The 288,358-nt window shown below is 41.7% G+C and overlaps 1 protein-coding gene and 1 long non-coding RNA gene across 6 annotated transcripts; both read right to left on the bottom strand.

The window, feature by feature from the left end:
• Positions 1 to 21,520: 21,520 nt before the first annotated feature.
• Positions 21,521 to 60,718, bottom strand: LOC120547013. The gene is made up of 2 exons (XR_005637013.1): positions 60,225 to 60,718; positions 21,521 to 22,512 (listed from the first exon to the last, which is right to left on the bottom strand). It is a non-coding gene; the product is annotated as an uncharacterized LOC120547013 (long non-coding RNA).
• A 15,258-nt stretch (positions 60,719 to 75,976) lies between these two features.
• Positions 75,977 to 249,917, bottom strand: flrt2 (fibronectin leucine rich transmembrane protein 2). Of its 5 annotated transcripts, XM_039782463.1 has the most exons (6): positions 249,833 to 249,917; positions 249,024 to 249,158; positions 237,964 to 238,007; positions 208,039 to 208,191; positions 159,419 to 159,526; positions 75,977 to 78,978 (listed from the first exon to the last, which is right to left on the bottom strand). In XM_039782463.1, exon 6 carries the CDS (start codon positions 78,531 to 78,533, stop codon positions 76,551 to 76,553), a length of 1,983 nt encoding a protein of 660 aa, XP_039638397.1. In that variant the 5' UTR covers positions 78,534 to 78,978; positions 159,419 to 159,526; positions 208,039 to 208,191; positions 237,964 to 238,007; positions 249,024 to 249,158; positions 249,833 to 249,917; the 3' UTR covers positions 75,977 to 76,550. The 5 variants fall into 5 exon arrangements, with proteins under 5 accessions (XP_039638397.1, XP_039638396.1, XP_039638395.1 ...); XM_039782462.1 differs by lacking the exons at positions 159,419 to 159,526; positions 208,039 to 208,191; positions 237,964 to 238,007; positions 249,024 to 249,158; positions 249,833 to 249,917 and adding an exon at positions 135,725 to 136,269; XM_039782461.1 differs by lacking the exons at positions 159,419 to 159,526; positions 208,039 to 208,191; positions 237,964 to 238,007; positions 249,024 to 249,158; positions 249,833 to 249,917 and adding an exon at positions 81,556 to 82,200.
• Between the last annotated feature and the right edge of the window lie 38,441 nt (positions 249,918 to 288,358).

The following is a 288,358-nucleotide window of genomic DNA, read 5'->3' as shown; positions in this document are numbered from 1 at the left end:
AATAATCGAGAAAAACAATTAGCTCATTACGTTTTGCAAGTGAACTCTTTTTTTCTCTTGTGTTCTGAACGAAAAAATAAAGTTTAAAAAGGAAAAGTGTTAAGGCAAATTTAACAGATGGATGCGTTTTTTTACGGTTGATTTATTCAACTTTTTCCACTGTTTTCTAAGTTCAGAAATTGCAACATCTTTCCAGAAGTTAAATTATCGTGATTTCAATATTGACCGAAATAATCGTGATTATGTTTTTTTCCATAATCGAGCAGCCCTAGTTTTAAGACTATTTGTCCATTGTTTATTTCTAAAGAAACACGACAATGTATAAAAGGCTCCATTACCTTGTACCTCACGTTATGGCTCCATAGCAGACGTTTGTAAAAATAGGCTAACGATTGTGTCATAACCACGCGACTTACTGTCACATAGTAGAGGAATTACCATATAGTACAGGAGAAGTTTCGACTTACATTGGCTTTTTAGGTTTAATTACTAATGTTAACTAGCATTTTAGTTAGCAATAATTAGCCTGTGCCTATGTTATCTGCTTACATATACCTACGCTCTCCGTCTCTGCAAGATTGGGAATGATTGAGATTTCTCCTGGCACAGCTACCAGAAGACTTCCAACTTTCAGACACGTTGCTCTACATCATCTCTCTCAGTTGGAGGCTGCGCAGTAACGCTCAGCGCTCACCGGAAAAGTGCTTCTAATGTCCTTCACTGGTCTCCGTCCAGAGACACGGGATCTGTTCGTACATTTCTTTAACTGTCTATGGATGAAACCTCAGACTGTAGAATTCGCCACTCACCTGAGTGCCGGTGCTAATACGCACGTGTGCCTTAGCGACCGGTATCTGACCAGACCGAATAGCGACGCGGATTGCCGTGCCTCATTTCGGTGGCCCTTAGATGCCTGCGCTGCCCTCTCTGATGCTCTGAAACCGATGTTGGAGGCAACAGAAACGTCGCTGCATGTGACGCTACTTAACATTACACTTGGCAGCAGGTAACGTTAGCCCACCGTTAGCTAGCAGCTGTATTAAACCCGGCTAAAATGACCACTGGATCTTCACTCTCTAGACACCTATTGACATCCCAGCCTTCATGTTCCCCAGGATCTAATTAGCACAAAATCCTAAAACCACACAAGCATACAACCCCTCCTCCACCCCATCACCATCACTTATTAATGATAAATGTACTTGATCTAAACTCTGACAGGATGATTAATGTGAGTAAGAATATGAGTATGCATGGAAGAATTTAGAGGGTGAGATTTCCCCCCCGTCAACATAACTACTTGACAATTCCCCCTCTCTTCACTTCATCCCTTGTATCTACAAACACACTGGCTCAGGTTAGTTTTTCATATAAGTCTGTTGTGTATTATCCAGTTATTCTTTCAGTGATTTTATTTGAAAAGTTTGTATTTACAAAGAAGTATCCCAAACTTTCTCATAAGTTTCTCATTTCATTAAAGATGATTTTTTTACTTTTATTCTTAGGATTCCCCAAGGATACAAGACCTAAGAATTTCCAATGGTGAGTATCGCATATACCCTTAACCCACAACAGTTTTTGTATCACCTTGCAATACTTTTGCATTCTGCTGCAATGCGTTTTTGACACTTTTATATATTTCAACCTGGCTAAGAGTAAAGCGTAGCTAGACGCAGGGCTGTCCAGGCCATTTGTGGCGTTAAAAACGGGCCAATGAGACCGTTGCAGGCAGTGCTCGCCTTCCCCCTGGAGCTACAAAAAGACTCTGCATGGTTAAGTTTCCCTCAATCTATTTGCACTTCACCCTCACTTAACCTGACTCTTGCAGGACCCTAGCTAGCGAGCTAACTCCCTACCCAGTGCGCCGCTTTTCGAAGCCTGTAGCTGCACCGTGCTTGTTTAGCTTGCTAATGAGCCACATTCCCTTAGCTTAGCTAATGGATACTTGTTTAGACTTCGCTAACAGCTCGTGTATTCAGCATGGTAAGTCACAAAATGACCCCAGAGAAAAGCAAAACACCTTTCAAATCACAAGGGGCCAGTTGTTCAAAGGTAATCTGATCGGATTTTGGTTATCGGATTGGATCAAATCTTGAAAATGGGTTGTTCAAAAGGGAAAGAAGGATTCTGAAATCCTAGTTTTAATCTGGATCAAACATTCAGTTTGTGTTGCTCAAAACTTGTCAGTAAGATTTGGATAACTTTGATCCAAAAAAACAGGATTATCCTGATCCCAACAGGGGGTAGGATTTCAAGGTGGATTCCAGGAAGAAAATTTAGTAAAACTTTAAAATTGGTCAAATAATACATTTGTATCATGTAGTGTATATACTTTTATTTATATTTTGCACTTGGCTTGTGTAACCATTGTAACAGTGATAAAGAAGTTGAAGTAGACATAGGCTACCAATTAAGCTATTCAGTATAGTAAAGTAAAATTAAAATAAAAATAGAAATGATCTTGTCCCCATGTATAAACGAGAAAGTGAAAGAGCAGAAGCACAGATACTCCTGGCAGAAGAACAAATCAAGTTTACCAAACTGCAGCAAACCAAAGCCAAACTTCAGATCTGCCTCCTAAAAGCAGGGCTTGGAAATGCTAGTCTCTCCTCCTCAGATGAAGAAGAACCCTGAACATTCTTTATTTGGTAACTATTGGACATTTAGCCTTTTGTTTTGTTTTTAAGACATTTTCAAAATATCCACAATATATTTGTTAATGTATATTTGTTTTTATTTGTTGTAACTCAGATGAGGGGTCATAAAAGAAATTATGAATGGAAGTGGATGGTTGTTATTTTTGTGTTTTTTCTCAAAATAAGAAACACTTACAGTGACCCCATGGTGGCTCTCCTACCTGTTCTTTACATAGCTGGTAGCCCACATTGTGATAGGTTGTCCCATTTAGAGCACTGGTAATCCGGATTTGGTAATCTTGAAAACTGTCTATCTGGATAAGGGTGATCCATTCCAATATTGCTTTGAAAAACTGGCATAAAAGTAAGACGGATTACCTGATCCTGGATAGCAAAAAATGGGATTTCCAAATCCGGATCATTTTGATCCAGATTAAATGTTTTGAACAACTGGCCCCATGATGTCACGCTAAAACAAAAATCCCTTCCGGGAAGACAACGGAGATATGTGAAATAGGCAAACTTGGTTTTTTTCCTGTTGTCATTTTCAGCTGTAACTATTAAGCTTAAAAGATCTATAGTTAAGCCTGGCGGTCCAGCCTAACGGACGTTTCTGCTGTGCTTATTTCCTGTACTGTGTAGCTTTGCTAGCGTCCTCGATAAACCAAATCTAGCGTTCCAAGACAGCCGATCTGACTGCTAGTTTGGGTGGTGTCATGTTCTTTCTTCTGTGGCCCCAACAGGCAAATTAGGTCTCCGACGTAACGTTAGTGAACGTGTTGAGGTATGAAAGCATCAAACATGTATTTTAGATGAATGAGATGAGAGTATATCCAGTTTGTTCCTCACCCGTTTGCTCAGTGCCGTTAAACTGTATACGCAGGGATTTTCTACCCAGGAGTTACTGTAAAACAAACATTGCGATTGGGTCTACAGACAGTGCCGACAGGTCACGTCCTCCATATTTTGGTGTTTTTTAGCAACATGGAGCGAAGGATATTAGAAGCACTTTTCCGGTGAGCGCTGAACGTTACTGCGCAGCCTCCAACTGAGCTTCAAGATGTAAATGTGACGTGATCAACCTGTCTGAAAGTTGGAAGTCTTCTGGTAGCTGTGCCGAGAGAAATCTCAATCATTCCCAATCTTGCAGAGACAGAGAGTGTAGGTATATGTAAGGAGATAACATAGACACAGGCTAATTATTGCTAACTAAAATGCTAGTTAACATTAGTAATTAAACCTAAACAGCTCATGTAAGTCAAAACTGTCTCTAAAGTTTTGCATGCGATTTTTAAGCGTGTTAAACATGTAATAAGGATACTGAAGGTGGAACATTTCCGGATTAGAATTTACCAAGGTTTTCGGGTGGCAATGCAAATGCTACCGTGAGAGAATGGAAACATCTTGAAAAAATGTTTTAGCTTTTTAGGAGACCTGTGCTGTGTTTTGCAATTACCATATAAAAGCCATTAATCCCAGACCTAAGTAAAGCATACAGTATTCTGGAAACACTGACAACTGAAAACACTGGGATACTGTTGATCACCAACACCATGTTTTGATTACCATTTCACACGTTGCTTGCTAGCAGGGCTTACATCATCAGTGCCGGGAAAAATTAAACCAGTAGTATTTACAGCTGACCAACACAGCTCTGCACGTCTGAGATGATTTTCGTTTTACCAGCGAATTGCCTTAATAAAGCAGCAGGGGAAAGATTTCCTTGTCAGTCATCTCTACAGCCGACATACAAATGAGAATGTTGGCACGAGGTGAATACCTGTTAATAATGCTCAGTGGGGATTGTCCGGCTGTGGGCTTTTCCATCGCTTGAAACCAATTAGTCATGATTCAGGAATGGTTGTTTTCTTCCGACAGTGGGGAGCTATCATGAAAAACGAAGCTAAGATGTACACGTGTACAAATAAAAAAAAAAAAAATCTAAATATGAATGAGTAATATTTTGAGGCAACAGACAATTGTCAACAATATGATCCCCTGTATATTTTCAACCTTCTGAAATGACAGTTGGGCGTTTTTCCCCTCCACCGTCACCACTGGAGTTGGAAAATATGCAGGGCTGATATAGACTGTATTTTGTGTGTGCATGAAAGGAGGGGGTTTAATAACAGAACGCATTATTTCTGAATATTTTTTCAGTGAAAGAAGGCCACATGAATCGTAAATACGAGTTGCTTTTTTTATAAAGCCCGAGTAGACTACTTGTGACCTACCTCTACCTGTGAGAAGAAATGTATGACAATGTTTTGTTTTGAAATGAAAAAGTTCAGATGAATGAGAAACAACCCACAGGACGGGGGACGGAGAATGGATCTTAATTTCAACAGAATGGCCTTTTCTTTGAGTCTCTTCGGTCTTGAGGCTCTGCTATCAAACAAGAGTCCTTCAAGGTAGAAAAGAAAATAAGGTCTTTCAATATCTTGCAAATCTCACAATGAATCAAGATGGCTTTACATGAACATAGCATTGATACAGCATATTACACAAGAGGCCCATGTTTAGACCTTTGCCTTGTCTATACAGGCAAAGCCTTGCGTGGACTTTTTGCATGCTGTCAGCACAGCTGTGGTTGATGCCATGGATGTTTTAAAAAGAACTGGGTACCCCATTCATTTCTATGAAAGTTGCTAACTGGGCACATACGCCGGTGAAACATGCTCAGTATTTTTGAGCTCATAGAGCATATGAATGGGATAAAATAATAGTTATTGGACCAAATGTATTTAATATGAAAAGTCTGATGATACCAAGAGTCATTTTGGGGCGTTTCTGATGCTCGAAAAAATATATTCAGTTTGACAGCTACTTCTTTTCCAATGATTGTGTATGGGTGTTAGAATAATTTCATTATCAAATAATAGACAGGACCACTGAAGTTGTATTACAGTTCATTTTACTTGAGAACCCAGCAGGGAGGCCGTTTCCGCACTACAGAATAGTACAGACAATGACCTAACGAAAAGCTCTCTACAGCTGCTTTTTAATAATACCCAGTGAAATGCAACAAATCATGATACAGAGTAGATGTCGTCAACTGTTATCTTGTCATAGTAATGACGTCACCCCTATCTGGTCTGGGAGGGCATGTATGCCCTGAGGAACACACCGTGCTCAGACAAGGACACGCAATGGCTCCATGTTATCTTGTTTAGAGTATTCAGTATAATATAATTCTATGCAAACAGTTTAATAATAACAAGAGAGAAAGTATGTAAATGAAAATTTCTCTAACAATGGGGAACATATTTATTGGGCCAGTGTGCGTCACGTGCTTCTGCCATAAGATGGAATACAAAGTGTGGCCACTCAAACAAAATTGTCCATGTATGTATGAAGAGAGCTGTAGGCCCAAAAAGCATTTTCCCCATAGACCACCATTATGAAAGAGGCATCTGTATAACTATTGACACCTCGAACTGCAAACAAGGTTGACTGTTACTCTCTCTATAATTAATTCTTAATCTATGAAGGTTTTAGGTTTGTAATTATATATTGTATATTTTTATACTGGATTAAGTAATGCTACATAGTACTGCCGGCATAGGGGTGAACGAGAGACTGCTTTATTTTACAGTATATGGGCAGTAGAATAAAGCAGTACTTTTTTCCCACCTACAGTATAGTTGGTTTGCCCTGGTCCGAACCAGTTGACGAGTTTGTAAACTTGGAGCGATTCCCCCCTTGGTTCGATTTTGTTTCTGGAAAAATCCAAGCGTACCAAAAGGCGTCATTACAAATCACAGAAGAACGTTTACGCCTCTTATTGGTCGGATGTGTCTGGGGGGGCGGGAGCAAGAAAGTAAATACAGGAAGAAGGCCCTGTGTGGACTAGTCCATATGTCAAACCAGCCCATTTCATTTAAATCATCAGACACTGATTTGTGAGCGACGTCTGCACTGGTCACCGAGACTTGGCTCTGCTCTGCCGCCGTCTGTCTCCAGCTCTCTTTAGCGGCGGCTGGTTTGACCACGGAGATGCGAGTGACGGACTCCGACCTTGACCGCTGTCTTATTTCTGTGATAGAAACACTGCAAGCTGCTACAGTTTGCTGCTCTGCTGCATCGCAGATTGCAAAGCACACCTGACTACAGGCAACATGGCATCATGACTTTGCGTAAACATACACGCCACTTTTCTAAAGTCAAGTGGCGTGTTATCTGTACACATTTTGAGCTATCCACGGGTATGTCTGCGCTGTATACAGCGGATGTAAACATACACGGCGTGCAATGGCGTCGCCACGTGGCGTCTTGTCGCGAGAACGTGCCGTACTATCGCGAGTAACGCGTGAAAAGGAAAAGAACATTGGGAAAGGCTTTAGTAACACAAAAAAAACCCAACAAAAACACGACGGTGACCAACGTCACAAGCTTAGGAAAACAATAAACGGTTGGGTTTAGGAAAGAAACATTGGGGAAGGCTTAAAAAAAATTTAATTAACAAAAATAAAAAAAAACGGTTGAAAACCACCACACGCGTGATGCGATCCCAGCTCTCCTGGGTGAAAGTCCTGTGTTTTACCCATCTGGACTTACGTCCTTTCTTACTACTCGCCACGGCAAAAATTCACACGGAACGTAGGTCAGTGGCAGCCGAACGGCATTGATAAACACGCTAAAAAGCGATTATGCGTCTTGACAACAACGCAAAAACGGCACACGGAATTGGCGTGTCATACATTCACCACTTCATGAGATCGGTCTGCTACAGGAGACATTAGCTCAGACTTGCGGAGTTACGTATAGTTGATGCGGTTCGAGATCGGATCAAATGCACCGCTCCAGAGTTCGACTGGAAGCGTACCGAGACCACCTCATCGAGCAGGTCTCGGCGCGCTCGTTTGCGCACCCCTTTCGTGATTGCCGCGTTCTCACCTGCACAAACGAGCTCTGGTGCGATTCAACCGAACTAAACGAGGCAGGTGGGAAAGCGTTTAGACTCTAGTGAGGGAGCTTTCTCACACATTTCAATGCTGGAATTCCTCATGCATCCTTTTAAAAGAAGTTTTACATGTTATGTGTTCAAGTTCTGAATTGTCACACTAAACACTAACATGAATAAAATGTGCAAAAAAGGAGAAAGCACAACAAGACCAGAACCAAGTGGATTAAAACAACGCTGCAGTCCTGCAAAATGTTAATATAAATGTGAGTACTTCCAGTTTAATCCTGTGTCAATTCATAAATACCAGAAAAACCCTTTTAATAATTCACTCTATAAACCTGTGTAATCCATCACTAAAGGTCTTTCATACTTAGGGATAAGCTACATCCCCCATAATATCCCTTCTTAATTATGACACAAAAATATGTGACACTGATGACTCGTCCTCAGCCAAAACAAGTATTTGTATCCAAGGATGGTTGTAAATATTCATGCCAGCGTGACACCATCGCAAAAGCTTTCTAATTATTGAGAAAGAAGATTATTTTTTTTTAACCAAATCTTGTCTTTAGTAGCAGCTCTAATGAGCACCTTCTAGCAACTATTTTATTTTTAAACTTGGCTTTTTGTCACTCTCGCACAAAAAAACACATTTTTCTGGCGTGTGAAGAAAACAACAACCAGCGGTACGCGGTGAATAATGTGATATTCAAAGTAGCGAGATGCACCGCGGGTCCTAAGATCTCCGCGATTAAAATAGATCCACTTGTCTAGTTTCAATCTCCAAAATGACAACAGAAGAAAAAACGGCCTCTCTTCCAGCACCAAGTCCCCGCAGTATAATAGCGACGATAACGGCAGTCAAGACATGTTTCTTCAATTTTTAGGTCTTGTCTTTTCACCTTCAGGCTGTCAGCATAGCCATTTTTTTTTCCTGACCTCCAGATTATTATTCCTATATAGTTCCAGGCTGGCTGGGAAACTCTGGCCAAGAAAGAGGGGGGGGACTAAGAGACAAAATACGCACCCCTCCCTTAACAACCTGCATTGATGTGCCCTGAGCAAGACATGATCCCCAGAATTACTCCACTTGAGCTGCACAGAAAACTTTGGCTGTTCTTGGCAGCAGATTAAATGGGTAGTAGGTTCAGATTTTATTCATCCTTTAAAAAATATACAAACCACACACACACACACACACACACACACACACACACACACACACACACACACTTCCTGTGCATGAAACGGAGTAGAATGGAATCTTTAATGTGCTTTAAGGGTCATCGGTGGCTGGCTGGACGCGATAGCATCAGTGCTGCAGCTATGACACCACTGGGACGACTGGGGCGGCAGTGGAATCAGACTGGGCTAATCTGCCCGCGAGGCCTGACGCTATCAGCGGGCTCATCTTTGCTGAGAATGAGATCCCTCTCACGACCTTCACCAGATCCTTATCGCGCTCGCACGAAGAAAAAAAAAAAAACCTGAGTGTGTGGATTGGCAGCTGTGTGTGAGTCAGTGAATGTAAAGTCGCGGTTGTGTGTTAACTGATTGTGAGCAAGGCTGTCAAAAAGACTTTGGAGTGTGTACGAACGTGTGTGTGTGTGCTGGGGATCTGTATAGTACAGTTTAATTAACTGTATTTGCCCTCTACATTCTTCTTGGCTCTGTAGTGGAAATCTGACCTCAAAAAAATGCCACGGGAGGAAATTTGAAACCATTTCCGACGCTTGCTGGTGCAAATAATGAGGTCCGCCATCGTCTTAAAGCTACGTTGTGGAAGAATTTCTCCCATCTAGCGGTGAAATTGTATACGACAACCGACTGAATATTACTTTCTAACTCTTCCTCCTACGTTGGCCGAACCCGAAATTAGCTCTCTCCACCGTTTACACGCAGCTCTTCTAGCCACTCCAATATTAACTTTGGTCTTGTTGCTTTGCCTGTTGCGTTGTCGTTTTAATTCTCTTTTTCGCTTCCCTGCCGAGTAATCTCCCCCTTGGCATTCGTAATTGTGCGGGGTGCCACTGAGTGTAAGAGGGCGAAAGGCGGAGGTATGTCCCTCTTTGGCTAATGTATTTTAAAGATGGAGGTGCAACATGGCGGCCGTCATTCGAGTCGCTTGTAATTATTCTGAATGTCACATTCTACGCTTAGGAGAATACTTTGATTAGTTGGTAGAAATAATTACACATGAATCAGCACATATTTGTGAAAGAACAAAGGGTTTTTTGTCTAAGAATCAACTCAAAAAATTACACAACATAGGTTTAAGGTTAACCTTTTATTTTATAAATGCATTTAATAACACCTAAGACTGACTGAACGATTAAAAACGAGCAGACGAGATCTAAAAACATCACGCGCACAAAGCGGAGGTTGAAAAACTGTGTGGCTTCCCAGATCCTAATTCCTCCATCCATCCCCCCCTCACCTGTGATTCCCTTTCTTACCTCGGATTAGCACACACACACACCCACACACACACACACACACACACACACACACACACGTGACGTAACCACCCACCCAAACCCCCCCACACACACACACACAAATTGACTACAACAGGCTCATTTCTATTGCCGCACGAAAGCTTGCAGGCCCAATGGCACCAGATACAAAACTCACATGTTCTAACTTCATGTTAAAGGTCCCATGACATGCTGCTTTTTGGATGCTTTTATATAGACCTTAGTGATCCCCTAATACTGTATCTGAAGTCTCTTTTATATAGACCTTAGTAGTCCCCTAATACTGTATCTGAAGTCTCTTTTATATAGACCTTAGTAGTCTGTATCTGAAGTCTCTTTTATATAGACCTTAGTGATCCCCTAATACTGTATCTGAAGTCTCTTTTATATAGACCTTAGTGGTCCCCTAATACTGTATCTGAAGTCTCTTTTATATAGACCTTAGTGGTCCCCTAATACTGTATCTGAAGTCTCTTTTATATACAGTGCCTTGCGAAAGTATTCGCCTTTGAACTTTTCGCCTTTTGCCACATTTCTTCCTTGTAATTTTGTGGAATAAAACAAGTGGGCATCATGAGTGAAATTTATTGTATTCTTTTCATATTTGGTAAATATCCCTAGTTATATTGTGCCACCTTTTGTTGCGTTACATGTAAGTGCGGGGTATGTTATCGTTTGACATGGGTTTCCATGCAACGTGAGCCGTGGTGGCGTTGTACCGTTTTCACATTCGATTGCAGGTTCTTGGATTCACTTGTTTGTATTTTGTAGTGTTGTGAAGGGAAGTTCGATCACGGTTTCGTGTATTTGCTTCATCAAGTAACTTCTGTCCCTGCTGGAGCACCCAAAATCATGCTCACCACATGTTTGACAGTGGGGATGGTGTGTTCAGGGTGATGAGCTGTGTTGCTATTACGCCAAAATAACGTTTGCATTGTTGCCAAAAGTTGTTTTGGTTTCATTTACCAGAGCACCTCTTCCACTGTTGGTGTCCCAGGTTGTGGAAACTTAAAACACTTTCTGGTATTTTAGATCTTTCTTCTTGACTCTTCATAACAGGTTGTGCAGTACGCGTTTTATGGCAGGCCCCAGTGTAGATCTCAGTCAGGTGATATGCCTTGCTGATTCGCTCTGAGAGGTTAGAGGGTTGTTGCAGTGGTCTGATACTCCTTCCATTCATATTATGCGCACAGTTCCTTGGAGTTTAAACTGGGATTTTTGTTCACCTTTAAATTCTCCAAACAGTCTCGACTCTGGTGTGTTTTTGTTCTTCTGCTGCTCTGCTTTAAACGGACCTCTGAGATATACAGAGATGTTTATACGGAGACTTGATTACACACACTGGTTTATTTATAATTAGTTAGTAACATTGGTATTCAATATGTCGGAGAGTGCGAAAGTAAAGGGGCTATAATTTTGCCCAATTTTCAGTTTTATTTGTTAAAAAGTTTGAAATATCCAATGAATTTCGTTCCACTTCTAATTGTGTCCCACTTGTTGTTGATTCTTCACAAAAATTACAGTTATTTTATGTTTGAGGCCTAAAGGGCAAAGGTCAAAGTTCAAGGGGGCCGAATACTTTCGCAAGGCACTGTAGACCTTAGTGGTCCTCTAATACTGTATCTGAAGTCTTTTATATAGGCCTTAGTGGTCCCCTAATACTGTATCTGAAGTCTCTTTTATATAGACCTTAGTGGTCCTCTAATACTGTATCTGAAGTCTTTTATATAGACCTTAGTGGTCCCCTAATACTGTATCTGAAGTCTCTTTTATATAGACCTTAGTGGTCCCCTAATACTGTATCTGAAGTCTCTTTTATATAGACCTTAGTGGTCCCCTAATACTGTATCTGAAGTCTCTTTTATATAGACCTTAGTGGTCCCCTAATACTGTATCTGAAGTCTCTTTTATATAGACCTTAGTGGTCCTCTAATACTGTATCTGAAGTCTTTTATATAGGCCTTAGTGGTCCTCTAATACTGTATCTGAAGTCTCTTTTATATAGACCTTAGTGGTCCTCTAATACTGTATCTGAAGTCTTTTATATAGGCCTTAGTGGTCCTCTAATACTGTATCTGAAGTCTCTTTTATAGAGACCTTAGTGGCCCCCTCATACTGTATCTGAAGTCTCTTTTATATAGACCTTAGTGGTCCTCTAATACTGTATCTGAAGTCTCTTTTATAGAGACCTTAGTGGTCCCCTCATACTGTATCTGAAGTCTCTTTTATATAGACCTTAGTGGTCCCCTAATACTGTATCTGAAGTCTCTTTTATATAGGCCTTAGTGGTCCCCTAATACTGTATCTGAAGTCTCTTTTATATAGGCCTTAGTGGTCCCCTAATACTGTATCTGAAGTCTCTTTTATATAGGCCTTAGTGGTCCCCTAATACTGTATCTGAAGTCTCTTTTATATATAGGCCTTAGTGGTCCCCTAATAGTGTATCTGAAGTCTTTTATGTAGACCTTAGTGGTCCCCTAATACTGTATCTGAAGTCTCTTTCCCGAAATTCAGCCTTGGTGCAGAATTACAGCCACTAGAGCCAGTCCCACAATGAGCTTTCCTTAAGATGTGCCATTTCTGTGTCTGTAGCTTTAAATACTATTGAGGAGGAGAGAGGGGGGGCAAGGTGGAGGGTGGGGGTGTGGCCTTGACCAACTGCGACTTTGCTCGATTGAAAGCCATGATGTCTCTCTCTCTCTCTCATGGGTGGGCTAAATTCTCTGGGCGGGCAAAGCAGAGAAAGGGGAGGTAACCTTGCTCCTTATGACATCATAAAGGGAAAATTCCAGAGTGGCCCATCTGAGCTTTCATTTTCTCAAAGGCAGAGCAGGATACCCAGTTCTAGCCACTGGGGGACCATAGGCAGGCTGGGGGAACTCATTAATGTTAAAAAACCTCAAAGTGAAATTTTCATGCCATGGGACCTTTAAGGGTAGAAATCTAGATGCTGTTGGTTTTATGTACTGAGGTTTAAAAGGAATAGTTCAACTTTCTTGCCGAGAGTTGTTTTGATAAAATAAATGATGTGGATTTTTGCAATATCGTTAAACATTTGCATAAAGCAAGCATATATTCCGCTTGCATGCTGATAAGTGCTTAAAATAAAGATACGGTATTAAAAACTTGGATATCCCTTACAAATTACATTCAGAAGAGATTAAAAATGTGCATTTTATTTTAGATTAATCGCAAGTTAAATCACACAATTAATTGTGATTCAATATTTTAATCAATCGACAGCCCTAATTTAAAATCACATTTTAAGTATATATTACACTACTGTTACCAGCATTATTATATACAGTATTTCATCACAACATCACAAGGGGCTATAAAGCAAGTGATGTTCATTTCCTTTAAGGGATACATAGTCTCTGCAGGTGCGTAACTTTCACTTTTATAAAACTGCCAAAGTAGATTCTTGATTTATTTAAAATTAAAGTCAAATGCTGTATATGGATGTGAATAGTGTGTACACTCACAATGCAATTATGAGACCACCACTTTACCAAGGAAAAGCTTTTGGATTAGAAAGACACAATAACACCAACACACAAAGATTAAGCTAATTGATTTGGCTTTTTATTAAACAACAATAAGCCGCATTGCTTTATGTGCAGTGGGAGACCCAAATGAGAAAGCAACTAACTGACAGAAACCTAATTTATTTAGTTATACATATGCCAACTAAGAATTATTGCAAAAAAAAAAAAAAAAAAACATTCTCTATTGGGCCAACCAATAGAGAATTGGTTGGCTACGACACCTCCCGTGATTTCATATTGTCTGTGAAAACAGACAAAATCAATTTTTGTCACTCGCATCAATCACAAGCAATAAATGCAACAAAGTTGTCCTCCGTCGCACAAATCAGCCATGCGGGGCCAGTGGTGATACTGCAATGATTGGATTTGGCACCGAGAGGAACAACACTCTAGTTTATGGAAATTTGGATGAGCCTTATTCACAAGTGAGCACAGGTGGCGGCAACTTTTTTTGCATTACATTTTATTATTTTCGATGGAGGCTTTTAGTGTAAAATGATAATATGGTATTCCAAAAAGAAATGTATAGATAGATAGATAGATAGATAGATAGATAGATAGATAGAGTAGAGTAGAGGCCAAAAGTTTGGACACACCTTCTCATTCAATGTGTTTCTTTATTTTCATGACTATTTACATTGTAGATTCTCACTGAAGGCATCAAAACTATGAATGAACACATATGGAATTATGTACTTAACAAAAAAGTGTGAAATAACTGAAAACATGTCTTATATTTTAGATTCCTCAAAGTAGCCACCCTTTGCTTTTTTTGATAGCGCTGCAAACCCTTGGTGTTCTCTCAATGAGCTTCATGAGGTAGTCACCTGAAATGGTTTTCACTTCACAGGTGTGCCTTGTCAGGGTTAATTAGTGGAATTTTTCCCTTATTAATAAAAAAGCAAAGGGTGGCTACTTTGAAGAATCTAAAATATAAGACGTTTTCAGTTATTTCACACTTTTTTGTTAAGTACATAATTCCATATGTGTTCATTCATAGTTTTGATGCCTTCAGTGAGAATCTACAATGTTAATAGTCATGAAAATAAAAAGGAAACGCATTGAATGAGAAGGTGTCCAAACTTTTGGCCTGTACTGTAGATAGATAGATAGCAGCTGGGGAAGGAGAAAATTGAAAAGTGTTCATCAGCAGCTCAGCTGTTTAATTGTTTGAAGCGAACAGAAAATCCAATTTGCGTTTTTTGCCATTGTCTCGAAAAACCCACAGTCGTCTTTGTTTCGTGCACCTGCAACGGTTGATTAAATTGTGCTTCGAACCTGAAAACGAGCCCAAACAACGTAAACACAAACCAGCTCATGTAGGGCAGACACGATTTATGGCCCTGAACACAAAATGAAATTTGCGTTTGCTATATTGTTACAGTTTCATTTGACGAGCGATTTGCTATAATTCCCGTTTCCCTGAGCCAGACCTCGTAATGTTTTCCTCATTAAAAAAAAAAAAAAAGACATTCGTAAGCTTAACTCTTGCGTAACATTCAAATTCAACATTCAAAAAAAAGGAGAGGAACAGAGGAATAGAATGAAAACTCGCTTGTTACAAGCAGGATTTTGGTGGGGGGAGGGTGGGGTGGGGGTGTGTGTGTGTGTGTGTGTGTGTGTAGCGGTAATGGTTTCAAATGTTGCTCGGTAACCTATTCTGTATCTGCAGAATTGAAAATCAGAATTCATTTTCAGAGAGGAGGAGGGAAAAAAATAAAAAGAGACAATGGGGTTCTCTTGTTGCTGTGGGATGAGCTGCCCTGCCTGAACACAAAGAGCTGATAAGACCACATGACCACAGCCTTTTATCCCAGTGAGCTGCTACCAAATCCATTATCTACCTTCTACGACCACTATCTATGACAGAATGAGAAAGTGAGGTGAGAAGAGGCTGACGGAAAGTCTCCCTGAGACTGTCCTGTACTGTGGCTGCATGTAACGTGAAGCATACGTGGCTCTGTTTTCTATGCAAACTTACAGTTGAACTAATTAACACTCTCATTAAGTGGCATTGTCGTGACACTGCAAAGGATTCTTTCCAACACGTGAGCAACATACCAGAAAGTCTGCTGGAATCTGGCATATCAGATCGCTTTCAAGTGCCCATATCTGGCACAGCCTCTCTGCTATCTGCAAAATCTCAGAGCCGCATGCAGAATATCAGGAAGTGGGTTATTCATGCCCTCTCGTAGCCAATTCTACCCAAGTGTGGAAGAAGCGGGAGTAAATATAAAATGTCAGGACTTGGGACAAGAGAGGAAGGAGGTAGGATGCATGTTTTTAGTGGCATGGATCAGGGATGGCATTGTCATTTATCCAAACTGAAATATCTTAACTATTACAGCGCTCAGCATAAGTGAATGCGCCCCATGCTAAAGTTGACTAAAAAGAAGAATACAAAAATCAACTTTTGGAAATTGATCTTAATGCCTTAATTGGAAAAAAATGAGGAAAAATCCAACCTTTAAGGACACCGATTTTCTTTGTGAATGAATAATGTATCTTAAATAGATAAATGTTCTTCCTTAAAATACAAGGGGCATAAGTAGGTACAGCCCTATGTTAAATTCCCATAGAGGCAGGCAGATATTTATTTTTAAAGGCCAGTTATTTCATGGATCCAGGATACTATGCATACTGATAAAGTTCCCTTGGCCTTTGGAATTTAAAATAGCCCCACATCACCACACAGCCTTCACCATACCTAGAGATTGGCATGGTTCTATTTCAGTTTGATATTTCATGGTTTGATTTGCACTGAGAGATGAACTTATAGAAAGTACCCCATGCCAATCTCTAGGTATGGTGAAGGCTATGTGTTGATGTTATTTACGATACATTATTCATTCACAAAGAAAATCGGTGTCCTTAAAGGTTGGATTTTTCCTCGTTTTTTTTGATTAAGGCATTAAGATCAATTTCCAAAAGATGATTTGTTTTATTCCTCTTTTTAGTCAACTTTAGCATGGGTGTATTCACTTATGCTGAGCGCTGTAAATGGATTGGCATGTCCCCTGACAACATTTTCTACTGACAATGGTGATGCCCTGACTTTTTCCTTTAGCCCATTATTGTTTTTTTAGTGAAATAATCTCCACAACTATTTTTAATGGGTTGCCATGGAATTTGGTATGGGCATTTTTGTTCCTCTCTGTATAAACTGTAATAACTTTGGTACTCTTGCATTAATCGACCTATCTACACAGGGCTGTGTCACTGATGGAGAACTGTCTGGCGAGACCGCTTGTGCTTTCTAGCATACTATGTGAAAAGGGAAGGAACAAAAAAAATGAATGTTTCTATTTGTCCTTGTGATGAATGGAGGGACACTGCAGCAGCAGTCTAGCAAAGTGCAGTATGCATTAAGTACAGATGTCCATAATATATACTGTAGATGAGGCGTGATATTTATTCCGAACATCCTGAAGCCCGTTTTATCTGACTCCATTCAGTTCTTGCAGCTATCCTTGGGTGCAATGAGGGGATATACGTAGGATGACGTGAATTATATTCTAATGTGCGTTTTGGATCCATGATATTAAAGCAATAATTATTATTTATTACAATGGATCAAATTGCTGTGTTTACTGTGAAAGGGGATGCTTGAATGCAAAGATAATTATCACCCAATTGCGCAGTTCACTTCATTGAATGGTTCAGCATTTTTTTGGCTCAGTCTTTTGGTTTTTTTCAACTTTCCGGTTTTGGTAAACTCCCACCATTCAGTCTCACTCATCCACCAAAAGAGCTCCGATAAACCCTCTGCGTGCTACCTACCCAGCACCAAACGGCAGACAGACAAAGTTAGTGACCAACTCGTGGACATATTGGAGAATTTAGTTGCTAAAAGCCAGACACTTATCTTAGGAGATGGGGGGAGACCAAAACAGAGATAAAAGCAGAGTGAATATTGAATACTTACATTCAACAGTTGGCCAGAAACACAACTTCACATAAATATACTGATGTAGCGCTGTGTCTGCTGGAGGTGTAGAAAGGCAACTGTTTGCTAACATGGTCATTTCTGAAAATTGTATGCATCGTAATTTTTTTGGGCCGATTTTTTAAATCAATTCTTTTCACTAGAATCAATATTTATAAATTTTTTCTACCAATGATTCACCTAAATATTGTTTGTTTATACGGTATCGTTGACAGCGACAACATCATATCCGTTTCCAGCAAAACAGACCGAAAGCAGAAAAAAAAAAATCCATGTTATGTACTTATTTATAAATAAAATAAATGTCAGACTGACAGACATGTGATGTGCATTCTTTTTAGAAAACTTTTGGTTTTTTTAAAGAAGGAAAAGAAAATCGCAATGCTCCATGCTATTAGATCGCAATAAATGAAAAATCGCAATCCAAATCGAATCGGCACCCGCGTATCGTGAAATCATTGAAGCGGGACTAAAGCATATCGTCCCAGCCCTAATGATAGCCATGAACAATTTTATGAGACATGTCATTCTGTTTGCAGTTAGTTGCACTGATCCCTAGTGGTCAAAAATATATTAATGCAGTTTTCAGCAATACACTAAAGTAAAAATTGCAATTACGAATGTTACATTTGCCAAGAAAAAACAAACTGTCGGGTGCTGTTGTTTGGTACCACTTCTGAGAAGGATCAGCTGTCTGTTGCAACTGAAATAGTCTCTTAAATTGCAGTAACAATTCATCATTCCATCACCTTTTCACTATGAGGAATGAAGAGAAATGATTTTGGAGTCCTCCGTTCCCAGCAACTCTGACGACAACTTTTGTTTAAACCACATACTATCCAGGACCCAATTCTCACTGATAAACGATCACGTATGTTCTATCAGGACGCTCTTTGACATATTGTTATCCGATATTATTTGCACATGCAGACAGAGATACACATAACTGTGTACTCAAATATGCACACAGACACAAACACAGCTATCGCCCCTAAAGTAAGAGGTGTGTGCAGTTATCACTTTCAGGAAGATAAACAATGTTATTGAGTATTCTAATCTTGGTGTACCAGCTCAAAAGCATCTCCTCCATTGCCGGGGTACAAATAGCATAATTAGCCACGGGAGGAAACACAAATGCCACTTATCTTCCTAACCGCTGCACAACATTCCACATGCACATTTCTACCTCCGATACATCCTCCCATGCTGCATCTTAACGGCACGCTCAATATCCGAGACTGAAGGGAAATGCAAGGATGTGCGGTCAGGAATGCAGGGAGAAATGCCAATTTACATGGGAGGCAATATTCGGTTTCATTTGCAGGCTCTGGAGGCAGGGACGCTCAGGCCCGAAGGGAGGGAGGGAAGGAGGGGGGTCTCATGTCGGGTGTTTTTTACCATGTGGCTGCAGGCATGCATGGCAAGATGCACACACGCCTATGGGTGAGAGCAGGCACTCTTTCATACTCTCACACAAAAAGCAGCAGAAGGTGCCAGAACGTTCAGTGAGCTCTGTCTCAAGAGGACAGCGAGCCAGATGTTGTCCACTGATGCAGAGAGGAGCAGCGGGACGATCACTACAGTAGACCAGTAGTACTCAGCCAGAGGGCATAAGAGTGAGCCGGGACATTTTGCTCAAATCTAAAATACAAACGGGCTTTTAAAGTTTTCACATTCAGGCCTGTGAAACGGGTTGTTGTGCGTCGGCTGTGTGGTGGCCTACTTGCAAAAATGTAATCATTGTTTTGCTTGATTTGCTAAACTCTAAAATGGCTAAGGAACGTTTTTGCTGCCTTTTTAAAAGGGCTTTATGGTCGACAAAACTGTAAGCGAGAAGGCTATTTAGGACACGCAGTAATGCAGTCAACGATATTTGCGTTTTTCGATTAAATAAAAGCATGTCAATAAACTATACACGTCTGGCCCTTGATGTCATTCTCATTTTCCAGCGTGGCCCTTAGTGAAAAGGAGTTTGACACCCCTGCCCTAAAGTTACTAGCTAACGCTAGCCAGGTAGGTTGGTTGGCATAATGCTGAAGACATTTTTAGGCGACCAAACGTTTCAATCAACTTCAATGAAGTGAAAACACACAGTGAGAGGGGTCATAGTTTAAGATTTAAACATGGACAACACCCAAAAACAAGTTCACGGCTATTTTAATGTACATAGTGCCATGGTTAGCATTGCTAAGCCTCTATCATGTTTGACAGGTGTGCGTGTAGCCCCGCCCTAAGCATCTCCTGCTTGATCGTCAATTTTAAAATTAATTAGGACCATCATTTACTAAATGAACATCATGCTGTAATAAAGAAGACTTAAATGTAGCAATTGAGGCCATCAACTTTTTCCAATAGACTTCTATACAAAAAGGACTTCTTTTTTTTGCAACCATTGGAGTGGCCCGGAAGCTTCGTCCATGATCTTTACAGTATGTAAAAGACCAGATAAGAGGAGGTTCTTAATTTGGATAAGAACCACAGCAGCTTGATTGAGCCCTTTTAGATTGAGCCCTTTGCAAGACTATTTACGATTCCTAATGTGGCTGTGCATGTTTGATAACCGTAGAGCAGATTAAACCCAAAAACCATTGCATAGTTACAAATGTCATGGCATCAAACCTTGTTTTGTAACCTTGTTTCTTAATTTCTGAACTGCTGACTTTTGGAGATATAAGCTTTCATGGTGAACTTACTTTGTGTTAACCGAGTGTGGGAATGACACATTATTTTAACACCGCAATGCTTGTTCTGACATTCTAACCCCCCCCATGAATTAAAGTAAAGTACATGATGTTTCAGCACTGAACTTATGATTCATCTTGGGACTTGTCATTAGGAACCGGTCCTCTCACTTCAGTGATGAGTGGGAGCTGACTTACTGCTCGCTAACAGTCACTCAGGCTTATGACTCAGAGCAGGCTATTATTTACCCCCCCCCCCTCACCTTCTTGCAGAACACTGTGATTGGCTCTGGAAAGGTGGCCCACTTTGGTGGGATCAGTTTGGACAAAAATGTGTGTGTTGGTGTCATGGCAGGTGGTTACAGCTGTAACCTATGGAGAACTGTTAGGGAGCAAAGACTATCTGTGGTACAACAATAGTTACTTATTGAACTTGGTACTGAACCTCAATAGCTTAATTATACAAAAATATCAAGTATCAAAAACTGATTTTGAATATATATTCACTTTACTTATTCCTTGAACCATTGTATGCTTGCGGTGAATGTCTATACTGGTTCCGTCTGGTCGGCCAATTTAAATGCCTCGAGCAGCGGGGCAAATGTACAGCGTACGTTACAGTTTGTTCATGAATAAACACTACAGCTCCTCAATACCCAAGACGTTTCCGTGTCTTGCTTCCCAGCCGAGTGGAGCAGAGTGTGCCGCTCTCTGGCGCTGTACAGACACACAGCACCTCTGCTCAGTCAAGGTTGCAAAATGTAGATTCATATATTTATTCAGGCAATTTTTATTGGGCATCAACCTCCCGTTTACATATGTATTGCGTAAATAGACTTGAAGTGCATATAAACAATTCAGGTTGCATTTACACCCTTGAGACGGGGCTGAGCCTAACGGGGCAGGTCCATACAGCTGTATAGATTAAAATGAGAGTGTATCTCTTGCTATAGACGTAGGAGTGCAAAAAGAGACACAAAGTAAGAGTCCACAACAATGCTAATATGGCTGTATTAAGGCACAGTAATGTTTTCACCTCAAATCACTAACACACATCTGTAACTTCTCATTCCAAAACTGGTAAATTCCCAAGTAAAATGAAAAATCGCAAAAGTCATAGCGCTGTACAAAACTGGAGACAAACATCGCTTCACAAATTACAGGCCTGTTTCTCCGCTTCCTCAATTTTCCAAAAACTTTTACAGACCAAACAAATTCATCAATAAACACAACTTAGTAACAGTCAATACAGATTCAGACCCAACAGAGCTAAATCTTTAGCAGTCATTGAACTAAATGAAGAAATCACAAGTTTGTTAGGCCAAATCAAATATGCAGCTGGGGTATTTATTGATCTGAAGAAAGCATTCCATACAATAAATCATAACAGATTCATCAGTAAACTAGAACGGTATGGTATCAGTGGGGTTGTTTTGAACTGGCTGAGAAGCTATCTTTATAACAGGCAACCGTTAGTGAAGATGGGTGAATACATGTTGTTTGGACATTGCTTGTGGTGTCCCCCAGGGATCAGTGTTGGGGCCAATTCTTTTTTTATTCTCTACATAAATGACTTACGTAAAACATCCTTCTAAACATACTATACATTCTAAAAATGTGTCCGATTTGCAGATACAAATTTTTGTATCAGAGAGGATTTGCATCAGCTTCTGGAGTTAATCACATCTGAAATGAGCAAATTAAAAAGGTGGTTTGACAGTAATAAATTACAATTAAATTCAAGCATGTTGGAAATTCTACGTCAAACAATCAAGTACATGTTAAAATAGATGGTGTGAATGTTGAAAGCGTGTATGTACATTTCTAGGTGTGATATTAGACCACAACCTCTGCTGGAAAACTCACATAAAACATGTTCAATCTCAACTGTTGTTAGGAAGCATCTCGGTCCTGTACGAGGCACAGCACGTACTGGATCACAAATCATTGCATATTCTCTACTGTTCACTGGTTTTACCTTATTTTAAATTACTCTGTGGATACGTCTGTGAAGATAGTTACTTTCTGCGGGACACACGCTTATACACACAGTGACTGTGCAGTTCATGTCTGGCCAATGGTGTCCTTCATGGATAGCTCTGATAATCCAGATTTCATTTCATGCAGGGTTATGGGAGGCATCTCCCCAGAGGTTTCCACTTGTCAAACTGTCACATCTCAGGCCTCACATGGCGAATGAAATTGTTGATGTTTGCCAAACTGAACCCACACATCCTCCTCTTCTTCAGTTTCTATTTCAATTTCTCTTTCAGGGATTTTTTTTCATGACCCCTATCTCAGGATTTAAGTCGCGGCAGCTGTGAAAAAACAAAAAAGATGGAAAGGCACAGCAGTGCTATTACTGGATACGTTGCTGTACAGGGATAGAGCAACATCTGACACTTTGCACTCATTTTGCATCATTCAAGCTTTTTCATCCAGTCTCTCAGTCAGGGAGTCCATCAAATAGCCTGTGAATTAAATGATATGCCTTTCTAAACCAGAAGCCCTAATCCAAAACTGAAAATTTAAGTTAAGGACTTCAATTTGTGCTGCAAATAGTTCTACTTTTCTTTTTAATCTCTTCTTTCTTTTAATCTTTTCGGTATTACCAACTGGCAGAGACAGCCATGCTTCCGTGCCAGCTTTTCAATGTGGATATTTTCCTTGTGTATATGTATCCCTTTTCTTTATTACATCAAAGACACACTCAAAGTTACATACATTCAGTGGATACACTGGTTACACTTACAGAAAAAGCTTCAAACAGCTTTCAACAGACTTTTTTTTTTTTTTTTTTTTTTTTTACCATCTCCACTTACCTTCCCATGTCTTTTACTATTTAACCGGCAATAATTGTTCTGAGCTCACTACGACTGTCATTGAAATGAGTGCTAGTCCTCCTGGCATCCACAACCTCAGGATATCGCCAGTAAATGACCTATCATTAAAAAGAGCCTATCCAAAACCGTGACAATGAAATCATGTAATGGGAAAAGCCTTAAGGAATCATTTTTAAAAGATGTGAGAAACAAAATTAGGCCAAAAAAAGTTTCCCTCAAAACTCTATATAAGTGTATAAGTGATGGCTATGAGTACTAAGCTTGTCCTTGGGCTATCATTTAAGTTATCCCACCATGAAATGTAAATTACAGTCTTCATAAGGTTGTAATGGTGCACCATTTTATTCATGAGGATATGATTGCACCGTTTCTGTTCTTTTGAATATTCAAAATGTGTCAAATGGAAATGATTGGAGCTAATGTGATCACTGGGACCAGGACATATACTGTGATGCATTATGGATTAAAACACTGCAGCATGCACTCATCCCAAGGTTGCCAGGAGGATTCATGAGTTTCTATTAAAGATCAGATCCAGCCTAATAGTATAAAACCCTTTCATAATGAATTACCTTCAATTATTGCCACTTCCAGCCCCCCCCCACCCCCCATGTTTAATTTACACAGCATGATGTTGATACTCATGTACTGATGTAATAAACGTATGAATGTGAACACATGTGAAAAATGAATGTGAAAGGTCTGCTACAGAGATTAATTGGGGGCTCAGAGAAATGCAAAGGGAGAAGTGTGTGTGTGTGTGTGTGTGTGTGTGTGTGTGTGTGAGTGTGAGTGTGAGAGAGAGAGAGAGAGAGAGAGAGAGAGAGAGAGAGAGAGAGAGAGAGAGAGAGAGAGAGAGATGGATCACTATGGAGACGGATTGCAAGCCAGCAGGGAAACAAGAGTAATTATGATGTGCTGGGAAGCCAAGTGAGAGCTGTCTTAAGAACTGGCCCTCTGGCCATCAGATACTCAAGCATGCTTCATTGCATCACATGGCAAATTACATTGTGTGTCAGTGAGTGATTTATTGCACCAAAGCTAGATCTCGCTTGACACACAGTTGTAAATGAGTAGGCGATTGTGTTGTATGCTCTTAAATAGGTCTTATCCATTTGACACATAATGCACGTATACTAGTGCACTACAGAGGGGTAACAGCATGTAACCAGTTTACGTGCATACAGGAATATGTACCCAACACGCTGAAGCACACAAAACACATGACCAGCACACAAACTCACACAAAATCGGTAGCTGACTGGCTTGTGTATTGTGCCAGAACTGAGTGTTCAGTAATGGGGCTGTAGTAAGAGCAATACTCTGAATTTAAAGAGTTTGGAAATAGAGGATGGATACCCTAACCGAGCCCGTCTGACCGGGTTCGGACAGATATTTAGAAATTATGTATGTATGAGTTTGGGTTGGGCTCGGTCACATCAGCGCGATGAGGCACTGAACATTTTTTATTTAAAAAGAATTATTATGTAAGTGCGCGCCTGTGTTAACGTGCGCTTGTTGCCCCGTGTGCACCAATGCGCTCATCTGTTGACATTTCCGAATGCCTTGCTACAGTTGCTTAATAAAAGCGGACTTTCCACACAAACAAAACGTACGTTATGTGTCATTGGTATGAGAAAAAAATACGAGATTTTAACTGTGTCGGGCTTGGGTCGGGCTCGGACATAAAATCTTAATGCCTGTCGGGCTGGGGCCGGCTTCGGTTACTGCTCTGTCGGATGAGGGCCAGGCTCGGACAGAAAAAAATGCGGCCCGATCAGCACTCTATTTGGAAAATGGTGGGGTTTTGTTGTCCTGTCCAAAACCAAAAACACACTAACAAAAGTGTAAGGAACATGTTTACCGTACTTTGCGATCAGTAGAAAATCCGGCTAACTAGCTTGCTACTACAGGAGTAACCAAAGCCAAGGAACACATCAACCACTTGCTAGGTTATATTTGTTTGTCACGTTACAGGTTTACCTTAAAAGAAGCCTTGTTCACAACTAGCACGTTTCACGGTGTAGTATTTCCCCTTAAGATGGTGCTGGATGCTATCAGAGTTTAAGCTAACGTTAAGTGTCTCTGCTCTGCCTTTTATCAGATATGGGGAGGTTTGTACTCCAGCAACCCCAGAGAACATTACCAAAGATGGTGTTACATTTGCCAAACACATCAGTTAGTCCTCACCTTAAAAGTCTTTTTCTCTTGTAACTGTTAAAGGAGCTAAACATGCGGTTTCATAATACGAGCAGGACGTCTGCAAAGTAGCCAAACAGGGTCACGTTAAAACAAAATATCAGTTTGTTCTTAGTTTTTTCCCAACCATACCTTCTAATTTCATTTAATTTTTTACATGGTTCTCAATTTAAAAGGAGTCAGCTGGAAACAAAGTCTCCTGGAGACAGCATACTCCTCCATCTCATGGAGCCAACATTAGCTTAAATAGCTAGCTGTAGTTGATCAAATCTGCTGGCGACAGCTATCATTTTAGTTCGAAAATTTGCCGGCCACTGGCTAGAAATGAGAAACTTTTATTTGTCTACCTCTGTCTGAAATCAAGGACCTAGTTTCTAAAATTATAAAAATATGTCCGTAACAGAACGCTCAGGTGTAGCAACAGTAACTAAGGGGGCGGGGGGCTTAGCCAACGGTCAATAGTTCTTTTTTTACAGCAGACATTCTGACTTGTCATAGTAGGAACAACACGGCAAATTCATTTTGTTAACGATGGAGTTCCATTAAGTGTCCCAGTAAGGCATGACCGTGAGCCATATGGCTGTGTATTGGCAAGAATCTGGCCATACGATACGTATCACGATACTTCGGTCACGATTCAATATATTGCAATATATTTCGATAATGTGCATAAGGCGATATATTGGGATTTTGGAAAGTATAATTTTAGAAAAACTAATATTTAAAAAAAGACATGATGTTCATAAAAGTCAAAGAAGTTTACTTTAGGTAAAGAATTCAGTACACAGAAAATCAAACTGCCAGTTTGAGATTGTGGTTGACAGGTTCTTAGTGAGCACATTTTGATATGCTAAAGTGGGCCAAAGTTCAGCCATAGCTACATTGTTAGCTTCTAGCAAAAATTCCGGCACTGTTAGGCAAGGACACTAGTGGTGTGTCTCAGCATAGCCATCTAGTGGTAGGGGGTTTAAAAACAACATAAACGTGAACCACTGTCTTACATGAATATTTTTGAACGTAAAAAAAAAATAAAAGCATGAGCTAGCATGCACAGTACCAGGATCCTGAAACTAGCTCAACTGGCCGTTTCTAATGTCTTAAATCAGATGTGTGATTTTCCTACTATGACAAGCCAGAATGTCTGCTGTGAAAAACATCTACTCAATTAAGAGAAGGACGTAAGGCAAATTGCACAACACCCTGGTTCTTATAATGACTAACAAAACATCACGTCTCCTTAAATGAACCTTTACACCAGATACTTCTCAAGTACATTATAGAGGCCATATGTGCTGAAATTGACTAACCATATGTTTTGAAACTCTACATCAATATATCTCATGATTCTTTCTTAAAAACAACTGACAGTGTGCAGCCTAATGTAGTAATCATCGTGGAACAGCACCAGCTGAACTTTAATAAATTTCAGCTGCAGCACTGGATGGACTGGCAGTATTTGTGCCAAAGCAAAAACAATAATGCATTCTCAGCTGAATACTAAATAATTGCTGTCTTTTTAGAAATGTTACCCTTTGGTGGAGAAAAAACTGAAGGCCACATTAAAGCACAGATGGGTGATATTTGCATGCTGATAATTACAGACCATCAAATTTGTGCTGAATGAGTCTATCTCCCTCTTGTTCCACTGCTACGGTAAATACCAACCACTTGTTTTCTCAGTCCTATCACAATACCACTGTTCATCAAAGAGTGTTCCCATTATCTTTTTATACAAAAGCTTTATAAATAATTTAGTTTAATTCAAAATGGCGCAACAATAAATATGAAAGGGAACGCTAATGTCATGTTTTTTCCTAGTGAAATTCTGTCAGTAACTTTAGAGCGATATTGGACTCTATAGAACCATTAGTTGAATTGTGGGAGATTGCAGCAGAGCCACCTGCTGCTGTCAGAGATATTTCATCATGTGTCACAGATCTCTCTCTCTCCCCTTTCTGTTTACTTCCCTGTCTCTAGCTTGATATTAGATTTGTGCCAGGCAGCTTTCTGAGACAATAAGCATCCTGACATGGCAGGATTGGACTGAAGATGAGAAACTGAGACAAAAATCGGAGATGACACTATGTTTTTTTGTTGTTTTTTTTATCATGGAAATGCCGATACATTCATAATGAAAGCCTTCAGTCGTCATACACTCATACACTGCCATCACTCCACTGCGGGAAAGGTGAAACTTAATCTGACTGGAGAGATTACACAAACGTTTTTATCCTTATCATTCTTGTCAAAGCACCACAAGGATTGTCGACAGGCATCCAGCTTGGCCTTTCATGATGCCCCCCCCCCCGGGCGTTTGAAGCCAGGGGATAAGGTCAGCTCAGCAGCATAGGTGTTTGCTCAGGAGACACAAGCCTTCTGAGAGCTGTGCTAACCCTTTGGTACTGAGGACATACGGGGTCCCACAGCTGTCAAAACTTTCGTAACGTAAAACTCAGAAAACCCTGTGTGTCTGTCAGAGAAATTTCTTTGACCCTTTTGCATGGACAGTATGTCATACTTTAATTTCATTTCGTATTTTTTTTTTAAATATTCAAATAATATTAGAATATTTAATGCTCATACGCAGCCTATTATAAACTACACTACTCCGGCTTATGCATTGTCAATGCCAATATAAGCATGTGGTTGTTGTTACACGTTCTGTCCACTAGAGGGACTTCCAACATCAGCCTGGCCTTGAAGGGGATCTACATCATGGCGCATTGGATTTCTGGCACGCCGCTCTCTGTTTACATTATTTTCCACCACGAGCACACAGCGACAAACACAAATCAACAGAGAACCCTGTAATGGAACATTATCTAACAAGTGTAGTGAAGCGGCTCTGTTAAGGCTAACGGTGCTCGGTTAGCACAATGACATCACGTTAGAAAGAACAGCCGAAACGATTTGTCATAAACTAAGTAACACTAACAATAGTGTTAGCCACGATGCTAACTGCATTGATAACTAAGCCAAACGGTGCTGCTACTACTATTTAAGTGATCTAAAAGCAACCTGTCTCTTGCAGATTGTCCCGTTACTGAGAATACAGCTGTTAGAAGGTAATATATGAAGTCAAAGCTAACTCTGACAGCTGTAGGGCAGCTAACATTAACTTTAGACGTCTCCATGAAGCTCCCAGCTAAGCTCCTATAACTCGCGACACAGTTAGGAAACCAGAACGAGCTAACTATTGATAACATAAGCATTTTGGCTCGGTGGATGTCGATTTTAAAGTCATGTTCCAACAGCCCTATCGTCAACACAAGATTGGAAAAACAAAACAGCACTCTCAGTAGAATTTTGCTACGATGTGAACCCTAGTTCCAAGATATTTTTCAGACCCTCTGTGACAACATTTCTCAGTAACTCCATTGTGGAAATTAATTAAGAATCAAATCAGTAATAAATTAGATATTTAATGTAATTTGGTCAGCAATGTGCCTAAGCTCATTCTGCCTTAAGCAGGATTTATGCTTCTGCATTATATCTACAGCGTAGGTACGTACGTACGTACGTACGTAGGTCCATGTAGATGCAGACCCTACTCCGTAGCCTGACATGCACCTCTCAAAAAATTTAACTACAGGTCGCGGCGACGCAGATCGCAACAACTGCGATTGATCCGCTTGACAGTGGCTTGGTAGCGTTGGTATTTCTCCTATTCATTTCCTGGTTCTCCTTCTCCATAAATAATATGAAATCAAGAAGAGGGTTAACTTTTCCTGCTACAGCTTTCCGACCACGGTCAGAAAGCACAGGGGAGACACTTTTTTTCCCCCACTGCGCCTCCAGAGTCGGTACTCGCTCCGAATCCAACCCCTGTCACGCTCCTACTCGCTCTACCACACGCTGCGATAAACCTCAGGCCACTTATGTAGGTTACGGCGTAAGCTCTGCTCAAAGCCCCCGCAGAAGCATACTGTAGTGGAAAGTTTTTATCCGTCATACTGATGTGTGATATTTCTTTCATATTTTATCCATTACTCCATGTTTTTTTATATTCTCATCATTTTATATATTAACTTTATACTATACAATATTTACTCTGTTTTCTATATAATATAATATATATCAGTTATAAGGATTAAGTATAGTACTCTATTATTCTAAAAAAGTGATCATAGCTTCTCCTGTATCTGTCATGCAAGCCTATGCGGCCCCCTCTGTCTCCCTCATGCACACTCTACATGAAGCAGAGGGCTGAGTAGGTTTTCCGCAACTCGAGGAAGCTTTCCACAGAAAGCCTCAGGGCTCAGCTCTACATGAGTAGGCTTTCCGCAACCTGAAGAAGGTTTCCACAAAAAGCTCAAGACTCAGCAGTAAAAGAAGCAGTGTCAGCATGCTCAGCTATAAGAACCCTGAAGTTTCTTTGTTCACTGACACACTTTCTCAGATTGCTTGTCAGTCTGTTAAAACTGTCTCCTTCTTTTGCAAAAGAATAAAGAAAATAACTTAGAGAAATCCAGCGTGTCAGACAAACTTATTTTCCAGCTTCATCACCGAACACCAAAGAGATTTTCCACAACAATACATCCCGCTTTAGTCCAGTTGTCCATGTAAGGGGTTTCTTCACTGTAGTCTAGAGATGCATTTGATCTTAGGCCACGTCCACACGTATCAAAACAATCTTTTTTTACCAGTCTTCCCTGGATTCGTTTCAAGAATAGTTGCATCCAAACGAATCCACTTGTAAATTACTCAACACGCTACTTCATATTCCAGGCCTATAGGCGGCGCTGTTTCTGCTACAGAAATTCTCCAAAAAAACGGAGAAGAGCATAGTCACTTCCACTTCCCATCATAACATGAGTAGCTAGACTAACGCTCCCTTAATACATCTGTGGACTATAATAACTTTCACCACTGCTCATTTTATAAAGGCCGCCGCAAGAAAACGTCTTTGTTTACATTGTATAATGTGCTGTTGGATTGCTTTTTATTTTGCATGATTGCAGCGCACTAGCAGCGAGCTAACGTTAGCGCACTAACGTTAGCTAGCTCTAACATCGGCAGTCAAACACACATGAATGATCCATGAATGATGTCTTTTTAATAATCTATACGTTTCTCTTGCAGTAGCCTTTCTACAATAAGCCGTGGTAAAAGTTACTATAATCCGTTCAAGGAGTTGATAAGCAGACAGATTAGCTAGCTAGTTGATAAGTTGTCTACTTCCACTTTATGAACAGATAGCCATAGCAGCTAACGTTAACGTTACGTCGCTGCTGGAGCGGTCAGCTACTTTAGCGATGTTTAACGTTAGCTACATAACGTTAGCAATATATCTTGTGTAGAATCCAGAGGGAAGGGTCAGGGAGCAGAGACAAAGTATTTAGATGAAGTGAGCTGGTTTGACCATGGAGATGGGATATGCTCGCTTAGCTTCACCGCACTTGTGTGCGTCAGCGGCCGTGGGTGTAAAAGAGGGGTGTGGCGATGACATCATCGATACGGATTCGTATTCACCATCCAGACGAAGCCACACGAGACCAGGTTTAAATTTTTCACACAGAGTTCAATTGGCAGCTTTCACGCCAGCCTACATCATCAAACCAAACGCAAAGAGAGTTTATTTGAACCACGCCAACTTTTAGCTCAGGTTTTTGTAGAAAAGTGTTCGGAACCGTAGCATGTGAGCGGGAGGATTTTGTATGGCGAGCAATATAATTTTTTTAAAGTTTTAGGGTTGCCTTATCTCCCGCTCCAATTTCACTCCGGTCCCGCTTGCATCATGAGCTCGAAGCATGCCTGAGCCCGTGCAGCACAGGCCTTTTATCTCTTTATGGAGCAAGCTTTGAGCGATTTCAGTGGAGCAGGGTGAAATCAGAGGTGAGCACAACACAATATTGAGCAGAGCGTCCTGGAATGGCTTTGAGTGGCAGAGCGAAGTGAAGGAACCGCTCCGTGAGCAAGGGAGTAGAAATTTTCACCGCTCCACTCTGCTCACGTGCTCTGTTCCAACTTTCGGGAACTAAATAAAATAAAATCCAATGACCGTGTGTTAACAAGAACCAACACTGATGCATTTTACAGTAACAGTATCAGCATTTACGCCAATAGGATTCAAAAACAAAGAATACTAAATGTCGCCATACATTCTCTAGCTTAATTAGCCTATTTTTGGTACAAGGACTCATTTAAATAACAAAATTAAAAAATTTTAAAAAATAAATCTAGATCCTAGAATACATACTGTAGACCCTAGCAAGCTGTAGGCAATGTTGCTTTTTGTTTTTGTGATCTCTGTGCCTTTACCTTCAAAGGCGTATTTGAAAGAGTCTTCAAAAGGTCTCGTTCAAGTTATTTTTTCACATGTTTAATATAACATAATTGACCACGAGGCACAAACGCCTAAAACACTCAAAGAGAGCCTCTGTAGTTCTGTACTGCCTTTGAATGGGAGCGAGCAAAGGCAGACTTTCCTACAGGGATCAGAGGTAATACTTACTCAGCCCTGTTTTCTTCTTATTTACCCGGTTTTAAATGAACAAATTCCCATTTCCTTACCTATTTATTCTGGAACAGAAACAGAGCCATGTAGAACAAACCTCAATACAATGACAGATCATAAAAACACCGCAGCATTGCTTGTTCCATGTTTTCGAAGTCTAAAACAACATTCTGTGGTCTTGAAGGTATAATATGCAGGATTTTCCCGTTCTCATTCCCAATATGTCCATTTTGTAACGCAACAACAGTAACAAAGCGGTGGTATTTGACGACAAACGGGTTGCAACACAGCTTTAGCTTGGATCAAACTGAATATTCAAAAAGACCGCACCGAACGAGGTAGGCGTGACAGGGTCTTCGTCAGGACCAAAGGGGCGAAAAAGTACAAACTACATGAAAGGGCGACTGTGTAGACAGGCCTGTCGCCATATGCAATAAATCAATTATTTGTATGATAAATGAGAAGGCTGGAAAAATTTCCATTTTATTTAGCGTTTTTGATTGCGTTTGGTTTTTTTTTAAAGGGTTTTTTTTTTTGAAAAAAAGAAAAGCCTTTTTTTTTTTTTTTTTTTTTTTTTTTTTTTTTTTTTTTGTTTTTTTTTAAATGTTTCCCATTTCCGGTTTAAAAATTATTTAGAAATAAAAGTTTATTGATCTTTGAAAAGGTGTGCCTGCATTGTCATGCCATTATCATATTAGATGAAAATGGTCTCGACAGAACGACAATATTATCGTTTATTGCAATAATTTCTGGGCCAATTTATCGTCCAGCAAAATTTTTTATCGTGACAGGCCTATGTGTAGACTGTAAGGAGTCCTAAACATGATTGATCGCCAGCAGTGCAGAGTTAAACAATCAGATCACGCCAAACCATGTTGTGACAACCATGCTAATTTGGGTTGATCAAAGTACACGAACGAAGCATTGCAGACTAAATGAATTGAGTCTGCGTGAAAGATTATTTGCTTCTTCTCTTATTTTTTATTTTTTTTTATCTTAAAATGACCAAGACTATGTTGGAAGATTACAAAACAAAACAAAAAACGCAACCCCCAATACATAAAGGTGAAAAAAAAATGGGTTCAACTAATGTCAATCACACTGTAGACTTTACATTGAATGAAAAGAGAGAAGGAGCTGATCCGTTGGTCTCTTCATAGTAAACTCAGTGAATGGAGTCTTGGGATTAGCACTAGAGATGACCTTTCTAGTGTTCAAGTGGTTAGCTGGACACTTATCACCTGCCTATTGAGTGAAATCTTGCCCATTGACATATGGTAGGAAGTCAGCAAGAGCATTCTAAACCGTTGCAGTTACTTGCTTATGTTTTTCAGTTTCACTAGGGCTGGGCGATATGGAGAAAATCAAATATGACGATATTTTTGACCAAATACCTCGATATCAATAACGCAACGATATTGTAGTGTTGACTATTGGTGCTTTCCTAAAATATTTACACGATGAGATTTTTTATAAATAGTCATCAGTAATGTGGATATAATAATACAACAGTTACACCAGTCTGGTAAGTTCAGAAAATGACATCACTTTACTGTAATGTAGTCTTTAAAACGAGGAAAAGACAACACTTCTGCCATATTACGATATTACGATATCCAAAATCTAAGACAATATCTAGTCTCATATCACAATATAGATATAATATCGATATATTGCCCAGCTCTAAGTTTCACCTTGCATAGAAAAACACAAACCATCAAAAATGTATAAAATGACCTACTCCACCTTTCAGAAACTGGCTACTTGTTTCAGTGATCCACCTGTGAGAAACTGCAGAACACTGTACTACTACTGTACATTTATGGGTTTTGGTTGTGTGTGTGTGTGCGTTGGTTTCGTTTGTATTTTGGGGTGTGTGTGTGTGTGTGTGTGTTTGTGTATATATATATATAAACGTTAACAAAATTAAAACCTTCTCCAAAGTAGGGATGCAGCGGTTAACCGATTTCACTATTAAACATGCTTTAAAATGTCACAGTTAATTCATCGTAAAGGCTCTGCTACACCGAGTGTCACCTGACTGCAAGTTGCGTGTAGCGGTGTGTGCAGTTCTTATTAAACCTCCTTGACGACATAAGCGTTTGCGCTCATACGACACATCAGACGCCAGTCCGGTCACCTCGAGTGTTGACTGTCAGAGTGACAGTGGCTCTCCATGGTGGGATAACTTACTGCTGCAATTTTTTAACGTTACATAAACGTTAGAGTTAACAGCTAACGTTAACGAGTCAAAAGACGACGTTTGCATTTACAGCGAGCGAGCGAGCGGACGATGACGTTACGTGTTGTACGAGTCAGAACTCCACACCTCTTCATGTGGGACATGAGGCTGCAAAGAGATCTCTCCATCACATTTATTCCTTGGCAACATGATGCGCATCTCCCTGTGACAGGTTACAGGTTACATGATGTAAAAGAGGTATGTTCGTTAGATGTATTATTGAAAACAAATCCTGAGGAAGCATTGAAAATTTTTTTTGGTATTTTCATGCCTATTGTTGAAAAGTATGCTCCAGTGAAGAAGTTTACGGTCAGAAGCGTCAGTACATCATGGTTAGATAAGGAGTTAAAGGAACATATGGTGGAACGTGATTTAGCAAAATTAACAGCAATAAGATCTGGTTATCAATCAGATTGGCAAATCTACCATAAACTAAGAAACTTTTTAACTAATTTAAATAGAAAGAAAAAGAAAATGTATTATAAAGCCAGGATTAATGATATTAAAAATCATAGTAAAAGATTATGGAATACGTTGAATAGCTTAATGGGAAAGAGCACTAAACAAACTCCATTTTTTTTGGAGAATCATGGAAATTTCCTCACAAAACCAGTGGAGATCACAAACCACCTTAATAATTATTTTATATATAAAATAGATGATTTAAGAAATAATATGACAGAAATAGAGAATGAGATCTCTTATTCATTAATAAAAGAGAAAATCATGAGCGGCAAAGATTGTAAGTTTAAATTTTTTGGAGTAAATAGTAATAAAGTAGAAAATTTTTTGAAAACTTGTAAAGATAAACCACCAGGTGTGGACGGCCTTGATAGTAAACTTCTTAAATTGGTTGCAGACTTAATTGCCCGTTATCGGTCATATTATAAACCAAAGTTTAAGTGAATGTCTATGCCCTCAGGAATGGAAAATTGCTAAAATAATTCCATTACCTAAAAATGTAAGGTTACCATTCTCTGGGTCAAATAGTCGTCCGATAAGTCTATTGCCTGTGTTGAGTAAAATTATGGAGAGTATAGTATGTGAGCAGATTATAGAATATTTTTCTTTGAATGACTTAACAACTGATTGTCAACATGCTTATAGAAAGGGACACTCAACAGCTACTGCTCTAACTCATATGACTGATGACTGGCTGAGAGATATTGAACAAGAGAAATTAGTAGGTGCTATTTTGCTTGATTTTACAGCAGCATTTGATATCCTTGATCGTAATTTATTATTGAAAAAACTTGAATGTTATGGTTTCACTCAGTCAGCAATGGTGTGGATGGAGAGTTATTTAACAAACAGACAACAACTTTTTTTTTTTTAATGGTACCTACTCGGATGTTGGAGCGGTTAGCTGTGGAGTTCCCCAGGGGAGTTGTCTTGGGCCATTGTTATACACTATCTTTACAAATGATCTATCACTTTTTTTAAATAAGGTCAGTATATCAATGTATGCAGATGATTCAACTATTTATATGTCTTCATCTACATTTCTTGAGTTAAATACTATCCTATCACAAGAGCTGCAATCAGTGGTTGAATGGATAAAGAAAAATAAGCTAGTTCTTAATATTTCAAAGACAAAAAGTATGATGTTCGGTTCACATTATACTCTTCATAATCAACCTGAGTTGAAGCTTTGTATAAATGAGGTATCTGTTGAACAGGTCCATGAGACCAAACTTTTAGGAGTTATTTTAGACAGTAAATTATCATGGACTACACATATAACTAACATGGTTGTTAGGATGGGAAGTGGTGTTTCTGTTGTTAAAAGATGTGCACCATATTTGTCACAAAGCTCAATCAAAGTAGTAGCTAAAGCGTTAATATTGTCTAATCTTGACTATTGTTCTGTGGTATGGTCTAATGCAACTCAAGAAAAACTAACTAAGTTACAAATAGTTCAAAATAGAGTTGCGCGTATAGCGCTTAGGTGTGGATATCGGACAAATGTTACAATGCACAAATGTTTAGGTTGGTTATTTGTAAGAAATAGATTATTTTATTCATTATGTTTTTTTTAGAAATATTCTTTTTACAAAGAAACCATCTATTTTGTATAATAAATTACCTTTTAGTTTAGATATACATGACTATGCGACTAGACATGCTACAAGAGGTAACTTTACTTTACCAAAAGCAAAGACTAATATTGTTAAGCGTATGGTCATGTATAGAGCAATGCAAGAATGGAATGTGTTACCTGAACAAATAACACAGGAAAGCAGTAAAAGGAGATTTAAAAGTTTGGTTAGAACCTATTTATTGTTTAAAGAAGTTGAGTAGAAAAAGAAACATTGGTTGAGATATAACAAAATATATATATGTTTGTGAAATTGTGAGATGTGTCCAGAGAGGATGAAAGCCATCTTATAGTGCGATAGTATGTGGAGGTACCTGTTTATAAAAAAAAAAAAAAAAAGAAAAAAGTTGTTTAACCTAAAAGTAAGGAATGTTCGATAACCGCACTGCTGGAGCTATGTGTCTGTCCTTGTTTTATGTCTGTGTATTTTGTCAAGAAATTATAGTGTATGTTTAGTTTTCGTTTTAAAACTTTTTGTTTTTAATTTGTTTATGATGTTATGTGTATGTATTATTGCATTGTCACAGTTGCAAGTGAGTTGTAAGGACCTCAGGAAGAATAGCACCTGCAATGCAGGAGCTAATGAGGATCCTAAATAAACAAACAAACAAACAAACAAACAAACAAACAAACAAACAGGTGCAGCTCCTCCAACTTTTGGACACACCAGCTAGCAGGAGCCAAAAAGGGCAAACTTCTTCTTCAGAAGGACAGCACCGTCTTTGTTTGTGGTGTGACTGATTCACCTCTAGTCTCTAATCTTTTCAGATAAATTTCAATAAAAAGGTTGATGATTGATCATATAATCATTTTCAGAACATTCAAAACTGTTCACAACATGATATCATGACTTCGCGTAAACATACACGCCCAAGTGGTGTGTTATCTGTACGCATATCCGCGTCTATGTCTACGCTGTATACAGATCTGCGTGTATGTCAACGCTGTATACAGCAGAGGTAAACATACACAACCACGTGGCGCGTTATCGCGAGAAGAAAGCGACGGTTGAGTTTAGGAAACGTGACACGCGGGTTGGGTTTAGGAAAAGAATAATGGTTGAGTTTAGGAAAAGAACAACGTGTGTCTGACCCATCCTCCACCACGACCAACCTCCCTACGCAGATTTTCACCCTCTCATACTATTCGCTACGCCGTCAATTCACACACAATCGCAAGGTAATGTAAGTCAATGGAGGCCAAACGGTGTGGATATTAGGGGTGCAACGGATCAAAAAACTCACGGTTCGGATCGTTTCTCGGATCAGAGTCAGGGACCGGATCATTTTTCGGATCAGCAAAAAAAAAATAAATAAAAAAAAGACAAGACATAAAAAAATCCTTCCTCACTCACTGCATTTATTTGGCATTATCAGTTGTGACTGGGATATTACTAGTACTGGGCCTCTTTATCTTCCATTCCTCCACTGCTTGTGTCAGTACCTGCGCAAGATGAGTGCTTGTGTGACTCGTAGAGGGGGCGTGTCTCCAGCATCGGACTTCTCATCTCCCAGTCTGCTGTGATGAAGTCAGCGGTTATCGTCACATAGCTCTCCGTTCCCATGGATGTCCTAACGTGGCTCAAGCACTTTCAGCATGTGTTTAAAGCCCCCGTTTTGCACAACCGAATATGGCCTCATGTCTGCACCTATAAACACACCGATAGCGTTTGTGATGGCTTTAGCCCGGTCTGATTGTGCAACAAGGGGCTGCTTAAATGCCGCGGTGATAAGCGGTTGTTGAGCAGCTTTCGTTTTCACTCCTGTCAGTGAAACAGCGGGGTGATGTCACTTCAAATGCGTGGCCATGCTTGATGTGTTTCCACGGTCATATGGCTTTCTTGTGCCGCAGTGCCTACACGCCGTCACGGTTTTATCCACTAACCTCTTTCCTTCAACATTATATTTGACATTGGGAGCCAAAATGCTCCCATACAGGGATTTAAATGACGCGGGGCGTTCAAGCTCCTCAGTTCCTCCGCTCACCATGACCACGCTGTGTGTGGACTGAACATGCGCACAACTTTTTCTTTTTTTTCAGAATTCAATCCGCGGATCACGTGTGTGCCGAACCGAAGATATTTATCTGAACGGATCACGGCTCAATGACGATCGGTTGCACTACTAGTGGATATACACGCCAATAATGGCGTACGAATTGGCGTGTCGTACAAACGCCACTTCGTGAGATCAGGCTGGGTTTCAAAAGGCAGCATCAAATAGGCAAACACATTCAAATCTAGAGTGTGATTTCATACATTAGCAGTGAAATTAATTAATGCATAATAATCGTGAAACCATGATTATTTCTCAGACTATAATCGTACCAACAGAATCTATAACCGTTGCGTCCCTACTCTAAAGAAGACGTCATTAAGTGTCAAAAACCCTCCTGGTAATTTTGACCGTGGATATAAAAGAATACTGCAAAATTCTAACCGCACAGATGGTAACTCATTTGGGCCAGCACCGCTAAGTGTTCTCTCGAAGCAGATCCCTCTTCCAGTCTGGGAAGTCTCATCGGCGTGACGGAAACCTTTCTTGATGAGGCTCTTATTGATTAAGGGCGGGCTCCATCTTAAACCAGGCCACGGCAGATTGATGTGCTTTTCACAGAGGTTTATCTTTGCCTTAATGCCTCTTTGTTCAGCACTGTATTGGTGTTTCTGTCACATTGTTAAAATCTATGGTGCAATATCGCTCCCTTGGAATGGGCTCATCGAAGTGTCAGGCCTTGTAGATCTATGGCCCAATATGGCACAGAGAGGAAAAAAGGGAGAAAGAAGGAGCGGTAAACTCATAAACCTATATCTTTATTCTGATTGATGGCGTTCAATGTCCCTTTACAAAATAGGCAAAAGAGATAACACCCAAACAGCAGACAATGTGTTAAATATATTCCCTGTCACGCTCGATAAAATCATGACACAGTTTTGCAATGTCCGTGATGAGCGCTTCCATTTTCCTTTGGCCTGGACAATTTCCTCTGACATCTCGGCTCACGACTGCACGTGAAAGCACTCAGAGGAGCGACTGATATATGGATGGCGTTTGCAGTCGTTTTATCTTCTCTATGCAAATACGTTCAGCTGCTGCATTCAGAGACATGCCAGCTGTTCTAACCTGCTAAGCGTTTTTTTGGTCAAGCTTCCGAGTAAGCTACACTCACTGATTGAAACGCGTTCTCTGTGATTATGGCAATCATTGAACCACTCTTGCTACGTAGTTCTACTTCCTCCAGCTGGCCCGTTTGGTCACGTTCCACGTGGCTGTGAAATTGCAACAAGGTGCCGGTACTAAAAAAGCTCTGCCTCCAAAAATGACCACTTTCATTATGTTATCTCTGAAAACTGTCCGATCTGACATTTAACACCAATTATTCAATAGCTAAGTGGTTTCTCCTTTTTCAATTATTTTCTTTCAAAAGTACAGTATAGCAAATGCATCAGGAATCTTGTTTTTAAAATCATCTCCTTAAGCCCCTTCTTCACTTTAAAAAAAACCCTATTTTTAAATAATATCAGACAAAACATTCAAAGCCCAATGATAAGAGCAGAAAAAAATGAACACCCTGTTTGATGGAATAAATACCCGGCGCTAAATGGCACATAATGAATAAATAATCATTACTTCTATATTGTATAAATATTAGTTACTATTTTCGTTTCTCGATACCATAGCCACAAGTAGCTACTGAGTTCTTTAGGATTTATTAACCCTTGTGTGTTGTTCGGGAATGTTGGACCAGTTTTCAATGTTTGCTAAAAGAAAAAAGTATGCCATATGGCCTTGGCTCAATTTCTGTGACGAACATAAAAAATAACTTATTTTCAATGACTGCACACAGTACATAACTATTACATTTGAGGTGTCTACTGGACCCGAGTGTATTTAATTGTAGGTGCTATGAAACTATGTTGTCTTTCTGCACCTGCAATTCCCACACAAAGTTACAAAATTGTTACATTTCAAGCACTTTCACCTTCAATAAACAAGCACCAATAATGACCAAAAACCTTTTTTATAATTGAATTTCCTTGTTTTGTCACAAAAAACAAAAATGATCATTCACAGGGGTAAATGGCAAATATGAACCATAAATGACCTCATTAGTAATTAAGTAAAGTTAACATCTGTTAAGTATTTTTACATAAATTGTTATGGCTGTATTGATGTAAAAGCCTAATAATGTGGTGGGTCCACCAGACCCGGGAACATTGGCTGTGTAACAAAAATATGAACACCACACAAGGGTTAAGCAAGTCAGCAGTGTTTTCTACCACTCAATACTCACTTTTGGTAGTGGCTAAGGATTTTGTTGATTGTCGTGTAAGTGATAACAATTCAAAACTAAGTGATTACATTACAGTTAGTGGTCCTCGTGTTTGCTGTCCTACTGCAGGGCTCCAGACTAACTTTTTGCCTTGGTTGCACTGGTGCACCTAACTTTTTTATTTAGGTGCACCAGCACAAAATTTAGGGGCACCCAAATTTTTCCTCGTGTCGCCATTAGTGCTGAATGGAGATACACGACATATAGCTCTGTATTTGTTTTTTTACAAAGTGGGCTAAATTTTAAGTCAAAGCCACTTTTCACAAGCTCTAGGATATATATAAAAAAAATCTCTCTCTATATCTATCTATCTATCTATATATATAGAGAGAGAGAGAGATTATATATATACATACACACATACATATATATATATACACATATACACAATCTCTCTCTCTCTCTCTCTCTCTCTCTCTCCCTCCCAGATAGCTCCGTTGGTAATTAGAGGTTCGACTCCGACCTGCAGCCCTTTCCTACATGTCATTCCCCCCTCTCTCTCCCCTTTCATGTCTTCAGCTTTCCTATCAAAATAAAGGCCGAAATCTTAAAAAATTTAAATAGAAAATCAGACAGAAAGACATAGGGAGACCGAGGGAGAGAGGGGGAGTGCGATGGACTGAAACGTATGCTACTCACAAAGTGACGGCTGACTCATTATGAATGGGTGCAGCACGGGTCGAATGCGCTTTGGCGGGTCAGCGGCGTTACACCCGTCTAGTGTAGGCTATGAAATGTCTGTATCGTCACTGCGCTGCATTTTTATGAACTATGATCCAGCTGGCTCCGTATTACACGCCATTACTCAACGAACTGAAGTTAGTTGCATTTAATAACTTCTGTGTTTTTCGCCGTGGCGGCCGCTATAAGAGGGAGTTACCAGCGGAGACACTGGTACCAATACAGGTTTCCCCTCCCATACTTAATATACAGCTGTGTTAATAATTAAAAATGTAAACAAATGTGGACCGGCGCCGCTGTGTCTCTCCATGTGTATAGGTGAGCCTGGTGAGTGAATGGGGGCGGGGCTGCGCGGAGGAGAGATCCAAACACAGGCACGGCTTTACAGAAGGAATGGGTCACGTAACGCAACATTAAACCATATCGATATAAACGACATTGCTTTGTTCGTGGAGAGGCAGCGGATATAGAGGACGTTAGGTGCACCGGTGCGAACCAGGAAAAATCGTAGTCGCACCCTTACAAATTTTGGTCGCATATGCGACCAAATTTGTCGCACTCTAGAGCCCTGTACTAGGAGACTGATGGAGGATTGATATCCGTTTGGTTTGGGCTGATGTAGGGCGGCTGTGGCTCAGGAGGTAGAGCCAGTGTCTCGTTTTTTGTTTCTACTCGTGTTAAATATGCTTTGGAGTGGTTAAAAAGGCACCTTTGATGGAGAGAGTAACAAAAGTTAATTACAATTACTGCAACTATTACTGTAGCTATTGAGTTATTAGTAATGTAATAGTAGGAATAAAAAGTAATGTCAATTTTTCAAGTGACGCAACTTGGAAACTTTGTGAATACATATCCATATTTGAAATGGTTAATAGTTTGTGTATGTGAATTCAATGCTTGAATTCACATACACAAACAAAACCAGCTGTGAAAGCGTCTTCACAATCTGCCAAAGTTACCTTGCATCACCACATCCTTTTTTCTTTTTTTTCCTCCCCCCTGGCACCCACAACAGCTCAAATTGCCTAGAGGAATGTTTATTTTCAGGCATCAGAGTGCAGGCCAGACAATGTCTGTCCTTTTCAAAAGGGTTTCAGGGATTGGCAGGGCCATGATCTCCTCTTCTTGCAGGTCTTTTGTGATTCCCTGGAGGGGCTGAGGCCAGGCGAGCTCCCTGGCGCCATTCTGCTCTTTCACCCAGTCAGCCTTCATTAGCCTCCACCGTAACATTCCTTTTGCTGGAGAGCCACAATTCTTGATGGACTGATCAACGCAGTCACACCAAAAGAAACCCCAAGTGGTTTACAAAAAATGAGTAGAGAGTAGTAAACTGCTATTAATGGATTTCTACTACTGGGTAATGGATACCACTCAGCTACAGCTACTGTAAGTGCAATGTTCCATTTAATCTACTTGAGGGGACACAAAAATAAGTACTAATCTGTAACATAAGCAATCTAACTTTAATGCTATTCAACTTTGGTTCCAATCCAACCACCTTCTACTGAATAAGAAAAAGTCATATAGCATACTGTTTCCTATCAGATCAGCTACATTGAACCAAGATAATCTTTCACTGAAATTTTTTGAGGATACTCCACTTGTACAAGTTGATGAACTTAAATATCTGGGCCTTTGGCTTGATTCAAAACTCTCCTTTAGGTATATTAATTCTGTTGTAAAAAAGATCAACTGTAATTTACGAATATTGTATCGCTCTATTAACTGCTTGACTCAAGTGATTAGGTTAAGAATTGTGTCAGTTAATATTTCCTATATTAGACTATGCAGAGGTTTATCAAAACACATCAGAATCAAATCTTAAACCATTAAATGTTCAATAATATATGCAGATTTGTGCTGAGATATCCTTTTACTACTCATCACTGTGTAATGTATGACTCACTTAAATTATCACCAAAAGCCAGAAGATAGTATCACTGGTACCAGATTATTTTTAAATGGCTGTACTCTGATTATCCTCCTTACCTGAAGGAATATTTAATTCCATACAGACCCAGCTATAGATTGAGACACATTGAATATCCCTTCTTCACAGTGCCAAACATCTATAAAGAGAGTGGTAGACGTACCTTTAAATTTAAAGCCCCTTCAGACTGGAATAGCCTGCCTGGGTCTCTAAGATCTGTCACTTCTTTGCACTCCTTCAAAACATCGGTCTTTACTTACGTGTATGCAAACTGTTGCTGTAAATGTTTTCCTCTAGTATAAATGGACTTTTTTATATATATCTAAATAGTTGGGATACTTGTTGTCCTTTTTTATTTATGTGTATACATGAGAGTATGGGTGCAGGTGTGCATATATATATATATATACTAAATGTTGTCATGCCTCCTAATATTGCAATTTGTATTATACATGAACTTGTTTTCAATAAGGAGTCGGTGGGGCGGGTAGGGTGGGCGAGACGGGATGAGGAAGAGCTTTAGCGAATGTGAATGTACATTGTGCTGTATTGTCCTTGTCTTATGTCTTGAGGACCCCCTCGAAAACGAGATGCTTCATCTCAAGGGGTTATCCTCTTAACAATTTCAATAAACAATAAACAATAAGTGAGTTAGGATTGGTTATTGAAAGCACCCAATTCATTTATCTGGCCAGTATTTTTATTAATTTAATTTCTTAGGGACCATGTGCAATTGTTAACATAAATGTTGCCATTTGATGCATTGTACCAGAGTTAGCCTTAGGCTAATTTCCATCTGCAGGCCCTTACTTAATGTATATCTAGCAGGTACTGGAATAAATACATTCCTTTTATACCACAACGAGATCTTTTGGAATGATGACAGCTAAGAAAATGTAATTTATTAAAACTTTATGTAACGTCAACATACCACCTACATTTTAACAGTGGTGACAAGAGTTACCACAGCCCAGAAATAAACATATGCCATGTTAAAGGTTCAGTATCTCATTTATATAACTTATGGTACCCCGATTGAAAGTATAACTAACAGTGACAGCTGTTTAGACTAACTGATGAATTACCATGTGTTGGAGTGGTGCTCGCGCCCTGAGGCCATCATTTCAGAATGTCTTCATACTGTAGCTCAATTGTCAGAAACTAGACTGTGGGGAACCGGGGGGCGGTAGTATGTGATTGCATGTACTGTAGGTATAGGTTTGTATACGCTTGTAATGATAATTATATATTATGCATGTTTGTTACATCTAATATGCTAACAAAATAATAAGTACATTTAAAGTGATGGTTCGGAGTAATTTCACCCTATGGTCCTTTGCTCCATGACCTCGAGCCAAACACCCCCCCAAGAAGCTTTTTTCAGCTGGGTCGAACATTGGGAGAGTTATCGTAGAGTAGCGTTATCAGCTGAATAGCTTAGCGCAGGGGCTAATGGACCCAGGTTTTTAGCTCGTAAATGACCCCACTAATAATGCCCGAAATGATACCAAACTTCTACACTAGTACAAATAGGTTATGTACTCATGAAACGATGGATTGGAAAGTTTGTAAGTACACCAGAAGTTTATGTAAATAACACTTGCCTGTTGTCTTCTCGTCTCTGCTGCTTTTGTTGCTGCTGTTGCCGGAAGTAAGACGAGTGCTTAGGGCCGTCTACAAATTACAACACCGAAAAGAGATACAAAAAAAATATTTATTCATTTAACTTCTCTTTTTTAATGTAAGTGCTGTAGTAGAACTAGCAGGAGACAAGTTATAATTGAGGTAAGTTTGGAGACATTACCTTATTTAATCATTAAATTAATAAATATTTTTGTTGTATCTCTTGTCGGTGTTGTAATTTGTAGACGGCCCTAAGCACTCAGTAGCAACAGCAGCAGCAGCAGCAGAGACGAGAAGCCAACAGGCAAGTGTTATTTACATACACTTCTGGTGTACTTACAAACTTTCCAATCCATCGTTTTATGAGTGCATACCCTATATGTACTAGTGTAGAAGTTTGGTATAATTTCGGGCATTATTAGTGGGGTAATTTACGAGATACAAACCTGGGTCCATTAGCCTCTGCGCTAAGCTATTCAGCTGATAACGCTACTCTACGCTAACTCTCCCAATGTTCGACCCAGCTGAAAAAAGCTTTTCGAAGTGTTTGGCTCGAGGTCATGGTGCAAAGGACCCTAGGGTGAAATTACTCCGAACCATCACTTTAAGTAAATTGGCCAAGATCTTGACCACCCTAGGTTCATGTAATAGACTGTCTTTGACACTAGTCAGCCCAGTATCCCCAGGAATTACGTTCATATTATTCAACACCAATCAAAGTTTTACGGCTAAATGCCAAGGGAAGGAAATGGCGGGCCCTTTATACAGCGAGGTCGAAAATAAGGGAGTGGAGGTTGGGGTGGTGGACGGGTGGGTACAGTAGCTTCGTGTGACGTCCATACAGATTGCATCCCATTACCGTGACCACGATCATTCCATAAACTTTGTTTTAGTTGTCTGACCTTATCTATGGTTTACTTGGCTATAGGGTGCATTAGCACGATCTGCATGTTTTAACATAAACAGGCTAATCTGTTTGATCTGTTCATTATACCTTCCTTTAATAAAAACACTAATGAAGCGCTCTAGAATTATGATCTGAGGCTTGCCATTGAATGGATCCTCATATATGCAAAAATGTAGGTTTTGGAAAAAGACAGTCAAGACAGACAAGGATGTAGACAGTCCATTCTAAGACATATTTAACAGTCTTTTGCTTCACTGGATATTACGATCTAGAACCCTTCCAACTAAATATAAAAAGCCACAGACACTTCACAATAGACATTTACTCCCAAACACCCCCGCCCTACTTTCTTTTCAAAATGACTTCTAATTATGGATTGGAATTTAATGTTATGCAACAAAAGCAATTTGTTTTTTCAGCTATCTTTTAGCCTTATCATAATCTCCAATACCTGTGATCAAAAACTGTAAATAAAACTAGAAAGACAATCTCATTGAACATTGCAATTATTCCAGAAGACGCATGGCTGAAGTGACACGCTTAGATCAATGCCAGCCAATGAAACGCATCAATAGTTTGTGCTAGTTCAGCACCGAGGCAGCTGATCAGTCATACTGATAGTAGAGGACCTCTGAACCTTAAATTCAACCGGTACTAGCCAAGTCAGGCAATGAAACTGAGCTCGCGCAACACTGTGATGTTATCAGGCAGACCTCAGCTGTGGAGCACACATTCATAACAGTTTGATTTACCAAGTCATTGGTGCTGCAGGCCAGTCAGTATACAGAGACAATCAAGTCATGTCCCTTTGAATCTCTGATGATGCCACTGTTAGTGTGTGCCATAAATCTCCCGCTATCCTTTAATGCAGAGGTTATTAAAGTCTGCCTTTCAACACGTTGTACTATACGGCTGGCATTAAAAAGGTTACTGTAAGTCAACCGTCTACATGCCATCCTCTGCAGTTAATGTGGTCTAAAGGCATATGTTGAGCGACACAGGACGAAAATGAAAAAAAGAAGATGACCACATTGTCAGGACGCTTTGAGGTAACAGATATATGAGAGGGTGAACGAAAAGCCCTGAGAGCAAAGCAGGGGATGAGCATTCATTGATCAGCCTCCCATAGGAAAAACTCCTGCAGGACTTGATTTTGCACTAGCATGCATTTTTGTTTTACATTGTTTTCCACAGCTATCAGAAAAGGAGTAGCAGAAAGAACGGGGCTTCCACTTGTTAAACCTTTGAAACTGAAGTAGGTTATTATCTTTCAAGAAGGCTGAAGATAAAAAAGGGTTTCATACTGATTTCTGTCAACAAACGTGTCTTGTTTTTCTCAGCTGCTCTTTTCTTCCGAGCTTGACATGCAGTCCTGCATAAAATGTGCTGTACGATATGTGCTTACCTGCGGTGGTAACCTAACCTAGCATTACTTCCAACTAGTGGCTGTGTTAGTTAGACAATGAATTAGCAGTAAATGGGAGGGTGGCAAGACGTATCTGCCAGAGCGAATGAAACGGGCTGGCAGATTCGTCTGGCTTCCAGGTAACTCTGTAGCAGCCATACTGCATTCATTTCAATGCAAATGCTAGATTATAGAACTGCACAGGCAAAAAAGTAATGTCCAGCACTGGGGTTCCCAGGATATCTCTCCACTGCAGAAAACTACTGATCCAGCTGGTATAAAGAATCTGTCTGCATAGGTATTGGCTTCACCTTAATTCACTTGTTGGGGGGGTGGGGTTCATGGTTTGAATGAAAGAACATCCGTCAGCCAACACACGCACACACGACTCAACACCCCCCCTTGCAGAGAGGCACAGGTTGTCTCCACCAAGAAAAGAAAAACAAACACATCCAATGCTAATCAAATGAATCTATTTAAGTGCATTTCTGCCCTCCTATCCATCAGCTGGCTCTGTCCAAACAGCAGCCGATAACGCTGCGCGGTGCACATTGAGGCAGAGCCTAGCACTGACACGCCGTGGTTCGCCCATTTCACGCCTGCCCAGTTCAGGGGCTAATGAGTGCAGTTAGCATCTCACAAGTGGGCCAGCGCAGGAATCGAACATCATTAATTCCAGCGCGATTCATTTTGTAACCAAATCACTGATCAAAGTCCATTTGAGCTGGCTCTAATAGGTCTGATGGGAAAAAATTGATGCCCTGATGACGGGCCTCTGCATCTCAGTAAACAAATGATGTGCATTCCATGTGTGTCTGCATCCTTGATTAAATGCAATGATTATATGCAAGGTTCAATATCATCTTCCATTTGGGAATGACACGATTACTCTCCTTCTGTGATTGGCTTAAAAACTGTAACTGAATGTAATGGTTTCACGTCGTCTGATGCACACACTGGATCTACCACTGAGCATGGTATAGTCAAAATTCATACCGTATTGAAAATTCATATCGGTGTAGTTTCTATACCGTTTATAGGGTCCACCCCTACCTTGTGGGGTATTTCTATCTATCTTTTGTCACCAACTGTCAATCAATTAAATATTGAGCCTTGCATGCCTTACACATTTGCATCCCCACCCTCCGCAGTTGGCAGGAATGTGTATTGTGTCGCCCACATGCTTGTCATTGTTCGAATTGCAGGTAAAACCTAAAACACCTTTCCACATACACAATTATTTAAAAAAAGGAAAAAGAAAAAAAAAGGATAGATGGAAAATTCTGGCTATATTTTTCTTAGCATTGCAATTTTTTTTTAGCCAGGGCTCTTATTTTTATTTTAAAAGATTATTTTTGGGGCATTTTAGGCCTATATTTGTATAGGACAGCTGAAGACATGAAGGGGGAGAGAGATGGGGAATGACATGCAGCAAAGGGACGTAGGTCGGAGTCGAACTCGCGGCCGCTGTGTCGAGGAGTAAACCTCTATATATGGGTGCGCTCTAACAGGTGAGCTAACCAGGCGCCCAGGCAGGGCTCTTATTTTTTTTCTTATTTTCACCATCCTCCCGGAACCGTCCCAAAATACAATCTAAGTCGCCCCAAAAATAAATGTGGACCGTCCCGTATTTAAAATCAGTTTTTCTACATTATTAGTTAAAATAATACAAAGTGAAAATAAAAAAATATAAAAAAATTATTATATGATCAATCATTAACTTTTTTTTTCCTCTCTTTTTTTCTTAAAAACCGAGTTTGCAACATCAGGGGTGTTCTTTCTTAAGAAGAAGTAGGCCCTTTCGGGGGTCCTGTGTAAAACTTGTTTTGCATAGCCCTGCTACCTGCGGTTTCTAAAAGTTGGAGAAGCTGCTGGACAATATGCACCTGTAATGGGGGGGGGGGATGTGCAGCATGTTGCCAAGGATTATTTAGGATGAAGAGATCTAGCAATAACTGTAAATTACCATTAAACAGGCTAACGTTAGCTAGCCTGCGTCTGCTTTCCCGGGTTTGTTTGTTTGTTTGTTTGTTTGTTTGTTTGTGTGTGTGCGTCCAGGCGTTTTAGTTGTCAATGAGGTTTAATAAGAACTGTGCAGTCAGTTTAATTTTCATCACCGTTCATTGTAACGTTAGGGGTTTTTTTGTTTTCTTTCAACCATCGTCCCAAAATGTATTTCCATCGTCCCATGACCCTTTTTTCTCCGGCCCCAGGACGACCGGAGGCCCTTAGGCTCGAGCCCTGTTTATAGCATGCTCAATTTGATATATTATGTGATTGCAAACTTAGTGCTAATGTACCAGTTACATCTCCTTTGATTTCATTGAATCAAATGAGTGTTTTTGTTTTTTTTAGCATAGCTGCTTCATTAGGCCAATTTAAATGCCATAAAACAGTGACAATGCATATTTCCTCCATCCTTTCATGTTTGAGGAACAGATGGACAACAGACATATCATTTAAAAAAATAAATAAATAAATAAATAAAATAGAAAGAAATCATTGCAGCCAGGACAACAAAAGAATGGCATTACAGCACTAAATTGCCAATGTGCAAAATTAACCTTTACAACGTGCATTTACAAAGCATTTTCTCTCCGAAGTACAACATCAACTCAGCATCGGTGCAGCAAGAATGCCGCCGTGACATTCTTCGGGTCTCGTACAATGGCTGCATGTGTTTCTCCTAGTCCCAGCCTTACGCATTTTCCAAGTTCATTGATGTGTACGTCCTGTTGCCTGTCTGAGATGACAGAGATGGCACAGCGCCCGCGCTGCATTCCAATGGCCATTAATTGAGTACCTGCCCGTCAGCTCGTCCCTGATTGATGACATAATTAGAGACGGGCCTGTTTGATGGAGATGCCTGGCAAACTCCTCTGTCTGCTGGCCTTTGTGTGGATGTGAGGCCCAGGTCCCGGGAGCTTTTGGTCTTGAACGCTAACCTTGTCTCCGCACGTGAAGGAGTATGCCTTTTATGTGCCTGTGTGTCGCGTGCGTGCGTGCGTGGACGTGTGTGGATAGCGCTCGCCCGGTCCTGCTCCCCTTAACAATGAGCACAGCTTCAAGCTTGGGGAAGCTGATTAAATTAAAGTGCCTCACAGGCAATCATGCCAAGGTCAAAGAGATGCTGTGCAAACTGCTTCTGGCGCCAACTTTCCCCGGTGTGTGGAGACGCTTATCGGCAGATGTGTGGGGTTTTAGGCCCAGGAGTGGCTCAACAGTCGCGGAACGTGGAAAATTGAATTGTCACTGTTGATTTGGCCGCTTGTATATCAGGAAGAAAATTAGCTTTCAACAATAGCAACAATAATATGAGGTGCCAGGGCCTGTGCTGTGTACCACAAAGCTCCTGCCTGCTCGTGTCTCTGTCACGCAGATTCGGGTGGCCGTTTTTTTCCAGGTGAGCAGAAACTCTTGTGATTACCATCTCAGCTAACGTACCATTTACAATATTTAATGAATGCAGATGCTTCCGTGCGGGGCACGAGGGGTCACTGGAGGGTTTAATGAGTATAAAATGAGGTGCGTCATATACCGTGGCCTTCACAGTCACCAGAGCTCGACCCAATTAAAAACACCTACCTGAGAGCGATGTGCCAGACAAAAAAACAAAACAAACAGATGACACACATTCCTTTTAGAAGAATGAAGTTTATCCATTCAGTAGACTTAACCTAGGTTTATGGCAGCCGCGGTGTGTCCCCGGCGCGAGGGGCGCGCGCCATAAAAGGACGTCACCGACGGCTGTCGTTTCCAGCGCGAAAGCCCCGCGAGCTGTAGCGGCGCGTGGTCATGCCCCTCTGGATTTTTGTAACCACGCGCACACTGCGCTTTCAGTTCGACGCGGTCGGCTGGGACGATCCGGTTCGTCTGTACAAACGTCTGTGTGATTCTCCATGTACAGACCACAGGGAGTCAAACAGCCTGAAATGTGTGTTCGGAGAGAGCCACCACACTGGGAGAAGAAGAAACATTTTGCTGGATGGTGTGGGAAAAACATGAGCGATCGTTTTATCAAAGCTAAGAGTCACGTTAATGGTTAGAGTAGATAAAGGTAATGTTTCGCGGTACGTCTGTGTTTTAACCATAGACAGTATATAAACTGGACCAACAGATCCCGTGTCTCTGGACGGAGACCAGTGAAGGATATTAGAAGCCCTTTTCCGGTGAGCGCTGAGTGTTACTGCGCAGCCTCCAACTGAGAGAGACGACGTAGATGTGACGTGAGCAACCTGTCTGAAAGTTGGAAGTCTTCTGGTAGCTGTGCCAGGAGAAATCTCAATCATTCCAAATCTTGCAGAGACGGAGAGCGTAGGTATATGTAAGAAGATAACATAGGCACAGGCTAATTATTGCTAACTAAAATGCTAGTTAACATTAGTAATTAAACCTAAACAGCTCATGTAAGTCGAAACTGCCTGCGAGCTTCTCCTGTACTATACGGTAATTCCTCTACTATGTGACTAATCGTTAGCCTATTTTTACAAAAACTAACGAAAAAATAACGTGAGATACAAGGTAATGGAGCCTTTTATACATTGTCGTGTTTCTTTAGAAATAAACAATGGACAAGTAGAGTCTTTAAACGCTTCAGATGTAAAGTTATTCGCTGTCAAGTGACGTAAACATGAACGGCAGTCAATGGAATGCTAACGGGAGGTGATCGCTTTGTAGCATCAAAATGGCGCCATAGGAGGTTCGAGTTCTGAAGCGAAGGTTACCCCCTTGGTTTTAACATGGCTGTGTTTACTACTGTTGCCAGGCAGCCTGATTTCCTTCTCCCCCTATATGGAACTCTGGTGGAACTGCAACAAGTTCAGAAGCCGGTAGTAACGAGGAGTGGAACTTCTTCCTATATTAGAAATTATTTGGTGTTACCTTTTTTGTTACCTTTTTATTTGGTGTTACCTTTAGTATATGGGAGCTGTACCACTTTTAATTTGGGTATGAAATTTGGACCAAAAAGCATGGAATATCAAGTGTTTAACAGGTTAAAAGGGCTATAAAAATTTATTATTTTAATACAAATTTGTATTTTTCTTAGCCTATTTATTGTTTCATTTATTTCATTTGTACTGTTGAGCAGAGCAAAAATGTATATTTTGAAAAGATTACTTTTTGTTATTTAATTTTCTAAAATAATGTATTTTTTTTTAAAGTACTGCATATTTTGTTTATACATGTCTTTTCATGCTCATTTAACTTTTTATCTTTAAGATGAAAAATACACATTTCAAAATTGTTGTATTTTGTGCATTTTCCTTGATAATCAAGCAAGCCGACTCATGATACCATTATATCGCAACCGTAGTCACAGTTTTGTAAATCGCAATATGACATTTTCTTCAAATCGTGCGGCCCTAGAAATCATACAGCACAGCTGTAAATCTGCCTAGGAGGAGGACATACTCACAAATTAAGTGTCTGCTGGAGAAGGGCACTAGGCGGGGAGGCCACCAAAAGCTCCGAAGCATCCTTGAAGGGTGCTACACGGTTCCCTGGTAAGATCTGAGAGGGCACATACAACAACCGTTTTCTGGTCCGATGAGACATCTGATTATAGTGTACTGAGGGACTGATTTGCCAAGGCTTTTGCGTCTGTTTTTCCAGATGCACATGTGATGCATTTTGCCCCCAAAACCCGTGCTGTATTCATCAAGGAGACGGGAGGGTCGCACAAATAACCGGAGACATGTTTACAGAGGAGGATTATGAATTTACTGAGGTCCAGCCATTTGCAACCATCAGTTTTGCGGGAAATATGATCTGCCTGTGAAGAAGAGGCATAAACACAGCGCAGATGGGATTTACAAGCTTGCAGTGGTGGAAATAAACATGCATTAAATATAGGCTTGTATAGAACTTAAACCGGATTATTAGAAACTTGAAGCAAATAGGCTTTTATTAATGAACGCCATATCTTATTACTGTTACGCTAACAAATAGGGGACAGGGAATTGTGGTTTGCGTTTATCAAACTTGAATTTAAAAAAACTTAAGCATCGGTCGAATCACTACAGACTGAAACTAAACTTCTCTTTCTTCTGGTAAGGCTCGGCTGCATTTGCCTCGGTATTGACATTAATATCAACACCACCTCCGCCTTCTCCGCTCTGCTGGACCAGCTGCTCTCTGTCTCTCTCTCCTCTGGTTGCAGTGCTTTCTGTAGGATTTGTGTTACATTTTTGCTCCCTGTTCAGATGCACCAATCAGGGTTGGGGGATTGGGGGGGGGGGGGTTGTTAACTGTGTGTCAATCACTGCTCATGCACACGCATTCATTCTCCCTTGTGGGGGGAGGGGCTTAGGAGACCGTTTTGGGCTTTAGCAGAAAGGGGGGAGGGACTGAGAAGTTGTCGATGTTAAAAAATGGGAATAGACAAGAATTAATGGGAATAAACTGGATATTTTTAATATTGCTTGTTATAATACTGCTAGTCTATAACAGGGAACTTAAATTTGGTTGAAAAAAAAACCCATCTTGCAGCATAATCTTTGTTAAAACAACCTGATTTAATGCAACATCAGTTGAATGTCCTCCCTATATTCGTCAATGACATGCACGCACGCAGTAATCTGCATAGGCTACTACATACTTGCCAACATTTAGTTTTTAAAATATGGGAGTTTTTTATTTATTTTTTTCATGTGTGTTTTTATTGTATAGCCCACTAACCATAGTAAATCAAAATTACAATGATAAAAAAATTCCCTAGCTAAACTTGCCATGGAAACACCTTTCCTCAGGCTCTAGTAAATATTTCATTGTGTTATGATTTCCCTTCCGAGTGATCCCATAGAAATGGCACCTTTAAAACTGCTCTTTTGTGCTTTCCTTTGCTGCAAAAACACCATTTACTATAGTTTGGTAGTAGCCGCATCGTGCTGTGGGGGGGGCGGGAGGGGGGAATGTCTCTGCAGCAGGCCCTGGACGACTTGTAAGAGAAAAGATCAATTGAACTGAGTGAAATGCAGAGAAGTCTTTGCGGCGAGTGTGCAAGAGAATTTTTTGAGAGGATAAACAACAAAAAGCCAAAGCCACACAGGAAGGAGTTTGGAAACAACAAAAGTCACTGTCCCGAAGCAGCCAAGTCCAGACCTCAATCAAATCCAGAATTTGCGGCTGGACACGAGACACACTGTTCATTACTGTGCATTGTGCAACTTCACAGAGCTTTGGCAAAGAAAATGGGGGGGGAAGCTGCAGACATGTGAACTGAGACGGACCTCTCCACACACACACACACACACACACACACACACACACACACACACACACACACACACACACACACACACACACACACACACACACACACACACACACACACACACACACACACACACACACACACACACACACACACACACGCCAAAAAGGTGCCTTGACTAAGTAAGTATTGGCCAGAAGTGGGTGAATCACGCAATCACTCGTTATGCGTTTTATCCTTGGTCTTAACTACGGATCAATAATATTTCGAGATTTCTTTTCACTGCGAGTTTTTCTTCATTCATCCTAAAAACGCCTTCATTACGCCCACCGTGAGTCAACATTGGAAACCGGGGTTAGGGCCGGAAGTGGCGCCGGGTAGCACGGGCTTCCCTCCCCCTCTTCAACAGAGCTCAACAGAGACCGCTCACTTTTTTGAACAGATCTGGTACCCAAAGTGTATCCCCCCCCATTCAATATCGCCACTGACGTTTAAGAAAATGTTTCTAGAAAAGAGTTGTAAGCCTGGAACCGACCAAAGCAGCTACGAGATCAACCGGGACCCCAGAACACATTTGATTCAACTCGAGAACATTTTTGAAAACTGCTAAAAAACAGGCAAGGGGTAAACGATCCCAACCAATCAGAGACGTCGCTGTTAGGCTTAGGATTGTGGGAAGGGTAGTACTTCTTCATGACATTGTGAATAAAACAAGGTTTTTCATAAAACAAGGTTGATATTGACATTTCCGTACGGACTTCTGGCTTCCACGGGGGCGTAAACTTTTGACTCACAACCTCGTAGCTCATGGTACAGACCGATCTCGTGAAGTGGCGTATGCATGACACGCCAATTCGTACGCCATTATTGGCGGGTCATCAAGGCGCATACTCACTTTTTAGCACGTTTATCAACGCCATTTGGCCTCCACTGACCTACATTTTTGCGTGTGGATTTACGCCGTAGCGAGTAGTATGAGAGGGCGAAAATCCGCCCAGGGAGGTTGGTCGGGGTGGAGGACGGGTCAGACACAGGACTTTCACCCAGGAGCCCGGGGATCGTGTCCCGTGTGGCACGTTTCCTAAACACAACCGTTACTTGTAGAAAGTGGCGTGTATGCTTACGTCCCCTGTATACAGCAGTAGACATACACGCGGATAGCTCAAAATGCGTACAGGTAACACGCCACTTGGCTTTAGGAAAGTGGGCGTGTATGTTTACTAGAGGTGTTGAAATTAATCAAATAATCGATGCATCGAATCGTGGACATGGACGACGCTGCATCGATAGGGCGATAAGGCTCATAATCGATTATTTCTGTTTACAATTTAATGTAGGCCCAACAACATTTCTGTTTACATATTCTGTTATGTTTTGCACATTCAGGAAGTGCCATGTGCTCAGTGCTGTAGTTTTATGTATCCAATTTATTTAGTATTAGAGCACTGCGGAATGTTTGGTTTTTGAAGCTTGAAAATCGATGAATATTAATATCCTACATGGCTTTAATAGAAAAATGTGTTTGATCGCATCGTGATATCGAATTGAATCGCTGACATGATAATTGGAATCGACTCGGGAGATCAGTGAATATTCACACCTCTGATGTTTACGCGAAGTCATGATGTCACGTTGCATGGTAAGTCTACCTCGGATGGTTTAGACATTATGGCTAATAATCAAAATCCTTATGGAGAAAATGAAATGGGATTTACACTTCCGGAACCACACTGTTGAGCTCTATATACAGTACCCTGCTTATAAAAAAGCTAGGCATTTTAATAACCGTGGAATTCCTTCCACTCCACTAATAACACTCCCCAACGTAATGTCACTTTAATAACAAGCCATTCCTTGGGCAGTTCGCCACTTTTCACAGAATAATTGAGGTGCTAAAGCGCTGGAGTACAGTTTGTTTACTTGTTCACAGATGAACAACATCATCACCGCGTGTTAAGACTAAACAGATGAGTGAGAAACAGAGAGACAGCGGTGAGCCTGACAAAAAGAATAAAGCGTAGACGGAGCTGAATGAGTGATAGCCAATCAGCATCTGCTTATATTCCTCCGTGTGTTATTTTTTTTTTCTCGGGGATGTCTGTGGCTAATGACTCACCATTGGAGAGCCTCAACGTCCCATGGAGAAATTCAGATTTGCAGGCCAAGCTTGAGCGCTATCAGATGGTTGTGTCTGAACGCCACGGCGTCTGCAGCATATGCTTAATTGGCAGTTTGAGCCTCTGCTCTGGCTCTGTCTGCGTTCCAAATCATTAACGTGTAATGTGCGCGGCGGACCCGGGGCCCGTAAGAACCATCCCTACCCCCGCCGTAACATTTAAAAACAGCTTTGAGCCACACTTTTCCCCAGCTGTGCGACAAAAAGAAAAAAAAAAAAAAAAAAAAAAAAAAAAAAGGGCTTCTGCTTTTTGTCTCGGGGTGGACTCCTCCTCAGTCTCGCTGTTTCAACTGTCACCACCTCTTCGCCGTGGCCCTTTTCTCTGCACTTTTCTCGTGGGATCTCGCTCCCGTTGAGGCCAACGGCTGGTTTTTGTCTCTGCTACTTACACTACTTACAGCGAGAGAAGGAGGGGGGGGGGAAGCGAGACAGTGAGAGTTGTTAACAGCTTGTTAAACACGTCGGTTTAATTCAACACCGCGCTCGCCCCCTATGCTGATCTTAAACGCAACGTTCCATCTTCTCTAATGCACTCGCTTTTAGGGTCCAGATGTAGACAAATCAATTCATACTGGTCTCGCTTTCCCTTGCTCTCGGTGGATGTGCGAGACTCTAATGAGCTCCCAATTTAGACTCAAGTGTTTGTTTGAGACTGCAAGAATGTGTTCCTTGTATAAAAAAAATAAAAAATGATGTAGTACAGGTTCAGCGAGGAGACATGAAACTGGAAACCAGAGTTCAAGAAAATGAGACAGACAGGCACTTGGATTTTTTAACAAGTCAAAAAAAAAAATAGTCTCGGCAATGACTTCTATGTTGTCAGCAGGTAGTTGAAGAGTAATGGAAGCGGCAGTAGATTTCCTGTTTATTTCTTGCAGCCAAGGACAGAACTAAACGATTAAAATGACGAATTTTTCTTGGGAGAACAGCACTACATAACACACACACACACACACACACACACACACACACACACACACACACACACCAAATCATGTGAAGAGTTTAGAGCTCATTAGAAACTATTACAAACTCCAGGACCAAGAAGACAACAATTACATGACAGTAAATGAACAGAGCTAGTCTTTAGCATACAGAATGACATCAATATTTTTTACCAAGGAATCACCTAAATATTTTCTGTTCATAGGGTACACCTGACGGCAACTACATCACATCAGTGTCCAGCAAAACAGACCGAAAGCAGAAAATACATGTCACGTACTTCTTCACAGATGGAATAAATGTCAGACAGACTGACTGACATGAGATGTGGTGTGTATTAGGACAAGAAAACTCAATGCTATCGAATCTGGGGCTGTTACTAGTTGACTTAAAAAACAGTGAGAAAAAAACCCACCTAGAACTGGGAAATTTGCCTTAATCCTTTTCCTATTTAAAGTTTTTTTTCTCCATTCAAAACACAAGAGAAAATAAAGAGTTTACTTGCAAAACTTACTGAGCTAAATAAGTTTTCACGATCACATTTCGATTAATTGCACATCCCTAATCGAATCACAATACTTCTAGAATCGCAATACAAAACTAAAATTGGCACCCACGTATCGTGAAATAATCGAATCGGGGCCAGATGAATATCATCTCAGCCATATTAAAAAATGAGTCGCACTCTGTGGTTACTTTTCTTACGTGCGTTAGCCATCTCTTTCATGGATTCAATTATGGCAAATGACCAGAATTTTAAAACTCACATTAACAGGTTGAATCCTGTAACTGCAACGTTTTGCACATTACCCTGTGATTGGAATCGCAATGTGGAGCAGCTAACGCACAACATAACAAGAGTGCTCAAATCAGAGATTACAGACAAGTTACAGCAATGGCTACCGATATCCGGGCCAGGCTGGTTTAACTACCCCTGTGGCCCTTGGAATTCAAGTGATATAATGAACCATATGTAGTGGCCCTTGACTATATTGCCCCAATTAAATGAATGTTAAGTGACAACCCCCCTGAATGTTCCGGCGCTGTAAATGCAGAGAAATAAATTGGGCTTAAATGTCTTCTTTTGGTACAATTTGCAGCAAAAGATCAAAAAGGACACGGATTTCTTACTAAAAAATGAATTCTAATTTCCGTCTGACTATAAATGAATGCACATCAAAAGCTATTTTCCAGTGTTACATCAGCTGCAGATGATAACCGGGCAACACACAAACACTCACAGCAGTATTTCTATCACAAATGGGAGACTATTTTTTGCTCCTGAAAGCTTTGTTCTGAGCCTGTAGTACAACAAACTTTACTTTCACTAAAAAAGGAGGGGGATTTATGACTTTGGCCCAAAGAGTGCAGCTGTGAACAAGGACTCCTGGGGTACGTCCCAGGTTCTCCAATTGCATCGGTAGGTACGTCCCATGACCCGTGAGACACGAGGAAGGGAAGCAAGTCAGGGAAACATGAGCTGCTTCTCACTTCACTTCAATTGCATCCCCGACTCCTCCACTTGCCTGCCTTCCTCGGGAACTCTGTGAGGAGATCGTGGGAGGAGAGAGGCATCGAGCAGTTAGGAGTGTTCCAGATGAGCCGCGCCTCGCCTGTAAAGTGGACGAGAGCTGGCGGCGGCAGCAGCAGCAGGGGGGCGGTGACAAAAAGCTTCGGTCAAAAAGCTGTCAAAATGCTCTACATGCGATCTGTTGCTGATGTTAAAGCGACACTAGAGAACTGTTCCCGCTTCGGTCCCCCTACAGGTTGGAAGTGGAATTGTCCATTATATCACATTATGCAAGTTTGCCAGATCGGGTAGCGGATGTGTAGTTCGAATGAACTGGACAATTCCGCTTCCAACCTGTAGGGCACATGTGTCAAACTCACGGCCCGCAGGCCAAATCCGGCCCCTCGCAAATTCTGATCCGGCCCGCATATCAATTTAGGTTCACAATCAATTTTGGCCCACCTAGTTGTGCGCCGAACCAAAAACATGGGAAACTGTTTTTCAACTTGTTATTACGTGACACTCAAAGCAGAATTTGCCAAATTTGCCGACTCTGACTCAGAAATTCCCCCAGAACCAGAGAGTTTGCATATTCCGGCTGTGAAAGAGCTTATTGGGAGTCGGCTGTGTGGTAGCGTAGTTAGAAAATGTAATCATTGTTCTGCTTGATTTGCTAAATTCTAGGATGGCTTTGGAACTTTTTTGCTCACTTTTTCAGGGCTTCATGTGGACCAAACTGTAAGTGAGCAACTAGTCGAACAAGCCTATTAATTCGTCAGCTGTACGGGCGGAGCCGGCAACCCTTTCAGCTGCACAGTTTCTGGGAAGGCTGCTCTCATGTTTCCTCGGCTATAGCTCCTCGATGATCCTTCCTCGATGCTCGCTCCTCGGGGTAGAAATAAGAGCTTTGAGACGGCATTCACCAAGCAGGGACAGAACCACTTCTGGTTCAGCCGAGGCGCTAGCAAATAAGGTACATGGGACGTACTCAAGGAGACTTCACAGCCCTCACACACTTCCAACAGCTCGAGGATTTCTCTTAGCTATATGAACGTGTGTAGCACCCCAACACTTACGCCTAAGTTGCAATAACTAACTGTAGAGTGAAATGGTGAGGTGTTTGGGTTCGGATTCTTAAGGTAGCTACCACGAAGTTGACCTATTTTTGGTATTTTTTTATTCATTTTTTTAAATGCACAAATAATATTTAACTTTAGTATGAATGAACAACAAAAATAAAAATTAGACCGTTTAAATAACCAAAATGCATCTTCAAAAAAAATTACACAAAATGGCCCTTAACTAAAATTTGTCAATAAATTATTTGATTGAAAAACAGAACATCTCTCTCTCTCTCTCTCTCTCTCTCTCTCTCTCTCTCTCTCTCTCTCTCTAACAAACAAACATGTCGGTGCGGACGACATAATATTTATCCTCTGTAAGGTAAAACACAGAAAGTCTTAACTCACAGTTAGGCGTCAGTCCGGGAAACACAGTTCAAGTCCGAAAGATGAAACGAGACAGCGAAGTCCTCAGCAGCAGGAAACACACCATCCTCTCCGGTCCGAAATGGCGTCCTCTGGTTCAGCAACCAACCGACGTCAGCTTCAGCTTAGCCAGACACACGAAAACAAACTTTTGCCCTTAACGTTAATCAACTGCATTAAACAAGAATTGTGCATTATTGTCCACCGCTACAGCTTTGTCTGTTAACTTCCATGTTAGCCAAGCTAGCTAGCTTTGCTATCCTAGTGTTCTCAATATTTCTCCCAGCTCCATGTTGTCTTCTCCCCGTTTGCGTATCTTCTTTATTATTCTTCTTTATTTAATGGCGTGCTACCGACCAACTTTTGGGTGTATGCCCATGGACAGTATATAAACATAAACGGTATGCCGCCGCCACCTTTCTTTCATGGTTTCTTTGGGTCTCGTCTCTCTGCTGCGTCACGTTATTCCCGCCCTCACTCGTTCTCTACCTACCTACAACCAATTACCACAGGTTACACTGACTGATACCAAAAGTAACCAATCAACATAAAACCCTCCAAAATAAAAGCCCAATCCGTTTATTTATTTAGTTTACACCACTGTTCGCCTTCAATATTAAGCTATTTATAACTTTTTATTTGAACATCTTATTACACTATTTACATCATTTCTAATTTAAATGAGCCTAAATTTAAATGATCTTCACCTCTCGCTTAACCATTTTTATTTCTCTATTAAACTAAATTACTTTCAATTTTAATCGTCTTAGTGACTTATTTTTACACAACTTTATTTAGGAACTAACTGGTTTTAATTGGTCTTTATTATGAACTAATTTATTTGAATTCCTTATTTTTCAACCAGGGCTACAAACGCAACCCAGATGTCTGAAACAATGTTGAAACAGCATACTTGAATTGACGTCACCTGAACGCACTGTGGAGAAAAATAAAAAAAAAATGTGGAGAAACTAAACATTTCAAGGCAAAAGTTAGAAATAACATTTTAGATTAGACAATTTGACTTAATAAAATGTATTTATTTTTCTCCAACTTTTACTTAAAATGTAATGTCTTTAAAAGCTGAAAATATTAATGTGTTTTAAGCCATAACCACCTGTTATTTATGCCAAGGAATTTAAATTGGCATTTTAAGTGTGCAGACTTCATTGTCTACTACCAAGGTTCCACATAACTCATGTCTGTAGAACTTGACCCTCAATGAGCAAGTCGTTCACTCTGACTGACGGTGTCATAAATATATCCCATAAGGCCTTGTTGGAGGAATAATTTGTTTTGAGTGACATCCTAAATGGTTCACGTTGCATCTCCATTCCAGTCAGAGTTTCGTTCGGAAAAGTTGAATTATTCCCGTCTTTTTTCTATCTTAGTCATTTGTTGCTATCTATTATGCATCCTCTCACTTTCCAGACATTTTTTTTATATGCTCATTAAAAAGCAAAGCACTAAAACAAGCACATTATTTACCACTCGAAATGTTCCGATTTTTTTCTCTCTCTCTAAAAAAGAAGCAAGAACCTGATTAGCCCTATGAGTAATCCACCTTCTTTTACATTTCAAATCCCTGCAGAGCGTTAGCGACGTTAATAAATCTCCCCGTGGGCTAAGGCCTTGCACAGTCTGAACTTGTATGTTACATGAAAAAAAAAAAAAAAAAACAATTTTTTTTCAGTTTCCTCCTGGTCACCTCCAAAAAGCCTTGAGCCTTTTGCCTTCACTATTCATCACCGTCTTCATTCATTACGGGCCTTACCAGACGGTGAGTCTGGCTCTGGGTCACAGCTGCTCTGTTCCACCTGGAGTTGTGACTCCTCTGACCCACTGGCCCAACATATGGACGCCCTACCATGCTCCATGTGGACCAGGGGACAAAGTTAAACTTTTATCTGGCCAGATACTGGGGGGAACTTGCTCTAAGTTTTCCTGACAGGTGGTGTTTTAATTATTGAATCTGCCCCGGTTCATATTAAGTTTAACCGCAAATAACTTTTTCATCAAGAAGAATGTTTTGCAGCCAGAACTATAAATGCATTACAAACGTGAAGTGATGGTTCTGCCGTTATGTGTTATGTGCGTGCATAAAAAAGAAATCATCTCCAGCTCGCCCTTCTTCAACATATTGTATATTTTTGCAAATTCAAGTAGCTGTTGGGGGAAGCACAATTACTTTCAATCCAGGAAACCAGACATAAGGGGAAGTGTTGTTTCCATACATTTTATTTCTCTATACTGATGGGTTTGAGAAATCACCTTTACCATGGTAACAGCCTCTCTAAGGCGCCCAACACTGCAATATATGCTAGATGGATAAATCACCAATTAGCATACAAATATGCACTCAGTCTCAGTCTGGGTAGCTTAATTCATAAACAACTAAAGTTGAATTTCATACCAAAGTAAAAATGTGTCGTAGAAAGCGAAGACATATGCATTGTTAGCTTGGAAAACAAGTCAAAGTGCTTGGACAACTTGATATTTTATGCAACTAATGAGCTAAGTCTGCTCAGTCACAGTGTCACTCAGTTAATGATGCTGATAATTAAGACCAATTTAGGCAAATGAGGGAAATTATCCCAAAAATCTGTGATCTCTATGGATATCTCTCATAGCACCGAGCATGTCATGCAACAGGTTAATTTCTCATGAGGAAATACATAATGTATATTTAAAGCTGACCATATGGATGCACATGGATTGTTTTTGTTGTATATTGTTCAGGCTAACATGCTACACTCCAGTGGAACGCCACTAGCGTCTTTTTAATCAAGCACTGTACATGTACTTTGCTATCATTTATAATTTATAATAACAATGTGAAAACGATGTCACAATGTGGAAGGAGTCGCTCAGAGGGATGAACCTACCGAGAGTTATCACCTCAATCTGCAGCTCCCCTCGGCTTTACACAGATTTATAGCCACTTTACTGCAGATTTTAGTGAAATTGAAGCACTTGTGCTGTACATTACTTGAGTCTTTCCATTTTGTGTTTCATTTTTGTTTTATACTTCAGTAAATAAAATGCATTGTTATAGAGTGACCCAAAAGTATATAAAGTAGTACAAATTAGGTTAACCTTGAACAACTAGAACAATAATATACTTACTATACACATTAATGCATCAGTATTAACAATCTAACAATAGATAACAGAGGAGCCATTGGTCTGCATAACCAGTACTGTTTAAGTACATTTAGCTGAATACTTCTGTACTTCTTAAGTAAAATATCTGAATACTTCTTCCACCACTGCTACACTTGCTACCCACTCATGCAGTGCCTGAATTGGACCAAAAAAGGGGCCAAAACCCTAATTCAACAGTTCCATGACATGATCATTGCATGTGTCTTGGATATACTGTATTTATATTCATACGTATATCTTGTAGGGGTGACCTCCAACAAAACTCAGCAAAGATTGTTCCTGTACGCGCTTTAACTTCTGGATGTTCGGCAGCGTTGCCACAACAGACCGAATGGCTTCGCTCGCATCTTTCTCTGCCGCCATTACAGAACTACAACTCAAACAAGCGCACAACCTCAACGTCATCGTTCTCAGCCACTCCCTCTGTTCGATGATTGGACCGGTAAAGATTTGACCGGAGAAAACCTAAGAATATACCGCAAACCCAGACGACGTAGTGAAGGAAAATGAAAATTGAGCGCAAGTACGTAGGAGGGCAGGGCCAGGCTAGGAAACACGCCCCAACCACCAAGTACCCCGAGCTAAAAATCAAACATGGCTTACAATGGCTAACCTGGCTAGAACTACTGACAACAATGAAAATCTGACTTGTAAATGGAACACATTCAACCCGGGTGTGACGTCAGTCCCAGCTTCGGCTTCCGAGTTCCGAGGTAAATTGTACGCACTATCAGTCTGTTGTGCGCTGCAGGGAGTGGGGTGTGATGGCAGCTTTCTTCCCCCGCTCCCTTCTTAAAACACTCATCCTGAGCATATGCTGACAGAGTGTCACCTTAAAACACAATTTTAGGTTCACGGTACGATTTTTCTCACAGAATGAGCTGCAGAAAAATGACTGAAAAATGTCACTTTACATAAACTGTGCAAAACAACACGTGTCCCCTTATCAAAAGTGCATCTTTAATTGTATTTTATCTTGAATAACAAAGATAAAAATACATTTTTAACCAAACAAACAAAATCCCACATCAAACAAATCCCATATCAAAAAAATGACTAAATGAATAGAAAACCATCTCTTTAAATAAATAAACTAAGAAGGCGTAGTGACGTCTGAAGTGAAACAAGTCAGATCAAAAGTAGTTTACGCCCTAAGCCGTTTAAAAACTACATCGTAGTGGCCGGGTTAGCTCAGTTGGTAGAGCGGGCGCACATATATAGAGGTTTATTCCTCGATGCAGAAGGTCCAGTGTTCGAGTCCGACCAGTGACAGTTTCCTGCATATCTCTCCTCTCTCTCTCCCCTTTCATATCTCAGCTGTCCTATCCATTAAAGGCAGAAATGCCCCCAAAAAAATAAATCTTAAAAAACTGCATTACGATTCATTTTTTATCTCAACCGGTTGAAATCGTTACACATTTATATCGATTTTTAACCGATTCAGGATGCATCGTTAAATCCCCATCGATCAATTAAGATACAAGAAGTTGACACAAAACAAAATGCAGTACAGTGTTGTCAGTTAAACGCGTTATTAACGGCGTTAACGTAAACCCATTTTAACGGTGTAAATTTTTTTATCGCGAGATTAACGTTCTTTTTGGCCTAGCAAACTTTGTAGTTTTTTTCACATGCTGTTGCAACAACTAGTAACGTTAGAAAAAGTACAACACCACACCGGATCTAGCTAGACCGGAAACAAAACGACAGGCACGCCGCACACACTTGTTTGGGCTTGCGAGGCGGCCAAAGAGTAGTAGGCTAACGTTACGTTTTGAGTGGATGGCGAGCGCGAGACGCCGAAATGGATGCCAATAAGACTCTGAATGGAAAGTTTACTTTTAAAAAGTTGCCAAATGGTTCCATTGACGAGACCAAAGTGATGTGTGTGTGTGTTTTGTCGTGTTGAACTGAGCTATCATCGCAGCACGTCCAGTCTGAAATACCACTTGATGGCCAAGCACACGGCTGATGCCAATTCTCCACCCCCACCTCGTCAAAGCCAGGCGACAAAAGCACAACGCAAGCCGATCCACTTTTCCATGTTGATAAAATGTTGCATTAAAATGAGAAAAAAATAATGGGACAAAAAGAAATCAAGGGACATTTAGAATAGATAAAAATGTGCGATTAATTTGTGATTCATTGTGAGTTAACTATGACATTAATGTGATTAATCGCAATTAAATATTTAAATCGTTTGACAGCACTACAAAATACACAATCTAAAGCAATCCAAGGTGATAGTTATGTGAGAAATACAAAACCCTAACCTTACATTTCAGGTTAACTTCCGATTAAAAATGGAATCTAATGCAGCAAAACCACACTAAACTACTTTTCAAGGCTGAATCAATGCCTCTGGGACATAATGTCAACACAAACTGACCATTACAGCTTCACAGTGGTGGTATTTGTTGCAGGAGCCTGTTAGTATGGTGCATCATTCTGTATATAGCAAGGGTTGCTTTCATTGTGTCAACACCTATAAATGCCTTCCAGGCCTGAGAGGATTTCAGGCAGTTCGACTTTCGGTTTTCAGAGTAAAAACTCATTGTGTAACCAATTAGGACTCTGTACAGCTGGCCAGTCACTTCTTATATATTGCAAAAGAGAAGAGTGTATTTTGTGTACATTTTTTTCTAAAGGAAGCGCTGTGGTTGTCTGGTTTTGAAAGCCCCCTGCCGATACTAAAGACTTGTCAGGCAGTATTCAAAGCATTCACTTTTGGTGCAGAGAACATCTTGGCTATCTCAGTGGCACAAAGCACATTTTCTTCGCTGCTGAAACAGAAAGACATGGGCACAAATTATGTTTGCATTTTTTTACCCCCCGCATGGTAATCTTCAGCTTGCTAATCTAAAATTTCGAGGACTAATTTAATTTGCATCTCCGAAACAATCCCCTAACTGATGAGGGCTTCAAAGACCCCGTGTGCAATGTCAGAGGAGTACTATAGAGTCTGTGTGGCGTTTTGTGACTCTTTCAGGTCACAAAGTCAAATTGAAAGAGCACCTAATTATGCTTTTTCGTCTTTTCTGGCCTATTATGTTGTATAGTCGTGTTAAACAATACCATTGTGTCAAATAATGAGGTAAATGCATTTTGACGTGAGCCCTGCAGTAGAGCTGTAATCGGGCCTTAATAGTTCGGCCCGACAAGTACATTTTGATTGACAGCTTTATAAAAGCCCGACATTATTCAAATGCACCAGCTCTTTTGCCTTTTGTCAAAAATGAGTCATTTAGAAATGTTTTAACATCATTTATTCATGATTAACGTAGGCTATAGGCCACTTGGAAGTTGGAACAAAGAAATAAAATAAGCATCCATTTTCACGCTAATGCGTTTCGCATCACCTGACCGCTCATTTAGCGTGCAACCCGGAGTGTAAGCCCGAGCGTGGCCCGAGCCCGTGTAGAACCCATCGGGTTCGGGCAAAGATCTTCAGCTCTACCCTGCAGGCAGCATAGGTTAGCTGTGCCCAGGTCTGAACACTCGGATCTCATTGGTGCTCAGTGGGGTCTTTGAATTCCCTGGATTTGTCTACGTCAATGAAACGGGCTTCCCTACATGGTCATGCTGCTCCACGCTCAGACCCGCAAGATGACCAATCACAATGGAGTGGGCTAAACCCAGCTTGCAGAGGAGCTGCAGAAAAGTGCACAGATGACGGAAAGACTTTCACGACGATCTACTTAGTTTATTGTGCCGTGAATCATGTCAGGGAGTCCTGAATCAAAAAACTAAGACCGGAAAAGTTGTATAATAGGTGCTCTTTAAAAGACTAGAATCGAACGGAGGAAACAGCCACAAAAAAACATAAAACAGAACTTGCAAGGGCTATTTTCTCCTTCACCATCACACAGGGATAGATGCAACCCATGCTGACTGTTTTACACTCTCATTTTCCATCCATTCAGTATTTACACATACGTTTAAAGTACAACAAGATGATCCTCGATTGATTTTGTCTATTTTTGGGTTGTTGTTTTTTTTGTTGCTTAATGTCCGTGGCATTCACTGTTGGCAGCAAATGGGCAGAAATCCAGCAACCCCTCCTGACACACATTAGCCTGAGGACTGTGAAAGAGGCGAAGGCATCACCTGCATTCAGCCTTTAATTAAAGGCTACTGAGGGCAATGAACGACGGGAATAACACACACAGGCAGAGCGCAGCTTCGAAAGCAGGCAGTTCAATGCTGAGACGACCAGATGTCCATGTTTGTAACACCTGAACTAACATTTCGCTTTAAATTGCATCCTTTAATGACTTGTCCTACATATCGAGGCTGATTAGAAGATGCTTAAACACAGATCACAAAGTGGAGCCGTTGGGAGAGCATGCACTAAGCAGAAAATCGATCTTTCTTTCTTTGGGCACGGAGAGATTTAAAAATAAATAAATAAATACCCCGACACCAAAGGCAAAAACCCACATTTGATTAAATTCTGCTGTATGGAAGACGACAAACTAAATGAATCACAACATTCACAAATATTAGGACACAAAATTGTGCTGGAAAACACTGCTATCATAATGGTTTTAAGCGTTTTGACATTGACAAATGTAGCTCTAAGTTCAAACTTAGCCTAGTTATAATGTAAGTATGTGAGTATTAGGAGCTTAGTGTACAGAAAAATGGCCTCTGTGAGTGTTTTACTATGATATACTAAGCTATGTAATACATCTGCTACATTACTACTAGTTTTGAAGGCGTATTACTGCTGGGTCGTTCAATCTATCCCAATGCATCATATTTCATACGTTCATCCTATAATTTGGATGTGCAATCTTAATCTTGTGAGGTCACAAGTGTCTATAGCGGAGTTATAAGTACAATATTTCACACTGGGCTGTTGTGGAGAAGTGTAAAGTATAGCATAAAAAGAAAATACTCTAGTAAGGTACAGGTCGCTCAGATTTGTACTTCAGTACAATATTTGGTTAAATGTACTTAGTCCCGACACGGGTTGTTACTTTATTACACTTGCAGCTGCCAGGTGGAACTGTTGAGTAGGAAACTGTCAGTTAGCTAAGTTTAGTTGGCTTGCTAATATGACACATTTGCATTACAGAATAAAAGAGGTACTATTGAATAAGGTCATCTGACCTGACACTGATGAAATCTGTTTGATTATGATGTCAACTGGGAAGATTTTAAATTGTATGTCAAAAAAACAACAACACAACAATGACCTAATCATGTAAGATACCGTAGGTTAGCATCATCTAATGTTTCCCGCTCATCCTCAACTGCATGAATAGTAACTGTGAAACACATGTTTCTCCATGTATGCATTTCTAAATAAATCAAATACATTCTAAAATAAAATCACGTCGGACTACATTTACAGAATAGGTTAATATATCAAACTAAACTATAAAATATGTCTGAAAATATACATACACATGAATCTGACATATCATTAGTAAAGATATATATTTTTTTACGTGGCCTATAGATAAGGTAGCCATCCACAGATACAGTTAAGCTTAAGGATTTACTGTGCCACATTTTAACATTAAAACGTAATGTATAAATATATGAATATGCCAACATTTTTATTTATTTTAAAAGCTTATATTAGTATTGTATGCACCGTGAAAAGGTATGTGTAAAGGCTTTAGGCTGCCCTACACGTTATTGTAGGTCCAGTTTATTATGCAACAAAATTTTATACGATATATGTAGTAGGGGGTCCCTGCTCCGTCTCTCTTTCAGTTAAGGGGTCCTTGGCCTAAAAAACGTTGAGGACCCCTGCACTAGAAGACTCAACACCATCTCAAATCCAAAGACAATCAGTCATAACATCACTGAGTTTTTAGTCACAGACTAGAAGAGTTTACTACCAATAACTTAAAAAACTTACTTTGATTTGAACACAATTAATTGTGAAGAAAAAGACTGACCTAAGACAGCTCGGTCGGAGTTTTATGACCATCTTACACCAAACAGTTGAGACGACGGGAGCCCGCCCCAACTCTAGCAAGACTCCCATGATTCTTCATTCCGATATTGGAAATTTGTCTGCGACGGTGGAATTGCTTGAAAAGCCGTTTGGTGTAAGGTCGATAACAAGCTAGTCACTAAGAACTTATGCCAACCTTACACCAAACGACTTTTCAAGCGATTCTGTAAGCTTAAGTTTTAAGTGTTGGTAGTAAAATCCTATAGTCTGTGACTAAAAACTCAGTGACATTATGACAGGTTGTCTTTAGACGTGAGATGGTGTCAGACTTTAGTCTTTTCAGAGTCTTCTAGAGTATGGTAGACGTTAGTCTGGCTAAACGCCCAGAACGGTAGTGATTGGTTTAAAGCTACAGTGCGTAGTTTCTGTCGCCCCCCATGAGGAATTCTACATAATGACAACAAAACTGTCGGCGTGTCCACATGATACAAGCCTTCTGTGACAACCCCACGCAGTTGCTAGTAGCCAAGGAGGACTCGGAGGATTAAAAAACATGATTCAGGGGTAATTATTTTCACTTGAGTTTCTGCGCAGGTAAGTCGGCGGACGCCACAATCATCTGAACGTAGCCATACTGAGAAACCCAGAGAGAGTTGTGTGGAGCTGATAGCCTTAATTAGCTTTGTAGCAACTCATTTGGCAATGGCTTGAATGTAACGCACGTTCATGAATATCAAAAAGCTACGCACTAAAGCTTTAAAGTGCTCATGTTATGCTTTTTGGCTTTTCCCCTTTCCTTTATTGTGTTATATATCTTTTTGTGTATGTTATAGGTTTACAAAGTGAAAAAGCCCTAAGTCCACCCCAAAGGGACATACCATCTCCAACAGAAAAAACTGTTCACCAACTGCTCCAAACAGCTCTACTGTAGTCCAGCCTTTACTTCAGGGACAAACGTGGGTCACTTTGTAACACACGTTATAATGCGTAGCACGCCCTCATACTCTTCAACTGACTAGCTAGCAGTGCTTACTGCGCATGTGCGACTCCCAACAAAGATGGAACAGAAGTGAGATGCCTCACTCTGTAGCTAAAACAGAGAGCTCAACACACAGGGTGAAAAGAGGAGCTGCAGCAATGCGCAGTACAACAAAAATATGGTGTTTTCTGAAAATTAAACCACATAAACCTATTCTGGTTCAACCTCTAAATACAATTATGAACCTGAAAATGAGCATAATATGAGCACTTTAAAGAAATACAAACAAGCCAAGGCGTTTTTTTTCCCCCTATCTCAGAAAATATGGTGATGTAGCCAGAACCATACTGCACCGCTGTCACAGGGCTGCGGAGATAAGTCTGACAATGCGAGACTAATAAGAACTTTAAGTACTAACTTAGTGATGGACTTACAACCCACTCCTGATGAAAGCACAGGGGTGAGATCACGCACTCCAAATTATTTCATGGTGCTCGTTACACAACAAATAAGGAGAAGAGAACAGCAACGTCGATGGTTTTAGTGCCAAAGCCTCAGTTCTCCTCTGCCCACTTGGCCGGCCTAAAAATCCTACAATTTTACAATAACAAATCACATTTTGACATGTGGGGATTTTGAGAAAAACACCAATTTCCCACTCAGAATACCAGAGCGGCACACCCTCTTGTGTTTCAGAATGCTGAATACCTGTGGTTAATTGTCATAGTAAATTAAGATTGGGCTAATGTGGTTGTTTTTTTTTTAAGCGGGCTGGAGGTTGCAAAGGCAACACTGGGATGCGGTCATGGGGAGGAAAAAGAAAGAAAAAAAAAAAAGTTGGACTTTGGTAGAACACAGGGATTTTGGAGCAAGAGCCCATTCTGGGACTTAGTTGGGCCATACAAGTAGAATGAGAGAGTATCCTGGATTTCCCCCCAGCCGAACGCTAAGCTGCGATGGCTACGCTAAGACGTCTCAAGCTTCCTGTGTAGAAATAAGAGGGTTACTTGGCACAGTGTGGTACAGCACAAATCTCTGATCCCGAATTATAGTGTCTGACCTAAAATAGATTTAGCTCGACCCCGTGTTGGTGTACAAACCCTCTCCTCAGAAAGCACGCAGAACTGACATGTAAAAGACAAGGAATGTGGGATCACTCATTAAAGCACAACAGAAATAAAAACTTCTAACATCAAATAAGAAAAAAAAAAATTTCAAAAAAAAGGAGTGATCGCTCAAATCCAATGGCTCTTTTATTTTCAAAAAGCTTCACTTAAGTATTTACAGTTTGTGCAAAAACATTTAAAGGTTTTCAAGGACTTTACATTGTAAGTTCAACCTCAAGGCACATACATGGAACAACATCAATATTTCATCATGAGAACAGAAATTTAACTTTGGTTCCTAAGAAAAACTGGGTGTGGATGGCGTTAACGTAACACTGCAGCGTCTCCGATGAGAAGCCAGGATGGCAAAGTAGCCCAAACACAGCCGTTTTACATGCACTGTAAAGTTTCCAGCCTTCTTTCTCTTAAACCTTCCTGTATGGTTGCTCGTATTGTACCTCAACCGCCACTGGGGTGATTGCATGAAAAATAAAAAAATTAAATTAAATCCCAAACCTTGTATGATTAAAAAATAAAACAAAAAGGCTATGAAGCTAAATACAGTACATGCAAAAAAAAAAAATCCTTGAATGAATGTTACTGGCTAATAGTTATTTGCACTGCAAGTTGTCGCCTGCAGGAAGAAAAAGACGTTTTATTCAACCACTGTGTGTGTGTGTGTGTGTTAGTGTGTGTTTTGTCTGAACTGACCCGTTGGAGTAGATTAAACACAATTATTTTTGAACATGATTCAAAACGAGCTTTAAGGGAAATTACTTCTCGGCACCCAGAAACGGTAATAATCCGACGCTAGCAGTCAGTAATGCGTTTTGGTGTAATTCCATTGGTCACGGCACGACAGCCGCGTTTCTTTCATCAAGCCAGTAGAAAATGAAGAGTAATGTACGCTGCAAAAACAACCACCAAAAGCCCCCACCCCTCTGTCTGGATAAACCATTAGCCATGCACTGCTTAAGGTCTGGCACTATGGATGAACAGTCTCTGGTTAGCTACCGTGCGTCATGCTTAGTGTTGTTTCTTCCTGTTAATACTGTTATTGTTGCCGCCGCCAACAGAATGTTGGAGGAAATGTGCTTTCTTTTCAGCATTCTTGTTGCCGTCTTTTTATGTCTCATCTTTTCTTCCTCCCACTTAACTCTATCTCTAACTCTCTCTCTCTCGGTCTCTCTCTCTCTAGGTAATCATTCAGTTCTGCATAAAAGGTAAGGCAAATATCTGTCTCCGTTACACATTCACAGACAGGCGAGATGCTATATGTTGTTATAACAGTTTGACCCCCCCCCCACACTCGTTTGATCATCATGTGACTTAACATAGGGCATAACAAAGAATAATAAACAATATGTGACGTAAAATGTTCAAGTGTTGCTGCGTGGGGTTATGGTCAGCTGTGGATATTAGTAGAAAAAAAAAATCAAAAAAATCAAAATAAAGGTTCAAATAAAAAAGTGGGGGATGCTTTGATAACCACAGAAGATCTTATTGTTAACGAGCCCAACATGAAAAACGATCCATCTTAAACACGTCATGTGTTGAAGAACCGAGTCTTAAAATCTTATTTCGCTTAAAACGAGTTTACTTCCCCCATCATTACAATCATTCATTTTGTTGCAATGCAAATCAACTTTTTTTTTTAACATCATTACTTGTTTTTCACTTAAAGGTGCAGTAGGTAAGACTTCTAAAACTAACTTTCTGTCATATTTGCTGAAACTGACCCTATGTTCCAGGAGAACTACATGAAGCAGGTCATTAAAAAAAAAAAAAAATCCGGCTCCTCTGGCACCACCTACAGCCTGTTGTGTGATTTGCAAAAATCCACCGCTACCTGTTCAGATGCACCAATCAGGGCCGGGGTGGGGGGAGGGGCTTAAGAGACCGTTTTGGGCTTTAGCGGGAAGGGGGGGGAGGGACTGAGAAGCTGTCGATGTTCCAATTTTTGGCTAAGTCCTGGATCTTCCCAATCCTACCTACAGCACCTATAAAGGAATAGTATGACACACAGAAGATTGATACCGTCCATGTACTGTATGTACAGTAAATATAAAGCTACACGCAGCAGCCAGCTAGCTTAGCTTAGCATAAAGACTTGGGACAAGGGGGGGGGGGAACAGCTAACCTGGCCCTGTCCAAAGGTACCAAAAAATAACCTACCAGCACCTCGAAAGCTCACTCATTAACACATCACATCTTGTTTGTTTACCCCGTACAAACAGCTTGAAAGTCAAAGTGACATGTTGTGGTTTTACAGCAGATGTCCTTACCTGTATTTCCCTTTCTTCCTGTCTTAATGCTAAGCTAACCTAACCAGCTTATTAGCAGTAGCTTCATACTTAGCGTACAGACATCATAGTGGTATCAATCTGCTCATACAGTATAACTTACGGCAAGAATGCGAATGAGAGTATTTTCCCAGAACTGAACTATTGCTTGAAAGGTTTTCTTAATCAAAGAGATTTTGTATTTTCAACCCATTTGCTTCCAATGAAGGAATATCTGACAAATAGGTCCAAAACCTGTCAGTTGTCTTATTGAAAACAAGATTTTAAGACATAATGTCACACCAAATGAGCCGTTAAGACAGATTTCATTCAGTCATTGAGTTTGTCCATGTTTAGAATGTTGTCTGGGTTGAACCGATTTTCAACACTGCATGGGGACATGTGGAAGTCCGCGCAGCACCTTTAAATTAAAGTCCAGGGGTTAATGAGCGGAGCTATTGCTGGAATTACAGTTAGTGCAGCTGCTTTATTTATTCCTTTTTTTATTTATTCCTTTAGATATTCCCGACGGCGGAGGTAAATCCTCTCAGAGATAATCACGACGCTCTGGAATAACTCGATTTCAAGCCCTTTAAAAGCCGTTTCACTTCCAATGTCTGGCCCGGTTTGTGCCGGTTTGTTCCGATTTGTGTCCGAGCAGCTGAATCCGTTCGCCTCACAAAGAGTTAACACACTCGCTCTCCCAGCGTGAGCTCTATGCAGCCAAGTGAAAATAAGGTCTACATACTTTTCTCCCTTTTTTGGTCGAGGATTATGAGGAGAGGGGTGGGGGAGAGGGGAAGAGGGGAAGGGGGAAAGGGGGTTCGACGGTGGGAAACCTTTAAGCTTGGCCCCTCAAAATAAAATCTTGTCAAATCAAATAGTCTTCTTCTTAAGAAGTGCATAATGAAGACCTCTCGCTGGCACCTCGCACGCAAAGAGCTGCCACCGACCAGCCTGCGAGCCCAAGGGAAAAGTGGTTTTTAATGGAGCCCATGCAGGGATCAAAGGTGCGGGGACAGACAGGGAGAGAAAGACAGAAAATGAGGGTAGATAGGGTCGAGCGTCGTCGTCATCATCATCATCATCATCATCGCAGGGATTAATGGTGTGCAGCGAGCAGGTGCATTGTTCAGGCGAGCCGAGCATAAATGAAGTAGACAAGTTTCCTAAATGTACACAAAAGGGGTGACGGATGAGACGCTAGATGAGCTGCTCAGTCACAGGCGCTCAGCGTTGTGAGAATGATGGGCGGAGCGCGATCCCATTGTTGTAATTTCCTAATTTATCAAAAAGCCTAATGAACGCTGGGACAAGGTTGAAATAAGTGGGTGTATAATTATCATTCGTGTGTGTGTGCTTTCTCATCTCCACACGCACGCACACACGCACGCACGCACGCACGCACGCACGCACGCAGGAAACACTACATGATAGACCACGGTTGTGAAAATCCATATCATTTAGCCACCAAACACGGGAAACACTGTTAGTTTGAAATGATTCCACATCATTAAGTAGCTCGATGAGCAATAATACTCCAAACAATGCTGTTTGAGCATGAGTAATGCCATCTGGGTAATGGACTCCAGGGGGGGGGAATGGTGGAGGTAAAGTGATCTACGCAGCTTCTTCTTTTCTCCCCCCCCCCCTTCTCTCTGTCTGCCTTGCCCTCTGTTCCTCTGCCTCTGTCCCACACACGACGCTGAGGGAAACTGCCCTCTTGTGGCCTCACATGCCAAAACAGGCATGGAGGAGGGAGGGAGTGGGGGGGGGAGGGGGGCAGAACAAATTAGGAAATTTCTTCAAAAGGATCTGCGAGTCTCAGCACAGCCATGCACCTCACCTCAGGGACAATAATCCTTTGTTCCCTTTTTAAAACCCATGTTAATAATTACACCTCCTCACTAAAAAAAAACACACACACACACACACACACCAATGACAAATGTGATGACAATGACACATCCTTTTTTTTCAGAGTTTTCCAAAAAAAAAGTGTCTATTGACTAAGCCCACCTTTGCTCCACTGTAAACAAGTCGAACAAAGATGCTTTTAGCGTACAGGCACTTTTGGGAAAATCTCAGCCCAGGCTTTCCAGCAGCACCGATGGATGACATTCTCCCGACACCCACAATCCCTTCCGTCCATGTGATCACCACCTCTGCTCATTTCCTGCCTCGCTTCCATTAATAAGAAAGTGCACTTCAGTTCTTTTTTTTTTTTGTATTTTTTTTACATACATACCACCAGTATATTTCCACAGCGCTCTAATCAGCAGTGTTTGGATTCCCCCCCCCCCCAGTGCTGTGTTGTCTTTACTACCGTTCTGTTCTGTTGTACCGGGGAGGGTTTGCAGTGTTTCAAAGAGCAAAAAAAAAAAAAAAAGGCCATATTTTGGCTTCTGTGGTTAGCAAAAGATCCCAGCCCTCTAAGCGCCCCCAACGTTTCCGAGGCTGACAGCATCTGTCAGAAGCTACACCCAGGGTGCCGTGATTGTACAAATCCGTGTTCATGTACAGTACTGACCATTAAAACAACGTTCAAAACCCTGCTGGTTATAAAAAAAGAAAGAAAAAGAAAAAAAAACAACAAAAAAAAAAACACTTGTATCTCTTTTCCTAAGAATACAAAAGATAGCAGAGAATCCCACATTATTATCCACAGTATAAATTACATCGTAGACAGAACTTGGAAATATATATAAGTACAGTTATATTTCACTAGAATTTCTATGTTGTCTTCACAAACGGTGTGTGTGTGTGTATTGTTTATGCACGTTTGAAGCGTTTCTGGTGTGTGTGTGTGTGTGTGTGTGTGTGTATTTGCGTGTGAACGCGGCTGTACTGTCTGCCGCGGCATCACGTGTGGCAGAACTCTGTACTGGGCACGTTGCTGCTCTTGCAGTAGGCTATGCTGTTGTTACTGAGGTGACAGTCTCTAAATCCGATGCCCCCGTTGGGCGTGTAGATGGGCTGAATGCGGAAATCTCCCTTGAGCAGCTGCTCATTGTTCAGCGCCACTATCTGGAAACTGGTCTCGGTCATCTCCAGAATGGAGTTATCCTTCTTGGTTCCGGCCTCGCCGTAGTCGTCTTTTCTCCTGCCCCGGTTGTATTTCCACTTGGTCGAAGACGACCGGCTCTTCCTGTGCATGTGCCAGCAGAACAGGCTGAGCAGCGTCAGCAGGATGATGAGCACCGCCCCGCCTATGATCGCGGCCATGAGCAGCGTGGAGTTGATGCTCTCCCGTGGCGCTTGCTCACCGGGGGCCTTGGTAGACACAACGGCTTTGGTCCTGGCCTCGGAGCATATGGTATCCTCTCCGGGCCTGTAGGAGTTGAGGGTGTCCAGCACGTGCACGCAGATCCGGTACACAGATCGGGGCTCCAGGTTGGTTAGGCTAGTGTGCCGCCGGTCCCCGCTCACCGTCCTCTCCCGCATCCCTTCGTTTATTTGGCTTTGGCCCCTTTTGACCCAAGTGACCTTGTAGGCCGTGACGGTGAAATAGGAAGCCCAGCTCACCTCGATGCTGGTGGAGTTGACCACGTGGAAGGAGATCTGAAGGGGGTCCTCGTAAGGAGGCAGGGGCCCAGGGGGGTTGTTATGGATCGGGGGTAAGGGAGGGGAGGGGGAGTCAAAGAAGTACGGGATGGATGTGGCGATGGGGGTGGAGGAGATCGTGGTGGCGATGGCGGTGGTTGTGGGCGGGGGAGGGGGCGTGGAGCGGAGGGTGGGCCAGGGCGGCTGGTCGGCGTCGACCGGGCACTCTATGATATCCAGCGTGAGCTCTCGGATCGCCATGCCGCGCACCGCGTCCGGGCTCAGGCACACGAACCCTCGCGCGTTGACGGAGGCGGGCAAGGACTTGAGCCACACCACCACCCACTTCACGGCGCAGTCGCAGCGCCAGGGGTTGTTGCGCACCATGAGGTGCTTGAGGCTCGACAGGCCGTCGAACACGCCCTGCGTCAGAGTCTGGAGCTGGTTGCTGGAGACGTCCAGTTTTTCCAGCCGGTTGAGGTCGGCGAAGGCCGCCACGGGAATCTGGTCGATCTGGTTCTCCTGCAGGCTCAGCCTGACGAGCGACTGGCTGGGCAGGAGGGGAGGGGGGAAGGTGAGGGAGTTGCGGGCCAGGGCCAGCTCGCGGAGGGTCGCCAGTTCCTGGAAGGTCCCCGGCGCGATGCCCTCGTCCGTGAGCAGGTTCCCGTCCAGCAGGAGGCGCTGCAGGCGGGTCACGTTCTGAAAGGCCTCCTCTGCGATGTGAGCGATGCGGTTCTCGTCCAACCGCAGCTCTTTCAGGTCCTCGGGGAGGCCGATGGGAACGCTGCTTAAGTGGTTCTTGGTGAGGAAGAGGAGTTTGAGGCTTACCGCCTCCCTAAAGGCGCCTTCTTCCACCCCCACGGTGGAGATGGAGTTGTCGTCGAGGTGCAGCTCCTCCAGCTGAGTCAGCTGGGCCAGGGCCGCCTTGGAGATGGTTTGGATGTTGTTCTCCTGGAGATGCAGGACCCTGGTGTTTTTGGGCAGATTGATGGGGAACTCGTCCAACTGGTTCCCGTAGAGATACACGGTCTCCACTGTGGCCACGTTGTGAAGCTCCACGGGGAAGCCCGCGTTGTTTATCTGGTTGTTATGCAGGAAGAGGACCTTGAAGCCCTCCTGTATCCCCAGAGGCACTGATGTCAGGCTGCGCTCGTTGCAGTACACAAACGGTTTGTCGCAGCGACACTCGTCCGGGCAAGAGGCACCCGGGCTGAATTGCATTTGGAGGCTTAGGATAACAGTCAACCAAAATTGCAAGAATGAAGCCCAATCTTTATTCCAAGGTCCAGCCAGAAACTCCATAGTGGAAAAACAAAACAGGAAAAGGGAAACCGACAATAAAAAAATAAATCACAAAAAAAAAAAAAAGGGGGCAGAAAGGCAAAGACGTAATATATCCACCAAAAAAGGCCGACCCACGAAAAGTCCAACTAGGAGAGTTTCGGTAATGATGTAGTTAGCTGAGAAAGGAGAAGGAAACCGTGGGAGTAATCCTGTAAATGCTGGTCCTCAGTGGAAGAGCGATGGTCTCATTAGTGGTGGCCGGTCCTCGGACTGACTCCATCCATGCTGAGACCTCAGACCGTGGCGGGACTCTTCACTCGCTGCTCCATGCGGAGCTCAGCCAGGGCCAATTTGAAGCCACGCAGTAGAGAGCCACCGCAAGGCTCCACTCGCCTGTCCGTCACACACTGCTGGTCCCCGACCAGGGCAGAGTCCAAGGGGGGTGACATTTGGATCCAGAGACCTGCGGGAAAACAAAAGAAATGCTGGATTAGTATATTTAGGGGTGGCCTGTTTCTCGGAAAAAGAAAAAGAGGACTCTCTTCTTCTTCCTGCTGCCCTCTATGACTCCGTATTTGACATACAAACATGCACACACACACACACACACACACACACATACCAACTGTCTTTCCGTCCCTCTACCACTCTCTTTCCCTCCCCAAACAAAAAGACAGTCACAAAACATACCGTTCACTGCCGATGTCAAATTTATGCACTGTCTATTACAAAAAGTCAAGCCATCTGATAAATATTCAGAACAGCTCTTGCACATCCGGTTTCACAGACATAAAGAAGGCTTTTATCCCTTCCGCTCTATCAAAGGAGGGAATAGAGCACTGCAGTGACACACACACACACACACACACACACACACACACACACACACACACTCACACAAATTCACCACGGTTCTGAGCAACATCAACGCTGCTTAATGGAAAACATGCCAAAAATAAAGAGATAAGGCCCAATGAAGACATCACCTCTTTGTGTGCCAACATGGATGCACAAAACATTTCTTGGAAGAAAAAAAAAGACGGAACGCAAGACAAGTGACGTCCCGTCCCCACCCCACCCCCGTCTGCTTGAGCAGACATTGCGGGCAGAGGGCCCAGGAGTAAACACACAAGTGCTTACAGTAAACAGAGGCGTTTGTCTTGCCGGTGGCCTGAGGAGAAGCTCGTTATTACGCGTAGGCCTGAACACACCATCGCCAAACCTGAAGATCTGAGGCCGAGAGGAGGAGAGTGGAATTACGAAACAGAGGAGAAGCAATCGAGAGACCCTGCGTGTCGGCTCCTCCTCTCGCTAGAGTGACACACACGAGCTGTCAAATCAAATGGGATTGGAAAATAATTTAGTCCCTTCACCTGCAATAAATGATCGATGTGGGCTATTTTTTTCAGCATGGGGAGGCTTGCAGTAAAGCACCAAGGCCATTGGATTACAGTAGACCCCCAGATCCATTATTCCAAGTTTTATGATCCATCAAAGATTTTTTTTCTTTCCCCTCACTCTAGCCCCCCCACACACACACACACACACATGATTGAAAGCTACTGCCTGTCATCGGTGGCTTTCAGCTTAACTGAAGCTCCACCCTTAGTCAGTGTTGGATGACACAATAATGGGAACGACGGGGCTGAATGTTAAGCACAGGGAACGGCCAGGAGCGTTCAGGGAGCAGGAGTAGCCAGTTAGCCACATCATTCACAAAATAACCAGCATTCTTCAGTTTCTTTTTGTTGATTTTCACGTTACGTCTAGCAGCCGTGACAGGGAACTATATTTAGCACAATGTCAAATAAAAATGAGTAAGTAAAGGAAATCCACCTTATGTGCCTTTGTCGCCCTGCTTCTTTACTGTACATTCCCCCGTGCTGTTTGTTTGTTTGTTGACGACATGGAGCCTGCAACGGGCTCCTTGTGGCCGAGATGGAGAGAGACAATCCTTTGACACACATCTGTGATCTACTTTTCTAAATTGAAAGAGCTAAATTTAATCAAATAAGCTTCGGGGGGGTTTAAGCAACCACATGAGGTGATAAAAACGTGCTGCCACAGCAGCAGAATCGACAGCAGAAGGCAGCAGCATCAAGATTATTATGGCTGCATGCATAAAATGTCACCAAGAAACCAAATAATGAGCTCAAGAAAAAAAAAAAAAAAGACACACAACATGGAGTTAGGTCTTCACTTGACAACACCAAACCTGATCAGCCATGGACATGGACAGATTAAAAAAAAAGGGGGACAGTGATAGACTCCCCCCCCCTTTCTTTTCTTTCATTTTGATTTCATTTCCAGGCGAGGGAGCACAGTTCCCCCCGTCCCCCCGCCGGATGAACGCTGTGATATGTGGCCAGGACCAATCGGATTAGAACTAGGATTTAGCGACAGAAAACGCAATTAAAAGTTTAAAAGGGATCGGGTATTTAAGAGGCGATAAGAGGCGGATCAGGTGTACTTCAAAGCCTGACCAGTGAGCGCTGTTCATTTGAGTGAATTATTTCAAAGGAGGGGGGGGGGGGATTAAAAACCGTGCAGTGCATTGAGAGTGAAAGAAGCCTTTAGAAAAATATATAAAATAAAATAAAGTCAGGTTTTCTCCCGGGTGAAAAATGTGGAGCGATGCGCTTTGTAGTGCAGCGGTCTTTAACTCATATGGAACATGTAATTAACCTACAAATAAATTGGCCAACTATTTTAATTAATTAGAAAAAAAAGAAGAAGAAAAAAAGTCACCGGGAATTGGTGGATTCATGTCAGCGTATGACTTGTCTTTGATAGCAGGACGCTTGGAGCTGTAGCCTAAGTTACATCGGTGAAAACATATGTTTGGATCTGAGATATATATATATATATATATATATATATATATATATATATATATATATATATATACACACGATCCGTATTTTAAATGTCAATTCAGAATTGAATGTGAAAAAAAAGATTGATATAGCGTGTGTTTCCCCTCTACATTTCTCTCCAACTATGTCCCGATGTTTTATTGAGAAACATGGATCCACTGTACCTTTGGCGAGCCTTTATCCATTACACAACCTTCTACCGCGTTCAACTTTTCCCCCTTTTTCTCCGAGCCTCTGTCCTTCATGCGGCGGTCCTGCTGTGTGCCCGTGCGTAAAGCTCCGTTCGGTAACGCCGGTGCGAGTCGGTTCCGATGAGCAGCGTGAGCCCGGTGAGGCTACGGAACAGCATATTTGCCTGCACGGGTCGCCCCCATCGGCTCGGTTTAGTGGCTTGAGCGTCCGTCCGCACCGCTGTCCGCACTTATTTTTCTTGTTTTTTTTTTTCTTTTTTTGTGGAAGGGGGTGTGGGTTGTTTCCCAGCTCCCGCGGGCGCTTCACAACGCAGCTCGTCGGCTTTTTTTTTCTTTTCTTTTTTAACTCGAAGAGAGCGGCCGCAGGGTGATCGCAGCGCCCACCTCTCCCCTTCCACGGTCTGGCCGAACGGTGAGGACGCACTCGCCGAAGTGTCCGCCCCGGGCCATGGCCGCCAGCTGCGTCCGTCCGGTGCGCTGTTTGAGTGGGGGAGAGAGAGGGACAGAGAGCTCCAAACTTGCCTTTTAGTATCTACAGTACGCAGCTCGGAGCCGAACTCCCTGCGAGTTGTTTTCTTAGATGGATTCAGTTGATAGTGCGACGTGTGTGCTCTGCTCACCCCTCTCTCTCTCTCTCTCTCTCTCTCTCTCTCTCTCCCTCCCCTCCTGTCCCTCCTCCTCAGAATAAAGAATGCATCTCCTCCAGCAGCTCCGCGATGGCTTTAAGCCACAGATCCTCCCTGCTGCTGCCCTCACACTGCAGAAAATAGTTTGTCTCTCACAAAAACACACTCCATCCCTACGTATGCTATTCGCCTGCCCCGTACACCTGAGCTTTCATTAGCATTTTTAGGTTGTTGTGATGGCCAAAGGCTCGCCAAAAAGGTACAGCGGGTGTTTTCTCGACAACCCAGGACATATAGTTGGAGAGACATGTAGAGGGAAACACACGCTGGCCTATACCAGTCTATTCAGATTCAATTCGGGATGACATTTAGAATATGGACCGTACAGCAGATCCAAACTATATGTTTTCACCGATGTGACTAATAGCTCCAAGCTATCAAAGATAGGCTCGTCATAACGCTGAAGATCACAAAATCCACGAATACGCCTCCAAGTCACACTCTCAATAAAAAAATAAAAAACACTACAGGACAGAGTCCTTAAATTCTCCCACTTATTTACAGTGAGACTATATAACCGGGGTCGCAAAGTGTACCCGGAGGACTGTATTATCTATAGTTTCTGATGGAATATTTCAGGGCCTGCTGTAAGATGTCGTTTTAAGGACCACTAACCCCCAGTTCTTTTCTCTTTTTTTTTTTAAAGTTAATTACAGCGGGATAATTAGCACCGAGTGAAAAGCACAGCCTCATCTTTACTTCCCCTACTTTCTCCCGGTGATTTGAAGCGTTTAGACACAGCCAAAGTCATTTCGTCTGACAACAGTGCTTCCCCGCGCTGGTACTGATTCAGCAGTGCCCTCCTCCTGGCCTGCCCACACTCTTCAGGGCGCTCGTGCGCGCGTACAGCCGCGCGCGCGCGCGCAAACAGACACGTTTGCATCTCGTTGCAGGCCTACTCACACTGTTTCTTTAGACTGCTCGTTCCTTTTCACATCAAATCTAACACACACGCGCGCGCACGCACACACACACACACACACGCTTTTTAACTTTTCAAGTTGAACTGACATTAACTGACAGTTAAAGTTAGTTACACGCGCGCACACACACACACACACACACACACACACACACACACACACACACACACACACACACACACACACACACACACACACACTTTTTAACTTTCTAACCCTAACCCTTTCCAAGTTGAACTGACATTAAAGTTAGACTGTAGCCTAGTCAGTGGTGTAGTCTAATGTATTGTAGTGGGTATACTGTAGTATATATATATATATGCGAGAAACTGCATGGGGGGGCATCAATGACATAATTTCCTGTATTGTATATACACTTTTATGCACCAACTTACAGTGAAAATACCTTTATTTAGCCTATGTGAAGAAGAAAAACACAGATGACGATTCAAAATGTATTATATTATATATAAGTATTTGTATGTGTCATTGGGCATTTTTAAGTGGGTATATGACAATCCTGGAGCTTTGTTAGTGGATACTGCGTATCACGTAGACTACACCACTGAGCCTAGCCTAACCCTACACACTTACAAATTAAAGCTTGAACTCTTTAGCATATAAAACACGCTTTTGCCCAATTTACTACAGACTGAGGTTTGACCGTTAGCTTAGGGTGGCTATGTTAGCAAACTTAGGACAGATATTGCTGCATAACTGATATTATGAAAATCAATTTGTGGACTTTAAGACTCGTTTTTCACTTGTGCAACACCGTTGTCCTGCAATTGAGACCACAGTTGCTGCTGTTCGGTAAAAGTAGTCCTACTTTAAAATTGACCTTTGCTCAGAAACGACCATGGCTATGTCTTTGGTGTTGGTTTTTGACTTGTGTACTTACTAGGGGTGTAAGCCACAAGTCTTATCACTATACCATATTATATGGATTCTTTGGAGAATGATGTGGTATTTGCTGATATCCATACAATTTAGATTGGATAGGAGACCATATCACATGCCCAGTTCCATTTCTATCAACTCACAAACACAACTAAAAAACGGATTTGGCCATTTTATCACTGAGCTCCTTCAGACATTTAAATGAAAAAGCAACGTATTATTTTTAGTATATCGTTTGCATCAACGACATTGGACTGTTGATCATTGATTCAATTTATCGATTACGATTATTTTTTGGGCTTTTCCTTTCATTTTTGACAGGACAGCTAGGTGAGAAAGGGGGAAGACATGCAGGAAATCATCACAGGTCGGATTCGAACCCTAGACCTCTGCATCGAGGAATAAACCTCTCAGTATATGTGCACCTGCTCTACCCGCTGAGCCAACCCGGCCACAATATAGGAATTCAGATCGATGTAAAGTTACACCCCTTGTACTTTTAACCAAAAAGAATACACGTTTTCGTTTAGTTATTTTACTTATTGTAGTGATGGGATGTGAATTTGTGGTAGGCCTACCAACTGTGGCCGTGCGGCTAACATTACTAAAGCCAGACTAATAGCTTCCATAAGCTAGATAGTTTCTACTTTCCGAGTGAAATAGAGAGCCGAAGTCACGCCCTTCTACTTCCGGTCCATGGGACATTAATTCGAAAAAAATATGAACGAGAGTCAATGGAGACATAATAATAATTTTTTGATCCCGTTTGAATTGAGCCATGGATTACAAATATGATGTTCGCCAGTTTAAAACATTATTTTTCAACCGAAGAAAGTCTCAGTTTATTGTTAAACTGTTGAAGTATAAGACTGTGAAAATACGTAATTAGAAAGACTACAAACTTCATGGATGACGTCTCGCTGAAGCTACGATGTCTGTGTGTATCGTACCGGGGATGTAACGTTACTCTAATGAGCAGAGGATCTCGCTCGTTCTTTTGCTTATCTGCTGAAAACACTTCACCGGATAAAACCCATCAGGTACGATAACGTTACATGTGTTGTGTTTAACAGAGCTAAGCTAGCTAGCTAGCGAGCAAGTTGAGCATCAAGCTAGGTGAGGTAGATTGTGCGAGACGATTGTAGTTCACTCAGTGGTTTCACACTAAACTAAGTTGTACTATGACAAACCTACGGCTAACTGAGACTTTCTTCGGTTGAAAAATTATCTTTCAAATTGACCACCATCATATTTATAATCCATGGCTCAATTCAAACGGGATCAAAAAATTATTTGCCTCTCCCCGTTCACTACCGTTCATATTTTTTCCCGAGTTAAGGTCCCATGAGGTCCACCGGAAGGGGCGTGACTTCGGCTCTCTATACAAACTGGACAATAGTTCCTCCCAAATGCTGAATGTTACGTAGGGTCAGACAGCTCAGTATCAACCATATGTGAGCATGATGTGGTCTCCTAGCAATGCTGGCTATCAAATGCCACCCAGAGGCTTGAAGCTTTAACATTTCCACAAATATGTCCTAAACTGTTTGATCCTCTTGAGATAGAAAAAGATGTACAACAGCCACAGTATCATATAGATGTATATTCCCTTACGCAGGAAAGGGCATGCAAATTAATTACAGAAGAGAGGAGGACTCAAATTTCAGTTTGCCCTGACAAAAAGAAATACTAAAGCTGTCATGTTCTGTGTTTCCCATGTTTATAGCTAAAGCCCCGGGTCAGAAAGGCACACAGCAGTCACATGATCCCCACGGGTCATGCAGGTGCAAGTTTTGATCTGCGCTTTCCGTTGCCAAATGGTATTAATGTAGCTCGTTGACTCCTGGTGACCCGCTTCCACGCAGATAACTCGTGAAAACTTTCCCCGAAACAAATGATGTGGCTCGCGCTCAAAAATCACCGATGTCGTTTTGTCCAATCAGGCGGGCCGGAGCGCGTGCCGTTGAAAGTCTTCTGATACGTCCGCTCCCCCCGCGAGATGACGGGGTCGTTCCCAGTGTTTGCCTTTCATGTTTCATTTTGGCTGCCACGTCCCCCCGAGATGGACGGCCACTGCGAGGCCCAGTCCGCAACATTTAATTCCTTCATAAATCAAGCTTCTGTGCTGTCTTCATGAATTATTGATTGAGTGAATTTAGCGGAAGCAGCCTATTTTTATTTTCTCCTTGATGGACATGTTTTGCAGTAGTGCACTCTTTTCCTGGTCGGTGCAGCATTATGGAATGTCTCTTTCTGGCATGCAAATGGGGATAAAATGACAGACACTTAAAGAGGCGATAGAAGGGCCTGTATAGGCAAATAGGGTCAAGCTATTATCTGGCATGTAAATATGATTTTGTTCACTGTTTTCAATGCAAAATAACTGAGCAGGAGTTAGATGTAAAATAGTCTGATTACATTAGATCAAAAAAATAACTTTACATTTTGCTTTACTTTACTTGCTCTTGAGGGAATTACTGTAATTGTTGGGGTTTTGGAATTTATAGAGTGTGGTCTAGACCTACTCTATCTGTAAAGTGTCTCGAGATAACTCTGTTATGATTTGATACTATAAATAAAATTGAATTGAAATTTTTGAATGAAGGTTGACTGAATTTAAGCTAAAAAAGTGAAACATCTATATGGTGATTTTTTTTTTCCTGACTTAAGTTTGGTAAGGATATACTGGATATATTTAAAGCTACAGTTGGTAACTTTTATCATAGAAAAAAAGAATTGTCATATTTGCTGATACTGTCATATAATTTGCTTTTTGTTTTTTAGTTCTTATAGTGTAACAGATATTGAGAGAGAAACTTTGGTGTGGGTTGGGTCGGGGTAGAACAAAAATTGTAATGTACAACCTGTGAGTGCAAAAAAACAATAAAGAAACTGTAAAAAAAAAAAAAAAAAAAATCTAATAACATGTCACTATATCCTGACATTAGTAGATGAGACAGATAATCTGTGAAAAAAATATGTTCCCCTGCCACCCCATTTTACCTGGCCCCCAAAAACTGTGCCTGGCTTTGAAGCCAATTTGATTTAGCGGCCAAGCAGTGAAATTACACCCTCTGTGTCCGTCACGGGATGCCATGGGGCCCAAAAAGACTTTTTACCCATAGACTTACATGGCGAAAGAGACATCTGTAAATCAGTGGCTACATGTTTTTGGGCATCACAACCCGTGCGAAATGACTTGTTTCACTTTTAGAACTTGGTCTGATAACGTTGATCGATTCGGTCCAATAACATTTGGAAAGTCTAGAGGAGCTCCAAGATAAAAATCGTTCAATCCCCATTCAAGTAGGTGGAGTGCTCAACCGGAAGTAGCGGGCGTAGGCCTCTAGTGCGCCTGCTCTATGGGCCTCACACAGTGCCAAAGCAGCGCCGAGCAAGCCTTGTTATTTTATACTCAGAAGTTTAACGCTTTTGGCTTCATGCGTCACTGAGAAATTCTCATAGGAACGAACAGGGCTCCGCCTCGAACGCTGCATCCAGGTTTTTAGGATACATTCATGCATTCTTCAGCTAAGTTTTTAGGATACATTCATGCATTCTTCAGCTAAGTTTTTAGGATACATTCATGCATTCTTCTGCTAAACAGTACACTGAAAACATTTGAGGCGAGAAATAGGCAATGCAGTTACAAAATCGTGATTCGTGTTTGATCAGCGCGGCCTATAGTTTTACAGTTTAAATCTGTAAGTCTTTGGCACTGCGTTACAGACCCCTCGGCTCTGATTGGTTGTTTACTTTCTGGCGAGGTGGGATCTTGCAAATGGCATTAGGAGCACCCGGAGGAGGCAGAGGAACGTGTCTTTTTCACAGATGATCTGCCTCATGTGCTACTGTCAGGATATAATCACAGTGTCGGCAAAAGCAAAAGCTTATTTTTTTTTATAAAAGTGAACTACTGTGGCTTCAAGTTCTGTATTGCAGACATATTTTAGTCTACACCCTCTCTGGAATCTCAAAGTGGAATTTCCCTTTCTCTGCCTTGCCCAGAGACCTTCCCAGAGTTTTGGTGTGGCGTATTTACTCTGCACGCTTGTGTACCTTGATAAAAGTGCAGATACATATGACCCCCCAAGCACATCAAAGCCTGCTCTGTCCATCTGCTCCTGTTTGGGCCCCAAACTGTGTTAAAGGAGGGTGGAAAAGGGGGTTGGGGGATAAAGTCCACACAGATATGCAGATATGTTGATCCCTTGGTAATATTCATTCCATTCCCCCAGAGACATCATTAGCTTATCACATTTCTCCCTGCATGAATTTACATATGGACACTGAAAGGCACTTCAAAGGTGCCAACAACATCAGTTTGTTTAAAAAAAAAAACCTCCCCACAAGTATTGGCATGGATCTTTGAAAGAACTATATATTGCAATATATTGAAGCCGTGATATAAGGAGGACCTCCCCCTGGAGATTCCAGTGGCTTAAAGAAAAATATGCTGATAACGTTTAGAACGCGCGATCAATGCGTTCATTAATTTCTAAGGCGATGTAATTATGTTTACCCCCGTCGATTATCAATCTACAGGCAACTAATGTCCCAGCATGGCTCCCAGAAGAGAGTGGCGCATTTTCACAGCCAAGGAAACTAGTGAGCCAACACCATACCGTACGTATATATGACTCGAGGAGTGTGCTGAGAGGAGACGAGGGAGTCAGAGGAGTGCACCAACTCCTGAGTCTCTCTAGACTAAAACTCGTTTTTGCTTCCACTTCAAGTATTTTTTTTTTTATTGCTCTGTTTCTGTGCAAAGATATTGATATTGACAGATGCGGGGAAAAATGCAGTACACAAACAACAAATACAACATTTTGTAAGAGGACATCTCTAATTTGTTGGCAGAATTAGACTAAAGCAACACACACACACACACACACACACACACACACACACACACACACACCACTTGCTTTGTCTCCTTTGTAAAGCAGGGAATGAATTCCCCCGAAGACCAATTTCAAAAGGAGAGAAAATTCCCACACACACTTTTCATCTCAGCATTTGGTTGATTTGGTTGGCCTATGGTTTGTGGATGTTTATGGATGTGCAGGTATATTCTTTTTGAAAATACCTAAAGGGTAACACTTTACATGAAAGTATCGACATAATCGTGACATGACACTGTCATAACTATGACATGACACTGTCATAAACGTGTCATAAATGTTATAAACATGTCATAAACGTTTATGACTTCTGTCATTAAGTGTCATTCGGTTTTTGTCATGACAAGTTGACATTGTTTGGGTTGCCTTGATTATAACAAGTTGACATTAATCAAAGTGACACTACCAGAAGTTGTCTTGGTCATGACAAGTTGACATTGAATTAGTTTGGGATGTCTTTGTAATGACAATTTGACATTAACCAGGATGACATTACCAGAAGATGTCTTTGTCATGACAACTTGACATAAAAGTTCTTTGGAGTGTCCTTATTAAGACAACTTGACATTAAACAAGATGACATAATGTCAAGTTGTCATGACAAAGACATCCTCTGGTAACGTCATCCTGGTTAATGTCAAGTTGTCATTACAAAGACATCCCAAACAAATGTAATGTCAACTTGTCATGACCAAGACAACTTCTGGTAATGTCACTTTGATTAATGTCAAGACAACCCAAACAATGTCAACTTGTCATGACAAAACCCGAATGATGACTTAATGACAGAAGTCATAAACGTTTATGACTAGTTTATAACATTTATGACACGTTTATGACAGTGTCATGTCATAGTTATGGCAGTGTCATGTCACGATTATGTCGATACCTTCAAGTAAAGTGTTACCAAATACAGTTTGATTATCACAGTTTGATCACAGTGGTGGAATGTAACTAAGTACATTTACTCAAGCACTGTACTTAAGTACAAATTTGAGGTACTTGTACTTTACTTGAGACTTTTCTTTTAATGCTAATTTCTCCTTCTACTCCACCACATTTCAGAGAGAAATATTGTACTTCTCGCTACAATACAATGGCCTACAAGTCCAGCTGAAATGATTGGCAGATAAAACACATAGTTGATTGACAGAACTGTTTGGATCCTTTCCAGTTCCTAAAATGTGAGGATTTTTCTGCATTGAGTGCTTTTACTTTTAACACTTTAAGTACATTTTCCTGATGATACTTACGCACTTTCATTTAAGTAAAAATTTTTTTAGTGTGGTATTGATACTTTTACTTAAGTAAAGAATCTGAATACTTCTTCCACCGCTGATTAACCAACATCACCGTCCTTCCTTATTAAAGTCAAACAAATCGACTGCCTTTCATGTGAGAAATGTCAACACAGCACCGCTCCCTCCGAGCCTTCCTAATGTCACAAGGGGTGTTCTATGTGCATTAAAAATGTATACGAGATTTATTTGTGAGCATTAAAATTGCTTTTAGAAGAAGTGAAACGGTCTGTCGGGCTGTCAAAAGGCCGGCGATGCTCAATCAGCGTCGTTTCATGAGTGGCAGCGAAGGCAGCACGCGCTCACATGAGCATGTGAATTATAGGGGAGGCAAAGTGAATGCAGTGTCCTGACTGAATGCTGCCCTGTGCTAATGCCAGGCTGTAAAAACACTGACTTGACAACAAGCAAGCCCCTGTAGTTCTGCTGAGGGAGGGATGGGGGAGAAAGAAGCAGAGTGAGAGGAGAGGAGAGGAGAAGGGGGGAAAGAGGGAGAGGGGAAGGTAGAGTGGGGGGACAGAGACAGAAGGAAAAAATGGGTGCTGAGGTTTAAAAATCGCTCAAAAGAGGAGAGGAGGAGAGGATTGTGGATTACTGCTGTTTCTGACATGTCATCATTGATTTAATACCTCAGACAACTGCTTAGCAACGTGTAATTGTTAAGATAAGTGGAGGCCATTTTGTTCTGTCATGTGCTGCTCTCTGCTATTAAAATAAATGTGGATTTGGAAGGTCTTATTTATCTCCAGTTTGTCAAGTTCAGTGCATGCATAGCAGTATATCATGGTCAAGTGAAGCCCCATTTTGTGTCTTACATACAGTACAGGCCAAAAGTTTGGACACACCTTCTCATTCAATGCGTTTCCTTTTTATTTTCATGACTATTTACATTGTAGATTCTCACTGAAGGCATCAAAACTATGAATGAAGACATATGGAATTATGTACTTAACAAAAAAGTGTGAAATAACTGAAAACATGTCTTATATTTTAGATTCTTCAAAGTAGCCACCCTTTGCTTTTTTATTAATAAAGGAAAAAATTCCACTAATTAACCCTGACAAAGCACACCTGTGAAGTGAAAACCATTTCAGGTGACTACCTCATGAAGCTCATTGAGAGAACACCAAGGGTTTGCAGAGTTATCAAAAAAAGCAAAGGGTGGCTACTTTGAAGAATCTAAAATATAAGACATGTTTTCAGTTATTTCACACTTTTTGTTAAGTACATAATTCCATATGTGTTCATTCATAGTTTTGATGCCTTCAGTGAGAATCTACAATGTAAATAGTCATGAAAATAAAGAAACACATTCGTACGATGTCAAATGAACCCGTTGATGAGAATGCGTTGAAGAGGTGCAATGATAGAGGTTAGAATGTATTTACCGAACAAGTCACTGAACAAAACCGGTATACTGCACAAGCGTCGACACTTACAGCTAGCTATGAAGTGTTAAGGTTAGGTCAAAAGACAGGGTTTGGGTACATGTCACTACTTACAGAGTTAGTCCTGTCTTCATGTATAATAAAGTATAAAGTAGATTATTGCTGCGTTTGGCCTTATATTCATTCATTACGTCGCGTTGTAGCAGGGTTTAGCTGTCAACTGTGTTCAACTGTCTGTGTGTTGACGTGACGCAATTTGCCCGTGTTGTTGTTCGCTAACTACATTAGGCATCTACCAAGTGCAGCCTCACAGAGATGCTAGCATGGCTGCAGACTCTTGGTTCCTTGTTCAAAGATTGCCAGGTATACATGTTTGCTTTGACTCAAATGTAGGGATAAGGCATTAGAGCCACGGACCGGGGCTGTGCTCGAGCGCTGTCATTTAGACTTTCAATCAACATTTGTACTTCCATTTAGGTAATTTCCTCCATTTCCCCCCGGGCTGACTTCAGACAGTTTCTCAGGAATAGATCATTGTGCTGTGTACCTATATGGGTTAATGAAGTGGAGAAAAAGAGTGTTGAGAAAACAATGTCATGACATGCCTGCTTGTTCACATGAGGAAAGATGGTCCTCAAGATTCATTTTTGTAACAAAAAAATGCAAAGATGTGCCTCCCTAGAAAGAAGCCCTTGGGGTTTTTTTTTCATTGTGCTGTGTGAGTTAGTTCCAAAACCTTTACCACTGATGTTTTATAGCTAAAGATTTCTCAGCTAAATCCTCACTTAAATGTGTGTGTGTGTGTGTGTGTGTGTTCTGAGATCTTTACAAACCTTGTATTTTACCTTATTTGGTAAAAATATGCTGCTACACATTGTTTCTTATCATTTCATACATGATGTTGGGAAACTACACATCCAGAGTAAGAATGACACAGCACTGAGTTGTTAAAAACAGCCGTGCCGTTTAGGAGTAAAAGTAAAAGGGCCCGTGAGACGGCAACTTACAAGAGAGCGTCAGAGAAAGAATAGAAGAGGAGAAAAATAGACAGATGCCAGGAAGGAGCAGGTCTCGGGGTCACGCAAAAGATGGGTCTGATCCCACCTCCAATCCCTGCAGCTTTTCTTTTGTTTGAAGTAACATCTGGGCTAAATTTCCCTTCTGACTTGAGCAAAGAGGAAGTCTTCTGGGTGGGTGGAAGGGGGCTCAGGGCCGCTCCTGCCTCCCAGGCGAAACTGTACAAATACTGTCGGCCCATGAGTCACTAAAGCAGGGATTGTTCAAACCTATATCAGACCCTGATTCAGGGCTCATCATGGTGGATTCCTGATGACTACTGGAAGGACCAGACCTGTGGTGGAAGAAGTATTCAGATCCTTTACTTAAGTAAAAGTACTAATACCACATTGTTAAAATACTCGTGTACTAATGTTACAAGTAAAAGTCCTGCATTGAAAATTTGTTGTTGTTGTTTAATCGCCTAATCGTTTCAGCTGGACCTGTATATTGTTGGTTGGTTTAATTTATAATAAAACATAATATGTGTTTTGTGTGCAAAAATCCTAATTTCGAAAGTAACTAAAACTGTGAGATTAATGTAGTGGAGGAGAAGTAGAAAGTGGCATGAAAAGAAAGACTCAAGTAAAGTAGCTCAAATTTGTACTTAAGTACAGTTCTTGAGTTAATGTACTAAGTTACATTCCACCACTGGACCAGATGTTCTATCAGTCAAAAGGGGCGTATGATATACCAGCTGATCCAACTACTGCCTCAATCTCAGTCTCAAAAGTGAGTGACTATACTCCACCTATCAAGAACAATGGACACAACTCCACCAGTTTGTTGAGTTTTACTCTCAATATCAATATATTCATGTAGCCTGGAAATCCAGACCCAAATCCGAAAGATTAAGGGTCTGGCAATGAGTAATGAAAATGGCCCAACTCGAAGGGTGGCACCCAGCATGCATTTGAAAATCTCACTGCACGCAATTGGATAACACTACGACCAATCACAACAATACACGTGATGAAGTAGCCCCATATGCTTAGGTACCAGCGGAGCTAACTGGTAGATTAAACTCTCGCCATATACGGTCGGCAAAACAGCAAAAACGTCCTTCTTGCAAAGGAACGATTGGAGCGCCGTCTTCTGTTCCTCTTTTAGATAAAAAGCCAAGTGTAACTCGTTCACTGTAGCGACCAAAGCCGTTTCAAACAACCGGTGTTCATCCGTAGCCATCTTGCAATGTTTACTAATGACTTCGACGTCGCAACGCTGTCGTCATCTGTTTAGCTCGCATATGGCCCGCCTATATCAGATACACCGATGTGATTGGTGCAGCTCGGCTACAAGGGCAGCTCACCTGGTTGAGCCTGCGCCCCAATGTTCTAAAGCTCGGCCCGGGTTCGAGTCCGAGTCCCGCGGGCCCTTTGCTGCATGTCATCCCCTCGCTCTCTTCCCATTTTTCTGTCTTCTTTAAAAGAATACGTTAATATCGATAACATAATTTGGGCTTCGACAATAAAAAATAATATCTACAGTTATCACAGCACCTCAGACATTTATACGTAGGGCTGGGCGATAAAACGATAACGATATGTATCGCGATAGACACGTAATCAATATCAATAGAAAATGCGTTTTTTCTTCTTCGGAAGAAACCAGAAGTTGCAAAGCAAGTTTGGTTGCATGAACAAAGGCACTCACTCTCTGGTAACCTAGCAACGTAGGGAGTGACACTCTAACAGCCAATCATGTAACAGTATCATGTTTGGTTGCGCCACATTGCTGTCTCGTGTTGGATTCTACAATAACAGAACCGGCGGCGTGGAGCGATAAGTGGAAAGTGAGTGCCGCAGCGAGCGAGGAAATTGTTGATAAAACAGGAAAAGTCAGTATGGCAGTTTTGGGGATTTTATAAGTCTGACCGTCGTCCCCACCAACACTACCGCAAACTTGTTTTACCACCTTAGCCGCGCTCACACTTTGGAGCACAGCCGTATTCGTCAGCAACGTCCAACATCTGCAGCTACTACACCGCACAAGTAGCAGATCGCCATGGAGAGGTACTCTGCATCAGCGCCTTACTAAACGCTACAAGCCCCCCATGGAGAGTATTATTGCAAAATAACGGAGGCAGACGTGCTGAGCACTGTCCAGAAGCCAGGTTACCAACCTAGCACTAAACCTGCAGAAAATAGTTCTTCTCAGGTTTCAGGTTTCTCTATGTTTATATTTAACACTTTGCACCATTTTATTACACCTTATTAAGCAGTTCTTACTTATTCTTTCTTCACTGTGATTTTAGACTTTATACATTTTTTTAAAACGTTTTTTTACAGACGTTTACATTTTAATTATTTGAGTGATTTCCATGGTTGTGTTGACATTTCTGCTTTTATAACTGAGGGGATTATAATCAGAGGAAGGTTAAGTTTAAAATAAAAATGTTTAAATTTAATATATTTTTCTCCTGGTCCTTATTTTAAATAGGTCATAAAAAATATCAATAATTATCGATATCGACCGATATGAAACACTTATATCGTGATACAGTTTTCAGCCATATCGCCCAGCCCTATTTATACATCAAGGTTAGGACAGTCTTCAGCATTGTGGTTGTCTCAAACAGCATATTATTCTGCTAACTGGGCAACATTTACTTCTGAATAAGCTTTAGTCCAGAGGTTCCCAATCTGAGGGTCGGGACCCCACTGAGAGGGGACTAAAGGGGAAGGATATATGAAAGAAAGAGTTTTCTGCAATCGTTCCTTTTTTCCCCCTTTCTTTTTTACTAGTTTTACCCCTTCAGGTCGGATAAGTCTTGACATCTCATTGGCATACACTCCATGGTTGCAAGGAGCCACTGCTTTGTATTTGGAGTTCACAAACAAAAAGAAAGGTAGAGATACACTGCTCTAGGCTATTTTACTAAAGCCCATGTTTTTTTTTTTAATCAGGATTGCCTAAACACAATTACATAGATGCTTTTACAATAAAAGGTACAGACCTTCGATACTTTTAGGCACCGACCGAATTGCCTCCATGGAATCGAGTATCGAAAAATGCCTTGTCAGTCAACACCAAATTTCAATACCTAAGGAGTAAATCTCATCAGTGGGTTACACTTTACTTGAAGGTATCTACATAAGAGTGACATGGCACTGTCGTGAACGTGTCATAAACATCATAAACAAGTCATAAACGTTGATGACATAACGCTTCTTTTAGTAAGTGTCATTCGGTTTTTGTCATGACAAGTTAGGGTTAGAGTCATGTGTTCATGACAGTGTCATGTCACTCTTATGTAGATACCTTCAAGTAAAGTGTTACCAAATGGATTTTCATAAAAATAAAGTATTGTTCAGGAAACGGTATCGGTACCAGTATCAAAAATTGTTTTAACGTTACCCAGCCCTGTTGGACATATACACATTTTTAATATGAAATGTTTATTTAGAATATGCTGTATAAAATGGTTTTATCATAATTATGCCAAGTTAACAAACTGAAAGAGGTTTATATTGATGTTTGCCTAGTCGACTTACTCGTCATAAAGGGTACTCTGTATAAAACTATTTCACATCCCTCCTTTAAAGTTGCGGACTACAAATTATAACAGACATCTAGCATTACCAACATTTGTGGTAAAACCAACAAACCGTTTATCACAACTGCCAAAATATAATTAGACATATTTTAGATAAAAGCTGTTTTGACATTTGCAAGAATGTCATGTAAACATGTTTATTAAGCCTGTACAGTGACTATTGTGATCATTTTGGTGAATTTTAACAATATTAATATTGGTTTCTGTTACTGCAGTGGATTAAGAGAATATCAAGGGTTCCTCATTTCTTTTATCGGTTTGTTGCTTTATAAGAATTTTCAACATTAATGAATTTCCATTTTCATAGTCGTTCATGAACTATGATGATGACACATAAGAAAGAACAGATGTCTTTAAACAAACAACTGAAAAGCATATTCTGTTGCTTAAACAAGCAGATAAATGGGTAATATGATATAGCATTTAAAACAAAGTAATAACAAAATGTGTTTCTTCTTTTTCAAAGAACTACAGAAAAAAATAAAAAGGTTTATGCCGTACTGAAAAAGTATGTCCCCACACCGCGCAGTTCAGTGTTACCAGCACCTTGATTTGATCAGGACCTTCCAGCTGTGGGCAGCTGTTTAAAGGCTCAGCCTGTGCTTGGATGACAATCTGTGTTTATCTTCGGCTTTCCCCTCCGACTAATTAACTAAGCCCTGAAACACCAAAACACCACGGTCCCCTGAACCTTTTCCTTTCTGACAGCTTCTCCTCACAGCTGATTTATTACAGCGCGACTTCAAATTAGCTGCCGAGTGGAGAGCGTCTCACGACAACTTACACTCGCGTGACCTGAGCCATTTATTAATTACTATATTCTAATTAAAGATAATTACAATATAGTGTGCGTAATGTCGTTTTATATGGACAGATATAATTCTTGCTTATTTACTTCACGCTGAATAAAATGAAGAGGAGATAATTGTTGTTGTCATTATTATTTTTTTATTATTATCATCATGTTTTAAATGAGCAAATTAGATAGTCCAAAACAGACTCTGAGGAGGGCGGTTGTTCATTTTCACTCTACTACTATACTCCTGTGTCTTCACTTTCAGATTAAATACCGTGCCAATCTGTATTCCTCATGGAGAGCTTTAATTGCCTGGGAAGCAAAGAGACACTTTAGCTCGCAGTATGGCCGAAGGCTACTTTGTAATAGATGTTTGAATGGCTTGTGTTATCTATTTCAGCCCTCCCCTTGTCTTTCCATGTTAAAAAAAACTAAAAAACATTGATGCATAAAGGCAGAAATTTGGATAAATCCAGATTCCATCAGAAGCCAGTTGAAACAGCTCACAAAACAGCTAAAAAATAGAAATACTGTCCAAACCATACGATGATATGGGTCGTTTATTTCTACCAGTGCTGTAGTCAAGACCACCTTTGTCGAGTCCAAAACAAGTCCAAGACCAGGACTAGTCGAGACCAAGTCAAGACCGAGAGGTTTGAGTCCAAGTCAAGTCCAAGTCCAAAGAGGTTAGAGTTCAAGACCGGACTAGTCGATACCAAGTCAAGACTGAGTCCAAAGAGGTTTGAGTCCAAGCTAAGTCCAAGTCCAAAGAGGTTTTGAGTCCAAGCTAAGTCCAAGTCCAAAGAGGTTAGAGTCCAAGCTAAGTCCAAGTCCAAAGAGGTTTGAGTCCAAGCTAAGTCCAAGTCCAAAGAGGTTAGAGTCCAAGACCGATATGTACGTACTTCCAAGAGGTTTGTCCTGTCCAAGTCCAGTTTGGTCAGCTGTGTAAGGGTTCGGAGTCCAAGTGTCAAGTCCAAAGAGGTTTGAGTCCAAGCTAAGTCCAAGTCCAAAGGGGTTCGAGTCCAAGCTAAGTCCAAGTCCAAAAAGGTTGAGTCCAAGACAGGACTCGTCGATACCAAATCAAGACTGAGTCCAAAGAGGTTCAAGTCCAAGCTAAATCCAAGTCCAAAGACGTTTGAGACCAAGACGAGTCCAAGACCAGGACTAGTCGATACAAAGTCAAAACCGAGTCCAAATGAGAGACAGTCAAGAACAAAAAAAGTCATAGGCCTATACCAGGCGACCAATGTTAATGCCCGTTCTAGATGGATTTTTAATTAAACCAATAACCGTTCTCTGAACAAGCACACTTCATCAAATTGATTTTAAAGGAGGAGATTACTTTAGAAAAAAAGCATATACTGCTGGAGTCGGTCGAGACCAACTAGAATATTTGGCGAGACCAATGGCCAAGTGCCATCTCATAACATACACAAAGACAAGTCTGAGTGCAAAGACCCAACGAGTCCAAGACATGTCAGAGACGATAGAAAAACGTCTCGATTCCGGACTCCAATCTGAGATACGGGACTTGAGTACTAAAGCACTAATTCCTTCCCTCTAACGCGACCCACAGGAGCGTCTTCCGTCCTCATTATCTGAACCAGATAAAGTCGGTCGCGGTTTTGAACGTAAACGTTGCAGTTTTAAACACGCTATTAATGTTGTGAAACGGTCACAGTTTGGTTATGTTTAGGCACCAAAACTACATAGTTGAGTTAAGAAAAAGATCGTGATTTGGATTCAAATCAGACGTTACTTCACTTCCAGTTACGCACATGGCGGGTGAAAGTCTTTCAGTTGTTTGACCTGGATATTTGGCGCTCTTATACTAAGTCACATTACTTCCTGCTTTGCTTCCAGTCATTACTACTACGTGGGCGCTGTAACTATGAACGTAAATATAGGTCGTAATTGCTCATTGAACAAACAACCTCTGGGAGCGTTTTTTCAGGGGAGGACAGTCTCCTATTTCAGCCCTCCCCTGGTCTTTCAATGTGAAAAATCCCCTTGATGCATGAGGCAGGAATTTGGATAAATCCAGATTAAATCACAAGCCAGGTGAAACAGCTTACAAAACAGACAGCTAAAAATATAATTACACTGTCAGACAGTGCTCAGCAACAGTGTTTTATCCTTTGCCATACTGATGCTATTGCTCGTCCGTACCTATAAGCTGTAAGTTAGAGCGTCGTAATTTAATATTCTTATCCAGTGTCTCAATATACATTTCTTTCCTCTGGTTAATTCATCATCATCAATTTTTTCCCCCTGCGTATTTATTCTAGTAACAATCACAGTATTAGGCTTGGCATGCTTTACTGTAACCTAATGCTTTATGGCACTGAAGTCTGGCAAGTGTTCATTTGCTCTTATTTTGGAGTATTGCTCACAAGTTGAAATAAAACTCCTCACACTAACATGCCCCCGGGAAACACAGATGCAGATGAGGCTGCTGGATTTGTCTTGTTTTTTTCCCCTCTTCTCTTGCATCACATGTTGACAGCGTTAGTACTTCATCTTTTGTTAAAGATCCTCCAACGTTGCTCACCATGTCGTGAAAAACACCAACGAGATTTCGACTAAATAGCATTTTTGCCCCATATGGTTTTGCTGAGGCAGTACGCCTTTTAAACAATCTGCGGTTCCATCTGGTCACTGTGGTTTTTGCCCCGCGCCAGTTTGCGCCCCCCCTCCCTCCCTCCCTTTGCTTTCACTTACTGCCGCAGCATGCCGCCCCCAGTTTGACAATAGTCTCACAAAACATCCCGAGGGGGTGTCTCTGAGGTGGACGCCGACGTGAGAATTACCGCTCCTCTCAGGGTGCTTTTGGGACGCCCTGATGAATCGGAGCGCCTTGTTCTGCCTTTATTGGCCTCGTCTTTAAGTCCCAAAAACAGGAGGAGGACAAGAGAGGCTCAAAAGGAAGAGAGGAAGAGAGCAGGGTTATTGGAGGGGATGGGTTTGGCGTGAGCGATAATGTAAGGCATATCGATTCGGAGGGATCTGTTTTCATTGCTCATCCCTCACCGAGCACCAGATCACTCTTCCTCTCTCGCTCAGGTGGCACGGGGCCCAACCCTGGCGCCTGCCACCCTGCCCAGATTAATTGAAGCATGCTGTTGTAAATGAATCGCATATGGCTAATATCCCCCACTCCCCCCGTCCTCCCCTCTCTCTCTCCCTCCCTCTCTTAGCACATGCTAGCCTCACCTATACTCGCTTGGATTCTATTTCGGTAACAGACGACTTCACTCTTTCCCCTTATTTTTAAGGAAGTACTGCTCAACACACACAAAAAAAAAAAAAAGACAAAGAGAGACAAAGAAGAAAAGCGTAAAGGTAGCCAAGGTCCGATGTTCATCGCTTTGAGTTCACTGTAAAATTCATGACTTTCCCTTTTGGTTTTTCATTTGTCTTGTTCCACGGTCCACTCTTTGCTCTTAACTTGGCACGAAGCAGATTGATTGCGCTGTCGTACGAAAGGTAGGAATAAGCCAGCGCACCTGTCCCTGATGCCACCTAGCAGTAAGATGGATGCGTCACAGCTTTGGTCTTTATTAGTTATTTATAAGACCCACTGCCCAGAATAACAGCAACTAAAAGACAGGGACAGAGGGATCAGTCGCTGGCGGTGTTTTTTTGGCAACGCTCACAAGGAAGAAATATGAAAAGAGTGATCAACGTTGATCAAAAGTGTCCTGCCAGGCGGCTAGATCAGGTTGTCATGTCGACACAGCATGGTTGTCGTGTTAATATCAGGCGTAGTCGAAGCAGTGGGAGCAGACACGCAGGAGGAGGAGTTGCTTCTCTTAATGAATCTTGACATACATTGTTGTAATCCTGTAATGGTCTCACACAGAGAAAAGCCACGGAAATATTGTTTTTGTATTTCCTCTAGGCACCAACACCAACACCGGAAACTTAATTCTTATTCTTTCAACTGACCACACAGTGGTAGCGTTATCATAAGCCTTTTAACAATGCAACAACTTTCAACAACCTGCATATATTTCTCAGAAGAGTTTTTTCAGAGCCTATATTTCTTTGTAGTTCTGTTTGTTATATTAGATAATATGTATGAAAATTAGAGCCTATATATATTTATATATAGGCTCTAATTTTTTTATGGACAAGAGCAATGTGTAAGCCAATAAAACATTTTGCATACATTTTACAAAAAAATTAAATTACTAATAGTTTTATATATATATTTATATACACTCCCCTTAAGGATTATTAGGAACACCCTACTAATACTGTGTTTGACCCCCTTTCGCCTTCAGAACTGCCTTAATTCTTGGTGGCATTGATTCAACAAGGTGCTGGAAGCGTTCTTTAGAAATGTTGGCCCATATTGAGAGGATAGCATCTTGCAGTTGATGGAGATTTGTGGGATGCACATCCAGGGCACGAAGCTCCCGTTCCACCACATCCTAAAGATGTTCTATTGGGGTGAAATCTGGTGACTGTGGGGGCCATTTTAGTACAGCGAACTCATTGTCATGTTCAAGAAACCAATTTGAAATGATTTGAGCTTTGTGACATGGTGCATTATCCTGCTGGAAGTAGCCATCAGAGGATGGGTACATGGTGGTCATAAAGGGAAGGACATGGTCAGAAACAATGCTCAGGTAGGCTGTGGCATTTAAACAATGCCCAATTGGTACGAAGGGGCCTAAAGTGTGCCAAGAAAACATCCCCCACACCATTACACCACCACCAGCAGCCGGCCCAGTGGTAACAAGGCATGACAGATCCATGTTCTCTTTCTGTTTACGCCAAATTCTGACTCTACCATCTGAATGTCTCAACAGAAATCGAGACTCCTCAGACCAGGCAACATTTTAGACATTTTTTTTTTTTTTTTTTTTTTCTTTTTTTTTTACTCTTTTTTTTAGTTCTATTTTTTTTTTTGTGGGGCTCGGGGAAATTTTACCCTTTTTTTTTTTTTTTTAGTGGAGTTTTTTTTTTTTTTTAAGTGAAGGTGGGATCACCGGTGGGGTCTTCTGCTGCTGTAGCCCATCCGCCTCAAGGTTGTTCGTGTTGTGGCTTCACAAATGCTTTGCTGCATACCTCGGTTGTAACGAGTGGTTATTTGAGTCAAAGTTGATCTTCTATCAGCTGGAATCAGCCGGCCCATTCTCCTCTGACCTCTAGCATCAACAAAGCATTTTCGCCCCCCAGGACTGCAGCATACTGGATGTTTTTACTTTTTCAGACCATTCTTTGTAAACCCTAGAATAGGTTGTGGGTGAGAATCCCAGTAACTGAGCAGATTGTGAAATACTCAGACCAGCCCGTCTGGCACCAACAACCATGCCACGTTTCTTTCCCATTCTGACATTCAGTTTGGAGTTCAGGAGATTGTCTAGACCTGGACCACACCCCTAAATGCATTGAAGCAGCTGCAATGTGATTGGTTGATTAGATAATCGCATTAACGAGAAATCTTACAGGTGTTCCTAATAATCTTTAAGGTGAGTGTATATAAGTCATCTAATATGCAGTGTACTTGTATTAAAACACAAGAAAGCTAGAGTATTTCCTGTTCACTTCAACTTCCCGCTGGCGAAAAAAAAAAAAAAAAAACACTTACACCCACTAAGGTCAGTGTAACGCTTATCAGTTCAATTTTCTAAGCACAAACGGACATTTGGAAAAACAGAAAAATGGTTTCCAATATCCAATTTTCTGCATTGACAGATAAAAAAATTGGATCTTTAAACGGTTTTTCCAATTTTCTGTTTTTATTCAGAGGATCAGAAATTTAGAAAATTACAAAATTGCGTCTGGGTTCCAATTATTTAATACTGCAATGGTATTCTCTCCCTCGTTCCGCCTAGCTACGCCCCCCCCCAGTATTTGGAAAAGTTAACAACTGTTTTTGACATGTTTGTGATGTTGAACGTCACCAGAAAAAAGAAAAAAAAGGCATACACGTCTACTGGCAACGGGAAAGGAGTCTATTGGCTATTTTTAGCAGGCAACATCTGTTCCTGTGCCTACATTTTGCTTTGTGCTTCTTTTTTTGCTTAGTAGAATCATGCTGGGTTTAGTCACTGTATTTTATATAAAAAAAACATGCTGATAAATAATTGTATTCCATATCAACATTTAATTTTGGTAAAAAACAAAAATTACATTTTAGACAATTCTGTTCAGTGAAAAAGTCTTTAAACCTTAAAGCAGTAATGCGTTGAGCTAAATGCTAACATCATCATGCTAAAATGCTCACAGTAACCAACACCTATACCTATACCAATACCCATACTGATGTAAATGTTCACCACGGTCACGATCATAGTTTAGGGTGTTAGCATGCTAGCATTTGCTTATTTGCACTGAACACATAGTACTGATCAAGACGATGGGAATGTTGTTGGTTTTGTGGGTATTTGGTCACAAACAAAAGTATAAGACCAATTGACATTATGACCCGATCACAGTGCTAGAGGAAACGTTGAAGGGTCACCAAAGCCATCACAATTCATCCTGAGAGAAAGTGAACGTGTTCGTCCACTTCCATGTCAGTTCATCCAATAGTCGTCGAGGCATTTCACGCAAAGCCGCAAGTGTGAACCTCACGGTGGCTCGAGAGAGTAAAGTCAGGGGATCACCGAAGTCAGCAGAATTCATCCTCTGGGGACCATGAATTGTACAAATTGTAGTTGTGGACGTATTTCACTCTGGACCAAAGTGGTGGACCAACCGCCAGACCGACGTTGCCATTTATAGAGCCATGTCGCTAGCATTTAAAAAAAATATTATTACTAAATCCATAAAAGTCAAACTCCCCTGTAAATATGCTAAGCTAAGAGCAAGTTTTCTGCCACTAAAATCCTCAAATTAAGCCACCCGAAAAGATCATTTTCCAACAAGATTTCACTACTGAAAATTGTGCTCTTCCAAACAGTTGAGAAGACTATTATATCAAGAGAAGAGTGGACCACTCGTGGGATTATTTTGCTCCTGTCAAATGAGATTTCGGGGCTCTGCAACACGGGAGGCGTTTGTATACTATGAGCCAATATCTGAACTGACTCAAGATGTCTGACAGCTAACAAGAACACGGTCCTCCACAAAGCCACAGTGCCCCGCTGGTCCCTTCTTATCATCCGCCTGATCAGGGTGTATTCACTCACTTGGCAGAGCCCCTGATTGCATGGTTAGAAACTCAAGCGGTAGATGTATCAGGTTTGATATGAATATTATGTGGTTTGCCCATGGGGACAATTCCATTTCTAAGACCTATCCACTTCTTTGTCTGAACCCTTCTGGATTTGTCACTTTGCATTTACTTTAAGAGGTAAAGCTTTAAACAATCGCAATAATGGAAAGCATGCTTCGGTGGTGACACTGCTCTGATCTATATCAAAGCCATCTGGAAAATAAAAATCCCAGCTTGTCTTAAAAAAAAAAAAAAAAAAGGCACATTTATGCTCTTTTAATCCCGTTTCTGGAATTCCCACATTGCATCCTGTGTTGAGGGGGCAAGTTAGTGAATCACTTTGTGCAAATGTTCTATGCGATTGCACTTCAAACCGTTAAATTTAGACGCAGCAAACTATCGTTGTGGTTGTGTCCATCCCCAAAAGCCCTCACATTTGTCAGATCTATCTACAAGAAGAGTCCTTTATGGGCCTGGAATGTGGTGACCTGTGTGAATGTGGTTTGTTTTTTTTATAAATACAATCTTGATGCATGTAATTCTCACAATAGATGGTGTGTTTGAGCTTCCAGCATGCACTTGCTCGCGTGCATTTGTCATGCCGAAACCACTTGTTCGACCCACCGCTGTAGTTGTTTGCGTGCTTCTGCAGATTTACTGTAAATGCAAGAGCATCAACGATTAATCGATTAATCGATTGCTTGTCGACTATTAAATTACTGGAACTGTTGAGTCTTTGTAAATTATAGTGTGGTCTAGACCTACTCTATCTGTAAAGTGTCTTGAGATAACTCATGTTATGATTTGTAAAGTGTTTTGAGATAACTCATGTTATGATTTGTAAAGTGTCTTGAGATAACTCTTGTTATGATTTGATAATATATATATATATATATATATATAATAAAATTCAATTCAATTCAATTCAATTAATCGCCAACTATTTCAATAATCAATGAATCCTTTTAAATAGCTTTTTCAAAATTCTCTGATTCCTGCTTCTTAAATGTGAATATGTTCTAGTTTTTTTTTTAAATTCTTTTTGACAAAAAAACAGAATATCTTTGAGCTGTGGACAAAACAAGACTTGGGCTTGGGCTTGGGGAAACGCCGATCAACATTTTATAGAGCAAACGACTGATCGATTAATCGAGAAAATAATCCACAGATTTATAGACAATGGCCAGCTGCAGCCCTAGTCCTTGCTGTTAAAAAAAAAAAATGAGCGCGCGCACTGGCTCTACAACACCAACCGTGCTCTGCAATGGTTAAACAAACAAGCTAGAGGCAGAGCATGCACACGCTGGAACGCTGGGGTTTGTAGGTGCATATTCCGCACACTGAACCTCTTTGTTCTCCCACCGACCTTCATCCAGACACTTTTATTTGACAACGAGGTGTGCCCCGCAAACAGCCGATTGGAGCTGATGTCCCTATGCAGCCGCCAGGGGGGGGGGTGGTGGTGGTGGTGGTGATTATGACTGTCATAAAACAGCCTTAGCTCCATCTCCCTGGTGTATGAGGAGGAGGAAAACAATAGATGGCACATGTGCAAAAACAAGAAGACCAAGAAGAGGATGGCACAAAATTCCCCCTCCTGGTATTTAAAACTGTGAACAGCTAGCAGGTATTTCTCATGACTATCTGCTTTCCCCTGGGTATCGTGTATCTTTGGGGAGAGTCTTGAAATGCCTCAGAAAGGTAGTTGGAATGCAGAGACTGCACATGGAAGCATTTTAGACGACTGCAGAGTAGGCGGCCGCTGGAGAGATGTAAGACGAAACATTGCTCAATGTCCTCTTCAATGTATCTCTTGGAAAGAGAGTGTTAACACATGTTATGTTCCCTGGCTATCTAGCCATGTGTGTGTGTGTGTGTGTGTGTGTGTCTGTCTGGGGGTTGCAGAATAGTAACTGCCGTGTCATAGCGGGGGTTGTGTAGAAATACGCCCCTGGGACTTTAGCGCTGGCTCAGGTCCAGCTCTACTGATACGTTAACAAGAAGAACTTGTTCTTATCAATGGGGTGCTTTATTCCTGCTGTACACACACACAAACACACACACAACACACACACACACACACTGAAACATCAACAGACCAGGAACAGGCACAGAAGTGCAAACATCAAGGATTTTAATAAACTCACAGACAGACACGTGTCTACACACAATTGACAGACAAACACACACACAGTGACCAATGTGCTCACAGACAAACAGATACACAAGCACATAAACCGATCTCAGAGACCAATAAACACATAAACACACACACACACACACACACACACACACACACACACACACACACACACACACACAGATGGACAGAAAGACACACACACACACACACACACACACACATACACACACACACACACACACACACACAGCCTACGGGTACAAAGCAGCGCTGACATCAGGAATGCCCCTCCAGATTCTCATCGCAGCACCTCTCTCTAACACACACACACACACACACACACACACACACACACACACACACACACACACACACACACACACACACACACACACACACACAAACTATCTGTCTCTCTCTTGTCCTGTCTTTTTTGCATATTTCCTCGTGGTTGCAAGATTCAGTTTCCTCTTACCAGAAATAATAACAAGCGGGCAGTGTGTGTGTGTGTCGGGCAGTGTGTGTGTGTGTGTTGTGTGTGTGTGCGCCTGTGTAGGTATGGGAGTGCCCCAGTGGTATAATTGTGTCTTGCTAGGTGGGTATACTGTGTGATAGTAGATAGGGTTAGAATGCGTGCGGTGTACTAACAAGGTGGTCGCTGCCCGTGTGTTCTGATCCAAGTGCTGTTAGCTATCTAAAATAAGACTTTGGTACTATTGATACTTTGGTATTGATCGGCCCACCCCTAAGGTTCCACAGACTAAATCCCAGACTTGCCGGTTAGGAGAGCTATCGCCTGTTGAGATAAACAGTGGTCTGAGTGACAATGATTGATAGTTAAACGTTGCGTCGTCTAATCTAATCGTCTCCTGGTGGAGATGCTGCCCCCCCGAGCTTGTGGCTGTCGTCTTTAAGATAAGTGCTTTGGTGTGTTTACGTCACATTTGTGGTTGTGCACAGTTAGCTAGCTACTTGTGTTTTAGCTATACCCATTCATTTAATACTAGGGTTGGGTATCGTTTGGATGATTCCGATGCCGAACCGGTACTTTTAAAAACGGATTCTTTTAAAAACCAATTCTTTGTAAGTGTAAAATGTTTACTAGCGATCACGTGCAGTGAATGGTTAATATGCTTTTACGTCCGTTTTGGCGAGCCCAGAGGGAAAATATGCCTTTTTAAAAGTAGCCTACATTTACGGTAGCTAGCTAACGGTAGACTGCAGAGAAAGGGTGATATTTTTACGTCCGTTTCGGAGCGACAGAGGGAAAATATTTCAGTCGACACATTAAGTGGAACCGAAATGAGGAACCGAAATTTACGCTCTAATCCGGTCCGACCGGGTTCCGGTACCCAACCCTATTTAATACCAGTATGAAGCTTACATGTTGCGGAAAAACTGTGGGTCAGTACAACAAGCTGTAAACGCAACGCATGTTAGCAAACAGCTTACACATCCAGCAATGCAGGCCAATTGGAGTTGTGTTTCTGGCAAATCTGAAAAATGTAAATCCAATGTTAGCTCTTCAGTCTTCACCAAAGTGGGATTTCAGGGGGTCCCCAGCACAAAGGGGAATGTTTTTTTTTGCCCACTATAATTCTATTCATAAGTAACACAATGACATCATGCATGACTATTTTGGTCATGGGTTTCATACACTTTCTGTAATGAAACATCTAAAAGCAAAAATCCTACCAGAGGGTGGCCCCTGGGACAAAATCTTACCAAAGGGTGGTCTGTGGTCTAATTTGTGTCAGTTTAGGGGTCCTTGACGTGAAGAAGTTTGGGAACCAATAACATGTCTGCTGCTAGAAACGGGGACGACGAGAGCTGGAAGAGTGAATCAAAACAGTAAAGTTGTGGGCTGTAAAACCCCAAAAACAACATGCAGAAAGACGTTAAAATGCTCTGTAAATCTTAGGGGTACTGTAGAGTCAGGAGATAATTCTCTGTGGGTTAGTCACTATGATGGGCCCCTTTCAACGTATACATTGCCAGTTGGTGTATTGTTAGTCTCGAATTGCCAGACCTTCCTCCACAGCGCTGCGGGAGGAGGGTCCGGCTAGTCCACACAGCATTCCGGGATGGGAGAAAAACGTGGCAATGGAGCAATCCCGGGGAGTGGAATGTCGTGGATATAGACTAGTATATTGTTAATATAAAAATATTAATTATTGTAGCTTTAAGACTGCGCTTCTCACCAGGCTTGGTGCCATTTTAGTATGGTACCGTACATTGCCTGGGAGGAGGTACTACCTTACGCTACATCTACACTACTAGGTTTTCATTTCTAAGTGGCGTTTTGAGAAAAAAAACGATCTCCGTCCACACAATAGTTTTAGCTCCAGAAGCAGAACTAATCTTTGTTAATTCTGCATATGGACCAAAAAAAAAATACTGATAGACTTTGGGGTCAGAGGTGCTTCCAACTGATTGTTTTGAGTGGGAGGTAAGGCGAAAACGAGGGAGAGAATACCATTGCAGTATTGAGTAATTGGAGCCCAGACACAATTTTGTAACTTTCTAAATTTCTGATCCTCTGAATAAAAACAAAAAAAATTGGAAAAATAGGTTAAAGATCCAATTTTTTTATTTGTCAAGGCAGAAAATAATGAAAAATTGGATATTGGAACCCATTTTTCTGTTTTTCCAAATGTCCGTTTGTGCTTAGAAAATTGAACTTATAAGCATTACACTGACCCAGCAGTATTTCCAAATATCTCTGTTTTAGGGGCTCTGAAAACGCCAGAGCAGTGTAAAACGTAAACATATACTATGTATCACTGTCCGTCTTGCTGTGAACAGCTTTGTATGTAGGGGGAATGACATGCAGCAAAGGGGCTGCAGCAGGTCGGAGATGAACCTGCGGCCGCTGTGACACGGACTGAGCCTTTGCACATGGGGCACACGCTCTACCAGTTGAGCTATCCATGCGCCCAAGTGACACATATATCTGGCTATTTTTAGGTAGATTTACGGTAAATCCCATAGGTGTTTAGCGCATACCTGTGTGTATAAGGTGATGAGAGAGGCAAGTGCAGGAGAAAAGAAAAGAGGCTGGAGAAAAAAAACAATACGTCTGAGATCACTGATCGTAAATGTTGATAGGAGTAAAAGCGTGGGAGGAGAGCTGTGTCACCTTCTTGGCTGCTGCTCCTGCCAACAATGGGGGTGAAGCAGAGCCTTCCCCTGCCCTGATAATCTCTCAACATGGCCTTCCTGAATGAAAAGGCTTTTTGATGGAATTTAATTACAAATAGCATTAGGTACTTCTCTCTCTCTCTCGCTTTCTGTCTTTCCTCTCTTGCTTTCTCCACTGCAGACCACACACACTTCCTCTTCCACTGCAATTAGCCTCCTTCACTCATGCCAACCAAAAAGCCTTGGTTTGTCTCTGGGCGGACCGCTGCGCGCGCGCGCGCACACACACACACACACACACGCACACACACACACACACACACACAGCACAAACACATATACAATATGTGTGAAATACAGCTCCCACTCTCAAGCAGAACTAAAGCCAAGTGCTGCACTGCTCACCCTATGTGTCACGTAACTTAACAAAGAGTACAGGTCTGTGTGGAGGCAAGGTGCTCTTTTTATTCCAACACGCTATTATTGCTGGGAAAAAGAAAAAAAGTCTAAAAGCCGTGCCATAGTTTGCCACAGTCAGAAGCTTACGCTGTCTGCTCGGCTGCTGCTGCTTTTGCCTTCAGTCCCGGAAGTCAAAAAGATCCCGTTGTTGTCAGAAACCCATTAAAAACAGCTTGCAGAATGTAAAGCATACAGCTGCCTAACACACTCCATCCCTTTTAAACAACACGTGTATTGTATTTTTTATTTTTTTTCCCTCACGTGACTTAATCACGCAGCTCATTATCGTGTTTAATGAGGACTATTTTCACTTCTGCCAATACTGACCACTTTTACGATACACAGTTTCAGTGCTTCTAGTGAAGAGGTAAAACCAAACACAAAGTAGGAAGCAATTACACGCAATGTCTGCATATTCCAGTCCTAGTTCTATTGTTGTAGAGTGGATGTGGGTTGGATGATTGTAAGCGCAGTAACTGTGGTATTACGAAGTCACGTAAGAACGTGTGTTACTGTAAACGATGGATTAAATTAGACATTCATTGCAAAAATATCAGTTTTGGGGGCAGGAGTCTGGTTTCTGGGAGGCAGTAGAACCGACATCATGTTTTTTTTTTACCGTGGAACATAGGCTACAGTGGTGTGCTTCTGTTGGTGGCTTGACACTTGGAGAATGTGGAGAAATAAAATAAATTGATCACGCAAATACACTCAGTTCCACTTCTTTTTTTTCAATCATGGAAGAGCATAACACTAAGTAGAAATCAAATGCACAGTTCATATTTATATGGACAGGTCATTCAGGTCAAGTTTTTACCACGGCAACAAGCCACCTCATCCCACTGTTGGAGAATATTTGTTGTTGCCCATGTCTTTAGAAAATTGTGTGTACAACCGTGACACTTTATTTCTTTAGGGTCATTTTTTTTTTTTTTTTTAAATACCCTTAAGAAAACATTATTCCAACAGTATGGTTCCATTACAGTTGTGTTCAGGGACATATTGTGCTGGGATTAAATACTACTATGTGGGACAAAATAAAATAAAAAATAGTCAACCTGATGTGGGTTTAAGTACATTTTCAATCAAGTTCTCTTCTCCATAGTCATTTAAGGCAATATCGAAGGCAACTTGTCACTGCCCTAATGCCCGCAGTGCTAATGGGAAAAACTCCCCAAACTTAACTCTCCCTCGAAACAGTTTAGTGATCTCTGCAGCCGAGTCAATAAATAGGAACACAAAACTTTTTTCCCCCTCCCGCTCCGCTCCCACAGCTCCCCTCCTCTGTGCGCGATTCAATTTCAGCCCGAACGGCGGTGATCCTTCCTCGGGGGCCCGTTCAGCTGGAGGCCGCCGGGACGTTTACACAGCGGAGTGAGAATGAGGGATTTCTAATGACTCTGCACTCTGATAGTCTTCCAGTCGTGCCCAAGGCCTCTTGCCAAGGACCTTCCAACTCGAAACAACTACTTATCAACCAGTCACATAATTCTAGTGTCTAGGCAGGGGGGGGGCTCTGAGTCCAGGAAGCCAGGCCACGACGAGTGTTAGCAGATGGAGTCCACGCTTTTTTTTTCTCCTCTTACACTCAACTCATCTCTCTAAAAAAATATCAACTGAACATTTTTTGAATGAACCTAAATTGTAATGTTATGAGAAGGTTTTATCATATGGATTACCATTATTATTAAAACATTTGAAGATGGGGAGGAGGAGAGATGATTGTGAGGGTGGGTTATTATACTGACTGTATAGTGATGTATGTGTGTGTACAGTATATGTATATATAATATATCCAGGAAGTATTTAAAGTTAAATGAGGGGTGGGAAAAATAACAAGCTTCGGCTTTGCCCCGCTCCTTTTGGGACGGATTGAAGATATTGTTTTGTAACACTTCATAGATATTTTGATACATTTAGATGTTTTTTTTCTCCATTTTGGTGTGCTGCAACACACCTATTGTGTTTTATATCTTATTTTAGTATTGTTGTTCAAAATGATGAAAGAAAGAAAGAAAGATGGTTGGAGGGAGAGATTCAAAGTAAAATCCCCCAAGTTTTTACTTCCATGAAAAATAAGTGCTGTGTCAAAAACATAAACCCGTATAACTCAGTAAATAGTGGTCAAGCTGGTATTAAGTCACCTTAAAGCAAGGTGGACGTCTTAATTCTGTCGCAGGTTCAGTCATGATCTTTTAAAAGCAGATCTCATTTTTCTAACCAGCATTTAACAGATTGACACATTTATTAATACTGCCTAACCATTGAAACATTTACTGTAAATGGGAAGCATTTTGGCTGCTAATGTTAGCTACTGGCCAATTTAAGCTAGTTTGCTAATGTTAGCTACTGGCCAATTTAAGCTGGTTTGCTCATGTTAACTACTGGCCATTATTAGCTGGTTTGCTAATGTTAGCTACTGGCCAATTTAAGCTGGTTTGCTAATGTTAGCTACTGGCCAATTTAAGCTGGTTTGCTAATGTTAACTACTGGCCATTATTAGCTGGTTTGCTAATGTTAGCTACTGGCCAATTTAAGCTGGTTTGCTAATGTTAGCTACTGGCCACTTTCAGCTGGTTTGCAAATGTTAACTACTGGCCATTTTCAGCTGGTTTGCTAATGTTAGCTACTGGCAAATTTAAGCTGGTTTGCTAATGTTAACTACTGGCCATTATCAGCTGGTTTGCTAATGTTAGCTACTTTTCGGTTTATAAATTGAATAGTTTCCACACTTTTAGAAAGCTTTTATTTTTCTCTCTTTCTTAAATTGCCAGTGAGGTTAAAGTAGCAGAGGTTTTCAGCCATTCATTTTGCACATTGTTTTTTTAAAACTTTGATTTGATTTGTGTTTGTCTTTTGTCTCTCAACTGTCCAGCAGTAAAAGCTATCAAAGTTATGCTCAGTTTGAAATGACGGACTGTGATTTTGCATTGACAACACTTCATGTCAGCGCAGATGAATTTTGATTGAATTAAAAGAAGAAAAGTGTTGCGTTTTTATTTTAGTCACATCTTTGAAGACGAGCTATTGTTTTTACACTGCGATACCCCTGAGATCACTTGTCAATCATTCAAATGTGTCCAATACTCTGATGTCTTTGTTCCTTGGAATATCGGTCCCTGACTTTTAAAAGTTTTTGTATATGAGTTGCTCTATTATTTTGTCTTTTCAATCACAGATGTTATCATTACTCCTGGTAACTACCCAGTTCTCCTGTTTGTGTCAAACTGCTGTTTCCTCCTACTGGAAAGTGTAGACTTATTAATGTCTACAATTACATCTTACACATTTATTTGTGAAATTAAACTATCCAATACACTGTGGTAAATTAGTTTTGAAGAAGTAGTAGCAAATTCAACCATATTACTTGCAGTTTGTTATTATACTGTAACAGACACTTCAAACCCTTTCAGTGTCAGGAAATTAAACTGATGAACAGATGAATTATTTTAATGTCAGTTTTACTTCTAGTTCAACTGACACTTCCAGCACAATTTATTACTTACACTTTCATGATGTTAAGTCATTTCCCATGCTTGAATTTCAGCTGAATCTTTGAATTCTTTCAGCACTTTTACTTCAACTAGTTGAACTCTCATTTGAATGGACACTTCAACTTCATTCAGTGTTTGCACTTAAACTGACACTTCAGCCTCTCTCAACACTTCCATTTTAGCTGCCATTTCAACTTCTACTAATTAATTACTAACTAAATGGTTTTTGACTTTGTAGTATTTGTTATTGTATTTAGTTATCTATTTCAAATGTCCCCTCGGCACATTTCCGCCAGCAAACACACACACATGTTCTTGTAAAAATTTAACATTTTCTAGTGATTACTTCAATAGTTATTTTTTCATTATTTTTTGAAGCGCTTTAACATTTTTTCCTGATCAATTAATTAATAATTTGTCTATAAAATGTCGGAAAATAGCAAAACACTGCCCATCTCAATTTTTCAAATAGCTTGTTACGTCCAACCAACAACCAGAAACAGAAAAATAGTCATTTTACTTTAATATAAAACAAAGAAAAGCAGCAGATCCTTACATTCGAGAAGCAGGAATTAGCAAATGTTTGCATTTTGGCTTAAAATATGACTAAAACGATTAATCAATCCATGAAAAATAGACCAACTGAATACTCGACCAATTGTCTTTTGCTCCATTTGTTTAGATTTTTTGTTCGACCACGCAATTTTAGTTCCTACCTGCGGTTGTTTACCGAGGGATAGTTATAAAAGTGTAACTGTCACCGATGTAATACTCTAGGTAGCAGAATTAACATGCATCACTTCTCCTGCACCACAACTAGGTCTTCTTGTCATACCGTGTTTACATCAATGCAGCAAAAGCTCTCATGCTGTTCCAAACAGAGCAGCATAATTACCGGCAAATGTCACAAATTATTACTTCATCGTTAACGAAACCCCGCGTGACCCGGCGGGTGCAGCAATGCCACTTCGGACTGTATTGATTGATATTATCTGATGGTGTCTGCGGACCTGACGCAGCAGAAAAACGAGAGAGATTAACAAAAAGGTCAGCCCCGCCATTTGTTTCCTTTAACCTGCATCGCTTCTGAGACTGGTTACACTTGCAGACTTATTACTGTCGCCGTATGGGAAGTGGGTGTAAAGTCGCAGCGCGAGGCCACGGTCCTCCTCATCTATCTGTCCCCTGAATGAGCGTTGGGTATGCTGGGTTTTAGGATGCAGGGCGGGAGGGGAAAAAGGAGAGCACTTGACCCCTATTGTCTCTGTGTTTGGTCATATTTCCCTGTCTCAGCCATGGGCCCGGGCTGAACTCCACTTCCTTTAGCATATCAGTGTGTCCGAGACTAAACATAACACCAGGCCCGCAGGAACACACACACACGCAGACAGAATGTCACTGCAGCGAAGGGTTCACCGCCTCCATCAACAAGGCTTTCACACACACAGAGCTGGCCCTAACCAAGTTGGTGCCCTAGGCAAGATTTGAAGCTCTTTTTTTATGCTATTTTCAATGTTTTTTTCCAAAATTTTTGTCACCCTTTTTGGCTTTTTGTCACCTTTTTCAATGTTGTTGTCACTTTATCAACTTTGTTTTGACGGTTTATGTAACTCTTCTCGTTTTTTTCCGATGTTTTTGTCACTTTTTAACAATGTTTTTGTCGCTTTTTCCAACGTTTGGCACTTTTTTTGTTGTCATTTTTGTAAGGGCTCTTTTTCTTTTTTTCTTTTTACGTTTTTGACGCTTTCCAGTAATTTTGGCGTTTTTTTCTGATTATCGTTGACTTTTCTTTACTCGTTTGGACTGCCGGCACCCCTAGTGTTACTATAATATACTGTCTATGCCACGGGCCGGCCCAACACACACACACACACACACACACACACACACACACACACACACAGACTTGGTATGTAAGGATGCATCGTGAATTGGTTAAAAAAAAAAAATCGATGTGTAAAGATTACCACCGGTTGGGATGAAAAATGAACCGTGATGCCGTTTTTAAACGGCCTATTTCACTTGTTTGACTTCAGACGTCACTACGTCTTCTTAGTTCTTTTATTCAAAGACATTTTTTTTCAATTTATTTAGTTATTTTGATTTGGGATTTGTTTTCAAAATCTAATTATTCATACTTTTTATTAAATGTTTGCTTTTTAAGATAAAATACAATTTCAGTTGCACTTTTGATAACACAGTAGTTTAGTTTATAGATATAAAGTCATATTTTTTTCTTTTTCATTTGTCTGCAGCTCATTCTGTTAAAAAAAATCCCATGGGAAAATGGTATCGTGACCCACAAAACTGGAACTGTATCAAACCATGACTTGAGTGTACCTCACAGCAAACAGCTCAGTGTTTCCCACATCATGTCTGAGCAGCATTCTTCCTGACATTTAAAACAAACTCAGACAAATTCCACTCAAGGGTGCATTTTCAACACACACAAAAATGTGTAAAACTACACCCGGGGTATAAAATTCCCCCTGATCATTAATAAGGGGAGAAAAACAATACTCACTCACTGCCTGGCCGCTGATACATGTGCCTGTAACTGAGGCCATTTTGTTGCAAATAATGATGCGGCTGTAAATAGTTTATTGGCTAATTTAAAAAGGGGGACCATTCTGATGTAAGACCCAGTAGGGGTGGGAATCACCTGAAGCCCCGCGATACGATATCATCACGATACTTATATCACGACACGATATTATTGCGATTTTAAACATATTGCGATATATTGCAATTTATGACCTTTTTTCCAACTTCAAATTATGTCCCCAAAGGAAAACTGCAAAATGGGATTGTCAAGCAGACAAACTGACCAAAAAGTTAAATGTCTATGTGCATTTTATATAGTAAAAGATCGATACTTGGCGTCTGTGTATCGATACAGTATTGCCACAGAAAATATCGCGATACTATGCTGTATCGATTCTGGTTTTTAAAGAAATGGCCTCACTGAAGCGCTGTTGCTTTCACACGTCTGGCTCCATTTATGAGAGCAGTCCCTGTTAGAATCCTTCCTCCCGAGTGTTAGCCGTACTCCACCATCTCCCCTCTCCTCCTCTTTGTCCCCTCATCTCTTTCTTTCCTTTCACACCGTATGGGGAGAATGGAAAATTGATTATAAATAGACGATGTGAGGGATCCACGGTTAATGGTGGCTGAGAGTGCTCTCTCACACAGCACCATGTCACCGCAAGCTATCGGCTACCCCGGCACTGCGCTTTGATGCTGCCCGGTGCATGTTCTTATGGCTCGGACGCCGGTAAGCCTATATGCCTCCGGAGAGCTCGCCTGGTGGTGGGGGTGGGGTGGGGGAGTCCTAATGGGACCACTGCCATCCTCCCTCTTTGCTTTGGAAATGCCGCAATTCTTTTCTCTCTGTCTCTCTCTCTCTCTCTCTCTCTCTCTCTCTCTCTCTCTCTCTCTCTTTCCTGAGGCCTTGGTTACAATAACTACAGCTCTCACAAACCCAGATGGGAAAGAAAAAGATTGAAAATGTTACTTAAGAAAAAGTATGTAAGTATCATCAGGACAATGTACTCAATGTAGAAAAATCCTCACATTTTGGAATCGGCTAATCATTTCAGCTGGAGTTGTAGGCCTGTATATTTTTGGGTAGTTTTAATTTATAATAAAGGATCATATTTTATAGACTACATGTGTTTTGTGTGCAAAAATCTTCATTTGTAAGCGGAGTAGAAAGTGGCATGAAAAGGAAAGGACTCACATTTGTACTTAAGTACAGTACTTGAATACATGTATTCAGTTACATTCCATCACTGCAGATTGGGGGTTAAGCTGGAGCTCTGGCCATGTAAAGAGAGAAAAGAAGCAGTATATGGAACCAGCCTGCACATTCACAGCCAACACAAACTGACTCACACCTTGGAATCTTTCAATTTGCCTGGAATAAATCGCAGTAGGAAGCAAATGCGTCGCCGATGTGCTGAGGGGGTTGAAATTGAAACCCATGCAGGGACAGCGGCACGCTCTCAAAGAGAACAGCGCCATATAGTCTTGCCTTTGACTAGTTGAAGAAATGGAAACAATGTCGGATTTCTGAATCTCTCTCTCACGCACACTTACACGCACACGAAGCACGCACGCGTATACACACGTCCTCAGGGCCATCGAAAAAGTGTTGTAAGGCTGAGCACGCAAACCAACAACAGATACGCCTCAACGTTACTGTGTCAAGTCACTATACCGTGGCTCGCATATTTTCTCACAATAAAAAGAAAAACTAAATGGACAGCAGCGGCGGGCGGCAGTAGTAATCTAGTCTGGCAATTATGGAGGCAACAAAACAGCTTTCACAGAGATATGGTCTAAGTGCAGTATAAAACAGCCACAGGAAGTCCTTGCAATGTTTGAAATATATATATATATATATACACACACACACACACACACACACACACACACACACAGAGCTAAGTGACCTGGATTAGTCAGTGTAGTAATACAGCCCTATTGCTCAACACCTCCCCTCTTTTCCTGCTGCATTTGTGGCCAGCTGAGTGGCCCTGGGCTCGGTTTGTTCTAACTGCCGGTGGCATCGGTGACACGCATTAGTCCCCACCGGAGGAGCAAAAAAGCGAGCTCCCCCAGAGCTCCGTGGTCAAAATGTAGCAGGATGAAGGCTGTCGGGGGCAGGGGCCTCTTTTTTTAAGTGGGGTGGCACGGGGTTGGGGGGGCAATAATCAAGGAGAGGGAATAGAAAATCTGCTTAGAAATATAGGAAATATTGGAGGGAGAGGATAGAACAACACAATGTAATTCTTCTAAATAAAACATCACATTCATTCATTTATTTCACTGATTTTTATTATACTAATTTATAATTAATTTCACTTCTTTTCATTTTAAACAAATTGTATATCCACATGCAATACACAATTTCTATAGGCTCAGTCTGCAACGTTAAAAAAAACAAAAAACAATTCCAGTGCTGGTTCCATGGTATCAGAATTTTGGATAGTCGTCATGGAAACATTAATTGGTCATGTGACAAGGGCTGGGGAAATTGGCACAACAGGCAGCCCAGTGACAGTGCTCTGATCCAATGGAAATCACAATTGTCAGATTGACAGAACTCAAGCACAATGGATTTCAGCAGGGGGGGGGGGGCACCAGGGGGGGCCAAGCATATTACAGTGGGGCAGTGCCACCCTTCTAGCCCCGGCCCTGCTCCCCAGAGCTCAGAGGGCCCAGACGTAACCGAATAAAGGCTGTCGGAGGGCCTCGTCTGTGCCACAAGTGGAAACGCAGGCTGAATCTAATAAGAGTCCAACCCGCAGCAGCGTAGACTGTATCAAAACACAGGGCTCTGAGTACGGACTTCTTTTTTGCAGATAATTTGGTCTCTGCTGTGCCTAAACTCGTGTTATTCTGTTACATTCCCTCACGCTCCCCGCTTCGGCGCTCCAAGTTGCTCTGCTAAAAGAGACAAAACAGACATTCGTGCTGACCTTACAAATTGCATTCTCTCACAATGATGTATAGTCTGCTCGGACAGCTGATTAGAAATTAATAAGATCGCCTGTGACAACTTGTTTTTCCGAGGCTTCGCTTTCCTACGCGGTTTCAAAACAAAACAAAAGGAAACATCTTAAGTGAAAAGCGGCAAATAAGGCCTTTGTAAAAACAAATCAGAGGGAGAGTTGGATTGGCAGAAGCTTGTTTGCTCGGCGAGCGTGTGGGTATCAGATAACGCCGTGCGTGTTTTATTGGGTGACGGACAAATAAAGAATAGCAGAACAACGTGTGGGAAGACAGACACTGGTCTAAAAGCCTCCATTCATCCCTGAGTCATGTTTCACTGGGGCCGCCGTGTCAGGTTGGACGCTAATCTCCTCCAGATGCCCTCGCAGGGAAACAACACGCAGCACAGAAGAAGAACAGAACTCCAAACGTTGATCACATCACTGATCCGCAAGCTTCTCTCACAGTTGTTTTGACTGTATCCAGTGTTGTAATGGAACCAATGTTGGGAAGGTTACTTTGGAAATGTAATGGGCTACCGATTACAAGTTACCCTATTTAAGAAATGTGATTAACAATTACTTTATCAGCGTTACGTAACTTAAAGTGCTCATATTATGCTTTTTGGCATTTCCCCTTTCCTTTATTGTGTTATATATCATTTTTGTGCACGTTATAGGTTTAACAAAGTGAAAAAGCCCAAAGTCCACCCCAAAGGGACTTACCATCTCCAACAGAAAACACTGTTCACCAACTGCTCGTAACAGCTCTGTTGTAGTCCAGCCTTTACTTCAGAGACAAACGTGGTCACTTTGTAACACACGTTATAATGCTCGCCTAGCTGCTAGCGTGGCACATCCTCATACTCTGCTTCTGACTGGCTAGCAGTCCTTACCTAGCTATTGTGTGTGTGCGACTCCCAACAAAGATATGAACAGAAGTGAGATGCCTCACTCTGTAGCTAAAACAGAGAGCTCAACACACAGGGTGAAAAGAGGAGCTGCAGCAATGTGCAGTACAACAAAAAGATGGTGTTTTTTGACAATTAAACCATGTAAACCTATTCTGGTACAACCTCTAAATACAATTAGGAACCTGAAAATGAGCATAATATGAGCACTTTAATACAATTAAAATTTTTTTGATTACTTTTCTAAATTTCTAATGAAAGCTAAGGGCTGCATATTCAAGAACCGATCAAAAGCATCAGAATAGAGTCAATTTTTTTCCGGCTGTGGCCGTGTAATGGCAAAAGAAGACATTGTGCACATGAAAACATGCAAAGCAACAAAATGAATATTTTAAACATATAGCCTTGCTTTTTAGAGAAAATATTCAGACGTAAGCCCCAATGCAATCACAAACATTTTGTATAGATAACTAATTTAATAACACATTTTGTCCCAGTAACTGGAATAGATTACAGCTACCTTTATTTTGTAATTAAATGACGTTAACACCGTTACGTGTAACTAGTTACTCCCCAACACTGAATGCAACACATACGTACAAATACGGAAAAGGAAATCTTGACTTTATACGCCATTACATTTCCTAAATAAAATGTATACTTTTACTCCACTACATTTTCCCTAAGTATTTCCATTACTTGCAAGGAAAGTTTTCGTAAGTGGCAGTGAAAGATTCTTCCTCACGAAAAAAAAAAAATTTAAATTCTGTTTCTGTTTATCTCTTTGTTGATGTCAGACTTTGAATTTGATGTTTAAGAAGTTGTGGAAAACTCTGAATAGTATGCTTGATTATAAGGAAGCCACAATAAAGTTCATAATCAAAGTTTTTTTTTTTTTTACTTTGACTTCTAATAATGAAGTGCATTTAATATCAGAAAATGACTGTTGATACTTAAGCACAGTAAATATCAGATACGTTAAGACTTTTACTCAAGAGATATTCTTAAAGGGGACTTTAACGTCTACCAAAGTCATTTTCTGGTTAAGATACATGCAGTACAGCAAACATCTCCTCACTATCCGCTAGCTGCCTGTCCCCTGAACACACCGTAAAAAAAAACGTTGGGATCGTTTTCCGTTTCTAAAAATGTGAGGATCTTTTTTTTTTTTTTTTTGAGTACTTTTACTTTCAATACTTTAAGTACATTTTCCTGATGGTACTTACATACTTTTACTTAAGTAAAATTTTCAATGCAGTACTTTTACTTGTAACAGAGTATTTTTACAGTGTGATAGACAGATTGTTTGACCAAAGTAAAAGATCTGACTACTTCTTCCACCACTGGATACTTTTACTCACGTATTGCTTTCAAGTACTTTGTACAAGTACGGGCTGTGTCTAAGTATTTACTCAGGTATTGGCTCTGTTTGTTTTCTGCTATGCTTCCACTCATCGGCTTGTTGGATGGGAACAGCGGGGGAAATATATGCATAACCCTCGGCTGACACGCAGTCTCGTTTGATGTGGGATTCTCAAACACATGCCCCGTCTCTCCAACGTTATTGGGGATATTAAAGTGCTGCGTGGCTCTGTCTCTCTGACTCCCTCCTTAATGCAAACACACACACACACCAACATTTGCGAAAGGCAATTCCATTTCCGGTTTTAGAAGCGAGCTTCACAGCTTTCCTCTGTTATTCCTGAAAGTTAATAAAAACTCTGAGTCCGGGAACCTGAGAACAGACGGGCGGTTGCTGGTGCAGTCGATTGTGGGGTTGCAAATAATAAAAATAAAAATCTTTTTCATGATGTCTCCGTTAAATGATTTCATCTATAAAATGGAGAGTTCTCGGAGAAAAAGGTGACAACTTCGGATCCAAAACAAACAAGGTATTTCATTTATCATCCTATAAAAAGAGAGAGAAAAGCTGCAAATCCTCATATTGGAGGAGCTGAAATCAGGAAATGTTCCATAGTTTTGCTCGGATGAATGCCCTAAAAGAATAGTTTGAATAGTTTGATGCTTTCTTGCAGAAAGTTAGTTTAGGGTTTTAAGACCAATTTAAAGGATAAATCCGGCGCAACATGAACCTAGGGGTCAATAACACGTGTGTACCGAGTCGACCGTTCTCTGGGATATGTTTTCATGCTAATCCAATGTGACCAGTTTTAGCGCAAACCGCTAATTAGCTTATAGCGCTAGTCGTCGGGAGACTGGTAAAGTAAAAAGAAATTGCTATTTCTACACCACTAACAAGGCTCAAATTAGCACCACACTTCAACGGTAGCATAATGAGGGTCCCTACATGTGAACCGAAGCATTGAGAACTTTGTAAGTGTACAGACAGTTTATTAAAAAGATAGTTTAGAAAGACTGTACCATTTGCATATAGAGGCAGGCGCCATCTTGGGAAAACAGTCACGACCAGTCAAATTTTGCGCCAGATTTCTCCTTTAAGACCATTATGAATGAAGTTCAAGACCTTTAACACAACATCAATTAAGCCCTAAATTCTGTTTTTTCAAGCCAAACTTGCACTTCCCCATAGCTGAAGAATAAAATCAGTTTTGTGTCTGTGGTACAATCCGAAAGAGACTCGCGGCAATAACACGAAAGCTGATTGGCTGCAATAGTTGCATGTTGGTGTCACTTGTAGTCGTAATACAGTGAAATTATACTTGGACTAGCGAAAGAAAGAACTACAACGCTACGGAATTTAAATAAATGTGCATAATGAGGTAGTGTTGCATGGACGTAGGAAAATTAAGACCTGTTAAGAATTATTTAAGACCTAGAACACAATACTTCAGCGAATGTAAGACTTTTTAAGGCCTAAAATTTTGATTTTGAAATTTTAGACTTTTTATTTAAGACCCTGTGGAAACTATGAAGGTAAATATAGTGCAAAATGTGAGAGCTTGCAGAATACAATGTGAGAACTCGCAGAACAAAAAAAAATCTGAAATTGTATGCTAAAATTTGCACAAAATTTGAAGTCACACAAAGAAAATGTGTGAGAGCTTTGCAGCTGTCATTGTGTTCATGTAAATATCAATCTACACGTTTATTTGTTCTGTGACTTCACATTCAGAATACAGGCGCGTGATCATTTTCTGCGAGTGCAAATTTCATCTTACAAGTTCCGATTTTCTTTTTTGTTCATTTCTAGACATTTTGGATACTTATAACAGTGGTATCAATCTTCTCACCTAACTCTCAGCAGGAAAGCAAATAAGCATATATTTCCAGCTAATCCTTTAAGCAACTAATCAATTAAAAAAGTCACTAGTTTTTTTTCAGCGCTAGTTGACTGACTGTTAACATGAAAACTAGTCTAAACGTAACATCCATATGTATATTGCTGCGGACAGACTGACAAAACACCTGACACAACTCCGACATACACTATGATGAAATTGAAAGGCTTCCAGCGTTTGAGTGGGGATATATCTGTCCCTTGTAAAACAAAACTGTAAATACACATAAACGAAATTTACAAGCCAATTGCATCTCTGGAGTTGAGTCAAACTTGTAAACACTGAGGAGGAGGAGGAGGAGGAGGAGGAGGAGGAAGGGGAGAAGGAGGGAGAAGCAGCAGAAGAAGAAAAGATAAGCATGCCTTGAATTATCTAGGCCAGTCCAACGGAGGTGTGTTTAGGGACGGACGGTGCGGCTCTCGCTCCAGGCCACGGTGTGTGAGAAGGTCATGTGAAAGTGGAATGTGGCTGTGCAGGACGTTTGCCAGAGGCTGTAATACGTCAAGAGAGCTTATTTTCTTAAAACAAAACTGTATGCCACCTGGGGGAGATTATCCCTCCCTGTTTCAATACAGTCCAGGTTCTTTTGTGAATAATAGGGTTTGGAAAAACGTGAGAAAATCTTGCCAAGAGGCAGATATCTCTTATTTTGATGGTGCATTGTTTTCGACAAATTTCAACAGACATAATGAGAGACCGGGCTTTTGCGCGCTGCCGTGCCGGACAAACAATTACCCAGCAATTACTGAGAAGCTTTTTAGATAGAGGGGAATGGATCACTCAGCAGGCAGCTGACAGCGTGAGCTAACTCAGCAAGCGACATGCTAAATAGGAAAATAATGGTGTAGAGTGCCAGGGGAGACGATCATCCATGCGACACAGAGACGTGCAATAAAGAAGAAGGGGATGGCAAAAAAAAAAAAAAAAAAATATTTATGTAGACAGGCGAAGGGAAAATTCACAAACAAAGAGACACATCCAAAGAGAAGAAGTGAACATGGACACACACAGACTCTCCTGTGTGAGTGATGTCACTGTCAAAGCCTGGCCGCCAACTTGGGCTGGGTATCGTTCAAAAAATGACTTTGATACCGGTTCCTTAACAATATTTTTTTTCGATACCAATTTTATAAAACAAAAAGAAATTACAACAACACAACACTACGGCACAAATCTTTTTATTTATTTTTTGAGCTCCTGCTACATGAGCCCCGTCTCTGTGCGTAACGTTGAGTTTTTCCTGCCTGCCTCTACGACGTGTAACGATAGATATATCAACACGGTCTCACGGCAGTTCGTGAAAATGGTCACGTTATTTTTAATCTATTGATATGTGTTCACGGGGACGTTTTTTTTGCGTTTTTCGTGGTGGCCAGCACAAAATGGTCTGGACGGAGATTAACGGGGAAAGCAAACGCCACACCCCCGGGGGAGGATGCCTCACACGCCGGGACACGGCCGCGGGGGACGCCGCGACAGTAACGGGACGGTTAACGGGGAAACAACACGCCACACGCGGGGGACGCGATCCCCGGCCTCCGGGGTGAAAGTCCTGAATTGTTTGACCCATCCACCACCCTAACCAACCTCCTTACGCGGATTTTCGGCATTTCATACTACTCGCTGCCGTAGTCGTGCTGTGACCACGACATATGCTTCCCATTTAAATACATTAGTTTACATTTTCATGCTGGCCACCACGAAAAAACCCCCACAAAAAAACGTCCCCGTGAACACGTATCAATAAATTACATAACGTGACCATTTCACGAACTTCCATGAGACTGGGTTGGATATATAGGTATACGTACACAAATAACCCTGGTTACCAGTGTTGCGGAGTAACTAGTTACACGTAACGGCGTTACGTAATTTAATTACAGTTAATTACAGTTACAGTTACTAGGGGAAAAAAAATGTGTAATCAAATTACAGTCACCTTTGAACATGTTCATGATTACATTGGGGGTGACAGCTGAATACTTTCTGTAAAAAGCGAGGCTATATGTTGAATAATATTCATTTTGTTGTACACAATGTCTTCTTTTGCCATTTCCAGCCACAGCCGTTCCGTAAAGTTTGATACTATTCTGATGCTTTCGATCGGTTCTCCTGTTTGAATATGCAGGGCTTCCCATCTGACCGTTAAAGTGCCTCTCAAGCGGTCTTTAGAAATTTAGACAAAGCAATCAAAAAGTAATTAAATGTAATAAGTTACATTCATTTAATAACGTAATTGAAATAGTTACACTACTTTTACATTTTAAATAGGGTAACTTGTAATCGGTAACCTATTAGATTTCCAAAGTAACCTTTCCCAACCCTGCCGGTTACTAAAGGAGTTATCTAGGTCTGTTAACCAGGGTTTACATTGCATTTGACAATATAAAAAAAAAAAATTGGGTTTTTAAACTGCGTGTACTCGTGACTCTCGTGTGAGTGCTGTCGAAGCCTGGCCATCAACAGAGCCTGTCCCTGCATAAGCATGTTTTTTTTTTTTTATTGAAAATGAATCATGTATCAGCTGGTATTAAAGCAGTACATATGAACAGAATTATTACATTTGTTCCCATATGAAAGCACTCTTTCATTTCATGATATCAGGCTGTGAGAAAGTTTAATAAAGGGGAACTTTAAGGTGAGCAATAACAGGAAGTCCAGGGAGTTGCATAATGGCTATGTGCTGTTTGGTTTGGAAGGGGAGCTGGTGTTTTGTGTTGACTAGACCTTTTGATCCAACCCGCATCGCACAGTCACAAGTTTAGGTATCGCAACAACGAAACTAAAGGATGATGTCACAGTGTCTGGTGAGAGACACAGAGAGAAGAGAGCGAAGAGAAGCGTTGAAGACGGATACATACGGGATATATATAGAATATATAGAAAAGAGAAGGAGAGGAATAGAGAACATGGTTATGTTCAGACTGGCAGCCTGAATCTGATTTCTGGCATATCCAGATTGGAATCAGATTGCTTTTATAAAGTCATACCGTAGGTGGAAATCTGACTCAAATCAAATTTGAAACGACTTAGCCGAGCCACTCAAATCAGATTTCAGAGTGTCCTTTACGTCACTCGCAAAGCATAACGCGGAACATATGATGGTGACATCACATCTGCCTGTGGCTGCCGCACAGCGGTGGAATAAGTAGACTCCCTGTAGATCTTAGAAGTAAAAGTGCCAGTACAGCAATGCAAAACGGCTCCATTACACATTTAAAAATCCTACTTGCAGTATTAAAAGTACAAAGGTTAATCAGCCAAATCTACTTGAAGGGATAGTTTGGATGTTTTTTGAAGTGGGGTTGTATGAGGTACTTATCCATAGTCGGTGTATTACCTACAGTAGATGGCGGTCGGCACGCCCCCAGTTTGGAGAAGAAGGCAGGAGTGCCGTCACAGAAGCTACTAGCAATGTGCAGTTAGTTAGTTAGTTAGTTAGTTAGTTATGTTTGATTTCTGTGTCATGCCAAACATTTTGGCCCATCCCACATGGGATTACAAGACACCACAAATTTACTTGTTTAACAAACATCTTCCTGTCGCATATACAAATCATTCGGAGAAATACATAAATACAAATATATACATATACACACACCACACACAAACAACAAATTTCATCTACAATTCATCTCGATAAAGAGCTTTTTTCCTTTTCCCAAGCTTTATCTAGATAATTAGCTAATTTATGTTTCATATTTGAACAGCCATCTCAGTCTTTGAGCATCATCCATATTTACCAAGTCGATCTCTGCTTTTATCCTACGAAACAAAAAAAAAATCACGCTGTTCACAATAAAAACGGACAATAGAAAACAAAATGGAACTCATTTTCTATATCATTCAAACAACACATGGGACAGATCTGTTGTTCATCTTCTACATCAACTTATCGTCCTGTTTCAACAGTCAAACAGCACACATACAGCTGTGTAGCAGCAAAACTTATTTTAGCCCCCTTAAAAAAGGCCCACCTAAAAAAAACAAAATTGGTTACAAAGGTTCCAATATGAGTTTAACTTTATGCTATATTTAGAATATTTTCATAACTTTAACATGTCTTCACACAGCCTTTTTCCGTCGGGGAACTCAAGCTGTTAGCTCTGCTCTCTTCAAAGCCACCATACTCCTTTGACAAAAACAGTAATTTTACCTGACAGAACTGGGAAGTTGCTGGTCTACCACTGCCTCGATCGGCTAGTTAGTTTGTCTTATTTCTCCGACTGCTGCGTTTTAAAGTGCTAGTTCAGATCCCCTAAAGTTACACAATTACACAAACTAGCCAATCGAGGCAGAGTAGACGTGTAACTTGGTGAAATGAACATGCTACGATATGATATGAATGAATGGCAGGAAATAGAAAACACTCAAGTCGGTGCAAAGTACCTTACAGTACAGAGTAAAGAGTAAAGTAGTTACTTTCCACCACTGCTGCCACTTGACACATGGCTGCACGTACAATATTAACCTTCCTCGTCGCCGATGCTGCCTGCACGTCACTATTAAAGGTGCCGTAGGTAGGATTGGGAAGATCCAGGACTTAGCCCAAAAAAATGTGAACATCAACAACTTCTCAGTCCCTCCCCCCTTTCCGCTAAAACCCAAAATGTTCTCTTAAGCCCCTCCCCCCCACAAGGGAGAATGAATGCGCGTGCATGAGCAGTGATTGACACGCAGTTATACACCCCGGCCCTGGCCCTGATTGGTGCATCTGATTTTTGCAAATCGCACTACAGGCTGTAGGTGGTGCCAGAGGAGACGGATTTTTCTTTTAATGACCTGCTTCATGTAGTTCTACTGGAACATAGGGTCAGTGTCAGCAAATATGACAGAAAGTTAGTCTTACCTACTGCACCTTTAAGTTTATTTTAAGTTTTTCTTCATCTAATCGGCAGCTTGCTGTTTTGGTGCCATTCTAGAAAAATTCTCCATGAGTTACAGTACACGCATAGAGGTATAGTACCCAGGGGCACCACGTTGTTTTAATACGGGCCTGGTCGTTACCAAAAAAAAACTAATCTTGATGGGTTTACGATGCCTGAACACAAACTGCAACCTCACTTGTAAACGACCATCCTTAAGATCAGACCTAAGAGACAAATTGAGTTTTTATGAGGTGTGAACTATAAAACATAAGATAAGGGGGAAAGATGTAGAGGTGAGGGTTGGTTGGGTCCAAATACAGCATGAAGCCTCCTTAAAGTTGAGTATGGTTGGAGGAGAACATCAAAGAGCGGGGCTCTGTGTTGTGTGCTGTACGCCTGCTGGCAGCCGCTCTGGCTGGCATTCACCATTGCTTTTTTGGCTGCTTTCAGAAGGTTCCAAAGCAAACAAGAAGGATCCTACTTGCAGGCCGTAAAAACGGGTGCGTCAGCCCACTCCATCGCACACAGTGCTGTACTTCACAAAATGGCAGGAAGGGTTTACCTTTTCTTATCAAGCTGATGCAAAAACTTAAAGTGATTTCAAATCATGAGGATACATTTTTACATTCAACATTTGAACTATACTGATATGTGGCTACTGTGTGGTGTATACTTTTCCATAAAAAAAAAAAATATATAATCATTTACTTTAAAATATTTGTGGATGTGGCACGGTATAGCCAATGCCGACTGATACGAGACATGTTTCCCCTTTTTTGAGCCCACAGTGTTGGTTACCATTATCGATTTAAGACATCGGCCCCTATATAACGTTGTTCTGTTCAGCCTTCTCCATCGAAAAATTACGTTCCCATACGACAAAACTAGGGTGCCAGTTCACCTCCTGGGCACTGCCAAGGTGCTCTTGAGCAAGTCACCGAACCCCCCCAACTGCTCTCCATTAGTGCATGTATAGGTACTGAGCATGTGTGTGTAATTCAGACCTGTGTGTAATGTGTGTAATAATAACAATAGAGTGAAAACATTTTAATTTCCCTTGCAGGATTAATAAAAGTATAAATTATTATTATTATTAATAAAAGTCGCAGAATCTAGTGAGAAAGTGGGAACATTGATCATAGAGTGTTGCAGAGAGCGCTCAAATTACAAATGGAACTAATCGATGGCTAACAAAATCAGCCCCTAACTGGTTGACTGCCTGTGTCCATTCCACAATATGAAAAAGTAATTAGTGCCCACCCACATAGATATTGTACCAATGAAATTACTGTTTCCACACAGTCAGTCCTAAGCAGTCTGATTTCTTGGCAGGTGAGCCAGATTTAAATGGCTATTTAGAATGTTTATGGGGCTTCTTTGTCACTTTTGTTTGTTTCTGCAGCAATCAATCCCTTGTATACTGCTCTGTAAAAAACAAAAAAAACAATCCAGGGGCCGCTCAATGTCCAGTGATTCATAAAAAATAAAAAAAACATTTGTCACCTCTGACCCGCGAATTTTAGTGGTGGAATGTAACTAAGTACATTTGCTCAAGTATTGTACTTAAGTACAAATGTTGAGGTACTTGTACTTTACCGGAGCCTGTTCTTTTCTTGGCACTTTTTTTACTTCTACTCCGCTACATTTCAGAGGGAAATATTGTACTTTTTACTCCGCTACATTCATCTGACAGCTTTAATTACTTTACAAATTAAGATTTTTTTTGCACACAAAACACGTAGTTTATAAAACAGAATGTTTTATTATAAATTAAACTACCCAACAATATACAGTCCTACCAGTCCAGCTGTAATGATTAGCTGATTAAACACAGAACAGTTTGGATCGTTTCCAGTTTCTACAATGGGATTTTTCTGCATGGAGTACTTTAACTTGTATTACTCTAAGCACAAGAGCACCTTGACAGTGCCCAGGAGGTGAACTGGCACCTCTCCAGCTACCACTCCACCACCATACTTTGGTCCATATAGGGACTTGAACCACCAACTCTCCGGTTCCCAACCGAACTCCCTACTGACTGAGCTACTACCACCCACATTTACATACTTTTACTTAAATGCAGGACTTTACTTGTAACATTTTTTTTACAGTGTTATTAGTACTTTTAATTAAGTAAAGGATCTGAATACTTCTTCCACCACTGGTGAATGTGAATGTACTTGATAAAAAAAAGAAAATGACTGCAAGCTGATGTATACGGCAAAAGTAAGACATCTTTAGCAATGGTCCTCCTCTAGAGGTTAAGGATGCACTCTGAGGTTTACCTTTGTGAGTGTAGTCTGTCTTTCTGAATGACAGCTCCCATATAAACACAGCCTGATGTGGAGAGTGGGAGATTATGAGTGTTTGATGAAAACAGCCATTGCTGAGATTTATCATGGGTGGCGTTAAGCCGCTCCATTCCACCTCCAGACGCGTGTCAGATACTTATAGCGCGGTCACTGTGGCAGCTCCATGTTTTTCACATTGCTCTTCATGTTATTCTAATCACATGTCTAAGCCACTGACTATAATCTGATAATGATTGGACTCCAAATGTCCAGGTATTAGCCTCAGAAAAATATACACTCGCAACATTCCTTCTGAACTATCAAATGTTTATTTTAAAGCAGGCAGTTCGAATCCAAGCCCCATTGGCAGAATGGAGGTTGACGTGCAGACATATATATATATATATATAGGGTCGCTTTTTTATATACACACTTAACTCCAATTAACCTTCATTCTCCTATTTGCTTGTAATCACATTATCTTCTGGTATTTGACTCTTATTTTTCTTTCATCCAAGAGAGGCCGTGTCCTCCTGCTACATGCCCAGAGAACGGCGAGGCAGTGCAGGAACAAGCTTCTCCTTGTGCTGGATCTGCCAGTTGGCCAGAGAACCAGTCTATGGTCTGGTCTTCTCTCTCTCTCTCTCTCTCTCTCTCTCTCTCTCTCTCTCTCTCTGTCTCCCCCTCCTCACCCCTCAGATCTTTCTCAATGCGCTCCTCACGCTCTCTTTTCAGCCCTCTCCTTCTGCTCCCTGGCTGCATATCTGAGCTCTGCCCTCGGGCCATGTCCAGCGTCACACAACGTCTGATTCATGCCCCTCAGTTGGCTGCTGTGGTCAGCTGACTCTATAGCAGTGGTTCCCAAAGTGGGGTCCTTGAGAGGGGAAGGGGGTCCATCCCTATGTTCCCTCAGTCCTATGTTCCCTTATTTCTATTAAATTTCCCCTGCATCAAAATAAGGCCCTATGTTCGGTCAAGGATTTCCCCCGAAATGAGGCCATGTGTTCCCTGAGCCATATGTTCCCTAATTTCTATAAAATTTCCCCCGCATCAAAATTACGGCCCTATCCCTCAAGGATTCCAACCAAATTAGGCCTTATGTTCCCTCAAAGAACAACCCCCCCCCCCCCCCAACCCACACACACACACACACACACACACACCCCAAATTAGGCCCTGTGTTCCCTCAGCCCTATGTTCCCTCATTTCTATTACATTTCCTAACACAACTTTTATTTTCTCTAAAATTTTCCCTCATCAAATTTATGACCTTTGTTCCCTCAGCTCACATATCCCTCCCACCCCCGGTCGTATTTTATGTTTTGGATATGTGACCTTGTATAAATTGCTGCAGTAATACTGATCGTCTCGGGTTAGGGCTGGGGGTTAGGGCTAAGGGAACACATGGCTGAGGGAACATTCACGATATTTCCATCCATAACTAACACAATCAGGTTTTCCCCTACCATTAGAAGGCTTAGGCGCAACTAACTTAAAGACTTTCCTCAGATCTAATGATCGTGATTGGTCCCCAGTGGACTTCTTTAGCAATTTTTTTTGGGGGTCCCGTGGTCTAATTTGTGTCCGTTAATGGGATCCTTGGCATGAAAACGTTTTGGACAGCACTGCTCTATAGTACTATAGGATCGGGCTTGTTGGAGGATCGATTCAATATTCTGCCAGGACGCTGATCAATTCCAGTGGACTGTAAAGTGTGCATAAATAAGAGCAGTTTAATAATTAAAAGACAGTTATTCCACAGAAATGTAGTTTTTTCCCCCTCCCTATCATATTCCACTTCATAACTTATTTCGAATACATTCAGACATAGTGAGTCAGTATCGATGTCAAAATAAGGATTTTACTTCTCGCTATTAAATGTCTTAAAATGGACAGCTTGAAACAAAGGCTGTTCAATCTGTGCCTCTTTCTTCTCCCCCCGCACCGTACAATAACAAAAATTCCAGCTGTCAAATATGTTCGTTCATGTACTTCTATATAAAAACTCTTTCTGACTACCAGCCTGTCCCCTAAAGCAATTATAGGTGAAAAGAGCTCCGCACTTGAATCCCTCCGCTCCAAAAAGCTGCATGTTGAGCTGTCACGTTCACTGACACATTAGTGGCATATTTTGAGAATTGATGACATGAATGATGATGCATGAAATTTCCAGTTGTTTTGAACGATTTGGAAATGTCACCTCAGTTTAGCTCTTTACACTTCTACTCCGCTACATTTAAGAAAGAAACTATACCTCCTAGTTTCTTAACAGGTTGAAATTGTGTGCAAAATGTGAGACGATGTTAGAAGTTATGCAACCAACAATTCTTTCCCTGTGGAATAATCCGACAATCATTTTCTTGATTAATCGATTACTCGTTTGGTCTGTTAACATCTGTGAAAAATGACAAGAACATTTTCCCCTGAAACCAATGGCGACGTCTTCAAACGTCATGTTCCGTCTGACCAAAGATCCATAACTCAAAGATATTCACTTCACTACAATTATATCACACAAAACAATCGATTCTCCAATTAAAACCGATCTTTGATTAAGTGATCTGATAGCGATTGATAAAAATCCTTGAAAATTTACAGCGTAAGTTCTCTGAGAATCTGTTATATCCAAGAAAAATTGGTATTGTAACTGAAATGTCCCTAACCTAATTGATATCGTATTAGAAATGTCATTGAATCAGGACCTTGTGAAATCATTGGCGATACCCAGCCCTATACTGAAAATACATGTGCTTTCTCTTAAGTAACACTTTGAATACAGACATTTTACTTATAGTTGAGTATTTTTACATTGTCATATTGCTGCTTTAACTCTCATGTTATCCAATTTGAAATTATTTTTTTTTTAAATACAAATTACCCAGAAATTCAATGGATTCCATACAGTGCTCTTCGCATGTACAGTACAATTCATGATCACTACTATTATTGTTTGTAAGTTTTAGCCTCTCTTTTTTTTTCATATATTTTATTGGATACAGCGTTCAAACAATATTTACAACATAGTACAATATAAGTCTCCATTTTGTGTATTCAGAATGAACAATTCTTCAAAACCTTTTGTGGTTTACTTTTAGCCTTTCAAAAAAATTGAAATGGTTTCAAAACTGTATTCTGACTAAACTTTGACTCTTTGAAGACTCTTGATTATCCATCCACACACATTTCGTCTAATGTTAGTCTAATTATTTCATAATGTCTGCTTTTTTTTAAATAAAAAAATGAGGTATCATTTCCTACAAATGAAGATTATTGTCTATAAATTCCCAAAATAAGTGTTAACCTAGTAGTTATAAGTTGGTGTTAGTGGTGTATGGTGGTTGGGTAACAAAAGCATCGAAAACAGAAAAAAGGCGTCAAAAAGTGTTGAAAAAAGGGATATAAATGTCAGAAAAAGTGTCAAAAAGGTGCACTTTCGACGGGACGACAACACAAGGGTTAAGTACGCAAAGGATGTGATCTGATTTGGACTGATGCTGAAGATCGTCAGTAAATCTACTGTCGCAGTAACCAGTAAACTACCTGCTGCAATAGTCTGACTGTACTGGACATACCACACCAACCAATCAGATGTGACGCATTAAAGTCGTATGTTGCCATAGAGCTTGCGTGAAAATGAGTTAGCTGGTTAATACATGTAATACAGTAAAAATACAGTTGAATATAATGGATATCATATATGGTTTAAATGGCTGGCTAAATTAGGATAAACATTTGAAAGAATTTGCCTAAAAGTCATGGATAAACTGTTGAAGTAATTGCTTGAAATTGATAGATAAATGGTTGGAATAATTGGCCAAAACTAGTGGACAAACTTTGAAAATCAATTGAAATGAATGCATTCGGATCCTGATGGTTGGACTTGATGACGGTTATGCCGGGCAAAAAAAAAAGGTTGGGAACCACCGGTGTATCCTTTCATCGCACTATAGTTCTAACCCTCAACTTCCTTTGCTATTGGATGGCTGTACAAGTCACTTTTCAGTGAACATTTTGGAATAGAAATCAAATGTAAAATTGTCATTTTTTTTGTGTGCAAGTAACATTGTGTTAAAACAGCGGCTTAAAAGCCCCAGAAAATACTGAATAATTATGAAATGATTAAGAAAATGAAATGTCAGAGGTTATGTGTTGATGCTGCCGAGGTACTGTATATGCGCTGGTATTCTCTGGAAGTTGTAAATGTTTACTCATTAATCATGTCCATTTGGCAGTCGTGGTCTGGGATCAGGCGTGCTTGGCAGTGTGTTAAGTTAAAACCAGTGAATAAAAACAGCTTTGTAAATTCAGGGCAGTGTTCCCTGGTACTTTTATTTATTTTTTATTTATTTTTTTAAAGCTTTTGATCATAGAGATGTCATTATTTTTCCCAAGAAGCATGGTGTGTTTACCTGTGCGAAAGCAATGGAGCACTTCATACCCATTTAAATAATGAGTCCAGCGCAAAAGGATGTTAGAGATAAGTGTTACTGTTTGACCCCGGACATTTTTAAAAGTTATCGCTGGAAACGTTCACAATTATTTTAAATTGCTTCTCCGCTGGAAAAGACAGAGCAGGTGGCAGATTTCGGAATGTAAACCGGCCCTTACGCTGTTGTGAATTTTTAAAACGGCCCCTGAGAGGGGGGGGGGATGTAAATGCGCTCTTATTATTCCTTTTGTATAATAACGTGTACTCAACCTTTTATTGAGTGTCTCCTGCAGGCCACCCATTACGATCCTCACCCTGTTTAAAACTTTGCTTCAGAGGGGATTTGTCACCCCAGAGGTTGACAAGACGAGTGCACAGGGGTCAGAGAGAGAGAGAGAGAGAGAGAGAGAGAGAGAGAGAGAGAGAGAGAGAGAGAGAGAGAGAGAGACAACGGCGAACAACAGGCAGTGAACTAGAAAGAAACATGGCGTTCCATGAATAATGCATGGATGAAATGCTCTAATCTAATGACGCTCTTAAAACTTTTAAAAGCCGATCTTTCTTTTCAGCTGGAGATGCTCTTGTTTTAAAAATCCCCCCCCCCCGCTCCCAACTGACTGCAGTCGTCCTCCACAACTCAGCTTGAGAGAGACACTGATTGGTTTAATTATGTTTGCTGTGATTAAGCATCTTAATTGTACTCACCACAATGTTGAGATGTGAATCATAATGATGTCGAGATGTGACATTTGGGGCTACAGAAAAGATTTCTTTTCTTTGGAACAGTTCTTTTCTTCACTTACACTTTTTTTTTTAACACACAGACATAGCCACACAATCCCCAAACTATGCACACGCGCGCACACACACACACACACACACACACACACACACACACACACACACACACACACACACACACACACACACACACACACACACACTGGTAGACAATTTAAAGAGGGACACTCACTGTCTTTGGACGCTTGGTGGCCATGTCAGGGTCAGAGAGGAACAGAGACACAGACAGAGTGGAGAGCGCGACCTCACGGCATTACCGCTCACATCCCAGCCAGCCGGCTCCCAGAACGCGAGGACGAGTCCGACGGGGGCTTGTTAACTTGAAAGCGCGGATGGAGGGGCGGCGGGTGGTGAGGCTCGCTAGAGCGTGTCAAGAGGGAACTGCAGGCACCAGTCAGTCAGGCCGCTGAGAGGCGGCACGAGGAGGAGAAACGAGACAGACAAAAGCAGAGAGAATTCAAAGACAAGACGCCAGCAGTTTTCTTATTCCTCTTCCTCCTCGCTTTCTCCGGTGAAACTTAACCCCCGAGGAACGCCGGCGAGCAGACACAGTAGAACCAGTTCCAGACCTGTACTGCACTGACGGCTGCCTCTCTCTCTCTCTCTCTCTCTCTCTCTCTCTCTCCTCTCTGTTTTTTGGTATCATTTAACTCTTGATTCCACGGCCCGGCGATGAGCTCAGCGCGGGGCTCCGGTTTCAGCGCCTTTGCTGGAATGCGAGAGGCAGCGGCGCAGAGAGGCAGAGGTGCTGGGCAGGTCAAAGGCTACTGGGGTAGTGTGGAGGAACAGAGAGGAGAGGAGTTGTCTGTCATCTGGGGGGAGTTCCAGTGGAGGGATATTTGAGGGGCCTGGAGTGGCGAGAACAAAACAGGAGTTACAGGGGTCACGGGTTACGGATGTTGCAGGGCCAGGCCACGTTTGACAGCTCTTGAGGCTAAGGACTTCAGGGCATGGAGTACATTTACACGCTCAAAGACTCATAGAGACACACACACACACACACACACACACACACACACACACACACACACACACACACACACACACACACACACACACACACACACACACACACACAACCTCTCTCCTAAGTGCCAGATTTATTGCTCACTTAGAGGGCGGACCGTTGTCCTCAGGGAGAAAGCTTCTTTTTTTTTTTTTTTTCATGTTTAGCAGACCTGGGTCAGAGATATGAATTATACAATTAAAATACATGCACAGCTAAAGAGGGTGACCACAATCACAGACATATTATAATATTTGCATAGCACACATTTGGTACACAGTGTTACAAGGCGCTTTACAATCGTAATTAAACTGCAGTGAAATGGAATTCATTAGATAAAATGCAAATGATTGAAAAAAAGAAACAAAAAGGTTTTTACTAAAAGCAAGAATTGGTCACAGACATCAAGAAGAGTAAAGGTACCGACAAGGAAGAGAGATTTTGTCTGTGGTTCTGAAAAGGCAGACCTAAAAGGGGAAGGGGTTTCAGTTTAAAGGAAGTAGCTAACAACGCTCGGTCGGGAGCTAGCTCCTGTCGGCTAAAGCAACCGCACTGTGTGACCCCACAACAACGCATAAAGCTCGGTCGGGAGCCTCAAAATTGTAATCAAAAGTCTGTAATTTTTTCATTAGGTTACTTTTCATGACAGTGCAGTTGTGACTAATCCTTGCCCCTTTCCCCTTTCAGTGCACAACTCCCAGCTAGCTAACGTTAGCTAGCTCCTGTTGGCTAAAGCAACCGCACTGTGTGACCCCCTCTCCCAACAACGCACAACGCTCGGTCGGGAGCCTCACAATTGTATTCAAAAGTCTGTATTTTTTTCATTAGGTTACTTTTCATGACAGTGCAGTTGTGACTAATCCTTGCCCCTTTCCCCTTTCAGTGCACAACTGCCAGCTAGCTAACGTTAGCTAGCTCCTGTCAGCTAAAGTAACTGCACTGTGTGAAACCCCCACCCCCCCCCCCCCAATCATCACCACCCACCCAGACAAAAATCAAGAAAAGATGACAGTAAGTACAATATTTAACACAATTCAACAAAATAGACAATGAACACCATAAGCCCATCATAGACATCTCTCCCCAGCACTAAGCTTCTTAGGAGCCCTCCAGAAAGCTCAGGTACTTTCCCCATTTTCTAGTATAGAAATATCTAATCTGGGAAACCGTTTAGATGACATCGTTTTAAACGCCGCCACCGAGAGCGTGCCTATGTTCCCACAGACCCATGTTTCCACATTTCTAAGAATTCTTTTTTCACTGAAAATTAGGCCCTATGTTCCCACAGTCACATGTTCCCACATTTCCAAAATTAGGCCCTATGTTTCCACATTTCCTTTTTCATAAATTTGTATCAGATTTTATCCCCCTAACCCTAAAAATGTTGTGGGAGGATAGGACTTAAATTGAAGGGAAATGTAGGAACACAAGACCTAATTTTGAAAATGTCCTAGAAATGTGGGAACATAGGGCAATGGAAACACAGGGCTGTGGGAACATAGGGCCTACTTTTCAGTGAACAAAAAAAAAAGTCTTAGAAATGTGGGAACATAGGGCTGTGGGAACATAGGGCTGCCCCCGCCACCCTAGCCATATCACAAGCCCACTCCTGGACTGACGGCACCCCTTCATTATTCCATCCTCCAATAAACTAGTCTGGACACAGCTTGTTATGTGCTTACTGTATCTCGCCTAGGATTGACCCAACTCCCAGAACAAATTGAGCTGAATGGAATGGGTCCCTGCGATCTGACATACGTCGTCCGATCTGGACCTCATCACAGAACCAGTGGACAGTTGGCCGTCCTCTTGTCTTACATTTCCAACAATTTGGTGTGTCTTTCAGACCAATTCTAAACCATATGGAAGGAGCCCAATAGAAGCGTTGCATAAATGAGGCGCACCCTCTCATCGCGTGACATAGTTTTAATATTCCTGCAGATTCTGTCCCACTCTTCATCATCCAGTGTAATACTCAGATCCCTTTCCCATGTCTTTTTGAGGGCTGTCCAGGCTCCATCCCCCAGGTTCTGCATAAGCACAGAATAATACCCAGAAGCCTCATGACCTTGTCCATATTTCAACAACACTTTATCTAAGGATTCTGGTGCCTTCGGGGCTGAAGAACTGGATAAAAAAATCCCCACTAACAGATGGCGAAGTTGTCTGTGTCACGTTTGTAAAATCATGACACTGCCTCTGAATTACCCAGCTAGCTGCTACTGTTAACACTGGCTCTTCAGTTTGACACTGAATAATGTGCAAGCAAGAGCTGTAGCTGGATATGGACACAACTGTTACTAAGGATGCCACAAGGATGAAACCTTTTCACCGGTTAATAAACTCCCAACCACTGGATATTTCCAAGAAAAGATATTCGTCGATCGCACTCAATACGTAGGGCGCCTTCTTTGATCTCTGGCCGCCACGGTTAAGCTTTCGCCGCAAGGCCGCGTTATGGATGTGAGACCAATGGTGCCTCCATTTGCTGCCACCTTCAAAGTTTTCAGATTGCCTCATTAAGCCTCATCATATATCCTGGGTTAAAATCCAAAATATTGCCAAATAGGCACTTTTACTTTTCGCTTTGACACAAAAACACCAAATCCTCCATGTCTCACACACAGAAATCTGACGTCTGCTACACTGTGCTGCAAGTCTGCTGCTGCTGCTGCTGTACGGACTTTCAGTTTATAATTGTAGCGTCCGTGGTACGACTAAGTATGGATAACTCCCAGAGTATTTTAGAAATTTTAAGTTGATGAAAGTGGGCTAAATGGGTTTATTTCTATAAAAAAGAAAGAAGAAGAATGTAATCTTGTACGTCTGACCACTGTGTAACACCGACCACCACGGCAAGTCTAACTCTTACCTGTCACCTGCCTTTTTTTGTCCTCCATAAAGTGATGCAATACTATTGCAGTTACACTCTCAGCTAATTATATGGTGTATACACACACACACACACACACACGTTTGTGCCAGAGAACAAACAGAGAACAAAGTGATGCCTTTAAACTGACTTTCCCTCTCTCGAACCGCAGCGTAACTAGAATAACTGTGGCCGATAGGATCGGCCTGGCATTTATTTGTTTATTTGTTTAGCCGGTTGCCTTCCTGCCGTTTCCTTCTCTCCCTCTCTCGTGCAGCTCCACCTAGTTTTGAACTGCAGCTCCGCCGGCCCGGGGAACAGGAATGTGTGTTCTTTATTAAGGAGAGGAAGTGTGCGAATGAGCACTGCAGGCCCAACATCTCAGCAATCTTGATCCTTTTTTCCCCTTGTGGCGCTTTTCACAAGCGGGGCCAGCTAATCGCTTACACTGATAGCAGCGGTTCTGTATGAGGTCCCGGTTCTTGTAGAAATAGGCTCGGGGGGGTGGTGGAGGCTGTGGTGGAGGCTGCGCCCCAGCTTCACTCCCTCCCTCTTCCCCCTGGTTTCGTGTAGCATGCTGGGGAAGTAGGTTTAAGCACACTGTTTGTGCAGATGAGTGCCGGCGCGGGCACACCCTCCGCGCGCCTGTTCCCATGGGAACGGCAGTGATAGCGAACAGCTTGTTTTTGTGTGTTTCTTGGCAATGCTGCCACTGCTGGAACACTGACAGGCACCGGGGAGGTCTGATACGCGAGCAACGTTGCCAGGTAGACTTTATGTGCAAAAGAACGTTTCTTTGACTTTCTCCTCTGTGTTGTTTCACCCACGCTGAGTTATTTGCCCGAACAGCTTCAGTGGAATTCACCAACATCTGTGGGCGATGTTGATCAAATGGGAGCTCATGTTTCGGCGCTCGCTACATGCCACAAGCTGACAGGCTGAACTTGTTCTTGAGGGTTCACAATTCCCAGGCGGATCAAGAGATCTGTTTGAGTCAAATGACTTCAGGTTAGCGTTACACGTCTCCACACGCTCGGCCGACAGACGGGTTTGACCTTTTGCGTGTCTCCGAGGGAATTCCACACTACATAAACAGGAAAATAAGCTTGCTAAAATCTCCCCTTCCCATAAAAATTCCAAATGATAACATCACTCCACGGGTTAGCGGACTTCATTAGCATACCTGTAATTGTAAACCTCTCGTTCTTGACTAAAAAAGGGTGAGGGGCAGTGAAGTATTTCAACTTATTTGCGTTTGCACTGGATCGGCTCGTGGAGTTTGTGATGACGAGTGATGTGTGGCAAACACAAAGGAGAGAAAGATGCATGAAGGCATTGGCACGTTCTTTTAAAAAAGGAGTCGATCTGAGACTGTGAGAAAAACCCAAATATGCTCCTGCTGCTTTATAAAATAAAAAAAAGAAAACATAGAAAAGATTAATGTTGAACAAACAAAATCAATCGCCATCTGTGTCCAGGGACAGAGGTCAGACTTACCCCGCTGCTTCTCATACATCAAAGAGAACCTAGACTTTTTTTTTTTTATATATATATATTTTTTTTTCATAAATATAAGACACACACAGAGCAAGGGGAGCTTGAACTGAAATTAAGTTGTACGTTTATTGGGCAAACGACTACCTCACTTTATGGTGTTTGGATTCCTAAATGAAAACATGCAGCAGGAAAACCTACACCGGGGCTTCTTGCTGAGAGAGCGAGCCGCATGGAGAGCAAATGCCTCTCCTCGTCTCCTCCTCTCCCCCTCTCCCCCTCTCCCCTCTCCTCCCCTCTCCCCTCTCCCCCTCTCCCCTCTCCTCCTCTCCCCCTCTCCTGCCGCCCTCTCGCCTGGGACGGCGGGGTAATTACATCATTTGGAGATGGAATGAAAGCACTTTACAAGCGAAAGTAAGTGAAATGCTTTATTGCACGCGGAATTGCCAATTAAAAAGCAACACCTGGAACCCAGAGGCTCAGCTAAAACAGCCCTCTACCCCGTGGCAGTCCTGAAACCAGTCGGTCCCCCTCTGCCCCACAGAGGCCCCTAGAGAATGTTTTTCTTTCCATCATTCCATTTATTCCCCCCCCCCTTTTCACCCCGTCTTTATTTGTGAAAAGTTGCCGACAATGCACCTTCACATTGGCTTACATAGCCCATAAGTCACCGGAGCCTGACGTGCTTTTAAACGTATTAATAAAGCCCATTTCCTAGGTAGAGCATATGGCACGGCAGCAATGTAAACCTGCTCAGGGCACGCTGCTGAAAAAGAAAACAGTAATGATTCTCTCCAGCACCCAGTCTACACTACAGTGGGTGCCCCTCATCCAACACACACACACACACACACATTTAGTAATCCAGACCTGTCCAGTCCCAGATGTGTTCTACGCTCAGACCTGTTTTCCCCCAGAAACAGACCAAACTGAACAAACAAAAAGGCAGAGAGAAGAACGACGTCTTTCATTTTCTTACACCGTTTCCTACAGAGCACCAACTGACCACTATCAATGGTTTACAATGGCCGCTTGTCTTATACTGTAATACCATGTTACAGTCTCTCTGGGTGATTAACTCTAGTTCAACGCTTCTAGGGGACAAAGAGTCTCCAGCCATGCTAACGGCTCTGAGAGGCTGTGCTAAATGCTTGTGGTGAGCATGATGGTATAATTATTACCATGTCCTGACTTCATGTAGCACGTTAGCATGTACAAAGGTTTTTCATTTTTTTGTCAGTTGTTAGGAAAACTTGATATTAGTTATTATAAAAACTTGGTAATGAGTAGGGGCGTAAGAAAAAAAATCGATACACTTGAGTATCGCGATATTTTAATTAGCAATACTATATTGATTTTCAAAAACGCAATATTGATTTTTTTTTGTTTTAGTTTACGTGCAAAAATATTCATGTAAGACAGTGGTTCACGTTGATGTTGTGTTTAACCCCCCTACCACTAGATGGCTATGCTGAGACCCACCACTAGTGTCCTTGCCTAACAGTGCCTAGCAGAGCCTGACTTTTTGCTAGAAGCTAACAATGTAGCTATGGCTGAACTTTGGCCTACTTTAGCATATCAAAATTAGCTCACTAAGAACCTGTCAACCACAATCCTGAACTGGCAGTTTGATTTTCTGTGTACTGAATTGTTTACCTAAAGTAAACTTCTTTGATTTTTATGAACATTGTGTCTTTTTTTAAATATTAGTTTTTCTAAAATTATACTTAAAAATCCCAATATATCGCATTATGCACAGTATCGAAATATATTGCAATATATTGAATCATGACCCATGTATCGTGATATGTATCGTATCGCCAGATTCTTGCCAATACACAACCCCTAGTAATGAGTTGTAAAGACTTAGCATAGTTGTTAGGAAAATTTTATATTAGTTTGTATAAAAACTTGGGATTTGGTTATCGTTACGTTGGCAGCACAATCCAGAAAGAGAAAACTCAAAATAATTCATGCAACTAGTTCAATTGTTATATTAAGTTGATACGACTGAGCACTTTTTACAGTGTATTTGGTCATAAACCAAAATGAAATAGATAAGTAAATAATCACAGAATGAAATAATAACAAATTGATGATGATAGATGGAAAGTTAAAGGATCATGAAGGGATACAATTCATTCTGAAGGAAACATGAATGTCTGTAGCACATTTCATGGCGATCCATTCAATAGTTGATGTAGTTTCACACACAAAAAAATCCCCACAAATGTCAAACTCATGGTTCTGATGGGAACCATAAATGCGTGTACAAAGATTTTTTTTTGTCAATCCATCTTGCATAGCTATTTTTTTTTTTTTGGATAACTAAACATTTCGACCTGCTGGTGGTGCTAGAAGAAAAGTCATGTGATCACCAAAGTCATTATGAATTCATCTTCTGTGGACCATGAATGTCCGCACGAGATGTCGTGGAAATCCATCCCTAAGGTGATATTTTCGTCTGGACACAAGTGGTGGACAGAGCAACCGACCCACATCGCCATCCCAAGAGCCGTGTTGTTAGCAAGGCTAAAAATGTACTACCTGAACTACAAGTCTGTCAATCAAAGTAAAAATGTTTGGTTACGCTTTACTTGAAGGTATCTACATACCGTGTCATAAACATTATAAACAAGTCATAAACGTTTATGACATAACGTTTCTTTTAGTAAGTGTCATTCTGTTTTTGTCATGACAAGTTAGGGTTACGGTTAGGGTTCATGTGTCATGACAGTGTCATGTCACTCTTATGTTGATACCTTCAAGTAAAGTGTTACCAAATGTTTTATTTCTTTTTCAAATCTCCTTTCTCTGTCCCCTGACTTTGTCCTGGTCCTTTGCCTAAACAGTAGCTGACTGACATGTTTGCCACACCCCTGCTGGAGTTCCCACTCTGCCCCGACCACAAACTGTCACACCCGCAGAAAAGATTAACATCAGCCCACACTGCCATGACGACATCGGTGACAATGATGCTGACAGGCAATACCATGGCGACAGTAGTCATAGGCACACATTTGCGGTGTCAGTTAGGAGTCCTTATTTACTTTGCTAATGTCTTTACCAGTGGCGCTCACTTATTACTTCTGAGCCTGACTGACATAGTCTTATGGAAAATAAATTGGCAGAACCACACTGGATGCATGGCATATTACTCATGATTCTGGTTTGGTCCCTGAGGAGAGACATGAAAGGAGATGGATACCCGATGATAAGACCTATTGTCATGAATGAGAATGATGGGATGAGTAAAACCCCTGAATAGGGCTCGTAGCCCCTTTGTAGCTGCAGTCAAAGTCAATGCCTCTTGCATATGCAGGGCTGGCAGCCAAGGATAATGTGCCTCTCATGTCCAAATAATGGCTGCTGTGCTTTGCACATCCTTATAAGATCCTGGCTACACAGTTTACCAACTCCAGTATTATCACTTGTTAAGCCTGCATTGATTTCAGGGGCGTCACGTTTCCTTTTTCATTAAATACTGCTGGGGGAAGAAGGGAGCTCTTTCATGCGTGGTTTACGTAAGTATTTGTACAGTGACTGGTTATGGGCAATTCCTGGGCTTGGCTTTATAATTGTGGGAAGAGAGGTCTCAGCTGGAATACAAGAACTGAAAGGGGAGCTTATCTTTTGATGAGCCCTGTGAAGACTCTATTGCCTAAAACCTTCTGGATGACAAATAAGCAGCTGGAGCTAGAATCCGAGTACCCTGCAGTCTAGCTTCAAGTCAGTGTTAGCATGCTCACTATACCATATTTTGGTCATGCATTAGCAGGTGGGTGAATGAATGGGATTTTGAGTGCTTAGTGAAACCAGGATAACCCATATTAACATAAAGCAATTGAGGTCTGCACAATCCTTAAAGGGTAACAGTTGGTTTTTTTTCAACCTGGACCTTATTTTACTATGTTTTTGTGCTTACGTGACTAATGGGAACAACATTCTTTGAAATTGGTCCGGTATTAAGCAATGTTAATGGACAATTGCGCACCTTCAATTTACATCCACAAAAAGTGCTCGTTTTGCCACTGACAGGCTCAGATTATTACTCTGTCTGGCAACATTATGGAAAGGATCCCTACAGATGTCAACCTTTTTGTTAAAGCGTAAGATCCTTCTCATTTAACATAAAAACATCCTCGGTATCGCTATCGCCAAACCCACCAGACTCCATTTAAATAAACAGTAATTCTATCATTGTAAAAAAAAAAAAAACTTAATTCAAAGTTAACAAAAACTAAATAAAACTATCAAAAGCCGTCTTGATTCGTCTTTCCACTGTTCCAACAATCACCACTCTGGGTTGGTTGAAATAAACACACACATTCCCCCCTTCACATGGGAAAATATGCTGGCTCTATACATGCTTAAAGTATTGTTTTTTTAAATGGAGTCTTTAGCGATGGCAATTTCAGGGCCGTTTCTGGTTAAACTACATTTTTCTTATTCTTTGACAAAAAATTTCTATCTGAGCCAGTCAGTGGCAAAAACTGAACTTTTAGTACGTCCACTAAAAATTGACGATGCACATTTGCCCAATAGGGTTACATTGCAGCCGGTTACAGCGTTCATGTTCAATACTGAACATGATTTTTGTTCACAGTAGACATCAATGCATGGGGAAATGGGGTCCATGTTGAAAATACCGAAATTACCCTTTAAGAGGGAAACAGTAAACGCAAAGCATAACGTAATGCTAAAGTTATCAGAGAATACAGATCTGAACTCACAGGAAACTTTACATCAAAAGGATGGAAACAAAAGGATGCGGTTACTTGTGGTAGCCTGCCATAATCCCTCTGAAGTCCTCTTTAACTGCAGCTTAATCTTCCATATGCGACCTTCTCTTATCAGAAGAGAAAAAGAAACGGAGGTGACCCGAGGCCGTAATGTTTCGATACATTACCCCTGCGCTCGGAGCATGCCTGGCACTAATGCCCCACCTGTAGCACCGCATCGTGTGCCAGCACGTCTGACTCAGGAGTAATATCCATTTTGACTTGCTGAAATATTCATTGGCACACCTTGGGTGCACCAGAGGAGGTGTATAGTGTGTCAAATAAGGATATGGCAGCAGTGTTCGTGGAAATGCAGGCTATCGCAGTGAATCACTGTAAACCTGAGCCTCCAACATGTTATCTGGCAAAATGAAGAAAACGGAGACTGATTTGTTCAAGCTGCATATTTAGAAAACTACTTTTTTACAGCACTTGTGATTCAAGGGTTAATTTGATGGTTCATACAGATACACACACATAGGTACTGGATTCACTATGAGGCCTCTGTTACTTGTTAGAGAGATGGTGAGCAGCCCTTAACTCCAACTGGGTTCTACTGCACTCATTATTTTCGCTTATCCCCAGCATGGATCTTCTTTTCTTTTTCAAATTCAAACTAGCTAACGAGCTAAGGATCGCATGTGTCTGTGTGGATGCACTTATATATGTTCGCATGTGGAGGTTTGTGAACACGTTCACGTTGCCATTATGTATGCACATACGTAGAACTGTACTGTATGATGGGAGAAATTCCTACACATTGGACCTTTAAAGGAGAATTCCGGTCGATTTCAACACGTAGCTATGTTGTTTGTTGTCACGCAGTGCTGTCAGTAGCGAGAAAAACGAGTTATGCTACTGCTAGCTTTCACACCCAGGCGGCTCAAATGGGGCAATGTCATTACAAGTGTCTTGCCATGTGAACTGATTCCTTCCGAGTGAGCACAGTGACTCTGACTGCAGTAGATGTGAAAGAAATGCATGAAAGTTGTGCTAATTCATACCTCTGTATCTATAGGGACCGTCTACAAACTACAACACCGAAAAGAGATAAAACAAAAATATGTATTAATTTAATGATTAAATAAGGTAGTGTCTCCAAACTTACCTCAAGTATAACTTGTCTACTGCTAATACTAAGCATATGCCTATTTTTGAAAATATTTTATCTCTTTTTGGTGTTGTAGTTTGTAGACGGTCCCTAAGAACTCGTCTTGATGTCTCACCACCGGAACACCGAAACTAAACAGAGGTATGAATTAGCACAACTTTTATGCATTTCTTTCACATCTACTGGAGCCATATTCACCGTGTTCACTCGGAAGGAATCAGTTCACATGGCAAGGCACTTGTAATGACATCTTGATCATGTTAAGAGGCTAAAAACCTGCCCCGTTTCAGTTGTAAAACCCTAAAGTAATTTGGTGAGAACTAGCGAGCGTGAAGTTATGGCTGAAAGTAATGGACACATGGTTAAAATAATCAGGTAAAAGCATAGACTATGAAAATAGAAGCTGTAGCAGCAGTGACGTCTCCCATTGGTTTGTTGAGTAGCGTTTTGAAGCCCCGAATTTAGCTGACACCATCTTGGTTTTTTGAAACCGGATGTGACGATTTTTGGACAAGTGGGCGGAGCTGGGGATGCTAACGCAGCCAAGCCAGTGTTGTTTATGGTTGCAATGGCACTGCGCTAAGCTAAACGCTAAAGAGAAAAGTTGTTATTTTAAACCTTTCTAAAGCGAGTCATCCGGCGGAGTTTTACTGGCATGTAAACGCAGATCTCTGCGTACTGCCGCCATTTATCTGTGTGTACGACATTACAGAAAATTGGCAAACTTTCCCGCAAGTTACCAGCAAACGCTAGCTAGCTAGCTTCGGTTGGCAATGCGCTACAGAACGCTAAACAAGACATTTCTAGGCGACCATAATGTTAGTAATTGAATTTGATGAAGTGAAAAGACCTCGTCAACACCCCAAAACAATTTTTTTATGTACACAGGGCCTTGGTTAGCATCGCTAAGCCTCTATCATAATTGACAGGTTAGGGTGTAGCCACGGCCAAAAAAATCCTCTGCTTTATTGTCAATTTAAAAATAAATGGGACCATAATTTACAAAATGACCATCATGCTGTATTGAAAAAGACTTGAAAGTTTTTTTTAAAGACTTCTAAACAAGACGACTTCTTTTTGCAGCCAGTGTCTCTGCGTAAAAGTCCTGGATAAACCAAACCCACCTAAACATTGACAACTCCATTATATGAAAAAATATTTTTAACAATATATTTTATGAACAGAACAGATAGAATGGATGTGTACATGCATGTCTATGGCTGTATGTGTATTATCTTGGAGGTTTGTGTAGTGACATTATTGGCTTGATTATTGATAAGGGAGGCGTGTTGAGAAACTATCAAACTAAAACATTTCAAAATAGTTTTGATTTTCAATTAATAGTTTTTAAATTTTCCTCTAAATTCTTGATTGCATTGTCTCACAGTCTGAGTCGTCACTGTGCCGTCTAGAAACTACTCGCCAACCACCTGGTGTGTCCTGCCCAAATGTTTGTCTCTTTCTTCATTTGTTCAGCTGTCTTGTCGTCTTTGCAGACTCTCCTTAAAACACACAGAGACAGCACAAAGAGTAGACGGAGCGCACAGTGTGTAAGGCGAAAGGGAAATCTCAACAACGCGCTCAGCAGGTCGTGTGATTGAGCGAAAATCACAAAGGCAGAGTGAAATTCTTGCCTTCAGAGTGTCGGTTCAGAAATGCAGGACGATTTACATGTGAGAAAAACAACTTTACAGGAAACTTCACCTTCATGTGGCGTACTCTCTACTTCATAACCAAAGCGACGCTCTGTATGCACACCGCAACACTCCAAACAGAACCAGACAAGAAGAGGGGGGGGGGGAAGGAGCTTTGAACATCTGGCTGTGGATGAGTATCGTTTTTACAGAGTGAGCGAGTTGCACTGAAGTGCAGCTAGAGGTTTGAGATATTTCAAGACAAAGGTCATCCGCTAAACGAGTCCCTCTCTCGTATCCTCTAGTGTCTGTAAACATTCAAAACCGGCAGAGACAGCTAAGGTTGATGTTCTGTAAACACATCCTGGGATCGTAAGAAAAATGGCATACCATCCACTTTTTTTTTTTTTTTCTTCACGTTGTTGTAAAGTGAAGCTCACGTCTCCTAAAGATTCCACATTGTCTCACCGTGTCCGCACACACACATCACATGCATACCTGGCCCGGAGTGGGAACGGTGCTGCGAACCGAAGCCAAACCCTGGCATCTCGTTCCTAAAACACGCAGCGTATGGGCGAGTTAAATGCAGTGTTCTCATGGCATGCATTACACAGTAGTTTGAGTGATGGGACGCTTATAGCCGCTTAAATGGGATTCTTAGGTCAGCTTTTCCTCCTTCAAACATTGTTTTGCCATTTGGCTGCGTGCCTGCGGTCCGATATGCTCTGTGTTCCATGTTTTCACGGCTCGATAGACAGACGATCTCGCCCCCCCCCACCTACACCCACCCTGGGCTTGGCACCACCAGCTGTTGAATGCATCAGGCCCCAAAATGGCTCCTCAGCTGCTGCTGTGGCACACGGAGAAAAAGCCTGACAGACTGAGCAGCTGCTGGGCTGAAACAGAGCAAGGTCACTCTCTGAATGAAATTCACCGCTACTACCTGCTGAAAACACTTACCGCCGTTATTAGATCATTCCAGCTCAGGCGTGTTACATTGCTGTTATCTGGGCAGGCATTTGTGCGCGTGCATTCACACTTGACTGTCGGTCCTCAGACGGTATGGCGAAAACGTAAGAGGTCCGGTATGCTCGCCGCGGCCGACCTGTCGCGCGCAAATGGGACGTCATGGAATCGCCGTAACTGTTTATACTTGCGCGTGGTGGTCGCGACGCTAGTTGCAGTCCGGAACAGAGGGGTCGCTAATGAGGAAAGGCTACCGACATTGCCATTTCTACGGACTAGAAGAAAAAGGTAAACAACAGCAGAACTGGCAGCAGCATTGACATCAAATCTACTTCGTCGGATCGAGCCTTTCATTCACCATAAAAGAGCTCATCTTAACCCAGTAAGTTTACGAGAGAGACTTGCAGTCACTCTGAGAGTCCTGGCATCCGGTTGCCCTCGAACTCGTCCATGCTTCCCGTTTCCGCTTTGTCGCGCACCGCTGAAAAAAATAAGAGTGGTGCGCCAGCGAGATCTATGTCATTTTTACGTCACATTGGTGCACGACAGGTTGGCTGCGGCGACTGTAAAAAGGCCTTAAGTCTGCCCGTTCATTCTGAATGGGGGTAGGTCGTCTAGGCTAGGGCTGCACGATCAATCGTTTTTTAAAATCGTCATCACGATATCAACTGACGTAATAAACGCATCGCGAAACACTACGACGAAATACTTTTTTAAGGTACAATGGTTGACAGTATCAGTAAAAAAAAACTAGAAAATGTAACTATCATTCTTTTTTCAATGGTGCCTTTTGTGTTCACTTTAATGTGTAATTTGTTCAATAAAAGAATGTTTAAATTTTTTTTATTCAACATCGTATTTGTATTTTAGTAGAATACTGAAAGCAGCAGAAAGGCAGAACTCAGGAGCCCTACACTTGAGTATCTGTGTATTTAATATTCAACAACGTTACTGCATATTGCATATTTTACTCATATCTGTGGCGGAGGCGGGGGGGAGCGGCCTGCGGCGAAAAGTTGCTGCAAAAACTCACTTTCTCCAAAGAAATAAAGCTGCCTTCAAGTGCAGTCTGAAATGTCGAGAACTGTAAACGATCTGATGGAAAACAATAATTGTAAAAATACAAAGTCTACTTGTGCTACATTGGGGGAACAGATAACAACAGGACGTCACACAACTTCAGTATCACTCCCACCGGCACCACACTGCGGCGAATCACCGGATCGAATTTTCCGGTATGAACGTGCCCTAATTGAAAAATGTCCAAAAAGGCAGAAGGATTCATCATCACAAATTTCACATTTTCAGACTATTCTCTGACTACTCAATATCAATACGCTTTCAGCTCGTAAAGCAGCTCCGTTTTGTAATAGGATTAGCATCATTTGTAATCAGATTAATGTAATTATGCCACATGGAATTTGTCACTCTCCAATGTTGTTCACTGCAGTGGCAGTGCAGAGATAAAGAGCGGGCAGCTGATTTACTGTTACTGTTCACACAGTGGACGCTGCCCCCTTGGCCACGGCCACCCCACCGCTCCCATGTTAGGGCTTTAGAGACGGCTGTCACTAATAAACCAATCAATGGTGTCAAGTTCACGGAACATGTGGCATGGAGCGATTTGATGTTCGCCGAACTCCCCAGAGGGTGAGGAGTCAGATTCAGTTTACTCAGTTGGTGGATAGCTTAGTGACCCAACCCGAGGGTATAGGTTCTGCAGCTGCCAGGGGGTACTGGAATTGAAAAAATTGAAATTGTGATTTGATTAAAAAAAAGTATTTAAGGGAAAAATAAACATCTGGATATGATTACAAATTGGTGTCATGTGATCTTTGGTATATTTATTGTCATAATAGCCTGTAAAACCTGCTACATTAGGCTGACCACACAGGATACACCTCCTACTGACCCCGAGTCAGTTGTAGCACCCTAAAGTCATATGTTGCTACAGAGATTCTATGAAAACTAGCAAGCGTGAAGATATGGCTGAAAGTAATGGACACATGGTTAAAATAATCAGGTAAAAGCATAGACTGTGAAAATAGCAGATGTAGCAGCAGTGACGTCTCCCATTGGGTTTGTTGACTAGCGTTTTGAAGCCCTAAATTTAGCCGTCACCATCTTGGTTTTTTGAAACCGGACGTGACGGTTTTTGGACGAGAGGGCGGAGCTGGGGACGATGACGTAACCAAGCCAGTGTTGTTTATGGTTGCAATGGCATTGCGCTAAGCTAAACGCTATTTTCACCCTTCTAAAGCGAGTCATCCGGCGGAGTTTTACCGGCGTGTAAACGCAGATCTCTGCGAACTGCCGCCATTTATCTGCGTGTATGAAATTACAGAAAATTGGCAAACTTTCCCGCAAGTTACCAGCAAAAGCTAGCTAGCTAGCTTTGGTTGGTAATGCGCTACACAACGCTAAACAAGACATTTCTAGGCGACCATAATGCTAGTAATTCAATTTGATGTGAATCAAATGATGTGAATGAAATTGAAAAGACACAGTGAGAGAGTCATGAAAACCTCGTCAACACCCCAAAACAAATTCACAGTTGTTTTAATGTACACAGGGCCTTGGTTAGCATCGCTAAGCCTCTATCATAATTGACAGGTTAGGGTGTATCCACGCCCTAAAACATCCTCTGCTTTATTGTCAATTTAAAAATAAATGGGACCATAATTTACAAAATGACCATCATGCTGTATTGAAAAAGACTTGAAAGTAGAGCTTTTTTTTTAAAGACTTCTAAACAAGATGACTTATTTTTGCAGCCAGTGTCTCTGCATACAAGTCCTGGATAAACCAAACCCACCTAAGCATTGACAACTCCATTATATGAAAAAATGATTTTAACAACATATTTTATGTAGTGTTACTTAAAGTGCTCATATTATCCTTTATGGCATTTTCCCTTTCCTTTATTGTGTTATATATCTTTTTGTGCATGTAATAGGCTTCCAAAGTGAAAAAGCCCAAAGTCCATCCCAAAGGGACTTAACCATCTCCAACAGAAAACACTGTTGACAAACTGCTCCAAACAGATCTATTGTAGCCTTTACTTCCTTGACGAACATTATGAATATTATTATGCTCGGCTAGCTGCTAGCGTGGCACAAAGGGTGAAAAGAGGAGCTGCAGCTATGTGCAGTACAACAAAATATGGTGTTTTTTGAAAATTAAACCATGTAAACCTATTCTGGTACAACCTCTCAATACAATTATGAACCTGAAAATGGGCATAATATGAGCACTTTAACAAAAAACATGAAAATGAACAACAGAGAGGATGCGGTACATCAGACAAAGATGGTTGGGAACCACTGAATCAACTGAACTGGTCATCAATATAGCACATACAGCTTTAGACTGACTGACCCACTTATTAAGGAACACTAAGTAGTCCTCCTTCGGAAAGGCCTAATCCTTGGCAAGTCTGTTTGATTGACTCCAACAACCCCTTCCCACCCACCCACTCCATCCCGCCAGTGCTAAAAGGGTGTTTCCTGACAAGTGAGGTCGTTTTACATTTATGCGTTTAAGGGTTTAAGGCCAAGGCTTAGGTTCAAAATTTATTGGCTATTGTATAATGTTTCACGCAGGAGTCTGGGCGACTTTGCCTTGTGTTTAGCCGCCGGGCCCACACTCAGGAAAAGCCGATGTATTTTGATAGCAGTGAGAATTGAAGCTGTCAAAGACTCAGCCTGAGGGAAGCTCACCTTTTAGCATTTCTGACTCATTACGTAAACCTCTGTCACACAACAAAAGCAGCTCTGTGAGGTTCTCGGCACTGTAATTAACTCTGACTTTGCCTTGGCACATTATTTTTTTTTTTTTACATGAACTCCAAGGTTGCAATTTACAGAATATTAACCTCTATGGCGCACAGTGCTAATTAATGCTTATGTGTAAGATGTATGCCTTCAGAACATGTATGCACAACACGCCATCCTGTGAGGTTGGAAAAAGCCCAACAAGGAAAATGGGTGAAAGTTATTGCAATAACTTTCTTGTAAGAGCAAGAGCAGCTTAAAGGCAGCAAATTGCAATTTTCTACTTTAAAGATATTTATTAGAAACTATTGATTTGGCAGCAAGGACAAGTACCAGCATGGGCGGTAAATAACCCACTTGTGTGAATGACTGTATTGTCAATGTACAGCCGCAGCCGCTCTCAGCAATGACTGAAGTCTCTGAATTCTCTGCGCCGATCCACTGGTCACTGAACCCGCTCATTGTTGACAAAGATCTGTGCTGAAATTAAGTGGTTTTTTATTTTTTTTATCGTTGCCTTGAACTTATTCAGCAGGTTCACGTCCGCTCGGATAAGAATTTCTTTCTGCTTTTTTATTTTTTTTTATCTGTGCTCCTATCTTCTATACAGTATTTCCTTTCAGTTTGACTCCTGACAACTTATCCCCCCTTTGTTCCCATCACTCTCCTCCGTCTTACTCGCACCGAACGCTCATCAGGGGAACTATGAGAAAGTGCCCTGCAGGTTTTCCTGTCCACACATTCTCGCAATAAACCTTGAATGTCGGTGTTAAAAGTTGAAGCCAAACATCCACCCAAGCAACACACTGACAAGACTCCGACTCGCACGCTCAGCACGCACAAAGCATATAACCCCTAACCGAGCATGACGCACTAATGAGTCATGTGACTGGCCATGTGTGTGTCAACCACACAGATGTCGAGTCAGGAAAAACCTCTTGTTAAAGTCGCTTGAAGTATGGATTCAAATTACGCCTTAACTCTCCCCTATCTTCGCATCTAGACAAACAGGAAATCGGCTTTCTGCGGTTCCAGGAATGTGAAACGAAGCCAAGCTGATCTGTAATTTTGTATATTGCAGGGCTGCATTAGGCTCTCCGCAAGCTGCCTATTTTGGTTTCTGTAGGCCTTTCGCTTCGCTTTTCAAGCCCCCTTGTTTCATCTTTCCGCTCACTTTTTTCTTGCTCATTCCCTTGCATTATTATCACGCTTCACCGTCTCGTAGTGTCGTCCCAACTTGTGTGGCGCGTTTTACACTTTTGCACTCGGATAAACAATTTACAAACCTCTGATCTGTCAGCCACACACACACACACACACACACACACAGGAGCAAATTACATGGTCTGGGTGTGCGAGCTCCTGCGAAAGCAGCAATTATTGTACAAATTTGAAATCGTAAACACAATTATGCAAATGTCTTGATTTGGATCTGTTTTCGAAACGGCACAAAGTTGAAGGGCGACAGCTCTACTGTGCAGGGCGTCCTTGTTGACGCACTTCAGTTGAGCAAAGTCATGTAGTGTGATAGCCTTCGGGCAATTCACGATTCTTTAGCATTCAGTCTTTTTTCCCCAGCCAGTACAGTTTGAAAAGAAAAAGAAAATAGAAGGAAAAAAAAAGTTCTAGTGTGTTGGGTTTCCTTGGTGTAGATCAAACTTTTTTCGTGGCTGCTTATATGCTTTACGTAAGGGTTAATGCCCGACGAGGTCGGAGAGAGAGAGATGGGGGGAATGACATGCAGCAAAGGGCCGCAGGTCGGAGTCGAACCTCTTTATACGGGCGCCCGCTCCACCAACTGAGCTATCCGGGCGCCTCTGTGCTGCTTTCTAGTGCTACTGTTTGCTATCCCTGTTTTCTGGAGCGATTAGTGACGTTGAACGTGACACCAAAAGAAAAGGAAAAAGGAAGGCATATTTGTCTACTGGCAAAATCTATCGACAATTTTAATCGGGTTTTCCCGCATTTAAAAAGTCCAACGTGTAGGAATTTCTCCCATCTGGCGTTGTGATCTTATATCGCAATCAACTCTCTCCCGCGCCACGCAGATCAAAGTAGGTATTACAGCTACGGTAGCCTTCACGCTTCAAAAAGCCGGTCTCTTGCCCTTTTCAATAGAAGAAGAAGACTCCTGTTCCTGAAATTTGGATTTTGAATATGTGTGGTCCTCCATGTTTCCTTCTTCAAACTCGCAGGGGGCCGGGAAGCTACGATAACCATTAGCAGCATTAGCAGCACCTGTGAGTTTATCATGTGACAGCGAAAATGCGAAAGGCGGAGCAGTATGTCCTGTATGTACCTTACCGGCTAACGTATTTCAAGATGGCGCATGAATATGGAGTGTCTAACCCCAGTTCATGCGAATGCAAATGTAAAATTTCAAGCCAAAAGGGAATACTTGGAATTGATTGGTGGTTGTAAAATATTCATGAAAAAGGACACGTTTGTGAACGGGCAACACAGATTTTGATAATGAACAACTAAACACGTTACACACTGGACCTTTAAAAAAACCTACATACATACAGTATATTGGTAACGTTGGTGGTGAAGGGGTATTATTGTGGTAATCTGTCATTGTTGTGTCGTAACCTTTCATGCTATTCTGCACATACAAATAATGATACGATTAATTTATTGACCTACACTTATAGTACATTTCACTTAATGTGACATACTTTTCATTCCTTCTGATTAAAGACGGACATGCTGTATCATTAGGAAGACCATATTTTAATAAGGAGCCAATGGGGAAAAAAAGCACCAGATGGCTCAAATACTACAGCAATAAAAAACTAAAAAATCTTTAGCAGCGACCTTTCGAGTGAACTTTTCTAAGGGCGAGAGGACAACAGGCACGGAAACTCAACAGCGCTGAGCAACATCAAAGCCCAATTCTTCCAAATGCACCGAAAGTGAAACACTCTAAAAATACATTCTGAGCGAGACGTGTTTGATGCGACTTCAGACAGTTTTTACATTAGCAAAAATGATCCACGCTAAATATTCCCAAGGTAATATCTTAATCACACAACTTCACACACATCCCACAAGTCCAAAGTGAAAGCAGCGAAGAGACCTTGATTCTCTGCACTTTTCCCCCCCACTTTGAATAGACCTTCATATGAACATTATTATTAATTCATCAACCTGCCAGACTGTTTTTTTTTAACTTTAATACATTTAAAGATTGAGCTATCTTTGCCGGCAAGATTCTGAGTGATTAATGATTGAGGAGAGGTGAGAGCATCGGCTTGGTCCACGACACCGTCCCGTCCGGAGAGAGAAAACAAATCAAAAATCAAAACTATGAACCGATGGAAAGCCTGGTACAGAATTCCAAATGATGCAAACACTTTGTTGCTGTGTTTGGCTGAACATCAAAGTGCTAGATTCATAAGACAGTATCAGGAAAGGCAGAGGTGAGCGCAGCAGCATCGCTCAGGCCGCTGTGTAGAGTAGCAACCCTTTCTCTGTTCTGAACTCGACAAATAGGGACGCTTGGGCAGTGTCTCTCAGCGTCAGATAGCGACGCAAAAATCAACCTTTAGCATCTGAACGAGACGCACCGGGCACAGCAGCCCCCGGGCACAGCAGCCGCTCGAACCGCGGCGCCGTTAGATGACTAAGTAGTATTAAGAGCGACAACGGTAGCGAGTAGTTTGAAAGACCGAAAATCAGGAGGTTGGTTGGGGTGGGGGATGGGTCAAACAACACAGGACCTTTACCCAGGAAAACCGGGTGTGTACTGAACATTTTGTAACCCCACCCATGACCTTTTCCTAAACCCAACTGTCACTGAAACGTACATTTTGAAAAAAAAAATCCTAAACCCAACTGTCACTGAAACGTACATTTTGAAAAAAAAATCCTAAACCCAACTGTCACTGTAACGTACATTTTATAACCCCACCCACGATATTTTCCTAAATCTAGTCTCGCATTGCCAGACCTTCCTCCACGGCGCTGCGGAGGAGGGTCTGGCTAGTTCCCACAGCATTCCTGGATGGGAGTAAAATGTGCTCTGGTTTATTTCTTTAAACCAATCACAATGGTCATGGCTGGTGTTAAGTGCCGAACGGAGCAATTGTGCCTCTGCAAAATAGCCTATGGAAGGAACTTGTTTTGGAACGTGTGTACGTTCAAAAGTTGTTTTAATTGTGAAACAGAAAACTCAGACTGGACAGATAGTCTAGCTAGCTGTCTGGATTTACCCTGCAGAGATCAGAGGAGCAGTTAAAGGACAAATCCGGTGCAAAAAGAACATAGGGGTTAATAACACGCTAATTAGCTTATAACGCTAGTCGTCGAGGCACGGATAAAGTAAAAACAAATCGCTATTTCTATACCACTAACAAGGCTCAAAATAGCACCACACTTCAACGGTAGGATAATGAGGGTCCCTACATGTAAACCGAAGCATTAAGAACTTTGTAAGTGTACAGAGTTTATTAAAAAGATAGTTTAGAAAGACAATACCGTTCACGTATACAGGCGGGCGCCATCTTGGGAAAACAGTCATGAGTCGAACGACGAACGCCGTGCAACGTGAGCTGAACTGTCACTTGAAATCTCCCATGGTCCGCGGTTTCCCAATGGGTCGAGAGGAATTAAGTTTGTGGAATGTAATGTAATGTAATTACATGGAAATGCATGAATTGTATCGGTTTATTAAAATATATGCACAGCGTTCGTCGTTCAGCTGGTCGGACTGTCTTTTAACCATAGTCCTCATGAATCCACCGGACTTTAAAATTCCAACACAAAGAAAGCCGAAGGTGACGGAAATCCAGCGGAATTCCTGGCGGCACCGGAGCGATCCCGGAAATGAAACGTCGTGGATGTAGACTATCCTAAACCTAACCTGTCCCGTTCTTGTGCCGCGTGTCAGTTAAACGTACGTTTTCAAACGACGCCAAATCGCACCGACCCAGAGCATTAAAAAGATAAGCCAAGAGTCCTGATGTCAAAGGAGACTTTTTTTTTGTGTCAGTAACAAAATGCCAAAGGCACGTGACCAAGCTTTTTGACACGCTGGGAGTGAGAATGTGTGTAAAGTAGAGCATCTCTGTGGCTGGTTTGGTTCAGTGGGTAGAGCAGGCGCACGTACACTGAGAGGTTTATGCCTCGACACAGAGGTCCAGGGTTCGAGTCCGACCTGTGGCAGTTTTCTGCATGTCTTCCCCCCTCACTCACCTAGCTGTCCTGTCAAGAATTAAAGGTAAAGCCCAAAAAAAAAATCGTAAAAAAAAGTAGAGCATCTCTGACAATGCCACAGGATCAAATCTGGTTACACACAGCTCTGAGCTTATATCCTATCTGTGTGATGGTTGCTTTTGTCTGGCCTCAAAGGCTTCTGAGCTGTATAGTCACCTTAAACACAGGGAGAGAGACGGGAAAGCCTCAGAGATGAGGCAAAAGGGAGCGAGAGGTATCAACATACGCAAACAGCGAGCCAGAACCTTCGCGGATTATTCAGAAGGAACAGGCGCCGCAAGCTCAGCTTCTTTTGCTTTTCGGCTCTCGTTTCATCTGCACAAACTCACATGCAACGCACCAGCGGTGGGAGAAGAATTCAGACTCTTTACTTGAGTAAAAGTACCAATACCACGCTGCAAAAATAAAAGTATTCAATGCAGAGAAATCCTCACATTGTAGAAACTGGAAACGATCCAAACAGTTCTGTCAATCAACTAAGTGTTGTATTTATATTTTATAACCTGCATGTGTTTTGTGTGCACAAATCTTAATTTGTACAGTAACTAAAGCTGTCAGATGAATGTAGTGGAGTAAAAAGTACAATATTTCTCTCTGTAAATGTTGCGGAGTAGAAGTAGAAAGTGGTATAAGAAGAAAAGACTCAGAATAAGTACAAGTACCCCAAATTTGTACTTAAGTACAGTACTTGAGTAAATAGTACTTAGTAACATTCCACCACTACAACACAGAGGCCCTAGCACACGCACGCACGCACACACACACACACACACACACACACACCCGCAGCTAGCACACATCCCTCCACACTCGAACTACCAGACACGTTGTAGGCAGAAGATAAAACAAGACCTTTTGAAGGTTTTCTTGTAACAATCTTGTGAGAGATATTGGGGCCTCTGTGATGCGGTGGTCTTGTTTATGGTGTGTGTGTGTGTGAGACGCCTGGCCTTTTATCTCAGGTGATGTGATCCCTTCATCCTGCTCGGCCCCTATGTAACTAACTCTCCACCTGCTCTTTGATGTCTGCGCCTCTGTCGGTATGTAGCCGAGGAGCTGTCACTGCGCTGTCAGCAAAGAACACAGGAGGCCATGTTCCCAGATGTGTTTTGGGAGCCACCTGTAAAAAAAAAAAAAAAAAAACTTCACACAACGTGTACGCTTTCAGTAAATTCTAGGCCTGAACGTACTGCGATTTTTCTGACAGATAATGCGATTATGATTCGATTTGGTATAAAAAAAAAAAATAGTTCAATATTCCCTGTGTGACAGATACAACATGTTATGGAGCATTATAACATGGGACACCATCAAAACTGCTCTATATACTTATGCCAAGGATCAGAACATAGATATGAACAGCCAGCAATAAGTGTTTTTCTTTTAATAAGCATGGAAGATTGAACAAACAAAGAACATCTCTCACAAAAGCTAAAGTTATAATAATAATAAAAAACAATTATATCCGTACTTTCCTGTAAACTGAAATGTCTCTGATATGCCTCAGTTCAATAACAGCATCTACATATTGCACCTTCTACGATCATGTTAAATAAAGTAAAACAAAATAAAATCCACTGACAATAGGACATTTTAGCGAACAATCTGTGATATGTAACATTATTCCAGCATTTATCTTATGAAAAAAAACAGTAAATATAATAATAAAAAGAGGAATAAAAAATGTTAAACTAAATGTAACACCAAACATCCAACTAAATATTGCACGTTTGATTAATCGCGCTCCTCACGATTAAATCGCATTCTTTCAAATCTCGATTTCGATTTCCAAGCGGTCAATCGTTGATCCCTGGTAAATTCTACACCTTCATATATATTTTTTTGTTTATTTCATGACATTTTTACCAGCACACCTGAGGAGCAGCTTGTCAGTGGATTCGTATGAAATGTCCAAGAAGACGGCAAACTGAGCTAGTCATCGGGCAACAAGCAGAGACTCGTGCTGAGGTTGTTTTTTTTTTTTTTTACACAGAAAAACTCAATGTTTAGAAGTTTGAAAGTGCCAACAGGATAGAGTTGCAGTAATGTACAAGTCCAAACTGAAGACAATCTGTTCTCGTCTGTGACAAGGGACGATACCGTTTCACTGTACACAGTGCCAGAGACGTGTTGGAACTTGACAGTCCCCTGCTAGTCACAATTCACTTTAACTCCCTAACCTCTGCTTTAACTTCCCTTCACTGTGGTGCAAGATTTCTCAACTGTTGCTGGCCCTTGACCTTGTTTCTTTAGCTCTCACAATTCTCAGGCCCCTTAGCAATTAGAGAGTCGTCAGGTTGTCAAGCTAATTTTAGGCTTGCATGCTTTTCACTTCTTTTTTTTTTTAAAGAACTTGGACAAAGCTTGTCCTGTTGTGAAACATTTGGCAGAAGAGAAATGTGTGATATTTATGACTCATAGTTTTTTTTTTAGTTAGAGTACGTTCTCCATGTAACAGTTTGGTTCATTAGCTTCCCTATGAAACTCACAAAATGGCACACCTTTCTAACTAGACATAAACATTTTAATTCATACGCAATAAAATGCTCCCTTTCTTAGTTCAATACATTCAGGGATTTTGCTGCTAGAGCCTTACTTGGTCTGGTATGACCACTAGCGTACGGTGGCTAATGTTAGCTAACTTTAGATGGATGGTGTTGTGTAACTGACATTAGCGAGTTAGTTTACTGACATCGTGACCCTTCTCTACTTGCGCTCCTGCTACATTTTAGCATGTAACAACAATTCAATGATGTATCACAAAAGTAAAACAGGAAGTAAAGTCACATTACCTCACCAGGGTTGTTTCCGAAATCAGTCCTTACAGAGAGTGAAGTCTCTCTCCTTCCGGTAAAGCATCATGCGACCTTATTTCGGGGGGAAAAAATATGTACGATAGTGAACGGGGAGAGACAAATAATGTCTTAATCCCGTTTGAATTGAGCCAAGATTTACTTTGTCAATTTAAAAGATAATTTTGTCAAAGACATTTGAAGTTTGTCTTAGAAGTTTGTCTAAGGTTTAAGAACCGTAATTAGAAAGACTTACACACCCACAAGTTGCATAAGTGACGTCACTAGTGTTTTGTACCGGGATATAACGTTACTCACACAAGCAACGGATCTTGCTCGTTATTTCAGTTTGCAGCTGATAAAAAAAGACCAAAACTGTGCCCAAAACTGGGATAAGTTACATTTGTGTGTAGTACATAGCAAAGTTACCTAGCTAGCTAGCAAGGTGATGTATGTTGTGCGAGTTGAGAGATGTAGTTCACTGAGCGGTTTCACACAAAACTAAGCGACAAGCTTTCTTGACTTGCAAAATTATCTTTTAAACTGACCAACATCATATGTGTAATTCATGGCTCAATTGAAACAGGATCAAAAAATGATCTGCCTCTCGCAATTGACTGCTATACATATTATTTTAAGAAATAAGGTCCCATGGGGGGGCACTGGAGGGGGGGCGGGAGGACTCTGCCTCTCTATAGTGCAAACAATTTATCTTCCACCATTTTATTTGTGTCCAAATTCATCAATGATGGTTGTGTCTGAACTCAAGGAATCTCAGGTTGTATAACAATAATGTCTTCAAAGCAACTGATTAAAAGAATCTTGGGAAAAAAAGGTAAATTCAATGTCCTATTATACCGTAGCCTGGATGCCAGCTGAACTTAGCCACGCCCACATTTGAGGTCGGGAAGTTCCCTCTGGACTTGATCCGTTGTGGAGCAACTATGCTCGAACCAGAGCTTTTCGGACAAATCAAATTGTCAGGGCGGTCTTCATACGATGATGGACGGATGATCAACAGTAACGTAATCAACCACGTTAAGAAAGAGCATTCGTTTACAACAAAGATGGCTGCCATCGCGTCTGTTCTAGAACATATCAACAGCGCATTCATTTTAAAAGAGGAACAGGGACCCGCGATCATGTATGTATACACATTGCCACATCTGTCGGCACAACACGGAAACTGACGCCTCTGCCTTTGCCCTGTCGAAGCCTGCCTTTGACTTGCAGCTTCTGTGACGTCTGTCTCCTTTGCTCTGATTGGTTGTAGGTCTATCCAATTGAGTGCAGAGGCAGTTTCTTTCCTGGTTCGGATTAAACACGCCCCATAATCACAGCCCAATGGAGCAGCATCAGACCCATATTCTGACTAGAATCTGAGTACGACAACGTCAGACTAATTATACCGTAGAGTAACTGCAACTTTCCCTAACTTCAGCAAACTACTGCAGATGCTTTATCTCTTCTTCACTTTGGACCGAACATCCTGCTACACACTCCACTGTGATTAGTATAAATGAAGTTGCAACCAGATGGCTGTCACCGATTACTTGCATGGAGGATGTTAAATGTTGTAGAAAAATATCTCAGCATTGTAGAATAATGACAAACGTATCATCATTGGAACAGTCACATTAGTAATGACTGCAAGCATAAATAGACCACGAGCCACTGCGGTCAAGCTCAGAAAGGTTAATGCCCCAAGTTGTCATGGATACCATCTGCGAGGGTTTTCATCCGGCAGGACATGTAATAACTCAGCGGAGGGGGTTGTATTTTGCCGGAAAAAGCAAACATGCTGATATTTCTGCAAAAGAATTACTAAAGTTTGAAGCTGGAGTTATTTGCTGTAGATTACTAAGAACTCAACTCCCAAGTTCAACCCAACGCTAAAAGTTATTTAGCTGTGATTACTGTAACTGTTAAGCGTAAATTATTGTAATTGGGTAATTGTGGAAATTTGTTAAGTGTTTTGTATTCATTCATATATTAATTTTATATTTTTTTATATTTTATATATTTTATTATGCTTTAAAATGTTAACCGTTAATATATTGTTTAATTTCAACTTTAAATTTGCCTCAATAAAAAAAAGCCTTTCTTTAATGTCTTCAGCTGCGCTTTAAAAAAACAACTAATTTTAATAATTAATGCTCTTTTACCATTAATTTTCAAAACAATAACCCACAGCGTTGTTCTTCCTGCTTTTGACGACGTTTCCGTTGTAAATTGGCATAGTGTCAATAGAGTGTAGCAAAACAGTTGAATGTAGTTGTGTTTATGGTAATTTATTCTAATTTTACTATTTCTGGAGATAGCGTGTCACTTGCAGGATCGCCCCTTATATTCACTTAAACAGACAAAACCCTGTGAAGATGAGGGGCCATAGGGTAAGCCCAACCTCAGTCACTGCCAACCAAGCAATCCTCTTGACACCTAATTAAGAAACTATTGCGTGTACTCCACCACATATAGTCTAATGCAGTGTTTTGCTAATGCCCTCAACTGCCACAGACTTTATTATCTTCTTAGTGGTAATTAGCTGTTTAGTGTACTCGATGCAACCAGGGTGGTAGAAACTGATTTGCTTCGTCGCAACACGAGGTCCGACCCCAACAACACATTGTCTAGCTGTCTTATCGACTATGCTAAGAGGCAGAAACATGAGGCTTAGGAATTAACCAGCTATAGGATTGCTCGGTTATTCCTGGCCTTTCCTAAGACATATTTTCAAACCAACTCCAAGATATGAAATTCTAATTAAAATGAGCTGCAGATAATTAGAAAGCACCATCTAAAAAGGAGGTAGGTGAGAACTGAGACCGAGACCTAAATGTGTTAACTTCTTCTGTCATTCTTTCTGACGTTTGTTTCGTTTAGTGCTATTTCAAGGAGCTGTTTTTTTCTTTTAAATCGCAGTTAGTGCGATCAGAAGCACCAAGAAGTGGTGGCAGTAGCGCATGGCAACACTTTCCTGTCTCCTAAACAACACCAGTGATTAAAGTTTTTTAATATACTTTATAGTGTCAACACATACTGTTAGCCCAGTTTATATTTTAAACATCTTGACACAGTTTTTAACCCTTTACATTTTGTTTTCTTTTTACCAAGACAGAAAACACAGTGCACTCATAAACAATAAAGTAGGTACCAGCATAGATGTGACAATCATAGTGTGTGTGTGTGTGTGTGTGTGTGTGTGTGTGTGTGTGTGTGTGTGTGTGTGTATATACACACACACAGTACAGGCCAAAAGTTTGGACACACCCGTTTCCTTTTATTTTCATGACTATTTACATTGTAGATTCTCACTGAAGGCATCAAAACTATGAATGAACACATATGGAATTATGTACTTAACAAAAAAGTGTGAAATAACTGAAAACATGTCTTATATTTTAGATTCTTCAAAGTAGCCACCCTTTGCTTTTTTATTAATAAGGGAAAAAATTCCACTAATTAACCCTGACAAAGCACACCTGTGAAGTGAAAACCATTTCAGGTGACTACCTCATGAAGCTCATTGAGAGAACACCAAGGGTTTGCAGAGTTATCAAAAAAAGCAAAGGGTGGCTACTTTGAGGAATCTAAAATATAAGACATGTTTTCAGTTATATACACAAATGATCAGTGACAGCCTAGGTGTGGATGTGGATCTTATTCCTGCTCTAAGCCTCCTAAACAGCCTGAAAGGAAATGAGAGAATAGGCCTGAAGCTTTTAGCTATTACTACAGCTAAGAGGGTTATATTGAGGCACTGAGCGGTGGGCACATTGTGGCTTGTCTACTCAGGTGTGTCCCTTTGACGTCACCACAATGTAAATGCTATGGGCTGAGTGGGAACTCGCGGGCGGGGCCAGCGGAAGAAACTGCGCACATTATATTATATTATATTATATATATATTCAGAACGTTCTTTTTGGCGTATGTGCCAGGCGAGCAACTCCATTGAACTGAATGGGCACCATTTTGGGATCCGGTATCCAGTTAATGTAATACATCCATGACCAACAAACACAAAAATAAAAGTAAGAAAAAGAAAAAGTTTGGCTTTGAGGTTAACTGTTTTCTATTACAGTTTCATATGTACTGTATGCCTTCAATAATCTTCTCAAAGTAAGAGCTACTATTTATTTTATATTTATAAAACATATGGTAAATCAGATTACTATAATGGGTTTTTACATGTCCAAGATAAGCATGGTTCATGATGTATTTGTGTAGCCATTTAGAGCCTATATTGAATACCCTTATTTCCTGCTTTTTAATAAGAGAGATTATGAATGTAACACATTGTCTAGCTGTTTTATCTACTACGCTAAGAGGCAAAAATATAGGATGTATAAAGTAACAGTTATTCCTGGCCTTTCTAAGACTTATATTTTTACACCAACTCCAATATATAAAATTATAAAGAAGATAAGGTGCAGATCATAAGGAAGCACCATCTAAAGGAGGTAGGTGAGAACTGAGACCAACACATAAAGCATCTCAAAACATTAAAATGTGCTAACTTCTTCTGTCACTCTTACTGACTGTTTGTTTAGTTTAATAGGAGATTTTTCTAGGAGATCGGTTTTTATTGCAGTTAGCGCAATCAGGATGCACCAAAAAGTGGTGGCAGTAGTGCATGGAAACACTTTGCTGTCTTCCTAAACAACACCAGTGATTAAAGAGCAAGCACCCCTGCTTAATACGCGACTAATCCTCCTGCCCTTTTGGGCTGTCAGTCTAAACAGATGAGCTAGCAGGTCAGGGAGATCCATCAAGGCAGGATCTCTGGTCATTGCTATTGTACTGGTTCAACTGAACTCCTCCTTGACCAAAGATGTGTATGTGTGTATCAATACTTTCATAATAACAATAGATCATGCTGTCCAACACCAAACAGCAAACCATAGACTGTAAAAATGAATGTAGCATCCGTGACGTTACCCACTGTGGTTTGTGTACCGACGTTTTGAAGACGGGACTTTGCATTTTGGTCGTCACCATCATGGTATTTTGGAGCCAGAAGTGACCACATTTGGACAAAATGGCAGAGCTGTGGATGATGATGTGTCTAAGCCAGTGTCTCTGTGGTTTCAATGGCGCTGTGCTAAGCTAAACGCTAAAGAGGGAAAGTTGTAGATTTTTTAACTCTTCTGATGCGAGTCATACAGCAGAGTTTTGCCGGCGGGTAAACTCGGACCTTCGGGTAATGGCGCCGTTCATCTGCCTGTATGCCGGTACACAGATCTGGATGAAAATTGGTAGATTTCCCTTAAGTTACCAGCTAACGCTAGTGCTAGCTAGCTAGCTTGGTTGGCAGAGCGCTGAACAAGGCATTTTATGGCGATCAAAATGTTCCAATTAACTTTGATGAAGTCAAGGTTTCAGACGAAAACACGGGCAACACCCAAAAACAAGTTCACAGCTATGTTAATGTACACAGTGCCATGGTTAGCATTGCTAAGCCTCTCTCATGATAGATAATAAAGCATGCCCTGCTTTATCGTCAATTTTAAAATAAATGGGACCATAATTTACAAAATGAACATCTTGCTGTATTGAACAAGACTTGAAACTAAATACCCTAAACTCATGTTTCATAAATCAGAGTCATTTTCCCATAGACTTCCATAGAAGCAGACTTATTTTGGGAGCCAGTGGTGGAAATGAGATAAAAGCAGATTTGCACTTCTGTACTGGCTTCACTTGTCAGGTACGGAAGTTGCCGATTGGTTACACCGGATAATCCACAGACTTGTCAGTGTGGAAATACTTTCCACCGAAGAAATAGTTAAAATAATATAATACTAGAAAGTATTGCAATACCAATCAAAAATGTTTATAATGAGGTCTGGAGATTATCCAGAGTAGCCAGGGCAATGTTTCTGGAAAGTATTTTGAATCAAGTTTTTCAAAGTTGTGAGTATTGTATTGGAGTAGAGGCTGAAATGTCAGACATGGATAGCTCATCAATCGACAAATTGAACTAAAATCATCTACACGAATAGATAAGTCATGATATGTGTTCATCTTAATTTGGGAAAGCTGATATTTTATTATACTGTCAATTTCGTTGGCTGTGTTTGACACCACTCTTCATGTTCTGTGCTTGTAAGCTCTCTAAGTAATATAGGCTACTCAGCCTACATAAATCACCAGTGAAGCTAAAAGCACCCATTACTCGCCTGGGAAGTTGACAGACAATGGCAATTGGTTCAAAAGGCAACTTAAGTAGGGTTTGATTGTCACGGGGATAATATTTCATTTCTTTTGTTGCAGTGCAGGGTGTGACCTCTCACCCCTCTCCTAAATCAGTTGCTGTGATGTGGATCACATTCCTGGCTGTTTACATTATCCCCCTATGCCAGACACTGCCACCAGCCTTTCACACCTGTCCCGTCACGTCCTCGGAAGGGAGACTGTGATACATTTTGGGAACAGAAAGGCCTTTGTGTGTGTGTGTGCGTTTGTGGTGAGAGGGGAGCTTAATGCACAGACATTCACACAAATTCAGGATTGCCCACATGCCAAGACTTACACACAGCTGAGAGATGGCCCACACAAATTCACGCAGAAACACAGCGAGACACATTCGCACACACACACACTCATAGGGCTGTCAAAGCGTCAGAAGAGTGAGTTATGGAGCTGGTGGATGTGTCTGAACACGGAGGGGGGAAGATTCCATTGCCGTAAGGAGTGATAAATGAGGATGAAGTGAGAAGTACAAGCTCCTCACTCCGACAGAGACGCCACAGTTGCTCACCGGAGAGACCAGAAAGGCAGATATGTGCCGTCACCTCAGTGCCAGCCTTTTCCCAATTCATACATATACAGTTACAGAAAGGGTAAAAAAAACAAATCTGGATCATTTCTTATTACCTCAAGAAAGTTTTCTTTTAGAACTTCTACACCTGGCAGGTCAAATTTACAAGTATCTCATTGACGGATTTAATGGCACCACCATGGGGCTGAAAGAAAGCTATGTGGGGAAAAAGACCTAGGAGTATTGTACGAAGACGATGAATGGAACGGACTGGTGAAGGAGATGTTGAACCCAATGAGAGATGCAGGGTCTAAACTTATTCAATATAAAATACTAAACAGAAACTACTGGACGCCTGTGAGAAAGCGTAGGGCGGGCATAAGCAATTCAGATATACGATTAGCGATGTCAAATTGAAAACGGTGATATTATCCATATGTTTCTCAATTGCCCACAAGCCTGGTTACTTATTGGCTGAGGGTCACACAAATGATCATTGACAGCCTGGGTGTGGATGTGGATCTTATTCCTGCTCTAAGCCTCCTAAACAGCCTGAAAGGAAATGAGAGAATAGGCCTGAAGCTTTTAGCTATTACTACAGCTAAGAGGGTTATATTGAGGTACTGAGCGGTGGGCACATTGTGTATCCTTGAGGCCTAATCTTGTCTACTCAGGTGGTGTTTCAGCCATGTTTTTAAGTTGTCTGTCTCCCACATGTCCTACAAAACAGATGTGCTTCTAGTTTATTTATTTAGCACAGCTGTCTTCACAGGCCGCGTAATAGCTCGTGTTGCACTTGCGCTTAACGTGTGCAACGCCAACCCAAAGCGCACTTTCACGATTCAAATCTGTTTTCTACCATTATATGTGCTGTGTGATTGACATGTTCGATAGGTTTGTTAACAGAGAACCATCTGAGAAGCCATAATTGGAAACTGTTTGGAAAAGGCACTTTCAAAAAATACCTGGCAGGTGATTGGATGAACCATCTGTCTATCAAAATCTTGCCAAAGATACTCTCCAGCTCTGATATAACTGATGCTATTGCAGCATCTATGCTAACCTTATATAGCGTTTGCTGTTTCGAACGAACAGTCGCCTCTCTGTGCCGTCCCTTCATTCCTATAAGAGTTGCTCGGTAGTGCATGAAGCCAAGAAAGTTCAACTGCGTCGGGCCTCACTGTGGGACCCATAGAGCAGGCGCACTAGCCAGCCGAGCCAGCTACTTGCAGTTTAGCGCTCTGGCTAACTTGAATAAGGATTAAATCATTTAAGCGTGCAGTTCTTCAAAACTTTCCAAATGTTATTGGACTAAATAGATCAAATTATGATAGTGAAATGAGGGTTACGGGGTTATGACTCTCAAAAAAATGTATCCACTGATTTACAGGTCTCTTTCGCCATTTAAGTCTATGGAAAAAAGTATTTTTGGGCCCCATCACGTGACGGACACGGAAGTTGTAATTGTGTTTAGCCGCTATGTCAAATTTGGCTTCAAAGCCTCCTGAGGGCCTGAATCCCACCCAAATCAAACCATTGAGAAGAGCTCAGAGATTCATAGACCGGATAACTGAACGTAGCGTGACGTGACCAATTGGTTTGTGAACTGCTGTTTTAAAGCCTGGACTTTGCATTTTGGCCGTCACCACCTTGGTATTTTTGGAGCCAGAAGTGACCATATTTGGAAATGATGACGTGTCTAAGCCAGTGTCTCTATGGTTTCAATCGGTTGTCATTATCACGACATACCAACTTTCAATTTGATGGTTTTCTTGTACATATAACACAACAAATCTTACCTAGGGTTAAACTAAGTTTGTTCTCCATAACAATGTTTATGTATTAGAGCAATGCAATATAAAGATACATCATTCATCCTACGCATTATTGGTCTGTACATCCAAATGCCCCTGTAATGCCACATTTACTCAGAAAGTATTTTCCCTGCTGATTATTGCTACCTTGAATAGCCTTGTTAGGGTTGATGATTGCACAGGCAAGTCTTCATAGGCATTATTGTTATTGTAGGGAGTGCATTTTTCACCCATCAGCAAAACCGCACTTTATTTTTTTCAACATGACAGAAGCTGCTAATATCGTTGCTCATATCCTTCAGTCCTATCTCGTCTTTTAATGCTGTTCTTCTGAAGAAAATGCTGAGTTTCACTTTACTTTACATTGAAGATAATTTCTGTTGAAGCCCACTTGCCTTCCTATTGAAGCCCACTTGCCTTCCTATTCTAACTTTTCCCTGATATGCGTGTTGAGACAGTTTCTGTTGGTACTTGTCTTTTCTTTGTGTATTTAGTCAGGATGGCTACGGTTGCTGTGTATATGGTGCTTTTATTTGTTCTGAACAAACTGTCGGTTTTTTTCTCTTGCAGGAACATTAAACCCTTGTGTTGTCCTTCGCGTCACCGGGACCCGAAGGACCCCGAAGCTCAACGCCAGGCCAATGCAAACACAAGGGTTAAAATGTATCACTTCCAGTGCTTTGGAGGATTGGAGGATTTTTATTAGCCATGCTAGGTCTGTTGGCTGTAACGGTCAGTCGGTTGATCGGTCTGCAGCGTGACATCTCTTAAATTCAACTATTGGAAGAATTACCATGATATATTTGTACAGATTTTGTACGGTTGGTTTAGTCGTGGAACAGAAAACTCAGATTGGACAGATAGTCTAGCTAGCTGTCTGGATTTACCCTGCAGAGATCTGAGGAGCAGTTAACCATAGTCCTCATGAGTTTAGAATTCCAACACAAAGAAAGCGGAAGGTAACGGACATCCGGGCGAAAAGAGTGAAATCCGGCAGAATTTCCGGCGGCAACGGAGCGATCCCGGAAGTGGAACGTCGCGGATATAGACTAAGTGAAGGCTAACAGTCTGGTGGTAAGAATAACTACTGAGGTGCTCAACGGCGTTGAAGCCTCATTCGACAAAAAGATTGACCCTGATCTTAAAGGAACACACCGACTTATTGGGAATTTAGCTTATTCGTACCCAGAATTCAGAGCATTGTCGATACATACCCTTTCTCGTGTGCGCAGTTCTGACGGCTCCAGCATTAGCTTAGCCTAGCACAGATCCTGCAGGTAACTGGTTGCAACTAGCCTACTGCTCCCAATTGTAAAAAAGTGATAAAATAGGCCCAACATGTTCCTTTTACATGTTGTGATTTAGAGTCACAAAGGCAGTGTAAAAGTAATATGAGATTACACAGCCATCTTCTAACCGTAAACAAACTGGGAACTAGGCTATATTCTCAGACAGGCTTGCTGCGAGCATATCACTCCGCCCAAGCACTATATTCTTCCGCCTGAGAATATAGTTCCCGGTTTGTTTACGGTTAGAAGATGGCTGTGTCTCATGTTACGTTGTTTTTTGTTCACGCTGTGACTCTACAAATCACAACATGTAAATAGGAACATGTTGGCGTTATTTTGTCACTTATTTGGAGCAGTAGGATTACTGGAACCATTCACCTGCCTGTTCTGTGATGGGCTGATGCCGCTGGAGCCGTCAGACAGCGTTACAGCACGCACGGAAATGAGAAGGGTATGTATCGACTTGTCTAACTCTGGGGGTTACGGTGAATAAGCTAAATTCCCAATAAGTTGGCGTGTTCCTTTAAGAAACTTAAGTAGTAAGTACTTTCCAATGAAGTCTTCAACCGCAAAGTAAGTTTTAAATTCCATCTCTAATGCAGCTAGCTTGTTTTCCCCAAAAAGGAGCCATTTTAAAAAAAGCTTTCCTGAACTGGATTTAGGAGGATGTAGTGAAATATTAACAGGAATAAAGGGGTAGAACAATTTTCAACATAAAAATCTCAAAATGACTACGCTTGACCTCATATCTCCTACACAAGTACACCCACTGGCCCATATATGTATCCTCCTGACATAAAACACATACCTGTTGCTTTACGTTACACGCCCATTACCATGTCGGCTCTCTGTTATCTTGTTCTTTCTTGCTTCTCTGTCCCTCTCTATTGCTCACACTTCACAGCAATCCATTAAAACCACACACTCATCACAGTCCTCGCTGCCCACACACACACACACACACACACACACACACACACACACACACACACACACACACACACACACGCAGCCCGCATCACCGCCAATCCATTCCTCATCGTCCCCACTCAACACCGGGATATTGGACTAATGGGTCTGATGGCACGCCCACCGCTATTGCAAGGATCACAAGGTGTACTGGAATAAAGGATGATCTGTGTCAGTGAGGAGGAAGGAACTAAAAGAGGGAGAGATAAAAAAAACGACTCGAGATAGAGGAGGGTAAAAAAAAAAAAGCAGACGTCGAGAGAAAGAGAGGACGATGTTGAAACTGACATGCTGAGAGATGACGGGGCCAGACTGACAGGAAGCACCAGCAGAAGGGATGTGTGAAAGTGCATATCGCCGTAGTCGAACACAGCGCTGCTTAGCTGTCAGCACCCCTGGTGTACAATCTAAACATCAGGCTCCTTTGATTGTGACATTTTGGTGGTTTTTTGTGTGAAATGAAAGCGGCTGAGAGGAGTTTGGGGGGGGGGGTTGACAGTTGCACAGGAAAGAAAACACTTGTCTGGTCGGACTTTAGTGTTCAAAAATGTGTATCTCAGAGCTTGAGTGATTTAAGCGCATTCTTCCCACATGCTGTTTTAAAGCGGTCCGCCTTCAAGATGGCAACAGCCTCTCCACCTGACTTATTGTCTGAGACTGGGATGAGTTTATTGTGATGATTGATTTTTTATTTTTTTTGCCTGCCGGAGGGGGGAAAAAAAAATTCATTTGAGCTTCTGAAAATGAATTCTTCCTGTATGCACACATGCCTGAATGCATTGTAGGAGGCCTTTAATGGATTATTGGAAAATTATATATCTACAAATGCACTTATTACTATATAAATTAGCGCAGCTACAGTTTCCTTTTGTCTGAAATGCAATTATGTAATCATCTCCAGGCATGTGTAATAAAAACATGAAAAACAATAGTGCTGATGGGTTAAGGGATGAACATTTGAGCCTGGGAAGTAAAAAAAAAATAAAAAATAAAAATAAATTCTAGAAGCCATTTTTGTACTTTAATGAATTAAATTATCAGAGGGGGAGAAAATTGGCACAGCAGAGCTCTGTCTCTGCTGATGAGAAATATTCCTCTTCCACTCGTGTAGAACAGAAATAGATTTGTTTATTTGGTGAACCTGCAAGTATGCGATTTTCTCACCCCCCCCCCCCTCCCTAAAACAGCCTCTTCCTGCTATTTTTTAAGTGTGTCAGCGCAAACTTACAATTTGAATGTAAATTGTCTCATTCTGTCTCCCAGTGCTATTCATTAAAGCTTATTTCAGTTAAATCCCTTGAAAAAAGGAAAAAGAAAAGGCAAACAGGATTCGAGCTAATGCAAACAGAAAGCATCTGCAGCTGCTTGTGATCTTTTTTAAGTAAAGCCAAGGAGGGAGGGAAAAAAACAAGCGAGACGACAAAAAGCACAACAACAGTTAAATGCCTTAAATCTTTCGACTGACTCACAAACACATGCCCTGTTTATAGATGAATTATTCATGTTCGGCTCAATGATTGCTACAAGGGGCAAACGCAGCACTCCTTAAAAAAATTAAATCTCATTTGGGCATGTTTTCTCTTTTCTCTTTTTTCCACCACAGAAGTTTCCAGATTAGGTTTCAGCTTTTCCCAATCAGCTAATGTTAGATTCCTTTGATTAGGCCTCCCCCTCCCCCTGTTTTTAGTTCTATCACTTTTAAACTTTATGTGTGTATTTACCATTCCTCCATAGTAATGAACTTATCAGCGTTTTTGCAATTACGCATGAAGGTTCACAGACGGGAGTCATTAATTAGCTATATCTAATTAAAGTTAGTTTTTTGTGCTGCACGTATAGGAGAAATAAAGGGGGAATCAATTTGTTTCTAGGGGTTCGGTGGTTTGATTCAGCGTGGGGGCTCGTACATGTGAGAGTATTTAGCCTGTGTATAATTGGATTCTTTGATTCTTTTTTTTTTTATTTCTTTTTTTATTTCTCACTAATGCTTCACTGATCTTTTATTTTATTTTGTTGCCGATACGTTCGGGTAGATATTCAGCCGTTCTCGTGTCGGTTCATTCGGTGTTAAGTCTGGGGAGACGCGTGCCATAATAGACTGGAAAGGTTAGCTGGTGGAGCAGCGAGCGGCCTGTTCCACTTGAGTCTCTACATTAAATTGCTAGTATTCATCAACTTAAGTGATGAGTCTGCGTGATGAATGGTCCCTCATTAATATCATTATGCTATTAGGCTCTAGCGTCTCTCTCTCTCTCGCTCCGCTCTTCCTGCAGCGTGCATACTGTGTACCCGCTCCCGCTTGTGCAGTTTGCGGCTCTGTTTGCTTGGTTTCCTTTTTCTCTCCGCGTTATTCTGTTTGCCATCTGCACATCCCTCAGCCTCTCTTTGTTTTCCCTTCTTTCTCTTCCAACAGTAACAGATCCGCACGTTTGAAGGCTTATCACCAGCAAAAAAACACTGCACAGTGATTCAGAATTTCATAATAAGTTATTGTGCCAGTGATATTTTGTTCAATGTAAAAACTCACAGCCTTTAAAGTAAGTCTGTGGCGTTGTACAGTCTAACTGGCTGCAAGCAAAGTGAGGACAGAACTATTACCCAAAGAAAATGTCCCCCAACCAAGGTAGCAGGAACACAGAATCCCAAGCTAATGCTAATGCTAACAAGCAGTATAGTGCTAAAAGCTATTAAAATGCTTTACAAAGACCTTCACAAACACATGGCAAACTTCGGTCTGAATTAATGAGGAACTCCATAGATTATAGACACCAAAGTGTGTTTTGCATATACAGTACAGGCCAAAAGTTTGGACACACCTTCTCATTCAATGTGTTTCTTTATTTTCATGACTATTTACATTGTAGATTCTCACTGAAGGCATCACAACTATGAATGAACACATATGGAATTATGTACTTAACAAAAAAGTGTGAAATAACTGAAAACATGTCTTACCGTCTTATGTACCGACTTCAACGAACCTAAATCCGTGATGTAGGCACGTCCGTTAAATATGCACATTGCCGTTTTAGTCGATTTTACGTGACTTTTTTTAAGCCAATCCCTGATGTTTTCCTAACCCTATGTATATTTGTTGCCTAAACTTAATTAGTTCCTTTTCACAACGTTAACTACGTGTTAAGTTAATTTGGTTTCACACTGCGAATGTTACGGTATATAGAACGTGATTCAAAACTGGCACCGCTGTCACGTGGCAGAGTCACATGTTCAAAATGGCCACCGTGCGCCATATCAGACCGTTAAATAGAACCCTCATACGTGTCATTTTAGCATTCATTGGCAATCGACCTATTCTGTGGTTTATGTATGAGGATGTGATGAAAGTAAAGACTTTGTGGTTCGAGAGGCTCCACGGTTGAGGATGAAGATTACAAGTTTGAAAAATCTGGGGTGTGGAGTTAGAAATAAGTGAGTTTACTCGACCTCCGTAGCCCGCTCCTCATCTCTGCTTGCACATTGAATATACATTGGCAAAACACACCTGAATCTTACCGTCCAATTTTAATTTTCTTTTAAACTGTTCATCATGGGTTCCAACAGTGTTACAGGAAAGCAATGCTAATTCAGTGGAGTCTTTTAAGATAAACAGTCTGGAACACATCTGGAACACCAGGAACAACGACTGAAAACCAAGTGACAGTGTTGGAAGCTACTGTTAGCGGCCATTCGGGTTCCATCACCACCCTGGAAGAAGAGTCACTCACTAAAATGAGAGTAGGAAACGTTGAAAGAACGATGTGAAGACTTGGAGGCAAGAACACACTGCTCCCATATTTGCATCACGGGAGTGATACCGTGTCGTTAAAAGACAAAGACAACAACTCAATTTTTGGCCAACCTTCTAGCCAACCGGAGGCAGATGGCCGCCCACCAAGAGCCAGGTTCTGTCCGAGGTGTCTGCCTGTTAAAAGGAAGTATTTCCTCGCCTCCACTGCAATAAATGCCATGGCTCTTGGGCAAATTGTTGGATCTCTGTGTGGTCTATACGTATATACTCTATATGTAAGTGTCCTGAGATAACTTCTGTTATGATTTGACACTATAAACAAAATTGAATTGAATCAGAAGAAACATTAACCCCCAGGAAGACTCAGCACTCTCTCAGTGTACAGATGGAGACATGCATTCTGCCTCTCAGCCCCTCTTGACCCCTCACACACAAAAACACCTGATAGACCTATCGCAGGAGATTTATTCCCACCAGATATACAACCCATAGACCTCTCCAGCTACCCTCCTCCTGCTGGAGTGCTCCTAGCAGATGTTCTTGAACCCTCGCAGGTTGATGCCTTATAATTATGGATATAAACAGATTGTGCACATGGTTTAACCTGCCATGGGTGACGGATGGCAGCCCGGTCCTGCTGCATAAACTGCCAGTGCCAAAATAGAGACCTCTTGGCCACACAGGGTCAACTGCATGAGAATTTAATGAGTGGGGCCATCCAAACAGCCTGGGTGTCCATCTGTCCGCTCGCTCTGCTTCTTGATGTCACACATTTGTGAAGACAGTAGCAGCGCTGGACCAGCGGGGCTGCTCAGTGAGGTGTAGAAATGCATCACCCAGCAGCTCACTTTACCTGAGTAAGTCAAGGTAAAAAATCTGAGCTCCTGAGACCAAAAAAGAAGAAGACCGAGGCCTTTTAAAGCAGGGTTTCTCAACCTGTTTAGTACCGTGTACTGCTTTTATACTAACAAATTTGTTATCCAGGGGGAGGTAAAGGATCTCCACACCACAGCGGTACACACACAGCATCCATGTTCACAGCTCATGTAGGCTTCTGCTTATTAGGACAATACGTAAATAAATAAATACATGAAAAAGGATATTGGGATACTTTAATGACAATTAGAAGGAAAGGAGACTCATGTTATGTAGCTGTATATAAGTGTAAGAAGAAAAGTAATAAAAATGCAGTTTTATTAGTACAATTAGGCAAACCCCAAACCCAGTTAAAATACTACATTCCTTTTTACATTCAATCGTATTAATTTGCAATATTGCCTACGCAAGTTTATTTATTATATAATTATATTACTTAATTCATATTTTATTGTTTATATTTTAGCCCTATATCTTAATTTGCACTATTCTCTTTTCTTGTCTCTAAGATTCTACTTGTGTGTTTGTGTTTTTTTTTGTTATTTTATGAGCATAGTTGGAGGTGCCGGAGGGCTAAGATATTCATTGCCAAGACTACTTCTGTTAATGTTGTGCACATGACAAATAAAAAATGTCCTCTCCACATTATCCGTTACATTAAATGTTAGAAAGCTACAGATGGAAGCTTTTCAGAGTTATGACTGAACAATAATTTCAATAAACAGTTTAAACCTTGTTGTATGAAACTGAAATAACTTTTTTATCTTTATGTCTGTTGTTTTTTGTGTGTGGTCATTAGTTATCTGTCATTAAGTGTGGAGCCGAGCCTACTGAACTCAGTGCCCTGTCATTTTAAACCACCCTACTGGCAGGACGTGGGGGGCAGATTTATTGGATTGCAGCCTAATGTTTCTTCGGGGGTCACGACCAATGTGGCATCACTGCCAGGGTGTCCAGTTTGAGTACCAGGTCCATGAGTTTATGTTACTCTGAAACAGTCAATCATTTTATCTTTTGTCGTGACAATTTCAGGGTAAACAGTAGAGATACAGTTTTCACTTTACATTGTAATCTACCATGAATGTGCATTCTTACGCATATGATTGGCTGACAATGTTGCATGGTATTGGGCCAAAAGTTGAGCGAAGGTCTGACCAACTTTTTTTGCAGGATAACCCTTTGTTTCTTGCGGAAGATGAGAGTCAGGAAATAGTGATGAGAGACTGGTTACCTTATGTAGTGATAACCTATTTTAATTAAAAATCAGTACTGTTGCGGGTGAAACATCAAGTGATGAGATAAAATGCAGCACAGACTGTGCCAATAATGGCCTTTAAAGTTATATAATTATTATTTAGCCTTTTTTTTCTCTTTTCTTTTGTTGAGTCATTTTGTCTCCTTGCAGCCTGGTAGCAAATGTTTCCCAGACTGAACAATTTGACTGTTATCACAGCCATGAATGTAATAACAATCAGAGGGAAATTGAATATTAATGATAAACCACAATGGAAAAATAGATTTTCTAATTGGAATGAATACTTTTCATTTTCTACAGTATATAACTTTACCCACAGCACTGCCAGTTAAAATGAATACATATGTCAGTGGTTTCCAACATTTTTGTTCTGAGGTACCCCCACAGCCCTGTCAGATGAACTCACGTACCTCTTCATCAATTCACAATGTATGTTCCAAATGTATAACACTATACATATAAAAGTGGATCTTGTTAAGTTTTTCATACAATTAAACTGTCAATATTAAGGTTGGTTTAGTCAGAAATTCTACTACAACAAGCCTTCTATCCTACTACTAGTACTTGGAGTGGAGCTAAATGTTTACATTTTTATCCATTTAAGCCATTAGTTTTAGCTAACTATTTGAACTGTTAGCTAACGATTTCAACTGCAAGCAGACTATTTCAACCGTTAGCTGACTATTTCAACCGTTAGCTAACTATTTCAACCGTTAGCTAACTATTTCAACAGTCAGCTAACAGTTAGCCAACTATTTCAACCATTTGCAGAGTATTTCAACCATTAGGTAACAATTTCAACTTTTTTTCTCCATTTTCTCCATTACTTTAGCTAATCTTTGGAACTGTTTAGTCATTACATTAAGCTAGTTAGTCATACCATTTATTCAGAGCTGCCAACTCTCACGCATTGGCCGTGAGACACATGCATTTGAATGGTTTCACACGCTCACACGCCACACCCCCGATTTCTCACGCTGAAGTGTCAAACCGGTCGCAAAATTACAAATCCCACTATGGCCACGCCAAGACCCGCCCTACAAAGCAGCTCGATTGGTTGGGGTTAGGATAGCTGATTGGTCAGGGGATAGGACCAGCATGGACGCCTGGCCAATAGTAGTGTGTGAATGTTATGCTATTGAAGGGCGGGTCTTGGCGTGGCCATGGTGGGAAAACATTTTTGCAACCCGGTCGGTCAAATGCCTGAAATATGAGTTTATCTATAGATCTACCCGTCGAGCCGCTCGTGATCGACTAATTATGCTTTCAGAGACGGTGAGGGGGTTCAAGAGCGCTCCCTGTCTGGAATTTTTGAAATGTCGCAAATGTGAGAACATTTCTTCACGAGCCATCCCAGGCGCATTTCCCCGACCCGTCCGTCGCTTTGTGTCCACTCTCTCTGTAATAATAGAGGTGAGCAGCGCGGCTGGTAAGTGTAGCAACTTCAGTTAATTTTAGTGGACTCGCTCTGCTGTGGGCAGTGACGCGTTGCATCCGTGCTCTACCTCTGATGAAGAGCAGCGTACAGCCACCTCTAAACTTTGTCAGAGACCAGAGACCCAAATGGGCCTCTGTGTCTGTCAGACGGTCTGAATAAGATACTACCACATGCACAGCAGACTATATTACAACTCTCCAAATCTCGGAGAACACAGATGGGAGGAGTTATATTTTGAATGTGCACAAAGTTGTAAACATGAGCAGAAATCTGATGTAACACATCTGAGCTATTGAAGTCCAGGGGTTTATAAATTAATTAAAATGAATTAATGTATGATTTACATGAATAAGTGCCACATGCACATTTAAAGAGATTTAGCCTACTTCCCCAACAAAAGACGCAAAAGAGGAGGGAAGAGTAAATTGTTGACTCAAAGAGATGACGTTAAATTAGATAAAGTTGATCTGCTAGACTAGAGAATAGTTGAAAGTAATACAGAATGCCTGAGGGCCTTATTTTTTCTATATTTTCAATTGTTTCCAGCATAAATTGATGTAAAAAAAGGGTAGAAATAGGTAGATAAAAATCCAGCGTTTAATGCTCAAAATTATATGTCTCCTCACAAAATCTGGAAACAGAACCTATTCCTTTGGGTTGCCAGGCCATGCAGCTGTGACTGGTCCAGATGTTTGTGCCATCTCACCGGGGGGAGGGTGGGTGGGGGGGGATACTGGGAAACTTTGGGTAACTATTGTGCATCTCTAACCTCTGTGCATCGCTAAATGTAACTGTAAATAATTCATGAAATGTTTCATAAAATGGACGCATGGGCACAGAGGACGAGGGCCAAACATTACTGGGCCTTGGCACAAAAAAAGTTTGAGAAAGGCTGTGATATGACACATGCACAAAATGAGCCATGATGTGTCTTTTGTCTTGCTGTTGGTATTTTTCAGTCTATTTTCTGCTGGACCTTGTGGTGGGGAAAGACCTTGATTGAAGAATGAATTTCCCTCACTGCCTAATCTAATGAGATTTGGTCTTTGGCCACCAGTCCCCCTTGTGTCCAAAAAAATGGTTATTTCTATTTATTTAGTTTGAAAGGATTAGAATGTATGTAAATCAGTGGTTTTCATTCTTTAGAATTCCAGTGGTCCTAGTAGATCCCTTTGGTAGACCAATATTAATTTAACTTTGGGTCCCTGGTGCCTACACTGAAAACCACTAGAGTGTGTGTGTGTGTGTGTGTGTGTGTGTGTGTGTGTGTGTGTGTGTGTGTGTAGTAAAGAGTAGTAAAGAAAATGGGAGAAGGAAGTTTGTGTGAGGTGGACCTGGTCACCACAGACCCAAATCTTCTCAGCTGTTGCTATTGTCATATGCTGCACTGTCTCTTCATGTGGCACATTTTATGGGTCACTTCTTATATCATAACAAGGTAATATAATGTGCAATCAAGTGATGACTGATTAACAGTAATGTAAATGCCCTAATACCTGTTGATACTACAACAATGCAAAGTTTGCAGTTTTGCACATATCATGTAAGACTCGATTTCTCCATTTCTTTGCACAAAACTCTCCAGAAAGTGCTATTTAATGGTTTATTTTTTAATCTCCCGGGGGGGGGCATACCCCCAGACCCCCCTAGGGAGAACCCCCCCCCCCACACACATAACAAATCACAATTTAAACCCTGACAGTAATGATGCTGAATGAGCCAAAGAAATTTGCTTTGTACGCAGCAAAATTTGGGTTCGCCCCACCAAATCTGTTTATCCCACTAGAATTGTCGGTTTTTCCTCAGAAACCCCTGAATACCAATTGTACAAAACACACATTAGATACAATTGCACCTTTACCTAAGCTTTGTTATGGCATAATGGGTATTTGCAGAAAAATGGAGGTGGCTATGTTTTTTCTGTGAAAACGCTCACCGCTTACAAACCCATATAGAGCACTCAGGTGAACCCTCCATCACAAAGAATGACCATTAAGGCAGGAAGGAAACATTGTGCTATCAGACATGATCAATATGGCTAGTCATGTGGATGAAGTAAAAATGAATGATAAATGGACATGTAATGGAAATAATGCTGTTAGAAATAATGGCTGGAAATATTATTGCCCGTGTGCTCCATCTGAACATGTCGGCTTTTGTGTGGCCTGTGAGGTGCTACGACATGGGGCGGGAAAAGCTCCAGGAATAAAAAATGTAGAAGGCAATGATACCACAACAAATGCCCTGTAATGGCAAAATTGATCCACAGCTTTCCTGAGAACAGAAATGGAAGTTGTTCATGATTTGGAGCATGCTGCGGTTTGTTCAACAATTCTCTTGCTGTAATCTCCACTGGCAGTGTGCTGAAAACATTCAGTTTCAATCCAACAGCCAACAACATTGTCTGGACTTTATTAACAGTCTAAGGATAGCCTGTATACTGTAGTCGGACCAATGCTCTCCTACTCATCTAATACTCGGCCGGAGGTTATGCGACATTCCTCGGGGGGGATGTGCCTGACATTTGGAAGTAGACTCTCATAGATGGAGTAATAATGTCACAGGGTATGTGGGTGTATTTTGGTCTGAAAAACAGAGGAAGAGCAGACAGACAGGCATTGTCTAATGTGGAGAATGATTTAATCTGCAGAGACAGACGGTCGAGAGACGAAAATAACCTCTGAGAATATTGAGTTTTCTGTTTTCTTTAACCGCAAAAGACTGTCCATATATTACAGTAAAGAAATCATCTGAGGAATGTGCTCAGAAGTCATTATGAAAATAAAGCCCGCTGCTGTTGTGCCTGAAAATGAGTACAGCAATCTTTGCAGCCTACTGTTCAGAGGAAGCCTTGCAAATACTTATTACTGCATTCATTTAATACAAATCAAATCATTTTATGGGTTATGCTTTGCACATTAAACTTAAAGTTGCTCTCACGCCAACAAATCTTAAAACATAATGGTTTGTACAATAAAAGTACTTTTAAAGGACTACTTCATTGAATATCTTTTGAGCATGCATGGATTACCAGCCTGCTGTAGGGTCCCACCCCACATACACACAAACCGAAATTTATCCAAGGATATCGACCATTTGAAAACATTATAATACAGCTATGGAGCAATGTTTTTATGAGTGGCACCCTGTTTTGTATTCACCGCACAAGCACGCATATGGGCACACAAGGGACACGATACACATTGCTGCCGTTGGTTTCACACTTTTCTGCTAATCGACAGTTGGCACAAAGCAGCGTAGTAACGAGCCAACAAAAGGCAGAGAGGAAGAAGACCGCTAGCGAGTAAACACGAACGTAAACATTGCAGGATTTAAAACATAAAAAATAATGACTTTGCAAATGTTTTATCAGAAGAAATGCATTTTTTGATAAACCTGAAGGACACAGATAATGTTTTTTGGTTAGGAACACTGGATGTAAACATAACTTTGCGCAATCTTTAACTAAAATTATTAAGGTCATAAAACCAGATTTTGTAGTTTTGACAATTAATAAAAATGCATTTCCATCCACCGCAGTTGGGCCAAAATGAGCGCATTGAGATAAACGTTAATGTATACAATTTCATACACCAACGTCTGTGTCAGCCCCTCACATGTCACCTACAAACTTGCACTCCTCCATTCAAATTAATTTCTTTTTAAACTGAAAGCACTTTCCTTTGCTCCCTGTCACCTACTACTTAGAAAATCAAATATCCTTCCTATATCATCAGTTATGTTGATATAATAACTATGTGGGTAAAGGCAAATAATGGAACAGCTAGAACAGTCTGGTGTGTTCAGAAAACAACATCACTTTACTGTAATGTAGCCTTTAAAACCAGGAAAAGACAACACTTACATATTACGGTATCCAGAATTTAAGATGATATCTAGCCTCATATATGGATATTGATATAATATCGATATATTGCCCAGCTCTACTACTACTACTGTATAAGAGCATACTCCAATCCATTCTCCTCTACTGTTCCCCCTGCTTTTTCAACATGTTAAGTACCACCAACAGCAACAAACTCACTCGCGTGGCCCAGATTGCATCAAAAATAATTGGCCTTCCCACAGATACAGGTTCTTGGCCTGGAGACGCATCCGCTACAGTAGGAGTTTTGTGCCTTCTGCCATATCATCCCTAAATGAAGCTCCCCAGCGGTGATTGTTGTGTGTGTGTGTTCCTTGTATGTTGTATATGATGCATACAAGGGGTGCCAGTTGAACGGACTGGAGGGAACCGTGCATTATAGGGTGTTTGGGGTGAAGGTGTCTATGTTTACTGTATGTATGTATGTATGTATATTTGTGAGGCCCTGTACAGACTGTGAAAACAAATTCCCCTAAAGAGTCTCTCTCTCTCTCTCTCTCTCTCTCTCTCTCTGCATACATTCACTTTAGTCATCGCTCCGTTTCCATTGTACATCATCACATTTTGTTTTTATCAATACATTAAGTAATATTCTTTATTGTCCAGTGCACAACAATGCAATACAATGAACCAGTCATGGACAATGAAAGTCTTGGTTCTCAGATTCCTTCCAACGTTGCTCATACAAATATGTATATAAAAAAATAAGGATAATATCATATATACAGTATATGACATATAAACAGATTGTAATGTGACTCTGAAAAGGCAGCTCTGGCAGCAGTGGTTCCCAAAAAAAATAAAAGCAGCCATAGAAACACCATAATCCACTTTTCTGCTGATGATCTACTTTACCAATAATTCATCCAACCCGCTTAGAACGTACCTCCCGCCGGCGGCCACGGGAGACAGTTGTTTACACGATCCTGTAAAAAAGGATAGAAAATAAAAACCATAACAGCTGGAGCAGTCATTCTTTTTGCAGCACAAAGCTAAGGCTTCTGTCTTATACGTCATTACGTTGTACGCTCGTGATGACGGGTATCGCGTGACGTGACGTCCGGTCCAAAACCGCCACCATTCTAATCGACTATCAAAACGCCCTTACGCTGTGCTCATAAAAATTAGCATATCTCAAAAAGTTAAAACTGTACATACTTCAAATAAGTTAGCGTGTTAAGAAACATTTTTTGCCACGTTTTTACATTTAGGAATCTTTTGGATCAATATGTTTTGTGCGTTTATTTAGTCAAATTTGATGGAAACCCATGTCCCATTTTTGTGTTTCGTTTCATTTATGACACAATTTCAATACTTTTTAACGATTACGGTTTATTGACTTACATAACCTTTAAGCTTAGGTTGTACTGATTTTAGCAATATTAAGCATTTGAACATACTCCAAGAAATGACATCAACAAAGAGTTCAAAGGGTCAATATCTGTAATATGCAGTATACCTGGGATGTAATCTGTGCTATCTATGTGCGGAACATACCGATCGACAGCGGAAAAAAAATCGATTTATATTCCAATCGTGATTCAAGCTCTACCGATTCAAATTCATATTATAGATTTTTTTTTTTTTTTTTAATTGTACGTCTACTGCAATCACATGGGAAAAGTAACTACATTTACATACTGTGAATCATTGTTTTTTTTTTTTTTAATCAATAATCGTTTTTGAATCGAAAATCGATATTGAATCGTGACATTTTCTGAATTGTGCACCCCTAGTTATAATGTGTATAAGGAGCAGTTTAGGGAGTTTATATGGCTGCTTTTGGATCACTGCTGAAATCCACTGGAGCTGTTGTGAATGTACGCTGACTACAGGTGTGATCCACCATGACGGAGCAAGCTATCAACAAGCAGATGAAACCCTCAGAAGACAGATTTTTGGTGTATCCCTTTAAAATGTATATATTACTTAACAATAGGTGATTTACCACCACAGAAATGGTTGAGACAGCAATGAACTGTAAAAGTGAAACAAGAGAAAAGGCTAATCTTGGGGGGGACTCACAAACTACTTGCACAATGTAGATTTTCACATGAGACCCAAAGCTGTAATGGTGCACTAGTCCTTCACTGCTGAAACCATAAGAACAGGCAACACGAAGAAAACTCAATACCTTCATGCTCTGTTGGACCAGATTTATTTCTCACTGCTGTATTTTCCCTCATAAGCGACAGCAAGACTGTTGCAAAGCAGTGCAGTACAATAGGAGTGAGACGTGGGTGTGTGTGTGTGTGTGTGTGTGTGTATAGACTTACAGGTCTGTGTGGGTTTTCCTGTCTATGTACTGTACAGCTACAGTAAGTGGGTTTGTGTGCATGCAGGGCTGTTTGTGCAGGCTGACGTATTCGTGTGTGTGTGTGTGTTATGCACGAAGCATAACGGATAAAAATGTGCACATGTTACTGTCAGTGGCAATTGATGGATGGGGTGGAACATCGTTTATTGACACAACACCTTCATGTTTCACAAGGCCATCAGTCATATAGAATGTCCATCTGCTACTCTCGTACACACACACACACACACACACACACACACACACACACACACACACACACACACACACACACACACACACACACACACACACACACACACACACACAGAGCTGCTGAATGTTTTCATACATTTCCTCCCAGTAGTCATGCCCTTCACCCATTGCCCCCATTCACTCTGAGCAGGTACCGAGGAGCGCGTCTCACAATGGAGGCCTTTCAGCTTAAAATAATACATATAGGTATTTCAAAAGGACACTTTTTGTTAACATCACCATAGCAGAGTCTGGCAAGAGTGTAAAATGCCAAAAGGACAAAAGGAACCATTTCTGGAATACTGAGAAAGGTCATTGCCGCTCTGGCAATGTCTTCCATGCTACTAAACCCTGAAATCTGTTTTTTTCTTCTTCTCTGTTTTCCTTTGCCTTTCCTTCGTCGTCAACAATGGTTCAAATTACTACGTGAAAAATAAACCTAACGCGCTCACGCTGTTGTCAAACACTAAGAATATTAATCTGAGTCTGTCAGCGGCAAAACGAGCACTTTTGTGAAGGTTAAATACAAGCTGCACAATTGCCCTATTAACTTACATTGTAGCTTGTTTTCGCCGCTGCCGACTGCAGCGATCTCTCTTAATACCGGACCAGTGTCAAAGATTGTTGTTCCCATCAGTCACAAAAACATAGGAAAAATAGGGTCCAGGTTGAAGAAGAACAAAAACAAACGGTCGTTACCCTTTAAACGATTGATTGATCATCAGCTATTCAAGTAATCAGAAAATGCTATCTGCAAGTTATACAGTCTTGCATTGATGCCATAGTTTTACACCTGGAAAGCTTTAGCAGTGTTATACTATATTATTTACTCATGGTGCTCCTCTGCAGTAACCACTCACTTGACATACTGTACATGACCCAGCTGGTTTAATAGTTTTGTTAAGGAGGAGGATTCCGTTTCTGAGTTTGAGTGCTATCATCATGGGGGCATCGGTTAGAATGCAAGAGCCAGGAAACGTCAGTCCACTTAAAAAAGGTTTAGGCTATTTCCACTCAAAATGGTGGTGCAAATGATAAGGAGTACAACAAAACACACGTGGGCGGGTGAATAACCTGCCACCCAAATTGAACAAAGAGAGAGTGATAGTCTTTAAATAAGGAGTGACACGAGGCACGTTCGGCCCCGACAAAACATAGCAAAACGGAAATGGACCTTTTCTCACAGCAGACATTTTGGCTTGTCATTGTAGGAAAAGCACAGCTGAAATTGATAACCTTAACGATGGCTCAGTTCCATCAAGTGTCCCAGTAAGCTATTTCAGTGAGTCAGCATGCACAATACCAGGGCCTCTCCTAAGTGGAATGCAGCCATCAGTAATGGGTTTGAACACACCTGTGCTTTTCCTACTCTGACATGTCAACATGTCTGCCGTGAAAAAGGTCTATGGTGGTGCGTTGAACACCCTGCTGTGTGCGCAAATCGCACCGCCTTTTTCTTACCACAAGTTTACATACAGTACACGTCGCTGCTGATTGGGTAACATCCATGGGCGATTTTAGACCCTTTTTAGGGGGGCTCAAGCTCATCGCAGCCCCCCTAAAAAGTTTTTAAAAATAAATTTTAGTGTTTCAAATGAGAGTTTGCTAACTTGTCTGGTAGTGACCGAGGACGAACAATTACATGTCCAAAGGGCTTGTAACAGGTTTAATCCTGTGTGTATGTCTCCGATGCTATGCACCTGTAACCCAGTCAAGGAAAGGGTTAACAGAAACGTAACGTTGGCCAATCGGAGGAGGTTGTGCCAGACTCCCACATTTGGCTGAGTCTCTATCTAATCTGTCAGAGGGAGATAAGGAGTGCGGTTGTGAAGTTTATCGTTGGTAGTCCCCAAAGAAGAAGGTGGCAATTTCATGGTGCAGATTAGAACCCAAATTGAGCGGCATTCAGCTTTATTTGTATAGCACATTTCAGCAACAGGGCAAGTGCTTTACATAAAACATTAAATAGCAACTAAAAACGATTACAAAATTTAAAACAGACACAATACTAGAATAAAATTTACAGTGCAGTATAACAACAAATTAACCAAGTCCAACACGGGCCTCCCAGAGGACTTATGTTTTCTGTTGCAACTCAGGTTCCAAACCTGGCCTCCCAGAGGACTTAACCAGCTCCAAACTGGGCCTTCCAAAGGACTTAACAAGTTAACAGAGTCCAACTCGGGCCTCCCAGACGACTTATACTTTAACTCTTTTTCTGTTGCAACACAGGTTCCAAACCTGGCCTCCCACAGGACTTAAAAATTAAAAATTATTTAAAGATAGGCAACATCAACAACATAGGTCTTCAGCAGTGATTTAAAAGAAGAGAGAGTTGTGGCGGACCTGCAGTTTTCTGGGAATTGGTTCCTAGGCACTGTATCCGTGTCTCATTCTCATTAGGGGCTGAGCCCCACCCCCCAAAAGGTCTGACCCTAGAATCGCCCCTGGTAACATCTCTGACACAGCCAACAAACGAGACAAAACATACCTCAAAGCCAGTTGCAGACCGTTCCGCCCCGTTCCAAGGAAACAAGTAGTTCGACCCGGAAACTGTTTCGAGCAGTGAACATCCCCCAGGTGAACGCAATCAGGTAAATAGGGGTGACAAGGTGGAAGCCAGAACCAATCAGTGATTAAGAAAACAGAGTTGAACACCTCGCACTGCCTTTTTATTACCACGAGTTGACATACACGTCATTGCTGATTGGGTAACATTTCTGACACACCCACCAAACGAGAGAAATCATACGCCAAAGCCCGCTGCAGACATTAGGCTCGTTCGAGATGAACTGCGCCTCGCCTGTAAAGTAGACGAGAGCAGGCGGCAGCAGCGGGGGGCGGTGACGAAAGTCCGCTCTCAAGTCGGACAGATTTCCAGCTGATTCCAGCAGCCTTCAGACTGAACAGGAAGTGACACAAACACTGTGGTCCGTTCGGGTCCGATTCCGGTTTAATAAAATGTTATCAGACCCATATATCTGCTCCTACACAGTCTCCAGTTGATTTTATTATGACAGAGTAGCTGTCAAAATGCTCTACATGTGATCTGTTGCTGATTTTAATGAACAACAGACTGTAGATGATCCGTAATCTGAACAGATTTAGTCTCTCTGACTTCTAAACATAACTATCAGCCCCACAACAGGTGTTCTGTAAGGAATAAGCCTTTAAATCAGACAAATAGCTGTTAAAATCCCTCCGATTCAAAATCAATAAAAAGTTTATATAAAACGTCATCATGGTGAGTCGATTCTGAACCAATCAGCTGTTCGATCAGCTGAGAGGCCCGGCGTTCCGAATACGCGCCTCGCGTCCACCTGGCGCCGCTGGCTCTTGCAGTCGGTGAAAAGCAACTGCGCTACCTGCGTCTCAGAACTGCGGCCGCCTTGGTCTCGTGAGATTATCGTTGCCCACGTGTGCATGACGTCAGAGCAAGTCGGGATCAAGTCGGACACAAAACTAACCGGCATGCATTGGGCGCCGATCGCTGGTGATCGATTCTGCGCAGATCTGGCTCATCTCGAACGAGCCTTGTTATACACCGTTCCGAGGAAACATGTAGTCCAACCCGGAAACCGTAGCCAAACGGTGCACACCGTTTTGAGATTGAACATCCCCCAGGTGAACGCAATCAGCTAATTAGGGGTGACGAGGTGGAAGCAAGAACCAATCAGTGATTAAGAAAAGAGAGGAAAGGAAGTGAGGTAGATGAGGAAACTAAGTGCCAAAATAAGAGAATCCAAGATCCAGTTTGATCCAGCAACCTTTAAGTCTAATGTTTTTGGGTACATATTTCTTTTACTTGGTGCGAAGAAGGAGCAAGCAACTATTTCCTTTTCCATTTTTCACAAACTTAAGTTATCAGAGAAAGATAGGATCAGTCATAACCTCTCTCTCTCTCTCTACAGCTGTGCTCTTATTATTTTCCTTGGCTCCCTAGAAGCTCTCCATCTCCCCTTTCTCCCAATCAAACATAAACATGCAGCCAAGGATACTTTCTCCACCTGAAACCTACAAATCTATCATGAAAGAGATTAGGCCTGCAGCTAATTAATAATCTCATTTCATTATTGATTAATCTGCCGGTTATTTTCGCGATCAATCGTTTGGTACAAAAATGTCAGAAAATAGTGAAAAATGTCCCTCCTAGTTTCTCAAAGTCCAAGGTGATGTCTTTAAATGTCTCGTTTTGTCGGTCCAAAGCCCAAAGATGTTCAGCTTAATATGATATAAAACAGAAACGAGCAGGACACCTCCATATTTGAGAGGATGAAAACTGCATTTTCTCGCAGATTTTGTTTGAAAAACGATTTATCGATCAACAAAATAGTTGGCGTGATTTTCTATCGATCGACCAATGGATTAGTCGACTAATTGTTGCAGCGCTATAAAATATGTTTCGTTTCTCTAAAAAAAATACACAGTTGGATGTTACAGCTGCCAGGTTGTCTCATCTCAGCCTAGCTTATTCTCAACAGCTTGTCCTGATGATCTGCTCCGGACAGACGCTACGGCAACAATGATGGACGGCATTCCTCCGCTTGCGCTGCTCTGTGCCGCTGTGGGAGGAAACATAGAGGCGCGAGGCGAGGAAATAAGGGAGGTAAGGGGATGGGTAAGAAGTAAGAGGAAGGCGGGGAGAGGGGTTGAGCGCTGTTGTGATTGCCAAGCTAGTGAGTGTCGCCTTCCTCTGCCATGACACATGCTCGGGCTCTTCCTCTTCTCCTCGCCGCGGTGTATTCATTACGGTTTAATACGAAGCTGGTGGCAGGGGCCTGCGGCGCTGCCTAAGGATCTCCAGGGAGTAATGATGGGGGACAGTGGCCAAGGGGGGGCCCCAGGAGGGAGCTTTGCTGGTGCTGATTCCCTGCTACTTATATAGAGGCCACATAGGTCAACGTCACCCGCTCTCGCACACACGCACTCAGACAGCTGCAGCTCGCTCGATTCTCTTGTTTGCCCTTGGGAGAAAAATGGGAAGAGAGGCGAGTGTTTGCCCAGGCGCACACCACACCCCATCCATCTCCCAGCTTCCTCTCTCTTTCCCCCTACTTGCTGAGCGAACACAATCATTTCTCCCTCTCCTCTCTCTCAGTTCCCCCCCCCCCTTCCATCCCCTTGGGTGTATTGGTCCAGTCTCGGTTCAGCGCCGATATAATCCTTTAACGCCTCTAAATGATCCAGAGGTTGAGTGCTCCTCCTGGATGCCAATGGGACCTGCTGCGCTCACACCTGCTGGAGCAGGTTAAGATAAATGCCAGCGGCCAGCCGGGCATCTGCCCCCCCCCCTGCATTAATATTTAACAGGCCGACTCTCATCTCCTCCACGCTGAAGGTGCGGAGGTGCCAAACCCCAAAGACATATCGCGGCTTAATATGGATTTGTGCAAACCGGGGGAAATGGAAGAGCGGCGATAACGTAGCGAGATTCAGACTGCATGTTAAGTTTGTGGCTACCCACACATTACTAGAGTGAACTTTATTTCTGGGGACGGGGGAGAGTAACGCGCGGGGCAATTATTCAAGCATTATGGTGGTTTTAAGCCGCACGGGCTCTTAATCTAAGATCAATACTCATCGTCTGTGTTGGGCTTTTTGAAAAGATCCTCAGAGTGGCTCAAACCAGCAACACCTATAATTGATGACCGGACTGACTATTTATGATATATTACGACCAGACAAATTAGACAACAACAACAGGACAAGTTTTTGAAAAGATGGGAAAGTTGGATTATGTACATTACACCTGTACGACCATAATTTGTTTGGTTAGGCTTTTCTTGACGCTATCTACATAAGAGTGACATGACACTGTCATGAACGTGTCATAGACATTATAAACAAGTCATAAACGTTTATGACGCAACGCTTCTTTTAGTACGTGTCATTCGGTTTTTGTCATGACAAGTTATAGCTAGAGTTAGGGTTAGAGTTAGGGTTAGGGTTCATGTGTCATGACTGTGTCACGACAGTGTCATGTGTTCGTGACTGTGTCATGTCACTCTTATGTAGATACCTTCAAGTGAAGTGTTACCCATTTGTTTAAAGTGAATTGAGGTCTTCATTTATTTAATTTTTCCGTACTCCTTTTGGTAAAGTCATTTGAGTATCATGAAGGCACACCCCAACATTCTGGAAAACCAATCTTGTAGTTTTCCATTTTCCATTTAATTTTCTATTTTGAACCTGTATTTTTATTTTATTTTTTTAAAGATACTTTATTAGTCCTTATTTGTCTTTGTATTATGTATTGTAACCCTCTGCTACAACTTTATTTTACAGAAGGTTTGAATAGATAAGGCTTGTAAGTCCTATGAGAATGATTACATCATTTTTTTTTTGATTTGGACCTTGTTATAAGTCAATACAAAGAGGATTTCAAAAAAGGGAAGATCCCCAGGTTTCATGTCATTAGCTTGTCGACAACAAAAGCAGGAACGCTCTGTCAGAATATCCCATCTTTGTCGTGTCAAAACCCAAATCTTGGTTATACTTCCTTTGAGTTAAGGTCAAGTGTGTGTGACCGTCGGCCTCTTAAGAAGGAAGAAGCAGTTGCTAAGCGAGTGCCAGCAGAATGTGGACCTCGTTAAGAATCCAATCTGACAGTTTCAACTTAGCTCAGGTCAGCTTGTCGTTCTGAATCACCTCACTGCTGGATGTACCTAAGCGCCGGGAAATATTTTCACCTTCCTAACAGGGTGAAATAGTTCACATATTTCCCCTTTAGAAGATCCCTGAGAAACAGCTGTAAGGTTTAGGTGCGGTTGACCTGTAAACTTAACCCTTGTTAAATTATGAATGCAGCTTAACCACAGGAAGGAACTTCTGTTTTAAGAAAGTACAGAAATGTGCTTCACTTAGGACACATTCTTGTGTAACTAAAACTGTGGATTTAAAGAGATATTGCAACAATTTGTCAACCTGGATGTTAATCTAAGGTTTTTTTTGTCCAGTATGCCTGTCGGTCATGATACCACCTCAGTTGTAGAGATTTGGGACTCAACATTAATATTGGGAATTATCAAAACGTATTTTTGTTGCGTAACTCCAGATTCTGTGAACATAGGCATAGCCCTCTGGGAGCTATTGCATTGACGACTCAGAGGGCGAAGCTTATAAGAAGCAGAACCTTCCTACGGATTTAAAAAGGATATTAGGAACAGAAATCTTCCCGTTCGACACAACAAAGGGAACATTTTTCTCTTGCTCGCTACTACCTTCATTAGGCAGCTTTATTTTATTTGTATAGCACATTTCATTAGCATTCGCAAAAGCTTAATAGAAAACAACAACAACAACAACATGGTCACACTAACCTAAACAAACTGCTGTTAATTGCATGAATGAGTATGACATACAAACAAGGTATGTTTGCTGGCAGGTTGACACAGAAGTAATTCCTGGTTTCATTTCTCCTGAAATAATAAAGCCAAATGAAGCCCAAGCTCTTTTAAGCCATGCGCTTAGAGCTAAAAGGATGGCAATATTGGTCTGTCTGTACAGTAGGTCCACCACTTTGGTCAAGACATTCATGGTCTCCAGAAGATACATGTCGGTGATGTTGGTGATTGGCAGACTTTTGACATCGTTTTCAGTAATCCAGCGAAATAGCGCATAAGATGGATTGGCACAATATTTGCAGAGACATTCATGATCCCCGACCCCTACAGAATTAAATGTGCTAACTTTTGGTAATCTTTTTTTAACTGCTCTTTAATGTTTACATTTTTTTTTTTAAGAAAAAACAGAGGTGGTTGTATTTGGAGCAAAAGAGGAACGATTAAAAGTCAACGCTAGCCAGAAATCTTGGTGTAGTCATGGACTCAGACCTGAATTTTAACAGCCACGTTAAGACAATTACAAAGTAGGCCTATTATCACCTCAAGAATATATCAAGTGTTAAAGGACTAATGTCTCAGCAGGATTCGGAAAAACTTGTCCATGCTTTTATACACTATAAACCATCCAGACCTCTCAGGTCGTCTGGGACAGGTCAGCTTGCTGTCCCCAGAGTCCGAACTAAACAGGGGGAAGCAGCGTTCAGTTTTTATGCTTCACATATCAGGAACAAACTGCAGGTCTGCCGCAACTCTCAGTTGCCTTTCCTTAAATAACTGTTAACTTCTTATATTGCACTGTCACTTTCATTCTCGTCTTTTATCTAGTAGTATTTTTTAACAGATAACGGACATATTTCTGAGAATTTATATATATATATATATATATATATATATATATATATATATTTTGTATTAATTTAAATTTTTTATTTAATCGTTTTTATTTTTTAACTGCTCTTTAATGTTTTATCTAAAGCACTTTGAATTGCCCTGTTGCTGAAATGTGCTATACAAATAAAGCTGCCTTGCCTTAATCATTTTTCTATAGCTCAAATATTGTTAAACTAAAGAAATTCCCATCAGCCTTAGCTGTAGCAAATGTAAGCATCACGGCTATTGTTTTAACAGCAAAACATCAGCATGTTAGCACTGTCAAAGACAATAAGCTGTCAATTTTCAACAGCTCCTTTTTATTTTATATGTCTTTGCTTCAGGGATTCGAGAGCAGCGTCATAGCGGCTATGATGTGACATCACACGGAGGGATTAGGGTAGTTCATGTGCCAGCAGGGTAGGAGCACAAGCATCAGGCTAGCAGTGTGAGTTAGATTAGACACCACCCCGCCTCACTACAGGGATCAGAGCATGAAAACCTAGCCACAAGCCGTTTTCACGCAGAGCTTTTTATTTGTCGCTGTGTATTACCTTAACCTGGAGCTTAAAAAAACAAGGGGAATTAAGGAAAATAGAGCGAAACAGCGGCAAGTAAATGGATGGTTTTTTTAAGCAACACAACCACCATTAAAAAACGGATTTGTATCGTTTTCAGGGTTGCTCATGGTTTGACAAATAAGAAGTCAGCCGTCTGTGTACACAATTTAGCTTTCTGTAGAGACAGCTTCCACTAATAAAGAGAGCAGATTTGTGTGTGTGTGTGTGTGTGTCCTTTCAAAGCAATACTGTACGTCCCATTCAGCCATGCAGTTGGGCCGATAGCAGAGACCTCAGGGGTGCCTTTTAGCGGCGCGTCACAGATTCCCTCCCCTGCCTTTTGCCTGTCGGTGGCCTTTTCACGCAACAGCAATATCAGCTCATCCCAGGGTAATGGGCAACAGCCTCAGAGGCAGCCGAGATTGAGATCACTTTGAATTATTAATATTCATTCTCCACAAAAGGGGGCAGGCGGGGTGTGGGACTCCCACTCGTCAACACAGCTGAGTGTTCAGACTGTCACCGAGCCAGTGTCAACAGTCAGAGTCAAGCTGTGCTCTCCCACGCACGCACGCACACACACACGCACACACACACACAGACACAGACACACACACATCAGGCCCATGCACGGATGACCTTCCATACCTAAATACAGACTGTGACAAATGCAAGCGCAAAGAGAGGCCCACACAAACACACACACACTCACTTAATCACTCACTCACAGACACAGACACACACACACACACACACACGCACACCATTTTACTGTCGTTTCAGTCGGAGGTGGGGCTGTCTGGGCTCCCATCTGTGCACACAGCTCCATTTCCTCAGAGCTGTGCTACCAATTCACAGACACTATGGAGGACGATTCAAACTGCAGCAGCAGGAAATAGTCCCCATAGTGGTTTTATGGGCTTTCATAAAGGCATCCTGTCATATTAATCAGAAAGCGTAAGGATAATCATCAACAGCACTTGATTTAGAGCAAACGGGTCTGTGCTTCGCAGCCTCTGTTGTTGTAAATGACAGAAAACGTCACGCCGTTTGTTCACTATTTCCTTCAAGTTTTAAAGCCTGTAGTACAGAAGTGACATTTATGTTAGTCAGGAGCATTTTCTCTCCACTCTCCCTGGCTCTATGCCGATTTCACGGTGGTCAAATTGTTTCTGGCTGCTGATTCGGGATCAGTTGTACATGTTTGTTTGCCTGAATTCCATGTCGGTCGATCACTCAGTTAAACTTTATTAATATAGCACCTTTCAAACGTAACACAATGCAATTCAAAGTGCCATACAGTGAATGAAAAAGATTAAATATGGATAGTTAAAAATTAAACAGTCAAAAAAATTACTGTAAAAGAATTGTATTAACTGCAGCTGATTTAGTGTATTCTTAGGCAGACCAGATAAGAGAACATTACAATAAGCTAACCTGCTAGTAATAAAAGCGTGCATTAGTCTCTCTTTAGTACATGATGAAAAGCTGTTTTTGATGTTAGGAGATAGACACTTCTTGTTTATAGATCCATCCATAACTCCTTACTGACTGTATTAGTATTGGAAAGACATTATTGTTAGCCTGACAAGCCAGACCCACATCAAGATGTTGGGTCTGGGAACTCGCCATTGGCAGGGCTCAATCCGAGGGGCGGGATAAACGCTTGTCTTTCAGATTCCCTCTGCACGCAGTAGGACAGCGCTACAACCAGGCAGAGCAACGCTAGTCGGTAGATTAAACTTTTGCCGTAGCCGGTCGGCAAAACTCCGAACACATCTTCCTTTTTTAAGAATGACTTCAGTGCCGTTCTTTGTTCTTTTCTCAAAGAAAAGCTTAACTCCAAGTGTTCCAGAGTCGCGGCCAAAGCCGGTTCGAAAGACCGCTGTTCGCCAGCAGCAGCAGCAGCAGCCATAAGCCCGCCCACCGACTCTATACACAATGTGATTGGCCCGGCCCGAGTTTGGTTTTTCCAGCTTGCAGGCCAACGGATAGTTGCTAGACTGACCCTGGCTGCAAATTACATTTGCTGCCGCTAGGCTGCGTCTAGATTTCTAGGCTCTTGCCTATTATGGTCTTGAACAGGACTTGACATGCTCTGGACTCGGTCTCGACTTGGTCTCGACTGAACGTGGTCTTGGACTTGACTTGATCTCGAGTAACTGACTACAGCCCTGCTTGTCGCCGTCAAGCTCTCATGCCGGCCTAAACCAGGTACATAACTACCGTAATAGCAACTGCTGTGGTGTGTCTTTAAATCCCAAAACATGTACAGTATACTGCATATTGATGTAAAAAGCATGTGTGCATGCAGCGAAATACGAACGTAAATGCTTAAGATTCATGACACATTCAGGCCTTACACAGGAGAATTCACTCACACTGGAACTTACCCACTGTCTACTTCATATGGCTCCATATTCCTGCATGATTTATTTAGAAGAATACAGCATGGAAATATTGGACAGTGTACTGGGAGCTGCGGAAATGTGATAGCTGTAAAGGTGGAAAGGCAGCTGACATTGTGTGTGTGTGTGTGTGTGTATGTGTGTCATTGTATGAAGGGACTGACTTCAATGGGAGGATGAAGGTGCGGTCAGTGAGAGTTGAGCCGTTGCCCGGTCAGGATGTGTCCCGGTGGAGGAGGTCGATTCTTCTTCTTCTTCTTCTTCTTCTTCTTCTTTTCGTACGTCTGTCTCTCAGTGTGATTGCACAAACAGATGGGAGCTGACATCCTAATATCAACAGGAAACACTCTCGGTTTATCCTCTGCAGGGATATGACATCAACAGGCAACAGGAAAAAAAAGCCTTGCTTCATCTCTGTGGGGACACGTGCAGTCGGTGTGCTGCGGGCCAAAGGAATGTAAATGAAAACCTGCTAACCTGCGCAGATCTGGAAACACAATAGACCTAATCCAACCATTATCCGTGTACACAACCGGGACCTCGAGTCATGTAGGTAAATGTGGCGTGCAGGGGTTGTTTGGCGTCTTTTAGGATAAATTGTTTGGATGATGAGCGAGAACAAAGACAAATTCCAGATTTGAGTTTTTTGCTCATTTCCTGCATTCCTTAACTGCTTTACGTCACTGTACATTGTTTTCCATTGAGTTTAACATGTAAGAGATATTTGCCTTTTTTCCTTTGTCCTTGTTTTACGCGATTTATGTTCTGAACACTGACAGGCTGTCCAAATACCTCCAAATAAAAGCAGCAGTTTGACTGTACAATATGATTCTGTGGAATCTATTATTAATTTCCGTTTTTACCTGATGTGCTACAGCTGGCTGCAGTGGCTCGCCTCTGGTTTGACTGTTGGACTGGACAGGCTGTAAAGGGAAGGCAGCTCGGTATCTAACCACAAAGACGCAGGCATGGAACTGCTTTGAACTTTTAACGTGAGCTTGAAAAATAGAGAAAAATGTAACTCTGTGGCGCATGCATTTTAAACAAACTAATATAACTACAGTGCCCATGAGCTTCAGGAAATGATTTGGCCATAAATAAAAAAGAAGCTATGTATTTGTAGGAACCAATAGGCTCGGGGCTGAGTGCCACAACACGGTAGAACAGTCGTAGAAGGAGAGCCAGACTAACGTATTGGTTTTTTAAAATTTCTTTTAATGGGATGTGTTGACAAGAATACAAATGTAGAATAATACCACCCTTTTCTTGTAGGGACAGATAGTGTAAACAGCAGTGATTGAATGTAACTACATTTACTCAAGTGCTGCACTTAAACGGTAACTACTAAGGGGAATTTCTAACCTGACCATTTTTTTCCTTTGTTTTTTGTGTCTAATTGACTATAGGGAACAACAGTTTTTGAAATTGGTCCAGTATTAAGCAAAAAAAGCTGCAGTTGGCGGCGCTGATATAAGCTACAATGCAACGATAACGGGCAATTGCGCACCTTCAATTTCCGTCCACTAAAAGTGCTTGTTTTACCACTGACCGGCTCAGATTATTACTCTAAGTATCTGACATTATGGAACATTTTGTTTAACATGAAACATCCCTGTAATCACTATCACCAAACCCACCAGACTCCATTTAAATAAACAGTAATTTCCCCACGTAAAATACATTTTATTTAAAGTCGACAGAAACGTATCAAAATCTGTCTTGGTCGTCTTTCCACAGTTTCAACAATCACCACACTGGTTTGGTTGAAATAAACCTGAAAGGTCCCATGACATGGTGCTTTTTGGATGCTTTTATATAGGCCTTAGTGGTCCCCTAATATTGTATCAGAAGTCTTTTTCCCGAAATTCAGTCTTGTTGCAGATGGGCAAAGCAGAGAAATGGGAGGTAACCTTGCTCCTTATGACATCATAAAGGGAAGATTCCAGATCGGCCCATCTGAGCTTTCATTTTCTCAAAGGCAGAGCAGGACACCCAGGGCTCGGTTTACACCTATCACCATTTCTAGCCACTGGGGGACCATAGGCAGGCTGGGGGAACTCATATTAATGTTAAAAAACCTCATAAAGTGAATTTTTCATGCCATGGGACCTTTAACATAGCTTCTGTTTGTTGACAAGAAAAGTACACATGACACCTTTACGTTTTTTTTAATGCAGGACATGCAGTGGATTGTTTTCAGATTTTGAGGTATTACTGCTTTTACTAAGTAAAGGATCTTAATAGCTCTGCTGCTACAGTACACAGAAAATAGCAAAAATCTCAAACATGGCATTTTTCAAAGATAATGTAAGACCAAAGGGAGAAAAAAAAAAAACTTAAGTATGTCCAGAAGGTAAAGGCAGTCATTTAGAACTATTTAGAATCTAACACGTCCTCACATCCACCAAAGGCCACATTATATCAAAATATTTCCCATGCGAGTCGATTCAAGAGGCCGTTCTGCATCGCCTGCACGTTATCTCCACAGCACCACCCAGTGCAACCACACGCCCTGCCACTTCATGATGCCAGCATGCCCATGTCAGCACTCAATAACTCTCTGTCCTCCCCATATGAGTCCTGTTATTGTCTCCCTGAGACACCACGCGGCCTCTGAATCATGTATGACAGCATGTTTTCCCACAGAGCTCTGTTGTCGCCGCGTAAAGACAACCACAGCGGCGTGGAGCCTGCTTCAGGCAATGACGCACGCTCGACTGGAGCGTCCTGAGGATGCCATGCGAGGCAGAGGGAGAGTGTTCGGCATGCCTGCCACTGCTGCTGACTCAACCGGGACGGCTTTAATGTATCCTCCTGCCAGGCAACAATATGCCATCCGCTCAGCTAATCGCTCAATCACTCGCCCTGGCACGCCAGATGTTATCACCTAAGCAGCGCATTCTCATGAACGTATGATTATCGTATGAAAAGTTATCCACAAAAATTCATACAAAATAGACCCCCGGCTTGTCACGTGACGACCGGTCTCATGACAGTTAAGTTTAGCAGTCTTTACAGTTGAGTTTAGCCGAGTAAAGGTTACTGGGAGCTGGGTCCTGGTCACCGCGAGGTGCCGTCCGTTCCAGAGGCCGTTACAGTTGAGTTTAGCCGACAAAAAGTCAGCGTCCCGCGGCAACAACAGTTAAAAAACACCGGTCGCCTTAAGTAGTACTCCCGGGACACAAACACCCTTTTTCTGGGTGAAAGTCACTAACTCCGCTCCCCAGCTTGAAAGCCCTGTGTTTTATGACCCAACCATCCATCGCGAACACCTCCCTACGCGGGGCTTCGCGCTCTTGCACATCAGCAGTCAACGTGGTGCATACAGCAATACATACGTGGAATACATACAAATTACAGCGCATTACTTTTTGCAGCTCTGTGTACGAACGGTTCGTGAGAACAGCCTGGAGGATGTCATGCGAGGCAGAGGGAGAGTGTTCAGCATGCCTGCCACTGCCGCTGACTCTACGGGGACAGCTTTAATGTATCCTCCTGCCAGGCGGGCAATATGCCATCCGCTCAGCAAATCGCTCAATCACTCGCCGCGGCACGCCGGATCTTATCACCTATGATAACGCTGATACACTGCCTGGCACCGCAGAAAGTTTGGAGCTCTGGGATGACATGTAAACAAACTTATAGCCCCATTTTCAAGCTGAAATAATGATCTCAGCGTGCTTTTGCTCACCTTTTTATTGCCATTGTTTGCGAGCCAGCGCCAGGTGTCGGTTTCAAGTGGAGCCAAAGCAACAGTTAACGGTGTAAGAATCCCCCCATGTCAGTGTGCAGATCCTGAACGCAGCCTTCGCTGAACAGATGCCCATTGTCGTGCTGTGGGCGGTAATGAACTGAAACACCGTGTTCTCTCCTGCAGGTTAATTGTGCTGATTTGAGTGAATAGGGGGACAGTTTTTGGCGGGCGCACGAGAGCTCGCAACACTTTTTATTACGACTATATTTTCCAGAACATTAATTCTGTGGATTTTCTTTTTTTTTTTTTTACAGTATGAAGTGAAAGGCGAGAGGATACAGTACACTGGCCTGTGTGAAAGTCATTTGCTAATGAGAGCTCGTAAATAACCGAGATGGCAAGGGCCAAAGCGATTTTGGCTGTGGATACATTTACACAGCTCGGTGGCTGGAATTTCTTTTTTTCTTTCTTCTTCCTCACAAATTCATTTAGATCCTATGATTTCTACTCCTGCCTGTGTATTTATATTATTAGTTTTATAGGTTAGATTTCATAATGTCCTGTGGTAGTAACTTATAAGCTGAATGAGTAAGTGGTCCCAGTGCACTTGGGTACTACCTGCGCGAGTGCGGCGTATTTACAGTATAAAAGTGTGATTTATTTCAGGAGGAAAAAAAACACGTGTAGCGCGGTGGGAACATTAAAGAGCAGTCGGGGCGAGCACAGAGGAGTTGCGTTTGTCTCGGCGTGTCTTACAAACACTTATTTCCAAGGGACCTCGCTGAAGGGCACACTTGATAAATGTTCTCCCTGGTACCCGTCATGTCATAGCATACTCATCGGCTATGAAAAGAAGCTGTGAAAACAAACAGCAGCTTCCACAATGTCACATCTGACAGCGATCTGGCGGCCCCTGCGGAGTAAAAAAAAAATCCAATTCATTCCAGAGAAAAAGGGGGATTTTTTTTTTTTTGTTAAAGACATCCGGATTCAAAACAAATTCCTGGCGATGCTAAAGACAAATCCAGAGTCAATGCCATTACAGCCTTTACATTTTCTATTCATTATGCAGGAGCCATGTTTCCTTTCCGCTGGAGCAGGGCCAAGCACATATTTGAGATGTACCAATGTACACCTTGGGTCATTTAGTATTCATGGTTAAGATGATTTCCTTTAGCACCCCTGCTGGAAGCGCTTAAACACTTTCCGCTCAGCGAGACAGTTCCCTGTGAACAGTAGGGCCACACCCGCACCGGGTCGTGTTGTGTTTGGCATTGAGGAGCCTTTGAAAGCGGCAATCACCGGGAAGGTAATCCCCTAGAGAGGTAATTAAATTCCCACATATGCAGTGGTATTAGTAAGGAGCTGCCTGAAACACTGAAAGGTATCCAAGACATAAGAACACTAAAGACGGCTTGTTTTGGACAACAGCTCTCAGCTCACACCAGCAATAATGTCTTTTATGTGACGGAGTTCTTGTGTTCTGTCTTTGGCATTGACATATATAAAAAGGACCAACGGATCCTGTTGCTCTAGACGGAGACCAGTGAAGGATATTAGAAGCACTTTTCCAACTGAGCTCGAAGACGTAGATGTGACGTGAGCAACCTGTCTGAAAGTCTGAAAGTTGGAAGTCTTCTGGTAGCTGTGCCAAGAGAAATCTCAATCATTCCCAATCTTGCAGAGAAGGAAAGCGTAGGTATATGTAAGGAGATAACATAGGCACAGGCTAATTATTGCTAACTAAAATGCTAGTTAACATTAGTAATTAAACTTAAACAGCTTATGTAAGTCGAAACTGCCTGCGAGCTTCTCCTGTACTATACGGTAATTCCTCTACTGTGCGACAGTAAGTTGCGTGGTTATGACCCAATCGTTAGCCTATTTTTACAAAAACGTCTGCTACGGAGCCATAACGTGAGGTACAAGGTAATGGAGCCTTTTATACATTGTCATGTTTCTTTAGAAGTAAACAATGGACAAATAGAGTCTTTAAACGCTCCTGATGTAAAGTTATTCGCTGTCAAAGTGGCGCCAAAATGAACGGCAGTCAATGGGATGCTAACGACTTATATTTAAAAGTTACGGTCTCCAGACAAGTCCAAATCAGAAAACAGAGTGACTGAAAGAGGATGGGATAATGCACAACAACTTAGAGTTTAGGCAAGAGTGTGGAAAAAAAACACAAAAATGGCCAAAGGGAGAAAAAAAATAATGAAAGAATTGTTTCTATTTCACTCGTCCCAAGGCTACTGACACAGGATGTCACTGCTGGTTATATTTGGACACGTTTTATCTAAGGTGCAAGCACAACATTCAGGTAGTGTTGTGGAGATCAGTTAGACAGAACAAAGAACTGACTTGCATCTGGTTGCACAAATGCAGAATGGAAAACGTAATCTACGGAGGCCCTGAGAGCTCAACATAGTGCAACTAAAGAAAACAGGCAAAGGGGCAAAACAATTAAAGGAAACCGTTTCATACATTTGATAACAAAACAAAGGCCTAGTCCACACGTACACGGGTATTTTTAAAAAGGGGAGTTTCCCTCCTTCGTTCTAAAAAAAGATTCTGTTCACACACAACAGACAAACCTCTCCGTCCAAATGAAAAACGCAAAAGCACAATTGATGCACTGTCAAGACAGGGCATGCTAAACTAACAGGTCTAATATAATATAACCCTAGCCCTTAAAGCTATGTTGGCCAATCAGAAGCCTGAAAAAAAAGAAGCTATTACCAGAAGGCTACTGTAGCTGCAATGGTGCATTGATGGCTCCGGAGCACATTTTGATGCCTCTGTTCCTCAGAGTAGTAGATGAGTAACTGTTCATTTGTGTAAAAGAGCCTGTTAGCAAGGTTAAAACCGCGCTATTTTTGACACGTCCGTCATTGCACGAAATGCCGCCTCATTTGTGACGCCTCACAGATGACGTTACGGCGCACGCTCTGATGTTACGAGCTCAAAACTCACTTTTCTCGGTCTACGTGTCAACACTTAAAACGGGAGGTTCTGAAAGTGTTCACCCTAGAAAGAGGATTTCAAAAGATCTGTTTTCAGTGACCGGACACGCAGTATGCATGCGGACAAAAGACCAAAACGCAGAGAAAGAAGAAATACCTGCATGTGTATGTTTTCACTAGGCCTTAGACGGCACAAACATATACTGTAAATGCAGAAAAACACAAGCCAAAATGCTGCAAAAATGAACTAAGTTACAAAATAAAGATTTCAGCGAACACTAAAACTGATAAACATGCAGGGGCATGCGAGTGGTTGCCATGGTTTGTGGCTCATTAAGCTACTTACTCCAAACCTTAATGTGACACGGTCTATGCTATATACACTATGGAAATGTGCTATACGCTATAGGTGCATTGCAGTTTTCTGCAATAATATCAGAATCATATAATCAGAATGTTAAAACTGACTTAACTTAAATCTCAGTCTCTTTACACCAACACATTTGTCTGGTTATCAACTTCACAACATTTTTGTAATTTGTCGTTTGGTTGTATTTTCTATAATTGCAGCACATTTCTCTATGCTGTTTTCTCTATGCTGCATTTACAATGTCAAGTTGGTGAACGTGTCAATTTTCCTGTTTGACTTCTTAGCAGCGTTTTTTTTTTTTTCTAAATTTTTTTAATTTTTTAATTTAACCTTTATTTATTCAGGGGAGGTTCACTGAGAGGCAGCCTCTCTTTTGCAGGAACGCCCTGATCACATTCACACAGTTCCACGTTCATACCTGGAAGCTGCCCAGTACAACCACAGTCTGATCTGCTGGCCACTGAGCAGCTCCACTGGAGCGGTTGGGGTTCAACTGCTCAAGGGCACCTCAGCGGTGGTAATGAGGGAGAGGACAAGCGCTGTTCTTTCACTTTCCCCACCCAGATTTTATGTCGGTCTGGGGATTGAACCGACGACCTCCCGGTCACAAGCTCGCTTCTCTAACCTTTAGGCCACCACTGCCCGTACATGCTGTGACTTTATGAGGATCTTTTCGTCCGCTGGCTTCTGTTCTGTTGGTTGGCATGTGTGTGTGTGTGTGTGTGTTCATTTGCAGTGTGTTAAGCTGTCAGAGCCACTGTAAATATCAGATATATATGGAAGCATAGCACTTCTAACCTCTACTGTATATAGACATTGATTGACGTCAGGAGAGAAAACAGCTGCAAATGACAAACCATTCATCCTATTATGTTTCAAGGTGATGACAAAAGACTGAGCAACCCATAGAGCCTATAGAGATCCATCACGTCTCCGTCATAGACATACACCGATGTGGCTGGGGGTGTAACCTTGTAAAAGGAGATGTACATGTAGGTGTATTAATTCACGCATGCATGAACAGACATTTACCTTATGACTGTGTGCCATGCAGGCTTTCTACAAGGCTATGAGCCCGGTCCTCAAGGGGACGCGTTTAGAAACCAGGAAAAAGTCAAAGTCGTAAATCCCCAAAATTAATAAGACACACCTGGCTGAGTCACGTGCCACAGTGAAAGGCTGCTCATGCCTTCAAGTGACAGAGAATCGAGGTCTCTGTGGGATACGCCGTCGGACGTGCTGCAATAACCCAGCGACACAGTGGCTTATTATCTGCAGGCAGACAGCGTTTCTCCCCGCTGCTTGCCCCCCAATGACCATGGCTGTTTGTCTGTCACCCTCACCGTCTGCCTCATATGTCGTCTGGTCAGCCGATGATACCACTCTCCCCTCCCTCGCTGCCGCTCTGATGCACAGCTTTGTAATAGATGGGGGGAGAGACAGCTCTCCCTCCCGGCGAGCTATATCCCACTTTTAGGTTGCATTTTAAGCTTGATACTTGATCAGCTAAATATCAGTGCGAGCTTTTCATCTCATCCATAATTCACCTGCGGGGGGAGTGAGGCGAGAAATGACACGATGTGAAACGGGTACAGTGCATACTGGAGTGCAGTATATTTGGGTGCTGTAGAGCTCAACAGTGACCGTTCTTTTTGAACGGCTCTGGTTCCGGATGTTCAATATCTCCACTGACGTTTCAGAAAATGCTCATATGAGGAGTTTTAAGCCTTGAACCAAGCCAACCAGATGAATCGTAACCATAAAACATTTCATTTGGCGCAAAAATACATTTTTGAAAACGACGAGGGAAAAAAAGGGAAAGGTACAAGACAGTGTGCGTACAGAAACGATCGTGGACTTCTGTGGTTGCAGCTCGCTATAGCAGTTCGCGGGTTTGTGGGTGCGGCAAACATTTCCATTGTTAACAGCGAGCTCACCCAATCAGAGACGTCGCTGTTACGCTTTGTGGATTGTGGGCAGTGTACTTCTCCATGACATCGCGAATAGAAAAAAAGGTTGATTTCATACGGACATGTGGCTTCTGCAGGAGCATAAACCATTTCATAATCTCGTAGCTCATGGTAAGTCTACCTTGGATGGTTTAGACATAATGGCTAATATTTAAAATCCTTATGGAGAAAGTTACTGGGATTTCATTTCCGAATCCACACTGTTGAGCTCTCTATGGCAGCCTGCAGTGTTGTAGTCAAGACCACCTAAACCGAGACTAAGTCATCACCAAGACCAGAGTGTATCAAGACCGAGACAAGACCAAGACTTCGAGGGGTTGAGACCGAGTCAAGACCAAGACCAGACCAGTGCGAGTCCCACACTGCATGACACGATAAAATGTGGAAAATGCTAACCATAAGCACACCTTAAATTGATCTGAAAGATCCACATTCCCATTAAAAACACCCACTGAAAACTATTTAAGATTATTCTTCATTCACCTCTTTTATTGCCATTAGTGTATCATGAGAAATGCCTTGACAAAATAATCAAAAGGCAGTTGTGGTCTCGACCGTTCTTGAAATAAAATCCCAAGTCGTCTTGATCTGAGACCGAGACAAGACCGAGTAAATATGTGGTCGAATCCGAGGCGAGACCGAGACCTTCAAAAGCGGTCTTGAGACTGGACTCGAGGCCAAGACCGATCTTGAGTACTGCAACACTGGCAGCCTGCATATCCCATTATTCTTATGCATCATACAAGTATAGCCAGCAGGTCACGTTTCCTTTTGTTGAAATAGAAAAGAGAAGAGTGTGCTCTAAACTGAACCCATCTCCACCCTGTTTCCTGTCTCATTGTGTCATTTCTTGGCTCTATCACTCGGGAAACAAACAATTAGACAGATATAGATGAGCGAAATCCATTTTTTTTGTCTTGTGACATTGTTCCGTCCTTCCCCTCTCGCCACTCGGCCAGCCAAAGTCCCATCGCTCAGTTCAGCCAATCTCATATCTCGTACACACATTCTTCAGCAGGATGTGACTTTTGTGAACTCTGAGGTATACAGAGGGATTGTTTGTCCACCTAAAAGAGTCCACTTCATCAGCAGCCAAGTCTGCATACATGAGGGCACACACACAGGCTGTAACGATGAGACGGGGAGAGACAGCTCAGTCCCTGAGGGCCGTTCTGCTTTTGTCCACTCAGACGGTCCCTTTCCAGGGTGACTATATGGACGTATTTTATCACTAATCTGTTTGGACGAGATGTCAGTCTAAGCGTGACACATCGCTTCACTTCAAGGCTTGGGAAAGTCTGACAAGACGTGAGTTCTTAGACTTGCCAGTGGGATCAAACTCCCAAATGTCATTGGCCTTTTTCTGTTCCAGCAAGGGGGAAACAGTGACCTTTTTTTGAGCCACACGCTCTATTCTCAGAGCCCGTAAAAAAGCCTGACATTCGACCTGAATAAAAAATGCATATACGTATGCTCTTAGTGCTGCTGTGTTGGCTCAAGAGTCACTCTGACTGTAGAACCCTCACATCATCTCGCAACGTCTGAATCAGCACAGAAAGGCCATCGACTAACCACACTCCTCTCCCAGTGCAATTCTCACATTCCAACAGCTGAGAAGTGAAAGTGTTAGATTGTCCCCCATGCAAATGGGATGGAAAGAGGAAGAGAGAGTCTGTGAATAGGCCTGTCTCTCCTCCCCGATGGAAAATATAAAATTAGAAAAACAGAGGAAGGTTTTGGGAGGAAGTAAGTCAGGGAGGGATGAGAGTTAACCAGTCAGTTCTTAATTCATGCATACCAGGGACATAATGTGACAGTAATGCAATTTGTTCTGGGCCAAAAGCCCAGTCGCACTCAAACAGTTACAGGCTTGATTTGTCTTTTTACCCCTCCTCTCAGGCCATCGTGCGTTAAAGAGGCCCTTTTACGCTCCTCGCCAGGTTGGAGGACGGCGCCCTTATTAGATGTGACTGCATGATAATGAAATGGCGTAATGCAATGTCAGAGCAGTTGACACGGCACAAAAGACTAAGGCTAGTGAAATTCCTAATCAGCTCAAAATGTCACAGGGCTCACCTTGGGGTCTGAATCACAGCCACTGGCAGATTAGTTCTCACATCGATGTCAACCTCAAGGATGCCTCTCTCTTTGGTCTGTCTCAGAAAGTCACTCTGACTCTTGACCCTCTGTTCGCCGTCTCTCTCCTCCTTGACATTATTATCATATGAGCTGCAAAGACAAAGAACGGGACATAAAAAAGGTGAAGAGTTGCCCAACAGCCTTCATACTCTAATTTTGTTCTCAATCTTTAAGTGAAAAATGGCACATTTGCCTCCTTCCCTTTCAAGATAACTGCCCATTGGCAGTTGGCTGTTTAAAAGATTAACTGTGCTCTACATGGCAAATTTACAACTTGAAATTCTAAGTCAGAAACAATAATTGTGTCTTGTTTTCATGATCAAGTTAGACAAAAGCAGGCTTCTACTTAAAGCCAGCAACTGGCAATTTTGCCATCTGAAATGACAACTGTTACAAGCATGTTTTATTAGCTGTAGCTAGCCAGCTGGTTAAGCTAACGTTAGCTCCATAAATTGGATAAAAACACTGTCTCCAGCTGACCTTTGACTCTTTCCAACTGACTCACTAACACAAAGCAGTGGTGGAATGTAACTAAGTAGGCTACATGTACTCAAGTACAGTACTTAAAGTGACACTATGACGATTTGTAAACCACCTCTGTGACATCTTTGAGTGGGCAGTGTGTTCAGATAAACTGCTGACACTGCCATGACACAGAGCTGGATTTAAATCAACAAAATCTTACTTGAGTATTTTCACTTTTTGCTACTTCATAATTTTACTCTACTACATTTTTTAAGACAATCTTGTACTTTTTACTTTGTTTATTTGACAAGATAAGAGTTACTTTGCGGAGTCAGATTAATAATGCAAAATATAAATCAACTAATTCTGATCAATTATTATGGTTTAAGCCACCTGGCAGTATATAAAACCAGCCGCATGAGTAAAGCTCACACACTAATGCATTACTAATTATAACTCAGGGATATAATTATCCTTTCGGGTACTTAAAGTTGGTACTTTTAATCTACTATATAAATTAGCCAGTTATCTTGAGAAAAGCCTGGGAGAAGAGAAAAAAAGCTCTTTACTGAGATGATCTGTAGATATTTGTTAGTTTGTACTGGGTTTTTTCATCTTGTTATTCACGTATTTCTCCACATGATTTGTATATGCAAGGACGGAAGATGTCTGTTAAATAGTGGTGACCTGTAATCCCATATGGGATAGGCCAAATGTTTGGCATGACACAAATAAAAAATAAATAAAACTAATTAACTAACTTAAGTATATTTTTCTTTTACAAAGACTAAGTAAGATTTTGAATGCAGCACTTTTACATGTAACAGAGTATATCTACACTGTGTTATTGCTAGGTTTAGTTACAGTAGGTTTTTCCACTATTGGTAATACTGTAAGCCAGTTAGCCAGGCATGCTAACAATTGCAGCTTAAACTGTAGCAGATAAACAGACTGGTTAATCGATTCCTTTCAAAAAAGGCAAAAAAGAACAAAAAAACAACAACCTTAAGATAGAGTATTTAGCTACAGCATTTGAAGGAATCCAAAGCTTGACAGGCCTGCCATGCCCTGGTTACAGCTGGTAAGCTATGACTGGCTGTTAGGGTTAATGACCAATTATACCAATTATATCATATTTTGATCAATCCCTTCATGATTTCAAGCTGTGCATGTCAAACATAAACTCAATATTTTCCACACTACTAACAAGAGCAGGCAGTGTGCATAGAGACCAAAGACATAGTGTTTCTGTAATGCAGTTAGAACTTTCTCTTTGTTCAATAGTTGAAAAGCTCCCAAAGGAGCAAGTATAGCAAGAGATGTAAGTAATTTGCAATACTTCAACATCCTTTCTGCTGTACTACAAATATGTTTTCTTGCCATAAAGAGTTTGCCTAAGGGATGAATTCAGCTCCAACCCCTGTGGAGAAAAAACACTTTTATCATGCGCTAACATGAGATCTTTGGGATGGTCATGCTGAAGTAATAATCAGACAATTCACCAACAACACTTCTGTACTTTGGACTGCTCTAATATAATAGAGGATCATGTTTTTACAGCACTTGAGCACGGTCTGTTTATTTTATTTCACCCTCAGACCCCATTCATATCCGCAGTCTTGACGCAGCGCGACATCACACCTCATTAAGTACCAAATCTGGATCTGGTTATTTGTCTAGCCACACTTCTGTGCCCGGGCTAGACACATTGAAGCAGAACAAAAGCTAGCTCACTTTGCAAGTCTACAGCAGTGCCTTGACCAGCCCACAGGTCGCTGCCTTGGTAATTTCAGGGTAAGAGTCAGGGCAACATATTTTTTGAGTGGAGAAAGAGCAGTGGCAGTCCTGCTTTTCAAAAGCTGAAAGGTTATTTTAGTCACCGAAGCGGTGGTCATATACTATTTACAGAGAGAGCGTCCAAACGAAACCATGAACTATCCTGATAAAACAGCATCTGCAATATGAGTTTGTCTCTTTTTATATTCCTTTTATCATTAGTGAAAACATTTGGGTTTTAAGATATATGAATGCTCTGTTTTTTAATAAGAAAGCATGTTGTACAGTATGCTGAGCATGCACAACGGTTCTCAACAGCTCCACAAAGTTGTGTAATAAAGACAATGAAATGAACATTCACCTCTTTACCGAAACGTGATGGCAATTTTCATGTTGGTCTCGTGTCTGAATAAATGAAAGTTACAACGGCAAGCTTAGGACTGAAAGTTGGACTTAGATGCAAACGACTACAAAGAGGTGCATAACAACTACGGCTGCCCCCTGAAATTGGATGACCCAAATTATAGGCAATATATCGATATTATATCGATATCGTGATATGAGACTAGATATCGTCATAGATTTTGGATGTTGTAATATCGTGATATGACATAAGTGTCTTTTCCTGGTTCTAAAGGCTGCATTACAGTAAAGTGATGTCATTTTCTGAACTTACCAGACTGTTGTAACTGTTATTAAAACTATTATTTGTCTTTACCCACTGAGTCATTATATCCACATTACTGGTGATTATTTATCAAAAATCTCCTTGTGTAAATATTTTGTGAAAGCACCAATAGTCAACCCTACAATATCGTTGCGGTATCGATATCGAGGTATTTGGTAAAACATATCGTGATATTGGATTTTCTCCATATCGTCCAGCCCTAACCCAAATCTTCGTCAACGACTCTCAGTTGATTTGAGCCGTCGTGTTTTTGTCAGTGTGCGTTACATTATATTTTATTCTAGCAGGGCGACATGCAGAACAGTGTTTCCCACAGGTGGTCTATATATATGAATGGTAAGGACACGGCAAAAAAAGGTCAAACCTAAAAAGCATGGTAAGGGGTCCATGTTTTAAGACGGGTTGGGTGGGTTGCTGAGATCGAAAGATATCGGAAAAATTCTGATTCGGGTATAGCCATAATAACAACTACAAAAAGATATGCAAAACAAATACAAAGAGAAACAAACAAAGCAAAAATAAAGAGATGCATAACAACTACAGAGAGATGCAAAATGACTACAAAGAGATGCAAAATGACTACAAAGAGATGCAAAATGACTACAAAGAGATGCAAAATGACTACAAAGAGATGCGAAAAAACTACAAAGAGAATGCAAGAGATGCAAGAAGACCACAGACACAAAACAACTACGACATAGCTGCATTATAAACACAGGCAGCCAAATTCTCTGCCTAAAAAAATGATGAAATTGAAAATGTATTTGGAGATTCACTAGAGGTTAAGTATTTCTCACTCTCATGGTGGTCCTTTAAAAAGGGGTCTTCAATGGCAAAATAACTTTAGTAAACTGCCTGTTATTTAGCTTCAGAGAAAACAGGGTTTACTCTTTTTTTTATCAGTATCATTACACTTTCAACTCACAGTTGTTGCTCCATCCCGCGCACCTGGAGCCAAATAACTCTGGAGCATGAGCCTCTTCATGTAAATGTCCTGTCATGTCTGAATAAAGCTGTAAAGAACAGTTATGTCACCCTTGTTTGAACGACTAAAAGCCATCACTTTAACAGCTTGGTGAAGGCAGCAATGCTATGTATGCTTTTAACTCACTACTCTCAGCCCACCTAAGCAGAGCCATTAAATACTACCACCATGCAGGCACATTAACGCATCAGAAATCTGTGTATGGAGCAGAAGTATTCAGAGAGAAAATTGAATTGATATTGAAAGAAATAAGTCAAATACTGTGACATGCTTCCTCCAGTACTGACATAGATTTTAAAAATGCTAAAAAAAAATAAAAATAAAACTGCAGAGAGTCAGTCTCAAAAGCATGGCAGAGGCACAGCTAACCGAATGGCCGGGATGTGATTGCAGCTCTGCACTGGGAAGCAGTGCAGTAAGAAGCAGCCTGAGTCTTAATTCCACAAAGCCCTGGCCTTGCAGCAGTTTCCTCCCTGATTGATACTGCTATTGGACCAGTCTGGTTAGCCAGTGGAAACCACCATAAATTCCAGACCCACTTTATCGTTAAGTTTAGTAGCCCGGGAAATAAAATTAGCTGTGTCCAATTTTGGAAAGGGCTGAATAAGACTATAAATAACAATTAATAGTAGGTGATAAAAGTACAAAAATGGGATTAAAAAAAGAAATACAATTTACCCGGTTGTTTTTTTTTGTGTATTTATTGAGTGGCTTTTACTCATATAATCTGCGATTGTGTTATAATAATTAAAGTGTTATTGCATGTGCATTATTCAGGCAATTTGCTTTTGTTGTCAGCACATAAAGCCAGCATGTACGCACCGTCTTAACTCCGTTTCGCATGCCAACGGGCCCATCACATCACAAGTGACTGATGACCAGGCCTTTTTGCGATGTTTCTCCTGCCTGTATATATAGCACAGGCCCCGCGGTTTGCTGAGGGCGAGGATGGCTGAAGCTGCGGCTACAGCGAGGGGGGAAAAAGCTACTATTCTTAATGTCAAATGAACATGTAAGTGTACTTTATCATTTCTGACTGCTCCTTATTGCTAAATGTTGAGCCGGCCGGCCGGCTGTGCTCCCCTTTTCTCCCTTCAGACTGTGATCAGTTTGAACTGAAATCCTGCTGAGGAGGGAGCAGGACTGAGGCAAAAATAAATGACATGTCCCACATCTCCCTGTTAAGGTATGTTTTCACAAAGCCCTTTGTGTGTATTTGAGTTTATGTGTGTGTGTGTGTGTGTGTGTGTGTGTCCTAGTGCAGAGCTATGTTTGTCTCTTGGTATCCTCCCTCAACAGACAGGGCCCTCTCACTCACCAGCATGTGTTTCGTATTACCATCCTGCATTCCTCTCTCTCGGCCCAAATGGCTGCCGGAGCGTCACGTCTCTGCAACTGCTGCCGATGGTGCGGTATCCCATGAAGCCACAACGCACAAAGCTTCCCATGCCCGTCCACCCATATGCCCATTCGTCTGTCGGCGGAAGCTCCATTGTTAAAAGATGGTAATGTAATAAGCTGACCTCTTGACCCCAAAGTAGCTGCCATGCAACCTCCTTTTCATGCTGGATGATATGTTAAGTGTGTCCCAGACAGCCTGTCAACAAACACATAGGGGATGCCAATAAATGGCGCGCGCTGCGGTTGTTTTAACCCCAACAGGGCAAAGCCCATTCATCACAGTTAAGGCAGCGACGATGATGAGGTGTTTGGTGGTCGTTGGTGGCTTTAAATAGCTGGTAATGGAGCTGCAGTTTGTGGAGGTGTCTTGCTGTTGGTTCCATCTTGAATGCAAATAGTTGTCTGACAGATGCAGCAGAGGCCAAACAGCAATGAGACTAAGCGTCTACTGCCATGCTAGCAGCGCTGTGAGGCTGTACTAAAGCACGGCGAGGCCTTGAGCTAAATGCTATTGTCATCATGACAAAATGCTCACAATGACAATGCTAATATACTGATGTTTAACGGACACTTCTTAAATTTTTTACATTAACGTTGTAAACATTTCCCGCTTAAAAAGATAAATAAGCAATTTAGTGTTGCACATCCATAAAGCTGGGGGGGGGCTCACAGGGTGCTCAGAAATAGATTGGAGAATGAAGCTGTAGAGGTTGATACTGTATATACAAACTTGTATTCCCTTGTCAGTCTCAAACTCCAAAAATGTGGATTCCTACAATTCCCATAATGCAACTCAATAGCGTCTCAGTAGACTTTCCCTTTCTCCTAAATGACCACTTCAGGCTTTTTGTTAAAAATGCTCTTTAAAAAAGTCTCAATCCCAAGTTAAGATAACTTTTTCCTACTTTAAAAAGCTCCTCCACAGCCACATTAAACATCTTACTATTGTTTTCACAGGCTGTGAAAAAATCCTTGAACTAAGCTCAACTTAATGTAAAAAAAATATATATAATTGGGGGAGTGCCGGTTCAACATCAGCATATTAGCATTGTCACTGTGAGCATGTTGTCATAATGACATTAGCATTTAGCTCAGAGCAACGCTGTGCTTTAGTACAGCCTCACAGAGCTGCTAGCATGGCAGTAGACTGGCTAGCAGCTCTGCTAGCCACAGTAGACATCTTACTATTCTTTTCACAGTCTGTGAAAAACTCCTTGTGACAAGTAAACTCAATGTTCATCATCGTAGTTGAGGCTGTTAGCGTGCTAACATTTGCCAAGTAGCACTAAACACAAAGTGTAGCTGAGGCTGATGGTAATTTCAAACCAAGAGATCGGACAAATTTTGATCTTGATTTTAATGGTGGCGCTAGGTGAAAAATTCACCAGAGTTAAAATTCATCCTGAGTGGGAAATGAATGTCTAAACTAGGCCTACTACATCAGGGCAATTTATCCAATATTTGTTGAGACATTTCACTCAAAACCACAAATGTTAACCTCATGCTGGCACTAGAAGACAGTGTTGTAGTTGAGTCACAGAGTCCAGTCTCGAGTCCCCAGTGTTCGAGTCGGAGTCCAAGTCCGAGTCACCAAAGAAGAGTCTGAGTCAAGTCTGAGTGGAGTCACCATTACCTGAGTTCAAGTCCAAGTCGAGTCACTAGTCCAGAGAATAGCGACTCGAGTTGGACTTGAGTCCAAGTCCAGGACTCAAGTACTCCATCACTGCCTATTACACATAAAAGTAGTCAGAAACGTCATCACTTCCGAGTCCGATTTCATAAATCCTCGAGTCCAAGTCATCAGTTTGTGAGTCAAAGTCGAGTCACAAGTCCAGAGAATAGCGACTCAAGTTAGACTCAAGTCCGAGTCCAGGACTCAAGTACTCCATCACTGCTAGAGTAGAAGTCATGGGATCACCAAAGTCATTTGGATTCATCCTTTAGGGAACATAAATGTCTGCAATAAATATTCAAGACAATCCATCCAATAGTTGTTGACAAATTTTCCTCCCTAGAGCCACAGCAGACAAGTCAGAGTCTACAGCCATGCTCTAGATCTGTCAGCTAGTACTTACAGGCACAGCAGTGCTTTACAGTAAATGTTACCTTCAACATGCTATCAATCTTACAATAACAAAGCTAACATGGTAATGTTAAGCGGGTAGAATGTTTCCCAGGTACCAAATTCCATGCAAATCCATTCCTAGATTCATGCTGCCAGCAAAGCTGAAAAAGAAATGTGTACATGGAGTAATAAACTGGTCTTCGAGAATCCTTGGAGTGTTATTGACCCATTACATCACTCAGCACACTGTGCAACACCAACTGGGTGCATATTTTCACACCGTGGAATATAATATCTGATTATTTATATTGAATTGAGGAATAGGTTATCTAGTTCATTCAATTCTGATGCTACAACTGCAGTGACATTTAGGAGAGCAATTATTTTCCGATGTGCTGTTACCAACGGCGGCTGCGATGCAAATAAGCTGATCGAAATCCCAGCACCGTCCAATATTTAATATTTAAGTTGTGCCAAAATGATGAACCCTAGCGAACGGTTCAATGGCAGAGGCACTTGGGGCGCACACACACACACACACACACACAACACAAAACATGCAGATATTTTTTAGCTTTCCTCTAAAACGACACCTCCCAGGGTCACACGTTGCCTGCAGCGTTTGGCATTCCAGGCGATGCCAGACTGCCTTACCAAGCAGAGCAGGTCCGCTGCAAGGTCGGCACACGTGGGCGATCAGTTTCACGGTGAATACCAAATGTAAGAGCGCATCCGAACCCTGAGACATTAAAGCTACAGTCCCCAAAGGGAGGAGTAGGATGAGGACGACAGGGAAGGAAGAGCACCGGGGGAGAGAAAAAAAAACAGGTGGCAGCACTTCAAAGCAGGAGAGTTTTATGAATTATGGGAGATAATGTGACTGCTGTCTTCTGCGGGGGGTCCCAGTGGTGTTGGCTATCATTCTTTATGGACTAACACACTTTTTCCCCATTCTCCACCCCCCCCCCCCCTTTTTTTTTCACAGCAATAAATAAGATACATTTCCATGCTATCTCACGAGTTGAAATAACACCCTTTCTTCCTGGAATTATTCCTGCAATGATCTCAGTTCATGTGCCGTGTCAATAATAAAAAAAGTTTCCTCTTTCAGACTGAATTAAATGACCAGGAGCCAAAGAGAATTAGGTGACTCATTCCTCACAAAGGAATGTAATGCCGTCCTTATCGTCATAATACAGGCGCAATATCTATTCATTAAGCCTACTGTAGGACCAATCCTTTATCTTGGATAGGCTATTATTATGCAGGTTATTTTAGAGAATTATATATGAAAGGTTGAAATAAAAGGATATTCACGATGTGCGCCAACACAATGATGTTTTTAAATATTTTGTGTTAAGTGTTGACTACATTATGTGTGAAGAGGATTTTTAGATCTGAGGTGAACGTACCATGTGGATGTGACTGATGTGATATGCGATACCATGTGACTCCATCTTCAGGTTTTACTGTGTACAGCTGACACAGTCTCCGGGTTGGCAGTGATTATTCCCTGTAAGCACTGCATTCTCCTTCTTATGGCATATAATTATTATTTTGTACTTGAGTTATTTGTATATGTTAATCACCTATTATTACATGTCATGTTATTAATACGGTATGTATAATTAGGGTGTAACACAAAGCTACTCAAAGCAGCATAAAAGACAGAACAACAAAGCTAAAGCGCAGCTTATTCCCAGAAGCTGTGAGGCTTATGAACTTACTGACTTTTTTTTTTCTTTTTTTTTATTTAACCTTTATTTAACCAGGTAGGCTTTTTTTGACTACAGTATGTGTTCTATTTATTTTAGGTTTTAGTTTTTTGTTATTATTTTATTTTGTGTTCGCTGCTGAATCTGGGTAACCTTTATGTTTTTAACCTGCTTGAATGACATTAAACTAATCTAAACTATCTATATCTGTTTTTTAAAGCACAGGACTAAGAATCTACAGCCATGTTAGAAGCTCTTTGGGGCTGTACTTTGAGTTAAATGCTAATGTCAGTATGATAACATGCTCAGAATGACAATGTCATTTTTGTTGTGTCAATTATAGGACAGGATTAAAAAGAAAACACTGCAAAAATGTGGATGCTGATTGCAACTTTTCAGAGCACATTCTCTGTTCATATCTCAATAATGGATTTTTATTAATTTACATCCCTAATGTATAATTAGACTGTTCATAAACAGTCAGATCATTAGCAGTTATTAGTTGATCATTAACAAATAATGCTTCAATGCTAAAGGAATTATGAATGCATTTATTTGCTCCGAACTGTCTCCTATTTCATACATTGATTTGTTGGTCTATTTGTTTAGCGTGTCTTGTAAAGTTGTTTATGATTTCCCAGCCTCTGCTCTAAAGTGGAAACTCTCCATCATGCACAAATATCCATTACGCTTTTCTTAACCAGCTTTGAGCTTTAACTTTGAAGCATATTTCTAATCCTCTGCGAATGTGCTGTAAATGTATTCATAAATCGTCTGCTCACACTTGAAGCCCAACTCCAAGGTTACAACAAATAATGGTAATAAAATATTTACAGAGGTTGGTAAGCCATTTGTTGCAATGCAAGGATGAAGAAAATATATGAATGAGGACACAGTGAGGGCATTGGGTTTTACTCCTTCTTGGGTAGTCCAATTTGTAATTCCACATCTGCTTGTCTCCTGCTGATATGGAGAATAGATAAGATCAATGGATAACTAATGACAATAATGGATAATGATATACAGTACACTACAGTATAAGGTTTTCATGTTTCACCATTGGTCAGTTGAGTTTTTGCTTTTTTCTATTTCAACTGTTTGTAATGGATTTATGGATTTACTACATAAATCAGATACAAAAAATATGGCCACCATTTATTAAAGAAAATAGCTGGACAGTGTGATGTCTTCACTGCATTATATTGGCAATAGAGGGCTTACTAAAACTCAAATTTGTTCTATGAATACCTGTGTGTGCGTCTATGTGAGTGTGTGTATTTGCACTTTGGTAACTGTGTGCACCGCGTCTCCAATAGAAAGCTGACATCTTATTTTACAGTCTGATTTGATCTTAGCTCAGACATAAGACACAGAGCTCATCCCCTGCCACTTAACTTCTGTTTCTAAGGGTAAATATGAAAATAAAAATATCTGACCAAATAACAGGTGCACAATACAGAGCATTTGGTTTCAGTATCCAACCCCCTTGACTTTTTCTTCATCTTGTGGTATTGGAGGCTTCAGAAAGGACTAAAGTCAAATTTCTTATATAGACAGTGTTCCAACCAGGCTGAGTCATGCTGGTGCCTATATGACTGTTATATTATTGTAAAGAAAACCAAACTGTAACATGGATCATACCAGAGTATTTAAATGTTGACCTGATGATCGCAGATCTCATGGAATCACCAAAGTTAATAAAGACCACTAGCCTGACAAGCCAGACCCACATCAAGATGTTGGGTCTGGGAACACGCCATTGGCAGGGCTCAATCCGAGGGGCAGGATAAACGGTTGTCTTTCAAATTCCCTCTGCATGCAATAGGATAGCGCTACAACCAACCAGAGCTAAGCTAGTTGATAGATTAAATGTATCCGGTCGGCAAAACTCCAATCACATCTTCCTTTTTTAAGAATGACTTCAGTGCCGTTCTTTGTTCTTTTCTCAAAGAAAAGCTTAACTCCAAGTCTTCCAGAGTCGCGGCCAAAGCCGATTTGAAAGACCACTGTTCGCCAGCAGCAGCAGCCATCGTCTTTGTTTTCAAGTAGCAGGGAATTCATGCAGAACCATCGTAACTCTGCCGTCATTATGTTAAGCCCGCCCACGGAGTCTATGCACAATGTGATTGGCCCGGCTAGAGTTTGGCTTTTCCAGCTCACAAGCCAACGAAGAGTTGCTAGACCCCCTGGCTGCAAATTACATTTTCTGCCGATAGGGTGCGTCTAGATTTCTAGGCTAAAAGACCACACATGTCTGCACCACATTGCATGGTAATCAATCCAAGTCTTGTAGCTAAAAACAAAGAAATTACATGAGATGTCAAAGCATTTCACTCTGCACAACAGATGTAAACCCACTGGTGGCGACTGAGGTAAAGACAAGGGATTACCTAAATCCTCATCAGGCTATATTGACCTGGAGCCATGAATGTCTGTAACAAATGGCAATCCATTCAACTTTTTGAGACATGTCACTAAAAACTAAAAATGTCATCCTCATAATAGCACTAGATACTGTGAAAAGTCAAAGGATCACCAAAGTCAGTAGGCTTTAACCTCTTGGGACCATGAAAGTCTGTACAAAAGTTTGTGCCGGTCCATCAAGTAGATGGTGATATTTTGATAGATTATTTAAAACTTTGATCTGCTAGTAGCGCTACAGGAAAAGTCAGAAGATCACCAAAGTCAACAGGAATCATCCTTTGGACACCATAGATACATGCACCAATTTTCATGGCAATCCATCCCAGAGTTTTGGAGATATTCACTAAAAAGCAAAAATGACAACCTCATGGTGGTTCTACAGGAAAAGTAAAGGGATCACCAAAGTGAGTAGGCTTTAACCTCCAGGGTCCATAAATGTTGTACAAAATTCCACAGCAATCCATCCAATATTTGCAAGTGGTGGACCAATCAACCAACCAACAGACAGACTGGGATAAAGTCATTTAATTTGCATGAGCATTTAGTTTTAACCAAATACTCTGTACAAGAACCATCAAGATTTTGGAATTCTCTCAATTCCCATTAGGAAGAACTGGGTTGTTACAACACTTTGCCAGCCCCGTTCTGAAGCAATTCCAGCACCGATTTGGCTGCGAGAACATAAGTGGTTCATCTATGGTTTTTGGCACTCTAAGACAAGTTCTCCGAGAACATTTGTTAATTTGGTTTCATTGATTGTTCCCCTGATCCTTACATGTCTCCCAGTCCCTTCTGCTCCCCTCCACAGCATGATGCTGCCACCACCATGCTTCGCAGTAGGGGAGCTATTAGACGGGTAATGAGCTGTGCCCAGTTTCCGCCTGACAAAGAGCTTTGTTTTATGGCTGAGAGTACAGTTCCCATGTCATTACAAAAGACTCTTTTGCCTCTTGCTCTCCTCAACAGTCTCTCAATGCATTTTTGCCAAGTCCAGGCGGCTGCCTTTACCTCTGCTTCAGGAAGTGGCTTTCGTCTGGCTACTCTGCAGTATAGCCTGGATTCATAAACTGATACGCTCAATGCAGTCCTTCAAGCAACATCTCCCATGACAGCCAAGCAGTTCTGTAGTCCTGTCAGTAAACTCCTTGGATTCTTGGGTTACCTCCCTGACCAAGGTCTTTCTTGACTACCAGGAACAGCCTGGGTAGTTCCATGTTTTTCTTTTCCATTTCCAACTGTGTATTACCACTGGGTTCTTCTGAAATACTGACAGAAACTGATAGAGGCCTTTCGTATCGTAGCATTCAGATGCATTCAGATGCTTCACAGTTCTGTGAAGCATCTGAATGCTACGATAATTTCTCATAATATAATTTCTCCTTTGACACTCATTTCTTTGATCTTATGATAGCAGTAGGGGTGCATGATATATCGACTCTATATCATTATCGTGATATCACGTTGCGCAATATGATATCGAAAGTGTCGCAATATTTTGTTTATTTTGCGGAGCGCTGCGTCCCGTCCGTTGACTGTGTGGCTTAGTTGTGTTTGATTTAGAGCTGGCTTGAAACGCTATAATGATCATCATTTCATTGGCCAGTTACCATGCCACATGCACATGTTAGTGCACGTCAGCGCACGGGTCCACTACGTGACAAACGTTATGTAGCGCACCAAGTGTGTGCATATTTCGACAAAGTGACAGTGTAAGTGAAGAAATAGATAGAGACAACAAAACGGAACGAATCAGAGAAGCGAAAGAAAAGTTGTGTCCTGTTCTTTTATTTTATACTGTACCACCAGTAAAATATGTCCTGTTCTGTAGACATGGTCCTTATTTATTTATTCATGTTGTACCAGTCCAATATGACTGTCAGTTGAAATAAACCTTGTGTTGTAAGAAAACTTGTTTAATTTGTTATGAATCTATTTTGAGGCTTTATCCCATAACTTTTGTAATCTGACATATGTTTAAAAATATCGAAATTAGTATTGATATCGCAATATTCATAATCAATATCGCAAAATCACATTTTGTCAATATCGTGCAACCCTAGATAGCAAATAAGTTGTTGTTATGGTCATTAGGGTATGCCACTGGGGTATGCCAGTACTATATTTTTTATTTCTGGTGCAAAGCCACAAAATGTGATAACAAAAATAAAAAGGTGCTGTATAGCAGACACATTTTTTTTATTATTATGCTCCTGGGATCAGTAGCTTTACAGTTATCATAAAAAACCTGGTGGCTTTGGTTGTTTCTTGCCTGCTATAATGCATTCACATTGTACAGTGCCGCTGCATGGAGCTACTGTGTGTTAGCAGTTGTTTTCAATTGAAAATGGCATACCAGAAGAATGAAAACAGGTCTCCACCAGCTACTGATGTGAAATGCTAATCTACATTACAATAGTGTTCACTCAAGCTTACAGGTGTTGTGATACATATACAGTATGTATGTATGTATGTATGTATGTATGTGTGTGTGTGTGTGTCTGAACGTATGATAATGCACTTTTCTCACATTTGTTTCTTTTACTATTGTATGCTTCATCTTGAGAGACCTCAAACGTGCATTTCCTTTCTCCCTCAGGAGTGAAGAGAATTCAAATTAATTACAAAAGCCAGAAGAGCATGACCACCAGAAGACATGTGCATATGGTGTCTAATGTGTGCTGTGCAAGTGAATGTGCAAGAAGTTCGGCAAGTGTACTTTGACTACTCAAGTGTTCTTTTAATCGTGTTAAAAAACGTGTGTGTGTGTGTGTCAAGGCCTGACCAGTAGGCGGGCTGTGCCAGGTGTGATTTCATTCTCCCTGCAGTCACGGGTCTGTGAGATCGCTTTAGAGACTGCTTTTACCACCCACTGGCAGACGATGGTCGCTCCTCCCATCCAGACAAAGTATGTGTACAGATTGATGTACAGTATATCATCTGTGAATGTGTGTGTTTGTGTGTGTGTATGTGTGTGTTTGACTGTACTCAGGTTTTCTTAGGTTTGTTTTTCATCCTGTGTTCGATCTGCCTGTAGGTGGTTGTCTGTGTTTGCTCGTATGTGGACAAAGACGCATGTTTGTGGCTGTCTGTACAAGGACGAAAGTGTTAGTGCACGTGTGTGTCTGTCCTTTAGCGTGGGGGGGGGGAACCAGAGGGAGGCCCTGAGGCTTTTACGAGGTTGGCTTCCTGCAGAGTGGAACGGTTAGAGGAAGATAATAACAGCCAGGTCAAGATTCAATTATTTGCCTGGGGATTAACCTTATGGGGTCTTTCAGGAAGGGCAGCGGGTGTTGAGGGCTTTTAGTCTTCTGAAACAGAAGCCACTTGCAAAGCTCTTTTATTATTGTTAAGTCCCCTGATCGTAAAGAATTGGAAGCCGCCACTGCAGGGCAGAGCTACAGGTCAGTCAGAGATGGTGTAGTTTAAATTAAACATAGTACATAACTGTGGCATTTTTTTTTGGGGGGGGGGGGCCATGAAAGAGAAAAATAAAGAGGGAAAATAAAATACATTTCTGTTTCTTGAGGGGGGTTCCAAGGGCAATGAGATATATGTTGTGATGTAGGGACACCAGGCCTGTAAGTCAATTATATTGATTGTTCATTATTAAAATATAAAAACAAACATTTAGCTATCAACAGATTACATCTAACCTCACCCTGACACTGGGATAAGCACAACAAATGAATATGTTGGAAATGCTACATGCATGGGTTAGGCAAAATAACTATGTACCAAGATAGTTGTATTGATTGCATTGCTGCAAATGTTGTTAATTATTGTAATGGACTGAATGACATGATGAGAGTTAATGTCATGCAATTGTATGAGTCACTGGGTTCAGAGAGGTTAGTTAAGTTAGACAGCTAAAGATAAAAGGACTGTTTAATTGCAGTAACTGAGATTATCAAGGTGTGTCAGCATAAACGCTGTGAGGCCTGTCAGTCACGTCACCTACCTACAGAGATTTGTGTGAGATAGCGTACCTGTGATTGGCAGAGAGTTAGAAGGAATGGGCTTAGTAGTATTTTGTGCTTGTTTTGGAGTGGGAATTCTGCTGCTGCTTCATACCAACTTTAGTGTAAACAAAACAAAAAAACATGGCCTCTTCATCATTCGAATGAAGCCAGCCGTTGTATTGAAGGGGTGCAAACACAGGGGGGCTCAGGCAAAACAAAAGTCAGGGTCATCCAGCAAAAAAAAAAACACCATGCAACATTATCCATCAAGGCGCTGTTGGATGTGGAAGTTTCTTTTGCAGCAGGATTCAAGTTTTGAAAGTTTAGTAAAGTGAAACAAATAAGATAGCCGAAGACTAAACCAAGTTAGGTTTTTGTATTTTATTAAAAATATATTTGCAAATATAGGAAGAACATAAATTTCACAAAAGACAGCAGCCCAGTGTGGAAAAGTTTTCTTCAATGAGCGAACAGAAACACTGAGCTTAAATACATCTTCAGAGTGACAGCACACACGCACTTGGCTTATCATGACTCTGCGTTTCTCACAGGCAGTCTGATACACATGAAGACCTTGTAGCCCCTACCTGTTCAGACAAACAGTGCTCACATGATGTTCCAGACTTTGTGATTCTCACTTAGTTAGAATCAGAATCTACATGTGGGAATGAGATAAACTCCCTTTCAGCATTGTGAGAAACTGAAACAGAAAAAAGACAAAAATATAAAGAATCATGCTTAAATGTAAATTTGCCATTACAGCGCCATGTTGCAAATATATGTGCAACCTTATATTTCTACTTTTAACCTTGTAATCGTCATGACAGAAGACGTGTGATCAACAAAGTGATAATCAATCATGATATGACAAATTACCTTAACGGTACCCCAGGGTCAAACATAAGTTATTCCCCCCACTGGCCCCCCGGACCAATAGATCAGCGTTTTACTGGCCCCTTGTATAATTTTACTGGCCCAGAAAAAAAGAGGGACCGTACATTGTAATGAATTATCCAAACAAACCAAAAGCCTATTCTGCATTACAAATATGACGTTAGTCAGTTTAGTTGGATATGCACGCAAATAATTCCTAGTTAGTATACAGTAATGCATGTTTTTATTTAGGTGAAAGGCCAGAATGAGGCTATATTTACAGTGTCAATGCCATCCACTGCTGACTTTACTTACTGTCCACTTAAATGCCAAATGATGACAATTGTCATTAGTCAATATTGTGTATTTTGGTTAACAAAATATATGTGTATATATTTGTGTATATTTACATATATTTATATTCACTCACTTAAAGGATTATTAGGAACACCATACTAATATCGTGTTTGACCCCCTTTCGCCTTCAGAACTGCCTTAATTCTTGGTGGCATTGATTCAACAAGGTCCAGGAAGCATTCTTTAGAAATGTTGAGAGGACAGCATCTTGCAGTTGATGGAGATTTGTGGGATGCACATCCAGGGCACGAAGCTCCCGTTCCACCACATCCCAAAGATGTTCTATTGGGGTGAGATCTGGTGACTGTGGGGGCCATTTTAGTACAGTGAACTCATTTTCATGTTCAAGAAACCAATTTGAAATTGATTCGAGCTTTGTGACATGGTGCATTAATCCTGCTGGAAGTAGCCATCAGAGGATGGGTACATGGTGGTCATAAAGGGAAGGACATGGTCAGAAACAATGCTCAGGTAGGCTGTGGCATTTAAACAATGCCCAGATGGTACTAAGGGGCCTAAAGTGTGCCAAGAAAACATCCCCCACACCATTACACCACCACCAGCAGCCTGCCCAGTGGTAACAAGGCATGACGGATCCATGTTCTCTTTCTGTTTACGCCAAATTCTGACTCTACCATCTGAATGTCTCAACAGAAATCGAGACTCCTCAGCTGAAGACTGGACCAATTTTGGTGAGCTCATGCAAATATTTCCTATTTTTAGTGGAGATGAGTGGTACCTGGTGGGGTCTTCTGCTGGTGTAGCCCATCTGCCTGATATTTGTGTCAAAGTTGATCTTCTATCAGCTTTAATCAGTCTGCCCATTCTCCTCTGACCTCTAGCATCAACAAGGCATTTTCGCCCAGAGGACTGCAGCATACTGGAAGTTTTTCCTTTTTCAGACCATTCTTTGTAAACCCTAGAAATGGTTGTGCGTGAAAATCCCAGTAACTGAGCAGATCGGGAAACCATGCCACGCTCAAAGTTGCTTAGATCAGCTTTCATTCCCATTCTGACATTCAATTTGGAGTTCAGGAGATTGTCTAGACCTGGACCACACCCCTAAATGCATTGAAGCAGCTGCCATGTGATTGGTTGATTAGACAATTGCATTAAAGAGAAATGTAACACGTGTTAACAGGTGTTCCTAATAATCCTTTATATATATATATATATATATATATATATATATATATATATATATATATATATATATATATATATATTTTTTTTTAACTGGGCCATTTAAGCTTTCATTTTAAAATTATTGTACTACTATACCGCTACTGAGGAGCCACAGCATGTGTGGACTTCTTCCTGACTGCCGACAGTCATTTGTTGACATTAGCGGACATTTCTAAGCTAATGTGGCCTGCTATTGTGCACCAAACTGACTCGTAACTGTAATAGGCACACACAATGCCACTGGCCCGAACGGGCCAGCAACTGTCCAATCAACTTGCCCGACATGCTGTTTTACTACCCCCGGGCTCTCGGGCAATCGCTTATGTTGAACCCTGTCCCCTATTATTATTACTACTTTTTTTATTATACAGTAGGTCGAGGTGCTATATAAATATTGTGAGGTTATCAAAACGCTCAATCCACAGATAAATGCACACAGCCATATTCAGAAACGGTGCCTATAAAAAAGCCGTCAGGACTTCGGTACAGTTGTGATGTCACAACTATACTACTGTATATATGGGTAGAAAGTGGCGCTAAAGTGCCGTTACAGTCATTCCCCCGCTGCAATGACGGTGCAGAGACACTGAGAGCACAGATGTGGAAGAACTGAAAATGCTGACCAATCAGAGCAGACTGGGCTTTTTCGGGTGGGGGGGCTTAAAGAGACAGGTGCTAGTAGAAAACCAAAATACTAGTCCAATCCTGAAAATGAGCAAATTATGGGCCCTTCAATTTCTCAGACATTTCATTGTCTGAATTAGACACACACAAACATACCCATGCAATGTCGATATTTTATCTATTAACAGTTTGATTTCATTTCCAGAAAAATGTCTATCTCATAATATATATGGCCAACACACACAGTCTTTTCTCCCTTAATATTAATTTCTGCCTTTACCTCCCATATCAATAGATAGATATCAACAGGGCCCCATTGAAAACCAGAGCATTGCTGTTGCATACATTAATATGTGTCTGCCAAGTGAGCCAGCAGGAGCACCGCAAGCACACACACTCATATGCACACACTTACACACTGGCACTTACACTGCGCATCCATCACAGTACAGTGTTGCGAGATGAAAGATGAGACAGAAATGTGAACTTCATAAGAGAGGAACACTCATACCGTCAGAGGCGGCCAATTGATGCGGGTGAATTAATCATCTGCAAGTCACTATCCAAAATACTTATGCATGAGCTAATGGAAGAACTCCTCCTGCATGAGGGGAGAAATTAATGTGTTGATGAGCAATGTCCCAGATATTTACAGGGCAAATCCAGGACTGCAGGCTGTTCCACTACCTGCCTGTCAGCCACCCTGTAATCCGGTCTATTTTTCTACTGCTGTCTCCGTCTCTCTGTCTCTCCCTCCCTTTCTTGCTTGCTCAATGAAGTCTTGGCTGAGAGTATGATAAATGAAAAGAAAAGAAAATGCCTTTTGATCCGGCAGCCTTGTGTTACAGCTCTGTCAAAGAGCATTACCCTGATAACCCAGTGAAAAGATCAGCCAAGGGGTATCAAAGCCAAATATGCAGACCTTTAATGCACACACTATTAATGCACGGGCACAAAGTATGGACAGGCTGAGTGAATAGGAATGCAGCAGAAAAGGCCAAGCGGCATTTTCATTTCATTTTCTCTTCTTGGTCATTTCCTTTCTTCGTGTTTCCTATAGCCGGCAGTATAAAGCCTTCTCAATTCAGCCAACAATACTTTCAGTTGAGGTTTGCTGTGATCAAATAACTGAACTGCACGCAATGTTGCATTGTTGGGAGTTATACGGTTTCATGTTTGATATATTCACTGCGTGGGGAGAGCAATATTACCCTCCTGTTATGTGGAGAACAGAAGAAAATAACACAGGGACCTTTGAAACTGTCAGGAAGATGAATTTCCTTCACTCCTGTGAGAAACACGCCTTCCATATCACCGGGTTTAAAACGCAGAGACATTTGAATTTCCTCTCCGAGCTACAATCCTGACTGCCTTTGGGTCAAAAAGGATAACGTCACCTTCGGTTTAAGTTCTAAACAGTCGACCATCAACTGATTGTGCGTGATGCTAACACCGAGGCTAAAGCGTTTTTTTTTTTGCCACTGTCGCAATAGCCGCTGCTAATGCTTGTTCTTGAGGGAATTACTGTAATTGTTGGGGCTTTGTAAATTATAGAGTGTGGTCTAGACCTACTCTATCTGTAAAGTGTCTCGAGATAACTCTGTTATGATTTGATACTATAAATAAAACTGAATTGAATTGAAAGGTCCTTCAGCAGCCAGGCGATTTTGAAAACTATTCAGTGATGGTTCTCGTCCTTCCCAGGACGTGTTTTTTTTGTTGTGGCATACAAAAGAGGAACGCAGCACGGTCAAATAAATGGCCAACAATTATATCCAAACACGCTTCATCCGAGGGCACACTTTACCCATACTTGAACAAATGAACTGCTGAGGAGTTTTGTAGAGCGACGATGATTCAAGAGAATAAACAGTAAAGCAGTCACAGGGAAAGAATAACGCTGGGGTGGAATGAAGAGTTTGGAGAGCACAAACAAGTGCTACATGAGCACTAACTTTGAGTACGTTGCAAACAATACAATGTGCTGGTTTTTAAATCTATTGCTGACATTTTATGAAGGCATCTGTGATATTCTCTGATGTTGGCGGGCCTAAAGAAACAATCGCAAATATGCTATGTCATTTCTTTTTTTCATGTTTTTAAAGACAGCACCATTGCTTTGCTCAATAAGATATCTATTTTTTTAAGCCATAAGGACAATCATTAATTGGACAGTTTTGGAAATCATCCTGGTCCTCCTACATCATCAGGGCTACACGGACCTACGTAGGGAAATCAAATTCTGCAGCCGAGCAATGCATTCTGGTAGCGCCGCGGCGACTTACGAGAAGCGGGGCGTCGAGTGGCCCACTCCTCATTTGCATAAAGTTGAGGTCCAGGCTACTTTAACGCAAAGCCGAGGCAACCAGCTCGATTCGCCGCCCTCTCGAAAACTCAAGATAATCTTATTAACTGACAGTTATCGATCTGAAATGAAGACAGATTCAGCAACTGCATAGCCTTTTTTCGCATTAAATGTTTTCAGAAACACATTTTCATAAAATAAGAGAATGTTTCCAAACGAGCTGCCACGTTGGTCCGCTTTGAAATCCAGGAGCAGACAGCCCACTAGTGAAGCGTTCGTCCAATAAGGGGCAGCCATGGCAGCTGTAGGAGGTTGTAGACTGTTTTCTTTGCTTGTCAGTGATCAATAAAGAGAAACTGATAACTGCAGTAACCACAAGCGTCCAATGCTGGGAAGGGGGGAGTGTCAAAACAAAACGCCTATGTGGACACATGACAGCAAGATATACAACATATTACTGGTGTTCTCTGGTGTACAAAAGAGGTCATGAAGAAACAACAGATTTTAGTTAAGAACTTAACTGCATTTTATGAATGATGACGAAGAGGTTGACCAGAGGTGTCTTGTACCATAGTTTTAACAATGGGAGGATAGTTACTGGGTGAATGCTACTGCACATGGGGACCTGCTAAAATTCATGGAGTAGGATACAAGCTCAACACACCTCTGTTTTTAACTCATTTCACTTTCGCTGAGCTCATACGGTGACACGATACAGGTTACCAAATGATCTTGCATGAATATATATATGGAACTTGGATCAATTTTAATATCGCTTCCTTGACATTTCACAATCAGCGGTTGGTTTTTATCGCTAAGTTTAGCTTTCGAATACTAAAATCACATATCTGCTGTCACATCATTTTGTGGTTGGTTTGTTTTGTTTTCACAGCGCAAAGAAACCACGTCAGTAATGTGATGTTGAGTCTTTTTTTGTAGGCTGGCTAGGTCTACTGATCTGCCTCTACTTTGTAAAAAACAGACCTACAGTATGGTAATGGAGTTAATGTTGAACAGTAATCATAAATTATTCTAGAGCGGTTGTAGGTTATTTCGTGACTGTCTGGTGATTCTCCCCAACTCCCATCCACCCAAGGGGTTTGGTTTTCCTGCCTGATACTGAACCTGACCACACCGTATAATAATTCTTTACTGTCTCACAGAAAGCCTGCTGAACTCATACCACCTGTCCTGCTTGAAACTATACAGCACACATGGGACAGTGTTCAGCCCAATGTAATTTAAATGACAGCAGCTATTGATGGTACAGTGAAATAAATAAACAAGTTGCCTCTCCCATCTATGATGTCTGTCAAACATGGCCAATTAAAGATTTAATCAAAACATCAGTTGCATAATGGCGTGGCATTGTATGAGCACTGGGACCACATGAAGGAAGGATTAGCATTTTACTAACCCTTGGTTGTCCACACTAACATGAGGTATCACCATTACCAGGTTTGGTTTTGATTCGGGCTGTGAATCGATTCAATTATTTAAACGGGATGATTTTTCTAAATGTATTTTAAAAGACATTTTTCAAGTTATTAATGCTCTTATCAACATGGGAGCAGACAAATATGCTTGCTTTTTGCAAATGTTTTTTTTTGCAACAATCCAAAACAATGATGAATACTGTCAAGAATTTCGGCAAAGGTACAGTATGCTCAAAAAATATGCTAAAAGCATAATATGGCAAACTCAAGCCCATCAAGCAACAACAGGTGGGCATATTGACCTGAATGCAACATTACATACAGTTGTCCAGGCGTCTCCGTGGCAAACTATCTAGCGTAGCGTGCCTTTGGCGAGGGGGAGGAGGGTTCTCAGCATCAGCCGAATGCTTAACTAGCAAGTGGTATTTGAGACTGGACGTACTCCGATGGTAACTCAGTTCACATTGACAGTACATGCAAATAACTTTAGTCTTGTCGAAAGAACCATCTGGAAGGGCTTTGAAATTGAAATTGCCATTCAAAAAACACTTTTTTTCCCCCATTTCAGCTCATGAAGGTTACTTTCTGCTAGCCGACCACAATGTTACTGCTGCAGCGGCCCCTGATTTTTCAAACTACGGAGCAACCCGAGGCCCAAATCACTGAACGTGCATAAAAAATCATTGGCATTAAAAGGAATTTGCGTTGAATAGTTATTATCTCGTCGTAAAATCTCCATTACTCTCAATGAGGATAGATGGAACAAGGTAAAAGATAACTTTACATGAAAAAGATTTACTTTCTGAAGCCATTACATCATCTGCCCTAGTCCTCCCATCACTGTGTGGGTAGCTATATGCTGCTGCTGCTGAGGCAGCAGGCTGTTAGAAGTGTAATATAGGTTTATTGCATCAATTCTACAGCAAATACTCAGAATTGAGCAATTTTCTACATTTTATTTTGTATTTGGTCTCCCTTACCTTTTCAATCTGTGTATGCCAAATTGTGTGAATGTGAAAACAACAATATCATGATATATTGTTGAGTCTAGTTGGAGCAGATTTACAGTATTTCTCCAGAGATAAAACACCAGGATCAATGGAGAAAAATGTAAGCTAAGTGTATGAGTGTGCGCTCCTGCTGGCTCAGTTGGCAGACACATATTAATGTATGCAACAACAATGCTCTGGCTTTCAAAGGGGCCCTATTGATATCTGGGAGGAAAAATAAGAAGCTAAGGGGTGAAAACAATAAATATAAAGAATAAAGGCAATAACAAATGCTTAAAATAATGTAGTTCCTGCAATATTCTGCATAAAAAAATGCATTTAATGTGCAAAGAGTGACTATAAATAGAAGGATTTGGGAACTTAATTGGGTATGACCTTAAGGGCCATCAGTGTAAAAATTGCATTCAATTTCATTCAAATTCTGGTAGTATTGCTGAAATAGTATAAGGTTAAAACTAAAGACCACATGCGCTAGGATTTCTTCAAATTAAATAACCCAGAGGCACTGACATGATGGGGATGAAAGCAATAGACTCCACTAGCTTAGCAGGATTGTCTTATTTACCTGCGAGCTAAATTACGCCATTAGAACCGTGATTCATTTTTAGCACCAGTTTCTGTACACTATAAAAAGCCACATTTTAGTAATTTGATTATTCATTTTTAGTGAATGGAAACGTGCCGTTGAATGGAAAATACCTTTTAGTTTTGTTTTTTATTAGTGAAACTTGATTCAATGCATTTTAATTGTTATAGCTAATAATTTTGAGGCTAGTCAACATCTTTGTTGTGTACAGTTTCCATCAAAGTCAAGATGTTTTTGTCTATTGTGAGGTTAGCATAAACGGTTATTAGTTAACTGTTTGTACAGGATTGCAATACAATAGACTCACTAACCTCACCCCAGTAAATACAGTTCCCGAACTCTGGCTGTTAGGACAGAGACACTTTACTGTTGGCATTATTGCAACTACCTGTGTTCACTGCTTGTAGAAGCTATATTCTCTCAGTTGTTAACTAGCTTGAGACGAGCAGCTAAAATATAGGCTATGACATTAACAGTAATATTTCTTTGGCAAACATGTAGGCTACGTGAAGATTTAGGTGGCTAACATCCTACATTAACCCTTTAGTCATTCCCACAGATGTAAATACCAAATATAGTTGACTGTAGGCAACATCTGCGTTAGCGTTAAAGTTAGCTTACTTTTGTCTATATGTTAGCATGCTAGTCTGCATCTTTCCATAGTTTGACTCAGCTGTTTTGACATCTTATCTACTTTCCAGTGGGATTATGGATGCATTTAGTCCATAAATTAGTAAATTAAATTACTGTTTTTCCTTCTAAGAACCTGTTCCGTTAGCTAACATTACTAGCGGAGACATACATGTTAACCTGTAATGCAAGATGCTGCTTAACACTAGAACAACCACAGCCCATGCCATTTAAAATGTATCCAAAAATGTAAGTTAATCCATCATTGTTAATGCTAGGTTTCCCTCCTTTTTACTAAATACCTATTCTGTACACAATGATATAGTCATAATGATAGAAACACATTAAGAAAACCAAAAAGATGGGTTTTCTGTGCTTTTGACAAAAACATTCATTTGCCAGGAGAAGCGCCATTTAACACTAGAAACGCCAGAGCCAATGCCAACGACATTGGGGGTTGTGATTTAAAAATGGTTGCCCATAATTGCCCATCAGCTCAAACAAAAGATACAGAAACTCTTGCGCAGTGGGTTTGGCAAGTAATGGTACCCCTAAAGTGTCTGGTGGTCTTAGTGTTAAGTCCAACAGGTCAAGACATATTTTTGATCAATTTACCAATCAGAAGCATATTATTTGTGATTCATTGTCTTTTTCAATTGGAACAATTGAAACGCATTGTTATATTTTTCATTTTTAAGTACTCATTTTTTTTTTTATCATGTTTTAGTCTGGTTTTCCTTATGAAAAGAAAATTGGCCTCAAATAGGCCAACTTTTCACCATAGTTTTTGTTGATGAAACTAACAATGGTAAAATTCAACACATAGTAAATGCTGTAGTGCATCATTCACACACTGAGTCCTATTCAATGTGTTGAAGTTTCCTGGTATCAAATGAGCCATGATCGTGTTCCAGTGTTCTGGAATCTCTGTCATACAAAATGTACAGCTGGCAAGACTGTCACATTCAGTAAATGTCAATCAGACCTCAATTTAATCCCCTACTGCGTCTGTTATTGGCGGTCTATAATTCAATCTTTACATTATTTTTTCCACCAACAGCCAGACTTTGAGTTTTCTCAGCGACTCTGGGGTCATGCTATAGGAAGTGTTGGAATAGTGTTGTGAGCCGAGATGTCATTTCTGACTCTTTGCTGCTGTTCCCATTATAAAAGATCAAGTGAAACAGCAGCTGCTTTGCTGCCTCTGGAAAGCTGTGATAATAATTGTGTGGTTTCAGTATGTGTGTCTGTGTGTGTGTGTGGCTGGCAAAGCACTGCATAAGTCTGAGAAAGGGAACAAAGAACCATAAAAACAGACATTTACTACTTATGTCAGTAGTACAGTATCATTTCACGTTAAATGCTTTACTCCATAAAAGGAAAGAAAGGTTTTCCAATATAAACAGAGGCGGTAACATTTTGGACATACTATACCATCCACTGACAGATGCATACCTATCGGCCTATCCCAGATCATCTCAAGGTTAAAGGGAATTTTCAGTGTAAGGCAATACACACCAATAAGCTGTTCCAGGGTCTGTTTAATATGGCCGTCATATCATGCTGAGTTAGCCTTTAAAGCCGACCGCCATTACTTTCTCAGAGTGAGTGATGATAGACCACAGTCAAAAGCATATGTAATGGCACAGTCAGCTGAAGTCAGTCCTTCCTGTTATTGCTTCATTTACTATATATTATAAATTTCACATAAACAATCATTATCTCCACCCAGAAACACATGTGAGCCCAAAAGGATCGAATCCCACCACAGCTCTTTCTCCATTTCGTACCTCACACTGTTCTTTAATATTGTCTAAATAAACCAAAAGAAAATAATGAAATGCTTATTGGATTCCACATAAAGAATGGTGTCAGATTGAATTTGTATCTGTTAAATCCATTTCAGAACTGCATTAAAACCAACATGTTATCATGTTAAGTTGCCTGGCTCTGTCCAAAGGTAACAAAATCTTACTTTGAGCACCTCTAAAGCTCACTAAGTAACGGGGTTATGTGCGGGACGGTTTCTTGGCCAAGTGTAGTGACTAGGACTCCAGAAAAGCACTGCACGGGGGCAAGAAAACCACAAAATATTGTCTTTAGACGTTTTATTGTTCCAATCAAATCAATCTTTTTCAGGCTTTCTGCTAAGCTCATATCACCTGCTGTAGCTTCCTTTTTAATGTACAAATATAAGAGTGGCATCAATCTTTTCATGTAGGCCTAACTCTTGACAAGAAAGCGAAAAAGCGCATTTTCTAAAAATGTCATGCAATTTTTTGTTCAATTGAGTGATTGAGTTAGTTTGAATTCTAATCTGAATTCAGTCATTTCTGCTTCATTTTAATATGACTGAATACAAATTTACCATGAGATCAGCCATTTAAAACGATTAAAAAAGCAACAGTTTAAACTGCTTTCTGTTGGGGAACGTTCAACTCGTGGATTAGACGCCGTAGGAATTAAGTAACAGTTGAGTTGAGTTGAGTTATCTGGTTTATTTATGCAAACAGGGGAGCGGTAGTTGGAGGTAAAACAGGTTAATGTAAACGGTTTAACCCCAATAAGACGGAGCCTGGCCAGTATCCAATAACCATACGCGTGTAAATCCTGCTATTGACTTTGTCTTAACAGGCAGTGAAGGGCTGGCAATAATACACTGTCAATGCTCCCCTTCAGGTTTACTACAGACATCAATGACACATTTTGTTTTGTTTGGGCTCCGTACACCAGCACACTGGATTTGAAATGAAACACTGACTATGAGGTGAAAGCAACGACTTAACAGCTTTTATTTGAAGGCGTGCCTCCATTGAGGTGTTCATCCAGTTTAAAGACCCGTTTAGTGCTTAGAAGTAAGGTGTGACCCTGGAAACCTTTCATTGACTTATGTCTGTATATTCAAATCCATTTTCACCCAATAATGTGTGTGTGGTAACCCTAATGTATGTGAACAACCTCAAACACCCTTAAAGTCAAATCAGTCAGCACTTAAACCTTTAAGTCATTCTTTTAATTCAAATGTGCTGGAGTAGAGTCAAAACAATAAAAAAAATATATGACTGCCCAAGTCTTTTTTTGACTGTACTGTTGTCAAATTCTGTTTGAGTACATTGTATATATAATTTGAGCTTCTGTACTTTTAGTAAATGCCCTCCCAAATAATTTATTTTTAAAGCTGCACTAGCATTTTGCCAAAGAGTAACACAACTGGAAAAGAAGGGACACCTACTTTTGGCAAGGAAGAGAATCCCATTGGTTGTCACTCCTCTTGAGTACATTACTATTTTATTTTCCTATTAACAATGTAGGGCTGGGCAATAATTCAATTCAATAATTTATCTTCTTTCAATGGCATCATATCGTGATGAAATCTTATATTGAGATATCGTGATTATACAATTACGTTGTCTAAATTGATAATAACAAGCGCATACTAACTAAATTTTCTGAGAAAATCTGCTGTGAAACATTTTGGGGGAATATCATTTGAAGAATTGCAGATTTGTTTTAACATCACACTATTTTTGTGCATGCATGTAAACAGTCAGTATATAGCTGAACAAATATATATTTATTGCTCCTCTATAATTTTACTTGAAACTGTTTATCACATTATTGATGATTGTTTATCTAAAATCTCATTGTAAAAAATATTTTGTGAAAGCACCAATTGTCAACCCTACAATATCGTCGCAATATCAATATTGATGTATTTGGTTAAGATTATCGTGATATCTGATTTTCAATGGTCATTGTGACAAAATTATCAAATATATAATTAATAATTAATTAATAATTAATAATTTATATGGCACTTTTCTAGTCTTAACAACTACTCAAAGCGCTTAAACCAGACACCATTCACACACTTGTGGCCGAGGCTGCCATACAAGGTGCTACCTGCACGTCATATATACACTACGTTCACACACCAATGGCGCAATTCGGGGTTCAGTGTCTTGCCCAAGGCCCAAGGACACACCAACAGGGACTGCAGGGCCAAGGATTGAACCCCCGACCTTCCGATTGGTAGACGACCACTCTACCTCCTGAGCGACAGCTGCCCCACGACCACCACCAGGCTCTGCAGTTTCCCTCACCTCTAGCAATTGGTTGAGCGTCTTTCAGCTCATTGTTATGGCTTTACGACCCCAACTTTACTGTTTTCGTTCAGTCTCATCGCTCTCATCCGTGTTGTTTCCAGCTGCAGCAGGCAGCTGTATTTGGTGAAACAGTCCTGATAACCCACTGTACGCTACCCGCCCAGGACTTAATGCAGACAGACAAAGTTACCAACCAGCAGGTGAACCTAGCGTAGCATGTACATACAGTACGTAGCATATTGGATTTACATTCATCAGGTGTCCAGAAACTCAACTCTGAATGAATGCTAATGTTGTGTTCCATCTGCTGGATCAGTAAATAGGCAGCTGTTTACTAGCATAATTACCATATCTTTACTAGAACTGTACAAGCTGATACTCTAAATGCTGTGCTTACATCTTCTATTGCTGCACCTAAGTGACTGAACTAAATCTATGATTATAGCTTTAAAAGAAAAAAAGAATGACTCCTCTCTCTTAGCCCTACAGGATTATTAACAGGAAAGACCTTGTTGAGGAGAGCTTGATCCTGGAATGGGTTTAGAAATAAGGGTTTTGAGACACCAAGTAAGCAGCTAATCCAGCCATTTTTCTGCTCCCAGCTTGCAATTTAACCCACACAAACCTGTTTGTTGGGTTGTGTTTCAGGGCAGTTAACATGGTTTAGCAACCTGTTACTTTCCTCTTCGCTCCTTAGCAGCAGCCAAGAAGCTTTTCCTTTTTATTTATTTGCCTGGGTTGCCTGGAGGATAATTAATCCTGCTAATTCTCCAGAAGTTGAAGTGTTTAGTTTGCAAACGCAGACTTTTCTCTGCTTGGATCAATGCCAAGTGAAGGAATGGAAGGAGAGCTTGTGGGACGAATAGATGGAGTAGAGTCGTTAACCTTTAGATGTAATGCGTTACGGAGTGAGGAATATTTTCGCCATCTTTTTCAGAAATTCTAAAAGGTCACATTGTCAGCGGAGCGAGCTTTATGTCTTTGCTTTACAGGCAGCTTTCTTCATAAAAAGGATGGAAAGGTGGAAGTGGAAGAAAAGCTGCTGTTGACCTGCAGAGCCAGGAACCAAACCATTGGCTCATATACTGTAAGAATAGAAAAACAATCCACCGTTGAATGCACTTGCACTTACTTACTCTCGTTATAAAGCTTGCAGTATTATCGTGTGTGATATTAAAGTGATGTAACCTATTTGTGCTGCATCCCTCCGTCTTCTACTTGTAACTTCCAGCAACCAACAGAGAGGATGTGTGACCTTGTTGTGTTCACTACCTGTATTCTGCAGCTGGAGAGCGACTCAGCAGAAGAAGTCTTTCCTGTGAGAGAAAATGTTTTCACCGTTTACTGAAAATGCAAGGTAGGGAATGCCAATGAATGTGGCACAAAAATGTAACTGACTAGGCTGCCTTAGAAATATGGATGTAGAATCTAGATACATTTAACAAACTTAACGTTATAATGATAACGTTCATAATGGGTTAGGGTTAGCCCTAACCTTAGTCTGGATCAACAACAGTACATTTCCAGGTTAATCGTCTCATATCCCTAGCCCTCCTCTCTCTGTGTGTTGCCGTTCTCAAACTCCGTTCCCTTCAGGAAACAGCAACAAACTTCAAGCTAGCAAGCTACATGCTGAAAATGGCAAGTTTTGAAGAAAATAGGGAACGTGCAACCAGGCTGCCTTGGTTCTTTCTGGGAATGATTGTAAAAATTTACGCTCTAAGTGGGACGGTTTGGGAGCGACTGGCGGGATTGCTGTGGACGAAGTACTCACGGCAATACACTGGTAAGAGCAAATGACGTGTAACCACGTATCCATCTAATTTAAACAGCTCACGTTACTGTATTGTAGGAACAGTTAACTTCATTTCATATTATGTGTGGCGTTTCCTTTTGCGGAGTGCAAATGTTCCTCCCCGAGACTAATTTGCAGAGCCACCGTCGCTGTGAACAGAGATTAGCGCCGCCTGAGACGTTTCTGATTGGTTTAAAAAAATGCAAACAACCCAGAGCGTTTTTTTTTCTCCTATCCTGGAATGTATGTGTGGTGTAGCCAGACCTTAGTCCACACCGCTGTAGAGATAGGTCTGGCAATGCGAGATCCATCACAAAACGGAGAAAAAACTGATGGAAGGAATTTCAGTCAGTTAACGTTTGTTTTTAAAAATTGACCTGTAATCATGCGTGTGTCCGTCAAAACAATCTGCTCAAGATGACCGATTTAGCTAATGCTAATTATCTGAAATTAGGCCCGGAGAAACACTGGAGTATAACGTGTATGATGTCATGCATAGAGCCAACTAATTTATGATCAAATTAGTTGGCAACTATTTTTTTCTCTTCTCTTTCTTTGTCTCTTAAGCCCCTCCCCCCATGTGCATGAGCAATGATTGACACGCAGTTAGACACCCCACCCCCCCCGGCAATGATTGGTGCATCTGAACAGGGAGCGGTGGATTTTTGCAAATCACAGTCCAGGCTGTGTCAGAGGAGACAGATTTCTTTTTTTTAATGACCTGCTTCATGTAGTTCTACTGGAACATAGGGTCAGTTTCAGCAACTATGACACAAAGTTAGTTTTATAATTAATAATTAATTGCCTTAATCGATTAGTTGCAACTCTAATGTAGGCATGGTTACCAATTTAAACTATGAAATATAAAGAATTCAAGAGTTTTCCTTCTCACGTTGTTTTGTCTTACGAGGCGTGAAGAGGTAAAACAAAATTTGAAAAAAGTCAGAAAAAGAATTTATGTAGAGAAATTATTTTTTCTTTATGGCCTGTTTTGTAAATTATGTGACCCTTCAGATCTATCTTGTGACCCCTTCAAGGGTCCCAACCCCCAGATTAGAAACCACAGATATAGACCCCTGTAAGCCCTATATAGACACACTGAAACACAAAAACATCATATTCCACATTGGAAACCAGGCTTCCCCATTCACATCCTTGCTAAAACGTGAACTTCAGAAAAGGTCTTTTCCAAGCAAAATTCTTAAAGGTCCCATGACATGGTGCTCTTTGGATGCTTTTATATAGGCCTTAGTGGTCCCCTAATACTGTATCTGAAGTCTCTTTTATATAGAGCTTAGTGGTCCCCTAATACTGTATCTGAAGTCTCTTTTATATAGACCTTAGTGGTCCCCTAATACTGTATCTGAAGTCTCTTTTATATAGACCTTAGTGGTCCCCTAATACTGTATCTGAAGTCTCTTTTATATAGACCTTAGTGGTCCCCTAATACTGTATCTGAAGTCTCTTTTCCAAAATTCAGCCTTGGTGCAGAATTACAGCCACTAGAGCCAGTCCCACAATGAGCTTTCCTTAGGATGTGCTATTTCTGTGGCTGTAGCTATTGAGGAGGAGAGAGGCGGGGGGGGGGCCCAGTCTGTGGCCTTGACCAACTGCCACTTTGCTTGTTTGAAAGCTATGATGTCTCTCTCTCATGGGGGGGCCAAATTCTCTGGACGGGTAAAGCAGAGAAAGGGGAGATAAACTTGCTCCTTATGACCTCATAATATATAGGACTCGGTTTACACCTATTACCATTTCTAGCCATTGGGGGACCATAGGCAGGCTGGGGGAACGCATATTAATGTTAAAAAACCTCATAAAGTGAAGTTTTCATGCCATGGGACCTTTAAATATATGGAATATAGGAATGCTATACGAACGATCTCTGCATAATAATTGATACTGTTAAATAAAAATGGGTACTGTATTCTTAATATGCAAATGTATTTTCTTTCTGTGCGGCAGTCATGGTTTGTCTGTTGAAAAGAAACAAAAAAATGAGGATGTCACATGCCACTCTCTCTGTCTGTGTGGCTCACTGGGACCGTACGTGGCTTTATGTGTGGGGGCTTTGTGCAGAAGCCTGAACTGATGAAGGGCCTTGCACACAGCGATGCAGAAATAAATAGGCGAGACCAATGTAGGACTGTCTGCCGATTGATTTTCAGAGGCGATCCTTGTATCATCCTCGGCTCTGATATCCTATCTGTCTCCATGTCGGCCCCCAGATACCCATCTGAGATGAAAAAACCCAGACACAGTGCCATGTAATAGTGCTTTGAACCCAAGGCACTAGGGCTTTTCAATCACACCCGAGATGGAATGAATGCCCTTGCACACAGCAAAGGAGCGTCAGCATTATTTATCCTCTCACCAGTGTTTCATGCCTTCGGAATCGAAGAATAAATGGATGTTTTGTTTTTTTTTGCATTTCTTTAATATGAAATCACATCACTGCAGCGTGTCAAGATGGGTGCTTTTGAAGTGGCAAGGTGAACCTTTTTTTTGAAGCTGCATTCAGAAGTTCACCTTCCTTGCCGTCTTTGTAGTTCCACAGGAGACTATCCGTCATTGCTGAGCGTCATTATCACATTTCAGTTCGCCTCTGAAAAACTGATTATTCACCGCGGCGCCGTTTGTGACAACAGAGCACAGGCCACAGTTTCCTAAATGTCACTAAAGTGCTAGTCCTGTATGGGCAAATCGTATTTCTCTCTGCTCAAAACGCTGCCCAAGAGACAATGTAACCACTTCAATTAAATTGGATAACCGCTTAAATCAAAGTTTGAGTGAGGGCCAACAAATTAAATGAACTTGCGTTCAAGCATTCATTGCCAACAAAATGACTTCTCGGTTATTCAGCGGAGGCCGCTATAGAAGTATTGAATCATGGAAAGAGCAAATCATTAAAAGTACTTCCTTTCAGAGAATCTGTGCATGTGTCTCTTTATTGGCCTGGATCGCTGTGTAGTCAGGCCGTGACGGTTAAGCCTTGCCTCGCTCCCCACTGCAACTTTGAAGTCGGGTCAGGAATACTTGCCCCTGTGTTTGGCTGCATAGCAGCAGAATATTGCTTCGCCTCCCAGTGTCTTAACTTTCGGAGACATTTGGAATCCGAGAGCACTGTGCCCCCCTGCCACCAGTCTAATGCGGGGCCATGTGGACTGATTTTGTGGGAAATCTTTGAAATGGTAATAAGGTCGAGGGGGAAGCATCATTTTTCTCTCCGGGAGAGCAAAGGAAGGGGGTGGAGGAAGGGAGGAAGAGGGTTTTTTTTTTTTCGGAAGCGGCGCTCTAGGTCAGGGAGATGTAATGATGGGCTGGGATGAGCCGGGGTTTGCCAGAGGATTACCGTCTGTCTTCGGAGCTAGCGCAGCTCTACAAGGCCAATGTTTCAATCCCCACAGAGCAGATTTGCTCCCACTGCCAATATAAAAAATAAAAAATAGAAGGGCAGCATGGGTACTAAAAAAAAGAATCACTCGCTGTGATGGGTTGTGTGTGTGCAGCACAATCCACCGGCCGAGAGGAAAGCAAACAATGCAGTATTTTCATCTCTGTGGTGGTACTGGAGCTTTTCTCTCAACTCTGACCTGCACTGATATGATCACAAAGACGCGTGGTATCAAAGATCCTGGGATTTAATCGGAGCTGAATAATATTCATGTATTGGTTATACTCTTTTTCTGAAACGCTTCAGCGTATGAAAACTAATTACTGGAATTCGTGCCCCGTAATTAAAAGGGTCAGACCAAAGGGACTGAGGGAAGGGCCAAAGTGAAAGGCCAAATGAATGCTTGATTTATTTCCTGAACTGGATGAAAATGAATTTCAAGTTAGAGAGAATTTCGGGTAACGTCGCCCACTCTATAATATTCTCTTGTCCATCTTCGGGGATCGTTGCGTCCCCTCGTCCGACTTCCACCTAAGTCATGAAACGCTTTCCTTTTCGGAAGACATTTTTTTAGCAGCTAACTTCCTGACAAACCATTCCCTGTCCATTTCTGTCACAGTGCAGCACTGCTCTGACGATGCGCTATTGGCAGCTGTAGAAGTAACATTTTCGAATTGTTTCGGGATCTGTAACGGTGAAAACACGCCGGGATAATAGATACGTGCCTATTCCCAGGTCCGGTCATTCATACCAGACGCGTAATTCTATGTGCCGGTCACAAAGCGATCCTTCTCCTTTTGGCTCTCTCTTTCTCTCTCGCTGATAGAAAGAGACAGGATGAGTGGGGAAAACAGTGGTAATCGTAGCCTATATGTGGCTATGTGTGTGTGTGTGTGTGTGTGTGTGTGTCACTCTCTCTGTCCGTCCGTCGGTCTCTCTCTCTGTGTGCCTGATCGCATGTCTCGCTGTGAGAAGTCAAGACAGCCAAAATCTCCATGGACCTAAGCGTTTTATTTTGAAAGGTTAGATTTTTTTTGTCAAGTATCCGGCTGCACCGTATGCGATTACCTGCCTGGCCTGACCCATTCGCTCGCGTCGCGCGCAAAAAATAGAGGTGATGCCGCAACGATCGCTGTGGCGTGCGGGCCGCCGCATACGCGCCCGGTGTGTTTTCACTGTAATACGACTACTGATACGCTCAATTTCTCATGTTTTCACCCGTTGATTTCCGAGAGCAGGATTTGAAGCTCTGCTCTGCTGCGTGAAGCCGACAAACGAAGCGAAACCGACTTGGGTTACATCCACTCGTGTCCACACTACGCTGGCGTTCCCGTGCCCCTTAAAACGGAGAGGTTTGAAACTCCGGGGGGTTGTGTTTTAGTCTGGACGGGCAGAAACGGAAACCATGCTCGCTTCCTGATTAGGGCTGGGTACCGTTCGATACCAGTACCGATACAAATACTGTGACTTCGATACCGGTTCCTAAACAATACTTTTTTCAACACCAATTTTATAAAACAAAAAAATATTACAACATTAATAAACAAATCTTTTTTTTTGGTTTTTATTATTCAGCTGCTACTACGTGAGCTCTGTGCGTAACATTGATTTTTTTTTCTTCTTCTGGGTGCCTCTACGAGACGTTACGCAAAACAGCCAATCACAAGCACTATTAGATCTTGGTAGAAGCGTGCTGCATGCTTATTGGCTCACTGACAGTGATGAGGCTACTCCTCAAGGTATCGAAAATGGGTATTGAATGACGAGGCATTTTTCGATACTCGACACTAAGGAGGCAATTCGGCGGGTGCCTAAAAAGTAGGGGTGGGGGAAAAAAAATCGATACAGCATAGTATCGCAATATTTTTCGTGGCAATACTGTATCGATACACAGACGCCAAGTATCGATATTTTATGATAGATGTGTTGGTCAGTCTGTCTGCTTGACAATCCCATTTTGCGTGAGATGAACAAACTGAGAAATGTATCTTTTAAGATAAAACAGATGTTGACAGAATTTTCCTTTGGGGACATCATTTGAAATTGGGAAGAAGTTGGAAAAAAGGTAATACATTTCAATATATCGCAGAATATTGCAATTTGTTTAAAATCGCAATAATATCGGATCGTGACATAAGTATCATGATGATATCGTATCGTGAGGCCTCTGGTGATTCCCACCCCTACTAAAAAGTACTGACTTTGTTACCCAGCCCTGTCCCCGATTGTGTTCTTATCGGCCCGTTCTTTCCCAGGGCGTCAAATACCGACAATTTGTCACAGCCCTCGGCATTTGGTGCCGACGTACGAGGCAGAGGCGCGAGGTTTCAGCAGCCAATAGCGAAGTCAGCTGGCCAAGTCAGTTACCAACTTGTCACCAGTCACAATGGCAGAGTTGTAGACAAAGGCCGAACTGGGCTTTAAAAGAGCCAGAGTCAGATATCTTAAAACCTTGACAACTACAATCTAAAACTATCTCCATGGCCAGATACATTTGGGGAAGCATTATGAGTGAACTGCCGCACATGATCTGAACTGAAACCTGACATCAACAGGTTCCCTATTTATTCAGTCCTTCCAGAAAAATTGAGTTTTTTTGTGATTGCTGTGGGCAAAAATCCTTGATTATGCGGCACGTTTTCTTAAAAAATGCGATGGAACATGCGGGATATTTATGCAATGTTATGGGATGAAATTGCGGGAACCTCCAAAAATTGCAAATTTTGCGGTTTGATGAAAAAGAGAGAAAAAAAGTGATTCCCCCAACACCCTGCTTTTCGATGATGTTCACGTCGCGTAATTGCGTCACTTCATAACGTTCCCATGGCAACAGGGTAAAATGACAGCTCTTGTGTGAAGTAAACGCAACATTTTTCAACCTTCTGCTAAGATATATGTGACTTTTTTGCAACGGAAATGCGGGGATTATGAAATCATGCAAGCGCCGCATATTTTGCGCGGAAATCGGCAATTTATGCGGCGAAAGTGCGGCATATTTGAAAAAATGCGGCCCCCGCATAAATATGTGGACTTTGGCTGATCATGCATTGAATTATGCGATCGCATAATCACGTTTTTCTGGAGGGACTGTTTATTACAGAGTGCGGACAACCTCAGAGGAAGCTGAACCTTTGACCCTCTGCGGGATGAGAGGAAGACAAAGACGAAGAGGTTGTCAGTTGTCTTAAAGCGACCACAATCTCCTTCACCTTTTCCACCCGCGCTCTCCTCCAAAAAACCTGGAAGCCATCACTGCTCCTTCATATCTCCCTCTGGCTAGATATGAAGTGAGCTCACGTTCTAAATATCTCCATTCTGTTTGATTGCCCTCCAAATAAGTCACACTGTTCAAACAAGCAGAGAGCGCTGCTCCACTGCCTCCCATTGTCTGGCTCTGAGCTATTGACGCTGCGGTCGGCGATTTATTATAGGCACCTTTCCCAAGTGACCGATAAGCACGGTGATGGATGCAAGTTTTTACTGTGCCAAAATGGCTTTATCTCTCCCCTCCAAGCTACTATCTCGAGCGAGCTGATGAGCTGTGCTTATTCTCTCTCTCTCTTCTGACTTTCTTTTCTCTCGCCCTCTCCCTTCTTCTCATCTCTCAGATGGCAACCGCCGAGAGCATCGTCCTCCAAAGAAGCCGTTTCACCAGGAACAAATGTATTCTATTATTTACGGATTTAGTTATCTATGCACTTTGTGTTTTCTCTCCCATTTTCTCTCCCATTCTCCTCGGTTTAAGCGCCGGCGTCCGCGCTTGTGGCCGTGCAGCACCGGCGGCATCAGTGAGCCGAGCAGGAAACCGATTGCCTTTTCTCCCTGATACTGTTTCACGTTGTTATTTTACGCTCCAGATGCAACATCCTGCTAGTATTTACAAAAAACCCAACTATCAATCATCTCAATTGTTGCTGGCAAACTTCAAAGCACGTTCGACTTGCTGCTCATTTTCTTTCTATTAGTAACACTCAAGTGGATAGAAATACAAAGGAGCAGTAATTACAGAATGACGTTTGTGTGTGTGTGTGTGTGTGTGTGTGTGTGTGTGTGTGTATGTGCGGCAGAGTGTGTAGATGGTCTTGTGTGTGTCTGGTGTGGTTTTGGAGATGAAAATTAGCAGGAGAGTGACAAGAAATGTCTTCACTTCAAGCTAAAAGGTAGAACGTGATGTCTTTTCCACTCTGCTTGATGTGTAATTAACTTGGTTTTGTTCATTTTTATTTTATTTTTTAACACACTGTGACTGTGTGTGCTTAAGAATAATGGCTGACTTAACCCCTAATTTCCACTGTGTTTGATAAGCCACCAGCTGCGCCACGGCGCATCCCAGAAGCGGCTCCCCCGTTTCGTTATTTTTGTTTTGTTTTTTTTAATCAGGACAACACCAGAGAAGAGAAGGCGTGGAGTTTAATTGCAGGAGTGCTTGGAGTGGAAGGTAGATACTAGCTTATAATAACACACGATATATACACACACGATTGTTCTGTAAAGTACGAAGTAGAGACTATGTGACCTGCGAGTCGGGCAGCAAGACACACCGCTTACGAGACGCTCCTGGTGTGGTATGGCGCGTGGCGGAGGACGGAACAAAACCGGAACGCAGCACAGACCAAGGTGCCAAAAGGTAATGGGTAACTTTATTTTTTTCCTCAACCTGGACACTATTTCCTCATGTTTTCGTGTCTAAGTGACTGATGGGGTCTTTGACATTGGACCAGTATTAAGCGAGAACGCTGCAGTCTGCATCGGCGAAACAAGCTAGAATGTAAGTTTTTGGGCGATTGCCGCAGCTTTAATTTACATCCACAGAAAGTGCTTGTTTTTGCCACTGACAGGCTCAGATTGTTGTTCTGAGTGTCTGACACCATTCTGGAAAGGATTCCTACGGAGGTCGACCTTTTTATTAAAAAAGTTTTTTGTTAACTTTAACATGAAACATCCCTGGAATTGTTATCGCTAGCCCTCCAGACTCCATTTAAATAAACATCAACAAACGTCATTTTATCATTGTAAAACTTCACTTCATTCAAAGTCGACAGAAACTAAATGAAACTATAAAAAGCCGTCCATTTACATGTGGAAATATGCTGGCTCTATACACCCAAAATTAATAAATGATTGAATGATGAACCATTTTATTATAGTGTCATGCACACAAAAAAAGAGAAGTCACCATAATTTATAGCAAGGGACCAGATAACAGAATACATTACATTACATGTCATTTAGCTGACGCTTTTATCCCAAGCGACTTCCAATTAAGTGCAACAAGAAGTGCAAGTACATTAGCTTTAAATAAGCAAAACTACAAAGAGCCATATGAAATTGCAGCTTTAAGAATATATATATATATTTATATATATATATATATATATCCAAGGTGCAGTCGGAAGAGATGTTTTAAGCCTTCGGCGGAAGATGCGTAGGCTTTCGGCCATCCTGATGTCAATGAGGAGCTCATTCCACCATTTAGGAGCCAGGACAGCAAACAGTCGGGATTTCGTTGAGTGTTTAGTTGTCCCTCGCTGTGAGGGGGGCAGCAAGTGGGTTGGCTGATGCAGAGCGGAGTGGGCGGGTTGGGGTGTAGGGTTTGACCATGTCCTGGATGTAAGCTGGGGCTGATCCGTTCGTGGCCCTGTATGTAAGTACTAGTGTCTTGAAGCGGATGCGGGCAGCAATCGGTAACCAGTGAAGAGAGCGGATGGCAACATAAATTAAACCAATAGACCTTCTTGTCTTTTTTTTTTTTAAACCATGCTTTAGAGACATAAAGTCTTCAACATTAAATCTAAACAACCACTCCATTTGCTCGTCATCAGTGCACCACAACACTGCAGGATTTTGAACAGACATTTCATTTAGGATGGGCGTTCTTAACTCATCCTAGTAGGGACAATACAAAAGAAAATGGGATTCGTTCTCAACTTCTCCTAATTCACGTCGTTCGCGCCAACCTTTTATCTTCTTGGATGTCTAAAAATCTACAAACTTTACGGGCAAGTAGAAGGATTCCTGTTCTCAGCTGAGCCACCAACGACCTCTGACCCCTCGATAAGTTTGCTGTACATGAACATTAAGTTACCCGCTGTCGCTTAAAGTATTGTTTATTTTGGGGCGACCTCTAGCTCATCCAGTAAGAGCGTGCACCCCATGTAGGCTGAGTCCTTTGCAGTGGCCCGGGTTCGAGTCCGACCTGCGTGTCATCCCCCATCTCTCTCCCACCTTTCCTGTCTATCCACTCTCACTATCTAATAAAAAGTGGAAAAAAATCCCCCAAAAACTAAAATATTGTTTATTTCAATGGCATCTGGTTGGTTTGGCGATGGTGATTTCGGAGTTGTTTCTAATTAAACAAAAAGGATTTCTTTGTTGTTGTTTTTTTAACAAAATGCTCTCTCTCTGTAGGGATCCTACGTCCCTATGTCGCTGGTGAATTCACGAGCATTTGTCTTGAGTGGCCGCGATGTTTGGAACGCAGCGCAGACGCGCCTGCTGGAATCTAGGGGTAAGTGTTGCACACCTGGTGGACAGGTGCCAAGGAAAATGAAATCATGCAACAGAAAATGATGAATTCCTGCATACTGGCACCACTGCAACGTGCCAAAATTAGAAGAAAAGAAAAAAAAAAATCGATTTTGTGTAGCAGAAATATGCTTTTCTGCTTTTCTATCCTGTTAATCATCTCGCGGCGACTCAGGTTTATCTTGCGGCCACTTGCGGGGCCCCCCGACCTCCAGGTTGGAAACAAACTACACACAATATTATGGGAAAAAACAGTGATACGTGAAGCTGTATTTTCAAAGCAGAGCTGATCTGGTGTCAAACATATTTAAACTGCTTTATTCATTTTAATGTAGGGATACTGTGGCCGAGGGATTGGCAGACAAAGGACTTCAGGAGCTCTGAGATCTGTAGTTTTGATTGAGCTTTTAGACTTTCCAACAAGACATGTAAATAACAGTCACTTTTTGGATTTAGGGCCCTTTCACTTTTTGGGGCCTGTGCCCAGTAGATGCAATAATCCTACTATTCCTGTGCATATAGTGTGTGTGTGTGTGTCTGTGTGTGTTTATTTGTATTTGGCAGAAAATGCCTCCCAGCACGAAGGCACAAACAATCCAGATCCGCGGCATCGCTCACCTCGTCTTCTGTCCTCTCCTTCCTCTGCGCCGTATTAGGTATCGCTCACTGCTACTCCAACACTGTCAAACTCAATTTCAAAGTTTTTCATCTGCCAAATCCAGCTGCATTTTCCGGCTCAGCTTCGTGATCACGCTGCGGTCGGGAAACAGAGCCAGGAAGAAGTCAGCGTGATTGGCGGATCTCAACGAGCCAGTGTAGCATTTCAAAGTCTGATATCATTCCCGAAAAAAAAAAAAGAAAAAAACCGCCCCGGCCCCCTGGTTTTGGCTGCCTCCGTGCAAAGAAAAGTCAATCCATTTTCTTAATTAAAAAGGAATGCATCTCAAACGCACAGAATGCTCATCACTTACTGATGTATTTACAGAGATTAAAGTTGTGGATTTGAATTGTTTTTTTATACATTCTAATTTCCTGTCATCGAGCATTAGTCACAAAAGGGAAGCGGAGCTCGACGGAGTGCTTTCCTAACACACCTTGGAGTGAGATCGTGTCGGCGCACTAACTGGTCTTCCAATTTGCCTCGACTGGAAAAATGTGCGTGCGTTTGCCAAGGCCACTAATCAAAGCAAGCTGAGCGAAGAATATGTGTGTAATTTATGACATGTTAAATGTGGCTCGTGTACTTCCCCCTCTGCTGCATTTCTCTGCATCTCCACCCAGATATAAATTTAATTTAAGCAGAACAACACAGCTTGGGCCACAGATTTCTAACCATGGGAAACCGTGTTATTGTAATGATAAGAATGCTGAAGGCAAGTTCATCCATATATTATGCCCTGTTCTTTCCCCACCGGGTGTTTATTTACCTTGGAGACAAACGCAGTAGATCCGCGGCCAGGCCCAGCGCCGAGCTCTCCTTTCTTGGGGTTGGGGATGGAGGAGGTGTGCTTTCTAAACACAGAAGGAAAGAGCAAGACAGAGTCAGTCTACCTTTATTAAATCTGCTTTATTGTGGGTGCCCACCCTTTCCGTTGCAGAGCTGTTCTCCCTTTTTTTTTTTTTCAGTGATCCTTTGGGCTTGTGTTTTCATACTGTTGAGTCCGTATTTCTTTGCCAATGATAATTACAGTAATGTGTGCTCGAATGGATGCGCATGCCTCATTGAAACTGATGAAATCAATATTTGAAATATGCTGTTTTTCCAACTGATGAAACATCCCATTACACAATAAAGCGCAGCAATTACACTAGCAATAAGTGGCACTTTAACAACGAGTCGTACATTTGACTTTACTAAACTAAATAAGACGTGCGCCAGTGAAATGCATAATTGCATTGGTTTTCATTAAGCTGCCCATTTCCAGTGTTTCCACATGTCTTGCTTTCAACAGTCCTCGTACTTCAGACTATTTTTGGTAAAAAAGTAGTTCCAATGAAAACTTTTCACAGTGAGGTCTGTGGATTTGAGGGATATATCATGTTATTGGATTATTATCACTCGAGCATAAACATGTAAGAGACATTTCAATCTTTTAGTGGATCTAGGTGGAGACTTAACTACTTAATGCATCATATTTTCAAAAGGTGAGCATATGTTTTCCATGCAAAAATCTTGATCTGCAAAGCAAATGCATGTAGTAGTGTATTCATATTTCCCCACTGAGATGTAATGCAGCAGACATATACAGTACAAGAAAATAAAAACACACCAACATTGTACTTTAAGGGTAACCTTGTTTTTTGTTTTTTTTAAACCTGGACCCTATTTTGCAATGTTTTTGTGTCTTTGAAATTGGTCCAGTATTAAGAAAGACGCAATACAAGCTACTATTAGTGCAATTGCGCACCTTCAATTTACATCCACCAAAGTGCTCGTTTTGCCACTCACAGGCTCAGATTGTTGTTCTGAGTGTCTGACAACATTATGGAAAGGATCCCTTACCTACAGGGATAGACATTTTTTGTTAAAGAGTAAGATCCTTCTCATTTAACATGAAACATCCCCAAAATCGCTATCCACCAGACTCCATTTAAATAAACAGTAATTTTATCTTAACACACTTCATTTAACGTCAACAAAAACTAAATAAAACTATCAAAAGCCGTCTTGGTTCATCTTGCCACTGTTCCAACCTTCACCACTCTGGTTTGGTTGAAATAAACACATAATTCACCCATTTTTAAGAAAAAGGTCCATCTATGATGTGATCCCTTCCATAATCAGTCCCTCCAGAAAATCGCGATTATGCGATCGCATAATTCAATGCATAATCAGCCAAAGTCCGCATATTCATGCGGGGGCCACATTTTTTCAAATACGCCGCACTTTCGCGCATAAATTGACGATTTCCACGCAAAATATGCGGCGCTTACATGATTTCATAATGCCCGTATTTTCGTTGCAAAAAAGTCACATATATCTTAGCAGAAAGTTGAAAAAATGTTGCGTCATTTACAAAAGAGCAGCCATTTTCCCCTGTTGCCATGGGAACGTTATGAAGTGACGTAATTACGCGACGTGAACATCATCGAAAAGCCATAGACAGTACATATATGAAAAGCAGGTGTTGGAGGTTGAATTCTATACTGTCTATGGTTGAATTTGACATGTACTTTGAGTCTCTTAAGTTGGGATCCAATAAGAAAGCTATCTTAATATCTGATATTATCTGAAATTTCTTTCTTTAAGTGCTCCTGCTGTCTATATTATTAACGATTTTTAAAAGTCTGTCTCTTTTGTATCTTTTATTTCCCTCTGTTTAGACTATTACTTTTATTTTTACTTTAATATTATATTATTTGTATATATTTTTGTATCTTATTTTTTTACTTACTGCAATGACTGAATATCTGTAAACTATTTTTGGGAATCACTTTTTCTTCTCTATTTCATCAAACCGCAGTTTTTGCAAGTTCCCAGAATTTTTGCAAGTTCCCACATGAATATGCGCATAAAATTTCATAAATATCCCGCATATTCCATCGCATTTTTTAAGAAAACGTGCCGCATAATCAAGGATTTTTGCCCGCAACAATCACAAAAAAACTCAGCGTTTTTCTGGACTGCATTATGGTGTCAGAGACTTAGAAACAATAATCTGAGCATGTCAGTGGCAAAAAAAACAAAAACGAAATTGATGATGAACATTTGCCCTATATGATTACATTGCAGCCCGGTTCGCGGCTGCCGGTTACTGCGTTTCGGCTCAATACTGGACCAATTTCATAGATTCTTGTTCACATCAGTCACTTAAGCAGTCAAGGCTGAAAAATAAATAACAGAAATTACCCTTTAAGTACAGTTCTGTTCAACACCTGGGAAAATATAACAAATTGTTTGAGGCCAAGTCTACCATGAGAGGTCAATAAGAAAATATGTGCTCGATGGTGTCAAGGCAGCGCTGCGACCGTCGACTTCAAGGCACCTAACCCTAACCTTAACCCTAACCAATTCCATCCAGGTAGCGCTGCCTGGAAGACGACGTTGGGGGCTTAAAAACACCAAAATATGTCAGGGACTGGTTTAGGTTAACAAAGCTTCTCTCTTCATGCATCACCTTGAGAGCAAAATTGATCAGCAATTGTACTGAGCAGTTGCTTTCAAATGGAATAAGCCTGCAACATATGAGGGGAGTATTTTTCTTATTGTCACATTGGATCCATCATATCTAAATAGCAGATATGTATATAAAGACAAGAAAAGACATTTGACAGTGTGATTGTGTGCCTGCGTAATTTCATTTCAAGTGTGTGCCCATTTAAGTGTGTCGGCTCGTATACAGTATTTGTGTGCGCGTTCTGTGTGCTAACGTGCGGGTGTGAGATAAACAGGACATGCTCCGAGGAGTGGGACGACGGCCAGTGGACACAGCTGAGGAGGCAGCTGTGAGGAGGAGGGAGGAGGAGAGGTGGAAGGAAGGGGGAGGTTAGGAAGGAGAGAGAGAGAGAGAGAGAGTGAGAGTGAGAGAGGGATGGGAGGAGAGCAACACACTGTGGAGGGCAAAGTGCCCTGACAGCCACAGGAGTCGCAGAGTGGGACCTCTCCAGGCTTGACAGATGGATGGACAGGGCTACGCCCCGCTGGCTCGCTCTTGATGCCAGCGTGAGTGCATAGACAAATCAACGTGCACTCGCAAACACACACACACACACACACACACACACACACACACACACACACACACACACACACACACACACACACACACACACACACACACCTACATAAGCATAGAGAATTGGCTTCATACTGATGCACAAAAACACTAAGAATGTAACATGGCCGACAAAACAGAGATACAAGCTGAGAACAAAGACTAATCCCTGCCATTTCAGAAAATGTACGCAAACATGCACTTTCCTCCTTTGTTTTACGCCAATGCAAACGTAGGCCAGCGAAAGGGTCGACTGAGGCCATTTGTCAGGGGGAATAAAGGTAAATCAAGTCCAAAGATTTTATTCCGTCGATTCAGGACACTGCCCAAAACCACAGGGAGTTGCCCAGGCATCGACTTGTGTGCAGATCAGCTAGCATTTGCTTTTCCAACCCCCGTGGGACACAAAAGGACAGTATTGGCCAAGATGTGAGACCTGCAGTTAAGCTTGCGGAGGCAGGGAAGAAATGGGGGGGGGGGAGAATTCAATCAGAGTTGACCATCTGCCAGATCGCTTGTAACGCCAGAGGTGTCATTTCCCTGTGCAATGCATCTAGACTGGGCGAGCGTGGCACATGTGGCAAGACTCGTACAAAGCACCATGACATGCAGTTTTTGAAAATCTTATATACAATTGCAGCATTTTTAGACCTTTTTTTTTTTCTCGCTCCATCTGGGTTAGCACTTCTAGAGGTCATTATTATGTACTGTATCAGTCACTCCTCTACCCACAAATCAAATCCAGGTGTAACTCATGAGTTCATTCTCGTTTCTCGAGTATCTCATAATGGTTCTCAGACGTTCCACAATTTATTTAGTCAAATGGAGTCTAGAATCCTATTTTAAGACATACATATCTGTACAAGACTAAAAGACTGTGCAGTTAGAAAGCAGATTTAGCAACAATTAACATCATGTTGCACGCTGACCATGATTCTCCACTGGGCATGAGGGTCTTGCTGCCTGACTCGCACATTATATTGTCTCTAATTTGTACTGTACAGAACAATTGCGTGTTTATTTCATTTATTTATTTTAAGGATTATTTTTGGGGCATTTTTTGGCCTTTATTGACAGGACAGCTGAAGAAATGAAAGGGGAGAGAGAGAGAGAGAGAGAGAGAGAGAGAGAGAGAGAGAGAGAGAGAGGGGTGGGGGTGGGGGGGGGGATGGGATGACATGCAGCAAAGGGCCGCAGGCCGGAATCTAACCCGGGCCTGCCGCGTCGAGGAGTAAACCTATATATATGGGCGCCCACTCTGCCAACTGAGCTATCTGGGCGCCCACAATCGCGTGTTTATTAAGCTAGTATCTGATGTCGTAATATGTTTTTCCACCTCCAAGATGAATCGCTCGTTGTGCGTGGTGTTGTAGAGGAGACGTATACGATATTGGGGGGGGTGGTCTTTTGGTAAATTGACTGGATGCTCTCGCTGTTTAACTTCCTGCCCGGCTATCCAAACGGCCCGCGGCGCGTCTCTTTAGCTTAGCGGAGCGGAGCAGATCCCCATCATGTCCTGCCTCTTACACGCTCTACTTAGGCGCCACCCCTTGCCTAAGAGAAACTAAGTCAGGGGTGTCAAACTCATTTTAGTTCACGATCAGAAACTTTATCTGGCAGCGTTCTAAGGCCATCGTAGGAACCCGGGACAGAGGGGTTATACTCCGAAAAAAACTCTAAATTTACGGAAAAAGAACTCGGATATTCTCTGAGACTAAAGTGGTAAATTTGGAATAGGAATTAATGACTTCTCTGCAATTTTCACACTTTGCAAAGTCATCCAGTGGGCCTGATTGGACCCTTCGGCGGGCCGGTTCTGGCCCAGGGGCCGTATGTTGGGACACCCCTGAAGTATTTCCAGTAACTGAGAATATGTCTGGCACGGACAAAGACTGCGGTGTGCTACATGAGTGAATATGGTCCGGACATTGTCTGAAGTTCATATGAGAAAACATGCATGTTTACACGTTACCTTCTGTTACAGTCAGAATTTTGACCTTTTTTTTTTTTAAGTCTAAAGATTGTTAGTTTTTTTAAAGTCAGAATTCTAACTTTATTCCCTCGGCCTTTTTTTGTAAGTCTAAAATTTTTGTTTTTTAAAAACAAAAAATTTTGACTTTAAGCTCAGAACTCAATACATTTTTTTCCACATGCGGCCCTAATCCTCTCCCGTAGAGAACGGATTCAATCCATTGCTCAATGAATTCCTTCAGTTCGAAAGCAATGTACACAATTGCTCAAAATAGCCCAAAATATACCACTGCCTATAATAAAAATCTCAATCAGAGAGATAGAGATATCCCAATAACCTACCCTACCAATGTGTGCAGCTACCCCTCATGTCTTTCTAGAATATAATTGATGCAGAAAATGAACGCTTAGATGTGTAAAGAGCAGTAAATTCACCGTCAAAGCAAAGCTGCCGTAGCACCATAAAGTATTCTCTGCCTCTCCTGCAGTCCTTTACAAAACAGTGAAATAAGCCAAGCACAGAGGGCGAAGACGAGAAGGCTGTGAGGCTGAAAAGGGAGGTGGAGAAGGAGGAGAAGTTGAAAAAAAAAAAAAAAGGAGGAGCGGAGTGATACCATTCAAATTGATTCCACGACCCGCGGGCCTGCATCCTTTCACGCTTTTCTCGCAGCTCCAGCCCATTCCCATCCAGGAACACACATCTGAGAAAAGACCCATGGTTCTTTTCCTCCTGTCTTTTCTCTCTTGGGGTAGGTCTTTTCATCCCAGGGTATTTCACAGCTCTTCCATGGCCGTCCCCTTCTCGCTCCCTTATCTTCCACACTGTCACAAGCATTCCGCCACTGTAGGCTTCAAGCAAGGAATCTGAGCTTTGGGTTTTCTTTGTAGAAAAAAAAAAAAAAAAAATAATAAATAAAAAACTGGGATTCTTCCCTTCTCTCCCTCCATCTTCTGTCTTCACTCTTCCCCCCCGCCCTGCCATCTCATCACGCATTCCCTTCACATCTCCCGATTCCCACTTTTCACTTTCCGTTAATGACTTCTCTTCCCCATCTCACATCTCGGCCTCTCTTCGGTCTCTTTTTCCTCTGTCCCCTCGCTATCTTTGTTCATCCCGCTTGCCGTACGTTCTCTTTCTCTCCCTGCCTCGGACTCGAGTGCCATTTTGATGAGACCTGGATTGAGAGCAGTGGAGTATCGGCGCCGTGCAGCAGTGCACCCGGGGAGAGGATGTCAGGGAAAGAGACAGGCCCTCTTCACATTAAATATCATCTGACACCTAATCTGCTGCACCTTCTGCCGCTGCGATGGGAGGAAGAGGACCGAACTGTTCCCCATGCTCCCCCACCACCATTACCACCACCACCACCACCTATCCCTCTTTGTTTCATGTAGGTGGAGAAAGAAGTGCCACGTAATTAATACATCAAGACAAAGGCTGTTCTGAGCCTGTCTGTCTTTGAGAGCAAGAAAGAGGAGGAAGAAATGGGGACAGACTTTTTAACAGCGCCCCATATTCACCGTGGAATGAAATCAACCCGGGGCATGATTGTGGCAAAAGGCCTCTGTGTTTTCAAACAGCCTGCCATCTATCTATCTATCCATCCATCAATCGCTAAGTTGTCACAATTCTGCATCGTGTCAATACATCACATGGTTGATTTGGCAGCGAGATCATAGGTTTGCAGTTAGGATGCAGGGCAGTGGCCAAGAAAACAACCATCTTATGATTCAACAAAGGCTGCGGGGCCGCGCCGATGAGGTTGCAAATTGAAAAATGAATGAGAACTGACAGGTCTCCCAGGGAAATCAATCCGATAGAATGGGCTTTTCCAATATGGAGATGATCACCTGGAAACGTTCTGATTTTTATATTTTATATTCTGGGCTAATGAATTGGCTTGTCCTATGGGGTTACACCTGCATCATTTCAAAGGGGAATTCAACTAAAAGCAGATTGGAATTCCAATTCCATTCATGTTTATCGACATTGATAAAGGGGGCGTCCTGGTCAGGGGCGTCGGACTGGGGGTAAAACCAATACTGATTACCAGGGCCCAAGGGGAGAGAGGGCCCTTGAAAAGTCTGGAATATATTTTATTTCACCTGGATATTTTCATTTCCTAATTAAATTTCATAAGGCATGTCAAATGAAATGTAAAGTTAGTGTACTGGCTGAATAACTTGGTTGATTGACTTACTACATTTTGTATACAAAAAAAAGACTAAGGTCTCACCCACCCCTTGCTAATGCGCCAAATTGTTTAGTCCATCTGCACGCATTTTGTCAGTTGAGCGTCTGGTGGAGCGCAAACTTCTGCTGTAGAAATGTCTTTCTCAAAAAAAGCCAAATCAGGCTACCAAAAAGAAAGGAAAGACAGGAGGAGGAGAGAAAACAAAATGAAGGGGAAACAATTGGTAACTGACATCTTTTCAATGAAAGGTGAGCACAAACTAAAAACGAAATCCATGGTGCTAAACTGCTTGAATATCTCCATGACTGTTAGTGCTAAAAACAAACTGAGACAACCCATTGAAAGAGCAGAACATACACTTTCAAATGATAATTTGGTTATACATGTAATCTGAGGTAAAGGCTAAATAAATAAACTACACTAACAATGCTGTTTGCATACAACACACCATTGTAATAGCCTAATTTAAAACATGTTGAATTTTCAATGAATAGGCTATACTGTCTATAATTAGCAATAATAGGCTAATCAGTGTCATATGTAGCTTGGTAGCTGATTGGTAGATACACATGTCAACATTATAGTTATGTCAGATTTAGTAGAAGCAGATGTTAACATTGTGGAACACATGGCCCTCAGTTTCAGAAACTGTCACAGCAGGGAGTGGAGTAGCAACAGACCCCTCATCCTCCTCTTTGGATTTGAGACAAGGTGAGCTTATATCAAAGTTAAAGCAAACCATGTTTAGCCATTTTGACTGAAAGGTGTTAACACTAACATCTTAGTGTGTTTTGTTATATTAGGTTACAATTAGGATAAGAGGTTAATATCAGAGGTAGCCTTCATAGAGAAAGATGATAGAGAACATCTGATTGAGGATAATGGGAGTGAAGACAGCAGGGAGCTCTGAGCACAGTGCGTGTTAAGTTATGTGTGTGTTCCTAACTAAATAAAAGACACCGAGAGCTGTGTGTATTCCACGTGAACGTTTACTTGAACTTGTGTGTCTTCTAAAACAGTCCCCGTCACACTATAGTCAAACTATAGTTCCCTTTACACAACAGTGTGGAAATGAGAGCCGAGGAACTGGAAGAAGTTCGGCAGAGCAGTGCCAACCAGTTTTTTGCCAGAGGATCCAGGACTATGGCCAGATACATTAACAGCTGATCAGAGAGACACCATAGTACGCAGGCTGGCAAGTAAAGGTACAGAGAAAACAAACAAAATGTAGTAGTAACCACAGTAAAGTAGGCTAGAGAATGTTGAGAAAGGTGTGTTATCAGGCTACTCTAAGCATTACAGTTAATAGTTATTACCCTATAAACAGCTAGGCCTCCAGATTCATGTGTACAGAGGCCCGATTATTATTATTTATTTATTTTTTGGGGGGAGTGAGTTGAGGAACATGGGGGCCCATCAGGACTGCCTATGCATAGGGCCCAGGGTCTTGTGCTACGCCCCTGGTCCTGGTAGCTCACCTGGTTGAGGTTGCGCACCATGTACAAAGGCTCATTCCTTACCGCAGTGGCTGCGGGTTCGATTCCGACCCGCAGCCCTTTGCTGCATGTCATTCCCCCCCTCCCTCCCTCTCTCTCTCTTTCTCTCTCTCTCTCTCTCCCCCCTTTCCTGTTTTCAGCGGTCCTGTCAATTCAAAGGCCTAAAATGCCCCCAAAAAAATTATCCTAAATCCGCCTACACATGATTAGCGATTTGCTCTCTGCGCACCGCTAGGTATGGCGCAGAGCAAAGCGCAGCGCAAGTATTCGTCATCGAGGGTGGCAAGGAGGCTATTTCCCATTAGTAGGTAGCGACATGCTGTTATCTCATTGGTCGCGCTTTCAAAAGGTCAGCGACAACTACTGTAGGTCAAAGTTGAATTAATTTAAACTTTGTGCTCAGCGCAACGTGGCAAATCGGAGCGGCGCGCGACGCCAGTGGTTGGCAGCGCATTGTGGACGCCACCGCCACTCCAATAGGAAATCAAAGGAACGGTTTTGCCGCCCATCGTGTGTAGGCAGCTCAACAACCTATTTTCTCAGGTTTCTACTATGGCTGATGGGGTCCAACGTGAACACAACTCTCTCATGTGAACAGTTTGGGTTATTTTCACATTAGACACTTCTATATTTTAGTTTCGTCTGTTGTTTTCTCGCTGGTTTGAAGTTGGCAGGGCTCAGTTGGGAAAAATTGATGTCACATATTCCCGTGCATGTTGCCAACCATTGTTAATCTCACCTAATCGTACAACACCCACATAGTCCTGATAAAGCAGATTAGCTGAATTTTGTAGTATTGGCTCATTATACCTTTCATATATTGTATAATATAATAAAGGTTTATCCAGACTTTAACTTAAATGTTGCATATTTAGTTCATGTTATAGAAAATTAAGAAAGCAAGTTTTCAAATCCTTTGATATGATTTTTATCATATTACACCCAGTGGTCTATACTATTTATGGCTGACATTTATTCTGCTATTACCATTAAATCTACTTCCATTCATTATTTATTTTAGTTTGAAATGTCAGCGGCGGAGTCCGCCGTTCCCGCGCAGGATTAGATGTTTCACCGGAACAACGCATGTACACGCTCGATGGAATTTAGAGCCAAGACAAGTTTCACAGTTGCTGCTCAAAGCTCAACTTTCCTGCCCCCAGTGAACGATAAACAAAGTCATTTCATACGTAGTCTGGCTCGACGGATGTACATTACTGGGATAAAGCCTGGCATCCACCGTGTCTCTCAGGCACCGGATGTCCCTCTCCTTCGGCTAACTTCGCTATCTATTCACAGAGTTGTGATTGGTTTAAGGAGAAATACATCCATCCCAGAATGGATAAGCGGTGTAGCGAGACCAGACTCCAGCGATGTGGAGCTAGATCTGGCAATGCGAGACTATTTCGTTCTAAATTCTTTGGCTTTGTATTATTTAGACATTCTTAGCATTGCCCCCAGTGACAACAGGTGTCGCCAAATGTACCACAACTAACATCTTTGGGATTATTACCTTAAAGTGTCTGTAACTCTCAGTTTGTTGTGCGGTGGCATTTTTACCACACCTGCTGTCGTAAAGGTCTTTTCCCTTACAGTGCTTTACCGCGCACTGCAGATTACTGAGTTAGCGTAACCGGGAAGTCATATAGTCCCGATGAATGTTTTGCTCAGACAGGAAATTGTTCATTTACAATAAGAGAATATGTTACAGATGCATCGTTGCATTTCAAGTGCTGCATACGGTAACTTAGCCTACTACGGATGTCTCCTGAGCTAAACCGGGTAACGTTGTCACTGTCACTGTTACGAGCCAAAGCGTTAAGAGTTTGTTGTAGCAACCAACGTAATAATAACTTAGATTAATATAGCGCATTATACGAAACCCACGGACGCTTCACACAAATTAAACCACATTGTGCGTTGTAGAGTTATTTTATGAATGAAATAGACATATTACATACCTGAGGGGCGGGGGTGGGGTGGGTTTGGAATAATTTACAATCCCTTAATTGTCTCCATCTGTTGATAGCCCGACCGAGTGTGACTGGCGTTATCACCCCTCATCTTTCACTTTCCCTTTTAGCTTTTAGATGTTCTTTGTTTAATTTCCTTCTTTCCTGTGATGGCCCTGCCCCATTATCAGCCATAACTACAGCAGATAACTTCTAAAATAACTTACAAATACAATTAGGACTATATATAAAGAAATCTCTTGCTACTTTTTACCTGGCTGGATAAGAAGTCTGTGACCCGTCCGAATGTGTTACTGTAGCGCCATACCTGCTGGAAATCATTTTGTCGGGAAAAATCTGACCCGGGCAACGGCACTAATAAAAACTACCTAAAAGGGTCATCAGAATTACTGCAGGGCAGCCGGCAAATTATTGTTTGATAATTCTTTGAAATTTGTTCTTTTTTAATATATACTATTATTAACATTAATCCAACATATCAGCCTATTCATGTTTGTGTGTAACATTTAACTTACACAACACTGATGATAGGCTTATAGGTCACTACTATGGTAGCCGTCCAAACTTACATTTAAGCTTAAGGATTCACGGTGCCTTCCTCATGTATGTTTAACATTAAAACATGATGTATAAATAACACATCTGGCCCAGCATAATAAGCAACACAAGTGTATACAATATATGAATGGGTCCCTGTTCCGTCACTCATTTAGCTAAGGGGTCCTTTATAGAAAATGTTGAAGAATCCTGCCTAAATGGAAGAATGAGTACAGCTCTCATGAGTCCAAAGAACGAAAAAAAAGTCTGTAAATGGGAATTCTAATTAAAAATGTAGTAATTGTATATATTACACTCGACTGAGTTTGATTCTAAGAAGCCTGAGCTTGAGACAAATCTCGTGTTCAACCAGCAGTCACCCACGGGTTCCATCACAGAGGCCACAAAATCATTCTCACTCAATTTTCAACAAAGTGCGGTCATTTGATGCCTTCAGAGACTTTCTCCTCTCTTCTTTCTAGTTGTGGGGGTGAGCTTGTTTCTGTGTTTAAAGATTGGCTCAACTTTCTAAGATCACAGGACTAACACATGAACTCGGTTTAAATATGGATTTTCACTTTATGAGAAGAAGAAAAATAAAAAACATTCCCCCATAACCATTGCCAGGAAATGGTCGTGATTATGAAGACATCGTTTCCACTTACGACAGGCCGGGTCTGGGCTTTTTCTTTGCTGGGAGGCTTTGATGCGTCTCGACAGGCAGACCTAAGCCTCTACCAGCACTCAGGGAGAGAGGTTGCCAGCCGGCCCTCTACTATGTTAGCCAGGTCTCCACAAACCCCCAGAGAGGCTACACGACCTGAAAGGCATCAGTGTCTGGGAGTCCATAACAATGCGACCTTAGCTCTATCTCAGCCATTTGTGTCTGCCACTTTGGCACAGAGAGAATGGCTCTCAATCTCTCCGAGGGAGTCTGGAGGCAGTCCTTCAGCCCATCCATCACAAGTCCTCTCTCCAACGGATGGACCACTTCCCCGCCTGTTTCCTTGACTGCCCGTCTGCCACTTTCATCGGCTGGATGCTGGCCCCGTGCACTACAGTCGTCCCCCCTGTGCCTGTTGCAATTACCCTCTGCACAGGCATACATCACCCGGGACGCTGGTGGGCAATTTCTTTTTCCTTTGTTCTGGCACTACAGGAATCGACTGCGATGGCCAACTGGCCAGAAAAATGCTCCTTTCGTGCACTGTTCCTCCACAAAGCACCATGTTTGACCTCCTGAAAATGACGTGTGAAGAACTAAGATTTGTTGCCAAACTCCAAGAACTCAGCATGCACTTTGAAGGAGACCTATTTTTGAGCAAAACATTTTTTGCTCCTTTCAAACCGCTGCATATATACCAGCATTTTTTTTTTTTTTTTTAAAGCTCCAAATGCAAAGCTTGAGAATAATGAAAAATGAATCTTCCTGGAAGTGCCTAGCTTTCCTATTTTAGCTTCAATTTATCACGGAAAGACTCTCAGGCATGCTAAAAGGTAAATAACGGCAATTGCAAATGTAGTGTGTGATAAATGACATAGTATGCCGTGTCTCAAATGAATCCATCTGAAAGGAAACATGGGCTTATGGCTTGGATTCTTAATGACAAAGCAAGCTGTTAGTGTACATGTCATACGTGTCTGGTTGTGTGGGATATTGATTGCTCGCAGGGGTGAAATGAGCTCTATTTTGGAGCTAATGGCATGCGCTGGAGCAACGGCGTCTTCACATACCTAAGTGTCATGTTAAGTAGGAAGACAGTGCTTTTATTGGAAATCCCAGGAGTGAGTAATGCCAAACAGCAATAATAATCGCCTCCATAGACACCCGTGACCTCTGACCCCCCCCTGTGGAGAGGTGAATGCAAAGAGAACTTCCGCTAAGAGGATAAAAAACATCGCCAAAAAAAGGCCATTCTTTCACTTTACACACAGGTTAAACTCCTGCCTACAGTCACTCATTATAGGGTTCCATGTGTGGACCGGCTAATGTGTGTGTGTGTGTGTGTGTGTGTGTGTGTGTGTGTGTGTGTGTGTGTGTGTGTGTGTGTGTGGGTGTGAGATGGAGTATAGGGGGAGAGTGGGAGGGTTCTTGGCTAGTGTCGAAAGTGGTTAAATCATCGCTCACAGGGCCGAAGTGGCACTTATAGCACATAAACGTCAGTTGGAATGAGTTGGTCCTGGGTAGCATACCGATATGTGTGTGTGCCTGTGAGAGACGAGTGTATAGAAACCGAGTAGGTTAAAAACAGAAAGATGATTCAGTCGAGCGTTTGCTCACGTCAACTCCAATTATCGAGCCGTGAGATAATATCCGAGGAAGATATTTTTTTTGCTCAGTGTTCTTTCATTTCTTTCTCACATACTCTACAATAACCAAATGGTTTCAAGCCACTGAAACGAGAACTTATAATCATTCATCACAGCTCGAGTCAAAAAAAAAGAAAGAAAAAAAAAAAGTAGCTTTTTTTTCCCTCTCTCCGACAGGCCTCATCTTGCAGCAGATTGGAGCTTTTCAGCAAGGCGTTGGATCAGCGAGGGCAGTCGCTCCCGCTGCACAAGCAGGTGATGATTAAAAGCTGACCTTACGCTTAATTAGTGGCAACTGGGAGATTTCACCGCCTGGCGATGAATCATGGAAGGAAAAAGCAGCCGCCGGGGAAATGTTACCTAAGTGATTAGGTGAGGGGTGTAAATCAATAGTGCCGGTGACCTGCGAATGGAGTGGCAAACGGAAGTGAGGTGCGAAATGAAGGTGGAAAAAAAGAAAAAAAGAATGAAAGAACATGATTAACACGACTGACCCGCTCCTGTCTCCCGGACAAACAGCAAAGGTACACTTGTTCATGCTGAAGAAACCGAAGGCATTCATTTTCTTCATTTTTTTTAAAAATTTAATATGGAAAGAGCTGAGATTAATAAATATTATTTTATGAGTATGTGTAGTGACAGGTATTTTCAAATGGTAGAAGTTCCTAGTAAATTGGAATTTGAATCCCCCCCCCCCATTTTTTCTTTATTTTTTTTTACAGTATAATGTATTTAAAGAAAGGCTAGAAAGTAACACAAGTATGTTGATATTGTGATGGCCACATTTATATTTGAAAGAAAAAGTAGTCTCCACTGCTGCAGAGTAAGAGAGAGAAAAGTTGCAATTATCTTCAGCACTCTAGCTCAGATAAAACAATTAATCTGGCATTGAGCCCTCCACCCGAAAAAGCGAAGAAAGGGGCTAAATGGCTCATTGAAATTTAGAGCTTAATCGCTTCTGTGAGGCGGTTTGTGCCAAATCTGTTGTTGACGCTCAATTCCCCTTCCCCACTCTAAACAGGTGAAACTCTTCCTTATATGTAGCCAAGGTCAGGAGACGCATTAGTTATTGAGGAGTGGAAATCAATAGCCAAAGCGGCCTTGACCAGGCACAGCCTGAGAATGGATAACTACACCTAATCTGGCTGCCGGTAAGCGTCTCTCAGTCTGTGTGTGTGTGTGTGTGTGTGTGTGTGTGTGTGTTCAAAAATCAGTACTGGTGCTGGAGAGAAAAAGTCAATTTTGGAAGAACAATTTTTTACAGTAATCAACACTCTGAACACATTTCTGTAAAACAGTTTTCAATCTCAAACGCATGTTCAAATACAGCAATATTGCAGCGGCTGAAACGTTTCCTCACACTATCAACTCCAGGCAACTGAAAAAAGGTTTTTATGGTTATGGTCAGGTTATGCATTGGATATATATCAGGCTCCAGTTGGCTCTGATTGTTCAGTGTTTTCAGGTCTCCCATTGTCTCTGCACAGTCATTGCAGCCAGGAATGACTGTAACGGCACTTTCTATATATATATATATATATATATATATATATATATATATATATATATTATATGTTGTGACATCACAACTGTACGGAAGTCCTGACGGCTCAATTAAAGGCAGTTTCTGAATACGGGCTGTTTGCATTTATCTGGATAAAGAGCTTTGATATTTTTCACAGCATTTTTTTATATAGCACCTCAATCTTTATAATTAAAACAAGTTGGTTGGTCCTTACTTTGTCTGCTGTTTTTATTCTTTTATTTTGCTGCATACCCAGATTTCAGCAGTTAACTTAGTGAGTGTTGTTTTTACTGATTGGAATGTAAGTAACACAGGTTACAACTGGAGTTACCTTTTAACCAAGTGTTTTAGCAGCCTATTCCAGTTCAGTAGAAAAGGAATATATTATGAATGTAAAATGAATTACTGATTCTGTAAAATGCCGGTTTGAAAAGCTCTTTTATGCTCATCTCATGTACTAAAACGCCACATTTGCAGGTCAATCTAAATCAAAATCAATTTACTGAATCTGCTTGCAATTAAATACCAGTTCCTAATGCCCCATGAAAATATGGCCCGGGCACTGGCTGTGTGATTCTGTCAATTCAGGTGGAGATGAGTCCCATGTGGCTCATTTTGCTCTCATACACATGCATGCACCCACACACACACACACACACACACACACACACACACACACACACACACACACACACACACCTCCACGTCCAGTTATAATTGACTCTATTGAGCAGGAACAGCATGCTTTCTCATTGCTCCAGCGCTAATTGGGTTCTGCACCCTTACTTTTTACATGAAACACAGTTTATGGAGCAATTTAAAATACGTAGCGCTGCATAATTAGAGAGAGATGAGGGAATGAGTGGGATCTGTGCCATGACAGCAGCAAGATGAAATGTCTTTTATACACTTCAGGACAACGCTGTAGAAACTAATTTGTCTGAATAGATAGACAGAGTGGGTTTGGACAAAAAAAAACAAAAAAAACATCAGATCACCTTCCCTACACGTAAATGTTGGGCGACCGCAACGATGGAGGCTGTAAAAATCCGTCTGGTGAGCGGATACAAATGGGGTCACCCGTAAGTGATTTTGCGGAAAGACGGAGGAAGGAAACACATGAAGACAAATTATGATTAGCTCTCGAGAACATATGCCGTTACTTTCGTAATCTCACTCCTAATGACTTATTTGGCAGTTGTTGTTTTGACCCGCGTGTACTGTGTTAATGTTCAAACACTGAGGTGAGCCCAGATGTTTGGCAGACACGTGAGCACATTAACAAACAGCATGCACACACATGCTTGTGCACGCGCATACAGATGCTCGCACAACGTAGCACATCCACAGTAACACACACACACACACACACACACACACACACACACACATACACACACACACAATCACTCACTCACTCACTCGACATCCTCTCGGAGTCACTGGGGGAAGTGCTGCTTGTTGATGTTTGTCCTGTCAGCCCTCTAAACCGACTGCTGGCTCCCGTACGGAGCTGAGAAAAGCACTTCAAACACTGTTGCAAATATTTAACATCTTCAAATGGGACTTGCTTGGAATTTACTGCCTGCTAATCTTGGGAGGCTAAAACTTGGACGCAAATCTGGTGTGACAAAATAGATTATTAAGAGACACATAGCTATAAATCTTTCTTGCTAGGTTGAGTATTAGGCTCACATAATTCATTTCCTTCTTTCTTTCGACTGTCACGCATGTAACATTGTTGGAAGCGTCTGGTTTCCTATAATGCTATTTTCTTGGCTAACAGCTCTAGCTCGGGGATTTTTGCTTTGGGTTAGACTAGCTAATTAGCTACAATACTTGGAGTTGTACTCAGCTCAGGAGGGAGGCTATTAGCTTAGATCTGCATGTGTTCACAGTGTGGGTTAGACTTTTTTGTGATGAAAGGCAACAGGCGCGTCAGCTACAGTTAGCCTGCTAGTGGTTGTGTGCATTTATGGAGTTAAACCCATAGACTGTATGGATAACATATGGATGTTGTCTCTGTGATGTCACCAATAGGATTCTGAAGAGCCAAAAATTAAGCTCAAAGTGCGCGGCTTCGGTGGCTCCGGCAGTCGCCATTTTGGCCATGCCCGACGTCGGGCTAATCCAGAAATGGGCAAGGAGAAGGAGCTGAGGCCCTTAAAGGAATATGCCACCGTTTGTTGAAATAGGGCTTATCACGGTCTACCGTGGCTGTAGATAGGTGGGCCAACGCATTTTTTTGTCTCAGTGCAAGTAATTAGGTTGTTTTTTTGTCTTTTGTTGGCTCACTTTTACTAACAACATGCTAACCGGCAACACAGGATTCCATTCATTACGCTAAGCTAACTAGCGGCGGCGCTGCCGGTGTTGCACCGGACTAAAACAATGCATGCACAAAAAATGCGTTGGCCCACCTATCTACAGCTAGGGGAGACCGTGATAAGCCCTATTTCAACAAATGGTGGCGTATCCCTTTAATTATGCACTTTAAGCCTTAATATAATTGCCCACAGTTGCCATAAAGGGAGAAATAAGCTACTATTTTTTGAGGCTGTAAAAATGTTTATTTAGGTTGGGCATTTTAACATGGGGGTCTATGGGGATTAACTCCCTTTTGTAGCCCGCCTCAAGTGGCCACTCGTTGAACTGCAGTTTTTCGCACTTCCGCATTGACTGTTTAGCACTGGGCATTGCCGTTTGGTTAAACCCTTGGTTGCTTGATAGATGGTTAAAATCGAGTTTCTGTGGCAAGTATTATCTTGTTGTGGTTAATCTCTTCCCTGTGGCTTGTTGTTGACTTTAGCATATACGCTAACTTGGTTAGATAAGTTGACTCTTGTGGCGGCTTTGTGTTAACTAAAAAAATGAGGATGGCTACTTGTAAATGAATTTTGTCAAACAGATTTTTTTTTTTTTGAGTTGTGATTTATTTTGATGACAGATATGTTGCTAAAAAAGAGTGAGCTTGTGGATGTTGTCGTAGCTGTGTAACTGCCAGATGTTGGAAGAGTGAAGGCATGCGAGCCTTATTCCCAACAAACTAACAAATGACTGGTACTCAAATATTCCATGGCACAGAGTCCATACTGTGTATACACTCCGCTCTGCACTGTATAAACCATCTCAGTAACCCTAACCATGGCAGTTAGCACTGATAAACTCCAGCACATCATGTTCTATAAATAACACGTTTATGTTTAATAACCTTGTATGACCCTCACAAAGCACTTTAATATTAGAAGCACTGGTGATTATGGAAGCTATTGAAGCCGTATGGCCAGAAATCTGGGCCTGCTAATACCCCCAGTTATTCATAACTGCTGTGGTTGCATCTGGTTTCTTTCAGGTTTAAATCAATCCATGTCATGATTCACCCTGAGAAACAGCGCGGCAGCTCGGAGGTCCTTAAAGAGACGGTGTATCAGAATATACTCCTCCACTTGGCCAGGGTATCACAAGTACAGCGTTGTAAAATCCTGGGAGCTTGGAACATTTTGTTTAATTGTATCCAGAACGATCCTCTCGACTTGATCAGACATTCATTTTTAGCGTAATGGAATGTGGGGGATTTCAAGAAGCTGGCCTTGTTTCGTGACAGCATGAGTGTTTGATGACAAACTCATAATACCTGGAATTCTTGAAACAGCAAGCTGTATTTCCTTTTTCTCTTATTTTATAACACATTTGATCCATTTAACATTTTTATAAGATGCAGATGATGTTCATTTCTGTTTTTCAAACAGTCTTTTTTTTAAACCTTTCACTACAATATGAGTTATGATGTTGGCCCACATATTGCAAATGTACATTTAAAATACATGCATTTTGAAAAAAATGTGCTTATCTAGGCTACTGCTGTGTATGTATTACTATAATCAAATGCTGCTTTGAGATATACTGTATACACACTAATTATGAACATGCTGAACACAAGAGGCAGTTTAATTGCAACATATAAATAAATTGATTTATTAGCATGTTTCACCAATTTACAAGTTAGTTAATAAGTAGTAGCTTCTATAGTTTATGAAGTCATCTAATAATCAAATTTGTTAATTTGTTTGCGATGCAGTGATATGAACGGCCAGTAAAGTATAAAGGTAGTTATATTGTATATTTTTTTATCATCAACAAATCCAATTTGTCAGCCATTTGGCCTGACGTATGAGCTCTGTAGTTAAATGTCCACATACACTGCTGCTCTAAAAATTGTGAAATATAAATTGATTTGCCGCTGGAAATAGTCCCAAATCCATGTATTCCTGTTTGAGCAACTTTCGCTAAATACTATAGTGCCCATCTGCTTGAGGAAATTACTGATAATTATTTTGTTTTGAAAATTTACATCTTCATTAGTACCAAACAGGCTTGAGACTAAGTGCCAGGGACCGGCTAGGGAAATCAGACAATATAGAGAGACGGGCAAAAAATAGAGAAGCACATCAGCGTTATTCTTTGATTTTGTGATTGGTACCAAAGTTGCCACAATTACAATTAGCACACTTTCTAATTAGACAAACCACTTAGGTGCTAACAGAAAAGAGTTTTTGAATTGTATTTGAACATAGTTTTGAGCTTTGCATGCAGAGTTCAGGACGAACAGCTCTATTGTATATTTAAAACAAGGAAAATGCAGTGGGTCCCTTGAAGCCGTGAATGTGAATACATTATTAGCCTTGAAATTTGTTTTGAATGCCTGTCTGGCGCCGAGAGCGAGAAAAAGAACATGCACGGCTCTGAGAGGCAATAACAGGTCAGATTTCCCCAAAGGTTCTGACACCGGCACCGAAATTAATTGCACTGTTCTGAAGATGAATAAAGGCATTTGTGCTGTGATTAAGGAAGCCTGAGCACTCCCTCCCTGCAGGCCTGAACCAACATTCAATAAGCCCACAGCAGTGCCTGCCTGCCTGATGGACTTTCATGGAGCCACAGAGCCTGACAGGAAACAGAGTCTCTCTCTCTCACACACACACACACACACACACACACACACACACACACACACACACACACACACACACACACACACACACACACACACACACACACACACACAGATACTTCTACTGCAGAGAAACACTCCCACATGCACAGGAAGAATCCACCTTCCTCAACCACACACACACACACACACACACACACACACACACACACACACACACACACACACACACACACACACACACACACACACAGCACTCTGTGTCCATGCCAATGTACATACATAGATTACAGTAAATGCAAAAAACAAATGCACATCTGTCATATATCAAACAGCGGGAGCAATGACAGATGCACAGTATGTTTGAGTTTGTGTGTGTGTGTGTGTGGAGTGGCGAGGCAGCTGAATGAGGCCGTCAATGATGAAGTCCCGATAAGAGAGTGTTTATGATGCTGCACCCGAGATCTGTCACAGCGAATGGAGCCGGCGCGCCGTTTTAATCGTCACCTTGGGTGGCAACAGGGCTGAAGAGTTTTATAGCATCTGGGAGTAATAAACGGGAGAAAAGATAGCAGAGCTGTGATGGAAGTTGTGGGAACTGTCGGAAGATATAGGGGTCGTCAGGCTTTTATGAACACGGACTTCACATTTATGGAGGGGGAATATGTTAGGAACTAACATTTACAATAGACTTAATAGAAAGATTGTTTTACTGTCAGTAACAAAGACTAGTTCAGGAGTAGGTTCCTGTAAAATATGGTTTGAAAATAGCAAATAAAAGGCGTATAATTAAGAAAAGATAGCCGATAAATAGCCCAACTGCAGTGAGTCACGTTTTCCGCGAGTTGTCAGGAAGTTTACGTTTTAACAGTGGTTTTCTTTTATGGAGCGGTTTGGATTGCTGTGTATCAGTGTCAAATCCTTTGAGCCTGAGCGATTCACTTTCTCTGGCCAGCCTTCTCAGCCCCACGGACTGCCGTGCATTTGAGCGTTCCGGTCATCTTTACTTTTCAGCCGGCAGCCAAATTGTATGCGAGCAGCCTCTCGCTCTCCCAATTTTCCCTGTTTACGTTGGACTAATCTCTCTGACAAACATTGTTCCACTTTTCCACTTCCCTACACTGTATTTTGCTAACATTTTTCTTTGTTGTGCTGCTGTAGACGTCTTAAACAACTGTGTGAAAGTCAGTCAGGAACTGCACACTCATCACATCGAAGATTTCTAAAAGCTTTTCCGACGTTCTGTTATTTCCACCCTGATATTTTGGCAGTTAAGAGAGGGGATATGTAATATTAGGCATGCAAAAAAAAAAAGGAGTTAATGTCGGTCTCCTTTTTTTCAGCTTGGCTCAAGAAAAAGTCTGAAAGCCTTGGGCCCGCATTGCACTCAAGGGACTGACATTTTCTGACATCCAGTCTAATATTATCTATTTTCTGCTTTTACGGGTGCTCTCATTTTTCAACAAATAAAAAAAAGAAAAAGCTTGGTTTGCCCTTGAATTATCCAATTGATCTCCACCCTTGGGTCTCTCTTCACATTTGGCTTTAATAGACGCACTGTGATTATCTAATGCAGTGTATTTATTTCAGGGGCCGGGTTGGGACACAGTTAAAGTTCCAGGGACAAAATACATTCCCAAATTATTCTTGGGAGATTGGTGTCTGAACCTATTAAAATTCAAAAGCTTTTCTGCAATTAAAAGTAAGCAGATTTATTACTCCGTATGCTATTAAGCTAAATCCTATATTTGCTGAAATTGCTCACACAATGTGTAATATGTTAAACATAAGCTGTGTTACAAAAACATACGCAGCCCAGGAGAGAAGGTTCAAAAATCACTTGTTTACAAAATGGAACCAAGCTCAATTGGTTGTGCTGCATTTTTAGCAACGCTAACAATGTGGCTCCAGGGACGGCCATGTCGGCCTGTTTGTCTATCGTCCACCATTTTGTCCTAGACTTAAATCTCTATCTCTAACAAATATAGGACAGATTGCCATGAGATTTGGCACTTACATTCATGGTCCCTTGAGGATGAAACCTAGTGAGTCTGGTGAGTCCCTGACTTTTGCTCTAGCACCACCATGAGGTTGTCATTCAATACCAATACTACCAGTGTTGGCAATCCTTTTCCAATGAAAGTAGCTAACTCTAGCTCCAAAAGTCGCCAGATGACGTCATACACTCAATTGCGTATTGGTGACGTCATCGTATATCATTTGCATAAACCTTAGTGGTTGTGTCTGGCTGACTGATACCGGTTCTGATACCGTAAATTCAATACCGGTTCCTAAACAATACTTTTTCTGATACCAATTTTGTAAATCCATTTTAACCAAAAGAAATGGTACATTGGGACATTATGGTACACTTTTTTTTAAACAGCCCTTATTATTGTTTTTTGGATTGCTACCATCTTTTAGTGTGTTATATAGTTTGTTGTGTTTGTAATTGATGTATGAAGTACACAAAACTACATTTCACTCCAAATTAATTGTTTTCTTCCACAGACAGCACTTTTTCCCTCAACTGCCTAAAAACACATCGCCCACAATCCTGTTTGGAATTCCTTAATTAGTGATGTCACTGATTAAGAATTCCAGCCCAGTTTTTCATTTGTGCTGCCCATGGGTGCTGACTGAGCAAGCACAGCCCGCCCAGTGGCTTGTTTGAATTTGGTTGACCAATCACAACAGAGTGAGCCAGCTGACCAATCAGAGCAGATTGGGCTTTTCGGGAAGGCGGGCCAGGAGCTCAGACAGATTAGGCTCGTTCGAGATGAGCCGCCCAATGCATTCCGGTTAGATTTGTGTCCGACTTGATCCCGACTTGCTCTGACGTCATGCACACGTGGGAAACGGTAACCTCACGAGATCAAGGCGGCCGCAGTTGCAAGTTGCAATACCCAGGCAGACCCAGGGCATGCTGGGAAACGCCGGCCTCTGAGCTGATCCAACAACGGATCATCTACAGTCTGTTGTTTATTAAAATCAGCAACAGATCGCATGTAGAGCATTTCGACAGCTACTCTGTCATAATAAAAACAGCTGGAGACAAGTGTACAAGCTGATTTATGGGTCTGATAACATTTTATTAAATCAGAATCAGACAGGATGTCACATCTAACAGGATGTGAGTGTGTCTGTGACTTCCTGCTCAGACTGAAGGCTGCTGGAAACGGCTGCAAACCGTCCGTCTTGACCGCGGCTTTTTGTCACCGCCCTTTGCTGCTGCCGCCTGCTCTCGCCTGCTCTCGTCCACTTGACAGGCGAGGCGCAGCTCATCTCGAACGGGCCTAGCGTTTCAGGCAGAGGCACTGCAGCAGTGGGCAGTATGAGAAACATAATATGTTTTTTGAACATCAAAGCATGTAAACCTATTTTAGTAGACCTCAAGAGTACAGATATGACACAGAAAAAGAGTATAATAGGGGATCTTTAAGAAGTCAAGCCTTTCAAAATACACACACGTGAGCCTCGTCTCTGCGCGCAACGTAGGGTTTTTCCTGCATGCATCTACAACGTATAAGGTTAAGACAGCCAATCACAAGCATTATTAGAGCTTGGTAGAAGCATTCGGCATGTTTATTGACCCAATGACGCTGTTAATATTTACTCATTAGGAATTGAAATATGGTGTTGACTGATAGAGCATTTTTCGATACTCGATACTATGTAGGCATTTCAATTGGTGACTAAAAGTATTGAAGGTCAGTACCCAGCCCTAACTGTGATTGCTCTGAGCAGCATGCATGGGAATGAATTACAATTCGCTTTTCCCCTGATGGTCTGACGTCACTGAATTTGTTGCTAGTCACTTTTTCAGAAAATCGGTCGCTAAGAGTGTCTGAAAAGTCGTCAAGTTGGCAACACTGAATACTACTGACATGTGCGATGTTCAATCTGTCATCCCATTACACGCAACAAAGATGCGAACATGGTAAAAGATTCGCTAAAAAATTAACCTGGATGCCATCGTTGTCATTGTTAGCATGCTGACATTAGCATTTAGCCTAAGTACAGCTTCACAACATAACTTAAGACTCTCGTGGCGCGCCCCAAATCAATCCATACTAGTCGTGATCAAATACTGTTTTACTAGTTAGTATACAAAAATATGAACATACAGGATGTGCATTGTCAGATGTCAATCAACTGTGACTAGAATGTCGCTGAAAATCAAACTGCACAAATAGAGAGCAAAATGTTTTTTCTCCAGATTTAATGCAGATGTTTTAGTTTCCCAAGATTTTTCTGGAGCCGTCTCACCACCACTCACAATTAATTTTTCATTTTTTCAGCTGTGAGCAGCTGCTCCATTTCTTTTGCCCATTGCACTGTCGAGCCATGACAGCACTTTCAAAGACTGACTGTATATTTGAGTATACTGTATTGTATGACTTGTATTTATCACCATACTGTATTTAAAACCTGCATTTGATGAGTACAGTTTGGATTTTGGATACGTATATTATGCCAGTGAGAAGAAAGGCACTTCCATCGCTTGGTCTCATGTTTCCATTTACTGCACATGTTCTACGGCGTTGTAAACTGTCAAATTGAAAAAATACCAGTATTGAATTTGTGAAAACATTGCACAAATACCACAATGGAGACAGACTGTTTATCTGTCCGCCCATCTCTTAACAGTATCCATCTCGTCCAGTATCTATACGTATAATTTGTGCTTAACGTGCCACTCTTGTGTCTTCTCTTGCTTCCTGGCTCACAATTTGCACTTCACTCAGCCATGACCCCAGCCTGAGAGAAAGCTGCCAGACATTTCTTCTCTCCCATCCTGATGTCATTCTTTGAAAAAAGAAATACTTCAACGCCACTTCAGGGGAACCAGAGTAGTTTGGAGAACACACGAGAGTAGGGGACAAGAGAACAACATGTAAACAAGGTCCTACGTTAACAACTAAGGGCATTTTCAAACCTGTCTCATTTAGTTTGGGTGACTTAGAAAACTTTAATGTCAAAAAAATGTGTTGACATTGTGCAATATACTCCTTTTACTGTATTCTATTTATTGATTTGTGTATGTTATGTGTTAGATAAACAGTGCTGTAGATGTCTGGTTCAATGTTTGTGTTGTGGATTATGGGTCAATATGCCTGTACAATGTCATAAATAAATAAAACTACTGCACATTACTTTACATTTATTTCTTCAGTAAAACCCCTCCCTACATCTTATTTAATTGGGTTATTGCCATAGGAAAGAATGAGTTGTTTTGCTCGGTTGGTTCTGACGTTAGCATATCTATATCTACGACCAGAAGGGAGCAGCTTGAACTCCACTGAAGGTGGATGGGTTGTATCCATGCAAACCTTGTCTGCCTTCTGTGCCAGTCTGGTCAGATATAGTTGGTACAGGTCTATCTGTGGCTTACCAATGACTTTTCCACAGGTTTTAACAATCTTCCCCAATTTGTTCCTATGGGTGATTTTTGAATGTCCATACCAACATACAATACAGGAGGAGAGAATACTCTCAATAAAGAACTAGTAAAATAGAGTAAAAATGTAGTTGTCAACATTAAAATAATTAAGTTTCCTAAGAAAATACATGCGTTGTTGGCCCCCCCTTTTTTTTCTTCTTTTGAGGGCGATTCGCGATTGAGTTCGTTTTCCACCTTGACGAGGTTCGTTTGGGCAGGTGTGAATGCAGCAATCGCACCAAAAGGGGACCAAAAAAGCGCACGTGCGCTTTCAAATGAAATCTGGAGCTGCTCGTTTGCGGCGAGAACGCGATCCAACTGCTGAAAGAACTGCGCATGTTTGGACTTAACAAGCAGCATTAGTCAGCTGCGCTGTGCATTATGGGATGAGGACAAGTTAGGCTGCATCGCACTTCCCTTGAATTACATCCCTGGTTCCTCCACTTGCTTCCCTTCCTTGCGCATTAGTCTGTCCCACCGAGGACGCACGGGAGCGACGCGAGGAACTTGTGGGAGGAGAGAAGAAACAAGGAAATGTGTTTTAGAGGGATGAGACGTCCTTGTCCTCTGACGCATCACGATAATTCGTCAGCTGTATGGGCGGAGTTAGCAACGGTTTCAGCTGCACGACTTCCGGGAAGGCTGCTCTCATGTATCCTCGCTCATAGCTCCTCAAGAGATCTCTGCTCGATCCTCGGGGCAGCAATAAGAGCTTTGAGACAAAATTATTTTTTTCTCAGACTAGTCTATATGCATGACGTTGCACTTCCAGAAATCCCGCCGGATTTCGCTCTTTTCGGCCGCATGTCCGTTTCCTTCCTCTTTCTTTGTGTCGGTGTTCTAAACTCCGTAAATCCAGACAGCTAGCTAGACTATCTGTCCAATCGGAGTTTTCTGTTGCACGACTAAAACTACTTTTGAACGTACACACGTTCCACCAAAACAAGTTCCTGCTCGAGGCTATTTTACAGCGGCACCGTGGCTCTGCCCGACGCTTAGCGCCGCCCAAGACGATTGTGATTGGTTTAAAGAAATGCCAATAAACCAGAGCACGTTTTTCCTCCCATCTTGGAATGCTGTGTGGACTAGCCAGACCCCCCTCCGCGGCGCTGTGGAGTAAGGTCTGGCAAAGCGAGACTACTTTCTGACCAATCAAAGAGCAGTTTAGGAAGCCGTTCAAAGACACATCTGGCCGATGATGTGAATGACTGCCTTTTCTGCCCGAAGGTCGGCCGTGGGGTTGGTGTGTCAGAGCCTTAAGACTCCTGAAGGTAACCCCCACCCCCCCACCCCCCACCACCACACACAGTGACACATGGCGACATTTCACAGGGCCCGAACCCCTAACTAATGACGTGTGGCTTTCCTTTTTCAAACTGTGATGAGATGTAGTGCTAACCACTGACATTATTTCCAAAGCATAATTGCATTATGATTGGAACCATAAAGGTGGTCTTCACAAGGTGAGGCATCTGAGAATGTGAAGGCAGAGGAGAGGCAGGAGCCGAGGCACTTCATCCGTCAGCCAACCTGTCGGTCTGCCTTGGTGATTCGTGGATTCACGCGTCAAGATCTCGCCACAAATCAGTTCTGCCTTGAAAAAGGAGGCCGACACTCACTCCGTCGAGAGACAGTCAACACAGGAATTCTCAGACGTGTGTCAGAGATATGGGAGGGGCGGAGGGAAATTGAGTTTCAAAGCTGCTTCGAAAAACTTTTTTTTTTTCACCCCCCATTTGCTGGACTCACCAGCAGCTGTTTCCCTGCAGTCCTTTCATTATTCAGAGCTGGAAGACAGGAGGCAGCCTTGTTTGCTGTACTTACGTATCTCTCGTGTTTGTTACCTTAGCACCTTGCAGTATAACTGTCATACACCCACAGCTCCCAGTGCTCCTTTTAAAAGATATTTATTACTATCAAAAACATACAAAAAAGAAGTCCTTTGGTCCGGAGTTACAGTGCTTTTCCTGTGCCGTAACCAAACTAGTACATGAGTTATTTCCATTTCGAAGTTTACCCACCCCCCGATTCCCATTTGTTTTGTATCCCTTCTCAAGTTTATAAGTGCGCCGTCGCCCCGGTTTTCCCCATCCTCTCCCCTCTCGTTTGAAAATGTAACATTGGCAGAATAATGGAGAATTACCCCGTCTATAAAAAGCTCCTGAAGTCAGGAGGTGCACCGCTGCCAAACGACACTGAGAGCAATTACCGTACGTTTCAACACCCTTTTCATAGGAAGGGATCTGTCTCGAGGGCCACTCACCATGCGTATGAGACTCATTTGGTTCACATTACCATATCCTGCCGCAGCGCATTTGAGCCCCGGCTGTCACTGCCTCGTCTATTCAAAAGTCTTCTGTGTGTGATGGCCATGTCCTTGTATCAGCAGAGGATAAAGGAACAGAGCAAAAAAAAACTTGCATGCAAACATGTCTTTGTTTGAATTTTCCTGGCACCGAGCGAGGAGTGATTCCCCGCTACTCCGGTGACCCTACGTGAGTGAGTGAGTGAGTGACTCTCTTCCTTGCCATTCTGGTACTGTCTGGGAATTATGAATTCAGCAGAGAAAGGTGAGCCTCGCCACCTTCCCCTTCTCAGAGAACAAAGCCATTGTTGAATGTCACAAAAGGGGCACGAAAATTCCCAATAAAAACGCAGGAAAGATGGTGTAATTTGTTTCTCTCCTGCTGTTTCATCTCCCTGGATTTCTACACCGCCACGCCCGCCATGTCACGCTACACACACACAACACACACACACACACCACACACACACAAACACACACACACACACACACACACAAAAACAACAACACACACACACACACACACACACACACACACACACACACACTATGTCCCCCTTCTGGCGCATGAACTCTGAGTGGGTTTGCTGTTAATTGGATTCAGATTGCAGAGATAACACAGTGTTATGAGGAGCGCCGTTTGGCTCGGCTGCGTCGGCTTTTTTCCCCGAGCCGCTCCTCGAGTTAATGCCGCGGATAAAGTAAGTACAGTAGTCGCGCAGAGGAGGCTCAGAGAGAGGGAACCGTCTGCTGTGTATTCTGCTCGGCAGGCGGCTCAGCCAGCAGGAGGAGGTCACCCAATCGTTAGCGCCCTGGGGATGATGTCATCCCGCCGCGCACAGAACAGCCAGTCGGCTCCACCGCACACGTGTGTCCCTGCCTTGGAGAATGCATCATCATCGGCGTCCTGCTGAGTCAGCTGGGTGAAAGTTGTGTGCATGTGTGTGCGTGCGTGCGTGCGTGTGTGTGTTTGCATGAGGAAAATGTGTTAACAATACTGACATAGATGCACAAACATGAATAGATTGAAAAGAGCACCCGAGGAAGCATTCAAGGTTGTTTTCTGCCACATAATCTCCGGTTGCCAATTGACGATCACTTGAAATGGATTTCACCGTCGCCATGACAGCTCAAGAATGTCAACAATAAAATTATAGGGTAATCCCACCACTTCGTACTGGAGTCCAGAGAGGGAGGAGTGAGACTTTGTCTCCATGGTTATTCTGTTTGTTTGCACAATCCGTTTGACCGACTGAGTGAGATGAGAGAAAGTCTCTGTGTACTTGTTTATTGGGGAGAGTTTGTTTTTGGGGCGGCCTTGTTGCTTCTGGTGGGATGTTAGGAATGAAAGTTTCCATCTTCAAGAGCAGCCAGGAAAGAAAAAGACAGCAAGGACGAGCTTAAAAAAAGAGACAGAGAAAGATCCATGGGGGGGGGAGGGTGCATGGCGCATCAAAAAGCAGCACATTTGTTTTTAATTTTCTTTCACAGGCAAAGAACATGTTTGATCACCCCCTTTTTATTACAGACGAGGCTGGCCTCAGAAGTGCCTCCCTCCCGCCCTTTCTCGCTGCCGTCGCCGCGTGTCCGTCTCCTCCGCCCCATGCTGTGCGGCATTGGCACAGGGAGAGCAAAAAATAAAAAATAAAAGAAGGAAAAGGGCCCACGCCCGAGGGCTCAGATGTGTGGGATACGGTGCCAAAGCGGGCCTCGGGTTCTTCCATCCGAGAGGGGGGTCATATTATGTTCGGAGATTGGCTTTCCGCGCCGAAGCCGCTCTCCTCCTTGATCAATAAGACAAGTCACCCGTTTGCATTATTTCCCACAAGCCGCCCACACGCAGGAATGTGCAACACAGGGGAAATCTTAAAAAGAGGTCATTTTCTTCACGTCTGCAGCGAAGAGACACGGAAAAAAAACAGTTCCACAACTTTTTACTGTTTTTATGTTTCCTCTTTCATAAAGTGCAGGGGCTTGGGCGGGCAAGCTCAGCTTCCCTCGGCTGACAATACCGCGCAAGGTCTCCCCTCTTTGTTCTCCACATCAAGTCACAGTCCCAGGTGATTTACACCAAGGGGTTAGGGTCAGGGGTATTGTTTTGAAAGCGAGCACAGAATTCCAACAGCATTGTGCTTGCGTTTCCTCTATTTTTTAAGGATGACTTGCGCATCTCGACCACGAAGGGTAGAAAGTGCTTATGCCACCGTGCCACAGATGAACTCCTCGGGGACGGTCTGCTTCCTGGCTGCATTGTCCGGAGGAGAGCATCCTGTTTAGTACAGCTGGATGAGCTGCAGAAGAATGGCTGGCAACACCGACAGCGATGGCACTGGCCGCGCATTGAATTTTAAAGCAGATAAGCGGGAGCGGAGCTTTTATAAACTAATAAACAGATGTCAGAAACAAAAGCGACAAGTCTCCTGAACCAGCCGACCCTTCTTCTGGTTTTTGTCTTCGCAGATGATTTTCGGAACTCCGCTGGCCTTCCTGTGCAGACGGGTTTTTTTGTTGACTTTCAAATATATTTCTCAATCTCACGTGCTTATAAATAATAGCCCCCTCCTGTGTATTCACTCTCAGGCTCCTGAGGAGGACAAAATGTTTGTTACGGAGCTCCCATTTCTTTTGCGTTGATGGATTACCTTGTTGAAATTTACGGAAGAAAATATTATAAATCACTGCTGTACTGACCCTTTGCTTATAAAATGGGAATCAAAAGCAAGAGCCGATTTGGGCGAGGGTTGGGTGTACACGACGAGACTGCTTTGGCTGGGAAGGACTGTTAAGGCATCCGTCGGACAGGGATATTGGTAAAGTACTGATATAAAGCAGCGGCTGGCAAAGCAAGTTGTGAGTTATTGCCGTGGACGGAACATATCCTGTTCCCTTCCATATACGGGATTACTGTTATTGACAAGCGCAGCACAATGTGTTCTCACAGTGCTTTATGTCTTGTTCGGACCAAATCAATGCTGTGACTAAGTGCCTATGAAAGTCAAACCATCACTCATGAAGGAACTCTTACTTTTCTTTTGCGCTGTACAGATAATCCCACAGACTACACTATCTACGGATCGGGTCCGTCGGATCTTACAATTTAACATTCTGATTCATAAGCGGGGCGGGCGAAATAATACCTCATGTAACGTTTCAAATATTGTTGACGTTCTCTAAAATATGAACGTTGCTGTCGGACAGCTTCATTTGCGTCCCCAAGGAGACGCTCGAGAGACAGCAGCTTACTTCACTGACGTCAGAACATCAACAACAAAACCTTAGTAACAAAACATTAGTAACCAAACCATAGACAAACAATATTTGACTCCACTCTGATCTTTCCATAAAATGTGCTTGTTCCTATGCCGTCCATTTTGGATTGAATAGATAGAGGCGGTTCCCGGCCTCCCAGCCAATCAAATAACATATCAGTGAAAAGCCCAGGATGTCCTCTGTACAGTACAGCAGGAATTAAGAGACTTGCACAAAAGATTCCAAGGAGAGGAATGAAACTCAAATGTCCACTACAGTGGACATAAGTCAATGGGCTGGGTCTCAGGAGGGTATACAGCGCAGTGGGAATATGCGTCTCAATCTGGGGTTTTCTGTGCCTTGCTATGGTTTCTGTACACAACTCAACCAGCCGACAGTTTGCAAGGCTGGAGACCCGATGAGAAGGAGAAACACAGCTCCTTTTAAACATCAAAAGACTTCAGGTTTTCGGACACATCGCTACGCCGACCTTTTTCGAGAAGCTGGTTGAAGGAATGAAAGAGAGACGCTGTGTTCGCACGGTCCAACGAGTCTGCCGCCTTTAAACTTGACTTTTGAAAGAAAATACTGTTTTGCACGGCTATATGTAGCAAGGATATACTTGGAATACTTACTTTCATTAGCCATGTGAACAGCTTCGTCGGGAATATCGTCTTTTTCGGAATGAGGGCTAAAACCGCAATATTATGTGAATGTAAACGTGTGAATATACTGTATATTACAGTATAATCACACAAATACATCATCATACAAACATTTGCAGTGTTTTACACTAAAATAGCCTATGAAAGCCATACTGTGTATATATTGTAATGTATATTATAAATATATAAATGTGTCCGTCAAATGCAACAAATAAAAATGTATGACATCCGTACATTATGACATTATGCCACGTTGACTGAATTCAGAATTAAATACAGACGTTGTCATGGACACTGTTCTGCTCATCTGACAGCTCTGATGACCATGATCATACACAGCGCATGACCAAACAATGAACAGCTGATGCAGCTGTGCCGCATTTCACATTCAATTTACGTTGCTTTTAAACGACGGCTCCGAGGCAAAGACGTCTGATGTTTGTTTGATGCCTGTTGCCTTGACTCCTCTCTCCTCAAGTCTCTTCCTCGACTCCTCGGCTCGGATCTCCTGTGGGCGAAGGAGATGCGAGGAGAGGAATCGAGAATGCACAAATGTCTGTCTCTGTCCCTTGTCCCCCACCGACCACGTTCCGTTGTGCTCCCTACATTACATTTTATTTTTTAAATATCCATGGCTGGACGGAGGCAGGCAGAAATGGATGCTGTACATCCTCTGTAATGCTATGGCTCCAGCCGTGTGGATCACATTCCAATTCTGCAGTTTTTTAATAAAAAAATATAAACAACAAATAGAACATTTCGGTCTTTTCAATAATGATTTATCCTTAGCGGAGTACCTTTGTGAACATGTTGCTCCAAATGAGGTGAACTTTCTGACAGGGATTATCCTTATGGGAGAGGCTGCCAAGCTGGAGTATTAACAAAGGGCAACTTTCCCGCCGTGCATTTTTTTTCACGCCAGCAGTACAAAGCGAAATTGGTTGCTGAGCTGCTAATGCACAGGTCTCCCCTGTCAATGGTTGATTAGCTGAAGGGGCTTTCATATTGTGGCCAAAGTTGCAGGTCTCCTTTCAGACGAGAGTCTCGTAAAAGTTCGGGAGGTTCACTTTTCTCATTAGGTTGGAGTCAGCTTCGATTTCCTGCGCGAGCGTAGAGTGGCAGGCCTTGGGTGACTGTTCTAAATGTAAATCATGGCTGAATGGAATTACACCGACAGGCAGACATCTGTATTTTAATTGGCCCCCGGCCACCGCCCCCCCCCCCTTTCTTCACTCCCCCACCCTTTCCAGCCCCTAGCAACAGGCTCCTACAAAAAAACATTAATTTATAGCCCAGGCGCAAAGAATACACCCCATTTGTGTGTGCAGAACAAGGGGGGGGGGGAAAAGAGCCTGTAGCCTACATGGCAAAAACAATATTTAGCCGATGAGATCACTGCTACCATCTCCATTGTAGCATCAGCATGACAAGGCGGCCCGAAAATATTTCGCTTGGCGGCTTGCTGTGGGTATATGCGCCCTTCGCCCGGCACGTGTTTGTTTTGACTCGCGGCCCGCTTATTTTCACTATAGGCTATCTGGCTGCGGGGCTGCTAATTGTGAGGGGATCTGGACGGAATGGTGTGTTTTGAGGAAAGGGATTATTTCAGTCAGTGGATTCCTCCAGTGAGGTGTACGGCGAGGGCCCACGGTTGAACCACGGTGGTCGCTGGGCAGTCTGAAAACAGAGGCCGGGAGGAAGAAACAGAGGGGGGGGGTGTGTAATAAGAATAATAGACAAACTGATTCACATGGTGATGAAAGAGATGTGGACAGATAGAGAGATCATGAGACAAGTCGAGTGCAGTCGTTAGGATGTGTGGTAATCCAGAGGCAAACCTCAATGTGTTGTTAGTTAATAGTGACAGAGAACCACAAGAAAGCAGGGAAGGCTGCGTTGTGTTGGGGTGGGGTGGGGTGGGGGTGGGGTGTAGGACTCAGTGGCGATGGGTTGGAGCTGAGACCTCGGATGGATTTATGGATAATGGGTTTATTGTGCAAGCTAATTGTTGGAGGATCTAGGCTGCATGGTGCGTTTGGAGGAAAAGGATTAGTCCGATCAGTGTCTCCCACCGGTGAAATGTGTGGCAGGGGTCCAGTGTGTCAGCCTGGGTGCATAGAGGACAGCATGTCTGGACAGAGAGGGACAAACAAGAAGGTGGGTATGGGAGACCGAATGAAATGTGAAGGCCGAGAAAGAACACTGTGTCTTGCTGCAGCAGCAGCAGCATCACACAACCTCAAAATCCACATAGAACAGTGGGCTCCCTCGGCTTTAAAGAGAAGGCGGATGAAAACGACTAAAGCTGAATTTACTGTGTGGGAATAATTGTAGTATGGATTTTCCTTTGTTCGTGTACTTTTATTTATTTCCCTTAAGTTTTTTTTTTCTTCTTTTTTTTCATTCCTCTAATCTGCCATTTGCCACAGGATTTACATCCCAGTATTGAGTACACCCAGAGAACCACTCAGCGGAATAAGTCCATTACTCACTCAATTACTGGAACAGCACGGCCTGCTGGGTAGGGTTTGGGGAGAAGCAGGATGGAAGGTCTTGTGGTTACTGGAGGGTTTTAGTGTGTCAACGCGTTTGGCTAAATTCAGCTCTGTGTCTTTCTGCAGCTCTCCTCTCCTAACCAGGAAGCGGTTCATACCATGTACTTAGGCTGCTTTGATTGCAGGCTCATATAGCTTATTTGTCATTTAATGTTGCGCTACGTAGTGATGTGGTGATGAATATTAACATGATATGCCCTTCCCTCGGCGTTCTGTTGTTTTTTAGCTGCATGTACTCAGACACTTTAATTACAGAATAAAGAAAATGTGATTTATTACAGAGTACGGTGCGTGCTCTTTTCCCCACGGCAATGGCGAACAGCTTGCCATTGTTGCCGTCTGTGTGATACTGAGTAGCTAACACACTAGGGTCCCCTCCGTACGGTATGTAACCGTACATATGGAACAATCGCTGGTGAGATTATTTGCTTTGCGTGGGAATCCTCGGAGAAAAGGCACATGCACTTTAATATCCCCAGCTCCTCCGCTCTTGTTTATTTCAGCAGCACGGCGCGAGGGGCTATCAAACACCATCTTAGCTTTCATCTCCATAGCGTGTAGCCAGGACTTCCTCTCGCTTAAGTTTGTACAGACATCTGGTATTGTGGACTTTGGGTCAGGGGCCCCCGCTAAGGAGAAACGATGAGATATTAGCATGTGGAGAAAGACGGAGCGAGAGGTAAAGACAGAAAGGAAGGGAAAGGAAAGAAGAGAAAGTGTGTGTGAGAGAGAAAGAGAGGCGAGCACACATGCGGCATTAATCATTATAGACCCAAAGATAATAGAAAATGGCAGTCCCAACAGCCTGCTGAATCAAGCCGCTGCTTCCTCAGTCTATTCGGTAATTGCAGAGAGTGCTGATCGGGTTGTTTTGCAGCAGCTACACGGCGGAAAACTGGAAACAGGCAGGAATGAACAGACAGAACCTCAGGTCGTCTGTGGCTGAACTTTAAGGGGAAAAGGCAGAGATCCAGAGGCAGCTGTGGTTGTCACGAGGGCGGAGCCGGCTGCGGCAGATCGCTTTGGGATGGGTTAGCAGCTGACGGGGATGGGGGACATTTGTGGAATCGGCAGAGGCGTCATGACCAGGTCAGAACACTGGCCTGCTCCTCATCAGATTCAGGAAAGAGAAGCTGCTCTCTTTATGTGGCTAAACTGTCCACAATCATTTGTGTCCATCCGCCTATTAGGAGGACAGCGAAGGAAGGCCATTAGTAGCACTCCAGGGATATCAGTGACAAGCCAACAAACCCATCAAACTTCTGAATTGTTTTAGCCTTTTAGCCATGCTAGCCATCCCCTGATACAGTTATGCTTAAGGTTTCACTGTGCCATATTTCAACAATAAAGCATGACTTTTATATATATATGAATGTGTTGATTATTATTATTTTAATAGCTTAGTATTGTATGGACCATAGAAAGGCATGTGTAAAGGCTTTAGGCCACCCTACATGTGTTTTTAGGCCCAGTTTAATATGAAACTCAATTTTATACAATATATAGAGTAGGGAGCCCCTGCTCAGTCTCTCATTCAGCTGATGAGTCCTTGGCCTAAAAACACATTAAAAGACCCCTGCCATAGCCATTTAAAAAAGATGGACGACGCATCTAAGTAAGTCATTTTGGAGCCAGAGTCTGTGCAGTAGTGATTGGGTGGGATTTTTCAGCTATACTGCAGCCAGCCAGCAGGGGGCAACCAGATGTTTTGGCTTCACTTATACAGTCTATGCATCATAAGCCCTTTCCAAATTCCCAGAATGTGCATCCCCGATTCCTCTCCTCGACTTCTCTCAGTCCCTCCCACAGGAGATTCAAGCCGAGGCGACAGGCATTTAACAAACACGAGACGTCTTTTCGTCTTCCGTCAACATGGCGCGCTGAGAATGATCTCCGGGTCACAAGCCGGAGGATCGAGGAGTCGAGGAGGTACACATTTGGAAATCGGGAAAAGGCCGATAGACTCTGCATTTTACTAATTAGCAGACATTAGCAATGCTAACATGCTAAACTAAGGTGGTGAACATGGTAAATATTGCCGCTAAACATCAACATCCTAGCATTGTCATCATGAACATGTTAGCATTTAGCTCAGCCTCACAGAACTGCTAGCATGGCTGTAGCCTCTTGGTTAAAAATCATGTGTTGTCCACGTCTTATTTTCTATCAGCTAAGAATTATTACTCAGATAAGCTTGGACTTAACACACACCTTGAAACACAGTGATTTTCTGATAGGCTGTATACTGAGACATTGTTTGGTTTCATTTTTTATTATCATGGCATACTATTGTTCCTCGGTTGAAAGGTTTTCTCCCGCATCCACAATCAAAGACCGGGGAGCACATAGCCTCTAGCTTTTCTGCACTGGCCTGAATATGTATCGTGAGTCAGTAAAAAAAAAAAAAGTATGCACTAGCCTATATATTGATTTTTGTTAATTACTGCTTTTAAGACCTCCTCATTTCCAAAGTCCTGGCTACAGCATTGTACTTAACTTCTAATTCAGATTTCACAGACAATCCATTCAATTGTAGTTAAAGAAGAAAAGAATGCCATGCAGGTAATAAAACTGCTCGATCATATTGGAACAGAGATACATGACTTTGCTCCATGATTAGAAAAACGTGTTTCCCCAGAAAACCAGTTGTTGTGAATATTACTACGGGTATTATTATTAATAGTAGTGAGAATCTTTTGGCCCGTGCAGCAGACTTCAGATTACTCGTTGACGGAATGAGAAATAACATGCAGACACTCAGCAGAGTCTGTCTCATCTGCTAAGCCACCAGGGCTTCAATCGCCCTCACTTAAGCCTAAAGATTGAGGTTGCTTAGAACATTATTCCTTCATCCGATTGAAAGTTGGGACAAACCGAGCACTGGGCTGGAGTGGGGTTTGTCCCGATTCCCTTAAGAGCCCGAAGGCAAAGACAATTACCAAGTTGTAGTCACTGTGATGGGGAAGAAAACCACTCTAAGTCCATGTGGGATGTTCTGTCTTTTACTAATCTTCCCTTCCCCGAGTTGGCGCAAGAGTCGTTCTGGAGAAAGTCGGAAGAATTGCAAAAGAACTTTGCCATTTCAACTCCATGAAAATCAATTTTTCTGGCCTGGTTTCCACCGATGCTCGCACAAAAACCGAGGGTGGCATTAGGCTATTCTAATCAGGGGAATGTAAACAGCTATTGTGTTTTTGAGACAGCGGCCATGTCTGACATTTCTACCCTCTCTTGATTATAATAAAGGATTTCACAAAAACAGCCATCAGCCTTTGAAAGTAAACCATCAGCAAAGGCTGTGCGTATGCGTGCCTACATTTGACCTGTGTATCAGAGAAAATGTGAATAGCATTCATTTATTCAATCATAAAGAGCCTGGAAACCCTGTGAATATGAAGACTATTCATTTTCATGTCACTGAGTGTCTCATCTTTTGTTCACAATACAGTTACATGTTGATTAATGTGAAATGGCGAGCTGAGAGACACCAAACATGGGTTTCAAATTGAGCAATAATCAAGTGGGTTGAGAGACCTGATGTCCCTGGCACAGAGGCAGACAGGCTTACAGCTGCCAGTGGAATGTGTCTTGTCCCCCTCTTTTTTAATTACAGGCTAGACTTAATTAAAAGTTTCTGTGACATTTCTTAGTGGCTCGTAATCACATCAATTAAAACATAATTCCTGAGCCACAATCCAAACTGGAGAGGGATGCCTCCCCCCGCTATCAGAGTGAAATTATGCCAGTTCCATTTATTAGCGCTACATAATTTTTTTTTTTTACAACCACGCAAGTTAATTGTATGCAGTTATATGCCGTCTCTTCTCCCCAGAGAGCTGGTTATTACGACAAAATCAGCTGCAATTGTTTGTCATGTCCAACAGTTCATGGTTTTATTGCACATTTGTAAGCGATGAGCCACTTAAAGTTTCATGTGCTCTCAATCAGATTTCCATTTCGAGGACGCCATGGAAAGCGTTTCAACATTTTAAGGTGAAGTCACTGAATAGTATCTTTATCTAGTGGGCTTTCACATACTTATGGGAGGAAAGTGAAGTTTCAA

This window comes from Perca fluviatilis, chromosome 18 (assembly GCF_010015445.1).
Source record: "Perca fluviatilis chromosome 18, GENO_Pfluv_1.0, whole genome shotgun sequence".
Taxonomy (NCBI): domain Eukaryota; kingdom Metazoa; phylum Chordata; class Actinopteri; order Perciformes; family Percidae; genus Perca; species Perca fluviatilis.
Note: the sequence above shows the minus strand (reverse complement) of the source record. Positions and strands in the feature narration are given on the sequence as shown.

Bases quoted from the DNA above. Each gene is read 5' to 3' on its own strand.
- flrt2 (XM_039782463.1), bottom strand. From the start codon at position 78,533: ATGGAGTTTCTGGCTGGACCTTGGAATAAAGATTGGGCTTCATTCTTG.